The following is a 288,358-nucleotide window of genomic DNA, read 5'->3' on the forward strand; positions in this document are numbered from 1 at the left end:
CTCTATGGTCAAATTTTGAGCAGAGTGAAGATTATATCGAATTCCAGAGTTGCGACAAGAAATAGATGTAAACAAACCCGCTTCCATTCAAGGTAAGGTTGAATAGGACAAAAGCAAAGAACACGAAACATGCACTAATTTGTGTATGAGTGTAAGCTTTGGGTAGGAAAAGTTGGTTTCACACTATGTAAAATTATTTGTAAAACAACACGGTGGTTTATGTAACAAATAGTTCTAGACAAGAGGAAAGTTGAAAATATTGTGTGCATCTTACGCCAAAATTACGTAATAAACGAAATTAATTTATTACATGTAACTTTGACTCCATTGTTTCATACAGTTTCTAAGACCAGTCTTGTATACTTTATTTACAATTATTAATGTAAAATCGGGTTTTTAATCATTAAAACCTGGTTTTGAATGGAGGATTGAAGGATATACCAATTAAGGAGGTAGATCTATGATAAGGAACATAACTCTTTTAATCAGTGATATGTATGTAGTGCATTCAATTCCACCAAAGTCTATCAACCTTTCATTTGAAACAGAATGAAATCAGTCAAAGTTACTTTGATGTTTACATGAGATTGATGTAAAATGCTGAATACAAACGTTCCAATGATTTGTAAGAGTTATGTCCCTTACCCTAGGTTTACTTCTTTAAGAGAGGAGGAAAGTTGATTTTCAATATACATGTATTGATATGTAATGACACTGTTTCATTTGTAACACTCATTGTAATGTCTTTGACAAATACATTATTTTGTGCACAGCCCCCATCCCTTCTCTTTATAAGATGTTTCATATCAGTGATTGTAACAAATCAAACACCAAATAAGGTTAGATAAAGTGCATTTAGGTGTAACCGCTTTAGATGAGCAAGATAATTTTACTTCCTAATACAGTCAAATTAGAACACCCTCTTCCAATATAAATACCTATTATGTTAATTTAGTATATATACTATATACAATCATCTTCAATGATTTGAGTCAGTTAAAATTTATTATGGAGCTTGACCATACCACACTGGTTCACAGTAACGCAAGGAAAGACAAAGAAATACCAATATCAGTTAAATATTATACAGAATTACTTCCGTCGGACGAAAATCAAGGGCAAACATCATCCGAAGGACACTATTCCGAATTAATTCTAGATAAAGAAGTCTTACAAAAGTCAACATCTGGAACATATTACACAGACATTGTTCCACAGTATGAGAATTGTAACCACAAAAGACAATTATGGATTGAAAACAAAACCGGTTGGAGTAAACAACACGGAGATAAACCGCAGCAAGAATTTAGCGCAGGAAGAATGACAACAAAAGAATGTTACAGGAGACGAAAATGGAAAATTGTGTTTGCCTTTATAATTGCCTTGACAGTTTTGGGTCTCGTTTATTTACTTTATTTTGTATTGTTCGGAGCAACAGGAAACCAGGACAATTCAAAAAAAGGTATTTACCTCTTAATAGTGGCTCAACAATGTTTTGCCTTCTTTATTTAGTTTCATCGTTACTATATCAATGTAAGTCATTCGGTACATTTTTAAGGTTTGTTTTGCTTTTATGTTTGTTTCAAGTTTAACCAGATTAAAACTCACAGTCTTGCTATGTAAATTGAATTCGGTTTTCAGTGTGATCTATTCTAGTTATACATGTTGTATGTTGTTGGTTTTACCTGTAAATTTAAATTTAAAAGCAATGTACTTCGGTTATAGTTAGAACAAGGCGATTCATAGAGGTAGACCCAAGGTAAGGGACACAATTCTTACGAATCACTGGAACGTCTGTATTCAGCAATTTACATCAATATCATGTAAGCATCTTAGTAACTTCGGTGACGTGGATTTATTTCATTCTTGTTCAATTGAAAGCTTAAAAGGCTTAGGTGATATTGAATATGATACAAATATATCACAGATTTCAAGAGTTATGTCCCTTACCCTAGGTCTTCCTCCTTACATGTAACAACATTAAATATCTTACAAAAGTAAATGTTACTACTAATAACATATTTTCAAATCTTACAGTAGAACAAGAAAATGCCCCAGGCCTTTAACCAATGTTTCCTTAGGGTGTCATATTTTTGCACCGATAGTTTTGGTCGTAGCTTTGACTATATCATTCATCTGTATTTATTTTTGTAAGGGATCTTTCAAATCGACCAGAATAGACTTTCAGCACTCCAGTTAAAATATCAGGGCAGTATGCGCGATTAGTTTGGTTAGTATTTACGTAACACCGAAGAAGGCGTAACGAGTTCCCTACGCCAACAAATAATCGAAAAATCTTGCACTGTTTTCACTTTCAAAAACTTTTTTCAAGTTTCAATTTAACATATTTCTGTCAAGCAGTTTCTAAAGTCTCCCATTCACATCAATGTTTCTAGTGGTGATGTTTTTTTAATCACTGCAAAGTCGAAAATCGTAGGTAATGACCATTTCTCTGATAACACTCAAACAAAAAGTCAACTTTTATTTGTGTACATTGTTTGCTACTTATACATTTTGTAAAGGATATGTAACCAATTATTTTTGGAAATTTGTAGCTTTTTTTAATTTAAGCTTTTTGAAGTAAAAACATATTTCAAAGCATTGATTTTGAAGTTTCATTCAGTTTTTAAAGTTTTCAGATTTTTTTTTGTTGGATGTTCCTTCTGTACTAAATATTATATAAGCAGTTTTTTTTATTCCACAACTGTTGAGTTTTAACCACAGGGTCTTTGAAATTCAGGTGCAGTTTGAAATTAAAATTATGAAAGTATTTGTAGATGATGAGTTTGCGTAAAGCGTCATTAATTTAGCAAAAAAATATCCATAAAAAATCTACCTTTGCAATGAGGTCTAAACATAGAAACATATGAAAAATAACGATCACCATTACATACGTGATACACTCAAAATATAAATCTATATTCATTTTTATTATACTATAGGAACCCTATGTAGTTTCAAGCTTTGCCACAACAATGGTACATGTTCAGTCCAAGCGGCTTCTTATATCTGCTCCTGTCCGGATGGCTACAACGGGACAAGTTGCGAAAGTAAAACATTGTTTATCATGTTCAAAGATGTTTATCATGTATCTATATCTGTTCATTTAAAGTTGATTTACAGAATTACATGATATTTCCAAATCCCTTGAATTATGTAATTCTCCCTGTATTTTTTCAAATCTACGATTTAAAAAATGTGTTTGGTCATATAAAGGCAATGTTTTTTTTAATGTTTTTTTTTGCTGCAAGATTAATATTATGCGAAATGAATTTGGTTCCACTTAAACAGAACGCAGTCGAAATTCAATCGTAACAAAGATCATTTTAAATCAATGTTTTCTTCAGAGATACGCAATTCTTTGGGCAAGAGGAAACCAGGACAATTGTAAAAAGTTATATACAACTAAAACAAAGGATTGTTTTTACCTCTTTCATTTCTGCCGTTCCAATCACTTATATACCACTGTAAGGTATAGATAATCGGTACATTTTGGCTTTAAAATGTCGTCTTTATATTTAAAGTTTTACTAAATTATAAAAGACTCCAGCAGTCCTTTTCACAACAAATCGCAAGTGTAAAATTAGTCGTAAGTCGTGACGTCATAATAAGTCAAATTATTGTGACGTCATAAGTTATGACTAATTTTGCAATTACGATTTTTTTGTGAAAAGGGCTGTAGAGTCTTGCTTACTAATTTTTATACAGTTTTCATGGTATTTTCGAATTTTGTTTTTGTGCTTTTCTGAATTTAATTAATTCGTTTTTCACCTGTGCTTTTTGAGTTTTGAAAATTGTAATAAGCAGCTTTAATTGTTTTTTCCCTATTTCGTCAATTAAATCACTGTGCAGATTAAAGATTATTAAATATTATGAAAATATACCTCGACGATCTGATTGTACAACGCACAATCAGACTTTAAACATAAAATAATTTATTTACAAAAATGACATTTGATGCATATCACACCATAGAAGTAAAACAAAGATGATGCCCACCAATTCAGAGAGAAACGTAAAGGGTTTAATAACCGAGTATTTAAGACCAAAGTTTTTTTTTAGAATCAGTATGTTTTCTTATCTCATAGTTACACCATGTAGTTCCAAGCCTTGTCACAATAAAGGTATATGTACAGTTCAAGGTGATTCTTTTATCTGTTCCTGTCTGGATGGCTATAACGGGACAAGATGTCAAAATAAAATACAAAGTAAGATATTATTTATTGTAGACATATATCATTTGTATATATTGAAAAAAAATTATGCACTGACTTATCACGATATGTTTTAATCCTTTGAAGAATCAAAAAAGGATTGCTCGTACAATGTAATACGACAGGCAATGCCATTACTTCATTTATCTGTAGCTCTTTCTTCCTGCTTGAAATATCCTAAGAAAACCTCTTCTTTGTAAAGGCATCACCGGTTAGATTTGTATCACTTTTATTTTGTTATCCACTTATCAAATTTAGCGTGATTTCTTGGGCAAACAATAAAACTTTTTTTCACTTTCACATGAAAGTCAATTGAAAAAAAACCTTTCAACATTTCAAAATACTGTTACTAGTCCTTCTTCAAAAAAAAACTTTTTTTATCACTATAGCAACTATCACTATTAATTTCCACTTTTGTCATTTTTATAACCCAGTAAACAAAATTAAGGTACACGAAGGAATTCAGTAACTCTTGGTAGACTCCAAAGAGAGATTATCTCATTTAATGATTTACATGTTAAATCGTCGTAAACGCCTATTCAACTGGCCAAGGTTTCTTTAATGTTGAATGTCAGGGGACTCCAAAGGAAAATAATCCAATTTAGGCCTTTTTTATGTTGAAACCAAGTAAGGGGATTTCCTTCTAAACTTCTTACGTGATTTTGATGTAACTTTATAGGAAGGTTTGGCATTATACGTAAATATGTAATTATGCAAAAAAGAATATAGTTACTGTTGGGGGACTGCGACAGAAGAAAGTCAAACATACGGGTTATACATTCAACTGCATTTGAAGCGAGAATTATCTTGTGATCTTGCTCACAGTATTTCTACTATTCCTAGCTAAAAGTGAAAAACTAAATAGAACGAAATCCACACACCATATATAATATTATACTATCTATTGTCAGAGACAAAACTTTTCTCTATCATTTCAGATAATGAAAAATGACAAAGTCCCAAGAAACAAAAACATAGCTAACAGATAGCATCCAGATCTACTTTCAACATATGTCCCATCTTTATTTATTCACACATCAAATATGAAATAAATACATCCATTGGGAACGATCCGGAATAAATTGGGACAAATTTTGGACGGACGGACGGAACGGACAAGATTATTCTAATACAACATCCACTTGTTGAGTGGTGATATAATTTACTTTGTCTGTATCATTTTGGTTATTTGTGTGTGTCTGTGTCTGTTTTCAGTGTCTGGTCATTGTCCCTAGATAACATTCGTTTGAATTTAGCTAGTATGTTAGTTCCCTTAAATACCCTGTTAGTCGAATTTTAACAGGCAATGCATCATCCTAATGTATTAGTGTGTGCGTATTAACTCAACATTTGTCTTACTAATATATAATCAACTGATTTGGTTTTCCTTTATCACAATACAGTCGAAGTTCATTAGTACAGACCCAGATATTGACAAAAAATATACACTATATTTGAAGTGAAATCTTTGATGCCTATCACAATCATACATTTTGTTTTTGTTTCTTTTTCAAGGAAAAAACATGCCAAAATGGTTGGTGGGAACATTCCAGTTGGTGTTATTACTTTAGCTCAGAGTTTAAAAGTTCGATCAGTGCAAGGGTAAGTTCGTTTCAATCGACAAATTAAAGACTGGGTTGATGAAGGAAGTACCGGTAGACATAGGATAAGGGACATAACTCTTGAAATCAGTTAAATGTTGGAATCATATTCAATTTTACCAAGGCCTATCAAGCTTTAATTTAAAACAGAATGAAATCAATACAAGTTACTTTGATGCTTACATGAGATTGATGTCAAATGCTGAATACAAACGTTCCAATGATTTGTTATTAGAGTTGTGTTCCTTACCCTAGGTCTATCTCCTTAAAAAAAGATCTTGAACAGAAGCATATTTTTTTACTCATTTTGATTTATTCCAATTCAACTTTTCACCTTACGCTGTATTCTTCCAATATTGATAATATATGTCTACAAAATCATTTGATATCAAATCATTTGTAACAATAAAAGCGATCACCAATGCTTCCAAAAAAGAGTTCAAGCTAGTAAGCACTACAGCTTAATGGGATAGCAAAAGTTAAAAGGGTAAACAATACAATGTCATTGACTAAAGAATGCCTGATCATTCGATGTAAACATTAACTTGCATCAATACGACATGTAAAACATAAAGAAAGTGAAAAATGTTAATAGTTGTTCGTTTATTCGTCACTAATGCGCGTCTATAAAAATAAGGTACAAACCAATCATAAGAGCAATAAAAATGGGCTTTACAATTTTTTTATTTCAAATATTTAATAGAAAAAACTGAAAAAAATTGAAAACCCAAAAACCGAATAAAGGAAAAAAAACCAAACAAACAAAAAAAAAAAAAAAAAAAAACAACAAAAAACAAAACATACAAACCAAAACAAAATAGAAAAAAACAAACATAAACAAAAAAACAAAAAAAAAAAATACAAAACAAACAAACATACAAAGAAAAAACAAAAACAAAGCACTGACAAGGAATTTTTCCAAATGATTCGGGTTCATTATATAGTAGATACAATTTCCGCTACATTGTAAACAGGGCGCATTAGTTTTTGCCAATGAAAATTTGAATATCCACATCAGTTTTAACTTGTCGTTATAGTAGGTTATCTTATTTGCAGAATATTCAAATGTAGCGAATTACAGGTTTTCCATTACAGGTATATGTATTGGTAAGGAGCTATGATCAATGACTATACATTGTCTGAAAACAAAAATACCTTTGCATAAACAAAGATTCACGTTGTAAGCATGGCTTTTGATTAAGACACATGGCCTTGTTATTGCCCTTTCTGTTGGGTTTCCTATTTGACCCTTTTATATTCGGTTTGACGGCAATGTGAATTAAAAGGGAGGGAAAATTTTACATTAAATCCTTAAAAAAATGTCATGGTTTATATGAACTCTTATATTAATGAACATAATCTGCACGGATTAAACCGGAGCATTTCAGATGTAAGAAGTCTCAATCTAAAGAAACCCAAATTTGACCAAGTGATAATAACCATGTCAGCAATTACCCACATGAGAAGCTATTTTCAGGAAAAGAGTTGTCCTGCAAATAAACGAAACGTTAAATTATACCGATAGAAAGTTTGCTACAATCTGTATTCGATTGTAATGAGCCAATGAGCAAATTAATTGCCCCGCATAGCTATTCTTTTGAAATTAACAAATTGATACGTATGTAGAATTTTAAAAAGTTATTTGTTTTAACCCACTTTTCATTTTGAGATGACTGAACCACGTGGAGACCATTGCAGTGGATTCAAACTATCCAGTTTTTACCATATTAACATTTGTTGTATGGACTTTCTATTTGACTGTTCTTTTTGATTAATGCCTACATTTTATCAGTTTGCAAATTCTGTTATTACCCTTCATTTACTGGACTTTATCTAGCCTTGATTTGGCTTTCGATTTCGAATTATTCGGTTAAGTTCTTATTTTGTAGCGTTATTTCTGGATCTTGAACTTCCTAAGGTCACGTATTTGGTTGTAATTCTGCTGATGTTATGTAACTCGTTAAACACTCGAACAGTATACCGACAATCGGAAAATTTTATGATTTGTAATTTTCTATTTTGATATTTCAACTCATTACTCATTTTGATTTATTCCAATTCAACTTTTCACCTTACGCTGTATTCTTCCAATATTGATAATATATGTCTACAAAATCATTTGATATCAAATCATTTGTAACAATAAAAGCGATCACCAATGCTTCCAAAAAAGAGTTCAAGCTAGTAAGCACTACAGCTTAATGGGATAGCAAAAGTTAAAAGGGTAAACAATACAATGTCATTGACTAAAGAATGCCTGATCATTCGATGTAAACATTAACTTACATCAATACGACATGTAAAACATAAAGAAAGTGAAAAATGTTAATAGTTGTTCGTTTATTCGTCACTAATGCGCGTCTATAAAAATAAGGTACAAACCAATCATAAGAGCAATAAAAATGGGCTTTACAATTTTTTTATTTCAAATATTTAATAGAAAAAACTGAAAAAAATCAAAAAACAAAAGACCGAATAAAGGAAAAAAAACCAAACAAACAAACAAAAAAAAAAAAACAACAAAAAACAAAACATACAAACCAAAACAAAATAGAAAAAAAACCAAACATAAACAAAAAACAAAAAAAAATACAAAACAAACAAACATACAAAGAAAAAACAAAAACAAAGCACTGACAAGGAATTTTTCCAAATGATTCGGGTTCATTATATAGTAGATACAATTTCCGCTACATTGTAAACAGGGTGCATTAGTTTTTGCCAATGAAAATTTAAATATCAACATCAGTTTTAACTTGTCGTTATAGTAGGTTATCTTATTTGCAGAATATTCAAATGTAGCGAATTACAGGTATTCCATTACAGGTATATGTATTGGTAAGGAGCTATGATCAATGACTATACATTGTCCGAAAACAAAAATACCTTTGCACAAACAAAGATTCACGTTGTAAGCATGGATTTTGATTACGTGAAACAATATGTATTTTTTTTTTCAGGCATTCTGCAGTCAAAAGAATGCTTTTGTAGCGGAGCCTGACACTTGGGATAAAATAAACTTTCTTAAGTCTACTGTCAAACAATTTAGTTTGTCAAGTGAACAAATGAAAAACAATGGTGAGTTTGTGGTTTTGAGACTCGTAATCAATGCCGTAAAAGATAATATAACTACTCAAGTCTTTATGATGAAAAAAAAATCAGCTGAATACTTTGAAGTGAATGTATGAGAGACAAATATGCCTAGTTATGAGAATCGTGATAATTGGTTTGATGAAAATCAAATGTCATATATTTGTGTAATATATTAAACTTGTAAATTATAAACTGTAGGACTATTATAAAGCTAACATTTTTATATTCAGTCAATTTGCTGATTCACTCTTGAAAGACGGACAGTCAGACAGTACACAGGACAGTTCACAGGAGAAAAGACAGACTGTCAGATAGTACACAGGACAGTTCACAGGAGAAAAGACAGACTGTCAGACAGTACACAGGACAGTTCACCGGAGAAAAGACAGACTGTCAGACAGTACACATGTACAATAGACAGACTGTCAGATAGTACACATGTACATTAAGCATTTGTGACGCCTATATGTATTGTTGTACTTATGACAAAGTTGTAAACAATGTTGTTCTCGTTTTCATTTGGCCGTTTCATCAAGTCTGTTTCATCTGTCTGTTTCATCAAACTGTTTTCCATCTCTGGTCTTTGTCTCCGGATTACATTCTTTTGATTTCCGCTAAAAGTTTGGTTCCCTTGATTGCTCTGTCATCAGAAAAGGTCAATTGTGTATCCGGCCAGACAACGCGAGTACATGTGCACTCTTATTCAAGTTACTTTGATTAAATCTGTTTACTTCTCATTTAGTCAAGATATTATTTTTCATTAACTAACTTGGTACTGTGACGTCATTAACGTTTTAGTTCGACCAGATCCCTCTATCTCGATCTTTTATGTTATAGTTCTCAATTATGTTAAGGTGTAAGGGAATATAATGTTACTCAAGTTCTTGTTAGGACCATTTTACCCATCAATTAACATATATATATATATATATATATATGCCATAAATAGTTATATATATATATATATATATATATATATATATATATATATATATATATATATATATATATGCCATAAATAGTTATATATATATTTGGTCCTGTAAAAACCTTACCTGAAAACTGTATTCTTCCTTTGTTCTTTATATTATTGTACATATCTTCGTAATATTTTGGAACTTTTGTGTAAAGAATAGAAAAAAAAATGTTTAAAGATATTAAAATGTCAACTCTTCAAGACTGACGAATAACGATTCAGGCGAACACAAATATTCAATTTGATTGAAAAGAACATTGAAATCACCGACGCTTATTTAAAATCGTGTTTTTTATAACTGTAAAAAGGTTGAAAGATTGTTGAATAATTCTGAATCAAGAACACATTTGATATTTCTTATTAACACAAACAAGCTTAAAGCTTGAAGCTAATATTTTTGCGTTCTATGCGATTCTTTTTTTTTAAATAAAATTACCAGTGCAGATAGTTAGACCGTTTATCCAATGTTTAAGGAAAAGCACATTGAAAGTAAATATGTAAATATATACTCTACCTGTATAGGCTCATGAACAGATTGGAATGGCAAATACAGAAACATGGGTTTGTTTTTATCATGGCCGGATATAATTTGATCAGCACAACGAGCGTATGCAAACTGAAAGAAGTATTAAGTAGTACTCCAGCGAAGAATCATGCAAAATGTGATATATTTTGTTTAAAATGCTTTAGTAAACAGAAATTAACAATTGGTTTTTCATATCACCCGTGCTCATAGGAGATAAAAATTATATAGAATGCACTGTGAATTTCAAAATTAAGAGAGATAACTCCTAAGAGCAGACAGATCGGAATGAATAATTACACATTTCATAATATACACCCATAAAACAAGTTAATTAAAAAAATAAACAGTAATTCCTTATAATTCAATTTTAGTATCACAATACAACGAGTAAACCATTGAAAAAGGTTGATGACGTCTGTGTCATACAAAGTTTGGTCTATGAGTTAATGGACCACATTTTTTTATTCAATGAGAAAGCGTGTTACTTCTGAAATATTGTTTTCTTCAGTAGGTGATTTGCAAGCTAAGTATACATTTCCATGGTTGCAACCATGACAACCTACTGTTGATAAACCCAGGATAGTTATTACGGCAACCCGCCGTTTATTTCGTTTATAAATCCAGAGTGGTTATTAAGGCAAATTACGGTTGATAAATCCCGAATAGTTACTATGAAAACCTACCGTTGAATATGTGTCTGGTTTAACTGGTTCCTTGTTATCTCGAAAGTCTGATCCGCCTACTGTACAATATATAAAAAAGTAGGCTTTCTTAATATAAATAGCTAACATGTAATAGCAGTAATTAATAAGTATGACTGTTGTTTTCTAAATAGATCGGGTAAAAGAGAAACAGGATTTACGATTCAAGGCAAACCAAATCCAGGATGACGAAATGGCCAAAATAGCGAGAAGAATGAAATGTAAGGAGCCAAGGTAAAAATTGCCAAACAAAAGAAAGAAAAATATAGATATGAAGACATAAATGTTCAACCCCATATAATACATTAACGGTTACACTCTTATTTTTTCCAGCGCATCAGCAATTATTTTGGTTAAATTATCATAAAAAAGGTGTGAAAAGTAGGTTGGATCTTATCATGGTCTAATTCGATTTCAGTTACTCATAAATTCACATTAATATACTTACAAACAGTGTAGTTATAGTAGTCCTCTCGACCACTGTAATATCCATAAAATGTATCAAAACCTCTGTATGTTGGAGTACATTCCCATTTACACATACCAAGATGCCACCTAGGTATAACATGTTTCTTAAAAATAATTCAATTTCATAAGCAAGTGGAAATTGTAAAGTGAGATAAACGCAAGTGTGTTCTACTAAAACTTGTTCATAACACATGTAAAATGTGTTGTCAGGGTGGTCATTAAAGTATAGATTACATATCTATTGAGTTCAAAATTTGAAAAAAAATGGCCCGTACAGAAATTCAAATTGAAAGCATCCAAGAGTAATGGTACGTTTTTTTTATATTCTGAAAAACGCAGAGTTGGTCCCATTACTTCGTCAATCTCTCTTCAGAAAAAAACAAATCTAGAAGCTAAATAAATATATTAAAAATATCATTCATAAATGCAAATTTATAATTCATGATATGTATTTAATAATTTTAATGTCAATTCTGCCATTTTTGCCTCCATACATATTTTAAAATTTGAGAAAATTCCGGCTTCATTTTTCAAGTAACTAAAAAAATGTGTGATCCATTTTTAAGTTTACACCTCAGATGCAATAATAATACTCAGAACACAGAAGGGTATACCGATATTTATATATTACTTTCCAATTATGTGTGTATTGTATCCAAGCGCTTTCAGTTTCTGTGGAAGAAATGTTCTCTTCAGTGGTGCACAAGATGGCGCTTGTGGTAGCAATGCTCCACACTCAAACGTCAAGAAGTAAGAACAACGAAATATAAATCATAAACGTGCTCAAACAAATATTCAAGTTCTTATAAGTAGCCATCACTCGGTCTGTCATGTGAAAACTGACAGAAACAAAATATAAATCATAAACGTGCTCCTACAAATATTCAAGTTCTAATAAGTAGCCATCACTCGGTCTGTCATGTGAAAACTGACAGAACCAAAATATAAATCATAAACGTGCTCAAACAAATGTTCAAGTTCTTATAAGTAGCCATCACTCGGTCTGTCATGTGAAAACTGACAGAAACAAAATATAAATCATAAACGTGCTCAAACAAATGTTCAAGTTCTTATAAGTAGCCATCACTCGGTCTGTCATGTGAAAACTGACAGAAACAAAATATAAATCATAAACGTGCTCAAACAAATGTTCAAGTTCTTATAAGTAGCCATCACTCGGTCTGTCATGTGAAAACTGACAGAAACAAAATATAAATCATAAACGTGCTCCTACAAATGTTCAAGTTCTTATAAGTAGCCATCACTCGGTCTGTCATGTGAAAACTGACAGAAACAAAATATAAATCATAAACGTGCTCCTACAAATGTTCAAGTTCTTATAAGTAGCCATCACTCGGTCTGTCATGTGAAAACTGACAGAAACAAAATATAAATCATAAACGTGCTCAAACAAATGTTCAAGTTCTTATAAGTAGCCATCACTCGGTCTGTCATGTGAAAACTGACAGAAACAAAATATAAATCATAAACGTGCTCAAACAAATGTTCAAGTTCTTATAAGTAGCCATCACTCGGTCTGTCATGTGAAAACTGACAGAAACAAAATATAAATCATAAACGTGCTCAAACAAATGTTCAAGTTCTTATAAGTAGCCATCACTCGGTCTGTCATGTGAAAACTGACAGAAACAAAATATAAATCATAAACGTGCTCAAACAAATGTTCAAGTTCTTATAAGTAGCCATCACTCGGTCTGTCATGTGAAAACTGACAGAAACAAAATATATTTCTATAAATTAAAATAAAACATGCACCATACTATTTTCCCTTACTTTCCTATAGCATGGGTTGTATAACCAAGTTCTTTTAGTTTCTGCGGTAGAAAAGTCCGATTCAATGGTGCACATGACGGAGTAGAAGGCGAAATCACCCAATTCTGTAACAGGAAAAAACAGAATAATCATTTTGTTTATTTTGGTGTGTTGGAGTTCAAATATTTTATTGAGAATTTTCGTGGCATTAAAAAAAAAATAAATAAAAAAATAAAAAAAGGAGCACTTTTCTGCGGAAAAAACACATCTAACACCACCAGCAACTTCCCCTGATATGCTTCCAGTACGTAACATATTTTGCATGTAAGTTATTATAAAATACACACAGCGAAATATTATAGAGTTATATTAATTGAAATTACAAGTAGTCAGATTAGTGCGTAAATCGTAAGGTGATCGCATTTATATATGATAATGCGCGAATAATGATCACATTGAAACGTTTGATCAGCATTATATTCATTATTATTCATACGAAAATCATCATGAAGCATTAGTACGCATGATCTTCATGCGTGGCACTTCTGCGCATGTATCTAAAAAATTTAGTTCCTTATTTGATTAATTGCATGCTTTCCTGCAAATCATTAATTGAGAAAAAAAACATACCTGCAAACCAGACTTGAATGGATAAAACCAGACAAAAACGCATTTCTCGACCTACAAAAACAAAATCCAAACTGTATACTAGTATTTACGCAAACTCCAAACTGAAAATCATTGATACACATTTAAATGAACATATCAAAATGAACAAAAGCTTGATGCCCATGGTTCTTTGAAAATGATAAAATGAACTAATTTTCATTGTGAAAGCATTTGCAATATATTGTATACTATTAACGACAACTTACGGTGTGCATAATGGTTGTACATACGACTGGTTTAATATCATTCCATTCTTTGCTAGGTACTCGATGTTAGGGGATATTATATCTGGATTGTGAAATCCAACATCATCCCAACCTGTGGATGGAAAGTGAACAATCTGAAATTAACGTCACAAGATATATTGATATTGTCATACATCGCTACGATCTGCAGGAACGTGTTATCAACTGCATCATTTAGTTTGATTATCATCATTTTATGAAAGGTAATAAAGTCTACAGATAGAAAAGTCACCATACGAACAGTATTGATCATTTTGATTGATTTATAAAACGAAGAAGGAAAAAGCCGAGACTTCGCTATTTTAATTTATAAGTCTAATAAAGTAACTGATCTATAAGTGAAGCACAAGGAACAACCATTGAAATCAGATTTGCTCAAAAGTGCTTATAAAGACATATTGATAGTGTGACGAGAAAAATGCATTTGTAATTATTGCAAATAGTCTTTATAGTACTTACCTAAATCATCAGCAACTATAAATAAAATATTTGGCTTTTGGTCCGCCGAGACAACAACTAATACAGCTACCAGCGTTAAAATTCCATACAAAAGTTCCACAACCCTAGTCTGTTTAATCCTGAAATGTAAGCAACATATAATAAGCGCACTGAAATACAGATCCGAGATGGAGACCTACTTGCAAAAACCTCACATAATTTTCATTTATAAATATAATTTCCTATACGCCGCTATATCAGTACCTTCGACCACATACAAACCCGTTGTCAGGTTTAATGGACGTTTGAGGCCAAATTAAACCCACCGACGATAGCAAATAACCCCACCACAAAACAAAAACAAAAAAAAAAAAAACAAAAAAAAACAGAAAAATAAGCGAAAAAAAACCTTAAAAAATATCAGTACAAATGACGAAACTCTGATTACTGTGCAGTAGGAATAACTCTGTAAATGAAAATAAAGCACAATAAAAACTGTTGGATTTTCAATGTGGATTATCTCCTTAGAATATACAGTTTGAAATGAATAATTATACATTTCCTCATATAGACCTATAAAGCAACTTTATAACAAAAATAAAAATGTGAAGGATTTTTTTAGGTTTATCACATTTTGCAGCGTTTGCATGATTTTTACAAGGACTATTACTTAAGACTTAAGAACGGGTCCCAGGAAAACATGTAAAGTAAGAAAGCATCGAAATTATGTCAACAATATTAACAAGCACCATTTTAAAATCTTATATAAAATCTTTAGAAATTCTAAAATTCTTTATTGACACAAACTCATAATGCAACACATTGTTATGGGTCAATGGCAATGATAATACAAACAAACACTATTGTAAACTAACATGTTGAAGTAGTTAACATAATATGATACAGTTTTACATTATAACATGTTATTTCTTATATCAAGGAATTATAATTAAACATTAGATTTAAAATTTGTTTGGAATTTGTAGCTGATTACATAAAGCGTACTTTATATACTTACATTTCAAAAGTAAACAATCTGTGATTAAATCACTAAAAATCGATTAATATATTTATATATATTTATCCTTTAACTGTTTCGGCGTATCACGTGTATAGAATTATGCACGCATTGTTGCGTTTCAGACAGTGATATTTAAGTATAACACTTTTTATTTTAGCAGTAGGTAGTTCGATAAAATATACTATGATGGAACCTAAGTGTTTTTTTGTGATATATTGTATTATACAAACAATGTAACGAGAAAAGATTGGTTAATATTTCAGACATTGTAAGATAATAGTGTGCGATGTCATTATAACGGTATTCAACACGATATAAAGTAATAGTCTTGAAGCACTGAGAGCCTTGTTTCTGACTGACAGGAAGTGATGAAGAGCGGAATCCGTCATACAGAGCTAGATAGTTTCATATATTCATCACTTAAATGTATGGAACGCCACTGTCTGAGGAGATACACATTTTTGATGTACTGTCACTTTTACATTACCTGCCGTGGTTTAATGATTACATTTTGCATTTATGTCATGTAGTAACGTCGTTTTGTCTCAACATTCTGCCATTTCTTTTGTAGGTTCTGTCGTTTTATTAATAAGTTTTGTTGACATATATTTACGTTATGTGAATTTATTTTTACACTCAGTGTTTTTCGTTTACCCGAGGTCGTTTCGTCTTTGCTATATTTCGATATATCATTACTTTATGTGGTTTCGTCTTAACGTGATGTGGTGTCTTCTTCGCGTACTGTGTATTTTTATCTACGTTATTCAGGCAATATCCAATGACAAAGATACCAACCGGAACTTTTCTGTGCGGATCAATTTTATTATGGCGTCCATTTCGTTAACATGAAAGACAATGTAGGGTTCAAAAGACTTGAGGAACCCTTAACGAAAGAAATAAAAATTGTGCCTAAATGTTATTGGGGAACTTTCAATTTACGACATGGAATACTTAGGCGTAAAGGACAGGGAAAATAATGAAGATTAGAATGGAATGCTGAACATTTGGAAAAGATAAACTACCAAAGATGAGAATAATCTAGAGTTTGACACCCCAAAATAAGTACTTGCAGTTTTTATAGTCAAAGTTTACAGTTTTTGACAATGTCCTATCGGTTTCAGAGAATACTATTTACAGAAATTTCATGTGAGACAACATTAACAAGAACCAGTTTGATGGTACAGAATATAACATTTTAGTTCAGCGTGTTAGAGACATTTCGTTACTTTCCATGTAATGGTAAAGTCATACTACGCCAGAATGCATGACTTGGGAACCCTTCAGGAACACGTGACACTCTTCTTGTTTGTGGGACTCCATATGGCCAAAACTTTAAGTTTCAGATGATTATTATGTTTGAACTAAGTGTGGTGTCTGTGATGTTTGAGTACATTTTCCTTTGTAGTTTTGGCTGTTGGAATTTTGCTGCACTTTGATAATTCGTTATTTCGTTTATTCCCTTTCAAAACCGGTGTAAAGATAGGGCATTAGTGGTAGTTCATTGTCAATTTGTAGTGTTTTTGCCGATGAATTACTAATTCATTTTGTACCTGCTGGTTGTCGTTATAGGTAATTTTAAAGGTCAGAGCAGCGATAGTTTTTTCGTAGAGAAAACTAATATCAGTACGAAAGCCTAGCTAAATTTTTATAACGACTATATTGACTTGTTATAACAACATAATTAATTTGTTATAACAACTAAGTTTACTTTTTATTTCAACTTAAGAAATATATTTAGTATTACTTCATGTAAAATTTAAAAATTGTGTTGCACATGATATGATTTGATTCCCCATTATTGTGTGTTTTTGTATTTATTTTTAACATTTCTTTTCTTTTCTGAAATTTGAAGTTTTCTGATTTTGACACTTTTCCGTCATAGATAGGAATAGGACAAATTACTTAGAATGTACTATGAGTAGGGGAGATAACTATGTTAGGTGATTATTTTAAAATTTGCAAAACGTTTTAGTTGTAGATAATTTACAATAGCAATCATTACTCACTGTTTTAGTAGAAACTGAGTATTTTTAAACCAGAACTGATATCTACAAAAGAATTTGATGAGAGACCTTTTTTTACGCATTTTCTCTATTTTGTCTGTTAGGCAGATAGTATTCAATGCAGATATTTTTGACATACTCGTCTGTTGATCTAAATTATATCCTCTTCCTACTAATACCTTTTTATTGTTTTAAGATATTTTTTTTAATAAAAAGGGTCTAGAGAACATGTTAAAAAGGGAGATAATTCATAAAAAATTACAAAGAAAAAACAACAAATTAAATAGTTTTAAAAATTTAACTAGTGATATATCAGCTCAATTTTTGCTATAATTTTAATTTTTTATAAGAACATTTAAACAAGGAAATTAAATTACCATCATTTCCCACACACTTATAAATCTAATTACACTTAACTTATTATACACATAGTTAAATTGATAGTTATAATTCTAATCTGAGTCTGTTAATCCAGCGACAACCAAAATTTCTAAAAAACAATGCATGTAATTCCGTAAACATATTTCAGTGGCGGATCCAGGAGGAAACGGCGTTGAAACACCCATTTGTGGGAACATTTTGTTAATTTTGTGCAAATCTCTGGCAAAAATGTGCAAACAATAGCCTGGAACTCATCTGTAACCCCTTTTCAAAATATCTGGATCCGTCATTGTATATCTGCTTTTCCGGAGAAACAAGGAGAGGAGAGTTTCTTTGTGCAAAATAAATCTAAAAGATGAGATAAGAACTCATATTACAGCATGATTTAATGTTTGAATTTCATGTCAACCCTATGATACTTTCTTGAATTAAAATGAAAAATAGATATCACACTGTTATTACAATAGAGGTAATTCTGAAATATAACTTATTTATGCTAACAATCAAATGCACATTGAAGAAGATACAACTAACAAATTAAATAGGCATTTTTAAACGAATGCTTACGCAGTGGTAGATCCAGAGGAGTCCCTGGTTGAAACCCCCTCTTTTTAGAAAAGTTTGCTAATTTTAAGCAAACGTTAAACAAAACGGTTATAAAAAAACATGTAGCCCTCCTTTTCAAGACCATGGATACGCTCCTGTGTGGGGGCAGTTTCACAAGCGACGAACCCGACTCTACTTAAAGGTAAAATGATATCTTGATTTGCTACAAATTCTACTCAAAACATTGTTAAGCCTTTCTTCGTGCGGCCCTTCATTTTATTCACGCCCCCCCCCCCCATTCAGAAATCCTGGATCCACCCAAGCTTTAATATGCCACCAAAATAAAATGAAGTAAATTAATGACTAAAATATTCTTTCCTACAAATAGAAAATTTAATTTATCTCAGTCAAACTATATTCTTTATTCTACATGCTTCATCCAATAATACAACAATATTTCCCATTCAAATGTATGCTTTATTTCTCAATGGATTATTTTGACTTGTCAATGTTAATCCATTTTGATTACCAATTACTTACCATCAAAGACCACTTGAAAAAAAAGAAGTAAAGGCATAGATTATACTATGGTGAATCATGGTAAATGAAAAAGAATCCTCGAGGCGAGAACAAAAGATGTATAGACTAAATTGATGTATTGCACGGTAGTTTGATCGGGATTTTCTAATAAAATAAACAGGCAAATATTTATTACTATGAAAATAAATACACCAAATTCAACGCAGTGTTTCATATTGAAAGTTTAAGAAAAAAAAATATTGCTCAACGTACATGCTAATAAATTGTTTATACATACTTAAAGTGAATCAAAATATAGACTTAACGCCACAAACCTTGACGGCAAACAATTTCGTAGAATGTTGGAGTTCTATTTTACCTCACATGATCATTACCTTGTTCCGTTTTTAGAATTGAACTTTATAGTTAAGTACAGATACAACAGTAACTATTGGTGTTTTAATATTTCAGAACTATATATATAGTAAACGTTCAGTAATGCCGTTCGAATTAAATTATTGAAATATTTTCACGAATTATATCTCAAGATTATGTAATTTGTGGGATAGACATATTACGTATAAGCGATCATCTTCATTGTTTTCATTGATTGCAGTAAACTTTCGGTATACGAGATAAACTCTCACATCTTATAGTGATACTAAGAGTTGTATACTTCATTTATTTATAAGATGACGCTTATCCTATCGAAGAAATATTATATTTACTCCAAGATGGTATCCACAAAATGCGTTCACTAATTTAGTCCATGTGAGTGATCTGTCTAATTTTTTTTATATTATTTGGTTTTCGTCTCCGTCTTCTTGTCTTGTTTTTCTTTGTATCGATTGAATTTATGTATTTGTTTTGTTTTGAATATTTTGAATTGAAGTCAGATAATATGTAACTATTAAGTAAAAATGCAAACGTCTCAGAATGTGACTCTATTCGCTACAATGCTCTATCGGATCAAATTGATACAGGGAAGATAATGTAAACTTAGAGTCGTCACATTCTGAGACGTTTGTATAATACTGGTTTGTTGTGACATGCATCATTAATTTGATCCTCTATCCAACATAATAACATCTAGATGAAATGTCCCGTACTACCATACATAGTGTATTAAGTAACAGCCCTAGATTAATCCTATGAGGAGGAATGACCCGGCCAGCGAAAGATATATTTTTATATAGCCTAGCTGGCCGAGTGGTCTAGGGCGCTGGACTTACGGCAAGCGATGTTGCCATAGATGCCAGAGAAGAAAAAATGTTCCTTGGAGGGAATGACCAAAAATTTATTTGACAGTTCTAACATCGTCGGGAATTTTTCAGACCCTTCTATATTTTTAACCAATATCCTTCTTCGGCATAAAACTAATAAAGTTCAAGATCAAAACATGGATTCAGAAGCTGAATCACGTACGCTATGGGTGATTGTACTTTTATCAAAGATACATGTAAGCAAATGATAAGGGATCTGAATGAAAATAACAAAGGGTGTGTTTTTTTATCAATAATAAGAAATGAATTAACTGTGGAAAACAATTAAGAGCAAGACGCGTTACTAAATACATTGAAAGATGTCTACAGTAGAGGTTGGGAAGCACTATTACACACTGAGGTGAATTCATCTCAGACGCAAAAGGAAACCGTCATTAACGTCTTCAACAGTAACACAATTCTCGACAGTCAGAGTAAGACAGGCAGCAGTGTCTAACAATAGTACAGGCCACAGTAGCACAACTTTCGGCGTTCAGAGACAGGCAGCAGTGTCTCACAATAGTGCAGTAAACAATTTGTCTTCTTGTATCTTTGCATTTGGACATTTCTTCCCCCTTTACAAGTTAGAATAATGGAATACCTCTTTGCACAAAGAATCATTTGTAGTGTCTGTGAATGTAGATAATATAGTTTACTTTGTGGGAACAAACGTCAGTATTATGAATATAAATCAATGTTACCTGCTTTATTATTAAGTACGAAGACCGATTGTGTCACTGACTGGTGTAACCTGGCTGTTTTGTTTCTATAAATTAAAGATCTACAATATATGTAAACTGATTATCCAATTTAAAAATGCACATTGGATAAAACCTCGTTGGTTATTGATATCATATCATAACAACATTAAAGAAAATGTACAAAACCTGCTTTTGAATAGGAAAAAAAATTCATGGATTCTGCAGCATTATTTTATTTTTCTGTCTATTTTTGTTCAGCTTGCTTCTTTCCAACTTAATTGAATAACTACCTGTATATCAGTAAAAATAAATGTATTGGATTAGTTCCTAGAGTGTATCTTTTATTGTTATACTGTCTTTGCAATCACCATTTAAAGCAAGGCGGAGCTAAAAGAAACTCTTCATGAATCTATATATAACAGGACTTCAATCTGAGTAATTACTGAGGACATAAATATTAGAAATTACCTTAAACATGGGGCATGTAATAAATATGAATATAAATGCTATGAAAAAAGAGGAAAACAAAACAAAACAAAGCAAAAAACAAAAACAAAACAAAACAAAACAAAACAAAGCAGAAGTGGACTCGTTCGTCTTGTATCGCAATGTGCTGTCTTCATTAAATGCACCAGTTCCCTTCATGCTATGGAAAGCCTTGACCCCTGTTTTAACACAGTTTACATATTTCTTTCGGATTTTAATTGCTTTCCTTTCTTTTTTGGCTTTTATCATTATTTGCATGTGCATGCTAATGTAAAGGTACCATCTTGTGGATAACGATGGATAATTTTCCATGTGCATGTTAATGTAAAGGTACCATCTTGTGGATAACGAATGGAAAATTTCCCATGACATTTTACCCATGAATATATATATCAAACTGAAGTAAGTATCGTAATGAATGATGGATCATGTAGACACTCAATATACTTCCTCAGTGGTTGTCGTTGTTCATTGTTCGTTTTAGGTTTTTTTTTAAATATTAGGTCGATTTTTTGGTCTTTTATGAAAATTTTCACTTCATATTCTCTTTTTTCTTATTTCTATTAAATAAACGACATTTTTATTAAAAAGAGATTAAATATGTACTAATAACTTTCTCTCTTGAATTCGTTTTTTGTTCTCTTTTCAGGAGTAATTGTATCCTCTAATATCTCAAATGAACGATCAGTTGAAGATCAAACTATCCGTTAGTATTTAAGGAGTTATCAAGGGAACCTCGATTGTAGCGGGAATTCAGAAATGTAATTCAGTGACAAGTCAAGACATGGAAAACAGACGCACACAAACAATAATAAAATTAACAAAAAATAATACGTACAGAGCAACAAAAGTTTATGAGCAACTCGGGCTCCACTAAATACTGGAAGCATGGACCAGATGCACCGGTAGGGTAATCGTCCTCTGCTTTTCTAGAATTACCTACCGAGCTGTTCATAAACGTCAGATCTGTGGTAGACGAAAGAGCAAAGGAAAACTATGACACGTTGAAAATATCGGTTCTCATGGTTCAGGTGGAAACACTGTAACAATCAACGACTTCATAATAATGACCGTTAAACTTCTGTAGGGATGTCTTTAATCTTGTAGAAACATAACCCTGTTCATGAAGCCTAATTGTATGAAGTATAGCGCGGTACAAAATGTATACATATATAGGGCAAAAGTCTGGCATAACGAATGAGTTGTGCTATGAAAACTCCATGCGCAGGTGCGGAATGGTTGTTACCACAGAAGAAAGGAAACAAAATGAAATATCGTATGGTTTGGTCAATGGTTTTCCTTAACCATCGGTATCTAAGTGTAGGTGAAGATATGGGGCTGACTTCACAGGGTCTGTAGTATCATTTATTTCAAGTTGGGTGGATTAGATGCGAAGTATAAAATCAAAGAAACTAGAAAAGCTTAACGATAATACATCATCTATTGCGGAAACTGAGATCAAATTGAAAAATCTGGGTAAATGACGCTTCTTTCTTTGAATTAGATCAGCTATAAAGTCAGCAAAATTAGGATAAAGAAATACGTCAGCAAGTAGCGGTGCACAAATTGTTCCCATTCTAATGCTGACCGTTTGTTGAATGACATATCCACTTCACTGGACAAACATGTTGTCGATAAAAAAAATCCAGCATTTTGAAAACATTTTCTTCGGTATATTTGGCAGATTATTTGGAAGCGTTTTAAGACGTATGAAAAATCCTTTATAAGTGCTAAATATCAGAATCTAAGTGAGCCGTCTCTTTTGGAGTAAGAACGATGAATAATGTTTTTGGGTCGGAATTTTAACTGCGTATGGGGAATAGAAGTATAAAGAGTATTAAGAGTTGAACATGATTGATGGATCGTTGGGGTTTAACGCCCGAGCGGCAATATTTCAGCTATATTCATGCGATGAACATGAAATGGATGATAAAATGAACATGAAATGATGAAATGAAAAATGGGATGGGACACAGGGAAATTGGGGGTCGACAAATTTTAATTGCCACTGGAAATAGGGAGAGGTGGATAAGGTCGGGAAATTTAACCTCTTTTTGCGGAGCCCTATGGTTCCTACTCCGGACAAATACCACAGAAGGGTTCTTTAACGTGCGAGGAACGTGACATCTTTCCCAACACGGTGCCCCCGGCCAGGGTTCCGAGCACTATTTAGTCGCCTATTCTTTTGACATCCGGACCCGCACGGGGCAAAGAGTCGAACAATTATAGGTTTTAATGCTATGCGTTCTGCGTCCAGAAGATCTTTCGAATTTTTCAGGATCATCATTGAATTATTACCACTACGGAAGTAAAAAGTGTCGAAGTAGGACTAGTACTGAATGCCATATTTTGCAGCTGTGATTATAGACGTTAGCTTTTAATAGGAGCTTGGCGGTACATTTTGCTGATCCATGTATGTAGCATTGCTTGTATGGATTCTTATGGCATTAGGGTTCCATTACCTAGATGATAGCTATAGATCACAATTATCGTCTTTGGTAGAGAGACCGACAGAGGATAATATTGATTTATGTTTTTTCTAGAGGTTTTGGAGAGTGTAGTAGCAGTATAAATCTGATTACTGCTTTTATTTGATACCTCTTCCTCTGATAATAAACATTGCATGTAATATGATTTACAGACAAAGACGATTTTGTTTTGGGACTTGTCGGTTTTTACGACAACACATTTGTCAAATATGTCCGTAAAAGATCAGGATCGGTCGGTGATCGGACATCTCTTACCACCAAAATGGTACAACACTTAGGAAAAGCATAGCAGAACAGTTTATAGATGCATGAAAAAGTGATGAAATCATTAACTCAATCATACCCATACTGACGAAAAAAAACTAAGTGGGGTCATTGAAACTCATGTCCAGAGCATTGTAGACAATGACATTAAACCACTCTCGCAAAATGTTGAATCACGCGACCAAAAAAAAAAAATATATTTATATTTGAGCTTAATGAAAGGTTGTGCAAGCATGCAAGCAATGCGTAATTACACGAAGACTGGAAAGAGCAATAACTCGCAACAAATGGCATGACAAATGGCATTATACAAAAAGATGACCAGCTAGAGTCCTGACTTGAAAATCAAGAGCATTATTCCAAAAGAACTTGTCTAAGGTTGCACAACATACTAATACCAACAGATGAGAATGGACTAGTTTTTCACCCTGTTGATACTGAAAGCCTTGTTTTGAATGTCTTCAACACTAAACTAGGCCTTGGCAATAAGAGTAAAGAGATAGGTAGATCCCACTTAATTGGACAAATATAAAATGGAAAATCTCAGATAATAGTCAGAGTCTACAAAGAGAGGGAGTTGGTATATTCTAAAAAGAAGGGCCTAAAAGATGACCAAAATGGTACTTCCATCACAGAAAATTTGACAGATTTTAGAACAACTTAACAAAAAAGCTTGCTTTCTTGATTGAGCCTCACTGGACATAGGATGGCAGATTTTTTGTCAATATGTCTAAAATTTTCACAAACAAATTATCAAAGACCACCATGACATTGAAAGGCTAGAGAGGGTGGTTTCTCATTTGCTTTTGTTACTTTGTATGTAAGATTTTAGTTACTTTAATATTTTTGTTATGTATGTCTGTTTTCTATGTCTGGTTCCCTTGATTACTCTTCTACAATAATTATCACTCTCATATGTATTACAAAACATCATATAAAGTAGAAATTGTATTACTTATACCTGGCTCATTTTGAAAATTTGCTAAAATTGCTTTCATAGCCACATTAAATTGTCTCCCCTGAAACATATCACACCATTAGGTATTTTGACACATACCAGTTGCAAAATTATCTACCTTCGAAGGATTATATACTATTAGTATATTTATAATGATGGACATGCAAAAAGCAATTAGTGTATCATGTTACTGCTATATGAAATAACGGTATAATTGTTTCCCGTTCCACTCACCAAAGATCAAAATTTAAAAAAAAATGGTAATAAAAAAACAGAAACAACTTAAAAGCATCAATTTTATCGTTGATATGAATACAAGCATCGAATATTATCTTACCCTTTTAATTGCAATCTTGAGTGGAGCTGACCGCTATAATTGTATTATAATTCTTGATACACCTTCTCTTCTACTATTTGTGTTATTTTCCTGAGAATGTGTGCGCTACATGATTGGCAAACCCCTTCTGGAGTTTCAATAGATGTTTTTGTCAAGTAATACCCAATAAGTTATGTTTAGGCAGGTTACAGGGCTGCCATAGGACGAGGGAAAATGTTTTCTACAATTATTCGAAAACAAGATACGTATAAAGATATATTACTTTCCAATATCCAAATTACACTTCTTATTGTCCAACTATCACTTTGTCAGAATCTAATCCCAAATACTAATATCCATAGAATCAATAGATAGATATTTGTCTATTTGTAATGTAAATATCAGAAGCTTGGGAAGAAACAAAGTAGAATTTCTCCATTGTTTTGCAGATGAATTTGATATGGCAACGATCACTCAAACACATCTTGATCCCGGTGTCGATATAAAGGATCTGCCCTCTTTCCCAAAATGTGATACATAAAGACAGAAATAACTCTGGAGGTGGATACTAACTTACGCTAAAGACACTGTACACGTTAATTGAAAACCTGAACTTGAAACAAACTTAGGTGAAACAATTTTAGTTGAAGCACTTAGTAACGGTAACTGATTTTTCCTTTGTTGTATATATCGGCCAGACTTGTCTAAAGGCGGATATTGGACACGACGTTCTCATGCGATCGATAAGTTGATTTTATTAACCGTTTTAATCTACAAAATGTAATTACTAAACAGACATGAAGTACATATTGTTCTTAAACCTTGCTAGATTTCATCATTATTGAAATGTGTAAAATGTTAAAACACACTTTTCTTTCAATAATTAAAGAATGTGTTCCATCAAAAATAGTAAGTATTAGAGGAAAAGATAAACCTTGGTTCAATAGTGAAATAAGGAAGGCTATACGTGTTTGTTATAGAATCTGGAAAAGAAATATGGTTAACAACTTGAAAAGAACAGCAAAAGAAAAAAAAAAGAAAATCTAGATAACTTTATTCTTAAATATACATCTAATCCAAAAGTTAATCATAAAATTATGAAGATGCTTTTAAAAACTGAAAAGGTTCTTACAATATTCAACCGTTAACAAATGTTTTAGATATTCAGTCAATGTCGAGTACGGTGTACGAGGACGATGAAAAGTTTTAAATAAATATTTTATTCTATTTCAAACATTAAAGAAGCAAATAATCCTTTACCGAACATAGAGCGAAAATCAAATAATGATATATTTACCATGAATATAGAAAGTTCCGAAATAACAGATTTTATCAAAACTTTAAACCCGAATAAGGCATCCGGTCCTGAGATAATAAGCCACGATATGCTGAAAATCAGCCCCGAAATAATGTCAATCTCTTACAAATAATATTTAATAAATCTCTTCAATATTGCAAATTTCCCTCCAGCTGGAATACCACAAACGTGACTCCAATTTGTGAAATGGGATGCCGCTTTACCGTCGAACTACAGAGCTATTTATTTTATCAACTATGTTGGCAAAGTGATGGAGAGAATAATTCATAAACGTGTCTACAATCACTTATTTGAAAATAAACTTTTGGACGAATACCAAGGCGGGTTCCTCCCGGGATATTCAACAGTGCACCAATTATTAGAGCTTTACAAATCTGTTCTTGGTGGATTAAAAAAAGTAAGCAAGCTGTTTCGTGACTTTTGTGACTTCTCGAAAGCGTTTGATAGAGTGTGGCATAAAGGTTTACTGCATAAATTGAAAACATACGACTGGTGATCATTTCGGCGGACAAAAAAGTATCTTGGAAACAGTCAACAAAGAGTTGTAATAAAAATACAATGCCCCCGTTTGCAGTGTCTTATCTGGAATTCCACAAAGATATTTGTTAGGTTCTCTGTCATTTATCATTTTTATAAACGATATACAATGTATCTGAAAAGCGAGTTCCATTGACAAGACTTTTTTGAAGATAATACATCATATGGAGTTTCTAGTAACAATCTTGTTTATACTCAATCTGTCATAGATCATGATCTTGCTGAACTAGAAAGTGATTGATGACGTTTAATCCGAATAAGATGGATGTCTTAATGATTTTGCACATAAGTATACCTAATATTAGCATTAACTTCAATAATCAAGCAATTCCGATTGTTGACTCTCATAAACACTTAGGTGTAACATTTAATCAAAATGGCAAACTGACAACATCATAAAAAGTGCCATGGAACATATCAACGTGATGCGAAAGCTTAAATATAATATTTGAAGGAATATTTTTATTAGAATTTGCATTTGAAATGTGAAGTGTAGGACAACTGTAGAATAGTTTATTCGAATATGTTAAAAAATATCTAACTTGAAGCGGCTAGATTGTAACTGGATTACCCATTTTTACCAAGATAGATCTAATCTACGGCAATACCGGATGTATGAGAAGAAAACTCCAAATGATTTATACACTAAAAAACCAAATTGCTCCTCCATTTCTGTGTAATTTCTTCCTCAAACAATTCAAGATACTACTAACTATCCCCTAAGAAATGTTTCAGATACAATATTACCCTTCTGTAGACTCTCTATAACAGCAGAACTACTTATTCCCTCTACGATAAGACATTGGAATAAACTAGATCAATCAACAAGAGATTTAGATTCGTTATCAAAATTCAAAAGCGAACTAAAGCCTACAATAAAAACCAATATCCACAAACATTATGCTTTCGGACCCAGACGACTTAACATTGTTCTAAAACAAATGAGAGGCGGAGCATCATTTCTTAATTATTACCTTCATAAAGTAAACATTATTGGTAATCCACCTTGCAGATGTGGATTCGAAGTAGAAACTCAATGCCACTATTTTTTCGAATGTCATTTATGCAGTCTCTTAAGGCAGAAATTAGGGAATGATCTTGCGTGGTTACCGGTAAATTTGCCAGATAATCTAGAACTATTTTAATATGAACATGAGAATCTATCCAACGAAAAAACGTACTATTATTAAAGTCAGTTTTTGAATATAAAAAAGAGATTTCTTGTTTCTTAAGTTTAAATTACTTCCGTAGAACAGGCACACCATGACGCAAAAGCACACGTGTTCTCTTCTATATTTAACCTTTCAAAGTTTTCTATTTCCTTTCTTCATCTGTTTTGCATGATTAATTAAAAAAAAACCCAACATATTTCTGAATGCAAATGCTCATTAGATTATTGCGTATTTGTTTAAAGGGAAAAGACTTCATAAGAAAGATGTACACGTACTTGTGTCTAAACCCTTTTGTACGTTGTTCAACAAATAAAGTATATTAAATCTAAACTATATTTAGACAATGTTTTTGCTATATCAGGGCCTAATATTATTTACCTAATTAAAACTTTCAAGCGTTTCAAAATTAAAGACCTCACAGCCTTTACTCACTTTGACAATGAATCACTAGTACTCTCAGTAGTATAGTATGAGCTGTAGACTTATTAGTTTTGCGGATGGAACACCTCAATGCGCATTCGCACGGGTTGGCGTGGACCGAAAGTGACCGAGAGCGGGAGGTGGAAACAGTGAAGATTGGGTAAGACCGGAGGTGGGCCTTGGGTGACCGGAAGTGAACTTAGATCGGGGACTCTTTACCTAGGAAGGGGACCATTTTAATGTTGGGAGGGCGAAAACGATCCCACAGGAACCCCTTTGAGAGCCTTTAATAGTTTGGCTAATCTTTCTAAAAAATGGGTAAGTCTTTCTTTAGTATGGTTTTATTACACAACAGTAATTTCTTTTTCTTCTATATTTTATTTACAATTCATATTAATTGTTCTACTCGTCGGGAAGTCGTCTGTTTTTATTGTTTTTTTTCACTTGGGGTCCGTCAATTTCCACTTACCTTTTTGTCTTAATATGAATCTTCTTGCTTCTGCCGTCCAGAAGCGTTGGCGTTTCCATTTGGTGATCTCAGTTTGATGTCATTTCTTTTTATTACTCGATTTACACGACCTCTGGTTACTGACCGTCCCAAACGCAACCTGCTATTTCTGATGAAATGTATTCTCATTATAAAAAGTCATGGGATGTTTCCAATGCATCTGATTGTAACTGTCTTCCGTTCGATTTGTTAGGGTCGCAATACATCAGCGCCGACTGTTATTGCCGGGCTCTTAGATCCACTTGAACCTTGGTTACGTTTATTCAACTCAATTTATTCAGGCTGTTTCTTATGCAAGCACATCTGGCGGTCTTATAGTGACCCACTCTCAGGTACCTGTGTTTACAATGCGTCTATTTGATTTCCTGTTTGGTATGCAACGATATCTTTGTACGATGATCCGCTCTGGTTTCTACTTGTATTTAATATTCTGACGTTGTTCAGCTTTATCACGATCGTAATGCATCTATATGATCTTTGTTCCGAAATTCTCTCTATACAGTTCCATTTATAGGCTTTAATCTGTTTTTTTGGTCGGCTATGTTTCTCCTCCATCTGGTCTACCACGAGGTTTTTTTGGGGCCTCACAGTTCATTCCTTAATTTGCATTGTGCACATTCTTTCGTCCATTGCACGTGTACGGCATCACGACTGGTGACCTCTTCTAAATGACGCCCTCGTCGGGAAACTATCTTGTATCTTTATTGATCCGGATGCGTCCATCTCATTTGCGAGTCGGTCAAGAAGTGACCGAATATCGTTTTCCATCTCTATTCATTTCTTTCCTCATCCAAGAATACATCCTGCATTTTCCATAGAAAAATGTTGCTTGTCAAACTCAATATGTCGGGTGTAGCCCGTTTCATGTCGAACAGTGGGAACTGGTAGTGGCATGCTGATATTTTGTGTTTTTGGGAGACATTTGTTGGGCCATGGTCATGGCCTGTGAAACTTCTCTGAGGACCAAGTAATAGGCGTTCAGACTAATGGTCCTGTGATACTCGTTTTTGTTGCACAGGTTCTTGACCAACAACATGACACTTAAACGTTTATGGTGAGAGTATTTCGTAAAGAGATTGGAGATAGATAACACTAATTTATTCATCATATCGTCCAAAAACAAGTCTCTCTCTCTTGGATTTAAGATGTCAAAGTCGGGGAGTCCTTGACAAAGTCGACACCCTCCATGGTTCCATAAATCGTCTGGTGCACGTCTTTGCACCTGATTATCCCATCGAGTCTAGGCATTGTCATGTGTTTCACGTTTTGTACGAATCGGTGTACAAACATCGTTTTTCACTTCCGGTTAGTCCTGCAATGACAGGGATGGGTCCACGGTACGAAATGGCCGTTCAAGTAGTCCTTGGGTACGTTGAAAGCAAAGGGATCGTCTGTTGGATGTCATCGTCGTCTGGCTCAATGGGTAAGCTTTCTTGAATTTCATCCTAGATCGATTGGCGTACCCCTTTCATAGAAGTATAAGGGTCTTGGCCTAGTACGTTCATCAAAGTGTTCGTCTTTCTTTAGTTAAATTATATTGATGTTAATTTTGTCATCAAAGTATCGTAGTACGATAAACCAGCTTGCATAGGTTCAGTCTTTATAAGGTTGTCTTTTGCTGGACAGGACTGGGAAGGATGTATACGCGTGTCTGTATTGGTCTATTTGCTTGGTTTACGTAGCCTGATAGACGGTCTAGAATAAATGGAACCTCTGGTTTCTCTCTGATGGGGTAGATCGGTTGACGTTTGGTATTCATGAGTTTTCTAAAATGGCGTTTCATATCTTCTTGTAAGATAATCTTGCATTCTGGACAGATCGTGGACAACCTGTAAACCTCGGTCTTTTTCTTCGACAACTAAGAACAAACTGATAAGAATTCTATTTGACTCTTACTTTCACGACTATTTTTGCAAGTCTTATTGCTGACATTCCCTGTAAACTCTTATCCCCCTTTTGGGCATATGCTTGACTCTTTACTCCCTTTTCCTTTCTCTTGACCCTTAATATTGACTCCTGACTCCTATTCCCAACCCTCCACTCTATCTCCCAACTCTTAACTCCAACTCTTGACTCTTACTCCCGACTCTTTACCCCAACTTAATCAGGGTTAGGATTAGGATTAGTGATAAATAACAGGAAACAACCAAAACAAGGTTTAAGTTTAGGGTATAATATCAGGAAGATCTCGTAAACATAGAAGGGTCTGAAAAATACCCATGATGGTAGAGTTGTCCCATCCCATTAGACTTCTTATATATCTTAAATACTTGGTGTGGTTGTATTTGTATAATGTTGCAGATCCTCTTCTCTCTTACCAGATACTATCAGAGGTTACTCTACTCAGTTACATCATGTGCTAATGTTCTCGCTCAAGATTCACTTACTAGAAAGTATAACTCGGTTAACGAAAGCTATATTTTCATATAGCCTAGTCTAGAGCATTGGGCGTAGTGCAGGCCTCATTACCATAGACGTCAAAGAAGAAAAAGGGTTCACATCCAGTTGACAGAGGACCAAATTTGCAACCTTGCATCGATTCTAGAGTTGGGGTGTAGATTAGACTTGATTATATATCATGTAGATATATTAATATAAGACATTGTGCACAACAATAATTGCAATGTATTTGTTCCAGAGATATGATATAACTTTGTGTTTTAAATTCAAAGATTTTATAGAATGTAACTGACGACTTACATCTCTCATACATATTCTTAAATATATCAGAGACCTTCACCGAACAAAATGACGGGTTTCTTAAAGAGCAGACACTGCCTATCTATTCAAAGTAACTTGTTAACCCTTCGCTTTTACTTGGGTTTTTGCTGCGTGAAAGTTTTGATCTTTATGTGTTGCATTACAGATGCTACTGTTTTTTTTAATCCGAGGGCTTACTTCTTTGAGACTTGAGTTGTCTGTATTCGTGATAGTAGCAATTGGAAATACGTAGTTGGTAAAAACAAATAAAAAAAAACTGACTTTTTTCATGTACGAGAAATCAGTGATGCGAATAAGAGAACGTTGAGAATGTACAAATAAAAAAAACATTGTATTTAAAGTAAAACAACAAACAAAACAAAAAACAAAAAAACAAAAACAAAAACAAAAACAGAAACAAAGACAAAAACGGCGTTATTTTCATGCTTGACTTCAAGGGTATTACTGAAATCACTATCGTATCCATCCCTACATCATTAGCACCACCCTGGTGTCCAAAATCCGCCATAATTATTAGGGTTAGAATTTGGATCAACCTTTTTCGATACTGGTGGCACAATATATTTCTTATAATTGTCAAGTCTTTCCTTTAGTTGCCTTAAGATATTAATTTCCTTTAAATGTAGGTTCTGCCGTTCATTTGGATCATCTAAAATGAAAGTAGTAAGCATTTGTAGATGTATATATAAAATGTTATTAACCAATCTTTTCATTTTTTTTGTGACTTTTATTTGGTTCAAATGCTCGCAAAACACAAAAAATGCTTGCAAAAATAGAATGGTAAACAGTCATAACAACTGAAGTATTGATTTTTTTTACTAACAGTGCCGTCTTCTAACTGTGACTACCCTTAGTGTTGTTTTCAAGAGGATACATATAGTAGATTTATTTCTGGAGTGTAATTTGACAATTTTGTACGCAAAAAAAAAAAAAAAATAAAAAACAATGTTTGCGTTTCTAATTGTGGCGAATGCTGGATACAAAACTTAGTCTTTAAATCGAGATATATTGGCATTTAAGTCAGACCGCTAAACATACTGACGTTAACACCCTACACAATTACCTCCACAGGATTTATTTGAATTCAATTCCCTGAACTGCAGAAACAAAAATTTAACTTTCTTATTTCATTTAAAAAAGTGCCTATTTTGTATTCAGTCCATGTTATTCATCAATATATCATCGTAAATTGTATTTAACTTTTGTCATGCACTGATATTATACTATTTGCCTTTCGATTCAACAAAGCATTTATAAAACTTACTTAAAAGATCATATAATTGATAATATCCTAAATCGATTGGTTCCTCGACTTCCCGATCTTTCTCCGAGGTCGGAACAGGGTACCAACCATTATAAGGACCAGCATTTCCCTCAATTAGTTTGTAATTACCGACTCTGTAAATAACAGATTTAAATCATATTGACTTGACAAATCTCGATATACTGCACACGTTTTCAAGGAGTAACCTCTACTCAGCAACATTAGAATCAAATATATAGGAAGATCTAAATCCTCAAAAAATATTGTTTACAAGAAGTACTCTTAATCAACGCTATTGAAATAATCCCTTTTCTGCGAGGTTCTGCCATGTACAATAACATTTGAATGTCGTATCAGAAACGAATTGACAATCAAACTCTACTTGTGTTGAACTTCTATTCAATCATTGGTCAAGTCTTGACAAATGACTATCAGAAGCCGAACAGACTTATTTACCCTGTGTTTTTGTGTGTTGTAAGTCCATTTTAAACTAAACAATACAAATCTTGTAACTTAATAACAGGTTAAAGAAGCACTCACCTGATAGCAGCATGACCATTAAAAGGATGCGATGAAGTATCTAGGTTGTAAACGAATTCTGTCCTCCTTGTTGTTTTCAACCCGTTACGTAAACTATCCCAATGATTTATTCCATCAATTCCTGGTACTGTTTAAAAGACAATTATCACATGTAAAACAGAAATGATTTTGAATTAGTTTGACGTAAGTTAAATATTCGAACCTAGGCAGGTGCAATTGGGTCACTGGCAAATTTTAACCGATCAAAAAGAAAGTAAGAGTTATAGAAACATTCAGTTTCATTGTAACGTTCCAGTTTGGTCTAATAATGGTGTAATTCATACATGATTACAAAGCTATGTAAGGCAGAAGACAGTGCTAAAAAAATTCGTCACGATATTTAGTATTACACAGATAGAAAAGAAAAACACGCTATTTATATTACCACAGGCGCAGGTCTAGACACTTTAAAAGGAAGGGGTACAGTCGGGGTTCCTCAGAAAAAAGTTTGTGCTAGGATATCATTTTTTGTCCATTTTACACTGGAAATGCACATTTCCCAGTAAAAAGGAAGAAGCCAATTCCCTGCAGCCCATAGAACCGCCACTGATTATGAAAGCATTTCGTTTCTATAGTATTAATTTCAATCGTTTCTCTGTTTATTTGTGGTTTCAATTTTTTGTAATTTGGTACAATCTTTACGTTGTAAATTGAAATTTAAATTATGTTTTGAATTTTAGTTCTGGTTCGATGAAGCAACAAAAACCTCAAAAATAACAGTAATAGGATAATTATTTGGAAAGAGTGAATAACCAAAATATTATCACGGATGTCGAAGAACGCTTAGATGTAACGAGTGTGCGGAACTTGTTCCGCGTATGAGTTAAATCCTCAAGCGTTCTTTGCACTATTTATTATATTTTGGCTATTCACGATATGCAATTGATTATTCTATTTATTATATAGATTTTCGTCATAATTTATCTATAATTTTTTACATTAATTTTAAATTATGTGATCGCTGATTGATATCAAAGTTGTGACGTTTTCGCAGGAGAAAATCCGGGAGTGAAATAACTGAATTTATTTCACAGTGTAGAAATCCAATTTTCGCAGTTTCAAATGATCGTTTGAGGGTTATATAGTGTTAAAAATCAATTTCGCGGGCACTATTTTTCGCGCCTTTCTTTCAAACGGGATAATCAGTACACCGCGAAAATTACCTTCTTCACCGCCAGCTGCAGCCAAAATAGTCGGCATCCAATCAACTGCATGCATCATTCTGTACAAGCATAACATTTTGATTATATCTTATCTTATACATCGTGCGACTACAGATTACTATGTACGACTGATATCTATAATACTCACGTAATATGAATATTAAGAAAAATAACATATTCAAATAGCTTAACTAACTCTACTTGTCATGTCATTTTAAATATTTTCTTAATTCATCATTTGTTTTTAAAGGTTGGGAAAAGTGAACTAGCAATTATAAAAAAATACCAATCAAAGTTCGATATGCTGTACACGAATTCCAAGAAGTCACCTTTCATCAGCAGCATGCTTATTTATTACCTTAATTAGTCAAGGAGAACAAGTGTTTGTTTTTACAAAGTTATGTTACAGATAAGTCTTACCCTTCAAACACGGTCTTCTCTTTCTTTAATCCAGCTCCGTAAACAAAGGCTGCTGCCCGAGTTCCCCCTTCATAAACTGTAACCTTAGATCCTCGTAATGGATAGTTGTTTCCGTAAAACTGAGGCCAACCACCATTCTGAAATATAGATAAGTTATGAATGACTGGAGATGAACCATTTAAACTACCTTGAGAGTATTCACCTATTAAAATATTTCGCTTAATTTTCTCAGCTTTAACATCTCACGTGAAATAATAAAATATAGAGTTAATCTGGTTGAGTTTTAACTCTGACAGGTTTGGTAAAGCAGTGAATAAATGAATAAGTTTTGACAACGCCAAACTTTTGATTTTTGTAATCTTTCCTATCATAGTGAGCTTCCTATGGTGCCAACTCTTAAGGAAGGATGATACCGCTTTTATTTTCTTAGTAAAATTTATGTCTAATATTTTGCTTAGATCAAGTGAAAAATCCATGCCTGATAGTTTAAAGTTAGAATATGACCATTGAAGATTGAACTCTGGACATGTTATTTGATCGGAATAATTTTTATTACCTATCCATACAGCTCTAGTCTTGGATGCATTCATTTTCAACCCAGAGACTTTATAGAAAGAATCAAGACAGTGTAATGTAGACGTTAATGGATGCGAACCCCCATCCAAGACCAGAAATGTATCATCAGCGTGCTGACTTATGAGTGACTCCTTGTTATTGACCGTTATGCCTTTAATACTAGGGTCAGATTTCATCTCTAGGCTAAAAACCACTAATTCCACTTCCCATAGGCTTCTATGCTAATTTCACAATATTCAATGGCTTCTCTGGACTTTACCTTAACTTTAACCTGCAGATGACTATATATCAGCATGATTCTACATATGTCAGCTCACAATCCTCAGAATGGCATGTGGGGTTAGCAGACTTGCAGTGCAGTACTGGTCACCGGAAGTGAAGGGTCTATAAATAGCATGGGAAATCCCAGTGTTTTCACAAGATAGGGGTATATTTAAAAATCATTATGGAGATTAGGCTTCACATCACAAGAAGCAAAATGCACCTATAAAATGTACAGAAATGTTTTTCCTTTCAGAAACTGTTTAAATTTTTTAAATAAGATGAGAACTTTTTTCACAGCACTATGAGGAACAGGGGTAATTTTTGCGTAGGACTATTTTTGCGTACGTTCCAAATGCTCATTGGTTGAATTGGTGGTCTGTAACCTAAAGAGTCACTTTTTGTCTTAGAAAAAATAAAGAACTATACAGGTATCTTCCTACACACATACTGAATGCATTTGCAAAGTTTCAGTGAAATGTGACAAGCACTTTTTTAAATATTTGATTTTTAAATATAGGGTAACCAAGTTGTGCGAGCAAAAAAGTGACAATATTCTACCATACTTAAATGCATTAAATATTTGCAAAGAACTTTTTCTGACTTTTCAAATAAAAAATATCAATCACAACTTGTTTTTTAACAATATTAATGAAGAAATAGTTTTAAAAGTAATCATTTTCTGAGAAATTGGTCTATTTCTAAAAATTTATTTCTGACATGCCTCCCCCTTTTTCTTGATCACATGTCAAAAATCCTAAATCTTTAAATTTTCACAAAAGGTGATATATTTGGCTTTAAATTTGTAAATACAGTGTTTTCACATTAAAACATGACCAGTAAAGGGCACCTAAAGCAAAAAAAGTGCTCAATAATGGATTTTCCATGTTGCCATAGGGGAATGCTTATATGGCCTTAACCGCAATAATGATAGTGAGTTTTTCCTCATTTCTAACCTAATTTTTGCTCAAATCTACACAAAACTTGATTTCAAGTGCTTATTACTACCATATTTAGGTAAATATAGCCCTCAAAGTTTAATATTTGATATTTTTACTAAATTGTCTACACTTTTTACAAGATAGGACATAAAAATCAGCCAAAAAGACCAATTTTCCATAATTTGGACCTATAACTTAAAAAAATGCATATTTTGAAGGATTTTTGTAGTGTATTCCTCTCATGGCAAAGTTAACAAGATCTTCAAGTAGTTTAAAGCTATTTCAAGAAACTTTTCATTTTGCCATGGCTTCAACTTAAGGCTAAAAACCACTAATTCCACTTCCCATAGGCTTCTATGCTAATTTCACAATATTCAATGGCTTCTCTGGACTTTACCTTAACTTTAACCTGCAGATGACTATATATCAGCATGATTCTACATATGTCAGCTCACAATCCTCAGAATGGCATGTGGGGTTAGCAGACTTGCAGTGCAGTACTGGTCACCGGAAGTGAAGGGTCTATAAATAGCATGGGAAATCCCAGTGTTTTCACAAGATAGGGGTATATTTAAAAATCATTATGGAGATTAGGCTTCACATCACAAGAAGCAAAATGCACCTATAAAATGTACAGAAATGTTTTTCCTTTCAGAAACTGTTTAAATTTTTTAAATAAGATGAGAACTTTTTTCACAGCACTATGAGGAACAGGGGTAATTTTTGCGTAGGACTATTTTTGCGTACGTTCCAAATGCTCATTGGTTGAATTGGTGGTCTGTAACCTAAAATGAATAAAAGTTCTACCCCAATAATAAATAAGTAGGGGGACAATGGATCCCTCGTCTACACCCCCGCTCAAGCTTGAGGTAAATAGTATTATATCCATTGTTTATAACAATGCAATGGGCATTATGATAAAGTCTCAAACCATTTACAAAAGGAGTAAAATTAAAGCTTTTGAAAGCATTAAGCAAAAAATCCCATTTTGTGGAATCAAAAGCATTATCTACACTATTATATGTTAACAAAAAAAAAAAAAAAACAAACAAAAAAAAAACAACAAAAAAAAAACGAAAACAACAACAAAAAAACAACAACAAAAAAACAACAAAAAACAAAAACAAAAACAAACATATAACTTACAAAGACAAACACACATATACACACACACACAATAAAAAATCATTAACTCACAAAAGATGGTCACATATCGTAATTTGTAAAACTCTACCATATGACTGTTTGTTATATTGACTCAGTGTATTTACGTATTTAGGCGTAAAAATATGGTTATAAAACCATACATTTTCAATTTTTTCAGTGTTCTTCAGTCTTGTCATCAGTCTTTAGAGTTGTATCATCATGGAATTTATCTCCCTTCTGAAGTCCTGTTTTAGCTCTCATCACTTTCACCTTGACTTCGGTATTTCTCATCTTAACAATGAAAGGTCTAATGTCATTGTCTTTTCCTGGAATTCTATGTATTGTTGGTATATCCTGAGATTCGATGTCGACTTTCAAAAGATCTTTTACAATTGTTTGGAAGTTCTCTTTTAGGTTCTCATCAATTTGTTCCGGCAAATTTACGACTCTGATATTGTGTTTTCTAGAGTACTGTTCATTATAATTTCTCAATTTTATTGCCTCTGTTGCTCGATTTTCGGAATCAGTTAACATTTCTTCAATCAATCGCATGGTTTTATCTTTATCTCTCATTTTTCTTTCGAAGTTTCATTTTCCATTAGCAATGAATCAACCTGATCTTGCATTTTACCTGTCCTGTCTCTAAGTTTTGCTTCAAGATCTATCATTGATTGTTTAAAGGTTTCTAATAATTTGCTTACAACATCAATGGTAAAAACTGTAAGATTTAGGAAAACGCATTATTTGTTGATTGGATTATCTACAGTATAATACCCTCTTCCATAGGCAATGTATGAACTATATATGGAATGATGCTTGGGACATGTCAAAGGTCAAATTTTATTGGCGAGTGTTCACAGATTCAACAGCTCTTATAATAATACCGGATAAGGTTGAATGATCTAACACTTATAATAGGTTCAAACAATGCATTAGAGATAAAGAGAGATAATATTACAAAATAGTTGAAGAAAAGAACCAAGATTAGAGAGGTAATTAAAAAATCAGAGTTAATTCTAGCTGTAATAGAAATAAATTCCTTACATCAGCAGTAAATATTATCAGTGTATTTTCAAACATGCCATTCCTCTTCAATGATTCTGTGACGTTACCAATTGCATCATCCATAGCAGTGACCATACCTGTAAAATATATCATGTAAGACTCGAGGACTTTTTTTGGAACCTATTAAATTGATATTAGGATAATTCAGAGGTATCTGGTTTGACAAGTTTTCGGATAATTCAGGGTTCGGTTTTAACCGGATTGAATGTAGTAAGAAATGGTGTTGACAAATCACAAGTGTTCGGCTATTAAGCCCTGGTATTCTGTAGCTTTATTAAAAATGTTAAACATTCGAACAAGTAAAAATTTGATGTAACCACAATTTTATGAGTTATTAATCTACATCCGTAGTTATTAAACATTCTCAAGACCTGAAAACCACGTTAACATAGTGACACGAATTTTTTATACAGATGTTACTGCATTTATATATATATTTATATATATAGAGTCGTCGCATTAGAGACGTTATATATACATATATAAATATTTGGTCCTGTAAAAACCCTACCTGAAAACTGCCTTCTTCCTTTGTTCTTTATATTTTTGTACATATCTTCGTAATATTTTGGAACCTTTGAGTAAAGAATGCAAAACAATGTTCAAACATATTAAAATGTTAAATCTACAAGAGTTCAAAGGTTATTCAATAAAACATAAAAAAGGACCACGAAAAGATTGTATATGCCTTTGACTTGATTGACATTCGGTAAACGTTTCTGAGTATGTCCAGATGTATTTGAATATAACCAATAATAAATAAAATGTGATATTTACCACCCATATATAGTCAAATAAACAGCTACATTCTGAACAATAGACTGTGTAGGGTTTATTGCACATACAGATGATATGATCTTAATTTTCAAAATTCGAAATAAATTCACAATTCCGCGGCATGTATACTTGTCTTAAGACCTGGTGTTTTTTTTCTGTTTATAGGTGACTTTACAGTCAGTTTTAACAGTTGTCTTTTTTTGTATTATATGATAACAAACACGAATCAGGCGAATACAAATATTCAATGTGATTGAAGAATCGTGTTTTTTTATAATATGAAATGCTTAAAAGATTTTGAAATATTTTGAATCAGGAACACCTTTGATATTTCTCAGTAATACAAACAAGCTTGAGCCCTAAATTTAATTTTTATATAGAGAGTCTTACCCTACTGGTGCACCTGGTCCATGCTCCCAGTTTTTAGTGGAGTCCGAGTTGCTCATTTACTTTTGTTACTTTGTATGTATGATTTTAGTTACTTTATGTTCTTTGTTGTGTATGTCTGGTCTTTGTCCCTGGATTACATTCTTTTGATTACCGCTATAACCTTGGTTTCCTTGATTACTCTTTCTGAAGCAAATGTTTTGGCGTTTTATCCGATTCTTTGTTTATACAATTACCAGGTCAGACAATTAGAATGTTTTAGAAATTTTTAAGTAAAAGTATATTGAAAGTAAATATGTAAATATATACTCTACCTGTATAGGGTTATGAACGGATTGGAATGGCAAATACAAAAACATGGGTTTGTTTTTATCATGACTGGATATAATTTGATCAGCACGACGAGCATATACAAACTGAAAGAAATATTAAAAATGATATATTATTTTTATTGAATTTTTTGTTTAATTATTTAAGAAATGACTGTTATATTATTTTTCGGTCTATGAAGAAATAACCTCTTTCACATAATGCAAACTAAATAACCTGTGTAGCAGATTATTGTCAAATGTGGATAACGAGCATTGAGGTTATTTCACATAGACCGAAAAATATATCACAGTAATTCCTTATAATTCCTTTTAGTATCAAAAGACAACGAGTAAACCATTGAAAAAAATCGATGACATCTGGCTTTGCAAAGTTTGGTCTATGAGATAATGGACAAATTTTTTTATCCAATCAGAAAGCGTGTTACTTCTGAAATTATCTTTTTCTTCAGTTGTTATATACATTTTCATGGTTGTATCCATGATAACGTATGTTGATAAACACCAGATAGTTTTTACGGCAATCATCGTATATTCCGTTTATAAATCCAGAGTGGTTACTACGGCAACTTGCAGTTGATAAAGCCCGAGTAGTTACTACGGAAACCTACCGTTGAATATCCGTCTGGTTTGACTGGATCCTTGTTATCTCGAAAGTCTGATCCGCCTACTGTAAATATAAAAAAGTCAGTTTCCTTAATATAAATCATTTTAGTAAACATGTATTAGCAGTAATAAATAAGTATGGCTGTTTTTGTCTAAATAGATCGGGTAAAAAAGAAACAGGATTCAAGATTCAAGATAGACCAAATCCAGGATGACGAAATGGCCAAAAATGATGAGAAGAATGAAAAACAAAAGAAAGAAAAATATAAATAAGATAAAAATGTTCCAAACACGTATAATAATTTAACTCTAACTCTCTTTTTTTCCTGCACATCAGCAATTATTTTGGTTATCATGCGGTGCGGAAAAAAAAGGATGGATCTGATCATGGTGTAATTCGATTTCATTTCGTCATAAATGCGAGTTGATAAACTTACTAATAGTGTAATTATAGTAGTCCTCTTGACCATTGTAATATCCGTAAAATGTATCAAACCCTCTGTATGTTGGAGTACATTCCCATTTACACATACCAAGATGCCACCTAGGTATAACATGTTTCTCAAAAATAATTCAATTTCGTAAGTAAGTGGAAATTGTACAGTGAGATAAACGCAACTGTGTCCTACTAAAACTGACATAACACGTGTAAAATGTGTTGTCAGGGTGGTCACTAAGTATAGATTACATATCTATTGGGTTCAAAATTTGAGAATACAATGGCCCGTAAATTAAAAGCTAAGTATATATATAAAATACATCATTCATTGTATAAATGCAGACTTATAATTCATGGTGTTTATTTCATAATATTAATTTCAATATTTCAATTTTGCCATTTTTTCCACCATACATATTTCAAAACTTGAGAAAATTCCTGCTTCATGTTTCAAATAACTCAAACAATATTTGATTTTATTTTTAAATTTACACTAGAGATGCAATAATAATAATAAGATCCACGCTAAAACGTCAAAAAAGTAAGAACAAAAAATAAATCATAAATGTGCTCCTACACAAATGCTCAAGTTCTTATAAGTAGCCATCACTCGGTCTGTCATGTGAAAACTGACATAAAACAAAACATATTTCTATAAATTAAAATAAAACATGCACCATATTATTTTCGCTTACTTTCCTATAGCATGGGTTGTATAACCAAGTTCTTTTAGTTTCTGCGGTAGAAAAGTCCGATTCAATGGTGCACATGACGGAGCATAAGGCAAAATGACCCCATCCTGTAACAGGAAAAACAGAATAATTATTTTATTTTTTATTCTGGTGTGTTGGAGTTCGAATATTTTATTTAGATTTTTCGTGGGATTAAAAAAACGCAGCCCGTTTCTTTGAAAAAGAAATATATCTAACACCACCAGCGACTCCTCCTTAAAAGCTTCCAGTACGTAACATATTATACGAGTAATTGATTATAGGCTACACACAGCGACAAATCCAACGTTATATTAATTGAATTTACAAGAAGTCAGATTCGTGAATAAATGGTAAGATAATCGCATTTACATATGACAATGCGCGAATAATGATAACATGGAAACGGTTGATCAGCATATAAAGTATTATTCATACAAAATCATTATGAAGCATTAGTACGCATGATCCTCATGAGTAGCACTTCTGCGCATGTATTCCAACATATTAGTTCCGTATTTGATTTATTGCATGCTTTCCTGTAAACCATTAATTAAAAAAACATACCTGCAAACCAGACTTGAATGGATAAAAACCAGACAAAAACGCATTTCTCGATCTACAAAATCCCAAACAATATCTTAATTTACGCAAAATCCAAACTGAATATTAAAGATATGCATTTAGATGAAAGTATAAAAATGAACAAAAAGGTTGATGCCAGTGGTTCCTTGAAAATGATAAAATGAACCAATTTTATTAAAAAAAAAGCATTTGCAAGATATTGTATACTATTTACGACAACTTACGGTGTGCATACTGGTTGTACATACGACTGGTTTAATATCATTCCATTCTTTGCTAGGTAGTCGATGTTAGGTGATATTATATCTGGATTGTGAAATCCAACATCATTCCAACCTGTGGATGGAAAGTGAACAATATGAAAATTAACGTCACAAGATATATTGATATTGCCATACATCATTACAATCTGTAGGAACATGTTATCAACTGCATCATTTCGTTTGATTGTCATCATGTTATAAAAGGTAATAAAGTTTACCGATAGAAAAGTCACCATATGAACAATATTGATCTTTTTGTTTGTGTTAAAAAACGAAGAAGGGAAAATCCGAGACTTCGCTAATTTAATTTACAAGTTTAGTAAAGTAACTGATCTCAACGCTAAGGACAGAAACAACAATTGAAATCACATTTGTTCAAGAGTGATTATGAAAACACATTGAATCTCTGAATATAATTATTTCCTTGGCTCTGTTAAAGTAGAATATAGCCCGCGTTTCAATCACTAAAATGTAGGACATCTTTGATAAAGGAGAGATGTGCAAAATCAGTCTGACATGAAAGAGTTATAAAAAGTTAAGATATTTGAATACGAAAAGAAAGTGATGAGAGAAAAATGGATTTGTAATTATTGCCAATTCTTTGAATTACTTACCTAAATCATCAGCAACTATAAATAAAATGTTTGGCTTTTGGTCCGCCGAGACAACAACCAATACAGCTACCAGCGTTAAAATTCCATACAAAAGTGCCATAACCCTAGTCTGTTTAATCCTGAAATGTAAACAAAATATAGTAAGCGCACTGAAAGACAGATCCCAGATGGAGACATACATTTAAAAAGACTTGCATAATTTTCATTTATAAATACAATTTTTTATACGCCGCTACATTCGTACCCGATGTATCTTCGACAACATATACATCTGTGGTCAGGTTCAATGCACTTTTGAGGCTCAAGTTAAACTCACGGACGATAACAAATAACCCATCACTACAAAACCCAAAACAAACAAATAAACAAACAAAAACATTAAAAATTGCTATACACATGAAGAAACTCTGTGAAGTAAGGAATACTCTGTTAATGACAATAAAACACATTATTAACTACCCAAAATACGTTAAAATATATCAAAAACTGACCAATTGATATGAATTCAAACCGGGCATCTTACAGGGCCAATATGAAAGAAAGAGGGTCAATATGGATCAAACCAGGGCCAATACGGCATCATGACTTCTGTTCGTTTGACAGCGCCATTTTGAGTTAGAATTGGATTTCATGAACTTTGATCACCAAGACAAAAAGCTACAGAAACACAAAAGAACATTCCATTTTATACAAAAAGGATATTTAAGACTGATTAATGCAAGTAAACCAACACGTTCTTGGTAAAACACGAAAACAACTGTTCTACAAAATCACCTAGTTGAGTTGGTTAATAAAATTGTCAATAAATATGTAATTTCACATTGGCCCTGTTATAGTTTCGGTCAATCATATTGGCCTCGACAGCCGTATTGGCCCTCGGCGATTTCACGGGACCAATACGACCGCCTCGACCAGTATGACAGATCTCAAACCTATTACAGGGCCAATATGAAAAAAAATGTTGGATTGTCAATATTGATTATCTAATAAAAGCAGGTAGATTAAAATAATTAATTATACACCTCATCATATAGACCTGTAAAGCAAATTAATTACAATAATAAAAATACGAAGCCTTTTAAAGTTTGGTTTATATCATATTTTGCATCATTTGCATGATTTTTACAAAGACTCTACTTAAAAAGTGGTCCCAGATAAACATGTAAAGTAAGAAATCATCTAAATAACTACATGTATGTGAACAATATAAACAAGCACCATTTTAAAATCTTATATAAAATCTTTATAAATAATAAATTCTTTACAAATTCTTTATTAACAAAGACTCATAATGTAATGCATGGTTATGGTCTAATGACAATGAAAATACAAACAAACATAATTGTATACTAACATGTTAGAGAATGTAACATATATAATATTATAATAACATTATAACATAATATGATGAAGATGAAACCTTTTAACGATCCCGAAGAAACTTTAATTAAAAACAACTTTGATAATTTTTGTCAGCTCGATTTTATATTACTAATTATACTTATACCCTTCAAGTATGGTAAATTTTGTAATGATATATATTTATCCTAAAGCATTAAACTAATTGTCATGGTCTGATATGTGTTTTGGCCGAAATGTCCGGCATTCATAAGGAATTAGTGCTTGTCATGATCCGAGATATCTTTGGGTGGAATTGTCCGGCACTGGTTAACATTATGGTTCTTATAATTTTCGAAACGTCTTAAGTGATTTCATTTATTGTATTTAGTTTCACTTCATTCTGCTTTATTTTGTATAGTTTAATTATGTTTTTATTACGATTTAATTCATTTTATCGAATTGATTCGTGTCGATTCTTTCTTTTATCGATTATTTTCGTTTCATTTTTGTCCGTTTTCGTTTCATTTTTATGACCCGAGAATTATTGGTAAAATTGATAACGTAATTTTCGTAAACATCTGTGCGCCATACTGCAGACTATAAGGCCAACCTTATCTTGGAAAGCTAGGATTCATTTGTATTTAATTATCGAAGCTAGCAAATATTTTCCGAAACGAGTTTGGCTCTCAATCGCACAGGTACAAGTATATGCAAATGAAGCTGCCATTAAGCTATTTTTCAGCTCCTGAAAATTCAGGTACAAAGCGGATATTGATGCTTTTTCTGGCCATAAGTATATAGAAACAAGTTGATAATACAACTATAAACGCTTCCTGCGGGAGCGTATTATTCCTTTTATCAAGACAATCTGTTATATAAACAGAAATCAGATTCAGGAAGTGCCCTGAATTATCATTAGACATTAGATCCAAAATATGTTCGAAATTGTTATGCTGATTATGCTGTTGTGCTGATATACAGCGTACTTTTCATACTTACATTTCAGAAGTAAACAAGCTCTGTGATTACATCACTAAAAACTCGATTCATATATTTATATATATAGTCATTCTATATCATTTTTCGGTGTATCACGTGTACAGTAATCGGCGTTCTACAATGTAACCTAAATCAAAGAGGAAATCCACATTGTGACCTTGCAGCGGTTTCGGAATTTTATAATTCTTATATTCAAGTGTAACCCCTTCTTTATTTTAGCAGTAAGTTGTTTGGTAAAAACTATTATAATGGAATCTAAATGTTTTTGTGCAATATAACGAGAAAAGGTTGGTTAATATTTTATACATTGTAAGATAATAGTGTCATTATAACGGTATTCAATGCGATATAAAGTAATAGTTTTGGAAGCACTGGGAGCCTTGTTTCTGACTGACAGGAAGTGAGGAAGAGCGGAATCTTTCATACAGAGCTAGAAAGTTTCATATATTCATCACGTTAATGTATTGAACGCCTAGACTATCTGAGGAGATACATATTTTTTTATGTGCTGTCACTTAAATATTACCTGCCGTAGTTAAAGGATTACATTTGTATTTACGTCATGTAGTAACGTCATTACTTTATGTCGTTTTTTTTCATTCAATTTTGCCATTTAGTTTTAAGGATCAGTCGTTTTATTGTTATCTTTGTCATCATATTTATACGATATGTGGACATATTTTTACGCTCAGTTATTTTTTTATACCTGAGGTCGTTTCGTTTCTACTTTATTTCGATATATCATTAATTTATGTGGATTCTTTCTTGTCTTTACATGCAGTGTTTTTTTTACGTGATGCGGTTTCTCCTTTACGTATTGTGCTTTTTTATTCACTTATGTAAGCAATATCTAACGACGAAAATACCAACCGGAACTTTTCTGCGAGGCTCAATTTCTAATATGGCGTCCATTTTGTTAACATGGAAGACATTTTAAGAAAACTAGGACTCAAAAGACTTGAAATATCCTTCATGAAAGTTATACTGAGCCTAGATATTATTGATTAGCTTTCAATTTGCGACATGGAAAGTTAAGGCGTAATGAACAGGGGAAACATGATGAAAATAGGAATAGACAAGCCATTAACGATAAGAAATACCCTAGAATTTGACACACCAAAGGAAGTACTCATGAGTTTTATAGTCAAAGTTTACAGTTGTCAATATAAGCAAGGTCCTATCGGTTTCAGAGAGTACTATTTAAAGAAAACGCAGTTCTACAACATTAGCAAGAACCAGTTTGAAAGTATAGAAGATCACATTTAGTTCAGCGTTTGAGAAACGTTACGACAGAATTTCCGCGTTGTGGTAAAGTCATGCTACGCCAGATTTTTCGTAAAAGAGGGGCTAAGATTAGTATATCATATTTGTACATGTTATACAAAATTTGAATTAATGATTAATACAAAAACTGTCTTAATAACCATTTATGGTGTAGTTTTAGACATTGGGCAATGCTCTTTAAAGCGAGGCCTTAATTAAAACACATTTGGCATTAATGTATTCACAAAGTTAGAGATATCTCCTTTTAAAAGAATGTCCAAGGACCTGCATACTAACTTTGAAGTCATTACATACTGTTGAAGCCGAGATCGTCATGAGGAAGAATTTCAATATCATAAGACAGGTGTTAAAAATTCAAAGTTCCCTTTATCAGAAAGTTCATATCTGCAATAGGCAAAAATAACATACACAACGCACGGAACATACGGCTGATTTGAAATTTATCGATTTTTATGGGAGCCAAAAATCTTCTAAAGGGAAACGGACGGTATGACGGACGAACAGACACGGAATTTCCAATATACGACTTATCTTAGTTACTATTATACTATTAATCGTTCTAATAAAACTTGCGTACCTTTCAGAAACATTTGGCACCCTTCTTGTTTTTGTGGAATTCCATATGAGCAAAACTTATAAATGCTTAAAATCTAACTACAAGTATATTCACCTCAAAATTTAATTTGTCCAGAACTAGATTCTATAAGTACATTTACCGGTTCAACAGATTAAAAAAAATATTCCCAAATGTCGGGATAGAATTTTAAGGATTAAACAGCTATTTTCGGTCGTTCATGCTTGTATGAACGGATTTCGGAGCTCCCATACTCAATGAATGGCCACCGAAAATACCTGTTGAATTCTTATTGATCTTTCCCGACATTTGGGAATTACTTTTTTTTAAATGTATTGAACTGGTAAATATATATAAAGAATCTCGTTCTGGGAAATTTAATTTTGGGGCGAATTTACTCGTTGTTAGATTTTAAGCATGCACAAGTTTCTTTTCCCGAGCTGAAAATTAATCTCTGTAAACAAACTGTACCGATAAAATCAATGCGAATGTAATAAACTATTTCTCCGGCTAGATTATGTGGTTAAGGTCGTTATCACACTCTTTTTAACTACATGACCGCCATATTTTGGTTTCAAGTTGACTGGCGTTCATGCATATATGAACGTTCTGGCAAATCATGCAACTATGAATTTTCTGGCAAAGGCGTTCTCGACCAATCAAAAAACGGCTGAAAGCATAAAGAATCATTACAATATTATAAAGAATTATTATAAAATGAATTCGTACGGTTTCCTTCGTAAGGTATTTGTTTCAAAAGAAGTCGTTCGATAGAAACAAAATATTAATGCTGCAGATGAGATCTTTTTAGGGGAAAAGGAAATATTGTTGATACCAAACGGCAACAGTGCCGAAGGACTAGAGTTACGAAGTAGTGACTACATGTATCTAGTTGTAGTATCGTTGTTCATTAATCAAGGTCTAACCAACATCAGTAAAGCAATACAGCGTTAGGTTTCACAATGTTGAAAGAAATTCCTAACCGGAAACAATGTCGCATAAAAAAACCCTTTGATTCTCTATTAAACTGTCGTACTATGGAGTCAGGGGAATTATATTTCCTGTCAAGTGCTTAAGTTTGAGAAAATGATCTAGATGAAGACAGTTTTATTCATGGCCGATGTCTGATGATGAGAAACATTGTAATAAAGAACGAATACTTACATTGTTTTCGCAATAAAGAGTGGATTTCAATAGTTAAACCACGGGTCAGTAGACCAAGAAATGCATAGCCAGGTAACAAATATATATATATATATATATATATATATATATATATATATATATATATATATATATATATATATATATATATATATATATATATATATATATATATATATTTGAGTAACCCCGAATAAAGCACAACCTTATTCTAGTGGCAATCTTGTATCGTCAAGATTCATTATTGATTATTAATAGTTATAAATTATATTCTTTTAGGTTTCCGGCTTGGTGGGACAGACGAGCAGAAAGAGTCCGAATGGATCTGGGCAACCAGTAAAAGACAAATCACTATCACAGACTGGTACACCAATAATGGTGAACCCAACAATAAAGAAGGTTCCGAGCACTGTTTGAGTATGTACTGGAATTTCGACTATGAATGGAATGATGACTTTTGTTGGCTGAAATTCAGGTTTATATGTCAAAAACCGTAAGTCAAATGTTGTTTTCTTATTTTATTCTCTGATACTTATGTTAGTGTGGGAGAGGGCGTAATAGTAGTTTTGGGTGTCATTAGGATAATATAGCTATATTACTTACATTATTCTTTTTTGAAATGTTTTATATAGCAAATATTAATTTGTATTTTGAGTCAAACGGCATTATTAGGACCGGTAAGTTGCCATTTACACATACTTGGACCCTACACAAGTTTTTGTGTCACATACCGGTCCTTCGACTGCCATATGACCCTTAATATTATAAAATGTTTACTACATATAAATGTAGTAACACTATGATATTGTGACTCGTTTACTGCATTATTGGACCCCAATATAAATGCAATTTGACATTCTACTTGATCGAATATATTCAAATATTCTTGAATTATGACTAATATCGGAATGCCACTATATGCCTTATTTCATATTTTAAGGTTGAACTGACACTAGAATTGAAAAGAAAAGTTATTTGAAAGTCAGCATCAATAAACTTTGACACTCCTGTTCCACCGATGATTCAGGTATTGTATTACTACATATTTTAATATGACGTTGTTCAAAGCTCTTTAGACCACAGCTATGGTAAAAAAAGTGATAAACACATGACCAATACTTCGTACAATATATAACCTGCATTTATAAATAAGCATGAAGAATCAGCTAGCCATTTATGTCGGAATTTTAACGCTCGCTACTGCTTGGGGTAAAACAATGCTACATACACGGCCAATCTGTTGTAAAACTATGATAAAATGGAATTTACGTGATTTATTTCCTAAATACAACGGTTCTAATTTATTCATAGTATCAACCTGATCTTTTTCCAATTAATAAATCAAACATGAGAATGCACCCATAAATTATCACTTATTATCTACCGTTTTGTTTAAATCACTTTTGAATACAAAAACAGCTTATATCGGCCTTAGAATCCGTTTGGTCAAGGCATGTTATTTCTTTGTAATTTTGTATTCAACTGCAGTGATGTTTTGTGTAATCGTGAAGTTGATGCAATCGGTATTGAATAAAACCAAACAGAAGAATTCAAATTGTAACAAATTATAAAAACTAAACAAAACGGAGCGATACATTTTGTCTGATGGGATACGGTTTTTCGGCCATTTCTCAACTGTATCAAAGTGCTTGAAACAAAGCATCGACATTATGTATCAGTGCTTATCATTTGTATTCATAAGTCACGGATAAGTATTTGTTCTCTTTTTCTTGAAATTTTTCAGTTTCGATTCAATATAAGTCACCTTTTGCATAATGTCGGATGTTTTCCCTACACACCCACAATGTTAGAAGCTCATACTAGTCAAATTGTATACTGAACCTCTTGGTGATTGACTGGGCTTCCTCTTCCTGCACTTTTGGCTTTGAGTACTTCCAGTTTACAACTAAGTTTCAAATTATGGTCTTCCTACATATTTGATGCATATTCTGTAGATGAGATTTAAACATGCGAGCAGAATATCGAAATCTACAATACATATGATAGGTATTTTTTATTGTATTTTACACACATATGTATACAACTAGTGTTTTATTCTCGTGCAAGTAAAATCACAAATGTTGCTTTAAATTTTCATTTAATGTTCTTTCTGATTTAAATTAAATTTGGTAAATCGTATTATTCAAAACAAAGAAAAAAAGACGATTACTAGTAAATCAATGTAAAACTCATGTATTTTGTAGGTTACTGATGTAATATTTGCTTGGTATTAAGTTTATTTTCTTCAAACTTCTTTGTTGAATGCAATGACATTTTTGACATTGTTTATGTTTTACAACTGTAGAATAATGACCTACATAAGATGTTTATAGTATTATGATTTTTAGATATATAATATGGTGTATTATTTGAAAAAAATGACATGTTTCAAAATGATAGAATTATCTCCAGTTTTTCTTGACCTTTCTGTATCTTTTTGAACTTTCTAACTAGTTGTGTATAAACGAAATCAGTTTTTAAAAAAAATGCTGACTCATTGACTGGTGATGTCTATAAGGAGAATTAATCCAAAAAATAAAAAAAAGATATTGCTGAATCAAACGTTTCCCTAACTATGACTTACGCGTGGTTCGAACTTAACGTAGATAGTGAAAGACTGAATGAACCAATTTGATTTACTCATATTCCGATTATGTTTGCATTAGTTTGTGAATTTTTGTTCACTATCCGGATCATGGTGGAAAGCTTTGGAATATCCGGTCATTTTAGATAAAATACGGTATCAGTGCGCAATATATTTATACACTAGTTCATTATGAGAACATACATTAGTAATTTATATTATGCTGGTGGATACTCTAAAAGAATACTTTATTTTAAAAAATGTTATACAATGGTATATTTGTTGCGTCTTGCCATATATATATTCCATTTTATATTCTAAAATTACGTTTTGGTCGAATCATTATCTACAATCATTTGAACTTGATACCATGCATGACGCTTGAATCCCAAATCTGGTATAAAATATTCGTTGTATAACAGAACTATTTTCACAACACATAATGTGTTCCATATGTAATGAAACTGTATTAATCGATCCCTGTCTTATCTTAACACTTTTGAAAGTCCTTTGATTCATCAAGTGTCAGTCCCTGCAAAAATTAGGCAAAAGATGAACTGGATGGTTGGAAAAAAACTTTTTGATAGTGTAATTTGACTTTTTTTGCACCATCAGAATCAATGAAAACAGACAAGATTTTCTATATTATGCTGGACCATTGAGTTACAGTTTCATTGAAATGCAAGGAAAATGAAAATTTCAAGGGCAGATAACTCTGTAAAAACCTCATTTTTTTCTACGATTCTATAGAAAATATTCCTAAGCAAATCCAATGATGCAAAGATGATCTTTTCAAATAAATAAAACACCCTTGAGTGAAATCATATTGTCAGATCGGTAGGGTTTTGACATGCATGTTTCTGATCTTTTCTGATTTTTTTTTCAATTTTGCCTGATTCTTACAAACACTTACACTTAAATATCATTTTATTTCATATTGAATTATGTATCTTTGTAATTACATTGCGTGTCTGTGGTACATACATTATTCTTAGACACGTTTGATTTGTCTTTTAATTCACTTGTAATGAGTTGTATTTGTAATTTGTATATAAATGTATAGTATGAGATATTCATTGTTATTTTATTCATTATTTACAATGCAAATGTTTAAATCGACCAGTCCGCCTATTCGTTCGACTACCCGATTAATAAATAACAGATAATATATTTCAATCTTTGTATAATTGTTTAATGAAAACTTTTTGTTCTGAATGGGTTTTAATGTTCAGTGGCGTTCAATAATTTTATCCTCGATTCAAATAGGAAATAAAGGAACCCACTGAACCCACAATTTGCCTCAAACAATTTAACGATTTTTTTGGAAACATTGAGTACAATTATTTACGTTATGCAACTTTACATCGATATTTTGTATTCTACTCTCTGGTTGGTCAACCAACGATTACTTTATTTCATTTTTGATGTGCATATATGAAGTGCCTCTAAACGAGGCGGCGTATCATTTTATATCACATCAGATAAGAAATGTGTATTTCGTTGCATGCATTTTCTTTTTTTTTTTTATATCATGCTTAGTTAAATATGAATTTATATGTCTTTTCAGTGTCAATTAGACAAAACAATGAATAAAAAGAATTAATAATGCATGTGAAGTATTACATATTTATTTTTTTAAAGTTATTAAAGGGAAATACATTTCTTTGAATTATTTAATACATCTTATTTATTAACCTTAACAAAACTACTTTTGATAGCAATTTTCATCATATGAATATTTAAATGCAGAGTCTTATTAGAATGCTTATAGCTTTGCCTATATTAACATTTATTTACATTGCTTACAACCAAAGGGAAAGGAAAAAGTAACACACAGAACAAAGATTCTAGGAGAAATAAAAAAATGTAATCCAAGGATAAAGACTAAAACAGACACATATAACATAGAAGATAAAATGACCAAAATAGCACGTACAAAGCAACAAAGGCAAATAAGCAGCTCGGACTCCACTAAAACTTTGGAGCATAAACCATGTGCATAGGAAGGCTAAGCGTCCTCCGCTTTTCTAGAAACGACCGCCGAGTTGCTCATAAAAAGTAAATTCAAGAGTAGACGCAAGATGAATAGAAAACTATGACACGTTGAACAAATCGATTCTCATGATACAGATAGGTACACGAGTTCATGTTGACGACCATGATATTTCTGTAGTGATGACTTCAATCTCGTAGCAACATGACCTTGTTACAGAGGCTTAATTGTAAGAAGTCTATCGCGGTACAAAAAGTGTGTGTAGTAGCGGCAAACTGACAACGTATGAGTTGTGATATAAAAACACTCCATACGCAGGTGCTGAAGGGATGTTGCCAAAGATGAAAGAAAAGTTGAAAATGCGGAATGAAAAGAAAAGGCATCGCGTTTGTCGTGTAGTTTGCTCAATAGTTTTCCCTTTCCATAGATCTAAAAGTGTAGTTCAAGATATGAAGCTAACTTCACAGTGTCTTATTCACAGAATGAATCCATCTCTATGTAAATTGAAACATGTAAAAGATTACAAGTTTTCATGACTTACATCTATAATGTTCAGGAATTACAAATGTTTTTACTGCCTATAAGTCTTCTGTTTTCTTTTAATAAAAAACTGGGCTGGTTAAATGAAGACATAAATAAAATTTGTATGAAACAAACACAAAGGTCTTCTCTATAGATGAAGCAAAAATATTAATTTAAGTTATGAATAATTTTTATATCCGTATTAAACAAATCCAAATACGTGGTCTCCATTTAGCAGACATGAAACGTTGCCATGATAACAAATAACAAGATCTTCATTTTTCCAACCAATTGAAGACATTTAAAGCTTGTTAATTATAGTATGTAATGCAGTATTTGTGTTGAAAACGTAACATCGTTGTATAATATATTTTAGAGTAACCTATATAATAAGAAACGTAAACATCCTCCTTGAAAATAGAGTTATAAAGAAATAATACAAAACAAACGAAACAAACAAACAAACAAACAAAAACAAAACAAAAACAAAAACAAAACAAAACAAAACAAAACAAAAACAAAACAAAGCAAAGCAAAACTAAAAAAAAAAAAACAAAACAGAACATAATGAACAATTTTCGCACGGTGATGATAATACAATACACGTACATGGGGTTTGAATAGAAAAGTATTGAAATCGAATAGAACATCTACAGATTGGGAATAGATGAATAAATCCTACAATCAAACTTACAAATGTAAAAAAACACTGCAATGTGCATAATAAAAAAAAATGTAACAATAGTGTTCAACTCACTATATTACAAATTTACCAGTATCTTAAATGAATAATAAAAAATTACCGAACTTATAACACTTAGGCTAGAGTCAAAAGGAATTTTATTTCACAAATTGAAATATTAGGGTAAAATCCGGGAAACTGGAAACCACCTCAATGATCCATGGTACACGGTACATGCATTACCGACATGAAAGATTGGTTTAAACAGGTTTCATAGCACACTAAATCTCAAAAATTGCACGAACAAAGAAAAGAGGAATACTATGACACGTTGAATATAACGGTTCTCATAGTGCCGATGGATACACCATAATGATCCACAAAATCATGATGACGACCATTAACTTTTTATAGTGATGATTTAAATCGCGTCCACCACACTTGCGTTGGTATGTTTAGAAGATGATAAGATATGAATAATATAGAAGGGAACTCAAAAGAAATTAAATACAATTGAAATTAAGAAAATCCAAAACACGAGCTTCAACGTAATTGATGATTTCAAGATAACAAAATAATAGTATACAAGTAAAAACTAATTATTTTTTTTTGTATTATCATGGGATATAACTTCTTGTCAAAATAAAATCAATTTCTCTGTACTTCTAAACTTATACATGTAATTCGTTGTGGTTAATGTTATGCTTTCCTCGTCCTCTGTAATGGTTTAATTTCTTATATAAGTGATAACAAAGTGGAATTTTGTAGCAAATCATACCCTAGTAGTTATTTTGCGGAGGAATAATCAAGGAAACCAAGATTCGAGCGGAAATCAAAAGATGTAATCCAGGGACAAATATCAGCCATGGGAAACAGACATATACAATAAAGAATACAAAGTAACTCAATCATACATACAAAGTAACAAAAGCAAATGAGCAACTTGGACTCAACTAAAAACCGGCAGCATGGAGCAGGGGCACTGGTAGGGTAAAAATCAGTATTAATGCACGCCATCGGGGCCCTTAAAGTCGTTCGTTAGTAATCATTAATTCCTCGGGTATCTCATAGGGTCAACATGGAAAAGCAGAATATTGACATATATATATTATCTAACTCTATTCGTCGTCGTCGTTTTGTAATTTCGAACAAAGCATTACATGTTTCGCATTTAGAACAAAGAAAAAAAATTCCGATAGAATTGGTGGCAATAACTTATTTAGTTATTTGGCATTTTGTATTTAATTACATGTTTTATTAGCACCATTTTGGCGTAAAATCTGACTGTTTGTCCTCATCGGTATTGTCCAAGTTGATTGCTTGTAATTCCATATAAAACATCTGTTCTAGTGTAAATACACTATTTTTAGAATTTTCAATCAATTTTTTATTACTCAATTATCTTGCAGAAAAGGAACACAAATTAAAAGTACTCTACTACTGTAACATGTTTCTTTTGTTAAACTAATTGATGAACAGCTTAAAAAAAAAACAAAACAAAAACAAACAAAAAAAACAAAAAAAAACAAAAAAAACAAAAAAACAAAAAAAACAAAAAAAAAAAACAAACAAACACGTATATATACAGGTTCATTCACGTTTTTTTTATTCTACTTTCTGTTCAGATGACTCTTTCAGTATTTTCTGGGTTTTCCCTTTGAACAACGCTTTCAAAATAATGACAGGCAAATTCTGATTGGCTTTTAAGAAAGATCATCAGAACAAGAAGTACAACGGGATGTCAGATCATACATGCAGTATTGTTTATATGTTTGTGTTATTTTAGTTGTTTTATGTTCTTTGTTGTGTGATTGTGTGTTTTTTCTTTTTCTTGTTGTTATATCTGTATGGTAATTATTTGAATAACGTTTTTCTCCCCTGCAACACTGGATGCGTTATTTGATTAAAGTTATATTTTGGCCAGTAAGGGATCGTTATGGCTCTTCTCTCAGATGAATATCTCAATCGTGACATCTTATGTATTCTTACGATTTCAACTCCATCTAATAAGAGACAAAAATGCAGTAAACATACAAACAATTGTCGGCTGCTGTAGAAACATTGTACAATTTGTAAAATTTAGGTATTGAATAATTTGTACCTAAACTGTTATGACTTTGAAGTTTTTTGAAATATAATGATGGACCGATGATGCTAGAGTTCTGGGAATATAAGTAGCTTCTGAATAAACGAAAATATGAATGGATGCATAATATACAGTAAAGTCAATGATCCTGATTTTTAAATATTGAACTTGTACGTAATAAAATATGTCTAAAATGAGTATCAATTTATAACTAGTGACCAAAAGTATCGTTCATAACAACATTGTCATTCTGTGCCTTATCAAAAAAAAAATGTCTTAGCTGTATATATACATCCATCATTTGTTGTCTACTTTATATTACGTCCATAGTGTCATACAGATTATTTACTATTTCTTTCAGGCAGTATTTCATTCGAAGAGAGTAGCTGTGAAGTAAAAGATTTCTATGTCACGAAAAAATAAAAATGGGTACATAAAATGATCCAATTACATAGAACTTGCTTGCATTTGAATATCTATTTTATTCATTGTTGTAACCTTCTAATAATAATCCGCTAGTGAAGTAACCGAATGGAAATCGGAACAAGAACATTAAACATTCATTTTCTTGTCTTATTATTTGCCTGCATTATGAAAACATAAACCAAAACCACCAAGGTAATACGAAGTCCTTGATAGAGACGGAGAGTCAGCAATGTCCATACATATATAAAGATCGTCTTTCAAAATCTTTCTGTTGGAATAAATTGACGTTTTTAGAAGATATATACCACCGTTTGGACGTGTTTGTTTGAAATTTTAACGCAGAGGTCTCGCATATTCCTTTTGGTTGGGACATCAATATAACAACATATCAAAGCATTTAAATGAAACAGTTCCTAATAAACAAAGCCTAAATCACATTAATATAATGCATCATTTTAGAATGTCAAATAAGTTTTTTTCAATTTCTTTGGTATATCAACTCCATTATATGGAGATGATTTAAGGATTTGCCTATGAGGAACGGAGCTATTGAAAATCCATTTGTCTATATGAATTTACAAGTTGACCAGAAAGGTGGGGTTTGGCATGATGTAAAAATAACTTTTTCATATTTTACATGCACAATAGCAAAAATGTCCGACATAAGCTATGTAGAATATCCATAACATCAAGACTCAATTATATTGAAATAAAGTTTGCTACATGTTATTGGAACCAAAAGTTTGTCCATTCAAGGTAATCTTCTAAAATATGAAGTATGACATATCTTCATATCTTGACCTTCACTTAGAAATCGATGGTAAAGGAAAACTATTGACCAAACTTTACGACAAACGTGATGACTTTTCATTCAAAATTGTCAATTTTCCTTTCATCTGTGGCAACATCCCTTCAGCACCTGCGTATGAAGTGTTCATATCATAACTCATACGTTATGCCAGAGCTTGCCGAAACGCAGATGTTTTTGTATCGCGCTAGAACTCTAATAAATAGGCTTTTGGAAAGGGTTATGTTGTAACAAGATTGAAGACATCACTACAGAAGTTTTATGGTCGTCATCATAAACTCGTGGATCGTTATGGTGTATGCATCTGCACCATGAAAACTGATTTATTCAACGAGTCATAGTTTTCCTTTCCTCGTTTGTCTACCCCGGACTTGTTTTTTATGAGCAAGTCGGCGGGTGTTTCTAGAAAAACAGAGGACGCTTACCCTACCGGTGCACCTGGTACATGCTCCCAGATTTTAGTGGAGTCCGAGGTGCTCATTTGCTTTTGTTACATTGTATGTATGATTTTTGTTAATTTATGTTTTTTGTTGTGTATGTCTGTTTTCCATGTCTGGTCTTTGTCCCTGGATTACATTCTTTTGATTACCGCTATAACCTCGGTTCCCTTGATTCTTTATTCTAAACAAATGATTATTATTCTAAATAATATCGATGATAAAAGGCGCCTGTTCAATGATCACAATGTTTAATCGTTCCTTGCTCAATAGATCTTCCCTTACGATAAATAAATAAATAAATAAATAAGTATCCGATCCGTTCTGCCACCAGCGCTTGAATATATATTGTTAACAATGGCCACCAACAAATATACAAGTACAGTGCTAGGAAATGACTTACTTGTCCTCGTTTAGTTTCTGTAAGTAAAGTTAAATCAAGGGGTAATTGAAGAACCATTTCACTGACTTTTAATAATGACCTTTAACTCAATATTCTTGTGTTATTATGTACTAAGGTCAGACCGGCCATTTTCCTCCGTAAACGATATTCAAAACATCTTTCGGAGACCATAGAAATACAGAACTCTCGATTACCGACGTTCAAATAAAAATAACCATATAGTATTTATCAATTTTCAACAAATTGAAGTTGGCCCTGAACAGAAAAGACAACCTCGGAAACAGGACCAAAAGTTGAGATTTTCAGGTATTAAAGTTATGGAACTTTTTACAAGAAAATCTCGGAGCAAGCAATCTCACGACAAACATATCAATCGCCGTTAAGTAGTTTCTCAGAATGACTTTCTTGCAATATTTAATGGGCAACATAATCTTGTAGGTAGGCTTTCTTCTATTCCTGTTATAAAACTTGATGCATTGTTGGATGCATGTAATTTTACTTCAAAATCCAATTTTCGATATGAAGTATATATATTATATTATCATTTCTTACTGTTACTATAAGCGTAAAATTGGAAACCTGCAAATGTTAAAATATTTTCTCAAACTGTTATTTTTGAACATAGTTATAGATTTTTGGCTACTATATTTAGGGGCTCAAATAATAGCTATATCAGGTTAAAATCTAGAACACACTATTTTATCTTATTCCTATAAGACACCTACTAGAGATATAGTTGTACTAGTTCAAACTTGTGACCATACTATTAAAGGAGACTTTAACCATGTTGAAGACGGGGGAATTCTTGAGTTTTTTTTTTTTTTAAAAGGACTAAATATTGCCCTCTTGAAAGTTGGATGGTTAAGAGCGTCGCAACAACATCAAGATTCATTAAATGCTTATTGCAAATAATAATGTATTTAAAGAGAAAAGCAGATGCAAGATTCCTTGACAATTTCTTTAATTCATTCATGACAACCGAAGGTATTAGCGTAGAATATTACGAAAGGAACTAAATATGATCTTACATTAAACTACTGCGCATTGGAATTGTAGAAAAATGTGTCAGAAATTTCACAAAAAAAAGAGAAAAAAAAAAGATTGAATTGGTCGCAATAACTTCTTTAGTATTTTGGAATTTTGTAGTTTAATTACATATTTGCGAGGCACCAACTTGGTGTACTAACTTATTGTTTGTCGTCATCGATATGCAACTTTATTGTATGTCATACATAATACAATATGATCTTGTGAAGATAAACTATTTTGGGAATTATCAGTCTATTTTAGGTACTCAATTATCTTGTAGAAAAAGAACACAAATTGAAAATACTCTACAACTGCCACATGTTTCTGTTGTTAAAATAATCTATGAACGGTTATTCAAAAATCATGCACATTCACGTATTAACATAGCGTCGAGCCAGGTTACGGACACTATTATTTTTTGTTAGAACTTTGCTCCCTTAATCACTCTCTAATTAATATGTCCTTTGAAAAATCTGGGTCTCAACGTGTCATATAATGACTACATTTCATTTTTCAATGATTAAATAGATTAATACACTGATTGGACATATCTAGATATGATCGATGCCTTAAATATATTTCTATTGACAATATTTTAATTCGGCCTTGTAATAATATATACAGATTTTGTGTATTCCAGGGGGACTAGGTGCTCTACCTCATAGCCAATTTTTTTCTACTGCTGCTATGAATCGCAGTTCATAGCTATACTCTGTAAAGATCCTTCATAACAAGATCTGCTGCTCGAATTTAGTGCTATTTTTTATTTAATTTAAATCAACTTTTTATCTTACATTAAAGAGGATTGTTAAGACCTTTTAAAGCTAGTTTGATCCCATCCATCGCATATTTTATGCGCAAGCCCACAGTCAGGACAGGAGATGGTCATAAATTTTTCTTTGTGTCGTGATACTTTTGAAAAATTGTCATTGTTCTGTTGCGGTGTATAACTGTTGTTGTTTGGGACTTCAGTGCTTACTTCATCTGTGGTTTCAAATGTTGAAGCCGTTTTGGTAAGATGAAAATACTTACTATCTTATATTAGAATTCGCTGGTGATTTGATAGTTATACCACATCTTTTCTTTTTTCATACGTTTCAATATTTAGAAAAGAAGACTTACATCTAAATAAATTCTAGGGTTCGGTTACGGCAATGTCATTGCTGTAAAAAAAATAAAAAAAATAAAAATGATTATGTCTTTTAAAACAATAATTTCATGTTGTATATTTTATTATAATTTATTCAAAAAGTTAATGCATGTCAAACATTAACATAAACAAGGCCAGTAATCATCATTTCAGTAGAACTCAGGCCTTTTTCAGGATACCGGGTGGAAACCTATCTGAAATAGAAAAGTTATTTCTATTCAATATACTTATAACTGCTATATCAAAAAATTGAGTTGTCTGTAACAAGTATGTACAATTTACACAATGATTGTGTGTGGTTGTTTATGAAATTGTACTCCAATGCTTGGTTAAATTTGAAAAAAGCAGCGTAATCTCATTCTCCATCACCTTCTTTTTTGGAAATGTCAGTTTATCAAGAGTATTTTTACTAACAACTAAACAACTAAACATAATGATATCACCCGAACACTCCGACTCATCATAATACACAAGGCTTATTGACAATTAATCCCTATTTTATTTGAAATTTATTACATTTTTGCAGTAAAATTGATAAAACTTAAGATAAATAATCTTATTTATCAGAAGTCCGATAGAATACTATGTCAAAAGACCAATAAAACATATCGAACATAACCAAACCAAAACTTCACGAAACTGCAATATGATTTTAATAAGGAACATTTTATTAGCGTTTTTTTATTAAGTAGCACATAAGAATCATACAAAACATGATAAATGCGTACATATTTTTTTTTAATATTTTTTATATTTTCTATAAAATGTCATAGTATACAAAACGTTACATGTGGCCTTTTATATAATCCTTGTTCATAGGAGATAGAAAAATATATAGAATGTACTGTAGTATTTAAAATTAATGGAGATAATTCTGTTCATGACACTTATATACAATCGAAACTGTGAACACCCTCGGGGACCTCAGGTCTACCAGCAGTGGTATCGACCCAGTGGTTCTTAAATACAAAAAATACCAGTTTTATATATTGTAAATTTCGATATGCTGTACACGTGTTTCAATGAGTAACCTTTCATCAGCAGCATTAATATCAAATATGTAGGGTGATCTTAATCAAAATATACGTTGTATACAAGAAGTACTGGAAACCCAAACTATCGAAAGAGGAAGTTATCAATTCGGAATATTATACTTTAAAGAATTTTGTTTGTTTACCAACTTAAATATTTTCATCGGTTCATATATCGTTATATGGACCCATAGGAAACCAGGGCGTTTTCTCTTTTCTTTTATACGAATGATCAAAGGTAAACTATTCGAAAGAAGTATAATATTTAGCAATGCAATATATAGAACGGTAAGTGGTCAAAACAATTAAATATATAGCTTATCCTTATATTGCCATATGACCCTTAGTATCATGAACCATTTCCTAAATATTTTTTATATGTAATGTCGACAAGCAGATATGTATTAGATTAATTATGTTTTTCATTATATTTTATTTCTTTAAAATTAATTTGATCTGTTCTCTATAGTGGTCTGAGTTTCTATACGCTTAATTGAATTTGACATTTACTTCGCATTGCCCCTAAAATCTGCTCAATGACTGTTATTGGTTAAAATATGCTTAGGGGTTGGATGTCCTTAATTTACAACTCCTGAGATTTGTACATTTTTTAAATGTGGAATAAAAAAGCCGAGATGTGTATATAATTGTAAGCAGTATAACAAGCAGATAAGGTATTTATGACGTTATTGTTTTCCATTTACCTACTTTTCATTTGCGTACCGGCACTTTACAAGTTAAAGCCTTTGTAGTTCAGTTTAATTTTACTAATTTTACTATATATATTTTGAATATCACTAAGTCAGTTTAATTTATTTGATGCTAAGATACCTTGTTATAGTGAGTACTCATATCGAACTTTTGTGATCAGTTTGTGTATTTTTATAGTTAACTGTGGGTATTACTTATAACTTCTTAATTGTTGATTTGTGCATTTATATGTTGAATATGTCTAGAACATACAAATGCAATGTGGTTGACCATATTGTTTAAATATTTGCAGTAATGTTCTATAATTTGCATATATTTTTGATAATTGATTTATTTTGTATGCGTATGCATATTTATATGACTCTTTGTACTAATGCTGTAGATCTTTTCAATGCCTTCTTGGTGTGAATTAAAAGTGATTTCACATTCGTGTTTTCCTTGGCCCAACACATGCTCACGGTAATAACAATTATGCAGTTTGAAAATGTCATGCTATTATTCTATATTTTAGTTACAAATTCTTGGTCTTTGTGAGTTATCATTGAAAACGTCATCATTATTTCTACCTTTCATTGGACCACCAACATTCTCTACAACTGTTTCTACTGATTGTCCAGGTGGAAAGGGGCGTCCACCTGTAAAGTTCACATCATATAATAAATAAGACAACCTTAAATAAAATAGTTCTAATTCAAATCATCCTGCAGTTTCATAAATTTCTGGTGTTGTTATGTTCAAAATCTTACTTTGATCCTTTATATCATATTCTATAGAATACTAATAAAAGCTTCTGATTAACTTATACTTTTTTTTAATGATATCCATATAATGGTTTAATGTGAAACGTCCTTTTGAAAAAAATGAAATTCTGATTTTGTCACGAATATGATGCAAGTTTTAAAAGATGCACAAGTATGTTTTTTTTTAAATAAGTTTTCACAAATATGATTAAAAGGAACGTTCATTTATTAAGCTTTCAAAATTGAAAGTAATACGCAATTAATACACAAGTAATGAGTATGTCTTTTTTTTTCAAAATCAAAATAGCTTTTTAAACAAGCTATTTAAATTATTTATATTGAAAGTTATTGCGTTCTGTTAATATTACCTGCATTATTTGAAACTCCAGGCGGAAGGCCTGAAAGGAGACGAAAATGTTATTTGGTTACCTTGGAGAATAAAGGAAGAGTCAGTGTATTTCGTTTACGATAAAGAGGGGGACAAAGGTTATGGTTAAAATTAAAAGTCATAATGTATCACAAAAATCAAAATAATAGCTACAAAAACAAACTCGATGATACTTAATTTAAACACAAAAAGACAACTAGGCGAGTACCAAACAAGGGATTTGGAGGTTTTTAATGCACATACCAAACATATAGCTATATTGTATATCTTTTGAAATGTCTTTTATCGTACCTTTGGAAATGCTTGAACGTAAAAATGGGAAGTGGTTACAATTTTTTTTAAAACTGCAAAAACAGCAAAAAAAAAATGAGTATATCAAGATCAAATAACATTTCAATAAAAACGTCGTTTAAACAGAAACCATATTGAAAAATTATACCAAAATTGTCATTTGATCAATTTAAATCCAAGCTTGATTCATTTTTAAATTAACCTTCCACGAGTTCTTTAGAATTAATAAAAAATGCACAATTTCGTAAAAAAAAAAATCAAAATTTTAGGGGTTTTTCATGTTAAATGACCGGCAATATTTTTCGTGCCTTACAAACATAAAAAAAAATTTTTTGTCAAAAGAACATGTTTAACTATTTTTGTAAACTAAGATCGTGGTTGATTTGCCCCTTTATTGTTTGAAATGCTTCTTAAACACGCGGGAAAAGGTATTAAAGCATTAACTTTTAAGTACTACATTCGAATAAACTTGTTCATTATATCCAACGAAAAATTACGGAGCTTAAATGTTTTAGTCCGTGAAGGTATCTGTTCGTACGTTCGTACCTGTGTCCGTCTGTCAATCCTTCTGTGCGTCCGTCTGTCATAACGTATGGTGGCCTTGGTAACGCCTCTTTTTTTACCAATTAACTTTTAGTGAATGATCAGTAGCAATAATATTTCAGACGTTTTTTACATACATCGGTCAACGGTCAATATTTTATTTGGACCCATACATGTACAGAATTGAATTTTTCTAAAGTTTGTAAATGTTTGCTCGTTGGGTATTGCGAGCGTGCTTACTAAATATCTTTAAATTGGCCCTCTTTTAGTTCGACAAACATACAACCACGAATTTCTTTATCGGAAGCTGAACCAACGCAAGACAAAAAGGTGGTGGACCACTGGCAACCTCACTAGGCAGAATAAAGCATGTCGTGCAAAGCGGCAGGGGTCCATTGGAATCGGTGGTGTATCTTATTGGAAACAGTAAAGTAAGGCAAATACAAATTAAATTTGTACAAGTTGAATACAAATGAAGACCTCTTTTTCGCTTTTCACTCGAATATTAATTAGCAAAACTCATAATGCTTCAAGAAGTTAGAGGCTAATTATTAATGTCCATTCTTAAAATTTCTTAATTTTTTACCCGAGGTTGCTTTTATTGCTTATTGAATATTTTGATTTTGATGATTTCCTTATATGAGAGAATGGTTTATAAAACAGTCATATGCGGCATGCCAAAACACTTCAGAAAGACTTTATTGTTACCTGATACAACCTAACAAAAAAGCAGATCCCGTGGGTTATATGTCTTATACAGAATTTGAAACTTTATATGGCTCGGGTTGATTGTTTTCCTAGAAGCATTTGGTAAACAGGAGAGACTGAATATAAATCTGACTCTACCAACAGATATCAAAGACTTCTATTTCCTTAATATTTTCTAATGATGAGTTAAAGCACGGCAGAGTATAAAAACAACCAAAGTCGCAGAATGCGTAATTAAAAACAGAAGATCCAGTGTGCAAAGACAAAGGTAGACATGTCTGTTTTCACATATCTGTACACCACTGTTATTGTTTTTAATCTTGTCGAACACACTACAAAAAAATTATTAGCTGTCCGTCAATCGTAGGAAATTGACATGGTTGCTCAACAATAGTACCTAGTAATGAGAGGTCTCGGCATGGAAAGGAAACATTCCAATAGCTAAGAAAAAAACTAGTCGTTCTGAACAGGATCAGCTCTTTGCTTTGGTTGTTCCAGTTAAAAGAGATCAAAATGTTTCGTCTATTGGCTAGGTTTTTACACGACAACTGGTAATTCTCTGATTGTTTTGTCAAGTATTTAATTCTTATTGCAGCTTACGTCCTCACAAACATGAAATACAGTACTAACTATTGAGTGAAAAGAATCCATCTACTGTTTCGGCATTCGTATTAACTTTGTCATTATATTGGCAAAAAATAGTGGGAATATATCAAGTACAAACATGCAAAGGCTGTCAGCTACAATCAAACCTCGTGATATAAAGCATAAATTCTATGAAAGTATAAGTGCTCAAGTAGAAATTTTGACCTTCCATATAGTACATTTGCAACGAGATGTCAATACAAAATGTGAACAGAACCTTTGTATGCAATGACACAATGAATTTTCAACACACCATAACTGTGCCTTATATATTTAAGATTTACCATCAAAAAGTCATGTTATAAACCCTGTCAATAAAGAAAGCAAAGTCTCCTTAGATTTCATCAGTGTCATTCTGTTCACAGCAGAATATTTAGTGAAAAACAGTAATCCTAATTTTGCGTCTTAGAACTGAAGCTTCTGAATACAGTATTTTGGTTTCTTTTTCTGAAGTTTACGCAGATATTCGCAGTTTTAAACATTATTTTTTTGGCTTTTAAACTACTAGCTGTGAGTGGTTACGACAACGTAAAAAAACTACTGATACAAAGTTTGACTTCCCCTGACCATGATTCACATTAACAACTATGTTGTCCCCAAAATGTTTATACAAAAATGAGTCAAAGTCTAAAAGATGCGTATTTAAATAAATTGTCTGTATGCAATTTGTTTGTCAGAACAAATTACTCTACAATCATAGATTAGAAAAGTGACGTTAATGGTACACGAACATGTTTGCATTTGATTTTTTGCCATTCTGTATCATGCGGAAGTTACAATATATTTTAAATACAAATGAGTACAATGGAGTTTCCGATCTTTTCGCATAAAATGCAGGATGACCATTTGTGGTATTAGTGCATTTATAAAAGAGAGAATATTTTATCAATTGATGCACGGTTATTTTCTGCTGTGTGACAATTTTTGCATATAATACAAAGATGCCAATTTATATCCTTCGTATACTTTTCGAAGGCGGGTAATGAATTCAACGGGACTGAAAATTGATAATGATCCGCAAACACTATATCTTTTCAAGGAATATTTCAATTTACACAAAGAATAAAACAAGACAAAGATAAACACGAAAAAATCCCTGAGGACAGCTCCACTGTTATTTATTTCAAAGGCTTGTAAAGACATCAACTCGTATCATGGATCTTCATTAAGAGAATAAATCGCTAAAATGTATTCGAAATAACATTAAAAAAGACTAAAAAGTTCAGATACAATATAACGTTTTTTTGTGCTGTTTTATGGAGTGTCGACAATAATTTCGTTGTATTTGTTTATTTATGGTTAAACATGGTTAAATAAATGTTTTGTATTAAGATTTTATCCTTGACAATGTTTTATCTTCTTATCTATTAGGAAAAGAAATAATTTAGCATCAAAAGTTTCAAAATATATTCGGTTGTATTTCACTGCATAATTACAAACTTTTCGACATCTCTTTGATCTCGCGGGATTTTTAAGAAGCGTGACCACGGGGAAACTTTTACGACCAATCAAATCGTATTAGCTATGATGATTTTACTTTCAATTCATACCAAAATTAACCATGTATTAGGTAGGTGCATTATAAACTTAACGGGAGTCCTTTTTCCAGATTGGCACTCGCCAATACAGAAAAAAGAACAAAAGGGATTGACAATGTGCTTATAGGTACTTCTTGAACAGCTTTATTATCGATAAATAGAAAATGTATTGATGTATCAAAGCATTATAACAACTAAAAATAGACTTACCAATTTGGTACTTCATCTTGTAAGATTAAGAATTATTTGTAATCCAAAACAAATAAAAAACAATGCAAACGAAAACACCCCACCCCCATCGAAAAAAAGATTCCACTCGACAACAACATCAACAGACCTGTATATATAAGTTTACATACCCTTTATTTCCTTGCATTCAGTAGCCGTGAGACCAAGAAGTACTAAAATAAAAACAAGCATTTTCAATGGAACCATTTTTTTCTGAAGAGAGCTGTGGAAAAACACGTCTTGAAAGATATCTTTATAAACAAACTACACATTAATTAACGCACTCCCATGTGTTTTTATTTCTTTGATTTTGCACATAATTTGAAGTCAATATGTTGTCAAACATATTCAATAAATGTTAATGAAAACCGAGTCTGTAATAAATTTTCCCTACTTTCGTGAAATCTGTTGGTGACACACCAATGTAACTGTGGCCCATAAGTATGTTATTTGCATATCAATTCTGAGTCAAGCAGACGACTGTAATAGAAATAGAATTTATCAAAATGATAAAACTGCAAGTCTAATGAAATGACGGCAGAACCAACTAAAGTTAATTAGTATATTTTCATTAGACAAAGTAAATTTGACATGACTTTCAATTCTTCATTGAAAGTTTTTTAATCTTTTTTTCGGTCTACGCTTCCTAAACCTTGAAAACAGTTTTTGAAGAAGCATAAATCGTTCCAAAGTTGTTTACGTTAGCATGACTTGGTCAAACGTTAAAATTTGATTTCTTATCATGCCCAGTGCAAATGAAGATTTGATTGGAATGAAAACTTTTTAAGATTGAGTTTGAGATTATTTAAATCGCGGACTTGCGGAAAAGCCATCTCAACCATAATATTTAAATCAAAACTAACACGGCAATCTGGAAGCAAAATAATTCTTTTTTTTACTTTGTTTTTGAGTTGCTTACTGTAATTTTGTTCAAACCAATTTAAAGGCGACTTTCACTTTGAATTATTTCCCTGACCCATTTCTGCGTGTCTGTCTGATACATACGCCTGTTTGACTGAACGTCCATTGACAGCCTCGCATGCAATGGCGAGTATTTTAAATAAAATTGAATAATCATAGATATAAGGTTTTTTTGCCCTAATAAACATACATACAATTTATCCCAGCTTTAGATGAATACTAATCTTATTAAAGCATAGTTCTTTGTTTTCGTGTTGAATGATCCATGCATGTCAAAATACCAACCAACATTACCTTTATTTCTTATTCAGAATAGGTGTCAGGCCAAATAATCTACTAAAACGTTAGTATAATAGGATAAAACATAGCTAGGCGTCAGAAATAAGATCAACGTCAACTTCTTTCTATTTGTGCATTTTCCAATTCTTTTTGAATATTTGATAAAATAATTTGAAATACTTAAGCATTTAAAGCATATTCTTGACATTATCACACAACGCTTTAGCAGCAATAAGGGAATTCTTCAATAACAATAATAGCCATAAGTCGCTTTTAAAATCAGTGGTTTTGAAAAAAAGAAACAATAATTAAACCGATACGAAAAGGACACATCAACTGTTTACATGAAAGTGACTTTTTTTAATTTCTGGTGGAAAACGTCAATTTATGAAAACTGTAATGTCGGAAAATATTATTTTTCACACCTTTGATCTTATTGTTTCCACTTATGTATGTTTAGTTATCAGATAATTTCCATTATTAATTCAAAATGAATCAGGATTAAATATCCCAAAGGCATATTAGCAAAAATGGTGCATTTCTTCTGCAATTTGGTATAGTTTCCTTGCATATTTGAACATATCATGTCTTTGATATAAAACTCTTATTAGATCTCATTTTTAAATTTTTGATTATTACATATATGTTTTGAATTTAGACTGCAGAACACAGAGATCATTTAGAATAATTACATATGATAAATATTCCTTTTTATTCTTTTCTTATTTTGAAAGTATCGACAAAAAGCTCAACCAAATTTATATTTCAAAATATTCGAATATATGAAGTCGTCGTCTCGTAAAACAAGAAAGAAAAAAGAAGTAGGATGCAGACAGCTAAGAATTTGACTTGTGTAGACTGTAAATATATTCAATCAAATATATCATGTATTTCAGCGCCATCCTTGGTGTTTCCTGTTACATATATCAGTTTGTTTAACACTAAATGATTCATCTTTCAAGATATACATTGGACGAATTGTACATTTGCAACAGCAAATCAATATTTTATACAGTTAAAACTATGGTTGTAATTTAAGCTTTTTTGGTATCATTTTTAAGTGTCAGTGTCTGTAAGAATCCAGCAGTTGGTGGAATATGGTAGGAAAAAAAACCCCACCATTTCGATAGTTTGATTTGCTTATTTTCAGAATCAAGGAAAAAGGACAAGATTTTCCTTATCATACTGGCCCATTGAGTAATAATTTCATTGAAATGTACTGCAAATAACCATTTCAAGGGCAGATAACTCTGTAAAAAAATCTCATTTTTCTAACATTCTATTGCAAAATTTCTGGGCAAAGCCAGTGATGCAGAGATCAAACAATGGTATTTTCGGTATTTTCGAATAGAAAAAGCATCCTTGAGAGATATTTTATTGCCAAATCGGTGCGTTTTTAACATGCATGTGTCTGATTTTTCCCATTTTGGCTGATTCTTACGAACAAATACACTTAAGTGTTATAACTTTGTTGTTGATAACAAGAGAAGTAGACATGCTGATTATAGATAAATTGTTATATGATTTAACTTTAGTTGCTTTGGTTCAGCAGTCGATTTTTGTAACATGTTTGTCATTACAAATATTTAAAATACCAGTTTTAATTACAACAAATAAATGTTTTCTGGAATGTCACGATTTGAATTTCATTAGTAACATCTTGAGTTAAGATATGCAGAAATTATAATTTGAACCAATAACTGAACCATATTTGAATAATTGTTAGCTCCTGTTCATTATAAGTAACACAGTTATTCAATCACTAACTCGCAATAGGATACTCTTACTTATAACAATAATGATACATTTGATTAAATGTAACATGTCTGTTTGCATAGTATAAAATACATTAACATATGGTTAACTTGTGAAAAAATACCCAGCTATACTTGCTCTATAAGGTATTGTAAAACTCCTTTCCGTATCGGTTTCATCAAAGGAACCACAAGAAATCCAAAACATGTAATCCAGATACAAAGACCAAACATGGAAAACACACATACATAACGAAGAACATGCAATAACATAATAGATGACGTATTATCGATAAACAATCAAAGTCTCGGGGATTCGTATTATCGTTAAAAAATCCTAGTCTCGGGGATTTGCATTGTTACAAAATAGGGTTTAGGTCAGTAGATTTATAATGAATTGATATTTTGTGTGCCTTTAAAGTTCTTTTTTCTTGTTTGCTCTTGTCCGTCTGAGTGAACTCATGCGCGATATGGACAATTTAAACATAGTTATATGATTGTACTTGTATTATTGTATTGGGATTATAATGGGAATGTTTTCTAAGGGTCAAGACAGAGTTTGTTTTCATTGTAGCATCCCTCGTGTCCAGTCAGTCCCCAGCTTTATTTCGACTAGTTATTTATAGTTCTTACCTGTAATTAAAATTCATATATTCTGCTAAGGGATATGATTGTTAAAGGCTTATTTCCCTGAATTACAAGCTATAGTAGGTCCCGTCTTCCTTCTTTTCCACCCCGTCATTACATTGTTTCCATCGATGTCAACCATGCTTGTTTTTGGCAGACCAGAAGTAATTAGTTAGGAGAATATAGACTGCTGTGAGAATGCAAAGATTTCTTAGCCAATCATATCGTTTGAAGGCCCACAAAGATAAACCAATGATATTAACCGAATCCCCAAATTCCTGAAAGTGGGCATAAAATTCCAAGTGGGGCAGTTACATATAAACTGTGGGCCGGCGTCCTAAAATCAATCCTGGTAGAATTATTTTTGAGAGTAGTTGGAACTGTTGAGCACTACCAGCTCACCAGGAGACGAATACCCATGGTATGCCCTGTATTTTAGCAGTACATATTTTTACTACGACCTGTTCTTGACATAAATTAGCTGCCGGGATCATATTTTGGGGGAACCTCCGTTTATACTTTAGCGTTCAGAGGTAGGCTTTTAACATTATATATTTTATGTATTAAATTATTGACTCCTAAGAGGTTAATAAATGTTATTTATAAATGGAAATTCTATTGAGTTGTGTGTTAAGAACAAGAATATGGAAATACCTTCAAAGGCCACGCTACCAGTACCATATCACTTTACTATACACTTGCATTTTAAATATACTTACACACCCGTCAGGGCGTAACAGTATTATCGTTAAACAATCTTAGTCTCGGGAATTTGGTACATCCAATCTACCCCAAATTAGTTGAGATAATGGATACTACATACACTGTAAAGTTAGCCTCATATCCTTACACATAGAGATCGATGGTAAAGGAAAAATATTGTCTAAACTATACGAAAACGCGAAGAATTTCAATCCGTATTATCAACTTTCCTTTCAACTGTGGCAACATCCCTTCAGCACCTGCTTATGGAGTTTTATATTACAACTCATACGATATGCCAATGCTTGCTGTAACTATGCAGACTTTTTGTATCGCGCTATACTTCTTACAATTACGCTTCAAGAAGACGATTGAAGTTGCTACAAGATTGAAGTCATCATTACAGTATTTGTATGGTCGTCATCATGAATTCGTGGATCGTTACGGTTGCACCATGAATTTGTTCAACATGTCATAGTTTTCTTTTCTTTTTTTTTGTCTACACTGGACTTGACTTTTTACAAGCAATTAGGCGATGAATAATGTCCTTGAGTCGGGATCTTAACTTAGTATGGGGAATAGAAGTATAAGGAGTTACAAAATCACATTTTTAATTCTATTTTATTCGAATACCATATGAATCGAGCACCATCGATTATCGAGCGGTTATCATATGCAGCACATAGAATGTATAACGATAATTCTTAGGATCAGGTCTATCCTTGACATTGCACGCATTTACTTAAGCTGCATTGCATTATCTAAGACTTAACGCAAACACTGATAAAAGCATTTACGTTTCGACATTAAATGGAGTATTCTGTGTTTTGTTGGGCTAGTAAGTTTTCCTTTACCCTATTTTTGATTACAAGTTATGTTTTTTTTTTGATTGAATTAAATTAGTTGATGTATATTCAAAACACAAATAAAAGTAAAAAATTAAGATTAAATGTTGAGTATGAATACGATATAAATGATTTCAAGCAATGTAAGAACTTGTTTGTTCGCTTTTATGCGGTAAATATGACGCTATCCATTAAATTCCGCATTTTGACTTTGACATAAATAGTATAGTTTTGTAAATGTTAACGATAAACATATCATTTTACAGCCTTAGTCTCCGTCCTACTCTTTTACAGCCCTGATTTTGTTGGTTAGTATTATAAATATCATGGTAAAAATTTCAAAAGAAGCCGTTAAGAAGGAAGATTAGAACAACTGTTTTTAAACTGAAGTTGTAAACGAATCTGATCTATCTCTGTTTGATAAAATAGTAAATTTCGATATCATACTATTTATCGGTAATACAATTATACCATTTTGAATAATTTAAATGTACATTTAGATTCTGAATAACTTTAGTTGCACAAAAGAGTCTGGGAGTGCTACTTTACATTGTTTTTACACGACATCTCTTTCATTCGTAAATATTAAGAAGGTCTAATGTTGATTGGATCACTCACAATGTTTTGACAGACAGTTTCGAATATCTTGTCATGTTAGAGAGATAGAGAGATATCTGTCATCAAGTTCTAAGGGGAAAAGTAAAGAGTACTTGTAATTCTCGATACCTTTTATCTGTCCTTGTCCTTTATATAATAATGGGGTTCCCATCTATAAAGTTGGCAATAGTTTGAACAGTAATATTCTATTTCATAGTTAAAAAGTTAAAAATTGGCGATGAGCAAATGTGTCATTTTGCACTATATCTAAATCGTATTACTTTCGTATTAGGCGGTGGACAGGATTGTCTATCATGTCGGAATACACGAAATATTACAGATTGTTTAAACTTCATGACGTGTAGCCATGATGAGGTAAAGCATTTATTCTGCTAATATGTTTGAACAAATTTGATTATTAATTTATCATAAATACTTAAAGTGTTAGTCTATCAATGAGAACAGTTTGAACAAGGATATGAAGATTACAGAGAATATTGTTGTTCAGCGTTATTATCATATTTTGATGATATTCCTGAAACAGATTCTTATAAATATTTTTTTCACTGTAGGTATGCTACCACCACCAATACAGACTTCAATCAGGAATTATTGAGTACGATCTTGGCTGTGGATATCCTTCAGTTAGTTTATACGTCTTATTATGATATCTCAACATTTGAAATATATGTTGAAATTATAAAAGAGTAAGGTAACTAAGATTCCAGTGGAAATCAAAAGACTCTAATCTAGGGACTTAGACCAGACATGGAAAACAGACACACACAACAAAGAACATAAAATAACCGAAGTAATACATACAAAGTAACAAAAGTAAATGAGCAACTCGGATTCCACTAAAACCTTGAAGCATTGACAAGATGCAACGGTAGGGTAAGCGTCTTTTGTAGAAACAACCGCCGCCGAGTTGCTCATGAAGATTCAAGTCTTGGGTAGACGTAAGCGGAAATTATAATTAAACAACAAAATTACCGAAAACTAATCCGATTCAAAATTAAGTCAACTCCAAAATTAAGAAAACTATGACACGTTAGATAAGTCAGTTTTCATGGTGCAGTTCATGATGACGTCCATAAAACTTCTATAGTAATGACTTTAATCTTGTAGCAATATAACTTGTTCCAGAAGCGTAATTGTAAGACGACTAGCGTGATACAATAGGTCTGCGTCGTTTCGACAAGCTCTGGCATAATGTATATGCCATACTCGATAAAAACCTGTACAGTTCTTTCTTGCATAATGTTTCAGGAACTATGAAAATTAAGGCATCCAAGATTTGCACGGCTATTAAAAAAATGTAGTTCAAGGACAACGATACACATCTCCACGCGCACACGCACACACACACACACAAATGCACGTACGCACGCTAACACACACAAACATAACAAAACGCATAAAGAAACAAATTTCAAATGAGCCCGGACTTCACTATAAAAAAGGGAGGGCAGACCAAGTGCATCGCAAGTGTATCTGCCTTTGGCTACATAAATTCATACTAACATGCATACAAACGAACAACGACTAACGTTATTAACGTTGTGATCACGAGTTTTTTTATAAAAAAAATATAGCCTCTATATAGAGTAGCTCATTGTATTATTTTTTTTCTAGCATTCATTTTATTTGTTGACAAGCATACATATCTGTCAGGCTGGCCTTTCATGGTTACTTATATTCTGACAAAAAGAGATGTGTCTAACTATGGATTATAACCTACCTGTTTTTCCAGCTTTGTGGGGATAAATTTGGGTCTATATTTGGCAAGAGGATGAACAACTATTTCGAGAGGCATTTTGTTTGTTCAAAATGTTGTAATAATACACGTTTATGCAATCAAGATATCAACTGTAACTCAGCAAACCGTGACAAAGGTACCTTATTAATATATTGTATCAATCATCCTTCATTACTTATATCAAAAATAAATCAGATTTTGAGGGTTCAGGTTATTTGGAATGTGGTTTGAGAAATAATGAATGGAAAAATTATAACTTACTGTGAAAGTACTTTAATTCGTGGATACAAGTTTTCGTTGATAAGGGAAGAAACGAAAAATGGTGGATTCTTGAATTCTTGGTTTTGAAGTTTTCAGTATACATACCAATGAGATTATCCTTCTCGTTGGGAACCAAATTTCGTGGTTTGGCCTACCCACGAAAACAACGAAAATTGGCGCCCCATGAAAAATTGTACTTTCACAGTAATTGATATTCATATGTTTTGTTAATCTTGATGAATCTGATGAATTAATGAAATTAAATTTATTTTATAGCATGTTTAATTTGTTACTTAAATGAGATATTGAGAGATTTTAAAAGGTGTCAAAAAGAGGTGAAGATCGACCCAAGCAATAAATAATATCTAGAAAAATCATAGCTTTTTGATATAGTTTTTGGAAAACTTTTCATTTTTAACAATGCCTTTTTATTATTTACAGGGCACAGTTTTAGTGGATTCTTTCATTTTTTTTGTTTCAATATACATGTGAAAAAGGGGACAAGGAGAAATTTGTTCTACAATAAGACCTTACATGTTGCATAAATAAACAATTCATCCCATTTTTCATTAGTTAAACTAAGAGTTTTACAGTTTAATTTTTATTTATTAAGAGTCCAAGCTACCAAGAGAATGCCAAGAAATAGAAAACGTGACCAGTGGTGTACATCAGATTTACCCTACTGGTTCGTTTCCTGCTGTTTCAGTCTTCTGTCATGTAGATAATCATTATTCTTGGACGGTCAGTATAAATACACATACGTATTCAAAATAATAAGGGACATTTTTTTGAAAACATAGTAATAGTATGAGATATTTTTATCATCCAGTCTAGGTAATTTCAAATTAGCAACATCTAAGGTGGACAAAGAAAAGTGCCCCCAAAACTCCCAAAAGGGGTATTAATCAGGCTTCTTTGACAAAATTGAGTTAGGTAATGAGGTAATTTTTAGGGCGACAAGGGAAAAGGATGAATCAACGAGCAGTGAAGACACATTATGCTTCAATGCAGGTCTAGGGGACGAAAAAAGCAAGCCGAACTGATGGGTGGTATGAGAGAATTAAAATCATTAAGATATATATGAATACAAAAGTGAACCCCCTACTTCCAGACGAGCCCTATCTTCAAAGTGGGATAAAAGGCTTTGAAGACACTTAGTTAGATAAATACAAAGGTAATCCCCTTATGAAACCAAGCACCTCTTTTTTCAGAATAGGGAAGGGCCCCTTAAAAACGTATGGCCATCAGAGGTAATCTACAAACAGGAAAACCCATGCTACCAGTTACGTTCATTAAAAGTGATGAACACACAAGGAATCCTCCACTAGGTTAACCCCCAGGAATGAAGGTACCCAGGGAAAAAAGTCTAAAGCCAATCAATATATTATCTACCAAGCAGGTAATATTGTAGGAGAAAGAGTGACGATAAGTCGACCCAGAGTCAGAATAATGAGTTCGAGTAAGACTGCATGTCTACCTGCTACTTAGCTAGAACATCAAAGATGTCGGCCAAGAACAATTCAGGGTCTGTTCAATTGGTCAATCGTTTACGTTCTGAAATTCATGAAATACTAGCCTTGGGACCCGGCTACTGCACTAAATGGCAGTATGTTTAGACGTACTACAAATTTAATAACAATTTGATTGGTCGATGAAAATGTGGAATTGTTGGTATGCGTAAATGTCCACAAACAGTGCGACTTCCACCATCGTCAAAAATATATAAACCGTGGGACTTTAAACCATAATCAATCAATGAATCCCATTAAGATAGACCAGCACATCGAGAACAAACAAAAACATTTGAGAAGATGACGCTAGAAGGTGAGTCCAGAAATCAAGGACTGTATATGTGGTATGTGGGAATGGTCATGGGTACAAGAAGTAAATCCACTATCCAAAAACAACAGTTCTTCCTGATAATATGTTTCCACACATGTACATGTATACATGTATACATGTAATACACTGCATATACGTAAATTGATCTTTTACCACACGTGTTAAACTTTCATCAGAGTTAACGCCTAGGTAAACAGTAATTCATGCAAAAGTATGGACACCTATTTAATGTTGGTGCATTCCTATTTCAAGCGAGCCATCCAATTCAGGAAATGGAGTAAGGGGAGTTAAATGTGTCGGGAAAGTGTTGTTAATAAGGAATTAAAAATGCTAGCAAAAGTGTTGTGTAGTGTTCTTATACATGTGCAGGTGCACTACATATTCTTATGATGGTATTAAATAGAAGAATAGTAATTGTATTGTGTGATCGATTAACATCTACTTTACGACGCTTTACGCAGGGGAAAATATTGCTTGTGCATGTTGACTTTAAGTTTTGGAGTTTTTTTAGGATTACAAATTTGAGCAATAATTGGTGGGGTTGATTTAAAAAGAAATACAGCCCAGGTTAGTCTATATTGGTGGCTTGTATCTAGTTTTTTTTTACTGAAATTGTCCAAACTCAATGCATCTTCACTTTGTTTTTACTCCTTCTGTCTGCCTTTAAATTCAGTTAGAGAAGGTCGTGGCATGTATTGATACATAAGGAGAGGGACGTTGAATAAAATGGAATGAAGTGTAGTTATCTTTGGTTTATATTTACCCCATCTATGTTAAACTATGGTATTCATCAAGTGATGACATTGGTTCCTGTCAAATTAAGTATAAGTATCCTTGCTACAGACTTTGACTAGCTTCATCAATAATACAAAGCTTGGAGTAATATTAACAACCACAAAAGTAATGCGAGGAAGTTATACCAGTTATTATATTGTTTTAAGTTATTATAAGATTAAACAGCTATTTTCGGTCGTTCATGCTTATATGAACGGATCTCGGAGCTTCCAAACTCCAAAAAACGGCCAAAGGCCGTTCATGTAATGCTTGGGAGTGGAGTGATCCGCTCATACATGCATGAATGACCGAAAATAGCTGTTTAATCCTTGCAATTCTATCCCGACATTTGATAATTATTTTTTAAAAATTTGTTGAACTGGTAAATGTATTTATAAAATCTAGGACAATTTAATTTTGGGCGAATTTACTGGTAGTTAGAGTTCAAGCATTTATATCAAACAAGTTTATTCCCCCGAGCTGAAAATTACTCAATGTAAACAAACTTGACCGGTCGAATCAATGTGGATATAATAAACTATTTCCACGGCTATATTATGTCGTTTACTTCGTTGTCACACTCTTTCAAACTACACGGCCGCCATATTGGTTTCAGGTTGACAGACGTTCATGAATGTATGAACGATCTGGCGAAGTTCATGCAAGTATGAACTTTCTGGCAAAGACGTTCTTGACCAATCAAAAACGACTTTAAGCATGAAGAATCTCATGATTAGAATTATAATGTGATATGCATTATGATTTTAAAGTGTATTCGATCTAGTCTTTGCACCGGGCCTTGAATATTCTGTTCCTTTTCTTAATTACAATGAAAAATATCCAGCACAAACTCAATAAACCTAGAAGTAAAGTCATGTAACTGCATGTGCTACAGATGAATAAGCAGTTTCTTTTTTTCCCATCACTAACTGTGATGATCATGGACATCTATGACATTTAACGATTTGAAGGATGAGCGATTCATCACAAGAGAAGTATGTCATAATGGAACCTCCCAAGAAAAATACGTATGAGTCGAGATATAATTACCCTATGGAGAAACGTAAACAGTACTCCAAAGAATGTGTATCCAATCGAATTTGTAAATGAATTTAGCTAAAGCTTACTGATTCACCTTTCTAGTATTGAAGGTCGAGATAGCCAGCATACCTCTGTATTTTGTTTTAATTTTCAAATGCTCTGTAAGATATATGAAATGAAAAAAAAATAATATTATTGTTTATGTTCTTCTATATATACGTTTTCAATTATTATGTTTTTTTTATTCAGTGTGTGAAAAATATCTGATATCTATGGCAGAAATAAATGCAGAATGTTTATTTTTATTATCAAATATAACTAGACCACACTGATAAATTTTTTTTTCATAACAAACGGAAGATGAAAAACACGGTTACAAAATTGTATTGAAGGTTATACACAAGAGAACAACTGGGTGTACTGACTTTTATAGGAATTGGGACGCCTACAAACATGGGTTTGGTGATACAGATGGAGAATATTGGTTAGGTAAATAGATGTAGCTGTAAATTGATTAATAATATCTTGGCCTATATTTAAAGATATTTTGAAAGGGAAAACGTTAGGACAAACGCACTTACTTTTCGTTACGTTTTGTTCATTTTCATTTCGTCTTATGAAACAGCCATTCACCCCCCTGCGTGTAGATTTACATTTCACTACTCATACGTAATGTTCTGTTATTACAGAGCTTGCAGAAATGAAGCATTCGGTACAACGCTAGACTTCTTGCTATTAGTCTTCAGAATCAAGAGTTTGTTGCTACAAGGTTGAAGTCATCAAGTTTTACTGTCGTCATCATGAACTAGTGGATCTTTATGATGTTTAAAAAAATCTGTTTCATGAGAAACGATTTTTTAACCATTTCCTAGTTTTCTTCTTTTGTCTACCTCGGACGTGACACGTTTAGTCTTGTTTGACAATATTTTCTGCTTCCTTTCAAGTTGAACATTTGTCATCATAAGCACGTGTATTCTTTCTTTGGCTTTATGTCTACAATAACGTGGAAACGGTAACATTTCTGTCGTGTCATTGTTTTACTAATTAATGCGATACCTGATTCTGTGAAACAATATTCGATGCCTAAGAACTCTTTGGTTGTAAATAACTATACATTTATATGTTTTCATGAAATATTATGACATTTTTACTACTTTACATTAGTAATTTTCAGGTAATGAAAATATTCATGAATTAACTTCTCATGGTAGACATGGGCTTTATGTTGAGTTAAGTGATTTCAGGGATACAACAAAGCATGCACACTACACAGTATTTAGCTTAGGTGACGAAAAAAGCGGTTATCAACTTTTAGTAATGAATTACAGCGGTAACGCAGGTAAATAAAAATGTTCTCCTTTCAAATTCAAGTAACACATTTGTACCTGTATAAATTCATGATCATGAGTCAAATTTGTCAAAAAATAATAATTATCATCTATCGTATTTTCTTTGTTTGTTTTATGAAATTCTTTTGCCCGATAATTCTATAGAATACTACAAGTTTCCGTTGTGAACACTGTACGATCTTTTCTGAATTTTGTGTTATTGTCCTTTTTTATATCTCAAAAACTCCACCAAAGAAAGATCAATTCATTTTCATGTTTCCACCATACTTTTTTAAACTTTTATAATTAAGGAGATTCTCTGGATTATCATAATGGAATGAAGTTTACAACTTTTGACAAAGATCAGGATTTATGGCCCAATGGTAATCTCGCAATTGATAGACGGGGAGCATGGTGGTATAATGTAGGCTACCACTCTAATTTGAATGGTCAATATTTGGCGGGAAAGTATAAAACATCGGAACATGGATGGAAAGGAATGGTCTGGGGAGCATGGCATGGCACTGACTATTCTCTTAACACAGCAATTATGATGATACGTAGTCATTGAAAATGAACAAAAAATCGTATCTAATATAATGCTTATTCTAAGAATTAATGTATCAATTTAAATAACTATTGTTTTGTTTTTTTTTATTTCATGTGTACTGTTAGTGTTCGCATTACAGAGCAGGCCATCAGAAGCTCACTTTGAAAAACCCATTGTTCCATATATCAACAAAGTCAGCTGGTATTATTATACATTGTACATTCAGTATGAAACAAAACTTCTTGTAGTCACTTACCATCTTAAATTACTAGTCAACAACAGCATTAGCAAGTTTCTATACTATACGATCTTACACAATAGCTTGCACAATCAATAGAAAAATAATATTAGAAGATTATAGAGGACCTATTATAAATAAGCAATATTATAATAGTATTTGCTTATCTAAACGTGACTCATCTTTTCTGAAACTCCTACTTGTTTTCAACAATTATGTGAACACAACATACTGAACACTATACCTTGACATTGTCTCAGAAAGTGACGACTCTATTCGCTACACTGATCCATCGTATCAAATTGATACAGGGAAGATAATGTAAGCATAGAAGGTTTTTTTCGAAAAAAATTTTCTACCTTATACACTACACGTCCACATTATTTCAATAAACAAAAATTCGCGTATCTTATCAAATGGTCCCTTGATAAATCGGGATTTAATTATATTTGCTCGAATTCTTTTAGATCAAGTTTAATTAACGAAAAACATAAATACTACGTTAATTGGGCTTCCTTTGGTATACTTACAGCACTCGAATTCCTGTACGACAATATTTTCTTTCGCTTTTTCGATACCGTTAATCGTAAAGTTATTGGAATTCACCAATTTTGGACCTCTTCCTGTATTGTTAAGAATCACAATTTATTGCTTAAATAGATAAAGACCTTTCGAAACAATATTTAATTGTAAAGTTTAATGACACCTTTAGATATTATGAGGACATCTTGGATCTAAACAACACCGACTTCAATATTTATGCTGAAGATATTTACACTGCAGAACCTTCTTTGAATAAAGCAAATATCAATCATAAAGAATGTCCGTTTCTTGATCTAAATTATTATATCAATTATGACAATTTTTATACTAATATTTACGATAATAGGGATGATTTTCATTCCCTATTGTTAACTATCCGTTTTCGGCGCCCGGTTGTTACCGTGATATGGTTCGATTGCTTGTATTTGTTACAATGTTTCGGATATAATGAAAAAAATCGTTATAAAACCGATATATTACAATATCAAAGTTTCCGATATTTCAGCTCTTTTCGACATTTACAATTATTACATAATAATGATATTACTATCAAATCGTTAAAATTAGCATTGTTTGGTATTAGTATTGATTCGATTATAAGGTATTTACATAGAAACTTGCACATTATAATTAAAAGCTGTTTTCGGCATTTTATTGGTTTTGTCCTTATTCAATGACCTATGGTGTTCCGTGATTTTCAATTCCGCATGGGAAGATTTGGGATCGATATAACATACGATGAGGATATAACATTTTTTGCAAGCCATCACTTGTATAGAGCTGACATGTCTGTTAACTACAAGTAGTCCTTTGATGTACATCTGTTAAATGTAAAATCAGTTTTTTTATTGCTATTTGAACAAGGGTCTCAAACCTTTTTGAACTGATTTTAGGTGTATTTGATTGGGTAATATTTTTTTTTGAAGTGGCCAGAAGGATTGTTATCAAGCCAAGTACTTTTACCTAGCTGCAGTTTTCTGCATGTCTTTTTTTCGTTTTCACTTTCAGTTTATTTTTATGTTGTTGGAGTATATAGAGGCCAATTCCTTCGCCGTACCTCTGTATAATATTGTTTTGGGGTAGACGGCAGCCTGCCCTGTGATGTGCAGGTAGCCTTGAGCTAAACTTTTTCATCCCGTTTGGGATGTTGTCTTTTTAACATATTCACCATATCAATTCTAGTTATATGTACACTATATATTAGAAATATAAGTTTAGATATTTTTGACGTGCATTAAACATATGTGTGCTCAGCATATGAAAGACATACGTGTTGTCATCTGAAACGTGTGTTTGACATGCAACTAAACTTTGCCTGTGCATTATTTGCATTTACTGCCATCGATTAGACACTAGAGTGTGAATTCGTATACCCTTACATATCATAACGCTTTTTCGGGCAACTCTTCAAGATTTGTCGCCTTTTAAAGCCTATAAAAAATATTTATTTCATCATTACCTAGTTAAATAAATTTCTACATACTTTAACATGAATAGTTTACGCCTGTGGCTGATGTTTAAAAACGTTTTTGTCTCAAAATTAATTCGGATTCAATACATTAAGTTTGAAGGAAAAAATATCTAAATACATGCTTACAAATCTCGTTTTTATTTATACCGAATCTAATGTTTATAGTTATATGTCATCAATTGTTCTATGTTTGTTCGATTTGTAATGTTTTCTTTCACTTCAACTTAACCCAGTTCAATACGTTAAACGTACGGGTAGGTTTGCTTAACTTCTCGCAAAATAATATAACAACCATATTTAAAAGTATTTTAGATTAAATGTGAAAGTACATGTTCGTCTCATTTTAGCTCTTTTTTTCACAGATGAGGAATGTAGGGCTATTTACGTTTCACATGACTATTTTTGAAAACATTGAATTTTTTATAAAATGTTAAACCCACAAATTCCTAGAACTAGTGTTAAAACAAGATTCAACTTGTTTATAAGTAAATAAAACAAAAAACGTCATTCCTATTATCTTACAAATTTAAAATCTACATTCGGAACGTATTGCATTCGATTCCAGTTGTGACATTTCATTCGGAATATCAAATGTATTCTTTCAGTCAAGGTAGAAAACGGATTATGACGGAGAATCATGGTACAATTGGTCTGCAAAAGTGAAGTAATAAAGAACATATAAAAATATCAAAAGAAACAAGATGGTCAATTTACAGTGCAAATGATCGCGAGAAAAAAATGTGAGCGAATTGTAGTTCGGAACGACATGAATATGATAGCAACTGTATGAACGGAACTTATTATGATGAAGGATGTTGCCTTAAGTGCGTGCGAAGGATTGAGGTGGTTTCCGTTAAAATTAAATGGATTTCATGTGATTTACCGTTTGTGCACAATTTGATTGTGGATAATCCAAATATTTGTAGTTTTATCGGTAAAACAGTTCCAGGTTCGGCGAATAATGCCTAGTTTTACTACCCAACCTGTTTTGATAATCTTCGAGTAGTAGGAACATCTAAAACGTTAATCATTATCTTTCCAATTTATCTGTCATGTTTTTTATTTGTTTTTAAATAAACGATTTTTTTGGTTTCTACGTACAACACTTGGATCACATCAACTTACCTTTCTATCTTTTATCGTAAATCGTGAATCGATCATCGTGTATCGTACCTCGTGTATCGTACATCGTGTATCCCACACTCTATAGAAGAGTGATGCCATCCTTAACCTTTGGTTTAGTTTTGGCTGGCAAGTACCATTAAGTGGCAAAGGTTATCAAATTCAAATCATTATAACTTTTTCATTTTATTAAGATAATTGACAAATTCGTTGGTTCCACAAACTTCAAAGAAAACTTTTATCCATTGCATTTATTAATAAGACTTTATGAACATACAATGTTGATAACAATTTTATATGAAAATAGGTTTACACGTAAATATCAGTACACATTCAACTTTCGATTAAAAAAGTTATAAACTCACATTCAGAATATGAAAAATGTTATCTAAATGAAACATGTTACAGAACAAAAATTGGATGTAATTAGCAATGATTTAAAATCTTGACAATTGGGATTGTTGTCATCAAATTGTCATTTATATATTTAGTTGTTTGTTTGTATACCAATTTGACATCTAATGATATGTAAATACAAAAAAATACCAATTTTATATATTGTAAATTTCGATATGCTGTAAACGTGTTTCAAGGAGTAACCTCTCATCAGCAGCATTAAAATCAAATATGTAAGTAGATCATATTCAAAATATTAGTTGTATACAAAAAGTACTCATAACCAAATCTATCGAAAGAGGAAGCCAAATCCATCACCGAGAGGTTCTACCATATGCAATGCGAGGAATAAAGCCTCGGTGTTTTACGTATTTTTAAATTTGGAATACTGCAAAATTTCATAAAAAGGGTAGATAATATTTGATATTGTTCGGGGTCAGACAAGTCAGACTACTGGGTTGGTGAATACCCTCGGGACCTCAGGTCCATCAGCAGTGGTATCGACCCAATGGTTCTTAAATACAAAAAATACCAGTTTTATATATTGTAAATTTCGATATGCTGTACACGTGTTTCAAGGAGTAACCTGTCATCAGCAGCATTAAAATCAAATATGTAGGAGGATCATAATCAAAATATTAGTTAAATACAAGAAGTACTCAAAACCAAAACTATCGAAAGAGGAAGCCAAATCCATCACCGAGAGGTTCTACCATATGCAATTCAAGGAATGAAGCCTCGGTGTTTTATGTATTTTTAAATTTAGAGATTAAAGAATCATTAGATTGGCGAACTATTTTATAATATATATCGTTTATCGTACACCGTGTATGACACATCGAATATCGCAAAAGTTTTTGATTGGTTAGCATGTTATTTCTTGCCGCAATGTATCTTGTTTGCATTTTGCATTGATTATTAGGACTTTTCATTATTTATACCAAAAATTGTAGTTATCACACCCACTTGATTTACTATATTTTTTACAAATATGCTTTGTTTTTTCAAAACAAATTGAGCACATTTAATATTTTGATGACTTTTATTCGAGAAAAACTGTAGGCAACACACTGTGTACAGTGTTAATTGATATTTTTCAGATTTGCTGCTTTTCAGTTAAGAAAAAAATGTTCGCAGTATCTAATCCTGTTTTTGGTTAAAGTTGACATTTGTCAGGCTAAGAAAATACTTTAAAAAAATGTAGTTTTGGAAACATTTAATTGAGAAAAAGTGTTCGTAAAACACTGTGTGCAGTAAAAAGTGAAAGTTTCAGATTAAATTCATATATTTTGAATATTTTTACATATTGCACCCACTTAAAGTACAGTATTTTTCTTAATTAAGTATGTTACTTCAAATATTTTTTGAAATTTTGTTGATTTGATGATTTTTATTGAGAAAAAGTTTGGGCGATATCCTATGCGTAGTGAAAAGTAACATTTTTCAGATTAAAAACATACATTGTGCATTTTTCGACATTTTTAGAGGTAAATCATAAACCTGGAGTACTTCATTTTTCAAATATGATATGATACTTAGAAAATGAGGAGAAATTATGTTGACTTTGATAACTTTTAAATGTAAAATATATTGTTAATAATTACCTGTGTGTAGTACACGTGAAAATTTACACATTTTAGACTATAAACGTTTGAAGATATGTTAAAAGTTATCACTTCCAACTTAAGTGAATGTTAAATGTTCTTTCAAATTCAAACTATTTTGTTTTAGTTTGAAGACATATATTTTATATTTTAGACCTATTAACAGTTTTGACATCCACATAAGTGTTTTGTTTAAATGGGGCATTTTGTTACCTTAATTTTGAAGAATATGAATATTTTCCTGGCCAATGAACTACAAACTCATGTTTGCAATGCAACATGAATAATGAAAATTTGCATTTTTAGACTAAGCCATACACTTTAAATTTTTAGACAAATCAGGAATTATCCAATCCATCTAGAGTTCTCCATTTTCTAAAACAAAAGATAACTTTTTAAATCACTCATTCACTGCCCTATTAGCATAGGCCTGTATTAATTTGATGAAAGGTCTATGATTTAACTTCGGGCATTTTGTTTCATACTATTTTATTCTTATGATTAAGGTAGATCATACCTATTACATGGAGCATTCTTTTCTGTCATCTTGCAAAATCATACAGACCCATATATTTTTTATAGACTAATAGTATTTTAAATGATGTAAAATGATATATTTTAAATGATTTAAATGACCTCTGGACATAAAATGAAAATGATAAACTTAAAAAAAAACCATTATTTTTAAAAAAGACTCTTCAAGGGAAGATAATAGGCCGGAAAATGTCCTATTGACATTGAAATTATAGTGTTTGTTTTTTATTTCAGAAAAAAACAGAATCCGGTGACCTGCAATTTTCGTTTTGAAATATGGAGGAATGTCAGTTAAGTGTTATTTATAAAAAGTTATTAGAACTTTTATATACCAGTAATTTTCAAGTTTGCGAAATGTTGACGATCCCCACACTGAGTCCATAAAAATATACATGTAGTAAGATAATAGCTTTAAAAGGGCTCAGTTATCTCAAGATCAAGTTCGGTGATCTATGTGTTGTCATTAAATTCTAAAGTATGTTTATTAAAGAGAAAAACAATGAAAAAGTATCTACTAGAAATATTAGGTTTGATCTACACTATACTCGGCGTCACATAAATAACATACTGTTAAATTTTGAATAAAAATATTTTCTACGACTTTATTTATTGACACCTACCGTCATTTAAATTGTCTTAAATGACTTGCTCATTCGTTTAGCCAAACGGCTGCTCCCCCTAAACATTGAATCGTTAAATTCCGGTCAGATTTTAATTCTCGGTGCCAATATTTACATTGTAAAAAGTCGGCCATGTTTACATTGATCGGGTTGCTAGGAGATGTTGTTTACGTTTAAATGGTTTGTCCAGAAACCGAAGAACCCAGAATGCATTTCGGCGTTATTTCGGATATCTCGGATTTATATTACGCGAACATCGTACAATACCGAGAAGTTGATCAAGCAGACGATTGTCACCGGAGTTCGACGGGAACTTACGAACTTCGTTTATAAACAAATCGTCCCGTAGAAACCAACATGGCGGATATTAGTATGGGATTTTCCCGTAAGGATTTGTTACGCATGATTTAAGATAATAAGCGACTTGTTTAGGGAGAAGCCGTTTGGCTAAACGAATGAGCAAGTCATTTAAGACAATTTAAACGACGGTAGGTGTCAATAAAGTCGTAGAAAATATTTTTATTCAAATTTTAACAGTATATTATTTATGTGACGCCGAGTATAAATGTTTATTTAATTCATTTTCATTGATAGGGTGACATAGTAATATTAACATTAAAGCTTTTTATACGAAAAGGATAACTGCCAAAGGGATGCAATTACTGGATATCAATTTTGTATCAGTAAAAATTCAATTTTTAAATTTCTCGGTTTCCTTGTTAACAAAACACATTGAGTTATAGGTAATCAAGGTAACCAAGGTTATAGCGGTAATCAAAAGAATGTAATCAAGGGACAAACACCAGACATGGAAAACAGACACACACAACAAAGAAAATAAAGTAACTAAAATCATACATACAAAGTAACAAAAACAAATGAGCATCGCAGTCTCCACAAAAAGCTAGGAGCATATACCAGGTGCACCGGTAGGGTAAGCATCCTCTGCTTTTCTAGAAACAGCCACCGATTTGCTCATATAAAGTCAAGTCCGGGGTAGACAACAAGGAAAGAAAAACTATGACACTTTGAATAAATCAGTTTTCATGGCGCAGATGGATACCTCAGAACAAGTTCATGATGACGACCATAAAACTTCTGTAGTGATGACTTCAATGTTGTAGTAACATAACCCTTTTCCAGAAGCTTATTTGTTAGAATTCTAGTGCGATACAAAAAGTCTGCGTAGTTTCGGCAAGCTCTGGCATAAAGCATGAGTTGTGATATGAACACTCCATATGTAGGTGCTGAAGGGATGTTGCCACAGATGAATGGGACGTTGACAATTCTGAAGGAAAAGTCATCATGTTTGTCGTAAAATTTATTCGATACTGTAAACAATCTAATTAGGAATTCCTCTTGAAGACCACACCCTTTAAAAGAATCACAATTCCTTGTTACATACATTAACATATACGAGAAAACACATTCATCAGATTTTTGTCTCCAGTTTTCGTCTAAATGCGACACGATAAATATAACATAATACAGATTTTAATGAAAATTTCATATCAGTACATCAGTACTCTGCAATGCAACTTGTTCTCTAATTAATAACTTCTTGTCATCATTATAGTAGATTTAACGGAGTAGTTGGAGCCTTTCCACGAGTCCCAATTCATACCTTTATAATCAATAATGCTTGGTTTATAGATCCCACGCAAATACCTTCCGTTTAAATTAGATTGATATCCATCAGTATACCACCAAGCACCAGCTCTAGAAACAGCTATATGTTTCTCATTAGAGAGATCATTGTCTCTGTCTTTTGTTGAGAAAGACATTCCACTGTGATATGTAAGTGAGTCGCCTGAAGGAAAATTAATAGAAACCATAAGCAATTAATTTTGCATGTTACAATATTGCATTTGTTTGTATCGACAAATAGGTGGAAGTGATAAGTAATTTATTTAAAACAAAAGGTATTTTGTGCAATTTAATCAGATGAGAAACATTTAAAACTAATCGAATGCTAGACATATTAAATATACATTATCTACTGTTTGACAGATCTGTTAATAATCTAAGAAAATTAGGAAGCTTCGCTTCCAAGATTTACTTGTATTTTCATTCTATATACATTATCTCCTGATTTTAACCTATTTCATTACCAATCGGAACCTTGTTCCCCTGATTTACTGTTACCGTAGTTGGGGAAAAACATTACTTGTCTCAATTACATACATATATTACCAATATTTCCTGTATATTTCGTCACAATCAATTGATAGCCACTTCTTTCATCCCCGAGAGAGAATGTCGAATAATTAGCATAGCCATGATTATCGTCAAAATCACTGAGTTGGACATGTAAACCATGTCTTCCATGTGACGTTATCTCGTGTAAATGTTTATTACCTGGAGGAAATGCATTGCAACGTTCGGTCATTTTTTTTGTGAGTAGATATAAAAAGAATCTTGATGGAAAGTAGCTGCAGAAATGCATTTTACGCGAATAAAAAGGATGAAAATATTTTTTTAAAAAATCAGTTAAAAAATCTAACCAAAAACAATACACAAAATAAAAACAAGAAACCAAAAAAAAAAAAAAAAAAAAAGAAAGAAAAAAATGAAATTGGAGTCTTTTTTTTTAAAAGCAGAGGACGCTTATCCTACCGGTGCACTTGGTCCATGCTCCCAGTTTTTAGTGGAGTCCGAGTTGCACATTTACTTTTGTTACTTTGTATGTATGATTTTAGTTACTTTATGTTCTTTGTTGTGTATGTCTGTTTTCCATGTCTGGTCTTTGTCCCAGGATTACATTCTTTTGATTACCGCTATAACCTTGTTTCCCTTGATTACTCTTTTACATTGTTAAGCGGTACTACACTTTCGAATAGATTACATGCTAATCAATGTTGATTATTATGTGCATATTGACGATAGATTCAGGTAGGAACAACGAAACTAAACAAACATCAATCAATAATTATCACAACTTTTAAAGTGGTAGTAACAAATGGACATTTAATCCAAATATTAATGTACCTAACCAATACTCTCCATCGGCATCACCAAATCCCGTCTTGTAGGACTGCCAGTCACGATAAAAATCAAGGCAACCTGACGTTCGCCTCTGAAAAACCTTAAAATGAGAAAAAAATGAGTGTATTAAAGGTTAAAACAGTGACTTAAATAGCGATTCTAATAACTTTTAACATTATTGATTTTGATATTTTATTATGGTTTATTTTTCTCGTTATTTGCCAATGTGAATAGTACAAAAAATATAAAATCACAACAACTTAATTCGTCACACACGTTTTGAAAATGAAAAAGTATAGAACCCTATAATCCACAGCAGTACATCAATGAAGTGCATATAGGTAATTCATACTGTCCAAGCATTTCCCTCTTCGACAAAACAATACACCTGAATAGATGGCAGATCACCATTAGGGTAGATTCGATGAACTCCCGTTGTTACATTTTTAATCTCTCCGCACTCTCTTGGTAAGAAATCTATTACATATTGAAGAAAAGAAATCTACTATATAATGGCAAATTAAACAGTGCTATATTTTATATATAAGGAACGACAACTCTTACATTGTATAAGTTGCGTCCCATTTGAACAATACACAATCTCTACAGCCTAATAGAGTCCAAATTTTATTTTCTTTGTTATATCATTTAATTATCAAAATTTAATTTTGCGGTATTTTTTCTCCTCCTTTTATTATATATTCATTTGTTTAATTAAAATTTATATCGCTTTAACATTAATGTATTCATTCGTACAAGTTTCCCCAATTTTATACATTCACATGTGTGTTATTTTTTTGACAATGATTTTGAAGGTAGGATTTCTTATAACAATACAACGGTCTCATTATTCCACTTTTTAAATGTATATTCTCAATCTTTATAAATATATGTTGAATCAACTAAACTACAGTACCTATATCTATGGTACTTGAATTATCACAGTTTACATCTCTATTGCAGAGACGTGTCTCGTTGCAACAGACTGAGCACATTTGATACAACCCATCAACGTCAAGCAAATCCCCCCTAACTGATGCATCGAACTGGCCACACGTCTAAATGTAAATAAACACATCATAAAAATCTATAATGAATATAATTATGTTCAGTACATACATAATGAAAGAGGTTACTTGAGTATGTAGGGACAACTCTTGCGCTGTACCTGAGTATAATGATGTTTTGGGGTCAGCTGAAGCCTGTCATGTGGAATGAGGATTTCATCGTCGTTGACATATTCACACCGTTGGGGTTGTTGTCTCATCGAAATACACCATACGTTTTCTCGTTATATATAAATGATAACTATTTCTTTTTTTCATCGACCATAAATGTTTTGTTTTAACAAATTTAACACGTATACGTTTTCAGTGTTTGCAGTTGGTTATTCTTAATATCCCAAAATCACTATACACATCCGAGAGAAAACCACTTTGTAATAAATCAGAAAAATTCAATATTTTATATTTCTTTCTTTCCATTAATATATATTATATGTTTTTGGTCATCCTTATATCAAAACGATTGTTTGACATTAAACTAGTTTTGGTGAAATTACAATTATTCTTAAAAGATGGATAATTGAGGTTTGCGATATCGAAATGTAATTCGAATATATTAGTTTTGTTGAAAAGAAATGAAAAAGAAATTGGTTTAACAATTTACCACAAAAAAGTCATATAAATATTTAAGTAGCTGTCTTTGTAAGAATCATGCAAAATCTAAAAAATGTGATACACCCCAAAAAAGGCTACATATTTTTATTGTTGTAATTATGTTGTTTTGTGGCAATATATTACGAAATGTGTAATTATTCATTCAAATCTGCCTGCTCTTAGGAGATAATCAACACTGAATATCCAATAGATTCTATTGTATTTGAGTGTCATTTACAGAGTCATCTCCCTTACTTTTGAATCCTACAGTGCATTCTATACAATTTTTATCTCCTATGAGCACGGGTTATATGAAAGACCAAATGTTAATTTCTGTTTACTAAAGCATTTTAAACAAGATATAAAAAATAAAAATATGTAGGCTTTCCAACCATTAATCACATTTTGCATGATTCTAAGCTAGAGTGCAATATAAAAAGTTCATCATCTCTTAGAAACATTATAGTTATCTTTTAACCAAAGCTATTAGGTATATTCTTCCTTAAGTCTTAGATTCCTTATACAGTATGTTGAAATTGCTTCTTGGATTAAAAATTTTGTCATTAATTTAGATTATGAGAAAACCGTTTTTCATTCTGTACTTAAGATATCATACACAAGTGTGATCATGTTAGAGTAAGCTAAAGATTATAAAAAATACTTACAATCGAAAATCCACATCCTAAGTTATATTTACTTTCTCCGGTAGTCAAGTCTAATCTTGTTTGAAAGCAAACCTTAGATAAACATAAATAGGACATTAAGGTTGATCATTTGAGGTATCACATAACTTAATTTGCTATTTGTCCAATCTGAGTGTCTATATAAGTTTAAGAGTAATCAAAGGAATCAAGGTTATAGCGGTAGTCAAAAGAATGTAATCCAGTGACAAAGACCAGAATGGAAAACAGACATACACAACAAAGAACATAAAGTAACTAAAATCATACATACAAAGTAACAAAAGCAAATGAGCAACTCAGACTCCACTAAAACTGTGAGGATTGACCAGGTGCACCGGTAGGATAAGCGTCCACTGCTTTTCTAGAAACACCCACTGAGTTGCTCATAAAAGGTCAAGTCCGTAGACAAACGAGGAAAGGAAAACTATGGCCCGTTGAATAAATCAGTGTTCACGAGTTCATGATGACGACCATAAAACTTCTGTAGTGATGACTTCAATCTTGTAGCAACATAACCCTGTTCCAGAAGCCTATTTGTTCGAGTTCTAGCGCGATACACGTCTGCGTAGTTTCGGCAAGCTCTGGCATAATGTATGAGTTGTGATATGAACACTCCATACGCAGATGCCTAAGGGATGTTGCCACAGATGAAAGGAAAGTTAACAGTTCTGAATAAAAAGTCATCACGTTTGTCGTAAAGTTTGGTCAATAGTTTTCCTTTACCATCGATTTCTAAGTGTAGGTCAAGACATGAGGTTGACTTCACAGTGTCTGTAGTATCCTTTATCTCAAGTTCTTTTGGGTAGATAAGATGTATCAAATCCCCGAAATTAGGATTGTTTATAGATAATACGTCATCTATATAGCGGAAACTGAAATTGGAGGATCTAGCCAAACGATATTCTTTCTTTCTGATCAGATCAGCTATAAAGTCAGCCTCATAAGAGTGAAGGAATAGGTCAACAAGTAAAGGAGCACAATTTGTTCCCATTGGAATGCCGACCGTTTGTCGAAAAACACGTCCACCGCACTGGACAAATATGTTGTCGATTAAAAATTCCAGCATTTTGTAAACATCTTCCTCTGAAAACAGACATTCACAACAAAGAACATAGAGTAACTAAAATCATACATCCAAAGTAACAAAAGCAAATGAGCAACTCGAACGCCACTAAAAACTATGAATATGGACCAGGTGCACCGGTAGGGTAAGGTAAAAAAAAATCATTGAATAACAAAAGTATACTTTCCATTCATATGAACATTTCAATGCAAAATATTTTTCATTTAGTGGTGTAAAAAGCAAAAATATCAAAAACTTTAAGGCGAAATAGTAATAAGATGTTTAATAGTTTAAACAAAGGGCTTGTTATGTCAATGACAAAATGATAAAAAATCCTTGTTAATTATACTAATATTGTTATGATCATGTTGTCAATCAAGGTAATGATACGAAAAAGGCGTGTTTTTGTAAGTTGGAATTACTGAAGTAATGCTTCTAACTAGGTACTTTTTATAAGTTGGATTTAACAAGGCAATGCTATAAAATATGCCTGTTTTTCATACGTTTGAGTTATCAAGGTAATACTACGAACTAGCGTGATTTATCCAATGATCATGCAAATGTAAACAAAACAAAACGCTAACATTTCGTTCGACCGATATCAAATACGGTACTGACATTCCATTTTTTCACAGTTTTCCTATTGGCTGGATATTTATTCATATGCTAATTAGCTCATTGTAGATCAATATGTTGATTTGTAATCTTATTAAAACACATACTATAACCTAAACTGATTTTGCAAGACATTCATATACTGGATTAACATTATTTAAGTATTTTCGGTCTAAGCTTCAGGCAAAATATTTAAAAGGTTTGTCACATGTTGGAAAAAACACATTTTATTGCATTATCCAAGTTTTTATACCTCATAACCTCGAGTAATTACTGTCAAATTGTTTGCAAAGTTTTCCCTTTTAAGATAGTGATAGGTCAAATTTACTTGAAATGCGCTATGGAAAAATGGCAGGAACTTGTTCCTTATAAAAGCAGTAAAACCAGTGTTTCAGGATAAATTCAAATAGCTTTTCAGTTGTCGTCTAGATGTATTTGAATATGTTTTGAGAAAAATGATGTGCCACTTATTGCCTGATTCTTACATATAATGGTACAAAAAATGTTTACTCGACAAAAATTAAGCTAGTAAATTGTCTTGCTTTCTTAAATTGGCAATTTCTATATTAAATCAGCTCAAATGAGAATTAGTCAATGGTCAGAATGTAAATTCAAAAATGGATATAAACCTCATTATTGCTGCATGTTACACGGTTGTGGCAATCACCAATATTCTGTATATTTTTACAAGACAAACATTGTTGCCCACAATCTACAAATATATAACTATTAACTAATGTGTTTAAATAGAATAGACACTGACCGGTTGATTTAGAGAGAATCGTCTTTCAACTGTTGTTTTTGTGTTTAAAGTAATGGTCTTTATTCACTGGTCTTAATATGAATTTCAGTGGTTTTTATATAGAATTTACTAGTCTTGATATTGATGTTAGTTGGTCCTTATATATAATTTCAACTTCCGGTTGACCAACTAAAATCAGTATTAAGACCAGTAAATTTTGTATTAATACCACAACCCAATACGACTGTACTTGGACTTTATACAGAATTAATATGAAAATACCTGTTTAATAACACTGTATCATTGCGGTGTGGATGAAATGCAATAGGCTATTAAGGTTAACCGTAATTTTCATAGTGCAAAATAGCTAACGGTTGCGTAATTGAAGGTCGTTACGAATCACGATGAAACTCGGTAACGGAAAACGCTAACAACGATACTCATATAACGCTAACGATAGCGAAAAAAGCATTTAACGGTTAACAGAGAAGTGCATCCACACCTTCTATTATAACAAGTGTAGGTTCATATCTTCTTACTCTCCAAATTAAGAAAATTATGATGACGACTGCTCCTGACTTAGTTTTCAGTAATGCAAATTATATTGACATATTCTCTAAATATGGAAGAGAAACGTTTAATCAATATTGTTATCAATTTATTACAATGTATGATATTTATTGCACTTACCAACAAAACTGAACAAAATGAACACATGTGAAAACAAAACAAAACTTCCACATTGACCTTAAAATCAAAAAAAAAATAATATGATGATAATGAAAATGTCTGTAATAAAATTTTAAACAATCATAAGGGCATTATGCTTTATGGTCCTGATAATCATAAATTACAAAAAAAAAAAACAAAACAAAAACAAAAACAAAAAAAAACAAAAAAAAACCCAAAAAGCAAAAAAAACAAAGCAAAACAAAAACAAAACAAATCGTCGCGTTGTTAATACAAATGGCCTCTTTATGAATGTTTAACAAATATTACAATTATTGTGAATATAAACTTGTCATCGCTCTTGAATGGTATAAACTTCCCACTTACACCACATACCATCCCCCATTCCCCCATTGTCCAAATTCACATTCCCAATTAAGAATTCCCCATTCCTCATAGAAATATCCGCATCCCCTCATGGAATCTCCATTGCACATTTCGTATCAAATACGTACATTATCATATCAAAGTTTATATTTTAAATTGTTTATTATTTATAATTAAATTGAATTCGTTTTTCACCAATAAATACTAAAACTTTCCCCATTTATATTCCCCTTCCCCAAAACACTATTCCCTCCCCATTCCCATTTACCATTCCCAACACTCCCATATATCATAAAATGGAAACTCTTCAGGTACTATAATATGATGCTATATTCAAATTCGGCGGTGAATTACAATTTTTAAATACCACGTACATTCAGATTTTCATCGGGACACCTTTTCACCATTTGAAATTTATCAATTTACAATAAGAAGGTCATTAGTTTTACATATAAGTATACATACCTTTCATTGTGTTGAATGTGATTCATTTACCTTGATTATCATGGAAAACCAAATCTTGTATCTGTATGCAGTCTTGCTATCTTATCTATTACTACATGGTATTATCAGGTGTAATAAGAACCAACAAATAAAGTGTTAAAAAGTCATGTTTATTTTACTTTGTTTGCACACACTATGTTTTAATTCAGCACAAAGCATCAAACATAAAAAACCCTTAATTTTAAAAGGGTTAATACCTTTTCTAATCAGCACACACACACACACACACACACACACACACACACACACACATATATATGTCTCAGAATGTGACGACTCTATTCGCTACACTGATCCATCGGATCAAATTGATACAGGGAAGATATGTAAACGTATAGAAAGGTCTGAAAAATTCCAACGATGTTAGACCTGTTAAATATGCGATGCAAATTTTTGGTCGTTCCCTCCGCAGGACTCGAACTCGTACCGCTGTGACATCTATGGTAACACCGCCTGCACAAAGTCTAGTGCCCTAGACCACTCGGCTAGCTAGGCTATGTAAAAACATAGCTGTCGCTGGCCGGGTCATTCCTCCTGGTAGGGTTAATCTAGGGCTGTAACTTAATATACGATGTATGGTAGTACGGGACAGTTCATTTAGATGTTATTGTGTAGGATAGAGGATCAAATTAATGATGCATGTCACAACAAATGAATAGTATATAAACGCCTAATAATGTGACGACTCTATTCGCTACACTGCTCCATGGGATCAAATTGATTTGTTGTGACATGCATCATTAATTTGATTGATTTATGGCGGAGGGAACGACCAAAAATTTGCATCGCAAATTTGATAGTTCTAACATCGTTGGGAATTTTCCAGACCTTTATATATAGTTTAAATGAATCTGCCAACCAGCAAACTTAATGGGTATCGGATCATCGAGTCATGACGATGCAGCACAAACAAAAAAAATATACAAGTCTAAATGATTGTACAACGATACCAGTAAAGATGTTAATACACTATAGTTAATTATATAATGAGCAAAATTATCAGTCAAAAAATGACCTTCTTCAGTGCCTAATAGGGATTAGATCAGTTGATTGGTAATTCAGTTATTTATCGAGTGTCACTCAGTATTCTTTTCTTATTTCATTTGTGTCCGCCTGAGTGAGCTCATATACAGTATGAACGATTTACATACCTATAACTGTATTATTTTGTTGTGATGGGATAATTATAGGAATGTTTGTTTAAAGGTTATGATAGAGTTCGTTTCCCGTGTTTTCATCCCTCGTGCCACAATTAGTCCCAGGTTGTTGGCACTGTACTGATATATTTCAACTGTTTATTTTAGTCGTACTTCACTCACATATATTCTGCAAATGGATTGTTTGCAATGGGCTTGTGTCCATTTAGCTATCAAGGTTCATTTCGATCTTTTTCCCCACGATGTCAACTATGTTTATATTCAGCCGACCGGTGGGTACTGGTGGCGACAATTTTGATTTCCGTTGCTAAAATGTAAAGATTTGTTCAACCAATTGTAGCAATTAGAGACCCACAAGGATAGACCAATTACAGAATTCTCGGCGGGTGTTTCAAGAAAAGCAGAGGACGCTTACCCTACCGGTGCGGCTGGTCCATGCTCCTAGTTTTTAGTGGAGTCCGAGTTGCTCATTTACTTTTGTTACTTTGTATGTATGATTTTAGTTACTTTATGTTCTTTGTTGTGTGTGTCTGTTTTCCATGTCTGGTCTTTGTCCCTGGATTACATTCTTTTGATTACCGCTATAACCTTGGTTCCCTTGATTACTCTTTCTAACATTCCTGAAAGTGGGGCATAAAATCGCCTAAAGCGGAGTAGTCTTAAAAGACTGTTGACCAGGTCCTTACGTTAGGGGACAGTTGGATCTTTTAAGCACTACCAGCTCTCCAAGAGAGAAGGTTCCTGTGGTACGCCCCTTTATGGAAATAATTGTTTGAAGGCCAGGCTACATGATAAAACTATCCAGTTTAAGTGAGGTAACCAAAATGATAATAATCTATCCATCGTCATGATGTTGTAAATGTTATTTGTTTCAAATACTAACAGCCCATGGTAATAGAAAATAAATAATAATATTGCCAAAAAATTTTGTTAGTAGATTTATCAGAAAACAAAATGTAAGTACGGACAGATGTTACATCTTATATTTTTTGAAATTTAACGATACTCGAAAAAATGTGAAAAAGATGCGAATACTATCATCTTAATTTGAATATTTTTAATGACATACATAGTCAAAGAAATGCCTCATCTTTTGTTATTATAAATTTAAAAATGTCATAATACAGTATATATACAAAATACAATTCGTTGATGATAATGTACGTATTTCAACCAATGACATCGACTGAATATGTGTTAAATATTTGAGTAGTATTATTTCCCAAATGCTAGTGTTTACGTTTTTTTTTAAAACAAAACATTGTTTCAAATTGCATTCTGCATCCACGTCGGTCATGTGCGTTTTCGGGTTACAATTTAAAGAACAAAATTATTGACGCCCCCAAACTCTTTATTTTATCTGTATCAAAAAATGATCTATTAATTTCATAACCTAAATACTTTCTTACATACCTGTGCGTATCTAATGTCTAATAATGAAGCAATATGATCATGAAGCAATATTAATATGACTAAGCATTTTTGTAATTGAAGCTATTAGCTGTTACCTATTTTAATCACCAAAGATGATAAAGTACAAACATTGTGATTGACAACAATAGGGGATTTCAAATTGTACCATCGTTATTCAAATAAAGAAGTGAATCACTCATCATAATTAATCAAGGCAATAAACTAAAAAAAACATCTAGGATGAAAGTTTCTAAAAGTTCTGTAGTTGCAATTATTTTGTTAGAAATGATTGTCATTTCTGGCACCAACGGTAAGTACATCAAATTAACTTCTTTTCTTGATAAAGGAGCATTTCACGAACAATTCTTCTAATGGGCTCTATGATTTACAAAGGGGCACTCTTTAGAAAAAACACAGAAATCTTCAAAGATTTATTTACTTTGATAATTATGGAAATTGTATATCAATTCTTTGAAATTCATAATAAAATTTAGCATTCGTTATAAATATTTGTTTATTTATTTCGCAGTTATAAAAACTGATACAAATATGGTTATTTTATATAGCTTATTAAGGAAATAGAAACATCATTGAGATTTAAGTTCTAATACATTTCATTCCATATAATATTAAGTTATTCAATTCCTAATTTTAACTTTTATTTTAGATTTTTTTAATCGCGGACATAAGGCAAAATGACGTCAATGACATCAAGTATCAAATCAAACCTGAAGCTTGATACAAATCAAATTAAATAAAATGTGAATTAGAAAATCTGTATGGCTATATTCTTAATGAATATCATGGTTATAATTATGCACATATTTTTATTCATGTTTTTATTTAAAGAAATCGGTGTATCATTGTTTTGGGACAGCTGAAACGATCTCTTAAGTCTCTGACCTGCCTTATTTGTGTCATTTAATTTTCTTCATACTGATTTGAATGAAAGATGTACAGTCAGGACCATAGCTGTGGTCTTCCAACTTTCCGGATTTTGCCCTGATATTACCACTAGCTATACGAACTTTCCTTTTAGACTACTCTGTTTGACTACTGCCTATATTTTATCAGTTCGATAATTTTCATGGCACCCTTCATTTATAAATATCTTATTGTTTTAAAGTTTAACAACTGAAATTTCTAGTTTTCCTTTTTTATTTCTTGTCAGTGATCCAATAGCATTGCACTATTGTAAATATTTCAGCAAAGAGTATTATTACTGATGGAATCAATAGTAAGCCTATGACACCAGACCTCCCGATTTTAGGAAGATATGACAGGAAACCTGAATCGTTGAATGAAGAGAAAGAACGAACCGATGGAGAAACAAACAAATCATTTCGTCCAATAGACAAAAAGCCAGACATTGCTGGAAAATAACTTAAATGCAAATGAACTCATTCTTATTTCAATTCATTCTGTTTTTACGAACGCATGAGAAACAAAGATTTTGTTTGTTTGTTTTTATCCTTTTATGCCTTTGATTGTCGTTTGAGGTTTTGACTTACATTTGGCTTTAATTTTTTACATGTAAATTAAACATCAGAGTCATACCTTTTGGTGATTCTTGAAATGCAATTTGTATACATCACAACAGTTTTCCCTAAAATGGAAAATTAAGGTAAACAAGATTTTAGCCGAAATGAAAAAAATGTAATCCAGGGACAAAGACTAGGCATGGAAAACAGACATACAACAAGGAACATAAAAAAACCAAAATAAAACGCACGAAGCAACAGAAGTAACTGAGTCATTCGAACTCCACCACAAAATGGGAGCATGGACCAGGTGCACCTGTAGGAGAAGAGTGCTTTGCTATTCTAGAAACACCCACTGAGCTGCTCACAAAAAGTCAAGACGGATGACGAAATAGGAAAGGAAAACTATGTCGTTTTGAACAAATCGATTCTCATTTTGCAGATGGATAAACAGTAACGATCCACGAGTTCATGATGCGACCATAAAACTGTGGTGATGACTTCAATTTTGTATCAACATGTTCCCGTTCTAGAAACCGAATTGTGAGAAGTCCAGCGCGGTACAAAAAGTCTGAAAGCTTTGGCATAATGTATGAGTTGTGAAATGAAAACTCCATACGCAATTACTAAAGGGATGTAGCCACAGATTAACGGAAAGTTGATATTACGGAATAAAAAGTCATCGGGTTTGTTTTATAGTTTGGACAGTAGTTTTCCTACACTTTCAAACTGATAGAAATCAAAACAACATTAAGCAATTTTGCCAAGATTACATTAATGGAATTGGCAGCATTAAAGTATCATTATCTTTATTTCAATAAAAAAATACACGTTTCGTCAAATAAGAGAAATAACTAGACAAGTAAGGATACAATAGACTTTAAATACGACCTTCATATTCAAATTGTGATTCCGAATACAGATATGCTGTATTTGTGTACATGTATATATATTTATGCCTGTATTTTCAGTATCTTACATAACTGTAAAGCGAGAGGGGGGTTACTATACATTCAATAAAACAATACAATATCAGATTTGTTTTTACAATACCCTAATACTTTATAATACATATACTTCTTGCAGTTGAGGATGGAATACAAGATTACCACACGAATGAAGAGTATCGACCGAGGGGGCTTGAATTTGATAATAATCTTTTTATTTATATTTTCGCAGCAGCTAAAATCTTTATTTGAATTAAAATTAAAAATCTGCCTTGTTAAGTAAAGGAAAAATGAAATATAATTGTTATTTTTGTTCAATGGATGATTAAAAAATTGTAATCTCTAACAACACTTTCGAATTCCAATCTTTATAAAATTCAGATAGGAGAAGATTCATGCATGACAAAAACCCACCAAAGTAACTTTTATATCTAATCCAGAGACAGTAACACACCACATAGTCTTATTTTGTTGTTCGTTTGTTGCACTTTCGATATTATATATACAAAGGTCTCAGAATGTGACGACTCTATTCGCTACACTACTCCGTCGGATAAAATTGATACAGGGAAGATAAACGTATAGAGAAGGTCTACAAAATTCCCAACAATGTTAGAATTGTCAAATTTGCGATGTAAATATTTGGTCGTTCCCTCCGCAGGACTCGAATTCGTGCCGTTGTGACATCTATGGCAACACCGCCTGCACAAAGTCAAGCTAGGCTATATAAAATTATAGATTTCGCTGGCCAGGTCATTCCTCCTCGTAGGATTAATCTACGGCTGTAACTTAGTACACGATGTATGGTAGTACGGGACAGTTCATTTGGATGTTATTATGTAGGATAGAGGATCAAATTAATGATGCATGTCACAACAAATCAATATTATACAAACGTTTCAGAATGTGACGACTCTATTCACTGCACTGCTCCATCGGATCAAATTGATTCAGGGAAGATATGCAGACATATAGAAAGGTCTGAAAAATTCCCATCGATGTTAGAACTGTCAAATTTGCGATGCAAATTTTTGGTCGTTCCCTCTGCGGTACTCGAACTTGTACCGCTGAGTATACGATTACATATCTTCCCTGTGTGTGTGTGTGTGTGTGTGAGAGAGAGAGAGAGAGAGAGAGAGAGATTGTGTATGAAATTTGCTGTTTGCAATAGATATTGTTGTTGGTTTTGTTTAATTTGGTTAATTTTACTGAAATCATCGTTTCTTGTTCTAACGGTAGGTTGTTGTATTTGTACTCGTATGATTGTGTTCTTACCCGGGGGTATAATGTCGACAAAACTGCTCTGTATTTGTATAAGTACCAGTCCATATTAAAACCAGACAACACTACCAATGGTAAAGTGATTCACGGTGTAGATGAGTAATCAAGGGAATCAAGGTTATAGCGGTAATCAAAAGAATGTAATCCAGGGACAAAGACCAGACATGGAAAACAGACATACACAACAAAGAACATGAATTAACGAAAATCATACACACCAAGTAACAAAAGCAAATGAGCAACTAGGACTCCACTAAAAACTGTGACCATGGACCAGGTGCACCAGTAGGGTAAGCATTCTCTGCCTTTCTAGAACCACCAGCTCGTTGCTCATAAAAAGTCAAGTCCGAGGTAGACGAATGAGGAAAAGAAAACTATGACAGGTTGAGTAAATCCGTTTTCATGCGCAGATGAATACACCAAAACGATCCACGAGTTCAACTAAAATCATACATACAAAGTAACAAAAGTAAATGAGCAATTCCGACTCCACTAAAAACTGGGAGCATGGACCAGGTGCAGAAAAAAGCTCTCCAAACAAACGATGCTTTTTAGTCTATAGGTGCTGATTATGTGATCAGTAACTGTTTTGGACATGAAATAAAACTAAATTTGGTCGGTTTTTATTCCCTCCTGACTCTGACTGTATTTGTTTTATTAAGAATGCTACTCGAATACAAAAACCTTTATCTTAGTGTAAATGTCAGTTGATATTACAAACCTAAACATATTAACCTATACTTTGAAACTTGATGACATATCATATCGTATTGTAAAAGAATATTCGATGGAATTAGAAAAAAGTAGTGGTTTGGCATTAAATTTGAGGAAATTCTGAAATACCAAACAATTAGAGCACTAGCGTGAAGTCTTACAGTGGGTACTAAAACCTAATTGGTATTTAAAACGAATAGTATTTAGCTCGGATGCAGCAACTTCAAGCAATATAAAGTACTAAAATCCTGCACTCTGTTCTTTCATAGTGAACTAAAACTGTACTAAATATATCTCCCAGTCCTACATAATTGTATTAGTCGTAAAATAAAGATAAGTTCTAACATGTTTATTATAAGTCAAACTAAGATGCATGTAGAATAAGTGAAATGTATTTGATGAGAGGTCTGATACATTCATTTTTGAAGTGAGTTTAATGTTGCCATTTATTCACGGAAATGAGACTAATGATATATGAATCACTTTAAGAAAAGAAATATAAGATGTAATTAAATAAAAAAAAGAAAAAAACAAAACTAAAAACAAAAACAAAAACAAAAACAAAAACAAAAAAACGCATGTACTTGAAGTAAGAGTTATAAAATAAAATATTTTTTGTTGTACATCATTTATTTCTTCGTCAAGAAAAGAATGAATATATGAAACCTTTGATAAAATTCCAGAGCATTCTTAACAAGATCTCAAATTCACAACTATTCCAAAATACCGGAAATAAATAACCATAATTCACGCGGGGGTGTGTGTATGTTAGCGCGCTATAAAACACAGTTTTTCCATTCCTATCTAAAGAACTTGTACCAACTCAGAACAATTGCGGGTGTGTTCCAACTTATCGGATTTACTCGGTATTGCCATTTGCTTAAATGGACTTACCTTTTGAATTTTACAAAGTTCAGTTCGGCTTTTTTGTTATTACCTTTCTTATTATAAAAATCTAAGGTTATTATCCTTAAGCAGTGGAATTGCTTTAAATCAACCAAATCTCAAAAGATAAGTCTTGCAAAGTGCCAATTTTACACACAAAAATGAACAATTGCAACAACCGAATTTGATACTAAGACATGGTCGTAAGCTATTTATTGAAGAAGTGTATTTGATGGGTTTTTGACGTGCGTATATAACTCCTATCTGATTGTTATGTCGACTAGTAAAAAGAGGTCAAATTACGTTATCTGCTTCTTATCATAGTGGACTGAAAGTATGAAATTAATTGTTATATTTATTTTTATTGCTTTACACTGCAATGGTTCGTCTTCTGATGACAAGTTGCGTCTGTCAAAGTTAGAAAATGTCGTGGCAGAGCTACAATCTAAAGTTAGTAACCTTGAGAAAACAAATGTTGACATGCAACGGAAATTGGAAAAATGTGGCTCCGTTGCCGAAAGAGGTAATTTTTGTAGAGAATGAAATTTAAATGGCGGAAATTTATAAGAATTTTGTCTTTTATCTAAAGATTGCGAACAATTAACAAGTTAAAGAAAAATAAATTAAAAATGGACACATAGACGATGACATTTCACTAAAGGAGTGTCTGTCCATTCTTAACCAAAATCCTTTGGGTAACACATTCATTAGTTTTTTTTCCGGTAACATGTGCTTCCTTGAAGCTATTTAATTATTTCATTTACGTTTCCGCGTTGTTAGTGCATTTAAGATTTTTTTCTGTCCTAGTAACTAACGTTGTCAAAGCATATATTCTAACGTTCCAACTCTCTCTTTCTTATTTTGTTGTTTTGAAGTGAGAAGACGGGATGCTGCAAATGAAATAGCCTTTTCTGCCAGTCTACCAAATGCACTCACAGGATTATCTGAACATCGACATGTAGAATATTCTCGGGTTAGTATTGTTTGATTTATACTTGTCAACAACAGAAACGGCACAAAGTTTATTGTGTCAATATTTATCTTTTTTATCTTCAATTTACAGATTCGTTAACCGTCTAAGTCCATAAACAAGACAACAGAATTTTTCAAAAATGTTCCGACACGGATATGATAAAAATCCGGAATAACATTTTCCGCGTGATCCCCAAGTTCTCCGTGAATCAATTTGGTATTTCTTCAATAGGGGAACACTTTGCCATATAAAAAAGGAAAACAAACCTAGAGTTGTATGGCATATTTATAGGATGAGCAGACATAATGAATGTTTCCAGGTGTAATGACATATACTGAAATCATTGATTAATGACTATTAAGACGCTTCAGACGTCCAAACGTTACAACCCTCGAATATTTCCTATACGCATGTGCAACTGCACATTGAATGTAGAAATTATTATCCAAGGAAAACCTAGTCGTTATAAGAACATAATTATTGGTCAACTGAGAAATGCAATAAATTTCTTATTCAGTTTTGCAAACTAAAATTCCGAATAATTACTTTGATTCGTCCGTTTTTTTATCCAAACTTTCTAGGACTATATAATTATATATGGAATTAATTGATTATTTGCGATCATGCAGTTTGTTTCCCTGCAAAACGTGTTTATATATCTTAGTTGTCAAGGTATGCCATAGCTAGAAGCCACAATTCTGACTTCTTGGTGCATAATCATTACCCGAGGGACAGGGTTCTGGAACAATGTTTTGTCTCACACGCTGCTTTAAAATAGTTTTGTTCCCGATATCCAGACTTATTGAGAAACATCATAATTTTAACAAACAGATTGCAGAGAATGGATTGTCATAATATCAGTAAATTTATTTTCTGTATTTTTTCAATTGTATCTTATTGTTTTCATCTTGAACTTTACGCGTCTTTCCCACAAAGTTTATTATGTGTTGAAGTGTATTTCCAGGTCTTAATTATATTTAAGATGTTATTCAGTTCCTTTTATTTTCATAATTGTTCACACCTTCTGTAGGAATTTGGAATACTGATTTTATCGATATTAACTAATTATCCGGAATGGAAACAGGAGTTTAGCGTTCTAAACCTAGTTTAACCCCCACTTTCTTTGAACATATCTCTACTAAGTCATAATTTTTGCAATGGTTTCCAACATACCTTGGTTTTAACCTTGATGTTGAGGGCGCTTACTCTACCGGTGCACCTGGTCCATGCTCCTAGTTTTTGGTGGAGTCCAGATTGCTCATTTGCTTTTGTTACTTTGTATGAATTATTTCAGTTACTTAATGTTCTTTGTTGTGTATGTCTGTTTTCCATGTTTAGTCTTTGTCCCTGGATTACTTTCTTTTGATTTCCGCCAGAACCTTGGTTCCTTGATTACTCTTTCATTTGCCGGTGTTCAAAAGTGTAAAATAACATGCGTGTATTCAAGGATTGCTTTAAAGATAAATATTATATCAGTTATTTACCAAAAATGATTGATTCCAATATTGACAGCGGAACATTTACCAATAACATATTTTAAATAGGGATCTGCTGACAAAAAGTTTAAGTGTTAATGACGTCATTTTATAAAACTAGGTTATATGAATTGAAATATTGTTGTGATTTAAATTTTCTATATTGTTGTTTCATTTATAAAAATAAAATTTTGTATGTAACCATGTCGGGATCCACAAAATAAACATGGATGATTTAGGGTTCCTCTATTGATAAGGCAGATTGGAATCTGTCACAAATAAACTAATTGACCCTGTAAAATAAAATATTGTTGACAATAAAATACTATAAGTTCAAAGAAAAGAAAGATAACTCTATTTTTAAATACGGACATATTCTGTCAACCTGTACAATTTTGTTAGAATAAAATGTAAATTATGTATTCATGTGTTTGTCTGTCTCTAAGACTCAATATATTTTGCGTCTACATGTATGAATTATAATTATTTGTGATTGACATAAATCTCATACTAATATAATTTTGTAAATTCTGACATAATGGTATTTTGTACAGATCTCTTATACTCTATAAATTGTATGCAAAATGTAAGATTTAAAATAATAGCAAAACATAAGTTTGCCAAACATTGCCACAAATGGTATGTTAACATAAAAAAAATATAATAAAAACACAACTATGCTTACCTCTCAAATAGATGAAAAGGTCAGCTTAATACAACTTTAAAACATGTCTCATAACTGATGTGTTCATGGAACAATAATAACATTCATTAGAAACACCAAACACTTTGAGTACATCATTAGATACAAGTATCATTTAAGAGTAATCAAGGGAACCAAGGTTATAGCGGTAATCAAAAGAATGCAATCCAGGGACAAAGACCACATGATGGAAAACAGACATACACAACAAAGAACATAAAGTAACTAAAATCATACATACAAGGTAACAAAAGCAAATGAGCAACTCGGACTCCACTAAAAACTGGGAGCATGGACCAGGTGCACCGGTAGGGTAAGCGTCCTCTGCTTGTCTAGAAACACCCGCCGAGTTGCTCATAAAAAGTCAAGTCCGGGGTAGACAAACGAGGAAAGGAAAACAATGACCCGTTGCATAAATCAGTTTTCATGGTGCAGATGGATACACCATAACGATCCACGAGTTCATGACGACCATAAAACGTTTGTATTGATGACGTTAATATTGTAGCAACATAACCCTGTTCCAGAAGCCCATTTGTTAGAGTTCTAGCGCGATACAAAAGTCTGCGTTCGTAGTTTCGTCAAGCTCTGGCGTAATAAAAGTTAACCATTTAATCAATTATTTATTTCCTATTTATCTATAAGAAATCTCATTCATTCAGTTGTTTTACTTGAAACTTTTGGTTTAATAGCTTAATTACTAACTATTGTAAATATTTATAATCTTTTATATCATTTAGTCTCTTTTAAATGGTTTTAAATAATTTTACTCATTCACTTTGTTCATTTTCAAACTGCAAATTCATTCTGAAATTCGAACTATACATTCAACCTCATACTAGCTGCTCAGTTAAGGCAAAGTTATTTTAGTGGGATAAAGTGCTAGAAATATAGAAACAAACCTCAAATACAAGTTCAAGAAACTCAGCAATACAACTAAACTTCCAAAATAGATTTATATTGAAATACTAGACAGAAATTATGGACAAAGTTATAAAAATCTGCCATTCAGCTCAGCAAACTCAAAGAGAATAGTACTCACATTCCAAAAGAAACACCAAAGATTATTGTAAAGTAGATGTGACCTGAATAGATCGATACATAAAAGAGAAACAGTGAGTTCTATACATGACTCATCTGCTGATAGGTAAATACATCAGTCAAAGTCACTGACTATCAATTATATTGATACAAGTAACAACATGTATACATTTTAATATAATTGTGAGTGTTTTAAACATATAAACCATTCATTTATTAATTTCAAATCATATATCATATAGTAAATAAAATACAATACATAGATATATAGAAAGAGTAAAATACAATGAATATTATATCCACAGTCAATTCCAGGTTAAATTCCACTCTGCCACATGTATGATGGTACAACAAAAACTATTTCGTTTGCAGGAAGTTATTGATACATCAAACTCATACAATCCGTCAGACGGTACATTCACAGCACCAGCTAATGGAGTGTATGTTTTTACCTGGTCAGTGTCATGTCATGCCTGGCAGTCGACGGAACTTGTTGTTGATGGCTCGCCTCAGTCATTTTCACTGGTTGATTCTGAAAGTGGTACCGATTATGGATCAGGATCACAAACGATCATTCTAAGAGTAAGGTTTGATAACTTAAAATGCAGTTTCATTTACAATTTATAACAATTATACGTGATTAAATATCCAAATTTGTGTTATAAAATATTATAATTTGAATCTATCAAACGCAAAAGAAATAATCCGTTTTGGACTAGTAAAATTCTGAAAACATTTTGTAGGTTAACAAAGGACAACACGTATGGATAAGAACTGGGCATGCTGGAGACGGAAAATTGGATGGCGGAAACCATAACTCGTTCAGTGGATGGATTCTGTATCTGTTGGAATAAATTCACCTTAGATATGCGGAAACATTTTTATTTTTTCATCATGCAGATACAATGTAAGCCGTAAAAGCCATCATGCAGATACAATGTAAGCCGTAAACCCTATCATGCAAGATGTAGATCTGTCAATGTATAGTCTTGAAGACAAAGTGTTGTTGTAAAAAGATACATGTACAGAGAGAAATCGTTTGGATTATTATTCCAGTCTTGTTATATTCTATATTGGTTTTCGACAACCTGCAACCGTGTTACTATTATATAAAACATTAAATAAAAAAAAAAGAAAAAGAATGATTAAAGTTACTTGGTGACCGATCATTATTTATATCTATGAGTGAGCTGGCAAAACAGTAAATGGGGTCAAAGAAAAAAACACTTTGAAGAGAGGGACTATATCTTTTCTATTTTATGGAGGAAAACAAAATGTTATTCATTCATGATTATATGATATGATACTATAATTATTTATTCAAAAAGTGTAACATGCAGTTTTATAACCCAATATGTATATTAAAAAGTGATCAAGGGAACCAAGATTCTAGCGGAAATAAAAAGAATGTAATCCTGGGACAAAGACCAGACATGGAAAACAGACGTACACAACAAAGAACATAAAATAACTAAAATAATACATACAAAATAACAACAGTAAATGAGCAACTCGCACTTTTATAAAAACTGGGAGCATATACCAGGTGCACCGGTAGGGTGAGCATCCGCTGCGTTTCTAGAAACACCCGCCGAGTTGCTGATAAAAAGTCAAGTCCGGGGTAGACGAAGGAGGAAAGGAAAACTATGACACGTTGAACAAATCAGTTTTCATGGTGCAATGGATACAACGTAACGATCCAGAGTTCATGATGACAACCATAAAACCATAAGTCAAAGATGTATCATATAAGCATGAACGAATACCGTTTTGTTTTCTTCAATAAAATAGAAAAGATCTATCCCCTAAAACCATAAATCACTCAATTTGAATGTTATATGCCATTTTATACCCCACTCTGCATATTTAATCACTCCTTGTGCTGCATCTCATATTCAAATCCATATTCAAAATCACTTTCTGTGTTTGTAAAATACACTTTTATACCTCAGTCTTCATATAAAATCACGAACTCTGTATATGTATACTCTTTTATAACATGTTCTGCACATAAAATTAGTCATGCATTTAAAAGGGTGTTAATATGTTCAAGAAATTGAAAGAGAGGGTTTGAACATTTTCCGTAAATAAAAGTGGGTTGGTCAGTTTTGTTTGTCCCCAGTAAATTTACATTTGTCCGGCCTACTCCTATAAATGAATAATGACCAATCCCTTAGTGTAAAAAATGAACAAACAAAAAAAGACAGTCCTCAAACTGAATTTTACACACTATTATTTAATTTCATGGCATGGTCCTATTACAGCTAAGAATTAATTTTGAGTCTTCAATCGTGACTGATTTTTTTATGCATGATGTATTTTCTATACTTTTTTTGGTTCTGTTGCAATTGCATTTAACATTGTCAAACCACTAGTAACATATTGAGTAAAAAACAAAACAGTCAGAATATTGAATATATATTTTAATTTTATAAAAAGCGTTCGACCAGTTTAACTTTTTTGACAATTATATTGATTAGTCACAAGGAAGTTTTTAACACATAGGTTAGTGGTCTTAAAAGGATGGAAGTGTGACACAGGGAACCAAGATTCTAACCGAAATCAACAGAATGTAATCCAGGGACAAAGGCTAGACATGGGAACAGACACACACAACAAAGAACATAAAGTAACTAAAATCATACATACAAAGTAACAAAAGCAAATGAGCAACTCGGATTTCATTCAAAAACTTGCAGCATGGACCAGGTGGACCGGTAGGGTAGGCGTCCTAAGAAAAACGACTATCCTTACACACACAGTTAATATTGTTTGTTCGGTGAGTTTTTCGACACCATGAATCACCTGTACAAAAAGCAGTGTCTGAATTTAATATGGATTAGTTCTTAAGTTCATCTTCTACGTTAAATGTTTCATGTCGTCTGGTTTATATCCAGATCAACATATTTAGTTTATAAAATACAAAAAAAATTATTTGGAGATAAGAATAAGGACACTTATGTTATCTAATTTTAACCGATATATCCAGTATTTTTTTAATAATGTAATCAATTGACGAATATAAAACAATGAAACACTTCAGACTGGTTATTCAGTCCTCGAAGAAGATGAATCCTTAAAACTAGATGTTTTTTTAAATATTTGATAATGAATCATTATACATAATATTGCGCCCTACTAAAACAGTTTGAACCACTCTGGATTTACTTCTTTTTTTTCTATAGGCTGAAATATACATCCTCCGATCTTTACTTGAAATAATGATTTTCAATTTAGCATTATTAAGACAACATATTTAATTTCAATGACGAGTTAGTTCTTGTTTTGTTAAACATTTTATGAAAACGCTCGCCAAAAATCAAAACGGCAATCCTCACATTTAATATTAATTTTCTATTTGCTTTGCTTACAATTTTCCTGCATTCAAAAGCCAAAACCATCAAAGTAATTCAAGGCACCTGAAAAGTTATAATTATCCGTCAACCTAAGATGTCAGATACGTTTTTCTGTTTTTAAAATTATTTAGAGGGAAGCTTCGATAAAAAAAAAAGTGTTGCTAAACTACAAATTAAGTTTCTTTTTAAATAGCCAAATCAAGTTTATTGACTCTTCATGTACTTTTCTAAATACGAATAAATGTAAGATAGGTATTTTTTTTTAAATTCGTTTTTTTTTCTTTTTGCACTTTATTTATAAGCAAAGTAGCAAAAATTCCCAGCATAAGATATACAAAGTATTCAAATCATCGCCATCCTTAAGTCTCAATAATCTCAAATCAATTTTGGTGACATATAGAATGGAATTGAAATTATAAAGTTTGTCCATGCAAGGCAAGGAGAATATTAACTGTGTCCTATCTAAATTTTAAACTATTGAGGCCTATCTTTTTAAAAACTATCTTTCTAATTTTATTCTGAACGCGCGTCTTAAGTTTCACCAATTAGAAAAGTAGACTGCCTTTTATCTGACTAAAATATTAATTTGGATGAGTCAATTGCACATCAAGACAATTACGTTAGGCTTTGTAGAAAAGCTATCAGAAATGGTAGGCCAAATTTACTTTTCAAGTTTTTTTTTAAATTCTTTTATAAAAAATAAAGACAAAAATGTAACATTAAAATCTGGCAAAATTGAACCGCTTTTGAATTGAATGATTTATTCTGTAAAGCCATGTTATTTGTTTACAAAGGTTCGTAATGCACTGAAATTGATATGAATCGACTTCATAAGATTTTTGATTTACACACATGGCCGGTGTATCAAGTGTTCAGTTTAGATTTTAATTACTAATTGACAAGCTTCTCAACAGAATCTGATGATCAAAAGTCACTCAAGACGCTAGAAAAGTACAAGACAATGACAGAAATACTACCGAAATAAGAACAACGCAACAAAAATAAGTACAACACAATTTATTGACGTACAAATGTATGGGATTGATGCAACTGCGTAGAAGTTATATCATGCATTTTTAGCTCAGATTGCCGATATGCCATGTGAGCGATTGCCATCATTATATGTCCGTCGTCCGTCATTGTCATCCATCGTCGTCTTCTTCCGTCGTCGTCGCCGAAAACTTTTTTCAAATATCTTCTCCTCTGAAACTACTCAATAGATTGTAACCAACTTTGCATAAATGTTCCTTAGGATATTTTTAACAATTCTTGTTTGTTGGTTTTGGTCTGGCAAAAACATGGCCGCCGATTATTGAAAATAAAACATAGGGGTGTAATTGTAGAATTATGCAAAAAACTCAAAAACAGTAGGGTTTCGATAAATTGGGGTTAAATTGTTCAGCATGATTCGATTGCCCTAAGCTGAAATTTTCAGAAAGATGCTGACGAATGAACGAGTTGTGAAATGAATTCCCCCCCAATTTTACATTTCCAACTTTGAAAATCTTCTCCTCTGAAACTACTGGATGGATTAAAACAAAACTTCGCGAGAATATTATGTAGAGTATGTTCAGCAATATATGCGTGTGGATTTTTGATCTTGTGAAAACATGGCCATAGTTTCTAAAAATAGACCATAGGGGTTAAATTGGAAAATTATGCAATTAACTCAAAAACAGTTCGGTTTAGCTAAAGTCTGGCAGAGATTAAAATTGTTCAGCATGATGGGATTACCTACATGTACTTGAATGCTGACATTTTCAGAAAGGTATGTTAACAAATTAATGAAGTGTGGGTCCTAAAATGTACTTTAAAAAATCTCCTCTGAGACAACTTGTAGGATGGATTGCAACAAAACATTGCATGAATATTTGTTAAGATATCCTTAACAATTTTTCATCTGTTGAAAACATGGCTACCACTAATAAATTGACGATATGTTGTAATAACCTGAAAACCAAAGGATTTATACTAATTTTCTAAGAACGACCTATGCTGAAAATTTCATACATTTCTTTTACTCAATGTTGGAGTTATTGCCCTTGAAGAGGAAAATGATAATTACAAATTTATCTCACAATATAAACCGGCTGAATAAACTAAAATGCTCTGTATTGATTAAATGATTCCTGTGACAATAGTACAGTCCAGCTTTAGAAAGCTATAAAGATTATTTTTGACCAGGTGAGCGATTCAGGCTCTCATTATTACTTAAACGCTCCGACGACAAAAAGGAGGGTAAATAATATCCCAATAATTAAATCACATGAATATACGTGTTAACTAATTGTTATTATATGTTTGATCCAATTTCAGGTCGTGTTTTGTTACCTCGAGGGCTTTGAAATCCAGTTGAACAAAATCTAAGCAAAACAACTGTCGAAACAAACCCAAAGCACCTACATTTGTGACTGAATTGGCTCTAGGTTATCAGTTGCGATTCTTCTCCATCTAGCCCCTGACGGAAGCCGTTAAGCGGCTATTTTCTTTGTCTCACTTCTTTTCATCATGTTTCATTTGAACTTCATTTGTATTTATTTTTTATTTTTTAAAATACATTTGACTTGTTTATCAATTGAAAAAAATCGTAAGGACTGGGATCAACAAAAAGATAAATACTTTCTGTTGTAGTCCTTTGAAAGAGCTATGATATTTTTATGATATCTTCCGATTGTGTGGATTGTTATTAAATATTTTAAAGAAATTTTGTATGTCTTGTTCTGCAAAGGGATATTACAAGCAGTTTCCAAGAAAATTGGAAAGGCCATGGACGTCCAACTAAAAAGTATGAGAAAACTCAAAAGATGCACCCGAACAAGAAAATGGTCAAAAGGGGAAATATTATTATGTTTGAAATAAAAACAAAATGTAATGATGTTGTTTCATTTTATGTGATCGATCATTTGCTACTAGAATGAAGTGATTTATTTGACTGTCTTTGAGTCGTCTAAGTATTCATAAATAAAACGAGACATTTCTTTGTTTTGTCAATACTTCCTTAAATGGTCAGTAATGCATGGAAAGTTAATAATGATAACGATTTTTCTAAAATAGTTTGTTTGTTCAGTGTTCTAACATTAATTATTTTGTAGGTTCATATATAATGCAATAGTGACAGCTTTTTTTACAATATACATTATACTGTAATGATTTGCATTTGTAAATAGGCAGCATGTATTATCATGTATTTAAGAAGTAAACTATTTCCCTTGCCGATCATTGACACAAACAATCTATAACTATATTCAAATCTATAAATCTTAATTACCATGAATTGCTGAATAGTTTAGAATTACTGATCAACATGGTCCGTTTCGTGACCTAACTTTGTATTTTAGCCAACCCTAACTGTCTTATAATGATATATCAATACACAAATAAATGCATGTACATTACAAATTGAATTCAGTTAATTGTCTATTGATGACGTTGACAATATTGATAAGCGTTAACAAATGTAGATTTCATATTGTCAATGCTAATAAAAGTTTATATTATTTCTTTTTCCAACGAACAATTAGAAACAATCTTTAAGTAGCTTTAATGCAGTTTTACCCTACAACATCGCATACGGTAATAGAACCTTCTCTGAAAGACATTTTTTTCGCATTTAAAGAGGTAGACGTGGGGTAAAGGACATAACTTTGACAAATCATTGGAACGTTTGTATTCAGCATTGGACATTAATCTCATGTAAGCATCAAAATAACTTAGATTGATTTCATTCTGCTTCAAATTAAAGCTTGATAAGCTTTGGTGAAATTGAATATGATACAAACATATCACTGATTTCAAAAGTTATGTCCCTTACCCAATGTCCACATCCTGAACTATCAAGTGTTTTCATTATTCTTTGATTCACAGTATTAAACTCACTTTTATAAGTCCTTTCTTGTACTTACATCTTAACATTTGCATCTTAAACTTGACGCATCTTCCCTATCTTCCCTATAAGGTTAAAAATTATTTTGTTTTACATTTGTATTTAGTTCCGAATATTTTCAACTATTTATTGTTCACATCTTTTTTTCTGTTTAGAACAATGGTTTTGATTATTTTGACCGTTAATGATTTTATCGTGGTCGTTTGTTCTTGCAAGATACCGAAAAAAAAACCTTACTGTGATGGAAGCGGCAGGTTCAAGAGTAACCAAAGGAACCAAGGTTATAGCGGTAATCAATTGAATGTAATCCAGGGACAAAGACCACACATGGAAAACAGACATACACAACAAAGAACATAAAGTAACTAAAATCATACATATAAAGAAGCAAAAGCAAATGACTCCACTAAAAAAAAAATATACGAATTACATGATCATATCCAAGTACACTTTAATTCGAACTTCTTGTTCTTGGGAAATAAGCATATACAGTAACAACCTTAATCAACATATGATTATCATAATTAATCAAATTTACGTTACTATATTGACGTCGATAAAATTCAGTGAATGTATCAAATCTGAGTATAAAGTAAGAGTTGACCATAACAGTATAAATCAGTATTTGAGAGAGTCTAGTAAAATTTGAAAAAAAGATGATGGCAACTTTTAGAATCATCTCTGTCGCTATTGTTCTAATTGGAATCATCATTTCTGCCGCTAACGGTATGTTATTTTATTGCATTTGTATGATTGTATTACTACATATAAGAAAATTGATGCCAAAAGTTACTTAAAGAAGAATCACCTATTTTGTGAATTATTATGTAGATGTGAAAGATTCTTATTGTGAAGGTTACGACTCGGAAAGATTGATTATCAGATGCCCAGAATTACCAGATGAATGTTAAAAACAATGCATGACTCTTATTTAAATATGAATGGATAGGTAATATTTATTTTAACGAAAACTGGTTAATAGTTAGTCAGCTATGAACAACTTTTTAACCTGGTTCACGGCCGTTTAGTCATTTAGTCAATGTTTTTGCATGGACACAAGTATTGTGAAAAATAAAATATGATATTCCAAGCAGGAAATTTTGTAATATATAGGTCTAAGGTAGTTATCTGATGAATATCCTGGACACATGTGGGATTCGAACCCACAGTAGTGCCGAACGCGTGGTTACAAGCCCAGTGCCTTAACCACTCGACTACCGTGTGATAAATTTAAACGATAATTGAAAGAGTAGTCAAGGTTATAGCGGTAATCAAAAGAATGTAATCCAGGGACAAAGACTACACATGGAAAACAGACATACACAACAAAGAACACAAAGTTACTAAAATCATACATACAAAGTAACAAAAGTAAATGAGCAACTCGGACTCCACTAAAACTGGGAGCATGGACCAGATGCACCGGTAGGGTAAGCGTCCTCTGCTTTTCTAGAAACACCCACCGAGTTGCTCATAAAAAGTCATGTCCGGGGTAGACAAACGAGGGAAGGAAAACTATGACCCGTTGAATAAATCAGTTTTCATGGTGCTGATGGATACACCATAACGATCCACGAGTTCATGATAACAACCATAAAACTTCTGTAGTGATGACTTCAATCTTGCAGCAACATAACCCTGTTCTAGAAGCCTATTTGTTAGAGTTCTAGTGCGATACAAAACGTCTGCGTAGTTTCGACAAGCTCTGGCATAACGTATGAGCTGTGATATGAACACTCCATACGCAGGAATCATTTTTTTTTACTTTTATTCTATCCACAACGCTCTGCCCTAAAAGAATTTGTAATATCTCCTTTAAATTGCTAAAGTTAAATTATTTCATAAATGTATCCATTTTATATCATAGCAGAAGAAGAACAAAACCTTATTTGATGTCTTCAGATATAGTTTTCATAGGGTCAGAGTTTTCCTTTCCTCGTTTGTCTACCCCAAACTTGACTTTTATGAGCAACTCGGCGGGTGTTTCTAGAAAAGCAGAGGACGCTTACCCTACCGATGCACCTGGTCTATGCTCCCAGTTTCTAGTGGAGTCCGAGTTGCTCATTTGCTTTTGTTACTTTGTATGTATGATTATGGTAACTTTGTGTTCTTTGTTCTTATGTCTGTTTTCCATGTCTGGTCTTTGTCCCTGGATTACATTCTTTTGATTACCGCTATAACCTTGGTTCCCTTGATTACTCTTTCAAATAGAAAGAATTTACGGAGGATACCGAATTGGTATATTGTATATTTTTTTTTACTTTAGTTAATAAACTGTTATTGTCTGTTTGCTGCAATCCTGATCATATTTTATGAGTTTAATTTTTTACTACGTGTTCATTACATCCCGACTAGAAGCCACCGACATTGACGCCATGATAAAACGGTAGTTCATGCAAGGGTTAGGAGGTAAGGGGAGCTAAAATAGTATTTAGTATTTGTGACCATATATCATCAGTAAATACAATGTCAGTGCATTTTGTTGGTAGCTGAAACAAAACGATTGCAGTATAAACATGATTTTTGTGAGAACAGAAGATTAGATGGTATTAGCTATACCTTACACTTTTCCTTTTTTTTAATCTTATTCTTATTTTCAGCAACAAAAACCTTTCCGTCTTCCCATCCACAAAGTAAAAATAGGAATATCCCGGAAAATAGGAAAACTCTAGAAAAAGATCCACAAGAACAAAATATAGGTAAGAAAATTAGGGAATAAATAAAAGATTATTTCGAAAAATGTATAATTCATTTTGTCTTTAATTAAACTTTCTTGTATTGTTATACATCATTTTAGATTTTCCACTTCGAATAAGATCAAATGAACATATTTCTTTAGTTTCAATATTTCCAACTGCCGAACCAAAGAAACCCTGATAATTCGAGAACTACCTTTTCAAGAAGCAGACTAAGGTTACGACAATTTTAAGATCAGTTGTTCGATGAAAGATAAAAACATTATAAGCTTAATTCTTGTTCAGGAGACATTTTTTGTTGGTGTGTTTTTGTTACAAGTAATTATTTTTGCTTCTTTAAACTCCGTCTTTTTTAATCTACGGGTTTAGATTACGGTAGGAAAATCAAAAATAAGGTATGTGAACAGATGTTACAGAGTTGACAGTACGGTGATCTTTGATATCTGTTGCATAGATACAATTTCCAAAGTTGGGCATTTGTAAAATTTCGATTTAGTGTAGGTTCTCCATCACCTAGTTACCGAGAGCATCATACGAATGTGCAAGAGAAGAAATATCTCTTGAACAAACATCTCAAAAGACAGCCATAGATGCGTTGACTTCTTAAAATGTTGCGTGCACTTATTATTGCGGTATAATAATTTATCCTATATTCAATTCCTTTCTACGGTTTATATATCCAGGATCAATTATGTAAGCATTTGTTTGCCATATTGCAGACTGAAGACTTTAGCATTTTCCGAAAAAAATAAGAAAGCGCAATATTGTTTTACTTTACAGTAATGGAATTAAAAAAATAATGTAATTCTCAGATCTGTATTATGGGTTTATACCTCAAAACTATTTTTACTCGTTTGATAAAAGACATAATATTTCCAAAGTATTGTTTTTTTTTTAAATGTCTTGATAATGTTCTGACTAAACATTTGTTACATGGAAATAATTTGGTTTTGGTTTGGTAATTCATGATCGCCCCAAAAACATAAATAAACAAAACAATATCTATTAACATATGTGGAGACAACTGTTCATTGTATATAACTATTTTTCAACGAAACGTATATTATATTTATTTTTTCAGCTGGTAATGCATTTGGGATAAATCAAGAAACACTGGAAGCTTTTGAGCAAGATCTAAAAGAATGGGCACAAGGTGATCTCATGAGTTGTGGCCATTTGATGCGTTTCTAAATATTCGAAACCATTAGCTCGTTGCATAAGGATATTGCTTTCTTTGGTTATAAATGTCGCAACGAATTCTATTATCCAATGTAGTCCGGTAAAATTTGAAACACAGTTTTAATATCAAGCTAGTGACTCTCTCCTGATCCTTAATTTGAATTTCGGAAAATCAAAAGGAAAATTCTTTCAAGACTGCTTTCTTAATGCGGAAAAATATCTCAAATACATGTACTAGTATTTGTTCAATGTTAACATATCACACAGGTCCCTACATGTATTCAATATTGCAAAGTTTATACGCAAAATGTATATTCATTTTTTACGAATTTTAGTGTGTATGAAATCCAGTTGGTTAAGTTTCTTGTATAAATGTAAAATTTCCAACATTTCTTTCGTATTCAGTATACACCATTCTGAACATACGCAAAAAGGGATAAACACTGGCCTGCTGCTTTTATATAAAAACATGTTTGGACTAACATTGCCCAGCAAGATATACAAGGATGGGCAAAAGGTGATTTCATGATTTGTGGTCATTTGAGGGTTTAATTTACGGCAAACGGTAAATTGGTTGGGCAGAATCGACAAATCTTGCCTTGTTTTGTTTGTCTTAGCAAAAAAAAAACTCGTTTTTACGCTTAGACTACTAATAAATCAGTTAGAAAATTAAAGAATGAATAAATTCACTTAGGATCAATCTGTTGATACTATGGAAATTACTTATTAATGTTTGAACAAAACAACAGAAGTGTGGGACAGTTTTAAAAATCTTAAATTGAGATTTTCTTCAAAATTTTCTTAAACCCTAATTCTAATAAATGAAATCACCAAGGTCTGTTTTTTTTATATTAAATTTAAATCAAAGGGGAAACAAAAGCTTTTCAAGATTATAATATATAACTTTATTTATTTTTTTTATACATAGTTAATAATAATGAGATTTATTTTGCTTCGTAAAAAATGAAATTAATTATGATTACATTACCCTACTTTGATTCCAGCAAACCATGAAAAGGGTGACAAGGGAAATCAAGAACAACTCGAGGAGACATGGGATAAAGGTAACTTAAGATTCTAAATGTCTGTACAATTTGTACTATAAAGGACCGAATATATTTACAACAATACAACCCCTTCAAAAATATTTATAATATGCTACTTTTTGAAAATACGTTTACAGTAAAAAACGTGATACGTTTTAATAATAATAAGCTTGATGATGAATTGATTGTTGGGGTTCAACGCCCGAACAGCAATATTTCAGCTATAATCTGGCGATAAACACGAAATGGATGATAAAATGAACATGAAATGATGATGAAATGAAAAATGGGGTTGGACACAAGGATAATGGGGTCGACAAATTTTGATTGCCACTGGAAATAGGGAAAAGTGGATAGGGTCGGGCAATTTAGTCTTATGTGGCAGAGCCCTATGGTTCCTACTCAGGGAGAATACCACATAAGGGTTCTTTAACGTGCGAGGAATGTGGCCTTTTTTTCCCAACACGGTGCACCACTATGATTTGCGGTCAGGTTTTCCGTATTATAGCCTGGCAACCCCAGCATGTAACACGCCAGGGTTACCCCAATCCACCACCTAGGGCACACAACCCAGTTGCTCTGTGGGCAAAGCGCCCTAGCCCTCGGCCAGGGTTCTGAGCACTATTTAGGCGCCTTTTACGACAAGCTTAGCGCCGCTGCGAGTCTATTCTTTTGACACCCGGACCTGCACGGGGATTAATAAATAATTAAAAATATCAAAAACTTGAGAACAATACAAAAGACTATAATTCGTGTAGATGTATCTTTGCGCTCTTTTATATAAAATTGCTTTGAAACTTTGGAAGGTATAAACAAACACCTCCTGAAACAAAAAAGAAATATATAAAGCTCGATTATTATCTTGATTATTATTAATACACATGTACAGTATATTTTATTCATCAAACTTGAATGATTTTAACTTTCTATCTTTGAGCTTTGATTCTCTTTTAGAAAAGTCACCTAGTGAACCGTCCAAAAAGGAGCAACACGTAAAGTAGACAGTTTCTGACTTTTAAACACAGAGAAATTGAACAATAATAAAATTTCTCAATGAGTGTTTTCTCTTTTAATAGATACAATGTTATACTTTGTCATTGTACAGGTCGATATGGGAACCGTTAATATCATATTACAATGTTAACGTATTGAAAATGATGATGAACAAACACAACCTACACTATATAGATTGTTATAGTATTACAATTTGTCCCTATCAAAATTGGAAAGTGTCATTAGGAAGCATCATTAGAGTGTAATCAATAACCAAATTTACAAATTAACAAAGGTATAGACGGGGGACATCATATGAACAAGTACCATTTTAAACGATAGTGACTTTGAATCCTCTGAAAGCGTGGGTTGTCTTGCAACTAGCAGAAAATCCATCAGTTAACTGTTGAAAAAAGGGGTTATCACATATGATATGATGAGGATCCTATAAATAAATGAATGACAACCTTTCTTTTCTAATTTTTTGTTATTGTAATTTTTCTATTTCGGTAGCTTGTTTAAAGACTGCCCCGCCTTATCTTATACATAATAAAATGGGCAGTATTTCTGGTAAAGCATACGAATTGAAAAACACTGCACTCGAGCAACTATATCATTCAAAGAAGTCAGGAATGAAATCACAACACACCAAATTGCTAAAGAAGTAAAATACACAAAATAACTTGAGATAAAGGATACTACATGCACTGTGAAGTCAGCCACATATCTTGACCTGCAGTTAGAGATCGATGGAACAGGTAAACTATACGACAAACGATGACTTTCCATTCCGTATTGTTAACTTTCCTTTCATCTGTAGCAACATTCCTTCAGAACTTGCATTTGGAGTTGTCATACCACAACTCTTCTTACTATTAGGCTTCTGAAACAGGATTTTGTTGCTACAAGATTCAAGTCTTCACTACAGAAGTCTTATGGTCGTCATCATGAATTCTTGGATCGTTACGATGTATTAATCTGCACCATGAAAATCTATTTGCTCAATCTGTCACAGTTTTCTGTTCCTTTCGTCTACCCCAAATAACTTTTTAAATGAGCAACTCGGCGGGTGATTCTAGGAATGCAGTCCATATTTGAGTACTTTTTTCTTTGTACGTATTATTTTGGTTATTTTATGTTCTTTGTTATGTGTGTTTGTTCTCCCTGTACTGGTCGTTGTTCCAGACTTGTTTTCTAAAAATATCCGCTAGAATCTTTGTTGCCTTCATTACTCTTTCAAACATGAAAGTTTACTTTTTTAATTGTATGAAACATATATTTTCTTGTAATCTAATATCTATGTTCACCTCTCACAAAAGGAACTACAATTATACTTTTCAATATGTACTTTAGACTTCAAATAATTTGTTATAAACGTGCAAATTACAATGTTGTTCTTTTCAAAATTCGGACAATTTCCCTCAAATGACTTCCCTGCGTTTATTAACCGTTTTCTTGGTCTAAGGGAAGCGTACTCGCTCTATCCCAAATTGATTCATACAAAAGCCGTTTTAGTTGCTACTCAATGCTTATTCGCTCAGCACGTGGCATTTGAGTGGATAATGTGACGACTAGTTGGCTCGAGGTCAGGATGTGCCCGAGAGTGATGGCATGCCTACCTGCGGACTATTGCTTTTGTGAGCTAGAGCAATAAATATACGAGTCGGCGAGTCGGACTAGCGCATTGCATAATTTGATAGACTGGTCGTTTTCGTCCTAAATTCCATAAGATGTTCAACAATAATTAATCAATCAATTTGTGTGTATAAATGCAGTTTTAAAATCGTATGAACATATTTTTTTGTGATCTCATATGTGTGTACACTTCACACAAAAAGAATATTATACATTTAAAAATACTCTTAAATATATACTTCAATCTTTTTTTTCATGAATTTTTTAGAAACGTGAAAATAACAATGTCGTGTTTCCAAATTAAGACTCAGACTATTTCCTTCATATTTAGCATTCAATGACTTTCATGTGTTTATATACCGCTCCCATGGTCTCAGGGTAATGTGCTCGCTTCTAGTAATGATGGTAGTTGATTAGATCCCCGGACAAGTCACATCAACGGTTTTTTAATTGGTACGTATTGCTTATTCACCCAGCACGTGGTATTTGAGAATATTATGTGACGCCTGGTTAGCTCTGGGTCAGAATGTGCGCGATAGAGATGGCCTGTCTACCTGCGGACTATCCGTTTTTGGAGCTAGCACAATTAAGATCCTAATCTGTTCGACTGGTCATTCGTTTTCGTCCTGAAATCCATAGGGTGTTCAACCATAATCAATCAATCAATCAGCATGTATAAACGTGGTTTAGAGTGGACAGTTTGTAGCTTTCAGTTTATCTTACTGACTGCCAATGAACGTTTTGTTTTCTTTAACATGGTATACAATTAAGTGACATGTGTAGTAACATGTTATAGATATGCCATTACCATTTTGTGCATGTCTTGATAACGTAGAACATATTGTGAACAAATAAACACACCTATAGTTACGCCATCATATCCTAATTCAGTTTTAGAAATGCCTTTACCTTGTTATTTGCATCATAATGAATTTAATAGTTTTCCTAGATGCATTTGAGTATCATGCGACAGAACAAGAATTGTACAGTCTACAAGCATCGAAACAACAAGTCACATGTAGAAGAGTAATCAAGTAAAACAAGGTTATAGCGGTAATCAAAAGGATGGTATCCAGGTACGAAGACCGGACACGGAAACAGACATACACAACAAAGAATATAAAGTAACATAAAGTAAAATAAAGAACATAAAGAAACAACAAATCACAAGCAAAAAAAATCCTAAGACCCAGAAAAGTAGGAATCCAGGAAAAACCAAAAAAAAAATAATGAAATATTGAAAGTATATATGATCATGGTGTACTTCTTTCCAGAAAGGCACGCTTCGTTTTAGTCTATTTTTGCTTTAAAATTCATAATTGAAATTTTGAGATAATGCATGATACATAAACACAGGAAAAAGACAACACAATTTGTCAAATAAAAAAAAACTGTGAAAAACACGGATTAAATACACGGCAAAGTAAACAAAACGCTTTGACCTTTTTTTTGTAAAATTAGAAGGCGTATACACTTATAACAATAATTGTTTACGTTAGGTTATGTTAGCTAGTTTCATACACTACGTATATTTTATTTTATTTATATTTATTATATGTATTTTTAATGTTTGGGCCGCTGACGAGAGAATACTCCTTTAAACAAGTGTGCAGCATATCGAAAGATACACTATAATTGGTAGTTATGTACATCTTCCATAAAAAGTACTAACGCGTTACTTTTCTTTTCAAGCATGGAAATTTACAGTGCATTTAACGCGTTGACCATTGATTAAAAATCTATAGGTACAAATTATATAGTTTACACAAAATTTGAATATATTTGCATGCAGATAGTTTTTGGTATAGACTAGGATTTGTTTTTATTGCAGAGCAATAGAGCTTATATTAAAATTGTAAAAGATACTTGTTTACCTTTATTCAGCAATTCGGCGATTGTAAGGACGCTGACTTTTTGATTTTGCTACCAATATGGCGAGTACATTCCGGCATTCCACAAAAGGGACCAAGCAAAACATTAACTGACATTTATTTGAAAAATATAAAAAAAGTCCAAATTATACACGTGAATTTGGTTGAAAATAATTTTCTAAAAACCATAATCTGTCTTGAATATTGCTTGATCACTTTTTAAGTAATTTACCACGGCGAATCTAGTAGTTTCTTTCTTGTAAATAATTGAAAGTACCTACTTCTCCTCTGAGACTATTGACTTCTTTTTCCAGGGGCACTATCTTCTCTTTGAAAGGCGGATAAGATAACTGCCATGTAATTCATCTTAAGAAGAAACTTTTGAACGTTCAAGAAATGTGATGGGAAATGTCACTGTTAAAAAAACAGATGTTGATTGGACATAAAGTGTAACAAAGAAAAGATAATGCGATACGGTGATAAAATAACTGAGATAACATTATCTTTTCTATTTTAACGTTCATCATTTGCAACAATCATTTTAGCATGGACCACAGCTTGAAACTCACAACCAAAAGACTACCAAAGAAACCATTTAAAAACACATGTTATCATTGTTTGAATACTATAGTGTACAAATGCGGATATAAGGAAATGAGAGAGCAATATTCCGTATTCATATTTACATGTAGAACAGCATTTCTTTCGATTTTTTCACAATGACAAATTGCATTTACCACAGTTTGTTATCAGATTTGGAGCCATACCTACCTTGTTTTGAAATGCTCGGTTTGTAGCTAATCTCAATGGACTGATATGCTAGCTACAGGCCACGCTTAAACTGGTGGTGAGAAATTTTATCCAGCAATTACTGAAAAATGCGCCGAAAACGATATCACCAAAATTAAATGATTAACAACGAACTGCAACGTATTTTTCATTTATTAGTATATTATCAAGCAACCTTGTTGAGTTTTGACGATATATTTACTCTTACTACAGTTTTGAATTGATATATCAATGTTTTATTTTGAAAGTCAGTATTGACATTTAAACTAAATTATCGAAATCATCAGTAAACGAAGTTCGCAGTTTGTTACATTTTGAAATTCTGTTTATTTCAATTTTATTTTATATGATCAAATCCCCCATGCATAGCAAGTGGTATGAGAGTCCCCGTTACATAAAACATTTTCTCCAAGGGATCATCTATCATTGTACAACACTTCAACTTCAACAATCTTGCACAAAAATAAAAAAAATATATTTACTATACAGGTTTTCTTGAAATTTATATAGAGACTCAATAGATGAAGCCAGTATCTTCAGTGATGCATCTTTATTTGTATGTACTACAAGAACTTGAAGAAATATTTTGAGTATTAATATTACAGTTGATTATTGTTATATATGTTCTAGTTATGTGACGGCGTTAAAGGTTCAGGGTCGTTAATGTCGGGCGATATGTATGTTATTGATTTATCGTTCATGATCATGTCAACTTCTGCCACAAAGGGATTCAGGGTTTCCATATCAACAAAAGATTTTCCTAAAACTTTCCTTAATGCGGTTTTTGTAATTCCAATCGTTCCAAAAAAGTTCCGTACCACAGAGCGCGGCTTGGAATGAATTTCCATTAAATGCCTAAATTAGCAATTTGTCCTTGAACATTTTGGGTTCTTTAATTGCATTTGATACTGCAAAAAAAGTTACTGCGTTGTCTGTAATTATCACTTCCGGTGTTGATTTACGACTTGTAAAGCGTCTAAATCCTTTCATGAACGAACCTTCCGATAAATCCGGTAAAACCTCCAAGTGTACTCCTGTTGTTAATGCGCAGGTAACCAAACAAATGTAAGCTCTTTAATACTTCCGTGCTCAACCTTTTATGTTCATTGCTCCAGTAAATTCGATGCCAGTTACAGTAAATGGTGATGGTTCTTGCAACCACATATTAGGCAAAGGCGGTGGGTCCGGTTTTTGAATAAGGTGCTCCATTCACTTTACGACATGTCACAATTGCAAGGAATCCAATATCTTTGACGTATATGCGAAATTGTGTTGTTTACTCCTGAATGTAAAATACTTTTTGGTGCTTCTCTTACTATCAAAGTTGTTAAAGGTACATTTGCGGGTAGTCAGATGGGAAATTTTGTAGCCTTTGCTATTGGCGCATTTCCCATTCTTCCTTTACATCGTTACATTTTGTTTTCGTCTAAAATAGCTTCAATTGACGGATTCTCGGTAAAATCTTGCCATCTTTCTTTTTTCGTGTCAATGTCATATATTTGTCTATGTAATTTGTTTCTGACAAGAGCCAATCCATAATATCGCATAATTTTTTATTTCCTGTGCAAAACACGGTTCATGTGCTCGACTATGGGTTGTGATCTACAATTGCTAATGAAACGTAGTACGTACTCTGTGATTCTTAGAACCTGTTTGGAGAACGAAAATTTGTTGATATCCATGATCATAAAAATTCCTTGTTGTTCAGTACTTTCGTTTCTTACATCCAGCGATAAACGAAACTTGTATCCTTATTTAATTTCAATTCTGAGTACATGCTTTTTGTAGTTAATCACTTCGGTCCATTCTTCCATAGCGAGCTTTCAATGAATTGTTTTGCACCAATGTCACGTGTGAGTAAATCCGCAGGATCTAATTTGTCGGACAATATTTCCAGTTGTAATTGGCTGTCAGTTCCTTAATCTCCCCGATACGATTTGAAATGAAGCGTTTAAGCGGTTTTGATGTTTTGAGCCACTGTAACACGATCTGGCTGTCTGACAACAAAGTGATTTCTTTAGAATCAAGAGCGTCTGTAAGATGATGCACTAGTATGGCTCCAATTACGGCAGCCATTAACTCCAGTGGAGATAATGTAAGTTCTTTCACGGCAGCAACTCTCTTTTTTGCCATTATTAAAGCAGTGTTGTGATCGTTTTGAAGATAATCTACTGCACCGTAAGCTTTCATACTTGCGTCAACAAATACAGGTAACGATCTTGAGCTTTTGTTGTCAACAGAATAATATCTTGGAAAAGTCAGTTCGGAAGCGTCCTCTATGTCTTTAGCTAGTTCAATCCATTCTTGTTGCACGTTGTCAGGTAGCGGTTTGTCCCAGTCGTACCTCTCCTTACACACATTTTGAATAAAAACGTTTGCTCTAATACTAACAGGGCTCAATAGTCCAAGCGGGTCGAAAATTGTCGATGATTTTCTCGGGATTTCTCTCATAAGAAAGTTCGTCGTTTTTTTACGTTCTATCGCATTCCTAGAATTTTTATCTCCTTGTCGGTATCCAGTACGTTGTCTTTGTCTGCAAGTTCTCTCAGATGCTGGCTATTTGAAGTCCACGAGCGAAGATTAAATCCTCCTTGTAACATTAAATTGTTTGACTTCTTTATAATACGTTCAGCTTCTTTTTCGTCTTTTACGCTTGGTAGTATGTTGTCAATATAAATATCGTTCTCAAGTATTTTTGCAGTCTCTGTGGGTGTCTTGTGTAGGTGCTTCAACAAGAAAGCACTCAAAATCAGTGGAGAACAAGTAGCTCCGAATAATTCAGATCTAAATTTGTAAGTGGTCAACTCACTTTTCGGATCGTCTGGGTTACACAACCATACAAATTATTGTTGCATCGCGGTCCTGCTCATGTAAACTTACTTGTATGAATGCTTTTTGAATATCTGTTACTAAAGCAACAGAATTTAATCTAAATCTGATGAACAGTTTGGTCAAATCGTTTAATTCTGGTGGTTTATTCATTAAACAATCATTCGCTCTGAAAATTTCGTGTTTGTCTACAACTACGATCATACACCATCCTAATCGGTGTTGTAATTGAGTCTTTCTTTACAGAGTGGTGAGGAATACAGTGTACTGGATTGGTTCCGTTTTCTGGATTTTCAACCTTTTCTGCAAATCCCTTATTTTCTGGTCCTTGATGATTTTTCCGTATACTTGCAATAGTCGTCTAATAACATTTTCGGTTCTACTTTTTGCGACAGAGAAATTTGTCGGCGATTGATCATTGTCAGGTTTCCATGGAAGTTTTGCTACGTAACGGTTTCCTCGATCGACGATTTCTGATAACTGGCTAAATAGTTTGAATCCGTATCATCCTGTGTTTTGCTATTCACTCCTAATGATATTAACTTCCAGAATCGCTCCAAGTCGAACTCCTCCGGTTTGTGTGCTGTCAATATGTTGAACATGCCGACATTATTTGGTCGATTTGGTCTCGTCAAATTCACTACTGGCCCTGATAAAAGGTATCCAAATTTGGGTTTGACAGCTGTTGGTCCAATCCCCCTGATAACATTGTCCTCGACGAAGACCAAATACCAGTAATAATCAGTGCAAATAAGCAGTGATATGGCAAATGTTGAATCATTGGTTATTGCATGAGCTAGGCGTAATCCTCGTAAGTATTTCAAGTTCTTGATGTCATTGGTCATATAATTAGAAAATGGACTGGCGATTGTTGTAACAACCAAGCTAAGACTTCCATTCTGATTTTTGCTTCGTTGATTGACTGTACGTAAAAACACGCTCTCTGTAAGTTTCGCTTGTTTTCTGTATTTCCGAATGCAGATAAGTGAATAGTTTCTATATCGACGATTTCCGCGCCAAGCTTTGTTGCTAAATTTTGGGTAATGAAAGACCCTTATCAAATAATATACTGCTATCAATGCACTGGATTCCCCAAACAGGTGTATCGGCAGTTTTCAGTAGTACATTCGTACAAGGCTCTACTGTGGACGAGTGTAGGTCCACGGTAGTAGGCAAATTATCATTTTTGATAAAAGCGACATTGACTGACCTTTCTTTCTGGTCACTTGAACTTGCATTCTCCTTGCATATACTGGTGTGGTGTTTTTTGCTAAATTTCCTACAACGAAATCTTGAATTGCATTCAGCAGAACGGTGGGACCCTAAATAGTTGAAACAGAGTTTCTTTCCATTGACCACGGATAAACGGTATTCGTATCCTGTGACATTTAGGCGTCTGGCGAGGTCATGCGATTTTTGACAATCAACGCAAGGCTTCTGGCGAATATTATTATTTTGTGTCTCGCGTGTGTCGACTTTTTCATGCGTGATCTGTTTACCTTTCTTACTTGCACTAGTTAATAAAGATGCGGTCGGTTGAAGTGCGTAACGTGTAGCTAGTGGTACGGCTCTGCGTTGTGTTGATTCCAAAATCGTGATCTCCTTCAAAATTCCTCGGCGTAGATTGCAAAGTTCCGAATCATCAGATCCGTGATCTCTGACTAAATTCTGTGTAATCACGGCTGGATGTTTGTTCAAAATCGTCGGTACGAGTAATGCTCCGTATGAGTTTACCGAACGGCCTAGTGATTCTAAACCACGGATGTACGTTTCTTGTTTGTCATAATACGCACCTAGACTGGCGAGATTATTGAATGGTGCTGGCAATTCTAGCAAGGCCTGCATGAAAGCATTTGTAATTTTGTGGGGTCGCCATAAGCGTTTCTGTAATAGTCTCCATGTAGTCTGTATTTGTGAGAGGTAACCCTTCTATCGTACTTTCGGCGGCACCAATAAGTTGGGCTTTGAGCTAACTAAATTTCTGCACATTTGTGAGTGATGTATTGAAGTAAACTGCAGTATCATACGAGTCCCAAAAGGTCTGCCATGTAAGAGGATCTCCGCTGAATGTGGGTAAATGATAGACAAGTGATGACTGATTGCTAAACAGTTGGTCTGGATACATTTGCAGTATGGATGGAATTGAACTGTGCTGATTTGTGTTCTCGTTAGAATTGGACTGGGAATTGAATTGTAAGTTTGATTCATTCTGTGAGAAACTTTGAGTCAAAGGAGTTGAGTATATTGTGCGTAAGTGTCTGACTTAATATGAAATTTATACTCATCTGTTTGTAGAATTTCTTCCTCGATGTCCTTTTCCTCTAATAATGCGAATTTTTCTTCATTTAAACCACTTATAATTCACTGTTTTTGCACTTAAGTCTCTAACAATCCTGAACGTTCTTCTTCATCTAAGTTTTCTTCTTTCGTTTTCCGTAAAAGTCTATTTACTTTTATGACCAGCTCTAAAGGCTTTCAGTTTCCTGATATCCTGGTCACGGCACCAAATGTTAAGTAATAATGAAATCGTAACAAACCCATGCAAGTTCTAACGTTTTGAAACACAATAGTGTACGTTTACATCAACCAAACGTACCGTTACTATTTCCGACATGTAATTGCTTAATGTTCTGTTCACATAATGTATGTATATTGTGTTCCGACAGAAGCGTCGGTAAAGTAGTTTACTTTTCACATTTCAATAGTGAATAATGAATAGTGAACTGTAAACCAACTTCAGTCCGGTCGCCAGCAACACGTTTTATGTTGGGGTAACAACAACGAAGTACGATTGTTTCTGTTTTTTTTATATTGTTAATATGTCTATTTCATTGAAATAATTTACTCATTTATCTCATTCATATGCGAACTTCATTCTTTTTCAATTCAATTAACTAATCTAGTTGAAAAGAATTTCTATGGTGTTGTATAAATTTGTGTGTTATGGTGAAATTTTCTAAGTATAGAATTTTAGAAAATGTATTTCCGCTTTCATTACACAGGTTATTATAATTTTCTATCTGATCTAATGTTTTCTTCTTACGGGAAAGTGAAAGTATCGACATGCATCAACAAGCCGATATTTAGATGTTTACTGCACGCATAGAAGATCTCGCTTTATCCTGGGGTTTACTGAGTGTTCTTCTGTTTCTGATAAAGACGCTAAGACACAGAGTATTCCTCATCAGGTCAATATAATTTATTCAACCATTAAGTCTTAGCTGCATCCTGCCTAAATATTGAGGTCTCAAATAAATTAACTATTAATATCGAAAATGATATGGGATTATTAGATTATTTAATATTTTTTTTTCAACCAGATGAGCATGAAAAACTCCCGCGAGTTGAAAAAAAATTTACTAATCTGTTTATCGCTGTTTTGATGAATTAAAATGTATCAATTTTCTTTTATTTTCAGTTTTCTTGACCTAAATATGTAGGTTTTATAAGCACTGCAAAATTTCCATTCGGGAATATTTTTCAGCGACGTGCTACGTGACGTCACGTTTGTTGTGCAGCTGTAATACACATTTTTTTTTAAATCGGTTAACTATGACGATCGCATTTAAATTTTTTTTTAAACAATTTGGGGATTTATTCAATGTAATCGGGTAAATTACTGTATTTAATCATTTTCCATTGTAGACTAGAAAATATTGCCACAAATGAGCCATTATTTCATACGTAGTAAACAAACAGATGGTTATTTTGGTCGTCAAATATTACTACGGTGTTGCTTGTATGTCACGCGAGGACATAGAAACTAGCGATAATTTTCATTCTCACTCGACTGGCGTAAGATTGAAAATTATCGTATAGCAAGATCAAAGGGATTCTAAACAAAATAGTGATAAAGTTAGTTATTGCAATGTCCTATTATTATCAGTCAAATACGTTTTTTCCATGTGACCACTTCAGATTGGTATAAAATTTGGAGATCATTGATTTTTGTTAGTATTAAAACAAGTCATATCTAATCAAACTTTTATTCATTTTCTTAAAATATTAGTATTGCATTGCACCCTTTGCATTTGGGGTCTACGAAATCAGAAATCCAGTAAAAGCAGAATAATTATTAGCATTCAAGCTTTGAGTAGCTGAGCTTGAGTGCCTAACCCAAACCACATCCCCTACAGACAATCTTACAACAACATTCATTGTTGATGAAGCGGATCCTGGTCTCGGTGCATAGAGTGAACTTAAATGTACTCCGTTTTTCACCAATTCGCACTTAATATCTGCGTTAGGATTTGAGTAAATTGTAGCTGCAAAAAAGTAGAGGCCAGTTAAAGGTGCTGTAAAATGCCCATGTCGTTTGTCGTATCCATTTCCAGTGTTTTCATGGACGTTTTCAAACTCTATGGTCTGGTGTAGTCCTATCAAACCGGATTCTTGCTTAGTAACATAGAAAGCGATAGTTGTTTTGTTGTTTGTTTCAGCAACAAGATCTAAAAAACATACATGGTTTTGTAATATATGTTTTATTTTTTGCAGAATTTAGCAACAGCATGTTTCTATCAGGTACAAGGTAATAACGCGTTTATTAACGTTTAGACACCAATGAAACTGTCGTTTAAAGGGTTTGGTCCGAACATTGTTTGAAAATAAAACTAAAAATTACCCAAGCATTGATATTTATTGTTTTGATTAAACTCTAAATACCCCCTTTCAACGAAAGTGAATATCAAAAACAACAATTGAAGAAAATTTTTGTACTTAGTGAACCTAACCCCTTGTCAAACATCCTAATGCCTGTACCAAGTCAAGACCGTGGCGGTACCAACTGCTCTGGTGGTGTAATATCTATTTTGCCACATTTGTTTTGGACTTGACTTGGATTTAGATCGGATCGAATTAGTGTTGGTAATTTTGTTGTAACCCTTATCCTATCAAGTAAGTCAATGTTTGGACATGTTTACCTGCTAATAATTTTCAGAGTGACGGTTTGAACTCAAGGATTAAGTATGGTTCTGCTTTTGCTTGTTTTGTTGTTTAAGTAGTACTCTAGCTAAGGATCATCCAAAATGTGATTAATGGGTAAAAAGCCTACATATTTTTATTTTTGATATTTTGTATGAACTGTCATAGTAAACAGAAATTAACATGTGGTTTGTCATATAACCCGTGCCCTTAGAAGTTAAAAATTATATAGAATGCACTGTAGATTTCAAAATTAAAGGATATAACTCTGTAAATGGCACTCAAATACAATAGAATCTACTGAATTTTCAATGTGGAATATCTCCTACGAGCAGGCAGATTTGAATGAATAATTACACATTTCATAGTATAGACCCATGAAACAACGTAATTACAAAAATAATAATATGTAGCCTTTTTTGGGATGTATCACATTTTTTTCAAATTTTGCATGATTCTTACAAAGACAGCTACTTAATATGAATGCATCAGATTTGTAGTATATTCGCTATATGTGACCTTTTGTAGACATTATTAAAACATGTAATAGTATGGCAAACACTAAATATTTTTAAACCGCGTTCAAAGTTTTTAAATGTTACCGCGTTCAAAGTTTTTAAATGTTAACGGAGATAAAATTTATCATTGCTGACAAACAATTGACAATGAGATCAAATTTGGTAAACTGTTCGTTTGAGTTTTTGTAGATGTGCTACAAACCTAGAGTCGATCTTTTATCTTTCTGATCTTGAACTTCCGTCTTTAAGTACCTATTTTCAGCTGCGAGTTCATCTGAAACACAATAGAAAATCGCACAACATTTTCCATACCGGATCTTTTTTCAGTCAGAACATTATTTTATTCCCTAATACACAAGTGGTTTTTAGAAGGTAAACTATTTCATAGAACTTGCACACATAATCTTCAGTTATTGATAAGAATATTTGCTAATATGCTATTCTATCCTTAAGCTTTTTAAACGGATTTATAAATTTGTAAAAAAAAAATATTTACCAACTGTCCCTTGTAACTTATTCATTTCACTCCTGAGGATGCTAACTTCTCCTTTCAGAGCAACAAGCAGTTCGAACATTTCATCCTGGGTTTGAACTTTAGTACAAACTACAAATGGAATAGATAAAATCACTGTTAACAAGAACCAGTGCATCGTCTCACACAAGCCGTTCACAAGTTAGGATTGAACAAGGTTTTCCAAAACGAGATAAGATAACAGAGAATGCAATGATTGAAGTCATCACTACAGAAGTGTTATGATCGTCATCATGAACTCGTGGGTCGTTATGGTGTATCCATCTGCACCATGAAAACTGATTTATTCAACGGCTCATAGTTTTCCTTTCCTCGTTTGTCTACCCCGGACTTGACTTTTTATGAGCAACTCGGCGGGTGTTTCTAGAAAAGCAGAGGACGCTTACCCTACCGGTGCACCTAGTTCATGCTTCCAGTTTTTAGTGGAGTGGCTCATTTGCTTTTGTTACTTTGTATGTATGATTTTAGTTACTTAATGTTCTTTGTTGTGTATGTCTGTTTTCCATGTCTGGTCTTTGTCCCTGGATTACATGCTTTTGATTACCGCTATAACCTTTATTCCCTTGGTTACTCTTTAAATGTTTACTGTTGTTATTCTTAATGATAAAAAATACGACTTGGTTCAAATTTATTTTTTTCCAGTCCTGAAATGAAAGGGCATAAATCAACCAACCAACAGACAAAAACATTTTTAAAATATTTAAAGAAAAATCTCTTAATCACAAACATCATCGATTACAAACAGCTAATATAGAAAATATTTTTTTATAAAAATGATTTGTGTCGGAGTATTTCAATTTGATATATAACATTTTGTTTGTTATGCATGCCTGACTCGTCAGAATTGTAAATGCCCTGGCACTAGAGTTTGTAGTCCTAGGTTTTTTCTTCATAAAAATTTGATTCAGTGACCTGCGGCCTTTGTACTTGTGAATGCTTTATTGATAATCAGAAATAAAGAGTTTGATTTTTTGTATGTTTGTTAGTTGGTTGGTGTTTGCATTACAAATGCAGGACTGGTTATTAGCGGACATATTTTAGCCTTTTCACAAACAATGTAAGTAATGTTCATAGCACGCGGCACTGCTTTTGCGCAATCGTCGAAAACACTACACGTCTCCGCACGTTTGAAAATCTCACATTGTTCTTATGAAGCTTAATGAATACGACAAAGAAGTCTACGTTTATGGAAGCCACAAAACAAGCTTGTCATTGTATGATGTATTCTTGGACACGTCTGTCAAATCGAACATGATTGTGGCACAGTACACGTTTGTGAGTTCTACATATACAAACTGCTCTTAAACAAAAAATAGCTATCGCCCACATTAAAATCGCAATATTTATTCGTTGCTGGCCTGTTTGCTTGTTTCACCCGTTCTTGAACTGGTAAAAGATAGATATCTACACTTTGCTATCATTTGTTTTATTATGACATTTTTTTATTTGGATCAATTGTTTAAAAAGGATATGACAATAGTACATGATATTAGAAAAAAATCGTAGCCACTACAGTCTACGTTTTTAAAAGTTAGTGTTTGGAGTGACACATACCTTTGCGGGAATGAACAATCTTGTGGATACTCAACATTTATCAAACAATGAACAAATAATCTGCTAAAATTTCACAGAAAAGGGAAATTTGATCTTAACAGCACTAAAAAGGTAATGAGTCTTTTTATGTATTTCCCTATTTAAAATTATTCATAAATAACAATTTATTCCAGTGTATATTGTAATTAAAGGAATAAAGGCATTGTACATGACAAAACGTGTTTATTCTTCTCCAGATGCATGTTTGTAGAATGACGAATATTAATCAAGAATAAATATATATTTTACTAATAACCACATCAAATAAATTTTGAAGTGATTATATTTTTCCTTTAATTCTTGTTTGAGAAATCGGACAACAAACATAAAATGACATAATGTGACATTACTTGACATAACAATTGTATCCTAATGTCAATAAGTGGTTTCTAAAATTTCGATTTATCTCTCTTTGTCACGAAATATATATTTAACATTTGATTATGACGAATCTATCTGTATAACAATAGTCTTATCACTTAATTTGATTGCGCAATTGGAGGAAATTTCTTTTGTCAACATACATATCCTGATAAAAATCCAATAATATAGTCCATGTATAACTCAAGTTAAATGTCAGAATTGTTTTGTCAGAGGCTAATTAGTTTTGCACTTTTCACACTTACTTTAATTATGTGCAGTGTAAGTACTTAAATGAATAAGCGTTCGTGCGACACGTATTATATTGAAACCTATATCTTCACATTCGACCGTACTTGTATTTTATGAAATAAACATGAATAAAACAATGACTAGTTTTCTACCGAGCTTGCGTCAAGTAAAAGTGTGCTAATGCATTAAATTTGAAAGTAACCAACATATAACTACGTATAAACTGTACCCTAAAATTCATTTATTGGTTAAATGACAATTACAGAATCAAAGATACGTCTTGCCTAATCTGTGATTCACGATTTTACACATATTTTCTCACCGAGAGAAAGTCCATTAAAGAAAGTTGGATCTCTGTATGTGGGCTGTCTGCTGATCAACTTAACTAGACATACTGTTTACAAAGCAAACTTGTCGAAACATGTACCCCAGCCCCCACCATAGAAACCACAGAGAAACCCCATTAGTCAGATGGAAAAACAAAATAAGACATGCACAATTGCATCATATTCTTAAAAGTATGTGAATGCTTCATAGATTTCAATTAAGCAATTTAAGAGTAGTTGCGGATTTGCAGGTGTCCCCATGGTAAAGTTCCATTATCGATTTCAGATGAGTTGCGCAGATTATTATAACTAGGAACAGACAGACAGGCGAACGTAGGACGAACATTACGATAATAATATGTATACTCACTTTTTTCAAGCAGAAAGTATAAAAAATTCATTTTACTTAAATCGAACTATTTTTATAGGCTACAAATTATAATAGTTGCTACTGGAAAAGCTACTACTCTCCGAGACTGTCCTTATACTACTTGATTACATATTGTTATACTTTGCTGTTTCGGTATTTGTTTCAATAGAATGGATTCGATTTATTTATCCACCAGAATTTAAAATTATGGAGATATCTGACACAGATTGATGCGCGACCTGTACCTTAAAGTCGACGATAGTAATCATCGTAGTACAAAAATATATGACAAACGAGAAGATTTTGATTTTGAAATTATAAATTTTCTTTTTATGAGCGGTAATCTTAACAGCATCTGCTGTATATGGTATTTTATGTTTTTCAGTAAATGATCATGAGGTAAACGTTATTGTCTAGAGGTTGAGGATCTAGTCATTGGGTTTAACATACTTGGCTACTCTGAAGAATTCTTCAATAAGTTGTTTCACAATTTAACACCAGGTACAACACGTAAGGGTTTATCAATTCTATCAGTTATTATGAAATGCTAATTAGCCAGACGTTAAGTAATACATGTACCACATTGAAAAAAAGGGCAATGGGGTGGTCCGGTGCGCCGTGGCACCATCACCTGGATCCTTACAACCCAAATAATACGGGCGTCATTTAATTTTAATTGTATTACAGAGGTGGATTTTCAACGGTCGTTTTTCTCTCGGACATTCTTTTTTTAAATAAGTGATCCCTTGCTAACTGGTTAATACCAAAGGTGCATAGTAAAATTTTTCATTTGACAAATTCAACATCTTATCATTGACTATTTCAGCTATAAAATGTGAATAGGGTGGATATTTTTGTCGAAAAACTAGATTTAATAATTTCACATTGTCGTAGAAAAAAATACCTACTTAAAATGTGTTGTATGTGAAATTTTGAACTTTGTTTACAAGGAGGTATGAATGTGGCAGTTAGACCGGTAAGTATCAACTCGCCATATCTACTTTTTATTAATTCTATAAATCAATATAATGTTTTTTTTAAGTTTTTAATTGTAAATATAATCACAAGTCATTTATGTGCACAACACAAGCAGACAACTAAGAAAAGTTTTAAGCAATCCAACATGCTAAATAAAATGATAATTTTATTTCTGTAAAATTAGTGCAAATTCCTTTGTATGATGTAATGTTTTCTTTTATATTTTCAAAGATGCCCCTGGACTTCGGTTGATTGGAATTTATGATATATCCGATGAAATACACCTTTTCGTTAGCAGTAAGAAACATATACCAGCAACGTTTACATAATAGATCCAGAAAGAATGATATGATAAAACTTATCAGAGTTTGAAGATTTAAGAGCGTCCATAGACACATTAACTCCCGAAGTCCTGAGTGGAAAGGTCAATATCTTGTTTATTAATTGACGATTCAAAATTTATTTGTATTAAAAATAAAAAGACATTTAAAATTGACTACGAACATAATACGTACATGTTTAGAAAACAATTATCTATTGAAAACAGTATCTTAAAGCCTTACATGGTACAACTTATTTTTAGTTGCATTATCAATAATTTGCATTAGTAATATTGTATAAGGTAAACAAACCACCAATTCTTAGTCGTCATGCGTTATGCAATTTTTTTATTTATCTGTAATAGTTTTGCGTTTACCTTTTCAATGTGGCTAACTTTAATAATAATACATGTGAATATATTACTTGGCAATTTACAACTTATTTCTAAATTATTATTTTTTTTTTTGCATTTAATCATCGTTTAATAATCTTTTTCACATTATATTGAGCTATTTAAAAAGTCCAATATTAAAAGGGTTGTGTATTGATTAAAATGTAAATTATAATATATAATGCGTAGCTTCTACGAGTCTATATTTTAGATGTACATGTACACGTGGAATGTGATTCATGTCCAATGTTGACATGGATAATATTGTTTTGATATCATATCAAATTTAAAAAAATATTTTGAAGTATTTTAAACGTTCGAGGTTAAGGGAACATGGAAAATGGTATGATTACTTTTGAAGACTTCAGCACTGATAAGGTAAGGTCTCACTAACCACTTCTGACGTTTCCATTACTTTACATGTTAAAAAAGTAATTTTCAAACTTCACTGGTCAAATTACATCTTAAAATTGCATACCATTGCGAAGCGCGGAAAAAAAGGCGTCCGAAATCAAAATGCTAATGGTACGATGATTGTAGAAATTCTTCAAAAATTTAACTTGAATAAATAATACTGAAAATCCACATTTTTACCTTTTCTGCTAACTGTCAGCATGGAGGCAAATTACTTACACATGTAAACAATATTCATACACTTTTGTAGTTAATTACATACATGAATTTAAAGTACACATTCTCAGCTTTATTTTGACTACTTTTAATCATAATACACACAAATAATGCACTTACAATGCATATGTCTAGGTTCAGTGTGTTTTTGGTACTACATGGGGGTGGCCATTTGATCCGGAAGTGGTTAGTGAGACCTAATGACTGATTGATATATATCTCCCTTGCAGTAGCATTTACATTACAAAACTGCATCTTTAATGTATTGATAAATTTATGCAAGAGGTTGCCGTTACTGAGAGCAAAATCATGCAATACAATCCTTCTCAATTGTTTTGCGGTTAATCAAACGTTGCCCAGGTACAATTTCTCTTTGTAAATATGGACTTTATTGAAATCAGTTATCTTGAGTATAGGAAACTATATATCACTGCAGTGAGAGAATGGAGATTATTTTGTTCTAATTTAGTCCGCCAAAATGAACAAATATACCAAAACTGTTATTTTTGTGGTTACACTTACGGTCGTTCCATCTAGCGTCAGATGAGGTACTCTATCATATTGTTGGCCTACTTGGAATGGGTGTACTCGATAGAGTTCTTCGGGTACCGGAAAACTATGGAAAAGTTGCAAAGATCGCTGTAAGCAGGACTTAGGTCGAAATGGAGGATACTGCTGACGAGTGAAATCATCTTGTCTTTGGACAAGATGGGCCTATAGATGTATTTGCGACTGAGTGCAACGTCAATGAAACAAAGAAAAGAACAGATTATTGATTTTCTATTTCTGATCGTATCATTACACAATATCATCGATGATCAACCATTTCTGATGTAATCTTCATCGAAATAAATGATTTTGCTTTTGATGTTTTTGTAAATATTTATCGCTACATTTAAACAATGCAATTGAAAGCAAACACAAATTCTTTTATATGTATGTCGTTCGAATGAAAATGTGAAAAATTGGTAAGAGGTAAAATGTTGTCATTGTTAAAACATTTTTAGTGGTGATCAGTTGCTTATGTTCTTCCAGTTATTTGCGATTTCAAACTAGTTTATGTGTTGTGATACTCGCATTCCCGGTTTTCATTATTGCGCACTTGCCTATTGAACGTCGATCTGGGTTCTCTTCATAACAAAGTTGCTCTATCAAAGAAACTAACGATGGGAATTCCTCTGTCAACAAAACAATGCCATAGACAGGGAAAACAAAAATCATTTAAAAAAAATAAACAAATAAACAACAAAACAGTACAAACATTAAATTACATTATAAAACAGAACAAAAAAGCATACAAAAAAGAAGGGGCACGATTCCTGTTAAAACTAGTAGTTCATATACCACTTAACAAAACCTACCCCCTAGAGGGATTTTTCCAAACTTATAAAGGTTGAAAGATATTTACATTAGAAACATAAATACGCATGTTTCCTAAAAAAATAAGTACAGCGATGTCATGGAAACCGGGGTCAAAAAGTAGGCCACGAGGTCATTTCTGAGAATTCGGCTTTGAAATATTTTGCTTCCTTCCAAGTAAAATTCATTTTATACATACAAATGGCACAGCAAAGCTAAGATACAGTGAATAAATAACAAACATGCAGTAACAAAGCAGTTTCCATAACTATAATTTCCTAAGTCAATTTATTGATATTTTGCTTCCAGTTTTATATTCATCTGTTAATCATGCTCAGAATAAAATAAAATCAAAATACCATCAGATGCAAACAAAACCGACAATGGCAAAGACCAGGTTGGCATCAATCAATTTGATGTAAAACAAAACTACATTTTGAGAATGTAAAGATAATATTATTAAGTAAACCTTTTGTTTTTTTATAAACAATTGCTTCCTTTTCAAAGATGAATATTTTTCATCAATACCGAAATGTTCGGGACCAAAAAGCAACAATTCCAAAGTTACGGAAGCTTGTAAATATTATAGATCATTCAATAAACCTCTTCTTTGCAAATCAAATATGTTACAATATAAGAGAAAGTATCGCATTTGGAATCATGAAGTTCGACATATATAAATCATAATTCAATATTCTACATTTTTTTTTCATGTATGATATAAGTATTTAGCTGGTTCTTTCAGGGAAAATATTTTATCATTTGATGGGTAACCATTTGAATGACCAATTATTTAAAAATATTCTACTTCAGGTTAAATTCATCATTTGTTACATGACCTATTGACGTATCGTCAGCAAAGAGTCTTCCGAAACCTGACATTCCATCTGGTAAATTGTTTATATACACTAGGAAAAGCCAGGAACCAAGTACTGATCCCTGGGGCACACTAGCATTCAAATACCTATCGAGGATAAAATATATTTGAGCTAATCTTTTTAAGATCTACAATTAAGAAGATTTTAATCCAAGATAACAAATTTCCTTGAATTCCATATTTTTCTAATTTCATAACTAGTCCCCTTATCCAAACATTGTCGAAAGTCATACAAATGTCTGCAAATGTTACGCTTGTATCTTATCTTTTATTCAATACTTAAATTCTATCGTTATACATTTCGATCAATTGATGAGTTGTAGAGTATCCAGAAATTTAACCTTATTTGAACTAATATAGTGATCGGTTCGCAGGTAAATGATTATAAACGTACTTAAACTACCTTTCTTCTCTGTACATAACAAAATCGAAACGGGACGATAGTTGCAAGGGGTAGATTTATCTCCTTTTATAAATATTAGGGAATGACATAGGCAATTTTCCACTGTGAAGGGTAATAATTTTCTGTAAGTGAACGGGTAAAAGGTAAACATAACGATCGCACTATCACTTCCTTGACTCCCAGTTACATTATATTGCTTATAATGACCAATCTCATCGCTTTGTTGGATCCATTATTGAGAGAGAGTCTTTTACATTTTGTTCACTAATTACAATTTCTGAAATTACATTAGTAAATCTCTCCCCAAACTTTATTTCTTTATAGATATCAACTTGAAATTTTAGAATTTACCTTTTAAAACACGTTATTGTTTTTGGTTTTATGGAATTCCTAAGCATATGGGCACTTTCGGATTTTATAAATTTTCAAATAAAAACAAAGAAATCCTCAAACTATGACTTCTTCATTGGTGACCAGAATTCATAACAAATGATTGAGAAAACATGCTTCATAATCATCAGGATCCAATCAATAACATCTGCAAGAACGATAACTCTTGCAAAGTGCTTATACATTTAAAAGCACACAGCAAAAATGAAAAATTGAGACTGGAAACAGTAAATTCTGTGGGTTTTTAACATGTATGAATGACCGCTTGTCGGATTTTTATAAAGACTGCTACTGAAATGATGTTCATCTTACAGACAAAATAATTGGTCTTTATAGCATATAAAAAAAGACTGAAATATAAGGATATCATGATATATAAATGCATAGATTTGCACGTAATTGATACCACAAATCGTAGATAAGAAAATGAAAATAAGACATAATAGTCTTAAGAATATAATATATATGTCAAACAACGTTTTCATGAGATTGTCAAAAAGACCACAGTATTTGAATGGAAAAAAAAACTAAATAAGATGTTAATCAAGACTAACAAACAACAAATATTTATTTCTTGAATAACTTAATATACTGTTTATCAGGCATCATTTTAATATAAATTGAAAATCAGTAGTATTTAAACACATCACTATGTATAATCCAGGAAAAGAATTGTCATTATTGATTCATTCTTTTATACAGAAATATAACTTAACTAAGAGAAATTGAAAAGTACAAATCTGAAATATCCCATTTTTCATCATCATGCTCCCATTTCAAATGGACTATTGGCTTAAATTCATTTGTTACTGTAATTTCATAACAAGTTCATCCTTAATGTTTTTTTTGTCTGCAGCTACAGTATAGTTGTGAAACTTTGTATCGCCTTTTTTGTTATTAGTTCAAAAATGGAAAGGCTATATCTTCAATCCTATAAAAGTTTCAGCATGACTCTTTCCGTCCAATTTACTATCCATAAATACCTATAAAATGAATTTTACAGTCTTTTTATGATAATCATTAAAAGTTAGGGTCAGTTCCTTTTAATATACGATACACTCATACTGTTAAAAATGGGGGAAGAGGTCAGTCATCACACCTCGATTGGAAAATCAATTATATTTTACAGTTATATTTTTGCAAGCAAATAGGATTTTGAGGGGAGGGGAGTATTTGTTGGCTATAATTTTATAACAAAAAATACGAACCATTCATTCATTCTCGAAGCTTGAAACTGAACTTTTTAATGGCCTCTAACATTTCTTTGTATCTGTATTTTCTTTATCGGAAAACTCATTTTTTACCAAATTTGATCACGCCTTCACTGTTACTTTAATCCTGGGCTAGTGCTGCAATTATATTTTGGTAAACAGACAGAAATTATGGTTATTTTTATGATTTCATCTTTTAATGGCGGTCAGGCTATGATTTCTCTATTATAGTATAGTAATAACACTGTAGCGACTGTTCTCTAACTTTTTAGCTGCAAGTTGGCAAAAGAATAAACTGTCTACATGTATATTTATATTTCACTATGTGAGTGATTCATATTTTTTTAATTGCTTAATTGACAATTTGCAAGTTGGCTATAGTTTAAACTGTTTACATGTATGTTTGTATTTCGCCAAGTGAGTCATTCATTGATTTGGAATTGCTTAATTGACACTTGGGATACATTTGAAACGTCCTTTGCAACTGTTGGACTGTTCAACTCGTAGTCAATTTACAGAAATATAAGCTGTTTAACATTTGATCCAAGCATATGTCAAAGCATAAGTAATGATAAATTTCTTATCTTATTTCACAAAGGACCTCCTTTTATGTATAGGGATTTAAGAAACACTCAACATAATCATCATACAAAATGTGATTCATGGTTGGAAGGCCTACATATTTTTTTTTTATTTTTTGTGTTTTTTTTTATGTCATAGTAAACAGAGAGTAATATGTGGTTTTTCGCATAACCCTTGTTCTCAGGAGATGAAAGTTATATAGAATTTACAGTATAATTCAAAATGAAGGGAGATAACTCTGTAAATGACATAAAAAATCAACAGAAACTATTGGATTTTCCACTTGGATTATATCCTAAGGACAGACAGATTGGAATAAATAATTATACATATAAAGCAACTAATTAACAAAAACAAAAATATGTAGCCATTTTGAGGTGTATCACATTTTACAGAATTTGCATGATTTTTAAAAAGACTGCTACTAAACAAATAATTAATAATTTGGAAATAGTTTATGTATAATTACAGTAAAACAGGTCTCCACTTAACTTAACGGACAACTGTTAAAGTACTTTTATTCATGGGTACCAATTTTCATTGTTACGGAGAAAATGATCAGTTCGTGGATTCTTGAATTCGTGGATTTGACATTTCTGTTATATAAACGAATGGAATATTTTCTTTGCAATGGAACTAAATTTACCAAACCCACGAAACCCACGAAAATTGGTACTTCATGATTAATAATACCTTCAAAGTAAATGGTGTTCGGGCAGGTGTTCGGTAAAAACAGGATCAAAACGTGTTGAAACTAATATGAATATATTTTTCAACATGTCTCACACAGGTTTCCAGTTTCGAAAGGTTTGGTTAAAACAGGTACTTAACTATTAGTAAAATTATTACTAATCAACTGATTTTCTTCATGTTAAAAATAAAACAAAAGAGCATCAAACTAAGAATCATTGTATTTACAATTTGCGGCATATAGACTGTTAAAACCAATTTAATTGTATCCGATTGTATTTGTGAGTGTCCTATGATAGATTCATTTAAATCTAAATTGCCAATGCGCATATCATATGCACTAAGACTATATGGAAAACGGTAGTATTTATTTTCTCATAGCCGACAATACTAACCTTTTCAAGTTTTTCAGTAATTTCTAATTAAAACTAGGACTCAAAAACCATTGTTGTAGTACTTTCATTCAGAGATCGAAAAATCACCATGGTTGACCCTCTTTTTTGCAACCACCATCAAAAGCTTGAAGGTACTGGAAGTTTTGCATTTTATTGGTTAATAACTCATTAATAATATGCAGTCTGTTGAAAATTTTTATAAACGATGCATTTTTTAAGAATAAAAAAATAAACTTAATTGTTTTAAAAAAAATTAATCTTTTAAGATTCTGAGAGAGAAAAATCATAATTACAAACTATGTCAGTAATCCAATCTGTCCTTTCTACTTCCTTTCATCTGAATAGGGTACACGATTGGTCAACCTCTTCCAGGAAAATAAATACTACTATGTTTCCTAAATATTAAGACGTACATTGTTAAAACAATATTAATCATTCTTCATATAGATTTTGTTTTAAATTACATTTGCTGCCATTCTAAGTGATTGTATTACTTACAGACGATATAAACTGTTAAACAAACCTGGAAAATTCGGTTTTAATTACGTTAAAAAATGCTTTAACCATCATTGATAAATATTCATTTCATTTCTATTCGTTTTAGTCATTAAAGACCATTTCCTTTTAGTTTCAGAATAAATGACTCTGAACAATGGAGATTTCCTTGTTATAAAGTAAATAAAGCATTCAAAATCACGGAACTGACTTAACACTTTACAAAGTACATCCGTGTAAAGTTTTAAATCATGAGAAAAATCTTTGACAAATTTTGGTAATGTATTTTCAATCATAAAATGAAGGAAATTGTAACAAAAATGTATTTAGAGCTATATATTTTATATATTTTATATTCGACAATCTATCAAGTGTGCAGTTTACCTCTTTTGTGTTAATATGCCAGAGCTTGCCGAAACTACGCAGACGTTTTGCATCGCGCTAGAACTCTAACAAATAGGCTTCTGGAACAGAGTTATGTTGCTACAAGATTGAACTCATCACTACAGAAGTTTTATGGTCGTCATCATAAACTCGTGGATCGTTATGGTGTATCCATCTGCACCATGAAAACTGAATTAGTCAACGGGTCATAGTTTTCCTTTTCTCGTTTGTCTACCCCGGACTTGACTTTTTATGAGCAACTCGGCGGGTGTTTCTAGAAAAGCAGAGGACGCTTATCCTTATCCTTATGTACAAATAGCACATGTATACGAGAAAAATGAGTTGGTCAACATAAATAAATTTTTGTCATACTTCCCAATTAAGACTTCGAACCATGCAAAAATTTGTTATTTCATAGATTGCCTTTCGAATATTTGGAGTGTTTTCTGTCCCTTCGTTGTGAAAAAATCAAAATTTATTGATCGTTGAAATGAAATGTTGTAGCCAAAAGCGTATTTTTGATGTGGCTTAGCAGGTCTGTGCCATCACTGGTTTTGACAAATATAGTATTGAAAATGCTAAAAACCGAGAGAAAGCATTGTGGTATTTTGTATGCAAGGCATGTTGGTAAATATTCACCTTCTCATTTAGTTGTTAAGGACTCCGCTAAATAAATTTTCACATCCCCTTGCACAATCTCCTGTTCCCCTTTGGCTTCGAATTGCAAATCCGTCCCTGGTGACGTTTCTTTTATCAAATATCATAACATTGAATATGGTGATGCAGCCAGTATATTTCTTCAATAAAATTTGAGATTAATAATCTTTTTCTTGTATCATTTCGCACATTCATATGAAATGTTCCAAATGCTGTACTTGATTGTGATCCTACAATTTGATGTTTCCCTGTCAATTGTCTACTTTATAGTTTTTCTTAACATTTCTAGAAACAGAAGTTGAGAATATTTGGTAATAATTTATTACATATCCGTGTTGTTTACAAGCTCGTTAGCAAGCACGCTTTAGCAAAGATGAAGGTGAACAATTGCGCCATGTGATGACATAAATGTCGTATATGATTCATCCTTGATTTCCTAATGACCAATGACAACGTCAATGTTTTGCATGTGGAAACCCAAAGGTCATTCAGATGGAAAAACAAAATAGGAGTTTAAAAATGACATCGTGCGATTTAAAAACAGTGAAGATTCACCGAATTCAGATAAGTTGTTGATGGAAACAGGAAACGAGCAAACGGACAAATGGACAGACGAACAGCTTGGCCACTACATTAGTCTAGGAATCGGAAACTATCCTCAAAGATTGATGTTATCGTGATATATTAAAACGCGTAGTTGTTGTATTTGTGATACAAAGCAAAAATACTTTCTACGCAAGAAAGTCATTACAAGCCATGACCGCCCTCGATAATTCTATTCCATAGCGTATATAACTTGAAAACATTACCTATACTCCCATTAGTTCCGACAATGCTCGGTTGGTCCCAATTTCACTTTAACAGTTCATTGACACGGTCTTGGTGTTTTGACATTGGACAAAAGATATTTTTTAGTTCTTCCAATAATAAAACAATGTTTGATGCACAATGCAATCAAATTTTGAATATGTAACTCAGACAGTGAAAACTGCTTTTGATTTAATCAAAACTTTTTCGAAATATTATTAGCGAACAATTAAATGAGGTTGTTAACAGAGAACATGTCATTACCTTTTTACAAAATATAGCAATAGAATCAATAGTTGAATAACATGGCTATAAGCAAATATTCTTGTATTACAAACTGAAAAAAATCTTTGGAAGATTTTATTATATTTTGGTTGTTGAGACCTCTTAATTGCCACAAGCAAGTTAACAAATTCTAGTCATTTATACATATTACTGTACTTGCTAGGGTCTGTTAGTGGACGCTTACCCTGCCGGTACACCTTGTCAATGATCCTAGTTTTCAAAGGAGTTGTATTTGTACGTGTTATTTTTTTCTTCGTGTCATTTGTTGTGTATGTCTATTTGCCTTGTCTAGTCTTTATCCTTTTGATTACCGTTCGAATTCTGGTTCCCTTGATTTCCCTTTTATTCTTCATTCTCATAATAAAATTTGATTAAACTTAACTGAAATGATAAAATAAAATGTGACTTAAGGTTATATGTTACATGTGTTTCTTTAGACACTGCTAGAATCTTGGTTACCTTTAATATTTCTTCAACTAAACAATAAATGTGACAGTTGTCCTCATGGGAAACGGGTAACCCCGCTGTTTCAAACATTTCAAACAATGAATAAATAATCCGCTGAAGCATATGAATTTCATTATTTCTGGTTGAACTTTATCGCAAAGTACAAAACATTGCTTTGAATGTACCACCAAATCTCTTTCAAAACGTTTAACTCTATACTTACAACTGTCAAAGAGGATCTGCAGTCCTACCACAACGCTTGTTACTCCCGTAGTGGTATTAATTCAACATGGATCCTGAAAAATTTGAAAGATCTTTTGGAGACAATTAATTCAAAACTATTCTCTGAATATAATAGCATTAAAACCTATAATCTTTTAACACCATATACTTCTATTCCCCATACTCAGTAAAAATCCTGATTTAAAAACATTATATATCGTTGTTTTTCCAAAAAAGATGGTACACCTAGATACAAATATATAGTTCTTGGTAGAGATTCCTCATATTTTGTAAGAAATAATTCCAAATCATCTTCCAAATATACAGAGGAAGATGTTTACAAAATGCTGAAATTTTTAATCGACAACATACTTATCGAGTGTTGTTGACGTGTACTTCAACAAACGATCGGCATTCCAATGGGAACAAATTGTGCTCCTATACTTGCTGACCCATTCCTTTACTTTTATGATGCTGACTTTATAGCTGATCTGATCCGAAAGAAAGCATATCGTTTGGCTAGATCTTTTAATTTCAGTTTCCGCTATATAGATGACGTATTATCTTTAAACAATCCTATTTTCGAGGATTTGATACATCGCATCTACCCCAAAGAACTTGAGATAAAGGATACAACCGACACTGTGAAGTCAGCCTCATATCTTCACCTACACTTAGAAATCGATGGTAAAGGAAAACCTTTGAACAAACTTTGCGACAAACATGATGACTTTTCATTCAAAATTGTCAACTTTCCTTTCATCTTTGGCAACATCCCTTCAGCACCTGCGTATGTAGTGTTCATATCACAACTCATACGTTATACGACTTTTTGTATCGCGCTAGAACTCTAACAAATAGGTTTCTGGAACATGGTTATGTTGCTACAAGGTTGAAGTCATCACTTAGACGAAGACTAGACATGGAAAACAGATATACACAACAAAGAACATAAAGTAACTAAAATCATACATACAAAGTAACAAAAGCAAATGAGCAACTCGGAATCCACTAAAAACTGGGAGCATGGACCAGGTACACCGGTAGGGTAAGCGTCCTCTGTTTTTTCTAGAAATACCCGCCGAGTTGCTCATAAAAAGTCAAGTCCGGGGTAGACAAACGAGAAAAGGAAAACTATGACCCGTTGAATAAATCAGTTTTCATGGTGCTGATGGATACCCTATAACGATCCACGAGTTCATAATGACGACCATAAAACTTCCAGAACCCAGTTCCAGAAGCCTATTTGTTAGAGTTCTAGCGCGATACAAAAAGTCTGCGTTGTTTCGGTAAGCTCTGGCATAACGTATGAGTTGTGATATGAACACTCCATACGCAGGTGCTGAAGGGATGTTGCCAAAGATGAAAGGAAAGTTGACAATTATGAATGAAAAGTCATCATGTTTGTCGCAAAGTTTGTTCAAAGTTCACCACTACGGGAGTAACAAGCGTTGTGGTAGGACTGCAGACCCACTTTGACAGTTGCAAGTGTAGAAGTTAAAAGTTTTGAAAGAGGTACATTTTGCAGATCCAGCTATGAAACGTTGTTTGTATGGATTCTTGTGGAATTTAGGAATCCAGTACATAGACGGTAAATCAAAATCATCGTCCTTGGTAGAGAGACCAAAAGAGGATAGCACAGTTTTATGGTGTTCCACAATCTCTTCTTCGGAGAGTGTGGTGGCAGTATAGGTCTTATCACTGCTATTATTTTCTACATCTACCTCTGATAATAAACATTGGATGTAAAACGTTTTGCAGACAAAACCAATGTTGTTTTTGGGCTTTGTTTGCTGATACGACAGGATATTTGTCATGTATAGTAGACAATGTTTTGCTACATCGGGGTCAAAGTCAAAGTGCTATTTAATTATCGATAAATATTTACATTTAGTTTGTTGCTAATCGCTAAGGGAATTGACAGCAATGTCATTTCAGTTTCAAAATACGTGACTCTAAACAACAGAGATATCGATATTGTAAAACATTTGTAAATATCACGGAACTGGCTTAACACATACAAGTTGACATCCGTATCAGAATAAACTATTGAACAAATCTGCGTTAGATGAATGGACTGTTCATCGTGCATTATATATTTGTACATTTTAATGAAGGAAGTTGCAAAACAAAAAAGTTAAACATAGCTTTTTGACAAAAATGCATGAAAGAATTATACATAATTAATCATCTTTATGAAATATGACCAGGGGGAACTTTATATGGTTTAAAGTACAAAATAGCTGAAGCCGGTTTCGGTTAAGATTTCGACAAATTGGGTTCAGAGTGAAGATTCAAATGATTGGTATTGTCCATTGTTATGTTAATTTTTATTGAACTATACTGATTATATTGTAATTATATTGTACGTACGCAGACAATTTTATTTATGCCATTTTATATTAATGTAAAAACTATGGGTCTATAGCTATCCTCATGACCATTAGGAAATAGGAGACTAATTACATTTCATACAATATCAGTAATGAGTCAGATACTGAATTTTAAGTGTAAAGAAAAAATATACATCTTTGGACAAATCATTTTGTCTGAAATCTACCAATATCGTAATTTACCTCTTCCGTATTAATAAGGATCTAAGTCATGATATATTATTACGGAAGTAACAGACACGTTTGTGATAGTTTTGGCCAATGATTTGATCGGACTAAAGTTACAAGTTATTCGAGATAAAGGTTTTCGGTCAAAATGACATTCCTCGTTGTAACAAACATGATTAAAAATGACACCGAATGAAAATGTGTAATTTCATAGATTCCTTTTCGAATCTTAGGTGTAGTTCCTGTTTGTTTTCAAATTCATTCCAACTTATAGTCGTATTGAATATATAACTTAGATGTTGTAGCAAAAAACGTATTTAGGCAGGGGAAAAGGCGGACGTGTACTGTTACGAGTATTGACAAATACAAGTCTCAACAGAGCAAACAACTAGGGAAGTAATACATTTTATTAACACACGTCACACTAAATGTTTGCAAAGCAGGGCACGATAATCCAGACCTACACCTACTAAATGTTGGCCCGCTCTGCTAAGCTTTCTGTACCCCCTCTCACTTCTAATTGTGGATACGCTTCAGATAATATTTCTATTATTACATATCATAACATTGAAAAAATAGATGCAACTTGTATACTGCGTAGATAGAACTACTGTTGTTAATCATAAATTAGATTAATCTTCAGCTGTCCAGATGATGACATATAAATAACCTCATATCTTTATTGTCTTGTTTTCAGCACTTCCAACCCTTGTTTCTTTAACATTGTAATCGTTTTGTATTATTTGCATGATCATTTGAAAATTTCCCGGTTTTGTAATTGATTGTGATTCCCATATCCTAGACCTTGATGTTTCACTGTTAAATTTTTGCATTTTTAGATTTGTTTTTCTAAGCATAATTGGTTTTCATTTAGTCCATATACGTATTATTAATAAGTACTCGTTGCCAAGCATGTATTATTTCTTAATGTTCTTAAGACGTTGGTATACAAGGACGTTGTTTCTAGCCAGTATCAAGTAAGTAAGGTCTTACTCTGAGTTATCGTACAATGAAAATTTTAACTTAAGCTTTTGTATTTGTAGCATGGATTGCATAAAATCCTAATGTGTGATGCAACTAATTTACTTGAGTAGTGCGTTGACCACGCACAATTAAAAAAAACCAAAACCAAGGCTATACCTGATGTAAATTGAAAAATCTACCAAAACCATATTTAAAACCTTCAGAATTAAAGCAAAAAGAGATGTGCACTCTCGCGCCATGTGACAACATGGGGTATTTCATTGATTTTAGATGCGGTTTAGAATATGGTCAATGGATGACAAATGATTTGTCAATGTTTTGCATCAGGAAAAACAAAATAAAATAAGTCAGATTGAAAAACAAAAGAGGTTTTGCAAAATGGCGTTATGCGATAAAATATTAGAGAAAAATTCTAAATTCCAGTGAGCAGTTTCAGAGTACAGGATGATAGGATTAGGTGGACAGACGGTTGAATGGCCGACCTAACTGACAGATAGACAGCATGATCATTTACGCCTCGTCATTTGTGTGGGTATACAAACCAGCTTGGGTGGAGGGACCAAACTTACTATGACCTAATGTGTTTGAAAACTGATGCTAATCATGATATTTAAAAACGAATGATGCCTACCGGTGCTACTGGTTCATGCTCCCAAGTTTTAGTGGAGTCCGGGTTGCTCATTTCATTAGTTTCTTTTAACGTGCTATTTTGGTTTGTTAATATTCTTTGTTGCGTATGTCTGTCATCTCTGTCTATTCTATTCTTGGTGTATATTCAGACGTTCATTGCCAATATATACTATGTAGCAAGGTATCAAACCGTGTTGGAAAAATCATCGTAAGCCCTGACTGGCCCCGCTATTCCATCCACAACATTACGCATATAATACATTGATTAATTGATTGATTGTTGGGGTTTAACGTCCGAGCAGCAATATTTCAGCTATATTCAGACGATGAACATGAAATGGATGATAAAATGAACATGAAATGATGATGAAATGAAAAATGGGATGGGACACAAGGACAGTAGGGTCGACAAATTTTGATTGCCACTAGAAAAAGGGAGGGATGGGTAAGGTCGGACAATTTAGCCTCCTGTGGCGGAGCGCAAAGGTTCCTACTCCTATCAAATACCACAGCAGGGTTCCTTAACGTGCGAGGAACGTGGCATCTTTCCCAACACGGTGCACCACTATGGTTTGCGGTCAGGTTTTCCGTATTATAGCCTGACAACCCCGGCATGTAACATGCCAGGGGTACCCCATTCCACCTCCTGGGGCACACATCCCAGTTGCTCTGTGGGCAGAGCGCCTAGCCCCCGGCTAGGTTTCTGAGCACTATTTAGTCGCCTTTTACGACAAGCTTAGCGCTGCTGCAGGCCTATTCTTTTGACACCCGGACCTGCACGGGGCGCATATAATACAAAAACTTTTCCGAATACGTACAGCAGCCTCTCCACTTTTGATTCATACATTGTTTCATTGGTCCCAATCTGGATTACTTTGCCAGCACAATAGCACCATCTTGGTGTTGATGCCTTCGGAAATAAAATATCCTTGAGTGTTTTTTAGCATACAAATCAAAGTTCATATCATTAATTCACAATTAAGATTATTAAAGATTGTCTGTTTTAAGTGGAAAATTCAAGTTCCAAGATGTTACTCAGATGGTTTGATAATCAACGATTTTACTGAATATTAATGGCGAACAATTAAATATCTATTTTTACAAAAAGTGTATAGAAGAACAACGTCTGCTCCAAAATGCTTAAGGTATTTACATTGGTTGAAAACTCAAGGTTAATCGTAGTCATTTTAGTGTTTACATGTAGCTGCTAAATACGTTTTGATCATTGCATGCATATAGCAAGCAAAATACAATTACATAAATGGCGATAAATGGAATTATTAAAGCTTGTATCTACTGTCGCTTATCCTATCAAGAGGAATCTTAAAAAACTGAAAGCAACGCATTTAACAAAGGCGAATTGAATCTGTTAACTTTGATTTCGGATGAGATAGATTCCATGCTATTGGCATTTTGTATTTTTTTTCAGTATATTCTGACAAGGTTTCAGTATTTTAACCAAATCCTCGAGTCCATTGGCGGAATTGTTGGTATTCCATATTTATTATACTTATAAATTGGAAATTAGCTAGAGACTTTATTCGTTGCTTTAATTAAGATAAAACAAATATATCACATAAATTTACTGCTGTACCAATTTTAAAAAGTAATTAAATGTATAATCCCGTGATAATTTGCACGTAGACAAATAACATAAGCGTGTGCACCTGCACACTTACACACACACACACACACACACACACACGTGCATAAAGAGAGGGAGGGGGAATACGAAAGAGTACTCAAAGGAATCAAGATTTAAGCGGGAATCAAAAGAATGTAAGCCAGGCACGCATACAACAAAATACATAAAATCACAAAATAAATACGCAAAAAAAACTACAAAATTAAATAAGCAACTCGGACTCAACTAAAAAGTGGGAGCATGGATCAGGTGCCCTGGTAGGGTAAGTGTCCAAAAAAACGAATGTACGTTATCTTTACCAATTCGTCATATATATATTATCATATTTATATAATCATGCTTCTCAAAGATCAATGTTGTAATCTTTTTAACTTAATTTCACATCTTCTGAACCATTTCATAAAAAAGACTTTTTTTTACTTAAAAATCAATTATATTGATCGAAATAAAGAATTCAGTTACTTGTTGAGACTATAAAATGAAATATTCTACTCCTTGAAATCATCATCAATTCTTGTAATTTTGGGCTGCAAATAGTTAATGTCAAGAAAATTAGGAAATAAACTATGACTTAACTAATAAAATATAAATTTTGATTAAATTAAATGTGCACTTAAGGGTTTGAGGCTACAAGTCTGACTTTTTACTTCCTAACTTTGTTTACATTTTGTAATCAATTGAGCTTAGTCAACTTGTAAATCCAAAAACAACGTTTCAGTTATGTATTTCAACTATTTGTTCAATCTAAAACATTTCTTTGATATGAATTCAAGTTTGTGGTATTCAACCGGTTATGGGACTAACTATTTGACTTTAAAGTGAAATGAATTTAAAGTGAAAATGTGTTTTGGCTACTTCGAAGCTTTCAGAATGATGCCAAACAACGTAGTCCTTATAACCCCAAATCTTTCTGTTAATTGGTCCATTGCATCGGCAGGAGCTTCGCCGACATTAAATTGGTATTGCGCATGATAAATTCCAGGACAGCAAAGGTAACATTTTAGGAATGTATGAAAATAAAAAATCGGAAAGAATTTGTTATTCGATCTGTGACGATGATTGCATTTGCATTTAATGGCATCGTTTATTTCATATATGTTCACATCCAGTTAGCTTCATTGCACATAATAATAAATATGCTGATAGAGTTATAGACTTCATCACTTTTCTCATAAAACATAATTTTCTGCCCAATTAATACCATAAAAATAAAATTTCTTTTTAGAGTTTGGTTGGTACTTAACTTTAAAACAGACAATAATAATTAAAATCAGTTGTATAATGTTTAAGTCGACTTTTATTTGCAAGGGCAAAATATTTTAAATTACTTACTGCAAGTCATTGCTCAATCTTAACTTTCAAACTTTCTTGTAAACAAATCTTCGTTAGCCATTGGCTAAAACAAAGATTGATTTTTGTAAAAGAAATACCTACATATTTGTAAAAAAAAGTCCTAGATCGATCTGTCAAATGGAATGTACATAATTATAATTACAAATATGACATTAAAACTTAGCTGAACAAAAATCTTCATACTTTCCGTTTTATTTTTGCAAAGACAAAAGGAACACATACGCAGACTAAGGAAACTTTGTTGTCGTATTATTCTATCTTTCTACCATCATTGCTACATTGAAAAATTAACAGAAAAAATGTTTTGTTCTTATATTGTTTACCTGAGAATATACGATCCATAGTACTTGCATATTGCTGCAGGCGGCGCTACTACACATTTTCATTTTTTACAACTATAAAGTTCTTTCAAAGTAAATAACGTTAACTTATACCGTCCGTACGTGACCCGACAGTGTAGTCAAGGATGTTAAAAACTCCTTACTCTTAGCGCTTACAGAGCTACGATTCAAACGTAACCGCTTAACATAGTCCGGTAGACGCAAATATAGTTTAGAGTCGGATCGCAAAAAGAGAAAAAGAAAAAAAAAGAACAGTTTCATTCGCCCCATGCATAGTTGAGATTTTCTATATACAACAACAAAAGGTTGTGCTCTTCATGATGAAAGTAACCATTGATGCCAAAGCCGTCAGTAATGTGCAAAAAGACAAAGATAACCGACAATTATTTTAACGTTGATCTATTTCCCTACAAATACAAAAGTTGCGACTATTACTTCGTGTAAGGAATCCAGCGGATTAAACAATAGTTGGGGTTAAATTTCATGTTAATGATATGTTGCCTATAGATCATCCTTGCTGGTCCTTCTTAAAATTATAGTAAAAGGTATACATGCAAAACTAATAACAAGTGTCGAGACAAATCGTTTTAATTTTATTCCAATCCGATGACGCAAAAAAATAAAATTAGATAACAGCAGAAAAATATACATTTCAATCTCGACCGAAAATGCAGTTCATCGATGTTTTCAAAATCCTGTCACGAAATGTTTGATCTCTGTACCAGTTCGACATTTTCTATAGCATTTGATAAAATGATTTTTTTCTGTTTTAAGAGTCAGAAATCCTTCGTTAACATTAAACGTGGTGCTTTTCTGATATCAAAAATACAAAACGATATTTTATTATAAAACCCCATGTCAATTATCAAAAAGTAATATCAAAACAGTCAAAATAAACCAACACCGGGATAATTAAAAAATGTATACTAGTATATGATTCTTACATAAGCTAGACATTCCTAAAATACATATTGATTATATATCTAGCTAAACCTGCCCTAAGTAGGTTTTTTTAAGAATGCTTGTTCAAAACAGTTATCAAACGAAACATTTTTGTAATATTTTGTCTGAAAATGTTATATATGCAGGTAAGCAAGCAATCTGTCAATTACGACAGTTCCTTCTCTTCATTTCATGCTGGCATTAATGTTCACGATAATGGTATTCTTGACGTTAAGCGTTTGGATGATTTAGATATAACAGATTTTTGAATCTTTAGAAAATCACATTTCCTTGGAAATGATCATGTCAATGTATATATTTCACACTTTGTCGAACCGTAGCTTAGTGGCAGAAGTGAAACCACTTTAGGACTTGATATACTGAAGGGACACGGACAGAATATCAACAAGACAGAAACATAACGTGGTATGCTTCCATGATCCCGTCATAATTTTAAGGTTGCCAGTAGGACACGCACTATCTGTCTTTTTAGAATTATCCATAAATGAAACACGAACTAAAAAGTATAATTAAAATGCGTACCTGAACATACAACCACACAGTTTTCACCATGTTAAGATGGACATTCCTGCAATAAAAAGCCTACATATCAGGAATTTAGTATCTTACGAAACATCACTGACACATGAAAGCTCTCGAATGAATGATAATTCAAGATACTTAAACTCTATAAACAGAAGTAAAAGACATTTTACTGAGGATATATTAAATCATATGATATGAACTGTCTTCACGATTGTCGTAGAGTTATGCCTTTAGGGGTTTAAGAAGAATGATAAAGACAAAAAAAAAAACGTCATTGCAGTATACAAGGTACATTTTCTATGCATTTTATTTTTGTCCATGGCGTTATTTATTGGGTGTCAACTTTACCTGGATTAACGTGTATATAAAACTAAGTTGCATAACAAAGAGTATATATATACATAAAAACTATGTAATGATTACAAATTGAATGCAAGATAAATTCTTTATTGAGGCTCCATCACTGTTTAGGCTGTTGTTGTAAATAAAATATATATACAAAAAGCAATGACATTTGTATGCAACTATTCAAAAAATCAAATGATTTATTTGTCCATAACAACAGCTGTTTAGTTTCATACAGCTTGTAATGTGTTCAATTACTATGACCTTAAGTTTTTTTCTTGTGTGACCAATGAAGCACTGTCTTTTAGTACAAACTGTTGTAACAATACATTATGTATAAATCTCTTGTAATAATCGGGACAATCGTAAATACATATCATAAACTTGCCAATCTTACAAAATAATTTCACTCAAAATATGTTCTTTATTTGAAACACCCACTATTTGACCTCTGCGACACAGGGTATATTTCATTTCAATGTTACACTGCTGGCTAACATTATGATAGAAATGACCATGTACAGTCAAAATATAACTGAGGAAAACAAATGTCTACGAAAACGCTAATTTGTTTTACTAAGTCATATGTTTACCCTATATACACTAACAATGTTCATTAAAAGCACTATTTGTCAAACTCAACACACAAATGCACTGTAGTATGCAGTTTATATTTTTTTAGCTGAGTAGCACTCCAAATATCTAACACACCGCTTTTGTGCGTTGAGGTTACACATTTTGTCTACATTAACACAAGAAGTGTTGATGTAGATATTTGTTGTCTAACTCAACCCAAAAATCGTTGATATAGACATTTACTGACTAAGTCAACCACAAAAGTATCGATATGGCCCAAAAATGAGACATACTGTGTTTGTATCATTCAAAAAACAAACGTGGATGGATATATCAATTATTATCTTAAATCTTTTGCTGTTTCGAAAAATTATGTTGTTTTGGTAACAAATCCACAATTTTTGTTTTCTATAACATCACAGAATGGCAAAGTGTGCTACACAAAAAAAGCAGATGATGTATTGTCCATTGACACTCCTTCTTTTGGTACATGGTTACTGTCAGTATATTCATCAAAGCTCGAGATAAAGGAAACTACAGAAACAGCTTGTTCTGCATCTGCTTTTGTATATACATCTCGAATTGATAACAGTTGTCATCTTAGCACTGCGATTTATGATAAAAGAGACGACTTTAATTTTAATATCATAAATTTTCCTTACTTGTGCAGCAATATCTCTTCATCTCCTGCATATGGTGTTTATATTAACTTTAACGCCATAAATATCTGCGTAACAGACTCCTGAATCAGGGATATGAAAAAATGTGTCTCAAAATGTTTCTTACCAAAGTCTTTTTGGATATCAGTCCTTGGTTGAAAAACACTCAATTTCTTCTAAAACAATGAGTAATGATTGTTTTTATTTTTTTATCATTATATTTTGCCGGTTTTATTTTGGACTTGACCTGATTTTGAATTAGATTAGTGTTCGGTAGTTTGGTTGTTGCTCTTCTTTCCAAAATATTATAGAAATGTCTTCAACCTTGATTCCGCTTCTACAAACAGTCACATTTCATTGTCATTTTTTTAATTACCGTATACCGCGTGTCACTGACTGGTTCTTACAGAGACTTGTACTTCAACATAAAGTGAAATTTGATCAAGCATAAAGAAATATCAAACTTGTGCATATAGTCCCATCTAACTACAATAAAAAATGAATGTTTAGATAAAGTTGATGAAATGATGAAATTATTATAATATAATCTGTTAGGTGTGTTAAATTGTGTGATATTATTTCCATAGTGACCAAATTTTTAAAGGAGGAGGGTTGTGATTACATCAAAGTACTTAAAGCCTCCTGCATGTCTTGCGCATGTTCCAAGTCAGGAATTTCTGGCCTCTGTATGCATTATTTCGTTTTTACCTTTAATTTATTTTTATGTTACTTGAGAATATATGGTAACTCGTTCGCTGTACCTGTGTATAATGATGTTTTGGGCCAGCTGCAGTCTGTCCTGTGGTGTGATGGTTTCCACGTCCTTAACTGAAGACCCATGGGTGATGTTAGGCTGATATTTTCCTCCTGTTGGGATGTTTTCTCTTTTACATATATGCTATACCTACTTAGTTATATTTGAAAAGAAAAATATGTAACGGGCATTTAAGTAACCGGAATCATACATCTTTTAAGCTGAACATCATTATCATGCAATCTTCCTTTACTTATTGAAACAATATATTTTTATCAAATGCGCTTTTGTCATAAATATTCAGAAATATGCTAATATATTGTAGCTATCACAGAGGAATATCATTTTGAAATTGAGTAATGAAATGCCATATTTTTCACCAAATTACTAGTAGTATATTGGTCAAAATTGTCAAACGACATTAATTCAATCACAGATGTATTGGTATTTCGTGGTTTTATTTATAACACAAACTACAATGGCTAAATATAGTATAAGCAAATACTCGTTTTTAGACATGATCAATGTTTCTGTCTGAGTCTGTTGATTTATATTATCATCACTATCTATTGCCTTTAGCACTAAAATCAGGCAATTTAAAATGTGACTGATGATAAAATAGGTTCCAATATTAAACTCTGATATGAGAAGCATTTTGTATGTTTTAACAAAAACATTTGATAAGCTATGTTTGTGTTACGTCTTTCACTATTTGGCATCTGTTCGTTAGGCCATAAAAATAAAAAAAAACTTATATCTTCCTGCCATACCTTCAATGTAACTCCATTCAAAGTCTTTGAAATTGATGACGTGAAAATCAATTTCTAATTTTCTCAGACTTAGGTAATTGTTCAAGTTATGTGGCCCTGGGGCATTATCACCTTGTAAATGTCCTCAAAAACCGTAGGAAAGTCTCGATAAATTTCCCCATTTTCCCTTCATTCCTATTTGTGGAAAGCTGTCGTTAAATCTATTTGTCCATTGGTGGAGCTTATGCAGATTTTTCATTTCGTAATCTATCTGTTTTTGTATAAATTGTGGCTATAATGCCGATATTCTGGATAATTCTCCGTACTCTACGCCAGAATTATTTAAACACGATTATTTTTCCCATGGATTAAGTTCATCATATCGTGAGTTCTACGTTTGTCCCTATGGTTTTGTTTGATTGTCTCTTTCAAGAAAAACCAAATGGCCCCATCTATCATATATCTTCCTCCTTCATATTTATTCATGGTGCGCGTCTGACAAGAGGCGGGGACGGTTTACCCTTTCATACTACCTGCGATACTTCTTTGTTATTCATAATGTTCATGGTGCTCGATTCTGCATGAATATCTTAGATCATTTAGTCTTCGTATGTTGACCTTGATATATTACCAGCTTAGAATTTTGTTCAAAGTACATATTGTTTTGTAAATGATTGAAAATCCATTACTTTCGTGATTATTATGCTCTTGAATTCACTTAATAACCCACTTTTTACATCACATACTTTTAGAGTATTCCTTATGCTTTACCTGAAAACGTTTTTAAAAAAATATCTGTGAAAAGATTAAAATAAAGAATAAATTGACGGAATGAGAATATGTTTTATTCCATGTACTAGTATTTATGAATTAATAGTAATAAAAGGAACTGTGTTATGATTGACATACTTAAAGTAGCATTTTGATACTTATCAATTTCCTTTCGGGAGACAAAAATACTTTTTGGGTCGTTTGAGTGCACCATTTTACTATGACTACATATTCCCGGGTTGTATGTTTTTGTTTTCATAGTATAGTAAGATTTGAACAGATCGAATGCTGGTTAAACGATGTATGTTTTCTTTCACATCAAAATTTTGGTACAGGGAGGGCTATACCTATGTGGCACCATAGCCTATATAGACAAAAATTATCGTTATGGGTTTTTTTCTTTACCGCGAATCACTTGATTATGTGCAGTGTCTGGATTTTTTATAGAGAGTGATACCCAAAACTTTACAAAAAATAACTTATTTAACAAAATTTTGACTTTATGTTCACAAAAAAGGAGATGCACTATACATCACGACAATCCACTCTGAATATTGCACCTAATCACTTCCAGGCAACAGTATCTTGAATATAAAGGCATTTAGATCAGTATTTAATTTAATATGGCAACCCTATACTATCGTCCCCCTTGCAATGTTTTACTTCATTTAATATAAAAATCTCTATAACTACTAAAAGATACAGCGAAATGACATTTCTTCCCTTTTTTACTTAGTAATTTGGAAAATTCGGAACGTCCAACTCTGATATTAAAAACAAATTTTAATTGATAAATCTTCTTCATGACTTTTATAGTAAAAATGGACAAAGGTACAATTAGCACAGATGGAAATAACTCAAACAGCCAAAACATTTCACGACATTGTAAGAAATAATTCATTGAGGATTTGACTTTCTTCTTATTTCCAGGAAGCCCTTGTCCTTATATGCGATTATTTAATAGCAAGCGTTAGTGATAGAAAAAAAGACGGATTTGAAGGCCAGCCATTTTGTAAATGAGTGTAACACCATACACATGATGAATTATTTCAATTCTAAAAGACAAAAAAGACTATTTTGTATCTACTTTGCCGAGATATAGATGTTTGATTAATAGATTGACGTATTCAAATCTTAACGATTTTATAATGTTCTCATTAGTGGCACTTTTAATTGAACGTTTGACGCGCGCCTCGGTTCCATTTCACTTCACCTGCACCTGACAAATACATGATGAAATCTAAATTAAAAAATTACAGAGACCGAACAAAATAAACTAGTTTATGAATTATAGTATAAACCGGATGCACGTCTTGTTCATGGCACAAGACTGTTTTAATGAAATTAAAATGAATTTCAATATATTAAAATAAACAACAACATCTCAAATGAAATATTGTCTTCAAAAGGCTAAGATACTGGAGTTGGTGTCTTTTTGGGTTTTTTTTAACACGATTATTATAAAGTACATATCCCCATATTTTTTTTCATTTTGTTTAAAAGCAAAATAAAGACCTTAAAAATGTGAAGCAAGTTACATGTAATAAATAATTCTTATAAAATTAATCCAAATTCATTTATTTACAAAACTTACAAATTTCATTTAATGGTGTGCTATAGACACAGCATAGGTGTTGAAAAGACTTGTACTATATTTATTGATTGCTGTCTAATCCTTAAATCTAGAAGCACTTTGTAATATTTACCAAGGTTGAAATGCGTCTGATATAAGACACTTTTAGTGCTCTTAATGTCTTTTCATGATAAGAACAAATAAATATCCTTTTACGTGCTACTAAAACATGAAACTATGCTTTAATTTTCTCATTTCATGGAAAGTCATGATATTTTTTTAGCTATACTTTCAGTGCATTAGAGATTTGGGGGGTGAAGTAATAACTTCAGTAATAAATTCCTAATTTCCCTGAGTTGATTCTACATTGAAATGTTAAAAGAATAAAAGAAGTACAAAAGCATAAACACGATATTCCAATTTATATTTAGTTAGTTTGCGCTTTTGAATATCGATAATCGCTCTTACGTTCCCATTGTATATGTGTGTGCGCCTCTTCCCTTATTCCTTTAACTTCTTGCTCGAACATTGTAAGAAAAAGTTATTTGGCACTATGCAGACTCATATTCAAATGTCCAAGAAATAAATATTATACTTTTTTATTCAGTCAAAAGCAGCATAAAAATAATCTAAAGATAAAAAGAACCTATTTTTTTTAAATCCCTGATGTGAAACTAAGCATTTTAGACCGACCGACATTTAACTGGATTTCTTACAAATGCAGCTGTATCCAATCAATGATATAGTACCGAAAAGGTGAAAATTATCAACGCTAATCCACTTAAAGTTTCATGACTTGATGCAATTAACTGGATATCAACCTCTTACTTGAAAATTGATTTGGATTGTGATCCATTGTGGGAAAAATCATTTTGTATCTTTCTCATGAAAAACTCAAGCCGCGTAACACTTTATTGTGACAAACCAAAAATTTCTTTTTCTCATATCTTCTTTTTATATAATTTTGATATCTCATTATAGTAATCAATAGTACAATGCCTCTTATTTCTGAAATCTCCATAATGACTTGTAATATGTATGATTGGTATTTTTGTATTTGACAACACACTTGTCCGATGCTTTTGCTGATGGACCAAAGTTCCGCGGCGATATTTACCAAACCAGTAGTCAGGCTTGTCTGATTCCGAATTATATCAGATTTTATTTATCATGCTTATCAAAATTTACAGTATTGCAAATTTCAAAATATCTTAAAAACTGAGAATTTCTTCCTTGTATTGCAAATAGTGGAACATCTTGGTGGTGGATTTGGCTTTCTATTTCGATAGTGTTGGTATTTGTATACTTTTTATTTACAATAAATATTTCGATTTAGATTTTCCTATACATTTGACCATAGTGCTAATGATGAGAGGTTACTTATTGAACACCTGTACTGTATATCGAAATTTTCAATATATGTAATTGGTATTTTTGTTTTTCTTAAATGAAATCTGCTAAATTGCTGAAAGAATTGACAGAAACCATTGACACACACATCTGGCCAATGGACTGCAATGCAATGGCGTCCTCTTAATAGTGTGGTAGAGTTGTTGTCAATTTGACGTTGTGTAACATTTGATGTTCATATTTTGCATCGCAATACACATGTAACAATAAACTGGTATCCATATTCAAATCTCTTATATACAGGTTATCATGGGACCTCTATCGGTACGAAAAAATGAAAAATAAATGTAAAAAAATGTAATATTTCTATTCAATAATCTCCACTGAGAACTTCTGTAGCAATCTGTCGTTTTTGCCTAAATGGTGATTTAATTTGTGATAAAAATGGTTTAAAATATTCCTTACAATCTGGACTAAATCTTTGTAATACATTTGGTTTGTTTGGTATTAGCGACAAACAAAGTCGTTCATTTGTTAGATCGATTGCAATAAATAGTAACATTTGTTTTAGCTTCGCTTTTCAGGAAAAGTAAAATGAAGTGATTTGTTCAATGTTTCTAGATTCAAGTCAAATGTTATATCTTATTACCTTTTTGTTTAATGTTCTTGAAATATGAAACATTCAAATATCATTTTTCCAATTGACAATAAACACTACGTTATCTTTTTATGGTTATTTCGTGGTTTTATTTTTAGTACAAAAGCCAATATCTAAATAAAGTAAAATAGCTCATTCTTACGAAGTGATTAATGTGCCTGTCTGCTATGAAGTATGTCAAACTCATCTGATTATGTTAGCTATCTAATGATAAAAAATAACAATGTTTTCAATCTTGAACGATTGGCGGTTTTCTCCAAACTAGGAGAGAAGAGGATACTCGGATATAAAAGAATATAATATCGTTTCAGAAGAGTAAGATAGAGCAATTAAGTGAGAATTAGATGTATCTTTTAAAGTGTAAATTCCTTAAAACTATAGCTAATAACATAATTACCGAACTGATAAAATCTAGGCAGTAGTCAAAAGGAAAGTCCGTTAAACAAACGGGCATATTTGTATATCAATATTTCATCTTGAATTTGATGCACATCCCCAACAAAGTTCAAGACTTATTTTGAAACTCGTGGCTTGATTTAACGTAAAGATAAGAACATTGTAAAATGCAAAAAAATATATACTACTTGTTTACAATTCTATGTTTATGACTTAGAATAAATAGATGCACGCTTGCAATCATAAGGTCTTGAATGTGTATTTTGTGAATAGCCATATTGCATGCATGTGTATACAGCGTCTTCAATGTAATCAAATTACAAACTAATTGTCACAAAAATTAGAGCAGCAAAGTAAACTGTTACATTGTCATTTAGGAGGCAGTGTTGACCGAGCCACTCAATCGTATAAAGTGAGCTTTTACAATAAAGATATTTATAACCACATAATTAAGAAAAGTGATCTTTCGTCCAGTTTATGACCAATGATTACATGAATATTTGTTTTTCGAATTTCGGTATATCACTGTTTTCACATGTTGATAGATAATGTAAACGAATGCGAGAACATTCGGAAAATATTTGGATGTTCTAAATAATGCGGAAACATTTGCGCAAAAGATTGCAGTTGCCAAAAATAATACTGAAATTGAGCACTTTTCGTAGCTAAATATTTTTTAGCAGTAACACTTCGCTTCACTAACTTACTGTTACGTATATATTGGACACATATTTTTCAAGTTAGAAAAGACTTCTATCTGTTTAAATCGCTTTGAACTGATACATTTCTGTTCAATGACACATATTTCAGTTAAAACGTTGACAATTTTCTCACGGTCATGAAATTGCACCTGATTTAACGATAACGCTGAATGCAAGATCAAACACAATTGAATTTTACCTGTTGATTAGGTCCCATGTGTAAAGCCTTCGTCATTTTTGTGTTGATACGCACATGGACCTACTTTTGCATTATTCAAAATAAGCTGTTTTTCAATTGGAGATTTCCAATTCATAAATTTTATTTTCTCAACGTTTCGTAATTGTTGTAGTAGTACATCTACTTGTAAAATTCTCATCAAATCATTCCTATATTTATATTGAGTTGGAAAGTTTTCACAAGTTTTCCGTTTAATTGCTTTTGGGAAATACTTGTTTCTTGTCATATCTTCATTTCTCTCTTAACAATATTATTATTAGAAAATGTCATACAAATGATTGTGATTCATTTTTAAGACTTATTATTGGATCAAGGAGGTTATTTTTTTTCTTCATTAAAATAGTCTTGTGCCATAAACAAGATGTGCATCCGGTTTGTACTATGTTTCATAAACTAGTTTTGTTTGTACGGTCTCCTCTGTATTTTTTTAATTTAGATTTTATCATGTATTTGTCACGTGCAGGTGAAGTGAAATGGCACCGAGGCGCGCGTCAAACGTTCAATTAAAAGTGCCACTAATGAGAATATTATAAAGTAGTGAAGATTAAGAGGAAAAAAATTAAGTGAAGCCGAGCTTTTTTCTTTTTGTTTTGGAAAGCTCATGAACTATTGGATCAAGTCACGCAAATCCTATGTTTCTTGCACTTAAAGATTCCCACGTCGTAATATAAAGTATGCAAGCATAAATCGTTTTGGAGACTGCATTCGTTAGCACGACGATCAAAGTTTAATTATCAGATGGTACATTGTACTAAAAACCAATATTTACCAAAAGACCTGTTTTTGTTGCACTGTATTTCAAGTGACATCTGTACTTTTATCAGACGGTGTCTTATTATTGCTTGAAATGTTCCTAATTAATAGTATCTATTTTATTATATACGTCTGAGTGGATCTTATTTTTATATTCTCGTAAACTTGGATGTATATAGTGATCAGGCTGTATGTTCGTCTGTTTGTTCGAGTGTCCGTCCGTCCTCAAGTTGAATCCGCAACTGACTCCTCTGAAACCGCAGAATGAAACTTTCATCAAATTCTTAATCACATGATGCCATTGGACATGTATCTTCTATTTCCTTTTCATGGGTGACTTTTGAGGTTTCATGTATTTATTTATTAATTTCACAAAAAAAAAAAAAAAAAAAAAAAAAAAAAAACAAGTATCAAATTTGTACAAATCCATTTCAAAGTGCTTTAAAAGATAGAATTTAATGTATCCCCTGTTTAAATTTGGTGTTTCAGTAATTTTTCTTCTTCTATTTATTGTTTTAAACATAAATAATGGTGATACTTTTAAGTAATTTGAAAATACTTCTTTAGACTACTTTTCAAGGAGATTCGCGCTTGGTTTAACGTCGGTGGTTTGATACGTATTTATTAAGGTTTGCACACGAGCAAAAGAAGTGAAATGGAACTTCGAAGACAAAGACTTGGGACTTACTTATTCCAAATTTATAGGAACTGATTCAGTTAAGTGAATGTCAATTTTGTCGTTTTCCCAGTTCGTATTTCATCCGAATTTCAGGGAATACTACTAGACCGGGAAAATAGCCATACTAAACAAATATTATGAAATCACCAAAATGTCACGCATATATGAACAAATTTAAAGTAAATAAACAAACTTGACTTTGCTTAAACCTGGGAGCATGGACAATGTATACCAGTGAGTTGAGTGTCCTCTGCTTTTCTATGGACACAAGCCGAATCGTCACGTCTGGGTTTAAAGAAAGCTATGAAAACTCTGGCAATGTGAACAAATCAGTTCTCTTGCCGATTGATAAACTATAACGATCCACGAGCTCATGATGACAACCAAGAAACTTAAAATGTAGTAGTGGTTATACCTGAACCAACATAATCCTGAACGATTCAATGCTTTTGTTCAGTCCTGCTGATTTTGTACAAATGATTTCGTCTTCATTTTTGTGTGGTTTCAGTGGAAATTTATCTGAATATTCTTTTTGACATTAACGAAAAAAGATACTCCCATGCCACATGTTTCTTAGTGGTTGTCTAAATAACGGAAGTAAAGTTTCTTACAATTTCATAAGGACCACCATTAAAAATATACAAAAAGACACATGTTTCTGACTAACGAATTAATTTATGAAATACATGTAAATGAAACATCATATGGCAATTATATATTTTAATAGGATCGCATACATGTACATGAAAAGAGTATGGTTTTCATACGATGTTCGAAAACATGATATAAATGCACATATACTTACTATACTATACTATACTATACTATACTAGTGCTAAACACATGTTTAAACATATTTTAAAACATATGAAACCATATGTTGCAATTTTACCTGTGCATAAGATTTTTTCACATCTGTAATTTAACTATCGATATTGGAGCATTCCTTTGATCGCCGCAATATGGTTGGTGACGCTGTATTTCTCTTTTAGTTCTTTTGTTTGTTTGTTTGTATATTGGTTTGGTACTGGTTTGTTTGTTTTTACGTCTTGAAATGAAAAAGTAAAAATATCAATGTATTACAGCGATGTTACTTTGAAGTAATAAGATTATCATACTATACCTACATTAGTGAGAACAAGAAGGACTCTTGACAAAAACAAACGTTTTTAGGGGCGGATCCGGAATTTTAGATTATTGGGGGCGCACATTTTAATTTTTTAGGTTAAATTTTGGAAATATTCTCATAGAGTGGGTGGAATGTAAATACCTTTTGTGGTAAAATTAACGAGAAATTAAAGGTTCAACTTAAAACCGCCTTAATCTACCCTTGACAACCCATGCTTTGCAAATTTTATGGAGCGGGCGCAAGCCCGCCACGCCCCCGCCTAAATCCGCACCTGGTTTAATTACTAAAATTTAAAGGATATAGGGGATACGTGTAGCAAGATTCAGAGTTAAATCCGTGTTTAAAAGTTAATCCAATCTCTAATCTTCGTTGTCGTTTGGGATTGATACATTTGCAAAGGTTTCACTGTTATTATTATTACAATTGCTTTTCGTGTGATAACTTGAATATTAGTTAGTAGATCTCGATAAAACTTGACAACAAGGTTTCATATGACAAAACAATGTTGGGTTAAGTATGGAATTTTTGATAATGTTTCCAACTACTTATAAAACGGACCACAAACTGACAAAAACATGCCTTGTTATTCAATTCTACCGCTTAACTTAATTTTTAATAGATCTACAACAAACGAAAGGCTCTCATTCTATTTTAAAATTTACTATTGCTTATTGATAAAACTGTATAGTAGAACTTAGATATAAGTGTTTGTGTAATATAATATTGTACCATAAGGATTGTAAAGTACAAAAAGTCAGGGAGCGATTAACATTGTACCTGCTGTGACCGGGTGGAAGTGGTCGTAAGTGCTTGAGCCAAAAATGGCCTTAAAATGTCGATAGGGTAGCAGGAAACTGACATACTATTTTTCTGGCCTAACCGCAGAGTTAGTTTTGTATGTCTGCTTTGAACAGAAATATCAAGTTTGTAGACTTAACTTTCAACATTGTATATACATGCTATATGTCAACAGAAAATTCATATTATTTGTATGTATTAGCTTTAAAATAGTATGAAACCTTGAAATCTGTCATCCAAAATATTTCTGTGTATTTCAATTTGTCATGATGTAAAAATGTGTTGCTTTATATATTGAAACACTGATCTGTTGTGTATAAATGCAATTAATGATATAAGGGATAATTATAAAGAATTATTTCCAAGTCTTAAACTATACAAAAATATGAGAGTTCAGATTATAAAAATGTCCAAATACATGTATATATTCCTTGATCTATTTTCATAGGGTGATACTACGAAGGAATGAGAGTCCGAAAAGATTTGTCTGGTATCCTAGCAATTGCTGTAGTAAAGGTATGACATTCTACAAAACAAAAGTCGTCCTAGTTTAATATGATTTTGATCTTAAACATTGAAATGAGAGCCTTAATAGTTATAAAATAATCAATTTCGATTGATTATTTCTTATGTATTATTGTAAATTGCAAATTTGTATAGACCTTTCTAAATTTGTATTTTCAGCTGAGCCTAGTGAAACATTTTATTTTGACTGAAGACTTAAATCGGTTCATATAATAATTACATAGTCGAGTTTCCAATAACAGTCATAAAAGTACAAACAAATAGGCCATATTCAATTAGGCCCGAAAACTTTGGTTATTCCATATACTAACATACTGCAGCGTTGGTGAAAAAAACTATAGCATTTTACACAAAGGTCTTTTAACTACTGTAGACAACCCGGATCGTCTACATTATTTCTGCCAAAATTGTTCATAAGTAAAACAAATCCACTAAGTCCATGGTGCACGCGTACGCTCTTGCAACGAAAGAGAAGCTCATTTCCCCTATCTCCAACTCAGCTTAGTAAGGAAATTGATCGGCAGTAAATCTTGTGAATTACTGGAGTAGACGTATGCCATTCAAAATAAATCTCATTAGCTAGACGAAAAGTTCAGAGATTTTGTTGAAACTATAAAATAGGTCGAGCAATCATTTTAAAAAGGACTTCCTACGGTTACGCACGTGCGTCTCCGTGTCTATCCAATTACGTTACACGTGCTTTTAGTGCCTATTAGTATGCTTGTAGGTATTAAGTTACGGAATCGTCTGTTTACAACTTCATAAGTGTCTTTGTCCTTTTACTGTGATTTCCCTTTGTTCTAAGGCACTTTGCTTTCTATGCCTGAGGATGTTTGCAAATCATTTCACAAAAACTTCTGTTTTACAGCTACATTAAAAGGGATTGAAACAAAATTTAACAGCAACAATCAATAGTGTGTGTTTTAAGGTATTTTGTTTACAAAAAGGGGTATATATTTAAGGAGAATTTCATGAAGGTAGATCATACCCAAATAATTTGTCTATATTTTTCTTTTAATTTTTTCTCAAAAGACAATGTTTGATGAACTTTGTTCAGAATGCCCAAAATCACCGAACCTGATTTAGAGGTATGAATGTTGGTCAAATTTTCATTAGAATGTATATATATTACTCAGAGGACTTTCGTATATCATGACTTCTCTATAGATAACGGACAAGCATTATGGTTAATGAAGACCATTAATTTGGGGGCATCGACTTACTTATAATTTTTGACATTTCTACAGAGCATTTCTTATAAAATTCATACTTCGTTTTGCAATAAATGTTTATATTTCAAAATTTAATCACAAATGCTGTTCTATATGAATGTGGTTTAATGTGTCTTTTAAAAATAGATTTTTTTAGAAATAAAACTTACAGCTTTGTGGGTGTGCTAAACGCTCACTAACTGTCTATGGCACGTTGATTTTCAGCCTAACACAATATCGTAAAAGTCAGAAATAATTTATCAGTAGACATGTGTCTTGAAAGAAATTCTTTCTTTTATTCAAATTCAATAATAGTTTAAATGTAAAACCACCTTTCTGGCATCGTTTCAGGTATTCAATGTATATCATATTTACAATAAAGCCGATCGAGCTAGGTAATTAAATTTAATCGAACCCTTTAACCAGAAATATTTGTACATATACAGTATACGTCAACGGACCGAAGTATTTGTTACTTGAAGTATGCCTATTATTTCAGATTCTTATCGTTGAAACATGGATCAAACCCTTAAAGTACAAGTAACAATACAGCATTGCAATTAGAAGCCGGATCGATTGTATACGTCTGATGGGAAATAAAATATATTTGTCAGCCTACTAACTGATCCTACTATTGATTTTAAATAAACGCGTAGTAAAATACCACGAAGTCCAGAGCACTACAGTATATTATCTCTGATAAATTGAAAAAAAAATCAAATATTCTGAAGGCCACGGTGATCGTATGATGCTTCTACCTGGTATGAAGTAAACATTCAACAATCCAAAAGTTTAAAAGGAGTAAACCTGAAATATTTCGACTCTTCATGCATGTTTCTTAAGTTCATAATTTACTCTGTTCGAGTTAATATTTTAAATAAATTAATTATAATGCTTTATCCTGATTCGCTACATTAGTGGGTTAATTACATCAATTACGTACTCCTGTTTCTCATTCTTGTCGCTAAAGCACATTTTATGACAATGTCGACCTTCTTGTCAACACTTTAGCATACCTCATGGGAATATAACTCCGTGGTTTATGTTTGTGTTGCTGCATCAACCGCTTAACGCCTAGAAATGTCTGAACATGTGAATGTGAGTAACAGCTGTATTTGGTCATGATTTATCATTATTACTTCATTTCAAGGCAAAACCATGATGTCTCACGAATGACTAAACCTATTTGATGGAACAACTCGTTAGGGCAAAATACAGATTAAACATGTATATTAATGGCAACAACTACACAGAATCAATTTTCAAAAAGGAATTAACCTTTTCACCGATCAATATTTTTGCGAATTAGAACTAATTGTAGAATGTGACAATGTTATTTTCCGTTTTTGTTATCCAATTATAAACTTACTTTAAATTCTTTCTTCAGATACGACAATAAATAGGACGTCAGAAATCACTCTGTATTGTGCTTCATTTTAGATATCAAATTATTAACATTTGTTAACTTTCGTTTGATAAATTGGAACCAATTATGATTCCCTAGAGAATATAGCGTAAACTCAATTCCTTTCCATATTGAAAATAATGTAAACAATAACATAATATGTGTGAGAAACTAGATATTGAGAAAATCAAACGGTTAATTCTGTCCATTATTCGAGGGAAACCTATAATTAAACGACATTGAAAGCTTCTGAAATTTGAACTCTTTCTCTTCATTATTAACAATATTGTTTGGACTTCATCATTTTGAGCAAATATATAGAATAATGAAATATTTCACAATATCCATAAAAATCAATTACGTTTTGGCAGTGGTCATGCGGATGGTGAGAGGAAACTATTCACGAAAAAGACACGTGTTACTAAGCAGATGTTCTTCGATGACTATATCAATTAGAGATAAAATACTGGACGCTATCTTCTAATGAAATGCATGTGTGGTCATCTAGCTGTGATCAATTATTTCTATGGACAAACATGATGTCATTCAGTGAAGGAATGAGCATTGTCTTAGATATTGGCAATGCTCTAGAGAGTATACGATTATTTCTGAGCAAGGAAAATTTAGTTGATATATTTTTAAATTGCGTTTTTGACAGTACAGATAATTTCCAATGACAATCTGATGAATTCATAAGTTATACCCCACAAATCAAACTGAAAACCTCCTAAACAGCTTAACAATACACAGTTGGTAGACTAAGGAGCTATGTATAGGGACAGATTCCTCCCCCACCCCAGACTTCTTATACATAGGGGCAGTAGGTTCCTGATTAGATGTTTATTTCGTCTTGCTACAATGGTATTTTTTTGTCTCAGTCGGTATCAATGCTGTGCAAAGATAACAGTGTAAAAGTGAAACGCATTTCAGAACGAATATCCAGTCTGTACTAAAACTGATTTAACCCAGTAATCCCCAGGACTAAGTTCACGTGACTAAGTGAGATCTGTTACCCGGTACAGAAGCATCTTTTTATTTGTTCTGCCTGTTATCTCCAAGCTGGTGTAGATTAGAAACACAAATATTCCCAGCTTCCAGTCCGAATGCACATAAACAACATGTATATGTAACAACGCAAAAACAGTTTATCATCATCAATCTGGCTCCAGGGACAGGCGGTAATATTCACACTTGTTAATAGCAGCTGTCTTCGTCCCTGTGGTAATATTGGATGTCAAGAGTTCACATGGCTTCTGTCCAGTCGCTAATATAGCAATTTACTAACTATATAAATATATACTAGTCTCGAAGTGATGTGATGTGTATTTCTAGAACAATGCGGTCAAGGCCAGCTCATTAGGACAACGATGACTAACGTAACTAAATTGAGATAAAAATTAAAACAGACAATATCTGTAGTAGTGATCCATTGTATTCACTTTCATATGAATTCGTATGAAAATAATAAAATTATGTCAAGTATCTAAACTTTAAATACAAAGGTCTTTCTCAATTTTCCTGGAAATGGGGACTTTCTTTCTTTTTTGTTGAGATTGGTTTTATTGAAAAATTTTATAAATAAATACACCAATTTGAATACATAGTTATTACTCACGAATTCTCCGAATTGTGCACGCAAAACATAACTTACCGGATCGAGACTCTCAAAGATTGTTAGTTTGTTTGTTTTTCAGATTTTTTGTGCAATTTATTTTGCGTTCATTTCAAAGCTACGATGTAAATGCGAATTTCTTATCACACCTTTTCTGATACTATAAAATATAAACATATTACAAAAAAGAACGAACAGACGAACACCGTATATATACCATCCGCTTTAAAGGCGGAAAGGGGGATATAAAACGACACCTTTAAAATTACATCATTTTATTTTAAGCATAAAATGTACATCCAACATGCCGACCATTCACAAAATGTATATCAAATACATCTAGCTTCATTTGCTCCCCAACTATCAACTTGTATCCAAACCACATAACCATCATATGCCAATGTTACACACATACCAAAATATAACAAGAATTCATGTTTCTGATATTAAATGAGAGCCCTGTATACAGTTAACTAAAGCTGAAACCCTTATTATCTACTTACAGTTCATTTATCACACAATATTTTTTTTCAAAGTTCAACACTTATTGTTTAAGAGGGGGGGAGATCTAGGATAAGGGAAACAACTCCTGGAATCAGTGATATGTTTGTTCATATTCAATTTCACCAAAGCTTATCAAGCTTTCATTTGAAACAGAATGAAATTGATCCAAGTTACTTTGATGCTTACATGAGACTGATATAAAATGCTGAATACAAACTTTCCAATGATTTTAAGCATTGTGTCCCTTATCCTAAGTCTACCTCCTTAAAATAAAGATGTGTGAAAATCAAATTAGTAAAATTTGTAACACTAAAATAATATGTGGTAAACTTTGAAACTAAAAGTTTATCCAGTAAATGTATATCATTTTCTATGCAACAGATTTATTTATAACACATATACAGCCCTTTTATAGGAAAAAAGTACTTCAACTGAATCAATGAAGATTACAAAACAGCCTTCTGATGAGCTTACATGAATTGAAAAAATATATGACATCTACAATATATAACTTTAGTGGGAAATAGTACACCATAGACCTACCAACACAAGCTGAGGATTCTCTGCTTTTAACTTGAGTTGATTAAAATACATGTTTGTCATTTCAATGAAACCTAATATTCTACATGTATCTATAGATGGCAGCTTTTATTCTGTACAAACTTTCAAGAAAAACAAACAAAACCTTTATTAAATCTTCTTTTCTAAATGCCCCTGCTAAAATGATATATAATTCCACCTAACATTAAACAGCTATATCTACTTCTAATGTTGTTCAGTCTCCGAAATTCTATTATATTCACAATATCAAAACATATTGTATATACACCTTTATACAAACAGCACTACTTAGCTGAGGGTATTTTTATTGTCAAATTACCTCTTTCTGCAGGTATAATATTTAAGATTCTATCAATATCATGTAATACAAAGAAGTACTCAAGATGAATAAAAAAGGGGGCTACAGAGGGAATACTGTCCCAGACACTATGGGATTTGTAGGTACAAATAAGTTTTTCTTCTCCTTAGGACTATGTAATGAAATTGACATTGAGGTACATGGGCTTGCTCCCACTATCATATATGAAGCTCATCTATCAACTATTAATGTTACATAGTTAATATTTAGAGCAAGACTTTGTTGATACTGAGGATAGACTTAAACAATAGGCAGAAATTAGAATGAGGCTAGTCATAGACATACCCAAACGTGTAATAATTCTAATAGGTCTAAAAAAAAAGGTATTGAGAGGAATGGGGTACAGCAAGATGCAAACCTCTATAAAATCTTTTAATTTTCTGTGGGTCCTTGAATATCAGATATTCCCTTATCTTTAAACTCATAGATTAAATAAGTTTGATGACCAGGTCAACTGTTCTTATTGGGTTGGACCTAAAAATATGCGTTGTAACCACCAGTCGTGAACTGGTGCATAATTTACTTTTATTGACAATTATACCAAAATATTTTAAAAACCTTCATAAATATTTCTGAAAACTTGAGCATAATGTGAGATACTGTCATTCATACCATTTAAAGATTTTCTTTTAAGGTCATCTTCTAAAATTAACTGAATTTATTTAAATTGACAATCCTTAAACTGAAGGTCAGACCAAACATCAGTGTCATCCTTTAACAGGAAATAAATTCAGTTAAGTGGAAACCCTTAAAATCATGTCAACATCAAAATATCCACTATTACATGTACTTGTGATGTTTTGTATATGAATGGAAACTCTACCTTCCACTTTCCCATGAGTCACCAAATTATGTCTGGTCTGGTTTTCTTCTAGATAACTTTTTATCAACTTTCATGCACCTAATAAATAAGTCAGGAATTATAACTCTCAGTAGAAGGACACTAAATGCACATTTTACTATTACCAATGGCAAATCTGATCAAATTACAACATAGTAAAATACATGATAGTTTAATATGCATGTTAATTTAAGTTTTTATTTCAAATAAAATTCAAATAATCGATATCTGCCTTATAAATGCCACTATATTCTCATATTCATTCCCAGATTAGACAATGTAAAGTGATGCCTGCAAGCTAATGCTACTCTAGAACCAGGGACACATGCATAAATATTTCCCATTTAGGATACATTCTTAATGAATCTCAGTCTTCAAAAATTATTTCAAGTGGCAATAAAATACAATGGACCTAACTAATGACTTAAGAATTAAATGTCAGTCTCTATAAGAGTCAGGCAGTTATATGAAAGAATCCACCATTTTGGCATGTTATTTGACCATTAGAATCAAGGAATAAAGACAATATTTTCAAAATAATTTTGGAAACATGAGTTACAGTATTATTAAAATGCACTGTAAAAGACTTCCTTGGGTGAATTGTCAGATCAGTTAAGATATTATTGTTTCAGATTTTTCTCATTTTGTCTGATTCTAAGAAAGACTTGTACTTAAATAAACTGGTAGAATGTATACCAAATTGTGTTTAGCTGCTGTTTTACAAAGTTTCTTTGTTCTACAATATACATATATTGTATTTGTAAAAGTCTACATCAGCAGTCTACCATGATTGTATGTGCTCAGTCTCAAGCCAACAGGAAAATAAAATTGCCACGATCGTCTCCTTCCATCTTACCATGCAAATGATTTTGTGGAGAAATCCAAATGATGACCTTTTCAAGGTCACCATTCTTAAAAACTATGTGTATGCACCTTTGCATGGTGTTCTACTTACAAACAAGGTGTTCTGATATCAATTAGAAGCTTTTTTATTATGAAACATAATTTCCAAAAATAGAGAAACATCAATAAGAAAATTTAAGTAAGACTCACAGCCAGATGATTAGTTTACCAGAAAATATTTAACTTGCTGCCAATTAAAACAAGATGGTATAAAAAATGAAAAAAAAAACATGAAGGATTACAAAATGAAAATAAATAAACATTACAGTCAGGCTTTTATCCTTCTCGATAAATATCACCAATGGGTCAAATCTTACAAGTCATAAACAATGCCCAATCTGTTCATTACTTTCTTTCCACCCACTTGATCATATGAAATGCACATCGAAATTCAAGTTGCAATGTTAACAAAGGCAAATGGAAAAATCCTGACTTCAACAGAAATAATATAATTACAAGTGACTGATGATATTTTGACAAAAGATAATCTTGTAAATTCCTAGACCATTTTATTACCAAATACCAGTGTAGATCTTTATAAAAGCAAATTACATATTACAACAAATATGTCTTATAGTACGCTGCAGATAAACTAAATATAGAGGGTGTGGATTTCCTAACATTTTCTTAAAACACATTCAGTGTCAGGATGATTCAGTAAGTGTACGTTTTCTTGCAAATTTATATTTTTTTTTGCAAAGGAGAAATTTTCTTGTTGCTATTAATAAGTGGTATTGAGATGTTAAAAAGGAAGTTAAACAAATATAAAACGTATGTTACTAACAGGAAAGATGTAATGTTGGCTCAGCAATAACTAAATCCTGCCTTAAATTAAAACAGATTTATTTTGTACACATGTACATCATTTGGTTATCAGTTCCTATTTTGTAAACACAAAAAGAATGAAAACAGGGCAAGGGATAGGTCATGAGAGTTACAATTCTTACATCACCAAATTTTCACTGCCTTAAGACAAATGTGCACATTTAGATGCTTGTATACTATTAAATTCCCCCTTTTTCCCCTACATGTACCATGGATTTACAATTCTATACTACTTAACATACATTTGTACATGTATCAATGTAGTGAACAAATATAAAAATAAAAAAAAAAAAGACTGTGGTCAATACCAAAACAAACTGAGATCATCTTCACATTGTGTGTAGGTTTAAATACATTCAAATTAATATATATATATATATTACGTACACGTAAGCACATCTGTCACATGTGTACAAATGTACGAAATGTATATCATAGCAAGAAGGCTTGATAACCTTAGGTTCAATGTACACTTGTACAAAGTACAAATCCATGTCAATACCAGTTTTATGGAAGTGAACAAGCTAAAATTACAAGTACATACAGGGTCTCATGGGAAGGTATTCCCAAGAAAACCAAAAATAAATACATGGAAGTGAAAATGATTCTACTATGGGCAGATGGTGTACCTATCAGATTACAATACTAAATATCTTTCTAACATTGTCATTAAATGTCAAAAGATGACAGACTAAAGTTTTCTTTTTTTCAAAACTTCAAATCTCTTTGGTCAAATGTCTCAATTAAAAATTTCTTTTTTAGACAAATTAGACCCAAGAGTCTCTTGTGTTATCTATTCAAATAAAAATTCATTTTTTAAGTGACGAACTCTGTTAAAAATATTGCTTCTTTAAACATTTCTTTAATGATAAAAGCTATCAAATGAGAATTCTAGTTAACAAATAACACAGTCGTATAAAGGGCACTTTAGTCCAAGCCTTTAATGCCTTAGAAATTACTTGTCAAATGATGTGACAGGTTTTATATAATTCAATCTGAGAGAGTTTTCTAAGAATACTAACATTTCTCAACAAACAACAAACAACAGAGGACTGCAATTTTCCAGGAAATCGATAGGAACATGCTAAATTAAGAATATTAACTGTTTCTTCATTTAAATTGCTTGATTTCTCCGAGATTTCTCCGAGATTGGAGAATACAAAATGAAACCATTATTATGTAACATGCATGCATGGTCAGTAAAAGCCTTTCTCAGAAGATCTGATTAGAATTCCCTTTATAGTAATGTTTGTAATGTCTTATTTAATGAAAATCATCAGCCTCTAAAGACTAAACTTGTTTTTGTAGAGATCTACAGTACTAGGAAGAGATTATTAGGTTAGGAAGAATGATCTAGTAAGAAACATAACAGACCTTTGAATATACATAAACATGTATCTATCAAAATATTTTATTCCTAAAATCACTCTCTAAGGCCAAATATAATAATTTTGTTTCCTGCTACCAGCAAGATAAAAATAGGGTAGGTACAAAGTGTATAGAGAAATTACAATGCATCAATAACATTTTACATTGAGTTACTGGGCCAACAATCTTGACTTCAATAGTGCTAAGCCAAAATAGCCATAAAATGTTAAGTGTAAGAGAAAAATAGGGTAAGTACATTTGTAGGGTAGCAAGAAACAGACTTATTTGTTTTGCCTTAATGTTCAGGTAACAGCATTAATGTAAATATTTGTGTTATGATGTTTACAGTAGTTCTGGTGTATTTCATATCAAGATGTTTTGTGTTTATACATGACAAATACATTTGTTACATACTAGATAATGCATTTACATGTAAATGGCACTGACCATGCATACATGTACAAGGTATCATCCTTCTAAAATGCTTTTCTCCAAGAAATACCAATACATTCATGTACACTGAAACTTGTCTAAACCTAACCTTGAATAAGCTGAAAACCTGCCTAAACAAAACCTTGAATAAGCTGAAAACCTGTCTGAACAAAACCTTGAATAAGCTGAGAACCTGTCTAAATTAAACCTTGAATAAGCTGCAAACCTGTCCAAATTAAACCTTGAATGAGCCAAAAACCTGTTTAAACCACATACTTGTATCATTCTAATGTTTTTAAACCAAAGTAAACCAAATACATGTCAAAACCAAACAGATTCTAAACAAAAAGATTCAGTATAGACAGGTTTCACTTTACAGTTTAGACAGGTTTCACTGTACAGTTTAGACATGTTTCACTGCACAGTTTAGACAGGTTTTATTGCACAATTTAGACAGGTTTCACTGTACAGTTTAGACAGGTTTCACTGTACAGTTTAGACATGTTTCACTGCACAGTTTAGACAGGTTTCATTGCACAATTTAGACAGGTTTCACTGTACAGTTTAGACAGGTTTCCCTGTACAATTTAGACAGGTTTCACTGTACACATATATTGTAAATCATAATAGTTATAATCTTATGTTATTTTCCACATAACTTTAATATAAAAAAAATGTATAATTATTTTACAAACATATGTTTTCTGACTTACAATAAAATTCAACTAAATAAACATGCATGTACTACACTACCATCAACCTAAATTTTAATTTCTTGACCCTCCTGAATGGAGTCATTATTTTCATCCACCAAAATAAACACCGATACAATTGCTTTTAGTGTATTTAAATGATTTTCAATTTTATTTCTGATTAAACTTTAAGAATCATTCAATATATTTTGGTATGAAGACAGAAGAAGTATTGAAAATATTTCAAAATGGTGACTTCTTGCATTGGGTGGAGACATTGTGTCAGACTCCACTCAATCCATCTCCAGTGTGAAGAGTGGAGAAATGAAAGTTTACGTTGACTGTACTATACACTGTGTGGGAGACTTTCAATTTAATCAATTTATTTATCATTGCACTCCGTAAAAATCTAATGATTTCATTACGTGCATCATTTACTATGGAATAAATGTTGAAAAGTAAAATGTAGAATTACATGTTTATAATGTTCATGTATACATATGTGCATGCATAAAAAGTATCTAGTTCAGCTATCTTAATGTAAATGTATTATGTACTGGTAATAAAAAAATCGTTCAACAATATTGGCCTTGGTAAGTTATCAGTGAAACATATAACACAATTACATATCAATAAATTTTCTATTTAAACAGATGGAGAGAAAATCAATTGTTAAAAAAACTCTTTCTTAGTACTTCTACAATACTACCCAGTTATCCCCGGTTTTTGATTGGTTTCAATCTTCAACGCCACCGAAAAGTACAACAGATTGATAGGTGAATAGAATAAGCTTATTCTTTTCTACTCATTAAATATTAATTTAGAGAAATTTGAAGCAAGTCATCACAAAAATGTGCTACATTTGTAAGTGTGAACATTTCAAAGACTGGTTACATGAATAATTGAGATACATTTAGCTGCAATACACCTGGAAAGTCCATGGACAACTTCTCCGAGTTGTATCATCCTGTTCAGTACCATGCTAAGCATTATTGTATTGTGGTGACAGTATTATTCACATAATTTTGTTATTTTATCAACATGATTCATATCCATTCTCGACAAAACTTGCATATGCTGACATTATAATGCCATACTGCCATAATTAGAGGAAGAATTTCTTTTTCTTTTTCATGTTATACATGTAAAGACTAACGCTTATTTTTTTTGGTTACTGATTCAGACAGGGTTGGAAATTCACTGACAATGTAACCAGCATTGAACTTAATATTATACATTTGCTAATTTTGTTAAATTTAAGCCACATCTGAATTTTGTTGAATTCAAACTATGGTAGCAATCTTACTGACAGACTGGCCTACATGGACCTTTAAGAGAAGTAATTACTGAGTATCTATTCAGAATGTACATCACATTTAGCTCCATGTAAATAGCATTTCTTGACATCATAAGATATGCATAAGCTTATTTTAATGCTCCCTGCATTCTGATTACAATGTCACAGACTTAATAAGTGAGCAGTTGATTACAATGCAAAATAATAAATGATTTTTTCCTTAACTTAAAATTCAAGTTCCTGCAGATAAAGCTCCTAACAATGCATTTCAAAAACAATTAATTGCTTTAAAAATAATGACATGTTTAAAAACTTCTTCCTACAACACATGATCACCCCACAACATAATTTTATAGCTTTTTGTGTAATTCTTCTACCTTCTGTTGTATTTCTCAACTCGTTTCAAAACAAACTACAATGAAAAAAACATCTACCATAATATTGTTATCTGGGTGAAAGTTGAACTCTGTTAAACTTTAAATGTACAGTCTGCCCTATAGTTACTTTATTCATTCATGATACATACAAATTCAGTAGTACATGTATTTCTGGTATTTATGCTACACTATGCAACAATGCATCTTCTGATAATTTCTAGATGTGCTTCATTTAAAGAGCTGCTACACAAACATTCAATGTAAAGTTAAATCCTTGCTGTAATTCTTTTCAGAACTGAACACATCTCCACACACTGTAATTCCCAACAATTCAGTCTGTTTTGCTCAGCTTTCCATTTCACACATGCACTCTTGCAAATACATGTACATCAAAAATTCATCTAGACACAAAGAAGCACAGTGTAAAGCCAGCTCTTGAGACTGGCTTAGCTACTTTTCCTCCATCCTGACTGGATTCTATTGAAGTCAGCATATCTCCCCACTCATGACACTTAACAAATAACAAATATAACAACAACAATATTGAGGATTTTCATACCCTTTGTAGTAAAGCACCAAGGGCAAGGGCACCAACCACACCAATGGCCCCATAACGTACAAATTCTCCCAAGTTCCACTGATTGTCATTATGGTTCTGTGCTTGGTTATAGTATTCCACAAAGCCTTGCTGAAAGTAGAAAGTAATATATCTAAAATATTTGCTAAAATAAAAATCCACTTTTACAAATTTTGTAAATGCAAATTAAATGTACACCAATAACAAAAACAAAGCAGGCTTTTTCAAACTGCCTCTTTTTGTGTTCTCGGGCTTTACTTTCCCTCTTTCCCACTGAATTTTATTTTTTGTAGTGTACCCAATAAGGCTAAAAAACCAAATAAGTGTTCATCATTAAACATAATATTACTGACCACTAGTGCAAATACAGTTTTAAATTCAATACTTAATATATGAAGCTAACAAAAGGCCATTTTAAACACATGTATCAAACAAATATGTACAACATACATGTGTGTAGCTATATAATAAGAGAGTTAATGCATGAATTTTGGGGATATTTTCCTCCACAGAACAAGCTCAGTTAGTTCAATATACATTTCAAGACAATATACCCTATTTTTAACATAACAACCCAACATGTAACGTGTAGTCATAACTTTACAGCCATGACCAAACATGCTTTATTCTGACATTACATTTTATAGCATGTGGTTGTAGACATACATTGTATTTTAATCTCATGTCTTTGCCCTGCTTATAAGATTTGTTCTACCATAGGCCCTCTTAAATCTATTTTAAATGCCTTCGAGTGTCAATAAATGTGAAATACAGTTCATTTTCTGAATAAAACTGAGTTGAAGTCATTCACCCATATGAGCAATGTACATCCACAAAAATCAAAGGAAAATTATTATGTAAAGGTCACTGATATCAAGACAGCTAGTCATTTTGGTAGTAGCAATCACACCATTGGGAGGAAATAACAATTTATAGAGGAAACATGGTTAAATCTCTGATAGATTCTAAGTTAATTAAAACAAGCACCTGTTGGCTATATTACATAATGGCTTTATATTTCCTGTAAATATCAACTGCTGCCAAAAATACACTGCTATCAAGGCCATCTTCTGTAACATACCTCCTACACCTTGGTAAGTCAGGTATTAGTCAGTGGTCTTAGAAAATAAACAGCTTTAGGAAAGTACATATTTAAGTACTTTTATTATAGATTATGTAATATGGCTTGATGTACATGTATCAGTACAATAGGCTCCCATGTTTTAACATTTATAGTTTATGTAGCAGTAAGTGGGTAACTGCCCTTATTATCAATCACAGAAATTTGAATTATAAAACATATTTTATCAAGAAAAGACAGCACCTTGTTTTCTTCTCATGTTAAGAAACATGCATGCACATGTGTACATACAAAATGTACATGTAATAATATGAGAAAAGGGGGTGTGCTGACAGACAAATTACTCCTTCCTTATCTGATTTCCTACTAAAGAAAAGTGTCCATGCTTAATTATGCATTTACATGTATGTCTATATTGTACATGTATTGTGATTAAAATATCCCCACGTTAGTACATGCTACATGTATAAATTCAAACTGGATCACTGTTGAGAGTTGATAATGATGCTTATTCTTGGGTGTCTAATTCAGTTTTATATTCAAGCCATGCTAATTTACCATTGATTGTCAATAGAAAATTGACATTATCAGAATAATCAACATGGATCCAACAAGCATGAAGAATAAATCATTGAAAGTGTTCATTAATTCATACCAGTTCCCCACGGGAGAGCTTAGAAGCTTGTCATTAGAACACCTTTTGATTGATTTACCTGTACAGGTAGCTGACAGGTATGGATGCTGAGAACACTGTCAACAATAACTACATGTAACACAAACATGCAAAGTTTGATTATCTTGTGAATAAGTAGGTCACTTAGACAGATGAAATCATAGGCTTTACCAACAGTCATATTCTTTAACAAGAAAATCATGTATTGCCGTGACATCCTATTTAGCTCATCACAGACCATATTTCTCAAAAAAAAGGGTCCCATCAGTCTAATGTACATGTAAATACATGTATGCCAGGTAAAATGATGACCACATTCTTATAAAATGCATGTAAATCTTGGACACATGCATGTACCATAAGTCAATCAAGGTTAAACAGATCAATATTCAAACTACATGTACATGTAGCAAACAGACACAAATTAATACTTGATGTACAATTTAACAAAGCAAATTCATGTACTGGTGCATGTAAAACTTACATGTATCTGCGGTATTTAAAATTTCCTATGAAGCCAAAACAACTAGCGAAAATTGTTAATTTGTAAAGACCAGTTTATATTGTAACTTTTTCAAAATCAAACTGAAAATGGGGATGAAGGATACACTACAGTACAGATTTTGTGATAAAACTCAACTTTTAATGGAAACCATCAACCTTCAGCAGAACAGAATAGAAATCCAATTACTGGTTAATAACTTTGTTTGTTTACATTCCACTAACTCATCAATACAAAGCAAAACTATGGCTGGCTTCCAATATCCATTTTGTTGAAAACAGTGCAACTAAATCAATCTTTATTGCAAAGATTAAAGTTTCACCATCAAAAAGTTGGCAAGCAAATAGGCAATAAAAAAACTAACACCCACATTAAGGCCTGGTAAAGTAATAATACCACGCCATATTAAGGGAGAATTATTGATATTATTAAAGTATTTTGACAGTCTACAAACATCTGGGTCGATACTAGGTTTTACTATAGTATGTCGGTCAAACTTCGTATTACATAGTTTAGTTTTTTTACCATTTTATCAAAAGACTGGAATGACAAGAAGCAGTGGCAGTGTTCTTGCAAAGCCATTCTAGTCCTTTGATTTGCTATGATTTTACAACTGTACTAATAATCTACTATCAGAAATTAATTCTAGTTAGAATGCATTATGGGCACTGTGCTACATGTGTACTTTTAATTTAGCAGAAAAGCCTGAAAAGCTAAGCTATGTAAGTATCACAGTTTCCCTGGCAGATTCTAAATTTATGTAGAGAACACTAAATGGGCTTTTCAAACAGACTTCTACTTTTGAAATAGGACTGATATCTGAAACTTATACACTGTACTTGTATTCTAATAGGCCTTTTTGTAAGTCTCAAAGAAATACAATGTACTGTATTGGCTCAACACTGAAGGGTCTATAAGCCAATCCACTGTAAAATATAATGATGAACCTTGTACATCAAAATCAACAGAATTGTTTTGACAATATACTCGGCAAAGTGTTGGTCAATGTCTTAATTCCTGTACAAAATGAAAAGTACAAGTACATAACACAAAGTACATATGCATGTGCATGTACATGTACTTGTTAAATATTTCTTTGTTGTTTATGACTAATTAATGTTACTCAGCTGTGTCTGAATAAATTATCTCTGCTCACATGGATGATGTGTATAGTGTCCTTTTGTTTACTCCATCAATATAGCAGATGTTGTTGTCAGGGCTAATAAGGGTACTTCTCTAGTTACCATGGAAATGATTTAGTTTAGAATAGTAAAAATTTATGACACACAAAGACTCAGATTATATTACAGCTAACTGTTTGAGTTATGCAATATGGCTATTGTTATCATGAATTTACATGTACAAATAAACATGTACTGTACATGTATGCATAATTCATGTAACTGAATTAAAACTTTTTAATGGTCCACCCTCCCAGTTTTTAGTGGAGTCTGAGTTGCTCATTTATTTTTGTTACTTTGTATACATTATTTTAGATACTTTATTTTCTTTGTTGTGTTTGTCTGTTTACCATGTCTGGTCTTTGTCCCTAGATTACATTCTTTTGATTTCCACTAAAATCTTCATTGGTTCCCTTGATCACTATTTAATAAATACATGTACATTGTAAAAACTGAATTCTAAGTTACATCATAAGTAATACATGTTATCAAATCATATACCTGTACAATGTAAATACAGTGTATTAATTGTACATACTATGTACAGGTACATGTATGCATATTTTGTACAAGTACATGTACAACCACATTGTATTGTAGCTGTACATATGGGTGGGGATTGAGAGACAATATGGAGCCAATGAGGATTTCAAAATCAATATGATCATAAAAAATGCTCAGACAATGAAAAAAATGTAGCTGCTAGTACTTGGTAAGTTAGTGTATAATCTCTAACCATTTTGTCCTGGATAATGAACTGAACACTCCTTCTCACACCCACAAGGAAAACCATTCTTAAATGTACAGCTAAGCACATGAAAGAACTAAAATTAGAACCACTGTAGATAAATATCTACATAAATAATTTCAGACTTGTATTTACAATGTATGTAGGTAAAAGCAAATTTATTTAATTCAAGTAGAGAATTAAAGTCAAATAACATGAATGGAATTTAAACCACAAGGCCTTGGAAAAAAGCCAAAATACAGGGGATTAAAGTGTTTAATTAAATTGCCACAGAAATGTGCTTGACTGCAGAAAATAAATTGTTTCTGCAAAAACTGTACACCCACTCAAAATGACCTAATATGACTTGCAGTGTTATTTCAAGGCCAACAAGTTGTACAAACATGTATAACAAACTATAGTACATATATATATTTTCAGAGATTCCCTCAAGCTTCCTTTAGGGGCTCATACATGTATGAATTTCCAGTGAACAAGCAGTATAGAGATACAAATATCTGTTTATCATACTAGATCATCATAGATGACTGATGTACATGGACAGATCTGTACATTCAACAGAATCAGATAATACACTTGTGTACATTAAGTAGTGTACCACATGTACAACTGTACATTTGTACATGAAATTCAAATTTTAGTTTCATTGCAAAAATGCATAACAATGCCAAATTGTCATGTGCTACAAAATGAATGTCAATTTAGTAAGAATGACTTTATACATGTGCATTGGTGTTTGGCAGATACAAGTACATTGTACACATAATTCTAGTATTCCAATGGTTCATACTGGAATATATGAAGACACATAATGTCTTTAAGAAGCAGTTTTCAAAATAGATTGCACAAACATGTACATGCATTTTTGTACAATGAACTTCACCTGTATGCATGTACATGTACATTGTATACTTTTGTATACATCATCATTCACATGTACATTATTGTAACTTGGTGAAATTTTATTACAAACAATTTACCGGGTAAGAAAGAAATGTAATATGTGACCAAAGCTGTGTACAAAGTATATGTACATGTACATGTATATTGTACTTGTTCATTGTATTTTAAGCCATTCAGTTATTAAAAAATAAATTGGACCTCAATTCTTAACTCCCCCTCTTATGGCACATTTTGTGTACCTACTGACTTGCTATAAATATGTAGGGGGCAACATTTTACAGATGACCTTTTTAAGTGTCAATTTACACAAGAACAATAGAAAGTATTCATTTAAAAAACATGAAATGTAAAGTCAAGTATTTTTTAACATTCTGAATTGTAAGTCATTGCACATTAGGAGTACAATATGTATGAAATTTGGTATGCTTGACAAGCATGAAAAATGTTGATAATGCATTAAAAACAGTTTGACACAGTACTGTCCAACCTTCATACAAAATGTAATATTCTCTCTCAAATATACATGTATATGTACATTGTATACCCAATTAATACTGATTTCAATTCATTTCATCCTAAATCAGACCACATTCCATGCGTACAAATGTACTAATGAGCATGTATAACTTGTATATTGTACATGTATACTGCACAAGTAGCGTTGTCTTACCAACTAACTTGTAATTCATTACATGAGCAGCAATTCAATTTGGATTTAGCCTCTGGAAAATATCAAACATTCATGAACATTCCTTATCAATGATACATTTAGAGTTGTCAATCAACTACCACCATAAATCACCAGCTATTTGAAAGGATCCAGCTCATACATGTACCTCTCCACTTTGATTACTTGCATACATTTGATATGATGCACTTAATACATGTACAGGTTATGCACTTGCAGCTGTCACATGACTGAACATGTGTAAAAAGACCATACCCATACTGACCACTGTCACCTAAGACTCAATTGAAATCCATTTGTACTTTTTTCTGACGATGCATTTTGCAAAAGTGTTCCAGTCCAAAGTGGTACGTGCACATGTATCATGGTTGTTTTATACTTATCTTCTGAGTTAATGATAAACAGAAGGCATATGACGACATCACTTACATATACATGTAGTTCTCCAATGATAATGTCGATAAAGGAAAATTGTGATTTCTTTCAATAAAAACAAGCACTCTCTTTAAAAAAGATAGTGGAGTCAGACATACTTTTCCCTCAATTTGTCAGTCTAATTAGTAAGATGGCAAATCCAATTTAAGTTATATTTGGTGAACTGTGATCGCTGCTTTATGTTTTCCATTTCAATTAATATTATAACTAGTTTAATAAGTGTAAATCTACTCATAATTTTTCAATACAATGTATATAAAAAAGGAATTGAACACATTCCTGACACAAATGCCCCAAAATGAACCTTGAGTTTCATGGTTGCCATCACTTTCGTCCAATAAAATGCATTAGTATTAACATACTGTCACTTGGGAAATTATACATTTTATGTACACTGCTAAGTAAAAGAAATGTTTTCCACCAAGGTTAAAGTCTATCTAGAAGATGTACAAAAATGTAGTTATGCATGTATATTTTACCAAAGAGAATCTTGCAGATTACATTATACATTTGCAACCAATTGGCAATATGTACATGTACAAAAAATGTACATGTAAAAGTGTAGACAGGTGAACATGTAAAAAGTACATTGTACAAATGTATCTACATGTACAAGTTTATATCTATGTGGACTCATCTGACTGTACTAGTAAAGATTGCAAGGATTTATGCAATTATGCTGTGTACAATGCACTAAGTAACAATCCAAGTCTAGTAATAAATATTGACTACCACTGGAAGGAAGCCAATATCAAACTGATGCTGACTTGGCAAAGTGCCAAATTATTGATTCTTTTATAGTATGCAATCATTGTCATCAATATCAGTAGTTCATCATTTGTCTGACAAAGTTAAGTCAAAAATGATAAAGGTGTTAATTATGCTGTAAAATTTATGAAATCTGACCATCCAAACTGTATGATCGTTGATTTTTTTCAATAACTTAAAAGTTTGGCCAGTAGATTAAGACTTTCAGTTCCAGACTACCAAATAGTAAAATAAGTTTCCCAAAAATTAAAATACATTCATGAAGTACATACATGTATACAATGTGTATATTTTGTAATGTACATGTACATGAACAGTGTACATACACAGGTCGCAGTTGTACAATTCACACTGAATTTTTTTCCAATGAATATGCAAACACAAATGCACACATGTACATGTAAAATGTATTTGGAAATATTCATGTACAGTATGTAATGCAAAAGAATTTGGAAAATGTGACTGCCCATTAGTAAAACTCTGATGCTCCATCTACTAATTCAAGTTTTTGTACATTTACTCAATTAATTCCATATTTCTAAGTTAATAAAAATTACACATACATGTACATGTATTCTCCAAAATAAAAAAGGGGTGAAAAGGGCCAACAATATCATTGGTCTATTGTCCTCTACAAATTGTTCATTTTATGAGGTACATGTATGTGTTTCCTTTAAACAAGCAGTGAAATCATGTTTTTGAATTTAGAAGACAAGAAGTAAAGATGTTTATTTTATCTTTAGACAGAGTTTCCTACATGTACATGTAATAACTTACAAAATCCTCTATATTGACAGGACCGTAAGTATTTTAACTGGACAATTTAAGACTTGTTAGTCCTGTGCTTATGTTGAGGACAGTGTTATACTGAATCTGATACATTTATAAATAATTATTTTATAAAACTAACCAGTGGAATTACAAGTATGCAAAAGCTGCAATAATCCACTAAGTTTTTGTGGTTTGTATTTAACAAGAGTATTCACCTGTTCCATAGGTTATTTAATTTTACAAAAGTTAAATCCAGCCTTAACCTCTTTAAATTCAATAAACAAAGAATTACTGTTTACCAGCTAATTTTGTTTATTGTGATCACTCAACCATGTCAGCAAAGGTGACAAAGGATGTTGTATGGCATGTTTTGATGTAAATAAACAAGTTGAGTAGAAGTACATGTACCTACCCAGCCACCATTTGAAGTAATCCATGGTTCTAAATTATCACATAAATATACAGAAACCCAGTCAACGATCGAGTCTACAAGTTGTGGCATTCCATTTTGTACACATTCTACTGAGAGGGCCCCTCCAAAACCGAACAAGGCAACGACCCTCCCCCAGTTTATATTCCCATCAATGAATAACTCTTGAACAACTCTTTGGAAAGTAGGATATGCTGTTGCTTCCGTTATATGTAACTGATCGACCATATCGTCAAATTGTGTGCGAAATCGTTCCTGAAATTCGTCCCCAATCGTCCGTAATGTGAGCTGAACTTGTGAAGGTGGGACTTCCAACGAGGGACAGTTTTCCCATTGTAATCCATTCTTTCTTAGTCGGTCGTTCACAAAATCGACCACTAAATAACGTGAACTGTACTGGTTCATCTCCAAATTATTACTTAAAGTCATAATATGTAATCCCCATTCTGAAATATCATTCCATCTTGAGAGAAAATATGCTTGGGCAGCCAAACCTACACGACTGCTTCGGATTCTCTCTATTTTATCAATGAAAGCAGAGTTTACAACCGGTAGTAACGATTTATTCACTACGTCACAAATAAATGATTATTTATGCTTACATTTTCATAATTGTCCATAAAATGAGCTATTTTAAATTAAAACAAATTTGAATACACAATTATACAGGTAAATTCTAGAAATCAATTACATGTACATTTTTAAAATTCTTACACTCCCTTATTATAGGACAAAGGTCAAAGTTCAACATTCATTCATTGAAATACACAGCTTGTTTACACATACATGTATGTCAATACAGGGACTTAATTATTCAATTATATAATGTTCTATTGAAATCTGAAATCACGATCTATGTTAAACAAAATAGAAAATGTCGTTTGCGTTGTAAACTGAAAATGGTTTTCAAAGTTAAACCCATTTATATCAATGTTAAAACCCCATGAGAGACCATGACTGGAATAATAAAAATGCTTAATTTATATCAATATCAACGGTTTTTATTATTTCATTTAATATACAATTTCCAATTAACTCCAGTAATTAATTTCTATCATAATAATTTAGTGTATGTATACATGATGTAAATTATGTCACTGTTTCAGTGAAACAGGGAGTGTTTGACAGAAACGTTGACGTATTCATCAAATGGTCTAAGTTGTGCAACACCACCGAAAGATCGGGAATTGTTGCCATTTCTTAACTTTTAATTTTTTTTTATAAAAAGAATACCTGGATTATAGGTCTACTTACTCTACATTATATATCGAATTTGAGGCATTTGGGATATTCGTCAACTTTCTGCCGTTTTCAGTTTTATTATTTTTTTTTTTCGCGTTGATTGTGGGTATTTGTTTCTTTTTTTTTAAGTTTGATATTTCAGTCGTGGCATAATTGAAAATGAAGCCTACCCTTCTGTTTTTTCCTTAACCATAAGTAAGTATCCTGCTTCCACTTTAAATTTTCTCGTATATATACATGCAATTGCATGTGCGATTAATAAGATATGCTCTTTTTCAATTTATAATACTCACCCATCCACCGTGTGATTGTATCCATGCTGACAAATTTTCGTCTATATATATAGTAATCCACTCAATAATAGAATCTATCAACTGAGGTAAGTCCTTTTTCATGCATGCTGTAGCTAACGATCCCCCAAACGAAAACAAAGCTACAATGCGTCCCCAATTAATTCCCCCATTGAAAATTTCGTCCACTACCGTCCGAAACACTGGGTAGGCTGTATTCTCTGTAATATGTAAATCGTCAATACGTCGTTGGAAAACAGCTTTGTATCGCGCTTCGAGCTCGTTGCCCTTATCCCTTAAAGTCAGATGCACTTCTAATGGTTGTGGTAAAAGGGACGGACATTGGCCCCATTGTACTCCATTATTATTCAGTCTGTAATTCACATAATCCACAACTAGATAGCGAGTCCCTGTTGGATCCATCAGGTATCCTCGTAATACTGGTCCTATCTTCCTCACGAGTTCCTAGAAAAAGACGAGTAAAATATCCTGATTAAGCATAAGTTGTGTATTTAATGATTTATAACTTGTACCATCCATTTTGAAATATGTTTGAAATATATGAAAAACATTCGATACACACTCCTAAGTATACTGAATGCGATTAACAATGTACACATATTTTAAATAGTCATGTGATTTACTTACAACGTTACGGTAAGTGATACAAAGATATAAACAGTTTACTTCATACTTTGTAGGATGTTCATTTAAATAGATTTCCTCAGTAATATACAAATGTGTCATAACATATACACCCTCTCAATCAAGAAGCAAAATCTACATCTATATATTCGACATTTCTGCCAAGTTGCTATGTTTCTTTCAGTCCCTTAATTGGCACCACTCGAGGCTGATTAAAAACTTTCTTGAGTTGATTAAAGATATAGCCCACTAGAAAAGATCTATCCCTATGTATACAATATGATTATAATATACATACATTCAGTGAAAATGGTAAAAACATTAGATAAGTGTAAATCATAAAAACGATTCGTTTGCTTCGGGAACAAGGAACTAGACCCCTACATGAGGCTGTTTTATAATGCGATGTACAGGATAAAAAAAATATGCAATTCAACAGCAGACCCAAATGAAGCTAACTATATTGACCAAGGCAAATATAAAATAAATTCAGGAAAGAAGAGACCTTTAAACCAAACAAAGACAATGCATTCCAAAAATAAAACAAAACATTTTTTTTAAATAAATAAAATTACAAAAGTATCTATAATTCGATTTCACATGTACTCGAATACTTGAAATGTGATAGTGAATTTAAGTATGGAAATACCAGTTCATTCTTGCTGCTAAAGATGTAACAAATTTCTGCATATTGATATGGTGAATATTTCAAAGATACCACAAACCCTACGGAATGAAACATTTTAGATCGAGGCTACCCACGGGTCTTCAATGAACGGCAGGAAAACCCTCACACCGCAGGGCAAGCTGATTCTGAACCCCAAACAACATTACACAGATATAGCGAAATAGTTGCTCATGTGTACTCCAGCAACTCAAAAGTAAACTGAAAGTGAAAATAGTATATTTATCTTACCTTATTTACTCAACAAAGGTGTCGTATATAAACTATTTATAATTAAAATTCAAATTTGTAGTATATACAATTCACTATAAGTACGTACATGATCGGAGTACCATGAGCACGAATAATATCAACGAGATGCGAAGCAATTTCATACCTTATACATGTACGTAATGCTATTTTTAATCATATGTTAAAATAATGTATATTATTGAAAAAGGAATATTTAACCATGAAAATCCATATTCAAACTTATTGTTAGCAGTTTGTGTAATACTGTGTCCTACCTCGTCTCCACTTGCAAGACCATTGCTATAGAATTTCATAAAAACAGAAGTTATATACATGCAATAAAATCTGAAACCTAAATAAAACTTTTATAAATCGATCATGTCAACAAACTGATATTTGTAACCCACTAAACACGATACTGTTATCATGGTTATGTGTATAGGTCTCAGTGTTTACGGGATCGTGTCAACGCTCTCAGTCTTTAAAAAATATCAGACCGAAAGTGGTTCAAACATGTCCAAACCAACCAAGTTCGTTTTCATTTACTATGTGTACAGACCATACAACCAGTCTTAGTTGTTCATTCAGTTGTTACGCTGTTGAGGTGGCGCTAAGCAAAAGTTATCGTTCTTGATTTGGTTGATTTTTAGGGGAGATGAATGTATGTAATATATATTCGTATGAGAAAGGACTACAGTGGTGTAAAATATATGGCATTTGTAGATCGAAAAAGCATCGTTTGTTTGTTTGTTTGTTTGTTAGTTTTTTCCCACATCATGAATTTTTGGCAGAATCCGAATTTTTAGTAGTTATAATGTTCAAACTGGTATACAAAGAAATACGAGTACAAACGTGATTTATTGACAGACTAAAGAACAGCGTAAAAAAGTGGAAAATGTAGACTGACAGCAAACGCAAGAATGTCGCAATATTTAGATTTGATTACTCCATCCTTTAAACTAGAACAATTAATGCCTTTTATTCCCAACTAGTGCAGCCCACAGGAAAGCGCATCACAAACATATTAATCGTAGAGATATCCACACAGTGTAAACAAAAATAGTAATAATAATTAAAATATTACCGGTTATATCAATATAAAGTTTAATCTCATAAATGATTACATGGTTTATTCATTGATTGATTATGGTTTTACGTCATATGGTAGTCATAGCTAAATGTGTCTGACCGAAGGATATGTCAGAAAAAATTATTTGGTCGGATAGAAATTTTCACATTTTCTTGTTCAACATGTGAGAAAAGTCAAAATATTCTATATGCAGTCGGTCAGTCAGACCAAAATCTATATCGCCAAGTCTGCTATGGCATTTTATGACGGAAACGTGTGACCAATCGAAACAGACACTGCTTTGCTCCAGACAGACACGGTGAGCCGGATTTTTATTGTGTTATACTATAAGTACTAGTACTATGCCTTTACAAATAGATATGCTATAAAATTGATTTGTATGGATAGATAGTTCATTATTACATACATGTAATGGCAATTTTCTTTTTGATCCTTGTTTATGCAGAGTAAGTTTAGTATTACATTTCTCCCACAATGTAAAAAGTACCAATAAAGATGTGTCTACATACAACGCCCGTTTAATTGTATTTCTTCGAATACATTTCCTAAAATAGTTTCAAGATCCGGTAATGTGGTAAATCTTCCCTGTGTGTTAAGGTTTAGATCACTATCGAAAATACTGATTAATGAGCAAACCGCCTATCAGGTTGCCACCCTCGCCTATCAGGTTGCCACCCTCGCCTATCAGGTTGCCACCCTCGTCTATCAGGTTGTTTACCTCGTCAATCAGGTTGTTTTTCTCGTCTTTCAGGTTGCCTACCTCGTCTATCATGCAGATTGCCTACCTCATTTATCAGATTGCCTATATCGTCTATCAGGTTGCATACCTCGTCTATCAGGTTGTTTTCCTCGTCTTTCAGGTTGCCTACCTCGTCTATTAGGTTGCTAACCTGGTCTATCAGGTTGCCTACCTCGTCTATCAGATTGCCTATATCGTCTATCAGGTTGCATACCTCGTCTATCAGATTGCCTATATCGTCTATCAAGTTGCCTATATCGTCTATCAGATTGCCTACCTCGTCTATCAGGTTGCATACCTCGTCTATCGGGTTGTCTACCTCGTCTATCAGATTGCCTACCTTGTCTATCAGGTTGCTTACCTCATCTATCTGGTTGCCCACCTCTTTAACCATGTAACTTAGACTTTTTAAAATCCAGCATAGACTTATTTTTATAAACTGAATCTTAAGTTAACCGCAAATCTGTTTACACTAACTAAATGTTTTGAGTTTCATTGACAAAAAAAACGTATGTTTTTTTTTTATTGTTTTTAAATTTTCATATATTAATATGAGGCTAATTTGTCCAATAGTGTTCTTGTTTAGATACACAATTAATGCATTTTGTTAGTGGTGTCATGGGCGGCTCCAAAAGAGGGGTAAAAAAAACTAAGTCTAAGTTGATTATATAAGACAAAAACTGGAAATCCAGTCAGGTTAGTCAGGGCTTCTTTGTACGGTATCAAAATTATTATTTTGATTTATATTTTACATTATTAACGAAGAACAGACCGCTCTGACTAAATTCTCAATGTGAACCAAAGAGCCCTGAACTTTATAGTTATATGATAATAATTGGATAACTTATTATAGTTGGCATTAGAAGGGATACCGTCAGACCAACGTGTCCATTTTGAAAGCAGTACTGCACACAAAAGCAGAGATGGGACAGAGCATTTTAAAGAACTTCCAAATAGTCCTGGACCAGAAACAATGGCTGACATACAACCAGCTCTAAATCACTTTGATATCGACTGCTCCACGTACACCATCAATAGAAGAAATCATTAAAGCAATTAAGACTTCAGAAATGGCAAATCTCCATGGCCAGACATGGTACCAGCAAGAGGCATTAAAACAGGCCCTTAAACACCATCTAAAATTCCCCAACTCGTCTAGCTTTACAAAATGGGAGATGGATAAATTACCACAAAACAGAAAAAAGGTAACATTATTACACTCCCCCAAAAAAGAGACTTGAGCCAATGCAAAAACTACAGTCTCTAAATCCCAGTAAAAGTCCTTAACAGAATCATATAGCATGGACCGTATTAAAACAACAGTGGGTCAAAACTTCGAGACCAACTCGCAGGGTTTAGAATAGAAAGATCATGTATTTACCACTTTGCGCATGATGATAGAACAAACAAATCACATTACGTCAATTATATAAACTTTAAAAAGCTTTTGATAGACTTGATAAAGAGACCCTATGGAAACATCTAGAACACTTTGGAATACCATAAAAATGGAATCCAGTGGCATCTCATGAACCAACTCGATGACCTGCTGATTATATTGCTCTCATATCCCACACTCAAGAACAAATACAAAAAAGACATCAATTCTAGCTAAAACAACAACAAAGACAAGACTCCGTTTCAACAAAGAGTAAAGAATGAAAAGTTATGAGAATCAATACATAAAACATAAGCACCATAAAATAGATAATACCCAGCTTTTTTTCATCTTTTATCAATTTTATATATTGTCGGGATTTTATATTTCATCCTTACATCAACTGACAAAGATGTACATGTTTAAAGATAAGTTAACTTATATTGTCTGACAATTTTAACTTATACTGTCTGACAATGTTAACATACACTGTCTGACAATATTAACTTATAACTATCAATACTGACAATATTGGTTTTAAATTTATTATGATATGAAATATATATGAATATAGATAAATATATTCACATTCATTTACTGTACACTTTCATATACTTTTTCATTCAACGTTTACATGCTGTACCTAATTAAAAAAATGCTAATATGTATGCTCAACAAATTCCGTAGCATAAAAAGTAAAAGATGTTACTGAAACACAGTATGTAAGGGAACCCAAAATTTTTCATGAGCAAATACTTTATTATTCTTATTAGCAATAAAACTCACAAGATTCGGTATGCATTTAATCTTGATTTCAAGCTTTGGTAATACAAATGTACTAGAGTCTTGATCATAGTAATATTTCTCATTTATTCTACTTTCTGTGTTGCCAGCTTTTTAAAAATGCCGAAGCTTCTTTTAGTATTTTCTTTTTTTTTCCATAGTTAATATCTGTCGTCGAATAAAGACCTAAAGTTCTGAGAATTAATACATAAACATTAACGTCATAGAAGTTAATAATACACAACTTGACAATGCCTTCACAAACACGTGTCTGAGAAATATCCGTCAATGTGGTGCCCAAATGAAATCACTAATGAACGTTTTTGTGAGAGAACAAATAAAATATCAATCATGCAAAAAGTAAGGTTGAAGAAATAGTAATGGCCAGGGCATACACATCGCAAAGGCAGAAATAACAGTAATGGCCAGGGCATACACATCGCAAAGGCAGAAATAACAGTAATGGCGTTGCATACACATCGAAAAGGCAGAAATAACAGTAATGGCATTGCATACACATCGCAAAGGCAGAAATAACATCACCTGTCGAGCCATACAATGGACACCTTAACTAAAATGATACACTAATAAAGAGTACTTAAAATGAAATGAATGAAAGTGGATACAACTGGAACAATGTACGCCAACTATCAAAGACTTGAGTGAGGTGAGATGGAGAGGACTTGTCAGTGACCTATGTGGAGTAAACAAGTAAATCAGTACAAACATGACAGTAACTGCTACATGTAATACATTTAGTTGGGTGCAGGCTCCAGCGCCTCAAAACTTGAAAGAAATTACTTAAGTCTGTTTGTGACGTCATAAATTCCAACGACTTTGATTGATGTTACCATGGAAGTTAAGAATTCTCTCAGACTTAAGTATTTATCAACTTTTGTGACATCTGGACCAGATTTCCGATCAATTTATACTAATTCTGAGAGCGTACACTATTGTCGAAACTAGTTCAAATAGGATTATGATTTGATATCCTAATCGCTCTTCTGGTAATTTTTGATTATGAAATATTTCCTTGTACAATGTATCACCATATAGATTAAAGTAGTGAACAACAACATAGGAGCTGATGTTTATACTTCACTGGATATGGTTTGAAAGGAAAGATTATTACGTTTTACAACCTTGCGCTATGTGGTTTCACATCATTACATAACATTGAAAGTGATATATACATGTTCGTATATGTACAAAGATAAAGCTGATGAAATAAGTCTTCTTTGACCTACATAAGCAGGTAATAGTACAATAAACAAGATACAATAAAAAAGAAAATGAAATCGGCCAGGAGCGACAAACAAAAAGATAACTAGACTATGACATCAACTTTATAAATACTACTGTCATAAACATAAACAACGTTTTAAAGTAATATATACATTTAAAAAGAAGGCTTTTAAAAGTTAATAAAAATCTAGTAGATACAGTAGTGATTGCAAGATTGAGTACAAATATCTATATAGTTATTACTTATAATATGACAAACTAATGGTAAGTAAAAGAACCAGAACTTTAATTTATCGGTCACGAATCAGCATATATACGTCGTCAAAATAAGTAAACATCGGAAGATCGAAGATCAGTAACGACATAAGGAGAGTGTGATGAAATGACCAGAAATAGACGTTGTCAATGGGTTGAGACCCTGTTTGTCAGTACTCAATTGGGCGTTTTGGGCATGACCTAAGTCGGACGTGTTGATAAACGGATAATATACATTGGCTGTAATGACGATTTGATATAAACAATGCAAGGATGTAGGAATATAGAGGTAAAAAAAACAACACGTAAATACATGTAAATGAATAAACAAAAGCAACCATAGGAACGAGCAAAATAACACTCTTAATTTCATGAAGATTATAAGTACAAACAAAACATACAGGAAGTCTACAAGAAAAGAAAAAAAAACAAAACAAAAAACAAAACCAAAACAAAACAAAACAAAACAAAGCAAAACAAACAAACAAACTAACGAACGAACGAATGAATAAACAAAACTAATTACCAAAAGAAAATTGATAAGCTAATATCTATATGCGAACTAACCAACTTTGGGGCAGTTTATGACGCACAAACCGTCCAAAGTTGGTTTTGCGAGCGTTACTGTTAAATTTAATTTCTAATCTGTTAAGTTCAAAAAGTAACTTAAGAGTTGCTCCTTCATCAAAGCCTCATTTAGTTCTATTTGTACTGCGGATTGCGAGCTGATCGACGTTATTGGCGGTACAGCACGGGGCGCCGAATGGAACCTGTTTTTTTTGTAATCAAAATCAATTTTGTGTACACAAAATTGAATTCCGTCCTAACAAAATCATTTTTTGTGGTACAAAACTATGTTATACAGACTTGTTTTATGATCACTTCAATTTTGTAATGACAAAATTCATTTTTGTCATGACAAAATTAAATTTTGTCAAATAGGTATGCAAATATTAATTAAACTGACATTTGTTTCCTGATATTGAAATCAAATAACAAAATTCAATTTCGTGTCACAAAAGTCAATTGTGTGCCACAAAAATAAATTTTGTGAGACAAAATAAATTTTGTGTCACAAAAGTCTATTTGGTGTCACAATAGCCAATTGTGTAAGCAAATTAGTTATCCAGAGGATTCTGTAAACTAATTTTCATACAAAATTGACTTTTGTGGCACAAAATTGAATTTTGCGACACAAAATTGCATACAAAATTGACTTTTGTTACCCAATATTCAAATTAGGTAACAAAAGTAAAGTCTGTGATACGAAAATGAAACTTTTGTCCACTGAAAGATTACTTTGAACTAATTTTTGTTGAACAAAATTCACTTTTGCCTGTACAAAATTGAATTCTGAGTACAAAACCACAATAGTTCCATGATTCGGCGCCCCGTAGTAGAGAACCAAGTTGGTTTGTTAAAAATAAACGAGAAATAAACAATCAACTTAAATTATTTTAGGAATGTTTCTATTTGTTTTTGACAGGTTATACGAAATAACCTGGTTTGCGGCAGTATAGCGGTTTATAAAAATGATACGCTCCCGTAGGGAGCTTTTATGGTTGTATTATCAACTTGATTCAGTATCCTTATGGCGAGAAAAAGCATCAATATCCGGTTTGTACCTGCATTTTCAGGAGCTGAAAATCTAACCGGCGATGCCCATATGAGGAAGTGGTTTTCGAAGGAAAAAGTTTGAACAGTTGCAGGGGATGAAATAAAAATTTCAGATATTTTGCGGGAAATTTGATATTTTCAAACCTGATTTTATGAACTTTTTTGCAAATTTTCGCATATTTTTGCATGGTTTCTGTGGTAACCCTATATGCTGTGGGTAATTTTTTTCCAGAAATTTTTTACTGCATCCTGAAGGCCTTGGCTTGAGCTATTTCTAGATATATAGATTTACAGATGGTTGACAATTTTTTAAAGTGATAAATGTTACAAAGCATCAGACTACAAGACCAAAATTAGGCGGTTCTACAACACTGTGGAGTGCTGGCAAAACGAAACGAAAATAATCGATAAAAGAAAGAATTGAAACGAAACAATTCGATAAAATGAATCAAATCGTTATAAAAACATAACTGAACTATACTAAACGAAACAGAATGCAGCGAAGCTAAATACAATAAAAGAAATCTTTTAAGACGTTTCGCAAATTTTAAGAACGATAATGTTAACCAGTGCCGGACGATTCAAACCAAAGACATTTCGGACCACGAAAACCAATAATCCTTTATGAATGCCGGACATTTCGGCCAATAGACATATCAGACCATGACAATTAGTACAATGCTTTAGGGCAAATATATATCATTACAAAATTTACCATACTTGAAGATATAACATATCAAATAAGAGCTGACAAAAAATTTGTTTTTATTAATTTTTCTTCGGGAGCGTTAAAAGGTTTCACCTTCATCATATTAAACTGGACCAACCAGATTATTGAGTATAACCTAACATTCCTTATAATTTTTAAATTAAAATTTCTAATGTATGACAGTCAAAATATCATAGGATTAATCTGTAGTCAAAATGTTACTTTGTTTTGAATCGTAGAGTGCCGACCAGTCGACGTCATAATGACATCATAGTTACAAGCTAGGTTATACAAAATAACCTGTCGTGTGGTCCTTTTCACAAAAAATCGTAGTGTAAAATTAGTCGTAAGTTGTGACGTTACAATACTTTGATTTACAATGACGTTATAACTTACGACTAATTTTACACTTACGATTTTTTGTGAAAAGAGCTGGTTTGCTAAAAGAGCCCCAATCAAACAGAAAGCTTGACCAATGTAACAAATCACATTAAATTATAGCAAATGAAATTTTTATACCAAATGTTAAGAGAAATTTGCCATCAAGGAGGTTGTATACATTGAAAGTTATATACAGAGTGGTATCCTTCAAAGGGCGGATTAAGACACTTTAGAAAGGAAGGGTGCCAGCCGAAGTTCCTCAGAAAAAGGGGGTGCTAGGTTATTATTTACCATTTTATGTCAATTTTACACATTGAAATGACATTGTTTTTAATAAAAAGGAGGAGATGCCAACCCCGTGCTCCCTGCATGGATCCCCCACTAGCTTCTATGTATTCTAGTATCGTTAACCTACACAGACCAGTATCAGGCTACCCCTATTATAACCCTATACATTTTTTACCTCAAAATCTTTGTTTAAATATATGTCATAACAGATATACATCTAGACATTTTTGACATGCCAAAAACTAAACTGTGTCACGTAAAACAAAGGTAGACCACCGTGATTAGCTCTGCTTCTATTGAAAATTCTCCTCACGCAAAGGTCTTTACTGATTTACAAACGTATGCGTGTACATATCTTGACCCAAAAGAGCTCATGAATTCATTTTATATATTTAGACATGAGTAAGGCCTTAAGAGAAACACTTTAAACATTGTAACAGAAAACAGAAGCTATAAATGTATGTTGTTTCTTTGTGTTCTAACACACACTAATGTGTTGCGCGTTGTTGCAGTTTTATATACAGTGTACAGGACGAAAAGTGAATCTCGAAACAGTAATACGAAACCCATGATCTTACTTTCGAGTTTCGACAAAAAAATCTACCAAAAGGAAATTACAAAATAAATTTTCACGGAATCCCCACAATTTGGGGGAAAATACTCAAAAAGTACGTATACGAAACGATTAAACTGTGAGCAAGTGACAAATTTTGTATCACTTATAAAATACCGATTGAATAAAAGGTCTGATTCAACAGGAAGGTTCGTTGTATGATCAAAATAATCAAGTAGAAACACTATAATTTTAACAAAACGAAGAATATCTATTTATAACTTAGGGAAGTTAAATTGGCAACTCATCATTGTGAGCATTGTAGTGTCGCATCAAAAGAAATAATGACATTTTCTATTAATAGACTTCTGAAGATGGTCATATGTCAAACTTGTAGTATGACCATCATGGGACTCTTATTTAAAACTCTCAAGAATTACTTCCTTCATATATACATTGTAACAACGAAACAAATTACAGAGTTCGTAGTTTCCTTTCCTTGTATTTAGAAAATACTTACGAAACTTTCAGTAATTAAAATATCTAAGAAAACAGTCCCAAATCGAAGTCAATATGCACCTAAAGTAACACGGTCACTTAATTGATTTTTGTTTGTTTATTAATATCAAAACCAATTTAACATATTGCCAGAAAGTCAACTTCGTAATCAGGGGCGAGGAAAAGGAGGGGTGAAAACGTGGGTTCCATGGAAAAAGGGGGGTGTAAGAACATTTTTTTGTCAATTTCACACATCAAGTTGGTATATTTTCCAATAAAAAGGAGGGGTGCCAACCCCCTGCACTCAACTAGATCTACCACTGATAATCTCAATCAATGTACTATAGTTAAGAACTTTCATTTTATCGACGTATACATGTATGTGATAGAACTGAAAATTCTCAACTATAGTACATAGCACATGGTTTTAGTACCCGTCCTTTTTATTGGAAAATTGGTCACATTCTCATACGAAAAATTAACAAAAAATGTCTAGGTTTGGCAGAGAACACGAACGAGATAAACCAGTAAGGTCGGACTAAAACCGTGTATAAGTTACACCTATAAGATTGGACTAAGAACATGCATCAGGTACGCCTGTAAGGTTGGACGGAGCGCGGTTTAGATAAACCGGTAACTGGGCGCACTTCTTGTAGACAACCATTTCTAATATGCCAGTAAGGCTGAACTGGGAGCTTAAAACGGGTACGGTGGTAAGGTTTGTTCAGTGGGAAGCAGGACGCTTCAGGTCAGGTTTGTGTCCTCTGTTTTTCATAAACACCAATCGAGATATATCAAATAATGGTAAAACTGTATATCAATACATATTCCGGCTTTCACGTCCTAATTCTATTTTATAGAATACAAGCTTTAACGTATTAATCTTTATACAAAAAGTAAGTCACACGCAGTTTAAAAGGAGCTGGGGATACAAATTATGTCCTCAATACTAGAGCTAATGCCGAGGTCAATCCTCCTTTGATGGAAACCAATTAATATTACAAGGGCATTACCAGTATCAGATAGTTTCACAACAAATCAACACGTGCAAGGTGACAAATGATTTCGTAGCTACAACATAACATCACAACCAGAGTACTCTAATGAAAAGTCCAATTTCAGAACAGTTGTCTCTTCGGTGATGTTACTTAATAGTTCCCACAATGGTTCAGTGAGATTCATCAAGTGGTTAAGAATGCAAAAGTTACCCAGATAGACCGACTAGTTATTCAACGCATCCGAGACTAAAAGTTTCCGTTTTGACGACTCTTTGAGACATTTTGCGGAAGATACTGCTGATTTTTCAAAAGTTTACGGCTGAACTTTTCAAAGGAGAAGGTTTTTTTTCTTAACACATCAGTCAATTTGTCTGGTAACATTTGCATTTAAGCAAAGCAAAACTTATCAACCCTAAATTGATAGATGCACATGTTTGTACTGCCATTAAAAAAAAAGATCTACGAAATTATAACCTACCTGTATCACTTTAACTGTAATTTTAAAAACATGAGATTGGTGGTATTATTTTTGTACAATTCAAAAAGTTGTCCGGAATTCCTGTTAATTCGCTCATTCAGCTATGTTTACCCTTTGTACGATAACACTTTGAATATTAAAGGAAAAATTGAAAAAATTATATTGTAATATGCAGGATTTTCTAAACAGTATATTTAACATGCAGATTTTCCACATCTCTCACATAGTTTTAAATTGAAATATTTCCGTTAATCTATCAATAAAAAGAATGAAAATTTGAAAAATCTGTTAAACACAAAACTGTTAAGTAGTACTCCAGCTAGGAATCATGCAAAATGTGATTCATGGGTAAAAAAAACCTACATATTTTTATTTTTGATATTTTGTTTGAAATGTCATAGTAAACAGAAATAAACATGTGGTTTTTCATATAACCCGTGCTCTTAGGAGAAAAAATATATAGAATGCACTGTAGATTTCAAAATTAAGGGAGGTAACTCTGTAAATGGCGCTCAGATATAATACAATCACTGTATTTTCAATGTCGATATCTCTTACGAACAGGCAAATTTGAATGAATAATTACACATTTTATAGTATAGACCCATAGACAACTTAATTACAAAAATAAAAATATGTATTTTTTTGGGGGGGTGTATCACATTTTTCAGATTTTGCATGATTCTTACAAAGACAGCTATTTAATCTATTGCTTCACTGATTCTTCATTCTCGTGATCATTTACCAAATAAAGGTACAGAGAATAACGTATTTCGTCAATACATTTTTGTACCTGACTACGTAGCAATTTCAGACTTATATATACATGTGTACATGTATATGCAAATGCTACAAGATGATACTTTTCAGTCAAAGGAAACACGCATTATATAGACCACAGTGGTTTATTGAATATCCCTTTTGTAATAAGTTTCGATATAATCCTGTACTTTTTTCCCGCCAAAATGTCACAAAATTAAAATCAATTAGCTGGTCACAAACTTTATGTTGAAAATAGTAATAAATTGTAGAGAAAAACTATATTATAAAAACAATGATAATCAATTGATCAATCAAAATATCATTACTTGTGCAATAGAACGCTCTGGCACGAGTAATGATATTTTGATTGTTAAATCTTGGCTCGAGATAATAATTATCCTACTCTTAAAAGTTGCCAACCTATGCTATAGTTATGGAAGTTGAAATGTTGATAAATTTGCAAGGACTTTATTGTTTATAAAACAATAACGAGTATCTATAACGATTTAGTTGTATAAGAATCTTTTACATCACCATAACATGCATTCATCATAATCTGACTTCACAAGACGTTTTCGCTCTAAGATATATTTCAGTGTATTCGCGAGTCAGTTGACACGACACTACACAGAAGCTAGGAAGCCAAATGATAGAAGAGGAAAAACACTCATTTAACGGACGACAAGCGATAGTAAAGCATAGAATTCGGACTTATGAAAATAGCGCACTTCGATAAAGTAAAGTGTTAACTGGCCATAACCAGGTTTTTATAACCTGTTCAATAATAAGAGATTTTCATTATGATTTAATTTCCAATGAATTACAGTCCAAATGTTAATAGTATAAATTCTATTGGATTAATAATTGATTCGTGTAATGTTTGAATCGCAGAGTTACGGTACCAAGCCAGGTACCAATTGTAACTTATTGAATTTTAAATTATTTAGAAAATATCTCATGAACCATTCTCAAAAAACCAAAGGGCTATGAGAAAAATGTGGTAAAACAACCTAGTCTGTATGCTTTGGAAAGGCGGACACGACATTAAAGCCACAGGAATGTACAAAATCACAAAGGCGTGGAAGAAATTTCAACAGAACAAGGAATCGATTTAGGAATTTAAATCTGATTGGCAAAGTTTACTACGGTGTCGCAGAGTTGAGGAATGGTTCTTTTGTGAATAAATCTGTGGAATTTACTCATAGTCCCTTTTGGGCTAATTGTAGGATAGTCAATGAGCATGTGTAGAACATGCTCAATTTACATTTCCGCGTGGAAATTTTTTTGTTCTATCCAAGCCCTACCTCGCGGTACGAGTTCGGGTCCCGCGGAGGGAACGATCAAAGATTTGCATTTGGATGAAGAAATCACAAAGAACTTCTCCAGATGGAATAGGTCATGGTCTAAGGCTGGTACAGCACTACATGCTATACATCATTGGACTTTCTTTTAAAAATTGTTTTCTGCAGTTAATTTTTACTTTTAATTTTGATGAAAAGACCCCCTTTGTTATTTTCATTTAGACTCCTTATCAGTTGCTTATGTAAGCCTTTGATAAAGGTACAATCACACACAGCATACGCGATTCAGCTTCTGAATCTGTTTTGATCTTGAAGTTTTGTGTGTTTTATGCTCATAAAGTTTTATGAGTTTTATGCTGAAGAAGGATATCAGTTACCCGAAATATTCAATTTAAATTTGACCATCTTCTGGTGATGTTAAACATATTTAGACGTTTATATATATATGGAGGCCGGGCCTCATTGAACATCATTTAAAAATATATCTGTATATCTATAGATGCCGATAAATTAAAAAATGATCTGTCTGTCTGTCTGTTACATCCCCGCAACTTTTTTTGTACGTCGTACAATATCACACACATCTGCATACGACATCAAAAATTCATATAAATTTCAATGAACTGTATGCGGATTCTGAGCTTCACAAGGTAGAGTGAACAGACAGACAGATCATTATATAATTTATCCGTAATAATCACATAATCTATGACATATGAGTTGAATTTCATGTCTAATACCTCACGTTGCATTTGAAATCGAGCTGAATTTCAGACTTTAAAGTAGAAAAGCTATGCACAATGTTCAATAAATTGATTCCCAAGCTCCCTATTCGATAATATATGCATTGTTTGACCTCCAAATTTATTCGGTTCAAAATCTAAAATTGGAGGTGAAATAATGGGAATATGTATTAAAGTTCTGTGAAGATTTCATTTAATTCCATTTGGTGGTGTAGGAGCAGTAACGGATAGGAGATGAGTACACCATGTTCCCATGCCGTCCGTGTAATGCGAAGTTGATTTGGATCAAAATCTGAAATAGGTCCAAATAGGAAAATGTAATAAAGAGTCCATGAACATTTCCTTAAATTCCATTTAGTGGCGTATACATTGGAGGGATGGTCCCTTTTGTGTACGGAATTAAGGAAGGCGGACACCTATCACTGCATTGTATATCAACTTTTCAAGTGTGGGTATAGAAAAATTACGTTCGTTTTCTATGGCATAGAGCTCAAATTTATGCAGGCCACAAAGTTTATTAGTATGTATATTAATATAAATCCTAGACAACATTGAAACATCGTCATTTACAGTGAAGACCATGTATGTCTTGGATTTCGGATTAAAATTGTCACAAAGGAAAGTAGGACAACCACATGCTTTAGAATCTAAAATCACGGATATATGATTCATACCATGATAATGGACATATGTTACCGAGTTGGGGCCGGGAATCCAAAATACAATACCGTTATGTAGTATAAATTATACATGAATAGTGTACATGTAGTCTTTGTCTGAAATTGATAGCAGAAAATGTCATCAAATCGGACAGGTTTTATTGACTTTAGAATTTAACCATATTTTTTTCTGAACCGGGATAAATTTTTTTCAATAAAGTGTTTTTTTAATCTTGGTTATATCACATGATGTAAATAATGTTTATTTTTGTATACAATACAACCAATAAAGCTTATTCATGAAGAGCTTAATTCAAAAGTATATATACGTGAAGAATTAATTATCCGTAATATAGATTATACTATGACAATGTAGGTTATGTAATTGAGCAATTCATGCAAAATTGTAATTTCCTGAAAATAAAGTCTTCTCGGAAGTTTTATCCAGTTGAGAAGTCCGTAGTTGTATTTTATAGAAATCGTAAGCTCGTTCTAATAAAAGATAAAATGATACGTTTTCTAGACAGAAAGGTCCTCCCAATTTATAAGCGACATAGTTAAAATATGTAATAAAATGCCTCGCAGGGCGCAGCTTGATACGACCGCATTTTTTGAAGAATGAACGATTGGGGCATGAGTAAACTTGACACATCTTGAATTTTGATTACGATTAGATATTTGACACAGGATAAAAATGTGACCAGAACAGAAATTGTAACTTTTTTGTCGATTATAATTAAATGGTTGAAGTTGAAACTTGCAAAATAAATCCCAAACTTTCTGTGGGGATATGGCACCTTGTGGTACAATTTCAAAGCGATCCATTCCCTTCCATTCAAGTTATCGTCAAGAAATCAATAAAAAAAATACTTGTTTCTGGTCACTTACATTATTCTTACGTGGCTCATGTCAAAACTCAAAAAATCAAAATCAATCACAGTCTTCCTATGGTTGTATGGCATTCATGGAAATGCATTCAGCAAAAAAGTCGTTTTTTGTTTGGATATCAGGGAAATGCATTTTTCTGGTCCCTAGTATCTGAAAAGTTCCAGTCTTTACCCCCAAAATCAATCAAGTCTGACCATTGCTGTATAGAATATTGTTGCACAATATCATAGAAATTCCTTTGATTTTACATGAGTTATAATACTAGTAGTTGAATTCTATGAAATGCTTGTTTAGACCTTAATTCTAAAACGGTTGAGGCTATCACCCCATAATCAATACCAATCTTTCTTTTGTGGTTTGGAATTTTATAAAGATCAATCAACTCAAATCATAGCACGAGAACCAAGTGTCTATGGACGAAGACGACGACACTGATGATAACGACAAAGGACGGCGCCATACTACTATACGACCAATTTTTTTTTTGTGGTCGTGTAAAAATTATCCATTTACAACGATAACAGAGTTTTAAACAAACCTATTCCAGGTATAACTTCATTTTCCAAACAAGAAATATGAACAAAGTCGTAACAAAACCGTTGATTTTTTTTATCTTTAGTATGATGGTTGGGGTCCATGCCCACTTTTCACTGCCACTAACACACAAACTTTAAAATGATTTTCAAAAAAAAAAAACCAGAATTCACATTTTTTTCAAGAAGAACACTTTTTAAATCTGGAATTCTCAAAAGAATTTTTAATATCAGCACAATTTGTCCGATTACAGCTAGTTAATTATATAACTTTACCAGTGGCAGATCTTGGGGAGGGTGCAGAGATTTGGTATCCTTTTTATTGGAAAATTTGCTATTTTCATATGAAAATTGACAAAAAATGGAAAATAATGTCCCTAAAATAACAGCCCTCATTTTCTAATGAACCCGGTTCGGCAGTTCATCTATATATTTTTTAGTTGAAGAAGAGGTGATTGAAATGATACCATGCATACAATTTTACACTGGACTCTTTCAATGGAAATTATACTCAGCATTTGGAATCAATATTTTTAATAAATGGGTGTAACAATTTGATAATTTTATTACTTATTTATGAATGAATTCAAGTAATTTAACAACAAAAAGCGCACAACTTTTATATTTTAAAATTCCAATTTAATATCTTAACTTCTCAAAATGCACATAAAACAATTAAAAACTTTTTCGGTCAGTATTTTTTCATCGTTCTGGACTACAAATATATGGAGATTCGATATGGTGAGTATGTCAAAGACACAACTACAACAGGATCTTCAAGGAATGAAGAGAAAAACTTAACACCACTGGGCAGGCTGCAGCTGTGAAATTATTTATTACCTGATATTACATTTTGGATGACATATACTGATACATTATAATTAAAACCTGGTCTAAACTAAACCCAGGATAAACGGGTGACCTGTGTAAACCAGACATTTCCTTAAGTCCACTCATATATTCCGATACCTTTAAACCACCTGCCTTAACAGAATAAATCTTTCCAAAGGGGTTCAGTTTTAGACAGGTTTTACAGTATTTCAGCATTATATATATAAACTTTCTCCTTCCTTTGATGGGTTTTGACAGTACAACTCATACCTATCAAATATGATAAAATGTAAATGTTACAGTAACACTCATTATGATGTCATAGAAAACAAGGATTTTTCTGTATCAAAAGTGTACTCAGAATCGATGTTCAAAGTTCCTTAACTAATCAACTAAATTATTAATAAATTAAAGAGATATCTACCTTTATTCTAAAGTTTCTAGTGATTTTTATGTACAAGTAATTTATTTCATTCTTGCAATTTCAGTAAATTACAAATTAAACCAACATTAATTTTTAATAAACCTAAGATTGTGATCTCTAATGGATGAAAACTTTTTGGAAACAACATTTTGCCATACATTCTAAATGTTCAAAGAGATCTCTTCCTCTTTCCAGCTTTTCTAAGAAGGAGATTTAGCGCAATGATCTTTTTTGCAGGAAAAAAAGGATAATTTTACTAGAAATCCAAAATACAAAATAAGAAAAGGACATAAAATCTTTCATTAAATGTAAAAGCATTATACCAAATATCTTTACTTTCTATCCTGTAGAAGTTGAAGAAAAGTGTAATGGATGAATAGTCAGACATCACGACTTAAGGATGGACAAGGTGATTGAAATATAGTCCCACTCTTACAGCATTTTAAGTATTGATATTAACTCATCATAAATTGAACAATATCTTCCTGTGTCATGTATATAGCACCACTAAGACATATTCTGTTCATACACGTAGATGGAATACAGAAATCTCAGCATCAAGTCTGAACTGATTTTTCAGATAAACTGTCCTTTTTCACTTTTTGTTTATCATATTGTGACTTGCGGTAGTCATTTTTTCTCTTTTTCTCATTTTTCTTGGAGTTACTTCCCTTTGAGTTACCCTGAGATGACTTTTCTGGTGTTTGCTTGTCAGTACCTAAATCAGCTTTCCAAAAGTCTTCATTGTAACCAGGAGGCTGATATCTGAAGAAATAAAATGTGCTATAAATGGTTTTTAACATGGAGTACACATTACCTATAAGCAAGCAATTTTGTACCCACATGTGGCTTCATTATTACTGAAAAATAGTTGTAGGCCCATCAGCATTCTTAGCAATAAAATTATACTTTTACATAGCACTCCAGATAAGAATCATGCAAAATGCGATTCATGGTTGGAAAGCCTACATATTTTTATTTTTGATAGTTTAAAATGTTATAGTAAACAGAAATTAACATGTGGCTGTTCATATAACAATTGTTCTTAGGAGATAAAGATTTAATATAGAATGTACTGTAAAATTCAAAACTAAGGGAGATTACTCTGTAAATGACCTTAAAATATGATATTCAATGTGGATTATCTCTTATGAGCTGACAGATAGGAATGAATAATTATACATTTCATCATATACAATATAGACCTATAAAGCAAATTAATAACAGATATAAATTTGTTCATTTTTACATTTCAACCTATCATAAATTCTGGCACTTTCATGTTATTTGTCAACCAAACTGATTTTGGGGTGAAAGAAAGGGGGACATCATTATTGGAGACTATAATATTGTTGTTTCTCATTCTCTCCAACGTATCACATCTAGACAATGAACTTTTGTTCTCTTCATCCTGCAACCTGTAAGCTCTGATTTGCATGTTGCTTTATAGCTCCCTGCTCACTCTGCAGCTTCACCACAGATGTGGTTGCTATTCGTGAAGAATTATATACATGTAATATTGAGTTGCCTTGTCATTGTCAGATGATAACCTGTTTATAGCCATCCTCACTCCATAGCACTGATAAGATGATTGTGAGCAACTTAAACCAAATGACAATTTTCCACAAAAGCAACCTCACTGCTACTTTCTAAAGTTAAAAAAGAACCATATCTGCAATGTAGATCAATGTGATGTACACCGCTCTTAAAACTACCCTTGACTTGTATAATATGGTCCTAATAAAAGTTTGAACTGTTCAACTGATGTAAGAATCCTTTAATAACCTGTTCACTTTTTGAGGCTATATCATTGTCCTCGTTTAATGCCATGAAACTTGTGATAACATCTTGAAACACAAACCCTAATTCTGTAGTGTCCACTGGATCTTTTGACAGAAGAATACTTATTGCAGGAACGTCTCGATTCACTTTTAGCCTGCAAAATGGAATGATGTTTCTAATTATAAAAAAAAACAGTACTAGTGAAGAAGGAAAAAAATGCTGTTAAAATATGCTGATTGAATATTTACTTGTTCTGTTATTACTTCATGAACATTAAATTGTTCTGAAGCTGCCAGGATGTTGTCCACTTTAAATAAACAAGAGGCTCCCAGGAGCCTGAATCGCTCACCTGGTCATTTTTCACCATTCAAGGGTAATAACTCTTACAAGGAGTTATCTGACAACTTTTATCCCTGGATATTTTTTAGGCCTTATAATAAGGATCATTTCAGCAACTGAAAGTTTCTTTCTATCTATCATAGTTTTCATGTTAGTGGCTATAAACCATAAAAAAGTCATTTTTCACCTTTCAGGGGCAATAACTCTTACAAGGAGTTGACTGACAACTTTTATCCCTTGAAACTTTTGTAGGCCTTATAATAAGGATCTAAGGATCATTTCAGCAACTGAAAGAATTTGGCTAAGCCCAACAGTTTTTGAGATGTAATATGCGAAAAACTACTGTCTGACCCCTATGTTCTATTTTCAGTAACGGCAGCTATGATTTTCCACAGATCATAAATCCCTATGTAAGTTCTATGCAAGATACCCCAAGATACATTCATACCAAGTTTGAGCCTAATTGGTAGCGTCAGAGGAGATTTTTGATGGAAATAACATTTAAAATAGCAAAAAACATGGAAATAGAGCAGTAACTCCAATATGGTTTTACAGATTAATACGAAAATTTGACCACAGTTAGATCTCATCATGCTTAACACTATTACCCTGTCAAAATTTAGCTAAACCTAATGGTTTTGGAGATATATGTGAATAACTATTGTCTAACTCTCTTTGTTCAAAATACACATACCAGTTCTATGTAGAAATACCCAAGAAACATTTATATCAAGTTTGGTTCCAATTGGTCAAGTAGTGTCAGAGGAGAAAATTTTTGAAAGAAATAACATTTAAAATAGCAAAAAACATAGAAAAAGGGCAATACCTCAAACACAGCTTAACTGATTAAAACAAAAATTTGACCACAGATAGATCTCATCATGCTAAACACTTTTACTAATGTCAGAATTTAGCTAAACCTAACGGTTTTGCAGATTATGCAAAAAAATACTTTCTGACCCCTATGTTCTATTTTTAATAATAGTGGCCATGTTTTTTAAGGGATTAAAAATCCCTTTGGCTTTTGGCGAGGTGAGCTAAAAAAAGATTGTTTAAATGTCATTTTTCGTTTAAAATTTTTGTTGCAGTATAAAGACAATAACAGTGTACTGACTTGACACCACTTTACATTTTCCTTGTAAGTCTCATCCGTACATATGACAAATCAGTGCACTGTTGTCTATGTAATCAGCTGATAAACTAATTTAAGACGTTTTTTTTTGTATGTAAAAAATTACGTACTTTACAATATAGCTCTGTCTTCTGATACATGTAGTATAGCTTATTCATCAGTGGTAGGTGATTCTAGCATCACAATTCACTTTTTGTTGTATCATTTTGTTACGTGTGTGCAGAATTTTAGGAAAAATTAATCCTTTTTAAAAAAATTCCTTTGACTCCACAAACTTCCATTTTTTTCATAACCTAATACATCAATATCAAAATAAAAAACAGAAGGGTTGCATGGTTGCAGAGGAAATTTGGACATAGGAGAAATGAGCAGATAATAGTCTAGAAAAAACACTTTTTTCAAAACATCTGGATCTGCCCTTGTTCAATGTGCTTTAAAGTGGTTTTACTTATCCAAATATAAATAATAATAATCATAATTATTGTGTATATTATTAAATATGCTAATGCCTTTGGATAATATGCTTTATAAAGGATGTTTCATGAGTAGATGAAACACATTTCTAGCTATTTATATGGCCACACCCAAAATTATTAGACTTCTTTTATTGATCAGTGCATATTGCATTTCTAAAAACAGAATAAAAAATAGCCAAAATGAAGTCCAACCACCGATGCTTTTATACAAATATAATAGAATAGAAACATATCTAATGTAATTATAAGAATTGAAATGTTTCATTTTTTTATGTTTCATCAGCACGTAAAAGCGTTGACCAGTCTCACATTCCTGACATGAAGCACTAACATGCTTCATTGAAAATGTGCTACAGTCAATGCTTTTTCACTCCAATGAAACATAAATAAATGACACATCCTATTCTTAAGTACATTAACCACAATTTGTTTATCTATTTAATTGTAAAGTATTACCTTTCTAGTCCTTCTACGTTAGGTTCCCAAAATTCCTCAACTCTAAAAAATAAAATGAAATGAAAAAAAATAACAAGATAATCTAAACTTGGTTGATTATACCAGTATCTTAACGTTACATTTTTCAATTTTTTACATTACTGAAATGTGTTGCTTTATAAAATTAGAAAAAAAACTTAAGATGCTGTTTCCTGTTCTATACATAAAACATCCATCAAATCTTGTCCACAATCCTCATAGGTAAACTACGGGGAACATTTTCTAATCTGCAATTCCTCCTAACCTGTTGAATGGACTTTGATGAAACTTTCACACATTATTTATCATGTGATGCCACAGGGTACCCCTTATTCTGTTTTTTTTCCATCTGAATGATTTTTTAGGTTTTCTGATGGAAAACATGATTTTTTTTCATAGGTAAACAAAAGGGATCATCTTCTAATCTGCAACCCCTTTAAAACCACTGAATGGAACTTGATGAAACTTTCACACATTCTTGATCACATGAAGCTATTGTGTTAATTATATTTAGATTTTCTATCTGAATGACATTTGGAATATCAAGATGCAAAATGGACTTTGTCAGTCTTCCATCAAAGGGGGCCATCTTCCCATGTGAATCTTCCTCAAAACTGCTGAATGGAATTTGATGAAACTTTCACACATTTTTGACAGAAAAAAATACCATTGTGCACCTCTAAATTTGCATCTCCATCTGAATGACTTAAGGATTTTCATGGTGCAAAACCTAATCTAAAAAACTTTCACACAGTCTTCATCATGAGATGAAATTGAGCATTTCTTTTTTGCATTTCCTCCTGATTTACATTCAAGAGGTGCCATGATGCAAAACATGGACTCAGTCAGTCTTTGATCAAAGGGGGACCATTTTTCCATTTGCTACTCCTCCAAAACTGCTAAAATGGAACTTGACGAAAATTTATCACATTCTTGACCATGTGTGCCATTGCACCCCTATTTTGCATTTTTATATAAATGACTTCTGAGGTTTCATGATTCAAATTTATATTCATATGAAAAATGGGATGCAGTGTGCATCAATAAGTAAGCTATGCTCACAGTATTTCAGTTTTGTTTTCTTGGGTGGTGTTCATATGATAGTTATAAATGAAACAATCAATGGAAAGATTACGTTTTACTTAATTGTATACTATCCTGATTTTAAAAAGTTTAATTATTACACTTCCCCATACTGATTCATGTTTAATTTGGGAAAAAAGAAGCTTCCAATCTGAAGAGGTTGGTATAACTCAACAAGAAATCAAAATGGTAGATAGATAATTGGATTATCTCCCTTATATCAAATGCTAGTATGAATCACTGTAAACATGCCATAGTTAATATCACTGCAATCCTATCTTTTACTAAATAGTACCATATCTTATGGTCATTACACAGTTTTTTTTGCCAGATTGATGGATTTTAGTGGTACAGACTCAAGCTTATTCTACAGTGAGAAATATTTTTCAATTTACAGTTTAAAATATTGCACTTAACAAGATTGGTTGGAAGCAACTTTGATACACTGACTTTGGCTCTACCTGTTATATAGCTGAGAGTTTTGCAACATTTAAGAATAATTCATGGGTTATGATGTTGTAATTATTTACACATGGGCTGGGTTTCCATACACTGCATTCAATTATTTTAACCTGAGCATTAGAGAGTTATAAAATATGAATATAAAGGCCAACATGTGTGTAAATGGGTACAAGACCATACCTAACATGAATTCTTTTTTCTTATATGACAAACAAGTACTATATTTAAAAAAAGATAGCCGACACAGTAAAATTTGTTCTTTTTACTAATAATTTTCTATTTTTCATTCAGGAAATAACATATGGCATGCAATTTCAATTTTCGATACAGTTTTTCTAACTCCACTAATTTATCAGTATTTGGCCAATTGGAAAACAGAAAAAAAGAAAAAAGAGCATCTTTAAGGTCAAAGGGTAAAAAGTGAAACTATACTGACTGTGTCGGAAAGAAAAACAATTCTCCATCTGAATCAGCCAGGGGTAGATATATTGGGTAATGTATCATTTGACTTTTGTAGGAGGTTATAAAATGCTTCAACAAAGACAAAGATTTGTTCTATAAGACTTACCTTCTATAGTAAATCTTGTTTACTTGGTGTAACCCCTAAAAAATATATAAAAAAGCATTAAATTCAGGATTGATTTTGCAAGAGTGTCCAGCTATGGTCAGTGAAACATTTTATGCTTATTTTGTTTGATTATGAAAATAATAAATAACATTAACAAGCTTTGCCACGCACAGCTTGATAAGACTGCAGTGGACAAACCCTGAACAGTTGGGGAAAGTGTGGACACAATATTAGTTTTTGACAGACTTTAGCATAAGGACTTACAGAATATTATGATTACATTAGAAGGTTTGGACATCTGAATTAAATTTAAATGTTCAAAATCAGACCGAAACTTAAAAGTTTATTTTTTCAAGTGTGGCTCCTACACATGTACTACCCCTTATAACTAGACAACCATAAGAAATATCTGAAATCTGATTCAAAGTGCAGACAGGGATTTTTATAAAGAATCCAAAGAAAAAAAAAATTATGGAAATCAGTAGAAAAATAAAAAAGTTGAATTTTTGGGGTGTTGCCCCTTTGACCAGCTTATAATTTGAAAACTATAAGAGATATCTGAAATCTGATTGAAAAGCACACGTAGTGATTTTTATGAGGAATCAAATAAAAAAGAAGAATTTACGAAATCTGACCCAAAATAAAAAAAGTTGATTTTTTTATTAATTGCCCAACTTTGATCCATAACACATAAAATCTGCAGGATACAGTAGTTTACCAGAGTTAAAATAAAAAAAGAATAATCAAAATTGAAAAAAAAAAAACATTCTATATGGGTTTTAACAAAATGCCTATTTTTACCCTCTTTGGTCATTTTTTCTAAAACAGTAGGGACCAAAAAGTCCAAATTAAAGAAAACATTCCTTTAGTGGTAAGTAAAATCAAACCAAAATTTCAGAACAATTGGTCAATTACAACTGAAGTTATCGCATGGAACAAAGTGACCCCAGACAATGCTGACGATGACTGCTCCATACCCCAATGACTACTCCATTCCATTTTCTGACTGCAAATTTTTGCAGTCATAAAAAAAACAAATAGAAGCGTCTACATTTACATACTAATAATAAAAGCCATTTCAAAAGTGAGAGAAAGAATCAAACACCGCAAGAAAATGCAAATCTTACCCTTGGTTGTCTGAAATTTCTCTGTCTTGCACTCTTAGCAGTGTTAGATTCTTAATTTCTAACCTTAATTTTTCTTTTCATTATCTCAGCACAGGAGATAGCTTTATTCATTGCATTGCCGGAACCATTCCATGTAAGCTGTTTCACACCAGGCTCCTGAAATAAGAATTATGTACAATGTATACTTATGGCTAAAAAATACAACCTGACTAAAAAATAACAAACAAAATAAAAAAATAATAAGAAACATGAAAGAACAGTTATGTCTTTTTTAATCAAAGGTTAATTAATACTGTCAGATTATTAGGATCATTCACATGCACTCATCACTATCCAAATTGAAATAAAAATTATGAATAACATGAAAGTGCACACATTGTCATGCTAGGGATATCCCACTTGTACAGGAAGTTGATATTGGACAACACCCAAAATTACTAATTACAGATGCCCTATCTATATAAAGCAACAAACTAAATCTGAAATCAATCCATCCACTGGGAACAAGGATATTTGTGACAAAATTTTGTTTACCTTTCCATATAGCAAAAAATGGCAAAGTCCCACAAAACAAATAGTTGACATTAGACAGCACCCATAATCCTTTACAACATATGATTTAACTACTTAAAGTCTTATGCCAAATTTTAAATCAATTTAATCATTCCGGGCGAATGTAATAGCGACAAAATTTTGGCAGACAAGGTGATTCCAACATACCACCCACTTTTTGAGTGGAGGTTTATACAGTTCAGTACATACAAAAGTAACATTTATTTCCAGTCAGTGACTTTAAGACTTGAAATTTCTGACCTAAAATCAAAGTTAAAGCATATCAATTTAAAACAAAAATTAGCCAAACCTGTGAAAACAAATGGGACCAAATACAACATGCCTATGTTAATACAAACTGGTGCAAAAGCTGTACAGTATATTTTTATTTACACACAAAAACATACATACATACATGTAAATACAAACCCTTATTTTCTTCATTCCAAATCCCAGTAGGTTTCTTATTTTACTACCAGCATTAACCCTCATTTCTACTCCAGAATCATCCAGCATGAAGACTGGTGGTGTCTCCACCATCCGTACGTCTCCCTTACTGTAATGCTCCATTAGTCACTGAAACCATGAACAAAACGACTTCCACTAGATGAATCCAGTATAGAATAACATCTATGGGGTCACAATTTGAATGACATAAAATATGACAATCATGACTATCATATAACAATTAAAGTAGCAGTCTTTATAAAAATCAGACAGGAGATGATTCATGAATGTCAAAAAACCCACCAAATTCAGTTTTATTTCTTGCCCAGAAACATTTATAGATCACATAACCAGTCTTAGTTTTTCATCTGGGGTTTGCACTTTCGAGATAAAATTTATAAAAATTGTACATGAAATTAGAACTTTGCAAGAATTATTGTTCTTGATTAAGTAGATTTTAGAGGAAGATTAAAGTGTAGTTTTCTCAAAAGTACAGATCTTAATACAGAAAGGACTATCGTCACTTAAAAATATAGCGTATGTACATGTAGACCAAAAAAGGATTGTCTGATCCATGGGTTTTTCTACACCATGAATCACCTTACCATAGGCAGTGTCTGAATTTTATATGGACTGGTATTTAATTATACAGTGAAACTTACCCAAGTCAAATATTGAATTAAGTGTAAGTATTTGTAAGAATCAGGCAGAATCAGAAAAATCAGAAACATGCATGTCAAAACCCCACTGATCTGACAATGTAATATCACTCAAGGTTGTAATTTGTATCCGAAAAGACCATTATTTGATATCAGCATCACTGGATTTGCTCAGAAATTTTTCAATGAGGTGAACCAGGGTGAACCAAACACCTTTCCAAATGGAAAAAATTCTACAGTCAACAAGGGGCTCTGTACATGTGGACTGTAGACATTTTTTGAATACATCATTTTATGATACAATTGAACCAGTCATTGTAAATTATTTACATCGCAATTCCTATTTTCATGCCACAATGCCTGGAAATGTAAAAAGACATGGGTTGTCATATGTCATGTCAAAATCATAGAAACTTCAATAGTCATGAAATCCTTCCAATAGATATGATATCAACATAAAGGCAAAATGAATTCAGTATCAAACTAGAAATACTGTCAGCAATACCCCCGATTCAAATGGACTCATGAAAATGCTTGTTGATTATTGCCTTTTGGCATCATCCAACAATAATTATATTCCTTTATGTACATCTTAATATACAATGTATTACTCAGCTTCCTGTAAAATTTCATCACAATTCTTTGAGTGGTATAGGAGGATTAATATATAAAACCCTTTATTTGCATTATCTTCCTTTGGAATCTACCAACAGATATTTATTCCTCCAAGCACATCTATATTCACATTCACACTTCCTATAAGATTTTATCAAAATTCCAAAAGAGGTTTAGGAGGAGTTGGGCTTACATGGTTTTAACATGTAAAACCCATAAATTTGGTTATCTCCCCTTGGAATCCCCAAACAGTAATTATATTCCTTCATGTACATCTACATATGATACTTAAACTTCCTATAAATACTTACTCAACTCATAATATTCACTGTGGGTAGGCCGGTGGGAAAATAGTCTTATTATATATGTACAATTCAGAATGTCAAACCTGGATGATTATAAGCAATTAATATCAGTGTTAAATATCTGTTTCAAAGATTGAAAATATAGCTACTGCTGCAAGGGAAGACTATATTTTTTCACAAGGGCCGTTTTTTCTGGGTAAGCAGGGAAAGGGCAAACAAATATAATTTTGATTTAGGACTAGCACCTTTTGGCAAAAAATAAGGGCTTATTTAAGGGCTAATTTAGGGCAAAAATAAGGAATTTTACGACATGAAAGTAACTCTGAGAAAATTTTCCATCTTCCTTTCATGTCTTTTGTGAATTCCTGACAGTATAACACCTGATTACCAGCTATACAGGAAACATTTATAGACAATTAGGACACACTATCTTAATTACAAAACAAGAGGTCATTGAAAACTGCACAGATAGAAGTGAAGTACATGTAGCATAAAAATTAAGAAATTCAAATGAAAAATTAGGACTTTTTCAGGAATTTAAAGTTTTTTTTAAGGAATTTTAACCAAACTGAAGAAAAAAAGAATTTTTAGGAATTTTGGGGTCACTGGACAGCATGAGCATAGGTCTTTTTCTTTTTTTTAAACAACAGGCCTGGACAGATATGTTGCGTTTTTATACACAGTCTTAATATTCAATTAAATGTCAAAAATATTATCATGATTGTAAATGCTGACCTACAATGTAGCTCATACCTGCCAACTGTTAAAAATCCCCATTAGGGTTTTCAGGCAGGACAAAGTGTGAAGGGACATTTTCAGGACACATTTTGCAAACTGCAAGGGTTATATGTAGTAATGTATGAATGAAACAACCACTACAGTATTTTTCAGTTGAACAACGTGTGCATAGACTGAAACAGACTGAAGTTTGTAAGCCCTTTTTTGTGATGGATTATTCCAAACCTTATTGAAACTCTGAAGTTTTACATGTAATTCATAATGTTAAATGAGAAATCTTATATATAATATATCTACTATTTGAAAATAAATTGAACACATCTTTTCTTCATTCCATTTAATATCAATAGAAGGGGAGTCAGGTTCAGTTTTGAATGGGTTAATGTCCAAGCATAATTCTGGTCTGAACCAATCCAATCTGGGAAATAACTTAGGCAACTCTTTCATTTCATTAAATGAATACAGTATATGAGGCAATGTAACAAATATTAAAAAAACTGCTACAAAATTTCCAAAATCATCACTATTTCAAAGGAATACATGTAGTATTTCTTTAACAAATGCAAACAAAACTTTTTTAAAAATATACATGTACTGCACTGTTGAAATGACAAGATATGTGAAAAAAAGAATTGAAGACTGCAGGGGAGGTAACAAATTGTGTATAAACAATGATAACTTTATTGTTTACAAACATGGTTCTACAAATTTTAGACCTGATAAATTGAGAGTACATTGTATTTGTCAAATTAATTATCGATTTGAAATTAATCTTAAAAAATGGAGTGGCTGTTCATAAAATATTGGTAGATCCAATCAGAATTTGTTTCCTAATTGTCAATCATCATTGATAACCCTGATCAGCTGATTGCACATCAGAGATCATTAACAAAATGTACCTGTCGTAAAACGTACCCTTTCCTGTTTAGACAGTCATTACACCATTTGTCAGATTTATGACTCTTATTCAAAGAAATGAGATTGAAACACAAATTAAGGGGTTTGAATTCAGAGATTTTGTAGTTTTTTGGGGGGTATTTTGGGGTAAATTTGACCTGAAACATCAAGTTAGCCAGACAAATGGTCAAAATGAGGAAAAAATGATTAAATCATGCAAATTGGCACGTACATGTATGCTAGTTATTTGCAGTGTAAGATGATTTCATAGTCATAGAACAATACCAAGACTGCATAAAAGACAAAAAAAAAAAAGAAAAAAACATGTCCTCCATGAATTTTTATCGAAGGCTTCAGTTTTGACCACGGGTCCAAGAATGAGAAATGTATTTTTATCGAGCTACCCATACTTTTTGTTTTTCACAACAAATTACAGGAGGTTTTGTAGTACAAGGGAGTGAAACTGTCCGCGTGTAAATCAAATATTCTAACTCGGCCCATATTTTCTCGGACCAAATAAACGAATCGATCCGATTATCCAAACACCCCCCCTCCCCACCAAATCCCCCACCCCCTTAGAAAAAAATCAAATTAACCATACAAAAATCACACAGAAATCACATACAAAACTTGCAAATTGTAGAGTCATTGCTATGAAATTATTGTGATTTATTAAATGGCCCATAGCAGGCTGCTGTGTTTTGTATGAGTTATTTTTGTTTTTAATGATATGATCTAAATATAGATTATTATTAAGATTATTAGTCCCATTTAAATTAATGATTTTTTTAAGTGTCGTCTAGTAGTTGCACAGTGCAACAATTTATTAACTTGGTACTGAAGGATTCTTGATTTTTATTTGAGTCATTGTCATTTGAAAATTAATAACAAATGGTGTCAGTACATGTACTTACAAATGTATGTAATACTTGTTGATAAACTGGTCAATTTCGTGATATTTAGACTGCCCAGAGGACAGTGGTATTGACTAAGACAGCAATAATGACCGAGCAGCAGGCGAGGTCATTATCACTGTCGCTATCAGTACCTGGCCCGGCGCGGATCCAAGGACTGGCGTACCGGGCGTACGCCCCCATAAATCGGAAAGAAAAAAAACTAGACCACAAGTTTCACCCCATAATATTGTTTGCCTTGCTTTGCACGGCATTTAATTCAATTAACACCCCCCCCCAAACTCAAATTCTGGTTCCGCCCCTGCTGGCCACTGTCCAACGGGCAGTCTAAATATCACGATATTGACCAGTGTATCAACAACTATTATGTTTATTTCATGAAGGAACCATATTTTTTTTGTTGTTTCAGAAAGCGATGTTTCTGTGCCATATTTACATTGACAACTGCTTGATCACGAATGCGTTTGAATAAAGAGATGTAACTTAAACCCTTACGCACCGGGCATTATCACATCATGGTACACAGCCAAATGTGCCACATATGATAATCGTATGGTGTTCGATTCATATGATAATCATATAACAATTATATTATATTTAACATATGATAGTCTTATGATTATCATATTGTAATTTTGGCTTAAAAACATATGACAATCATATGTTTGTGAAAAACATATGATTATCATATGATAATCATGCGATAATCATATGTGTACCAAAACATATGATTATCATATAGTACTCGATTCATATGATAATCATATGATGCAAACTATATGATTCTCATGTGTGGCACATTTGCCTGTGTATTGACTGGTAAAACTTGTTAATGCACATTAATTAATACCACGTGAAAAGGTTTTATCCACATGAAATTATTGATTTTTCACTGATATGAAATAAAATTATTATCTGGCTTAACCTTAATTACCAAACAAAAATGATCTTATTTCGATTTGTAGCCTTTGTTTGAGATTTGTGTACAGGAAAGTGTTAGGACAGATCGATCGTTCATGGTCTTTGTATTGATAGTTATCTTAAAAAGATAAATAAACTATTATCACTTATGTTTTAATATGTTACATGTAATTGTGTATAATTTTATTTTAATATTGACTATATTTGAAACTGTTTTATTCTTGTTTTGTAGAGTGTATTGTCAATTTGTCCCAACAAATTTATCCCATTTTTTGCTAATTCGTCCCAGTTTTGGACAATTTGTTCCAACCAATTTTATTGTTTTGTTTGCTTTTTGTTTTTATTACTTGCACGATGATCTTTATTAAATGAGTGTGCGAGTTACACTGGCATGTAATTAAATGGAATAGAAAGTGTTGTCTGTTTTTTTTTTTAAAAAATCATATCTGTTTTTTGTCTACACAGGCAAATATGCTACACATGAGAATCATACGGTTTGCATCATATGATTATCATATAAATCGAGCACCATATGATAATCATATGTTTTGGTGTACATATGATTATCATATGATAATAATATGTTTTTCACAAACATATAATTGTCATGTTTTTAAGCCAAAATCACCATATGAGAATCATATGATAATCATATGACTGTCATATGTTCAATATCATATCTAGCTGTGTAGTTTTGTGCAAAACAAAAATCCAAAAGATTCCCTGTTTTGTAATCATTAATTGCAAAAGAGTAAAAGCAAAACAAAAAACAAAAACAAAACAAAAACAAAAACAAAAAACAAGACCAGGTCCGGTAAAACAGTACCCTGTAAAATCAAAACGAACAGTATACTATAACCATGAGCAACACACAACAAAACAAAAGCCGTTTAAAAATATAGGACGAGTTGACCTCGAACAGAATTGGAACAAACTGACTTGTATCCGTTTTGTAGTTTCCAAGGAGAAATTTTGATCAGCTTTAGATGCTAATTTATAATTTAGAAGTTGTATATGAAAAGAGAGGAGACATGAAAAAGAGGCCACTATATATTGAATAAGAGTAACAATGCAATTACCGAACACACATCAGGGCCACAATCAACTCAAGTCCAGAACAAATCTGACAAAATAGATCACTGGAGTAGCTGGTACCGCCATGATGGTCCTGACTTGGTACAGGCATTTCAAACGAAATGGTGGGTTAAATCTTAGACTAGGTTTTTCAGAGTGCCAAATCCCCCTCTTCCATTGCGGCGTGAATTATATATACCGGTGGTGATTAAATGGTTGATATCTGAAAATGAATTTTGAGAAGCACGTACTGTTTACTGTTTGCTGTTTATTATTAAGAAAACTCAGCCGCAGATTACTGCGTAACAGGAGTAAATGCATATAAATATACATATAAATATTACACAATATCAGTCACATATATGTACGATGACAAAACAATGAACCATTACATGAACATACCAATGATAAATCAATTTAACAACTTTTGGATTTTTTTAATGAACATTGAAAAATTTATCAATACTCGTACATTACAAAATTTTAACATACCATACATTTCTTCTCTATTAGGATACCTAATTTAGTAACTCGGAATAAATTTTCTTCTGATATCTAAAACTATATTTTATTACATTCAAATAAATAATGATATTCGTCCCCAAGACCAGATCCACATACTGTACACAATCTTTCGTCCCTTGGTATATTCCGCCATCTACCAGTTTCGATAGGAAATTTAATATTACAAACCCTTAATTTATAAATATGTACCCGTTGCCCTGATTTTAGTTTTAAAAGATAAGGTTCCAATCGAAATTCGTGTTTAAAATTAGAGTAATATTCCCCTCTAGATGAATTGTTCATATCAGTGAACCATCTTTGGATGAACTGGTCTTGGATACGCTGTTTAATATTAATCTTTAAAAAGTTGAAATTGACATTTTCTTGAATATTCTATATTTCACTACAACCACAATCATCAAATATAGACTTTATATAACTAAACCACTTAAAATTAAAATTATCATGCTCACTTAAGTAGAGTAGTAATTTGTATAATTTTCCTGACAATTTATTCTTATTAGAAGCTACTCTATGCCAAAAACACACCATTTTTAATTTAATATGTACTTCCAGTGGGAATCTCCCAAGTTCCCCATATACCATAAAATTTGGTGTAGATGATCTTACACCCCTGATTCAGGATCCGGAGTCTGTTACGCAGATATTTATGGCATTCAAAGAAATCAAAGTAGCTCTTGCGTAGCAATTCAGTTATGAAATATAAACACCATATGCATGAGATGAAGGTATATTATTGCTGAACAGGTAAGGACAATTTATTATAGAACTTAGAGCTTTTAACTAAATGAAATACTTTTCCAATTTCACGAACTCATTGGTTATATAAGATTGAGACTTTCATGTGCATATCTGTATGATACATGTATGACCCTTTAACTGCCTAGATTGGATTCCTTGTTCTATTAGATCAAAGATTGACCAGATATAAAATCTAATAAAAAAAACAAATTCAATTTTTAATTTACTGATTTCCTGAATCTTGTGCCTAACATTTTAACATTTATTAAAAATACGTTTTGTCAAAGCTAATGGTATGAGTCCCTAGCTATCGAACTGAACAGATGTATATTTACCAGATGTAAATATATAATTACTTACATGATCCTCTGTCAAAATATAGAATTGGTTTTTGTTCTATTATAATCAGGGAGTCTGTCCCCTAGCTTTCGAAGTGTACAGATGCATTTTTACCAGATGTAAATATATAGTTACTTTTATGATCCTCTGTCAAAATATAGAATTGGTTTTTCTCTAGTTTAATCAGAGTCTGTCCCTACCTGTCGAACTGTCCATATGTATTTTTATGATATATAAGTAAAGTTGTAGATAGTGTACAGAGATATTTCAATTATTGCATCTCATGCCGTACACCGTCAATTATAGACTATACGCATTAAACAAACCTTAGAAAAATATTTAGGAAGTTTTTTTTTATGAAATCCTTGTTATTTCTTTGGTGTTTTAATAGATAAAACCTATGAGCTGAAGACTTATTAAACATGCTGTCATTTTTGGGGGGTATTTAGAAAGTGATTGTCATTTAATCAAGTGGTAACCCAATTGATCCCTTGAACATCATCATTGCATGTGCTATAAGATTGTTGATACCCCCAGGCCCAATTTTGCAGGATATTCATATATAGTAATTAAACCTACTATAATTGCTCTATGGTAACTGTGTAGGGTCGGTCAGTCTATATAAAGAGTTATGTGATATAACACAAAATATAAGTATAAAACACTTAGTTCTTTAGGAGATATCATGGTCTTAGAAGAAAGAAGGGGTATACCAGTTACTGAAATTAAACTATGGACTTGTGCGGTCTTAATTTTTTAAAGCGTATGTGCTCCTCGTATTTGTCGAATTCAAGAAATGATCTTGTCTTTTTATCCATACAATTCCAAGCCAAAGCAATAATTGATATTCTGCTAAATTGCCTCCTGATAGAAAATAAATCAGTTTTTCAACATAAAATTGACATTTTTCCAGTTCTTCAATACTTGAAGGTTTTGTTTTTGAACAATAACCAGTTTTATTTACACTTATTTATAATTAATGTGTTTATGAATGGAGCTTTCAACAATATCACTGATAACATCTAGTAGAAATCTATCATCAGGTTTAATTGTAGCCATTTACCTTTTAGTTTCTATGGATACAGGGCATTAAATTTGATTCGGTGGGCTCTTTGAAGGAGGCTCGAAATAGTTCAGTTTGAAACAGAAGTTTGAAAATTATGTCATACATATTTTCTATTGGTTCCTCTGATTGATATTTTTATTGTGTATGACACCTGAAAAAAAACATACAAGCTAGCTGGAATAAAGGTTTTTGATTGAAGTTTCGATTTGTGTACGTGATTTGGTGTGCTTCACTTGTTAAAGTTTGTCTATAGGTGTGCTTATTTCAGTTTCATAACTTGCATTGCTAAATTTTGTGTACTCCTACAACGTAAAAGGTTGGGATTCCGTTCCTCCATACCCCAACCTCTTACTTCCGAGCGCCATATTGCTTAACGCTCGTTCCGCCGTTCCTTGAAATTGGCAGAATTATAGTAAACTATTATCCATTTAAAACGTTTTATACAGTTTCTTTACCATTACACGGGAGAAGGTGACTTAACTGAAGAAAAACAATGACCTACCTGATGAGAAAATCCAGCAATCCGGGAAATCCTTTGTAAATGCAGTTAACATGAACTTCATATTTGGTTTTAGCTTTTTGAGTGCGTAATTCCGGTTAATAAAATTACGAATTTTAAAATTTGCGAAGCAAACATATCAAATTAACCAACGAACTGCCTTTACCATCTTTGAGTTCGTTTTGTCAAAAATATATTCCGTAAAATTAGTGACCTAATTCAAAATTGCTGGTCATTTTGACAACTGTCTCCATTACAAATGTTTTCTAGGTATTTAACAAAAAATTGGGATTTTTATCGTTCGATTTCCGGTAGGTTAAACTTCTTTTTTGTAAATTAAAGACAAAAAGTCTCTTAAAACACATGTATAGCTAATTTACATTTGCGGTGGCTTGCAACATGTCAGATGCTAGAGGTTAGGATGGCACCAAGTCAGAAAATAGCTTGCCAGACAACCTCTAGCGTTGCTGGAGTAGCATGACAGCATACATTTTGTACATGGGAAATCTGAGAATGGCATTTACAGAAATATATGGTACCCATTTGAGGTTTCAGGCCGACCGTCTTGAAAAGAAAGAGCAAAATTGAGACAAATTTTGCTTTAACTGTTAACAAACGCTTTACGAACGATTAAGAAATATGAGTGTTTGTACCCGTGGAGACAGGAAAACTCTGAAACTTTAAAGTTAATCATTTTAGCAACAAAATATATTAGTGTTGTAAAGATAAAATAAACTTTTTTATTAATTTTAGAGTAATTTATTTATACTACCCAGGTGCGTCTTTCCTCAGGAAATGATTGTAAATTAACAAAAACCCATGACTCCGCGGTGTTGAAACCGTAAAACCAGTGTTATTGAAGGTGGACACTGTATTTGCTCACCGACAAGTGTTATGTTCAGAGTTATATAACCTCTGCAATTTTAGATTTATTTCTGTAGAAGTCACGTAAAAATAAGCTCTTAAAAGAATTTTATACGTCCCCCCCCCACCCCCCCAAAAAAAAAAAAAAAAAAAAAAAAAAACAGAGAATGGGCTAAGTTGTTTGTCCCTTGTAGTCCGTCCGTTTGTCAGTCTGTTAGTCACAAAATTTTTTCATAGCTGCTTTTTACAGTTGGGCAACAACATCTACCTGTTAAAAGACTCAGTATACATATTTTGGTTTGCTTGGGGTTGTCACTAGTTTAGGTTTGATTAGCATATTTCTTGTCATTTACAATATAGATATTAATAAACAAGTTTATTCAAAATATTCTTAATACATGGTAATGGTGTTGATTTATTTCTACTGTTTATACAAATGTAGTAGCAGTGGTAGCATACAGACTATAGACTTCAGCGTTCGTGAAATGACACAATTGATTATGCACAAATTGCTGTTGCTGTGGTTTTACCCGAGGTAGCTCTCGACAGAAGCGCTTCGTTGCTTCGTACAAAAAGCAGACCAGGTCAAATTAAATAAAATTCACCGAAAATTAAAAGTTACCTTGAGACCATTGTATAGCGGGTTATTTTGGTGGGAGTAAAAAAAATGCCGAGTTTGGGCAAAAAAGGAATACGAAATTTTTTTGGCGATTCTCATTTTTTCGGATGCTAAGTGCACTTAAGCTTAGAGTAAAAAATTTGTAGGATTTATTTTTGAATTTTCGGGCAGACCGATAAAAAACACCAAAATTAGCCCCCAGATGAAATAACTTGTTATGCAGTATTATAACATTTTAATTTATTACAGTTCGCCAGTTTGCTGAAATTTGATTGAGTCATTACGAGGGTAATGTTCCACCCTATCACATATTTCAGAGGGTGATAGTTTTGTTTGTATAATATCCTCTCGTGAAGATCTTAACTGGTCCCGATCTTAGTCAGTTTTGCGTTTGAAGTCAAGAAATGAAATTCAGCAGCCGTACATACTTTTGAATTTATGATGTCAAATTTACTAGGAATCTGTAACCAAACATTTCCAATTGTATTGTCAAATTAAAGTGTAAGATTGAGGTCGGAACTGGAAAAGAAGGTGTTCAACTGCGAATTATGTCATTGATATTGTTGTTGAATTTTTTTTTTTTTTGTTATAAATTCTGCCGTGTAAAGACCTACAATAACAGTCGGATCAAATAACTGTATACAGTATAACAGATCTTATTGACATTTATGTTTGTGAGCAGAAAAACGACCATCGTTGGTATGTTACGGCCGAAATGGGAATATGGCCTATTCCGGAATGGGACGCGTCCTGAATCGGAATAACGCGAGATTCAACGTTATTCCGATTCAGGTCGTCCGATTCCGGAATGGGAAAATTTCGATTTCGACCGTTACAGGTACATTGAAGAAAGCTGCAAAAAGGGTGTTATCCACACTGTACGTATACAGTTTCAAATAAATGCAAACTTGAAGAAAAAAAACCAATATTAATGAAGAAAATGAAGACGAAAGACAAACAACAAAATTAATTGTTAGTCTACTGGGGTTTAATTTAAAAAAAGAATGACTATGGAACATCAAGTATAATAAAATAAATGACATGTAACTTAGACGGTGATAGAGAGTTAGTTACCCCTTGAAAATACATTGTCACACTGTGCTGCGCCTCGGGATGACAACTTTTACCCGAAGGAAGAAACTGATCTATCACCTTCTTAGCTGATATGATATATGATTAAAATATAATATTTACTGAGCATATTGACTCATATTCCCTTTGAATATTCCCGAATAACAGGAGTATCTTCAATATATATACATCAATAAATACGTACTGTACCACCAACCCTCTTTCAAAACTTTTAACTTCAATACTCACAACTGTCAAAGACGGTCTGCAGTCCTACCACAACACTTGTTACTCCCGAAGTGGTATAAATTCAATGTGGATCCTATAAAATTCGTAAGATCTTTTGGAGACAATTAGTTCAAGACTATTATCTGAATATAAAACCTATTATTTTTCAACACTGTATACTTCTATTCCCCATACTCAGTTAAAATTCCGGCTTAAAAACGTTATACATCCTTGTTTTTCTAAAAAAACGGTACACCTAGATACAAATATATAATTGTTGGTAGAGATTCCTCATACTTGGTAAGAAATAATTCCAAATCATCTTCCAAATATACAGAGTAAGATGCTGGAATTTTTAATCGACAACATATTTGTCCAGTGTGGTGGACATGTTTTTTAACAAACGGTCGGCATTCCAATGGGAACAAATTGTGCTCCTTTACTTGCTGACCTATTTATTTACTCTTATGAGGCTGACTTTATAGCTGATTTGATCCACAAGAAAGAATACCGTTTGGCTAGATCCTTTAATCTCAGTTTCCGCTATATAGATGACGTATTATCTTTAAACAATCCTAATTTCGGGGATTTGATACATTGCATCTACCCCAAAGAACTTGAGATAAAGGAGACTACATACACTGTAAGGTCAGCCTCATATCTTGACCTACACTTAGAAATCGATGGTATAGGAAAACTATTGACCAAACTTTACGACAAACGTGATGACTTTTCTTTCATTCAAAATTGTCAACTTCCCTTTCATCTGTGGCAACATCCCTTCAGCACCTGCGTATGGAGTGTTCATATCACAACTCATACGTTATGCCAGAGCTTGCCGAAACTACGCAGACTTTTTGTATCGCGCTAGAACTCTAATAAATAGGCTTCTGGAATAGGGTTATGTTGCTACAAGATTAAAGTCATCACTACAGAAGTTTCATGGTCGTCATCATGAACTCGTGGATCGTTACGGTGTATCCATCTGCGCCATGAAAACTGATTTATTCAACGGGTCATAGTTTTCCTTTCCTCGTTTGTCTACCCCGGACTTGACTTTTTATGAGCAACTCGGGGGGGGGGGGTGTTTCTAGAACAGCAGAAGACGCTTACCCTACCGGTGCACCTGGTCCATGCTCCCAGTTTTTAGTGGAGTCCAACTTGCTCATTTGCTTTTGTTACTTTGTATGTATGATTTTAGTTACTTTATGTTCTTTGTTGTGTCTGTTTTCCATGTCTGGTCTTTGTCCTTGGATTGCATACATTTAATTACCGTTATAACCTTGGTTCCCTTGATTACTCTCTCGTACATAAGAAAACAACCTTTTTTCTCGGATTTCCCACGTTCTTAATAAAAAAACATTTCCCACATAGTTATGCCTTGATAGTCATCACGAACTCCGCTTTCATGCAATAAAATTAAATAAATAAAAAACAACAACAACAACAAAAAATATTCTTTAGCTTTTGAGTTTATTCTTTTAGTTGTCAAAATCAAAATTCTGTGTCACTGTTCTAAATTCATTTTTTTAAAAAGTCATGTTCAGGGCGAATTATTACTGACGACTTTTACATGTACATTTCACTGTGTTACGAGGAGATCCAGTTAAAAAGTATATGAATTGGAAAACCGGGTACAGTTCAGGTTACATTCTCATTTCCGCTATCAAGCATGCATTCAAATATTTTATTTTATTGATTCAAAGTTGTAATCAAACGGTTATATCCTTTTGGTATATATTGATATAATATTTTATAAGAACAGATCTGATTTCATGAAATGCTGCATCGTTGCATCGGATATTAAAGTGCTCTTTCTGAAGTATTGGATGTTGATAAATCAAACACACGGCTTGCTTGGTACATTGTACACCAGTATCTTCATTTTGTCATTGGATTAATGTATACAATTGAATCTTTAAAGCCCTTTTTATACATGTGTCACATTTTCTTTTTCTAAAGTTGTTTAATGCCACACTGCAAATAGGCTTTGTTTAAATGAAAATAATACTTGTCATATTTTAAGCCGATAATGAGTAAGGATACTATTACATTCTGTTATTGATTTTTTAATAAAAATCTTAAAGTGAATACGTGTCGAAACATTTGCAGTCAAACATTTAGTTATCCGAGTTTTATGTTTAATTTATCTACGCATTAACTATTTCTTTCTGTGTTAATATAGTATATGGGTAAAAGTACATAAAAGAATATTTTAATTTTAAATACACTGTAAATGACGCATTTCAATGTATAAAACACTGAAAATTTATGATTAATTGAACAAACCAGACATACGATTCACTAATCTGTATAACTATTCCAATGAGTAAAAAAAAAAATTTAAAATTATGTTTACATCTATTATGATATGCATGCTTCCGGCCTTTATTTTTTTTATTTTTGTGTAGAAATTTTCACTGATATGAATAATGTACACGGAAACATTTATGAAAGAATAAATATGATATTTGAAATAGGTTCAACAACACTTTTTTTTCTATTTTCATGCATGAAGATTTTACTGAAATGAATCGCCTACATGGAAACATTGATGAAATAAAAATACGATATTTGAAATATGTTCAAAATTGCCAAGAAACTTAGTTTATACAATCAAAAGATTTATTTACTACATGTATGTAAACAAAACAAAATTGAATACAACTAAGTGACATTCACCTTAACTAGCTGTTTTTCTAAGAATCGTGTAAAATCTGGAAAAAAGTATACACCCCAAAAAAGCTACATATTTTTATTTTTGTAATCAAGTTGTTTTATGGATCTATATTATGAAATGTGTAATTATTCATTCAAGTCTGCCTGCTCTTAGGAGATAATCAACATTGAAAATCCAATAGATTCTATTGCATTTGAGTGTCATTCACAGAGTTATCTCCCTTAATTTTGAATTCTACAGTGCATTCTATACAATTTTTATCTCCTATGAGCACAGGTTATATGAAAAACCAAATGTAAATTTTTGTTTACTAAAGCATTTTAAACAAAATATCAAAAATAAAAATATGTAGGCTTTTCATAATGTATCACATTTTGCATGATTCTTAGCTGGAGTGCTACTTAAAACGTGTTCATTGCATATTTGCATCCAAACACATAGATTCGAATATGATGACAAAAGACACGATGAAAAAGATCTGCCTAGTTGATATATTATTTCTTCCGTTTGTGGAATAGGTTTTCTTTTTCTCCGGACTTGACTTTTTATGAACAACTCGGCGGGTGTTTCTAGAAAAGCAGAGGACGCTTACCCTACCGGTGCACCTGGTCCATGCTCCCAGTTTTTAGTGGAGTCCGAGTTGCTCATTTACTTTTGTTATTTTGTATGTGTGATTTTGGTTGCTTCGTGTTCTTTGTTGTGTGTGTCTGTTTTCCATGTCTGGTCTTTGTCCCTGGATTACATTCTTTTGATTACCGCTATAACCTTGGTTCCCTTGATTACTCTTTGATTACCGCTATAACCTTGGTTCCTTTGATTACTCTTTGATTACCGCTATAACCTTGGTTCCCTTGATTACTCTTTGATTACCGCTATAACCTTGATTCCCTTGACTACTCTTTGATTACCGCTATAACCTTGGTTCCCTTGATTACTCCCTCACAAAAGAGATACTCATATTCCTATTTTGATGTGTGATATTAAGAGTAATTCCCTGTAAGGATAAAAACTAGAAAAAAAATGGAAATCACAAGTGTCCAATATTGCTTATTTTTACCGTATGAAATCATGATGGCATGTAAACGTGGAAAAACAATAACACCTTTCATTTTGGTTACTCCTTTGCCATGGTACATGTAACTTTCAAAGAAATTTCACTGCACTGCTGAAGAGCATTCAATGTTATTTTCAACTGTTCTTTTTTCCTTGGTTACCATCATTAAATTTACTTAATAACTTTGTTCTGCATTAATTAAGACCTAAATTTTAACATAATTTACAGTTATTTGTAATAGTTTTAATACTACTGTTAAAATACTGTTAAAAGAGACTAAAAGGGTCATTTTTCATAGTAAGAATGCTATTTGGAGTTAACTTCAATAAACAACTACAATATATTGCACCCGTAGGTAGATAACTTCTTTAAATGTTACAAAATATAAACTCTACTCTTTATTACAAAAGAGAAATAGTGCGTATTTTTTTCTATTTTGAGAAAAAATACTTTGAATGTTGTTGCCATGGCAAAGAAACGAAAAGATGAATTTTTGGATGTTTTCTTTACCCCAAAATATTGATTTCAAATATTTCATTTCCATGTAAGTGATAACAATATTAGTATACATACCTGTAAAACCAATAAATACATATTTTGTGGTGTAAATAAAGGTCAAGGTCACGAGAAAAGTACATGGTTATAAAAACAAAATTTACGAAGATAACCTTTTAGATAACTTGAATTGAGAAAATTTGGTCTTCAACATTATTGAGAATGCAAGACTAGGAAGTCTCAGACACCATCTATGGTAAGATTTCAATGTTCTCTAACGAGGCTTCCTTAGAAAACTTGAAGCCTTACTCTTTGGTACCTGTGGTTAACAAAAAATCGTAAGTGCAAAATTAGTTGTAAGTTATGACTTCATAGTGAATCAAAGTATTGTGACTTTAATTAGGCTAATATTACTCTTACGATTTTTTGCATTCTAAGCGGTGAGAGATTCTCAATATCCCTGGTGTGAAGTACATTGTAAAACTTGACAATTATGACACAACACTTGAATGTGTGTGCCGTCGTAGAGAAAGAGCGACAGTCGGGTCTTGAATCAAATTCTAAGTCATTGTTACCACAAAATTAAAAGGGAAACCTTAACAGAAGAAAATGCACGATTAGGAAGTTTCAGATACCATTGGAGCCTCGTTACCGAATTGAAAATTGTCCTATTGGGTGTGTGAGATGTCTCTGTCTTGTACCTGCTGAATCTTTTAGAATGTCGTTGAACTGGTTTTGCAATAGCAACTATTTGCTTACATTTTATAGATTGTACAATAACAACCCTAATTGATTAATGTTAAACGTTCTTATTTTTATAACTTATTGCTCTTTTATGTAATTTTATGCTTCAGAGCATTCATAATAACTGCATCAATAAGTTAACAAAGTTAATGAGTTGTTGACGCCAGGATATAACCACACGTAAGTTGATTTTTAAAATACAATTTCATTGAAAAAAGGACAAAAAAAAAAAGAAAAAGATCTTGTTAATATATTTTTTTTCTTGAATTACAAGGTAAGTCAATGCACAGTAGCTATCTTTTACAAAATATCTTTTTATTTTAATACATTTTCCAATTTAAAAATTAAAATAATATATAATAATGATACTAATAATAGTTTAATTAACTATTTTGGTTTCATTTTAACAATCGATCTGAAAGCTTTGATATTTAAAAAGGGTGAATTTCATGAAAAAAATATCCCGATTGAAAACAATCATACTTTAAACGGATAACATCTAGTTTCTCGCATAAAAAAAACGAAAATTAGAAAGACTGTTTATAAAATAAATTAAAACTTAAACAAACAGTTAGTTAGCATTTGAAGTTCGAAAATTGGAATTTTGTATTTTTCTCAAAAATTGATCCATGTCATATGAAATAATATCTCAAACTTAAGAAAAATCGAACTCATTCTTTTCTTTTGTAGTATTTAAAACAAAGTTAATTGCATTTATGAAAACTTATGTAATGATCTAAGTGTCTTTCAAATAAGCATTAAGTATTACATGAAGCAGTAATTCTAAATATATTGTCATGCAGAAAATTTTGGCGTATTTTTGTAGACCGTATTTTTCGTTTTCTCTCTTACTAACCTTTGCAGACAGGCAGGAGGAAATGGACCAAATGTGAACTTGTATTTGCACTAATGTTTGTTTGTTTGTTTGTTGGGGTTTAACGTCCGAGCAGCAATATTTCAGCTATATTCAGACAATGAACATGAAATGGATGATAAAATGAACATGAAATGAAGAAAAAAAAAGGATGGGTCACAAGGATAATAGGGTTGACAAATTTTGATTGCCACTGGAAAAAGGGGATGGGTAAGGTAGGGCAATTTAGCCTCCTGTGGCGGAGCGCAAAGGTTCCTACTCCTATCGAATATCACAGCAGGGTTCTTTAACGTGCGAGGAACGTGGCATCTTTCCCAACACGGTGCACCACTATGGTTTGCGGTCAGGTTTTCCGTATTATAGCCTGACAACCCCAGCATGTAACATGCCAGGGGTACGCCATTCCACCACCTGGGGCACACATCCCAGTTGCTCTGTGGGCAGAGCGCCTAGCCCCCGGCTAGGTTTCTGAGCACTATTTAGTCGCCTTTTACGACAAGCTTAGCGCTGCTGCAGGCCTATTTTTTTAACACCCGGACCTGCACGGGGCGTATTTGAACTAATAGAGAAATTCGCACTTACAAAGCTTCTGGTCCATGCTCCCAGTTTTTAGTGGAGTCCGAGTTGCTCATTTGCTTTTAATTACTTTATGTTCTTTGTTGTGTATGTCTGTTTTCCATGTCTGGCTATAGTCCCTGAATTACATTCTTTTGATTACCTCTATAACATTGGTTCCCTTGATTACTCTGTATCTATCAAAATAGAAAATTCGAAATTTTACTCAAATGTTAGATGTTAAAAAATTATTTCAGAATGTGTTTTTTAAATATTAACTTTCTAATTTTACATTTCGGTACTTCAAAGGTCAAGGTAGGCCTTCTATTTCGGACAGCTAAAATTTAAAAGTTTTACCAACTGCTGCGAACGACACTATTTACTAGTTTTTTCTTCAATATAGCTATATAGCTATTGATTCTAGTATGAGATTGAATTTGAGCTGGTCTGCTGTAAAAAGTTTGGAATTTTCACACCAATAAAGGGAAATAAGTCATACAAAAATGATACAACATTTTTTTCTTAAAAATCATGATTGAACTTTCATGCCATTTTGTTAGAGACGATATCACAATCGATGCGTACGAAATCGATGTTTCGATAGAGCTTGAAATAGGCATTCCATCGGTATATAATTTAGCTGTATAAATTCCGGTGCATTAAATTCTCAAAAATCGATAGCCGACTATCCTACTATAAGGATCTTGTGCAGGAGATTTTTTTTCAAATTGACTACATGAATTATTTACACGTAACTTGGAAACATCATTTTGTAAAGACTCAAGAAGAAAAAGTTGATGATGTATTTTAGTCCAAGGTTTTCTTTTCTTGGTTTTAAATCGCAAGTGACGCCAAAAAGGTTAGATTTTATTAAAAAATTAATATTTCATTTGCATTGACTTCAAAGACATATTAAGGTAGAAGTTTTTAAGTATTTTATTTATTATAGTATGGTTATCAACATTTTTTGTACATAGTGCTCATATACCCCACTGACAAGATAAAGGATGTCAAAGATACGAGACGCTGTGGCATTTGAATTTCGGAAACTGACATTTTTGCCTTCTCTCGTAAAATGGTCAATTTCATGGTAAAGAATAATTTGAATTTCAAACGGAAAACTTTTTTTCGCTCATAAAAAAGAGCAAAGCTTTATTAAAGATCGGTTGTTGAAATAAAAATTAAAATATTTTGAAAGTCTTCCGTATTATCCTACTGCAAATTTGACCTTTGATCTGAAATAAAAAAAAAATCCCATCATAGGAGAACTTGTTCCCACCGAAAAAGCACTATTCGTCTGTTATGTATCATATAGCTTAATGTTAGGTGGGTTCATTAGAAATGAAACTTTGAAAGTCACTCCCTAATATATTTCGGCTGGGTAATGGGTACTCCCTACATACACTTTTTGTATATACGCGGTGTGCTCTTTTATGGGTCCATTCTTCAGAAATTTTGCATAGATTTGGGTATCTTTCTGACTTCGTAGACATATATTTAGTACCCCTTTTTCTAATTATATCTGATGGATGGGTGTCATTATACCAAATGATGTCATATATAAAAATAATGAGTCAAGAGATTTTGGTATTATATTCCAGGCTTAAGCTCACACAAATGTAGATATTGCTTTCATTTAAAAAAAAATGCACACTCCTGTCAACATGTACCATAGTACCCCAATCTTCCGATAAATTCCCTTATACAATTAGTTGATTCAACCCTGAAATGATAATTTTATCTGTTAATATTATTTAAATCATTGATTAAATCTTAGAATAGGTTACACCATGGCGTTTTTAATTGACATACTTATAATACCTTTATAAATTTGAAGAATAAGAAAAATATATATATATATTGACAGAAGGCAAGACTAGTAAACATCAGACTTTACTTTAAAAAGAAACCAGCGCTAACACTTACAGTATTTTGGATTAAATGAAAAAAAAGGTACCCCTCCCCTACCAAAACATTGCTTAAATTGACATATTTTTCCATGTCAAAACCCCTAGAGTATTTATGCTTCAGTCAAAAATGACTTATTCGGTATTTTCTGTTTAGTATTATCACAATTAATTCTTCTGGGGTTCTTTTGATAACTTGTGATTTCCGTTGTTAAAATTCATCCAAATTAGCAACAAAAAAAAAAGGATTTTCGATTATTTCATTCAAAATCACATAAATTTGACTCACATTATTGCTCGACTGAAACGTCTTTAATTTGGTATCATGCGATAGATAATTTAATTTTCTACATAAATAAACCACGACAATCTAATTTGAAGAAAAAATTCCAACAAATGGTAAAAATATTACCCTCAGTATCAAACATATTTTTCATTCACAGCACACCGACACTGTAAAACTCTTGAAAACAATTTTGCCATTCACAATTAAAAAAATGATTGCCCAACATATCTGATCAATATGATATTTATTTATATCAGTTGACTTCGTTTTCTAGACAAGAAAAGTTCGAAGAATAAAAAAAACCTACAAATGGGGGTTGAGAGTAATCAAGGAAACCAAGTTTATAGAGGTAATCAAAAGAATGTAATCCAGGGACAACGACCGGACATGGAAAACGGATATGCACAACAAAGAACATAAAGTAATTAAAATCATACATACAAAATAACAAAAGCAAAAAATGAACAACTTAGACTCCACTAAAAACTGAGCATGGACCAGGTGCAGGGTAAGCGTCCTCTGCTTTTCTAGAAACACCCGCCGAGTTGCTTATAAAAAGTCCAGGGTAGACAAACGAGGAAAGGAAAACCATGACCCAATGACATGTTGATAACCATACTATAATAAATAAATCAATTTTCATGGTGCAGATGGATACACCATAACGATTAAACGTCTGTGGTGATGACTTCCATGTTGTTGCAACATAACCCTGTTCCAGAAGCCTATTTAATGGAGTTCTAGCGCGATACAAAAAGTCTGCGTAGTCCCGGGAAGCTCTGGCATAATGTATGAGTTGTGATATGAACACTCCATACACAGGTGGTGAAGGGATGTTGCCACAGATGAAAGTTGACAATTATGAATGAAAAGTCATCAAGTTGTCGTAAAGTTTGATCAATAGTTTTCCTTTACCATCGATTCCTAAGTGTAGGTCAAGGTATGAGGCTGACCTTAAAGTGTCTGTAGTATCCTTTATCTCAAGTTCTTTGGGGTAGATGCGATGTATCAAATCCCCTTAATATTAGGATTATTTAAAGATAATACGTCATCTATATAGCGGAAACTGAAATTAAAGGATCTAGCCAAACGATATTCTTTCTTTCGGATCAGATCAGTTATAAAGTCAGCTTCATAAGAGTGAAGAAATAGGTCAGCAAGTAAAGGTGCACAATGTTGAAAAACACGTCCACCACACTGGACAAATATGTTGCCGATTAAAAATTCCAGCATCTTTTAAACATCTTCCTCTGTATATTTTGAAGATGATTTGGAATTATTTCTTACAAAGAACTATATATTTGAATCTAGGTGTACCACCTCTTTTGGAAAAACAACGATGTATAATGTTTGTAAGTCGGAATTTTAACTTAGTATGGGGAATAGAAGTATACAGTGTTGAAAAATCATAGGTTGTAATGCTATCATATTCAGATAATAATCTTGAACCCTTTGTCTCCAAAACACCTTTCGAATTTTTCAGGATCCAGATTGAATTATTACCACTACGGGAGTAACAAGTGTTGTGGTAGGCCTTTTTTGACAGTTGTAAGTATAGAAGTTAAAAGTTTTGAAAGAGGTTTCGTGGTACATTTTGCAGATCCAGCTATGAAACGTTGTTTGTATGGATTCTTGTGGAGTTTAGGAATCCAGTACATAGACGGTAAATCACAATCATCGTCTTTGGTAAAGTTTGTTTGTTTGTTTGTTTGTTTGTTTGTTGTGGTTTAACGTCCGAGCAGCAATATTTCAGCTATATTCAGACGATCCTTGGTAAAGAGACCAAAAGATGATAGCACAGATTTATGGTTTTATACAATCTCTTCGTTGGAGACGGCTGTGGTAGCAGTATAGGTCTTATCACAGCGATTATTTTCTACGTCTACCTCTGATAATAAACATTGGACGTATGACGTTTTGCAGAAAAAACAATGTTTTGTTTTTGCTTTGTCTGCTGGTACGACAACATATTTGTCATGTATAGTAGACAGTGATTTTGCTACATCGGGGTCTTTGAAAACTGATGTAGCCTTTGCACTCATTGACATACTTAAAACTTTCATTCGTTTCAAAATTAAAGACCTCACGGCCTTTAACCACTCTGACAGAAAATCAATGTCTTCTTGCATAGTCCTCCACGGCATCCATAAGAACTTTAAAGTTATAATTCCAATATATGGAGCATGGTTCAAGGTACGTGGGACCTTTAGAAAGGATAAAAAGTGGTAAAAAATGACCCAAAAATGCTTCAGTTTATTTTTGAACAAAAGAAAAAAGATTCGTAAATAAGAGGTATAAGGGTACCTGAAAATCACATTTTTGTAGATGAGTGGCGGGTTCAAAGGGGTGAGGGGTGGTACCTCTATTATGTCTGGAAAAAAATGGAATATAAGAAAATGGGCCGTATTTTTTCAAATTATTTTAGCATTAAAAAAATGAGGCAGAAAAAAAATATCACAAACAATGAGTATTAGGACATGAAGGTAAACGACATTGGAATCTTAAGGCAAAACTTTGGAAGCATGGATGGGATGCACCGGGAGGATTCATTTTCGTCGTTTACCTAGGCGTTGTGTTTTTTTCGAGTGACTTTTTTTTTCAGCAAACTTTCAGGACTGAAAATAAAGAAAATGGTCATACAGTTATGCGCACTACTACTTCTGTTGCTGTTGTTTACTGAGGGACACTGTCAATGTTCTGGAAGTGCTTTAAATCTTAGTGTAGGGTTCATTCCTGTATCGTTCAAGCACACAAGGTAAGTATGGGTAAAACAGTAAAGATACTTAAGAAAACTTGAACAAATTAGTGAATATAATAAACAGTATAAATGGATCAAATATTTCGAACAGAATTAAACATTTTGTAATACCGATTGATATTTTAGTGATTGATAGTAGAAGTGTATATTTGGACACAAATGAATACCTATTTACTAATCAAAGCGAAGCGAATGTCATTATCTTGCTGATAAAGAGCGCAATTTTCTACAATTCGTTCAATGATCTCAGATGGCTTTGGAGAACCGATCATGAATATATAAATATAATGTCATCACTACATAAAAAAATATAAAGTACACCTTTTGTGTGTAGCGTCCTTTTTTTTTGGGGTGGGGGGGGGGTGGGGTGGGGGGTTTGGTTGTCCTTTAGTTCGCCAAATTTACTGGCGTTTGGAATCTTGCCACTTCTGGTGAAATATTTGATCTAATTTTGCTGAATTTTATGATAGAGGCGTTTGTTTTCTTCGCTTTATGATTAATAACATAAAAAATATGGTTAAAAGATGAAAACGGGAGTCTTTACTGTACATGATAAAAATATCCGGCCGTATAAATATGTGTGTTTCATCAATATTTAATCTACCACAGTGAGGCACATGGAATGCAGTAAAACTGTTGTTTCTCACTCAGGTTATGCAAAGTCGGTTCGTACTATAAATTCACATTTATTTAGACGAGAGAAAAAAATTCAAATGCTTATTACAATTCTTCATAAGTTAACACAGCTTTCTTTGTTTTGGTCGTATTATCGTCTTCTTGGACGGGTAGGTATATGTGATACCACATCACGGGTTATGTGACATGAACAATATTGTCTTTAACATCTGATTAGTCGAAAGTTTCTCACATTCCCGATGAAGCCATAGACGGACGATCGACAGAATTTGTAGAGAATTTTCCGAGGACTATCTCTTCAGACATCAGCAGCATGAAAAGCTCACATGAAATATGAATTACTAAAATAACAAAAAATAACATTTCAATTTCGACAAATATAGTTTTGCACTAATTGTGAGCAAGACCAAGCAAAACTAAAATTTAAACCGAACAATGTTGCAACCAATGTTCTGTATCTGCATCACAAATTGTCCACGGCCTAGTACCAATATAGCATCTGCTGAGTGGTCTGCTTTGGTAACGCTACTACGTGGCCCTAAGACTCATAACAAAGCAAACTACATCTTTAACTATATCAATATACACCATTGGCGTATAAATTCGACGATGTCACACCCTCATATTAAGATGCTGGATTGAAAGCTTTTAACATTTAAGAACGTGTAAATTTAGAAATAAATCATGGAAGCTTTATCATTGTTTTACCACGGGCTGGCCATTTATGTCGTATTGTTTACACTAACACATACTTTATGTTGATTGGATTCTCATGAACAATTTTGAAATATTTGAAAAATGTATTTTAATCCCTCATTATTGAAAGAGAATCTTTATATCTATGTTTATCCTATGTAAACTTCCTACAAATACAGGATGCAGAAAAAATCATTGGTTTCTTAGTTTAACAAAAAAAATGACGAGTTGTGATATGTTTATGAAATTTCATTGAGTTCGGGTTGCTCATTTACTTTTGTTTCTTTGTACATGTTAGTTTGGTTATTCGTGTTCTTCTTTGTGTGCCCCGGTTTTCCCTGTCTAGCCTTTATCGTTGGATTATTCTTTTGATTTCCGCTAGAATCTTGCAGTTACATTGATCACTCTTAACAAGCGAAATGGGAAAGGGTTCACCTGTACTTTTCATGTTCTATGGATTTTCGGTTACACCCTTATTCATGTATCAAAATTAATCTACACCCAATATTTTTTGTTCATAGTGAAAGTTTGCAGTTAGTTCTGCATGTCTGGTTAGTCTTAAATCTGCCAGTTGGACCGGCTTGAAACAGTTACTGGTAACACTGGAGAATAGTGAATTCAATGTGCGAATGCCTTTTTTTCTGTTTTTTTAGTCAAAGCAGTATGACCTGTGAATGGTTAGTCTGGACGACAGTCAGTGATATGGGTATTTTCCTGGAAATTGAGACACACGGCAGTCCTGGTCAAAGTGTCAATGTGTCCGATGGTGAGTTGTCCAAGACAAATCCATGAAATATAGTTTGTGTCGTTTTAATTTGAAGTTGCCTCGATACGTTCTTTTCGCACATATTCGATTGTTTCCCATTTTATCAATCGCAAATCAAAACATCTAAACTAATAAGGCAACAGAGGGATCTAATCTATTGCTTACCTGAAATTCAAAACTCAAAATCACGAACAAAGAAAGAAACACAGACATGATTCAAACCCGCAGAAAATACCTGAATAATGAACTTTTTGTTTTATTTTGGCCCGTCGGTCTCAATTGTTGTTAAATATTATGTATTGAAATATAATCATTTCGATAACAACTCCATCTTAGCATTTTAAATTTTATATAGCAAGGCGAATAATCTATTAACTTTGTTATTCCGTCGGTAGGACTGGAATTCGTTCCCTTCTGACATCTATGGCAGCATTGCCTATCCAGAGTTTAGCAATCTAGACCACATATGGTTTCCGCTGACCTGGTTATTCCCCATCAACGTTTTAGTCTAGGGTTTTCCTGTACTACCGAACACGTTAAATTACAAGAGTATCATATATAAGATTTAAGACACCTCTAGAAGTACAAATTTACTGAATACATAATGTTGTAGTAATGATTGTTTCTACACGATTGTTGTACATGAACTGTACTTCTGTACTCTTATTTTTTTTTACCAAAGACCTTCTTGTTAAAAGTGTACGTTATATACGGTATGGGAAAATGCAAATTAGTGTTAGGCAGATTGCTCTCTCCAGTTGTGTTTTCTAAAAGTCAGACCACAATTCGTCATGCTCGTATTTTTACCTTGTTTCGTTCCTGATGCCCGTATATTCGTTATCTTGTCTCGTACAGACATTTGGACTCCAATTGAGTAAACGGTTTTTGTCCAATAGTAGGCTTAGTCTAGTCAACTAAACTATGTTAATATTTTCATTAAAAATAAGGGTAGGTGGTGCACTATAAACATCTATAATATATCGTTGTATGTATAAATACTTCTTTTAAGACTAAGATTTCATATGCAGTGATTGAAGAGAAGATCACAATTATCATGATTACAAGTTCTTGTTTCTGGGTTAAACGTTAACTTCCAATACTAATAGGAACATGTACACGTCGTACCTAAGAGTGATATAAGAGATGTAACATTAGTGATGTGGCATTTGTGTCATCGTGGTGTTTACCTTTATTTCCGTTTATTTGATAAATTTTAGAGCATTTGGTCAGAGTAAGGTCTTTTCCATTCCATGACATTGTTAGAGCACCCGTATCATGTGTTTTTGTATTGATTTTACCATGGCAACTTCTATAAGAGACAAGAAAAAAAAAATAATTGAAGAAAATTTCCATACAAATAAATAAATTCTGCGTATCGATGCTCATTACTTTTCTTTTGCTCCTACCCGATGTTTTTACTTCAATTGTTTTTGTGTTTTTTTTTTTAATATTTTATTATTCATATACTACATTATGCTTTGTAGGAACATCAACTTTCATTTTGAAATATAATTCGTCGATGAGAGGTTTATATCGACCACATTCAGGGCATATACATATTTTATATACCTCAACTTCCCCATCCCATCAGTGGTTTAATACACGTATGATTGCAGGAGACGATTTCTGTAAGTAGCTTTAGTAATGTTAAACAATTAAAGTAAATACAACCTTTTTTGAATATTGAAAAAAAAAAAAAAAAAATTCTTCGGGACTTCAGTATAGCATTGTGTCTTATAGTTAAGCATGTTAGATATTAATATTGGTCCGAGTTTGAACACTTTAAACTTTATATTTCTCTGTATGAAAAGTCCACTATTTGAATCTCTGTATCACCGGCTTTGTTCAGAAATTTTTCAATAGAATGTAAGAAAAATAAGGTTTTTGACAGAGTTCTCTAACCTTAAAATGTTCAAGGGCATTTAGATGAAACCATAACTCAATTTACCAAAATGACATGGCAAATCTTGTCTTTTTTCCTTGATTCTGATGGTGCTAATAGTCAAATTAAACTTTCGTAATGGTGTTTTTATTCCTACTATGTTGCATCCACTATTTAATTCTTACATAGACTGACATTTACAATTTGTGCCAAGCATTGTAATAATATCTGAATATTTTCGATGCAGCTGGGACAGGTTGCAACAAACCAAGACAGATTTTGGAAGCAAGTTCATCAGAACAGTATTTGTCAACTCCAAGATACCCATCTTTTTCTTCAATGTATGTGTGTATTTTATTAGTATTTAACATCGTTTACATTCTTTGTCGTTTATTGACTTAAAGTAACTTGTCAATTTAATTCAAAGTGTGTATATTTCTTTTTCAATGACTTCACCAAATGCTTATGATAGCAGTGGTAACTTTTTAACTGCAAATAGGAAATTTTGCATTATAGGTAGTGTTTAAAGTTAGCTGCATTGTTTAAAACCACAAATTTAGGATAACTCTAGGTTTTCTATGAATGTTTTTATTTTTCTTATTACACATCACAACTGTTACATATACCATACGATGTCTTAGCTTCATATATTTTGATGCAATCTAGACTTCCAGAGATTTGTAACTGGACAATTAAAACCTCCAACAATGCTGCTTTGACAATAAATATAGAGTATTTGGAATTGGACCCATATGAAGCTTCAAATGCCTTTTTGGAAATATGGGAATCCGGTAAGTTTATGAATGGAATAATTGGGAAAAGTGATATTAACTGATGATGCCAAATTGACTACACTGTGATACAAGCTGTTGAAACATGCCATTGTGTTATAACCTGAATGTCACATGTAATTGAAAACGAATCAACTTCGACCACAATGTATTTTCTTTCTATGAACCCTCTGTTTGGGTTTTTCCTGTAAAATTGTATATACTCCTTTTTCCAGTTATCCGTCCCATTTCAAAGGAATTTGTTTATCTTGTTGACCATTTACCTTTGGTTTGTACTGTGGTTAACATTACATGGTTTTGACGCTTACTCTACCGATGCACCTGGTCTTTGCTCACAGTTTTTAGTGCAGTCCGAGTTTCTCATTTGCTTTTGTTATTTTGTATGTACAATTTTAGTTACTTTATGTTATTTGTTGTGTGTGTCTATTTTCCCTATCTGGTCTTTGTCCCTGGATTACATTCTTTTGATTACCGCTATAACCTTGGTTCCCTTGATTACTCTTTGTTTGGTGATTCCTTGACCCGTCCATATAAAATTAATACACTGCCTATGGTAAGGTTATTCATTGTGTAGAAAATCCAATGGATCAGACGATGCTTTTTTGGTCTACGTAGGCTTTATTTTTATTGAAAATAGTCCTTTCTGTATTTAGATCTGTACTTTTCGAAAAAAAAAAAAACACATTAATCTCCTACCAGAAAATAAAAGCAAATCAAACCAAAACAAGAACGATAATACTTGCTACTACTTGCTAACTTCATGTATACGGGGGATAGTGGGGGACTTGGAATTTAATGTGTGGAATTGAAGGGAATGGGAATTTTGTATGGCGATTTTTAATGGGAAGAAGTAGACAAATTAGTTTTTAAAGTATTACTTTATATGAAAAATATTTAAAAGTAAAAAGAAATAACAGTTAAAATGCTGAAGATTCTATAAATGTGGTCATCAAATATGATTAATTAATATTTGACAAATGAAAATGCAATGGGGATGTCATGATGGGAATTTTGCTATCGAAAATGGGGGTAGGAACAAATAGGAATCGGGAATTGTATATGGTGTAAATTGAAAAAAAAGTATTCAATTCAAGATGTGTACCTTGTCGGTAGGTCATAGTTGAGTGTAGATGAATTTTAAAGACAAAATATAGATGTATTGATTGAAATTTCATTTAAGTTTATCTAATTTTAATTACATACGAGTGTTAAAAAATGACAATCTTTAGTTATTTATCAGTTGAATTAAAGGTAATGTATCCAATAGACTGTCAGCATCTCAACGAAGTCCTACAAGGATGATTAATATTGCTTTGAAAGTGAGATTCTTGTTTAGTTATCTTCTGTACCTTTCGTAATTTTGCTACTGATAATAGTTTTTGTCTTTAAACTGTGTAAAGGTTCCGAGATAAAAAAAGTGTAACTTGTTTTTGATGGGTTTTTTTTTTATTACTACTCTAAGGATTTCTTTCGATGTGGATGTGAATAAATGTTGTAACTAGCGAGTTGATAGTGTGTAAGGTGGAGAATTTACTTTCTAAGACTAATCGAATGACAAAAAGAGTGCAGTCGTCCATCTGAACAGTTTATATCAGTTTATCAATGAATTTACCACTACTAAAAATATATATTTTAAAAGTTATGATGCAAAAAGATTGAAATTGTTACAAATAACTTGTAAAGGTTTAAAGAAAGAGTCTTTATGTGTAATTATCTTAAAAGATAGATAATTTCAAAGGGAGGTAATAAATAATAATTATCTTTGTTTCGATTCTACTAAGACTAATATATTTACAACAATTTCAAAGGGAGGTAACAAATAATAAAAATAATAAAATATACTTTGTAATGCCATTTGTTGATACGGCGCTTTGACCGCGAAAGTATAATAATTGTATACAAAAACATATTTTATTATCAATTATATGAAACTGCATTAATCGCGGTAAAGCAGTTCTTTTTAAAACATGAAAAAGATCAAAAAGAGTGTTTATAAGTAACCAAAAGTGATACACCCACCACGAAGAAAATTCGTTGTATATAGTACTTAATTTCGACAGAGAATTTTTACGAATTTTGAAATATTTAGAAAGCTTCAGTCATGTAACAGAAGTGTAAATTAAAAAATACATGATAAATTTCTCGGAATAATTTTCTTGAAAATGGTATTTTTTTTTTATTTCAGACAAAACTAGAAATTCGGTCACGAGTCAAAAAGAACCACTTGAAGTTTAAATAAACATTTTTGATCAATTCAATATATTTAATCTTTTGTTACACTTTATTAGGCACACTTCTATTTGTTAATTAACAATACAAGACAGTAAGTCATGCACCATTTTTTAGAGTTAAGTTGGACAACTCATACAAGGAATAGTTTGACCGCTTTGACCTACGGGACATTTTTGTTGACCAAGTACCATACAAACATTATGCACTTTTCAGATTGTCTCTATCAATATAGGTTTTTCCCTTTAAATGCAAGAATGACAAATCTGTGTTAAGGGAGATAAATCAAAGTGCGTTAACGTATCATTTCCCCGCAAGTTCGTAACGCATAGACCTAGTTATTTAGATTTATAGCCTGAAGTGGCGTAACAATATGTCGCATACTCTTCGTGCCAAATCCATTTTAAGAAATTGCGGGGGAAAATAATCAAAGAACAACTGTTGCAAAACAACTGCTGAGGTCTTCCCCTAAATTTGCCCCAAACCACGAAATAAGAAGTAGCCATCTTAAAAGTGAAATATATATAAACATTATTTTCTCATCAATGAGACGAATGAATGTTTTAAGAAGGTCAATGAGTGTCAATGCTACATCAGTTTTCAAAGACCCCGATGTAGCAAAAACATTGTCTACTATACATGACAAATATATTGTCGTACCAGCAGACAAAGCCCAAAACAACATTTTTTTTGTATGCAAAACGTTTTATATGCAATGTTTATTATCAGAGGTAGACGTAGAAAATAATAGCAGTGACAAGACCTATACTGCTATCACACTCTCAAAAGAAAAAAAAATTGTGGAAAACCATAAATCTGTGCTATCCTCATTTGGGCTCTCTACCAGGGGCGGTAACTGTGATTTACCGTTTATGTGCTGGATTCCTAAATTCCACAAGAATCCATACAAACAAAGTTACATAGCTGTATCTGCGAAATACACCACCAAGCCTCTTTCAAAAATTCTAACTTCTGTACTCACTACTCCCGTAGTGGTATTAATTCAATGTGGATCCTGAAAAATTCAAAAGATCTTTTGGAGACAATCAGTTCAATACTATTATCAGAACATAATAGCATTAAAACCTATGATTTTTTCAACACTGTATACTTCTATTCCACATACTCAGTTAAAATCCCGGCTTAAAAACATTATACATCGTTGCTTTTCCAAAAAAAGATGGTACATCTAGATACAAATATATAGTTCTTGGTAGAGATCCCATATACTTTGTAAGACATAATTCCAAATCATCTTCCAAATATACAGAAGAAGATGGTAAAAAAATGCTGGAATTTTTAATCGACAACATATTTGTCCAGTATGGTGGACGCGTTTTTCAACAAACGGCCGGCATGCCAATGGGAACAAATTGTACTCCTCTACTTGCTGACCTATTCCTTCACTCTCTTCGACTTTATAGCTGATCTGATCCGAAAGAAAGAATATCGTTTAGCTAAATCCTTTGATCTCTGTTTCCGCTATATAGATGACGTATTATCTTTAAACAATCCTAGTTTTGGGGATTTGATACATCGCATCTACCCCAAAGAATTTGAGATAAAGGATACTACTGACACTATGAGGTCAGCCTCATATTTTGACCTGCAATTAGAAATCGATGGTTAAGGAAAATTACTGACCAAACTTTACGACAAACTGGATGACTTTTCATTCAAAATTATCAACTTTCCTTTCATTTGTGGCAACATCCCTTCAGCATCTGCGTATGGAGTGTTCATATCAAAATTCATACGTTATGCCAGAGCTTGCCGAGACTACGCAGACTTTTTGTATCGCGCTAAAACTCTAATAAATAGGCTTCTGGAACTGGGTTATGTTGCTACAGGATCGAAGGCATCAATACAAAAGTTTAATGGTCGTCATCATGAACTCGTGGATCGTTACGGTGTATCCATCTGCGCCATGAAAACTGATTGGCTCAATGTGTCAAAGTTTTCCTTTCTTCTTTCGTCTACTCCGGACTTGACTTTTTATGAGCAACTCGGCGGGTGTTTCTAGAAAAGCAGAGGACGCTTACCCTGCCTGTACACCTGGTCCATGCTTCCAGTTTTTAGAGGAGTCCGAGTTGCTCATTTGCTTTTGATACTCTGTATGTATGATTTTAGTTATTTTATATTCTTTGTTGTGTGTGTCTATTTTCTGTGTCTGGTCTTTGTTTCTGGATTACATTCTTTTGATTACCACTATAACCTTGGTTCCCTTGATTACTTCTTCATGTGAGTTACATATACCTTAATAGACAGTATGTCGTGAAAAGACTATGTCATTCGTTGTAAATAAAAAGATACATTGATAGAAAAATAAATGAATAAATAATAAAAATTCCACGCAGTAGCATTAATGATTAGATAATTCATTTTACGTACTTTTTCTGTCGTATCGTTATCCTGGAATCACCAAAAGATACATAAGTCGACCCAAACACATTTTGGTTACCTTTGATAGTTTTTTTTCACAAATATTAATGTTGAATAAAATGCACTAGATTCTACATGTTTATGAAATGTTTTATTACAGTGTGTCATTACAATGTCAATTCAACAGACCCTTTTTGTACTACCTGATTCTGATTCCGCGAAAAGAAGCATGACCCCCTCTTTGACATATTATCTTGGTTCCGAGCAAACCCATCATCGCTCTGTCCCCTTTATGTTAGACTTTAATAGAAGAAGCAGTGGTTACCAATGTAAGAGTATTCGATATAAGGCGGTATTACAATTTCGATATCACAATTTCTCATTAATGTCAGAGCTAGAAGCGACTATTCAGACCTCTTAGGTCGCCACCGGTGTTTTTTTAGATTTTCATCCAATGCTATAAGAAAATACGTCTCATACGCTGCCTTAAAAGTTTTTTTCTGCACTCCATATCTTGATGAAAACTATTCTGTATCTGACAGACAGATTAGATATGATGGATTTTCATATGTCTTCAAATACATTGTCTGTTGTTTTTACTTGTATATGATTATTTCATCTTGAACATGACGCACTTGTCTTAAAAAAATGAAACTTGTGTCTAGTTCGTTAGTTTAATAGAATCTACTTCAGCACAATCCCAGTCGTCCACCCAAAATCAGACCGTATTAGCTCAAGTAACAAATGCCCCATCTGCACTAGTTCAACCCGCACATGTCCAACAGCCCGCACAAGTTCGATCCGCAAGTTCTCAGCTCGCACAAGTTAAACCCGCAAATTCTCAGTACGTTCATGACCAACATAGCTATACACAGTCACAGACAGAAACGTACTACAATACATCTAATTCCAAATTTCGTGAGCCAGAATATCCAAAAACACAAAGTTTACTAGAGTTCATAAATACGACAATTGCCCAAGTCGAATCTTTCGAGGTTTAACCGAAATGTAATGTAATGGCAGCCATTTTGGGATTCCACCCTAAGCAATGTTCAGAAATTCTGATAATTGAAATAACCTCTTCATGACGAGGACTTGAAAACAGTCACAGGATTCTCGCTTACACATGCTAAATATGAGAAAGCTATCTCTTTGCCCTGGGAAAGATAGACAAAAGTACATGCAAGCTTTGGTCGATATTCCAACGCCAAAGAATAATTTATATAAGATAAAAACCCATTATGATGAAATCGAAATACGCATTCGAGGTTAAGAGGCATTAGGACAAAGCGATTAGACATACGGGATGTTTCTTGTACCGATCATTCCCAACAAACCACCAGGTGAAATCCGTAGAAATATTGTTAGACAGAATAGATCGACAGACTTAGATTTGATAGAGTTACGTCGTGCAATTTTTGACAAACTGTACATTATAAATGCAGAAAATCGAAAACACGAAATCGAGACACTGCATCGACCATAAACGCATAGAAAGAAGTAATAATAGAAGAAGCTCAAACCTTAATGACAATAAACATAAACTTAGTTGTGCATATTATGAAGAACCATACTCGTCTACTAATTGTTACAGATCATAATGCTTGGTTGTCAATCGTGAAAAGAGATCGCCTTTACTTTTACTGCTTAAAACCTCAAAAACTTGTAGCAAGTGCAAGAAGCGTCATCACACCAGCATTTGCAAAGAAAGTGAGTAGACACAGGAACAGTCTAAGACAAGAGGAGAAGAAAAAGTAGGTACAATAGAACACAACTCGAAGGAAATGGGCAGTATCCTCCACTAAAAATCATCATGACGTGTTATGTTTGTTTTGTTGAAGACACCAATAAACCCAGTAGTTGTAGGACATTATTAAAGCAAATATATTGTTTGATGAAGGAGCACAGCGATCATATATTATCCAAGAACTAGCAGATAAACGGAAACTCAAACCAGTGGAAGCGAAAGTATCAATTTATCAGGATTCAACGATAAGGGAATAGCACGAAAGTTGGATATTTGAAAACCGGTGTGATATATTCTTTGTCAAGAGAAAGAAAAATACCCCATCCGAGTCTTGATCGTACCAGAAATCGCAGCACCGATGACAACTTTCGTCCGACAGGCATCAACTCGGTCATATTTGTCTGGATTAAAACTAGCACACTTGAGATTTCTATCCTAGTAGGAGCCAATTACTACTGAGCAATAGTAGAGAATCATATTATCAAAGGAGACTTGTTATCCTGAATGCTTATTTCGTCTACTTACAATCTTGAGACTCAGAGAACATTTGTGATGAATTTGATGGCCACTAAAAAATCTGAAGAATGCTATTGAGATCGGTTTTGAAAAACTGAGTCGGTAACTACTGAGAAACATTACATTGATCACCAGACAAGGCATTTCAGAATGCATATGAAGAAAAGCAGTAACATTACCGTGGAACGGGGACCATTCTACGTTACTGACAAAGCTGTTGCAAAGCGAAGAACAGAAAACGTAGTAAAACGACTGAGCAAGGAACCCAAATTACTTGTAAAATATGGAGAAATTGTGGCTGAGCAGGAGAAAAGGGGCTTTATAAAGATGATTGATGCTACTAATGTAAGCGAGGAACCGACTAAAATTCATTATATACCTCTCCATGCAGATGCAATGAAAAAAGATTTAACACCAATGAGTTGTATACGATTGCAGTTGTAGAGGAAACCCAGAATTACCGAGTCTAAATGACTGTTTGGTATGTGCCCGCCAAGTTGATCTAGTGGAGTCCGAGTTGCTCATTTGCTTTTGTTACTTTGTATGTATGATTTTAGTTACTTTATGTTCTTTGTTGTGTATGTCTGTTTTCCGTGTCTGGTCTTTGCCCCTAGATTACATTCTTTTGATTACTGCTACAACCTTGGTTCCCTTGATTACTCTTAAATTATACAGGGACAACATCAACATAATCCGTTGCGACGGGAGAAGCAATAATGTTCTAGTAATTGAATCAGCCAAGTTTCCGGTTCTGTTGTCTAGGAAGGATTTATATTCGATTTTTTTTTGTATTAAATACACACGCTAGAAACCTTTAACATATGCATCAACAGACCTAAGCGATGATTAATTACCTTCAACGTCGCATATACTGCACGGGAAACGAATTAGAACTAGAATTAGAAAATATGAAGCGTGAAAAAGCTAACCAACAATGTCCTATTCAATCACGTATCATTAATGATTTTTGGAACCGTGGGAGACGAGAATATCTTACCTCACTTAGGGAACACCACAAGCATACAGGAGTAAAAGTCTGTGATGTCGTGAAAAATCACGACGACACACCTAGGACAATCTGAAAGATAGCTATTATAACGAAAGTATTTCATGGATGAGATGGACTTTGTATGTCTGCCATTGTACGCCCTAAAAATGGTACGACATCTAGACCAATTAGCAAGCTATGTCCAATCGAACTCTTATCGGACGTGGAAGATGAGACATCTAATGATACAAGTCTAATTCTGAGCCGATGAGCAAAGTCTGATGCCAGGGAGACAATTAAATGATGGATTCAACCTAGATGCAAAAACTTGAGAACATTTTAAAATGCGTTTATTCAATGAGACTTTTTTCTAAATCCGTCTTTAATTCAGTTTTCACAAAGCTAATTGTTATTCATTTACAGAGAGACAATTGCAAAGTTTGATATTTTCCTTTTTATAATGTTCTCTTTATATTTTTACTACGTAATGTGTTTCATTGCACGCCCCGGTATGTCGGGGATTATATGCTCCGCTCATCACATTTCTTAGTACCAATACAAGTATAGAAGCAACGTGGCGTTCTTTTGCATTTATATTCATGTTTATAGTGCATGATTCAAACAATTCTACGATAAGAACTATTGCGGTGGTTAATCAACTTTACGGTGTTAACGCTGATATTGCCATTTGTTATACGAACTTGTATTTCCCGCTGTATATACATGGTTAGTTAGCCTGCCTAGACAGGTATGTTGGGTCAGGAATTAATTGACAATGCAGTTTAGCTGACCACTTTGTCGTGTTAAATGGATTATATATCATTTGAAAAAAGAAGGATAGTAAACGTAATTATAACTACAACTGATTTCAATAGTGGGCAGTCCTCACACCGGTAAAAAAATCAATTTGAGACTGTGTAAGATAAAACGCTTCTCCAAAAGTATATCGTATATCGATCTTGGTAGGTGTTAAAACACCCGTGTTATTTGGGGGGGGGTAAAAAAGAGCAAATTATGTATTTCTGTTCATAGACTGATGCTTAAACTGCATGCATTAAAGCATTTAGGTTCAAATGGATTGACATTTGACAAAATGGGTATGAGTAAAATGCTAGGTATCCATGTACAATTCTAGTGTTAACTATATGTCACCGCATTGATTTGATGTGGTGTCTATATATTCATAATTTGCAGTGATATTTTTATATAAAATAAATTCATTATTTCATCCTTATTTCGTCAATCATTCATTTATTATATTTAGTATATTCATCTCTGACAACACGACAGTTTTCTACATATGATGATAGATTCGCGCGTAACACTCTATTGAATTAAGGTCTCTATAAACTCTAGATACAGAGAATTTATAAAAAAAACAGGCAGTCTATGATCTGTTTAATACTTTTTTATAAATTTATAGTTATTTTAGACATGTAATGATACTTTTATTGAAATAATTCGTTATCTATATGCTTTGAGAGAAATATGCCAGGTTTACATTTTCTAATGAGCCAATATGGTATTTGCTATTATTGTTTTGAGATATATATTCAGTTCTGATAAATATATCAACCTTAGCTAGACCATTTTTTATTGTGGTTGATTTTAAGTACTTCCATATTTGTGGGTTAGATTTAAATACTGCGGCATATATAAAACAACTTTGGAACATCATTCTTATTTAGTCTTGGTAGTCCCAACAGAGTCTCCAGTTGTTTTTAAGACATCTTTCGAAGTTGATAGATTTTCAGTCAAATTACCAAATTGTAAGCACTCATCTCTTAGAAGAGTGAAAGTGTAATCTACGAAACCGCGGTTCTAGCGAAAATCAAAAGAATGTAATCCAGGGACAAAAACCAAGCATGGAAAACAGACATACACAGCAAGGGGCATAAATTAACATAAATAATACAAAGTAACAAAAGTAAATGGGCAACTTCAATGATGACGACCATAAAACTTCTGAAGTGATGACTTCAATCTTGTAGCAACATAACCTTATTCCGGAAGCCTAACTGTAAGAGTCCTAGCGCGATACATTTTTTTGTTGTTGTCAAATTGATTTTGTAACATGAATGTTGTATGATCGAAATTGCATTATGTACGAACTTTTTGTTTTTACCATATTGGTTTGACTTTGGATTTTTTTTCAATATAAACTGTCACTTGGGTCATTTGCTGTCGGATTTCGGGACAAGCAAAGTATAAATAAAAATAATATTTAAATAATAATTAAATATAAAGTATATCAGATTATGCTTGCATTCGTCAGATTTCTTTTAGTAGTATTCTATTGCTTTCTGTATGCAATAAAACTCTTTGGTAATTTACATATTTTATTGTTGTGTTATAGAGACCTTGGCAGCAAACCTATGTTGCGTGTTGAATTCATCCTCCTATACAATAAATGGCCCATTGGTCATCCTCACACTTTACACGAAGGAGATTCGAGCAAATGGATTCATCCTTACTTATAAAGAGACGAGGGTAAGATTTGTATCAAGAATAATTTTGAATAAAAATAATCAAAATGTAATCAAAGGAACCAAAATTCTAGCGGAAATCAAAAGAATCAAAAGAATAAGACAAACACAATAAAGAACATAAAGTAACTAAAATAATACATACAAAGTAACAAAAGTAAATAAGCAACTAGGACTTCACTAAAAACTTGGATCATTGACCAGGTGCACCGATAGGGTATGCGTCCTTATCTTTAAGTATTAAAAAAATAAATGTAACATTCAATATGACCTCTGTTATAATTGAAACCCATGCTTTACTCAATTAAACAAGATATTAGTGTATGCACTCGAGGAAATTAAAATGACTAGTCATACCCAACGGATACCCCTTTGATAACCGAACTCCACTCGTTAGAGTACATTTGTACCCAATTAATTATATCCTCTGCATCATTTGCCAACTCAATTAATTTGGCAATATATGCTTTTCTATGTAGATCATTTAACTTACGGTAAAACATTGCAATAAAGTCTTAGTTAGGGACGAAGTTTGTACCCTGGGAACATTGATTGTCAATGAACAGGCAATGTTTACATTTCTTAATGTGGTGCCAATTTCAGTAAACAACTGCACTAAGCGACCATTTTGTGGAAATATTTATTTCAGAATATTATATTAAACATCAAGTTTTAGTGACAAACGATTATCATACGTGCAGAAATAATTTGGAATACATTAAATCAATCTTCAGTTATTAGTACACGAGACTCATGGTTTCCATTTCTTTCTTGGAAGCCTGAATGTATGTTGCTGTATATTGTCTTTTATAACTGCAAGTGCAAATTTTCGGCAGGCTATATGAGTCGTATGAAATATAAAAGTAAACAACAGAATTAAAGAACTCATAATGACAAATCGGAGTGTCATATAAATAAGTAATTGAAATGGCAATGTTAAGAATAAAATGAAATTTGCAGCTATGTTCCTCCTATGGTAAAGGCATTTCCATATTTAATAACTAAAACAGGACATCCCGTTCCCATATAACTATAAAACAGATACCTGTTTTTTTCACATAAGGCTTCATTGAAGTTCAGTTACTGGATATATCATTCCTGCATTATTCTAGTGAATTGCATTTTGATATGAATAAATTAACCTTGAAATATAATAGGAAATATAATATTTACAGAGCTTTAAATTACAAAATATATCATTTTAATTAAACCGACGATTCTTGATTATTCCAACACCAGTGTCTTTCTACATGGTTCAAGTATGATGTGAATGGAAATGAGTATTTCCCGACCGATACATCGGACAGACAGATTTTTATGAAAGCGAAAAGGAGAGAGCCAGGAACCCAGTACGCGGCCCTGTAATTAAAAGATAGAAAAAGTGAATTGAATCTTTATAATTCCTACACTTTGTAACAAATTAGAACTAGTTTTGTTTGTTAATGAATACTCAAACAGTTATTGTCATGTAGAACAAAGCATAGCGTGTTTAAAGTAGCATGCAACGAAAATTGCCGACATTACCACCTTTAGTATAGTTTTATAAATAGACACTAAAATTCCTGGGCGAAAAACGGTTGATTTTCACTTGTTTATTTCTCCTAATAACGTAATTTCGGAACCGAAAACGGATCAACTCAGTCAACTGATGTAGAATACAGGCATGACAGACGAGCACTGAAAAACTTAAAGTTAACGGTTTTTGCATCTGATATTCTGTACAGCTAAATGTTTAAGGTAGGTATTGTACAATTGTAATAAGCCCCTGTACCATGTATTAACTTTAATGTGGTTATTGTCAGATTTATGTTGGTACCTGGAAGTCACTGTAAATTGAAGTTAAATCCTTGAGAAGATACCATACATTCATTTCCGCTATATAGATGACGTATTATCTTTAAACAATCCTAATTTCGGGGATTTGATAGATCGCATCTACCCAAAAGAACTTGAGATAAAGGATACTACAGACACTGTGAAGTCAGCCTCATATCTTGACCTACACTTAGAAATCGATGGTAAAGGAAAACTATTGACCAAACTTAACGACAAACGTGATGACTTTTCATTCAGAATTGCCAACTTTCCTTTCATCTGTGGCAACATCCCTTCGGCTCCTGCGTATGGAGTGTTCATATCACAACTCATACGTTATGCCAGAGCTTGCCGAAACTACGCAGACTCTTTGTATCGCGCTAGAACTCTAATAAATAGGCTTCTGTAACAGGGTCATGTTGCTACAATATTGAAGTCATCACTACAGAAGTTTTATGGTCGTCATCATGAACTCGTGGATCGTTATGGTGTATCCATCAACACCATGAAAACTGATTTATTCAACGGATCATGGTTTTCTTTTTCTCGTTTGTCTACCGCGGACTTGACTTTTTATGAGCAACTCGGCGGGTGTTTCTAGAAAAGCAGAGGTTGCTTACCCTACCGGTGCACCTGGTCCATGCTCCCAGTTTTTAGTGGAGTCCAAGTTGCTCATTTACTTTTGTTACTTTGTATGTATGATTATAGTTACTTTATGTTCTTTATTGTGTATGTCTGTTTTCCATGTCTGGTCTTTGTCTCTGGATTACATTCTTTTGATTACCGCTATAACCTTGGTTCCCTTGATTACTGTTTGAATGCAGAATTCAGATTTTCCCCTCAATATTTTCGAAATATTGCGTATTGATATGTGAAGTTGATGATAATCTACAGTGCTTCCACTCATTAGTTAACTCATAATCATACATGAAGAATCGTGAATTTTTGTTAGTACTGACTTTCCATGCAGAATATTTTAAAGAGATTGTTCTGAAAGGGTCATATAATTGATCTACACTTTGTTATCTAACCTTTCGTAATTACTTAATATGAGCAGACACTTTGCAGACACTTTGCGTTTATAAATAGGTTTTGTTTCAAAGAATTATAAAAGTATGGTGACTACGACTTTAATGCCTTCAAGAATGGAATCACATTTATGATCTGCATAAGATATGAAATGGCTTGTTTTTGCTATAAAAGCATATTTTTGCTATGTTGTTAGGCTTTAAAAAAATCCGCCACGCATAGGCAGATCCAGGGAGTGCTAGGCGAGATTGTGCTTCCCTTCAAAAATTGCAATTTATCATTTTAGAACAAAACTGGAAATTACGTCTCCCTTTTTTTAAATTACCTCAGCAGGATCAACCACTGACCATAACTATTCAATGCGGCCAAGAGACCCTTGTCCTCTTATACTTAAAAAAATGTGATTTTTGTTTGGTAAAAAAAAAGAAAAATCTCTTCAACGTGAGAACACCCCCTTTATACTTAAAATTCCGTGATCCGCCGTGTGATTTTATTTCGACCAACATATTACCCCCCCCCTCCCCATAACCACCACCACCATTTAAGGGGTTATTTTTCATGCACTGTCGTGCGTTTTGTTTACTTATTAGTTCTTTTATTTCTTCATACTGCTGTTACTTTGGTACATTGTGGAATATTTTGCGTCTTCTTCCAAAATGGTACATTCTGTAGCTATGTTTAAGTGTGTTAGGCTGAATGGTTGAAGTATATCATAAAGTAGTTCCCCATTGTGTTAATGACGAAGTGTCGATATGTATTGTTGTACATGTATGCAATGAAACAATCCTATTTTGTTATGTACATTTAAAAATGATAGTTCGCTGAACTGTTTTACTTTTCTTTCTAAATTAAGTATCTATAACTATAGATAAACTGAACTGATATGAATGATAAAACAATAATTGAAAAGAAGTGAATTGTTTTGAATTATACATTATAATTACTGTTGAACAGAGAACAACATCCAATATATCATGGTGTGGAGGCTTGAAGTTTTTGTAACACAAGAAAGATTGTAATGAAATCATAATAAATCTATTTTATTACCGCCGTATTGTTGTACTGCCTTGTTTGCGAGAGGTATTTATAATTATCATGATATCCTGATAATTATAAATACCTCTCGTTCATACGTCCACAACTTTTTCGTTGTAGTGTTGTTTTCAACTAATGATCGCAGTCCTTGATATTTTGACAGATGTATAGTGTAGGTATGCCTATTATGGGATTCAATTTCAGACTGAAGCAATATCAACTTCCTGTTGACAACTTCGTTTAAAGTTTATATTTTGACCTTTTGGCAACTCAGGTGGGGAGTGGTTGGTCCTTTATATTGAACTTTGCTCTCTGTTTTTCTTTGATATCAGTAAAAATAAACTCCTTTTTCAGGAAAGTCAGGGAACAAATTAAACTACTTCAATTGTATTATATGCTCAAAATGGACAAAAGTATATGAAAGAAGGGGAATTTCTAAAGCTGTAAAGAAACTTTAAAGAAATATTTTTTCCTGGATTCATTTAAAGAAAGCGACGTTATTCGAACGAATGTAGACATTTACAACATTTATTCCGTAAAACTTATGGGCAGCCACAAGTTACAGCTCAAATACTATAAATCCCCATCAGAATGAAGCCATTACAAAACCACAGTACAGTCCTCCATCTATCACCCTTCCTATACCATCAAACCAATAGAATGTAATGCTTCCTCCCGAGAACAGATGCTTTTCACAACATTTGCAACATGGGTTTGTGATACAGAATGCAGTAAAACAATTGTAGCTAACAGTCGTTCCTTCATCATAGAACTGTTACAACGCATGGGAAAGCTGTGCAAGTAGAACGAAAAATGCAGATTTGATTGTGACAATCCGGGCAGTTTAAGTGATACTGATTATCACTCTTAAAAAGTAGAATTTCTATGAACTGGAAAATAGATCTATAACCTTACCTCAAAAACGCTTCAGTCGGAAGCGTTAGAAATTCTTTAGCAATATACCTTTGCAAAATTAAATCATTACTTAATATTTCAAAGTCTAGTATACGGCGCGCAATATCATACCTGAAAAATGTGCTATTGACAAATTGCGTTCTTTCCAACAACGTGTTTACTCAGATAAAAACAGAAGAAGTCATCAACAACCATACCATACCAGACCTCTTGCATAGTCTCTCTCTCTTTATTTTCTGCATTAACACTACAACATTATTTCGAGAGAAAAAAATTATTATACATGTATGTTGATCATGCATAATGTACCATTTAATGACCATGTTTTAATATTATTCTAGGAGTATAAAAAAACATATAAGAATAGTTTTAAGCATCTGCTTGTTTTATTTCATTTTATTCCAGGTCAGGTGGGTAGTAGAAGCAGCAAATGCAAGAATAAAAAGATGGAAATACATTTCTAACATACTTCCAACAAATCAATTTCCGCACATTTCTGAAAACATCCAAATCGTTCGTGCCTTTTTTTCCACTTTCATCTGAAACAGCCGAACATGACGAAATCCTTGCTGCTAAAATGATGTTTTTATCAATGCAAATTATTTCTTTTCAGTTTTGTCGAAGAGCATAATTTGGAACGTAGATCTGCTAAGTGGCAAGTTACAGAAGATTTAGACAATGTCCAAAAGCTAGATGACGAAGAATTAAGGAACATTACATGTAGTGTTTACCAGCTAAAACTTAGCAGCAGTTACATCCAGGAATATTATGAGCCATATTTTATTTTATAAGGAATATCCCGGAACCATTCGCAAAAAGCAAATGCGCTTCATCCAAACAATGTATTTTATGGATCAAATTCAAAGAATCAACAATTTGTGCCTGATATTGTAAATGTCGTTTAGGTGCTCATGTTGTCGGTGTCTGTTCTAACATTGCGTTTGTACTGTAGTATTTTGGTTTTGCGAGACACAGTGACAATAGACTGTATGGTGTATGAAACTGGGGTGAGTTTGTTGAGGATACTAAAATTGGTTGACCAGTCTGATTCGAGAGTGAAAGTAGCACGATAGATGAATGTTTGTTCATGTGACATAGTGTGAATATACTGTTTGGTGTAAAATACTAGGTTGATTGTTACTGACGCATAATTGGTTGACCAGTCAGATTCTGAGGTTGATAGTGGCCTAAAAGAATGATTGTACATGTATTGAGTTTTTATTAACAGGTGTATTTTGTGTAATCAATGTACTTGTGTAATAGGTGTTATTAATTGTTTTATCAAGTCATGTCTACAAACCGAACTTTAAGGACTCAAAATAAAATTTGCGTGCAATTTGTTCTCCACTCCATAAGTGCTGCATATATTTAGTATATTGTACAATGAAAAGTATTTTCTGACAAACATTGCCATTTTTACAATCAAAACATATCTGAAAAAAAAACATTAACTTGTGTTAGTATAATCAGGCAATTGATATTAAAACAACAATTGAAGCGAGTGGTAGTAGCTTGTCATATCAAGTTGTTTTCACTATTTAGTGAAATAGTAACTATTTCAAGCCATCTATAAAATGCATTTAACCAAAAGGTCATGCACTTAGTGTGGATATAATTGAAAACGCTATTCATGTATATCCACTATAATAAAAATTGATGTTATTAGCTATTTCTTACAATGATTGGTTATTGTTCTCGCTTTTTATCGGTCATTTCCAGAATTTGGTGATTTTTCTTTAAAAAATGTATTTTTTTACCAAAAACTCGCTTTCAACAAATTAGCATTGCCAAAAAAGATATCTATATTTATAGTATAATTACGGTTCATGATTTTGGCCATTTATGATAATAATAGGAAGTTGTTCTCACTCTTTATCACTTATTTCCAGAAATATGTGATTTTCATTAAAAAAAAGTGTAAATATTACCGCAGACATATTGAAAATATATTTGAAATAAACATTGTTTGCTATATATTACAATCATATGAAGCTGTTCTCGTTTTTATTGTTGATTCTGTGATTTCTCTATAAAAAAGCAAACTTTTTTTTTGCTTAGAAAGTATCAAACAAAGTATCTTTAGTATTACTGAAAAAAACATTTCTGACACCGAATAAAGTAAAAATTGAGAAAAATGAATTTTAAAACTATTTCCACCTTATTTTAGCTAACTCTAGGAACTACTGACAATGATGTTTTACAAATGAGGCCAATCTTGATTGCAGATCCGGTAGTAAGGGTAAATTGTTCATTTAGTACTTCCGTGCAGAATATTTTAAATATTTTTTTCGACTTTTTTTATTCCTTTTTAAAAGGCCTCGTTCCAATACTACACGGCGGCAACATTGGTTTCAATCTGACTGGCTTTCATGCATGTATGAACGATCTGAAGAAGTTCTTGCAATTATGAACTTTTTGGCAAAGACATTCTCGACCAATCAAAAACGGATATAAGCATTAAGAATCTTATGATAAAAATTATATTTATATGAAAACTATTACTGAAATTAATGTTAATTGTCATTTATTACAATCACACGTAATTGTTTTCAATTTTTATTCATTATTTCCATGGGTTTATCAATCAATTTTGACATTTCTGACACCAAATAAAGTAAAAATTGAGAAAAATGAATTTTAAAACTATTTCCACCTTATTTTAGATAATTACAAGAAATTCCGACAATGATGTTTTACAAATGAGGCGAATTTGTACTGCTGGAGAGCCATGTTTCCTTATAGGTCATGTTGGGATACAGCAATCGTTTAAATCACAGTCCACCTGTTTACAACTTATCCAAGGTTGCAAGTCGATTAATTTCTCATCAAGAAACATGATTTGTCACATTAACAACAGCAGAAGAGATAAAACTACATCAGAGTACTCTACAAACGTAGCGGGATTTATTTACAAAGATGCTGACATGATACCCAAGGTATGTTTAAAATGGCAAATTGTTAACCCTTTTACCATAGAATAAAGCCATTTACTTTCACTATCAATTTTTCATATTCAATTTATTTGCAAACGTTGAGTGCATTTGAATTATGTAATGTATACTGTAATCGTATTAAATTTGGCAGTTGCTTATTTAGGCGGATCCTATCAAGTGACCATTTTTGCAGGTATCAATTGTAGCGGAATTTCAAATGATTACCGTCATATAGTGTTAAAATTAATTTCGCGTGTACTGATGTTGCCGTTTTTCTGTCAACCGCTAAAATAGCGATAATTAATTCACCGCAAAAAAAAAATTACGTTTACAGCAATAATTTTAGAAAGAAAATGTATCATGGCATCTTTATCATGTCTATTGTCGTCACATACAAAACACTGATAGATTCATTAGAACTGTCATCAAAAAGAGACGAGGACAACTGAGCGGTATAACTTGATATTTGAAAACTGGTTATTATGTTATTGTTTTCATATTTAATCTTTTGTCAATGTTTTTGAAAGGCGCTTGCTGGAAGTTGCCAGACTAATATCTGTTCTCATTCCGAAATGTGTGTACCACATCCAACCAAAGGCAATGTGTGTATACATCTAGGTAGGTAGAAATTCGTCTGAAAAGGTATTCCGGGTTACATCAATATAAACAGACACCGAAAATATGACCTGAATTACATGTTCGCTGTGATATTTCTGGTATTTTTTGTCACGATCTCAAACTAACCCTGCTGAAATTCTTAAGTTTTTATTATTATTATTATTATTACTATTATTATTATTATTATTATTATTATTATTATATAGATAGCAGTGTTTTATCGAATATTCCCAATAAATTTCGATAATTCACACTGTGAAATAAATTTGGTAATTTCACTCTCAGACTCTCACAACTTTGAAAACAATCCGCCGTTCACAAAATTTGACAAAGGTTGATCCTTTCAGCACCGAACACGCATATTGTTATATAGATTAATTAAACTTCCGTCCATTTCAAAGTATCATATTTATGTAACCAACGTCTTTTGTCAAGAAATCAAAGTAGATCAATAAAATCTGGCGTTAGAAACACCGCGACTCCGGCGTCGAAACTGCAAAGCCTGCATTATGGCTTAAACGCAATAAAAATATATGGAGTTTACTTAAAACATATTTTACTTTGCTTTTTAGACCAGATGGGATATAGTAGTATACCAAATAGTAAGTGATTTTAGAATAGAACGATGAGACGACATTCAAACTGGATCTCCGGGAAGACAAATTTGCCTATAACGAGTCATATAATTGTTATTGTCATTTCCTTCAACTGTAGATCTTTATTTAGCATTATACAACTTGAACTGCCATAACACATCAATTTGGTCTTTTCGGATGACCTACATTTTAAAATATGCTGAGAGGCTGTGCTTTTTAACACACGACGCGGTAAACTATGTTTACAGTACAGGTGATGTAGTATCTTTATAATGAATGGTTTCGTGATGGCAACATAGTAAAATCGGATTTTTTCGTTCATTCTATCAAATAAAAATATTTGAAACAAAAATTCTACGATTAAATATCTGGAATAAAATTATTCTTTCTGGAGAAAATAAATCCATTAAATAATTTGATTTGATACAGCAGTCGATCATGTAGTGGTTCGAATAAGGTATTTGCTTCCGCTTATGTGAAAGGTTGTTCACCAAAATATTTTAATTCATCAAATATGTCTGCAAACACACGTGTAAAGTTTATATGTTTTTTTAGATTGCTCGTTATTCAAATGCCAAAGTCTTGAAGGATATCAAGAATGTGAAGTGCCTGGTTTGGGAACTGGACGCGTCGTTTCAATGTCAATATGGGAAACAACTTACTCTTGTAGTATCGACGACAACAAAGTTTACTATGGATGGAAGAAAAGGTCTGTATTTGTAGATCACTACTGCAGTGGAACGTTTTCTGTTTGTGTGACTGTTATCTAACGGGAAAGAACTTCCAATGTAAATGCTTTTTCCGGGAGATTGCATCCCAAGTAATAACCTGCCTGTGCAACAACCTATTTAAAATAATATGTATTTTCCTTAGATAAAAAGTACCAGTCCATATAAAATTCAGACAGGGTCCATGGTAGAAGTGATTCGTGGTTAAGAAAACCCCACCCAACAAACAATTTTTTTTCTGATCTATATAACCTCTATTTCTACGTTACAATATTCCTTTCTGTAAATAGTGTTTGATAAAGCCATTCACTAATCTCCTACACAAATTAATCAAATCATGAACGGTAACTCTTGTAAAGTGCCACTTTCATACACATTCTATATAATTGTTATCTCACAATGGCAGCACCTGAATGAAAAAAAAACTATGACTGGTTCTGTATTATGCAACTGATTCGGAATAAGAAATAAAAGTGACTTCGGAGGGTTTTTGATATGCATGTATCCTGTGTGATTATTATGAAGATTGCAACTTGAAAGATCAAACGGGCATTTTGTGGTTTATTTACAATCGGCTTATGCAATATTAGTGTAAAATTGACAAATACATCCACTGTGAGACAAAGAGACGAGAAACTTGACAGACATCGCCGAGCATTTTCAACAAGCATCTACTGCTGACTACAAAAAAACAGCAGACCTTATGATTTCTTGAATAAACGATAAAATTGTGACCTATCTTAAACGTCGTTATGAATTTGTTTTATTTATACTTGGTGATCCTCCAAGTTTCATGAGCTGTTTTATACTGAATTAATTGGAACTTTCCTGCTCCATATCATTCTAGGATAATTATTGGCGTTGCTTAAAATACAGGAAAAATTAGCAATGCTTTCTTATATCCACACACCCAAATTTCATAAATTTTTGACCTCCAAAATTGATTTGGATAATAAACTGAAATATTAGATGCACAATGAGAACATGCAATAAAAGTATTTTGTTAAAGTATTTCATTTAATTTCATTCTATGGTTATAAGAGGAATAACGGATAGGAGATGGTCCTCCGCCTTGTCCCCATACCAAGAAATGACAAAGTCCACGTTTCGCTATGGGGAAACCACACATTAATTTGGATCAAAATTTAAAATGTAAGCTAGGTCCACAATGGGAACATGTTATAAAGATTCTGTGGAAGTTTCATTCAATTCCATTGAGTAGTATAGGTAGAGTAGCGGATAAAATATTGGTGCCCCTTTGTGTCACGGAAAGAAGTAAGGAATGCACAATAGACGAAAGGACGGACATCGAAATCACTTTACGTCCTCCAATCAAAGTGGGCGGAGGATATAAATATATATGCGCACAAAATACAGTGGACCTTGTAATTGTATATAAACTCGTTGACTGCAGAGTAAAAGGGTGACATTTGTAACGACCTGCCACTTAACAACCGTAATTGTGTAGCCCGTATGTCGAAAACGTTTTAAATGATATAAGTGTTACGCATTAACATTATAACTACTTCTTTTTAAGACTTATATTTCTGCAACCGCGGAAACATTTTGTCGGTTAATGATATCGTCGTCGTCAGCGTCTATGAAAAGCCAACGGGGTCAAAATTTTAATCCGTAAATTGTTGATTTGTAACTTCTTGATTTGTAAAATGTCAATTTGAAATTCGTAAATTGTCAATTTGAAATTCGTAAATTTTCAATTTGTAACTGGTAAGTGTGTAACTTTCCATTTTGTACATTGAAAATCTGTATATGAAATTCTTCATTTGCGACTTCTCAATTCGTAATGCGTTTTTCGAGACTTGTAAATCATCAAATATTCTTAATTTGTAATTCGTCATTTTAAATTTCTTTGAAATAGCGAACAAATCGTCCTTTGTCATTCTTCATTTGACAATGTAATAAACGATGTAAGATTGACAATTGGTAGTTCGTAGTCTGAAGTTTTGTGACGTGAAACATGTCGATTCGTGAAATGCCAAATTATGCTTAGTTGCATTATATGTTAACCATCATTATGACGACAGATTGCGCTCGGTATTGAAAGACAAAATGCGGCGCTGCTGACCAGAAAGGAAATTGAACGGGTTGGTCTTAAAACAGGACGTACATTTTTTGGCTATAACTTTAGTTTCACTCAGTGGAATTCAAACATTTAAAGTGAGTACGAACTACCAATTGAGACATGTCAATCATACATGGTTTATTACATTGTCAAAGTTTAAAATGACGAGTTACAATGTAAGAATATTTTGATGATTTACAAGTCTCGGAAACGCATTACGAAGTGAGAAGTTGCAAATGAAAAATTTCAATGTACAAAATGGAAAGTTACACACTTACAAGATACAAATTGACAAAAGACAATTTACGAATTTCAAATTGACAATTTACAAATCAAGAAATTACAAATTAATAACTTTCGTATTTCGAATTGAGAACTTACAAATCAAGAAGTTACAAATAAACAATTTACGAATTAAGAATTTTGACCGCGTTGGCATTCCATAAGCGTCAGCGTCCCAAAATTTTGTTTTTATATTCCACACTTGCAAAGTGAAAGGTAATCATAGTGATATTATTTGTCTATCTCTCCGTCAGTACTTCCTTTCGTAACGCAGAAGGGTACCCGTCCAATATCTCTTGCTTCTCCTACACCACTGAATGGAATTTTATGAAACATTCACGGAATCTTTATTTCATATTTACTATGTGACTTAGTCATCTATGAATATGGGAACATTGGAATAACCATCTCTCATCATTTACTAGTCCTACACCATGGAATTCAATGAAACTTTCAAAGGATCTTTTTGATTTTGATTAAAATAAATTTGGAAGTCTGTGTATTTTAAAAGCTCTAATACACATATAAATCTGTAACGTCAATAAAAAATACTTCCGTAATTTCATGATAACAACCGTTGAGTTGATACTAACCAAATCAAACACACCAGACGAGTAACATATTTGATTTATTCAGATCTATATGAATTATACAGGTCAGACTTAATTGGTTTTAATTGTACTTTTACTATGTCTTTATGAGTTATATAGTTTGATCAGTGGCAGATGCAGAGATTTTAAAAAAGAGTGGTCCGTTATGATTTCAGAAAGAAAAGGGCGTTCCAGGATATTATTTGTTCATTTTTTGTCCAAATTGTGCTCGAAATTTACAAGATTTTTCAATACTCCCCTCTACAACTAGATCTGCCACTAGGTTACTTTCCCCTCCTTGGGTATTCCAATGTGAGTAGTTAATCATTAATTGAAGTGAATTCCTTCATATACAGACATTTATTTTTGTTTATTTGTCAATGTCATTATTGGTTATTGAACTGTAATATGAGTAGTACGGGATAACTCCCTATTTAAGTAATTAACTTGTGAATGTTTATAATACCATATTCTGGTAAAAAGATTGTACATAGTTATGTTGTTTTTTTGCAAATGGTGTCTGGGGCAAGGATATCAACTTGAGTGTCTTATCTGTATCGTATTAATATAAGATACCCTGACCCTTGTGACATTACCAGTTGCCTAAATAAAATATTCATTTAACAAAAAAACAAACAAAACAAAACAAAATAAAAAAGAAACAAACGAAAAAGAAAAAAAGAAACAAAACAAAAACAAAGATGCGTTATTTGGATTTTTTTTAATGCATCTTTTTTTCTGGTTATATCATATTTTGAAAGTTCTTACTAAGATTTGGGGTTGTAACCAAAAAAGTTGTTGTCAAAAACAACAAAGGGTAATTATTTATTATATATGTAGTATTGAAGTGTTAAATGTCGTATAATATGTATATTTATCGATAGTGTTTAAATCACTGCGGAAACTGAATTTAAAAAAAATCCGTTTTACTTTGATATTTTAGAATGAAACTCTACTATGATGAAATATAGATATTTATTTCAATTTTAAAATTATTGCTATTTATATAAAATCTTTATGGTGATATGCATATTTATCTATGGTGTTTTTAAGTAGTTGTCTTTGTAAGAATCATGCAAAATCTGAAAAATGTGATACACCCCAAAAAATGCTACATATTTCATTCAAATCTGCCTGCTCTTAGGAGATAATCAAAATTAAAAATCCAGTAGATTCTATTGTATTTCAGCGTCATTTACAGAGTTATCTCCCTTAATTTTGAAATCTACAGTGCATTCCATATAATTTTTATCTCCTAAGAGCACAGGTTATATGAAAAAACACGTTAATTTCTGTTTACTATGACATTTCAAACAAAATATCAAAAATAAAAATATATAGGCTTTTTACCCAATGAATCACATTTTGCATGATCCTTAGATGGAGTGCTACTTTATATGACTGCTGAATGTGTAATAACCCATTTCCATGCATTTTAGAATGAAACCTACAATCATGATTTTTTACTATGAAAAATAGACATTTGATTCAATTCCAAAATTATTACTGGTTGCATGTATTAATATAAAATCTTTAAGATGAAATAATAAATCCGAATAAAATATTTCATTCTCCTATCGCAAGGTATATAAGTGTTTTTCATATAAATGTCCAAACGGATTTTGCGTTAGTAATTGAGTTACACAATGTATTTTTGTTTTTTGTTTTTTTTTTTCAAAATTAATGTACAATAACATATATCCCCTGTGTAAAGGTATGATTATGTGTGTTAATTTTCTTTAATTTGTTTCATCAATAGGAACCATTTTAAGAGTTTCAGTTTGCAAAAATTAAGACTTGTATAACTATATCATGAATGATGTTTGCAGGTACTTTTTGTCATTCTTTATTCAAATAACACGAGAAATTGATCAATATTTGAACCATTTCGGTCACGCCAAATTTATTTTTCTTTCGTTGGCTTCGATTTGATGTTTATGAAGTCAGACAAAAAATACCTTTTTACAAATATTCACATATGGTTTTTGTTTACAAAACTGCCTGCGTCCAATTATGATTCAAGCTCGGTTGTTGAAACAATTTGTATCGCTTTGTATGTTTGTTGTTGTTTTCTTCGATTAAAACGTGTTTACAAAAAGGTGTTTTGTGCCTATAACTTAAAATGCACCATATGACATTCTTGGTTTAACATTTAAAGGATCTAGAATTAACAAATATATTTTTGGTCCAACGCATTACAGGAATTAGAGAGAACTTGAACTTTATATGGTATGTCATGTTTTATGTGGTTCGGAATATCGATAAATAAAAGAACAAGATAAGTGAGCCGGTATGCACGTAGTATGTACCGATCCATAGTCTTGTCATGTTTATAGTATACAGTTATTAAATGGGTTGGATGCAATAGACCGTTGGCCGTTGACCTCGTGCAATAGAACACTTGATCATTCTCAGTACCAAAGGACAAATATTCTGGTCTATTGCATGCAATCCATTTAATATAACTGCTTTATTACCTAATTTATCTATGAGATATAATGAGGAAAGGAAATAGGGAATATGTCAAAGAGACAACCATTCGACCAGGAATAGGAAATTGACCGCTCCGTGGTTACGAATTGGCAGACGAGAGTCACATCTACTTTTTACACACGAGTTTTTTCTGTGTCAATTCCAATTCAATGAAGCGCTTAAAAACGTTCAACCAATCCAAAGGCTTAGATAAAGGTCACTATGGAGTTAGTGCAATAGACTCCTCAAGGAGACTATCGCACCGTGCAATAGTACATCGACAGTGCAATAGATCGCCCTGTCCTGAATAGATTTTGAAAATAGAGAAAAGTATGTGTATATTTAATAAACAACATAAAACCTTATAATAAGGTAATAATCTGTCTTATCACTCTCGGATATCTTGTATTTGAATGCTTTAGGAAGGATATCTTTTTTACGTTGTTTTTTATGGTATGCAATTTGTTTTTATTTCCTTATTTTGTCGATGAAACCTTTTATACCTCAGCTATTTTTTACTGAGTAATCAAGTGATTTTACTATTAATTTACACGGATTGAACTGCGCTGACATGTGTCACTGACTAATTTTTGTTTATACTACCACCACCACTCTATTTGAGCAGTCAAATGCATCGATCGCATATTTACAAGTGATATACGGTCACTGGCTGAATATAACTTTCTTTTGTGACGTAACGAACGATACATTGTTTTGCGGTAGCCCGATGTCGTCCGTTTCGTATTAAAATGAAAATATTTCCCTGCTTAAATCCTCGTCTTTAATTGAAAATTGTCTTACAGTATAAAGATAATAATGGTGCACTGACTTGAAAAAAATATAAGTATTTTACAACTTTGTACACAATAATCTATTCTTATATATTATAAATGATAGATCATTCGATCAAAATTCTAGACCTTGTCACCTATACTTTCTATCCAAAAATAAAAACAAAACATGGTTTATATCAGCTCAGCACATACATTACTGCATTGATTTCAAATACCGTCAATGTATTTTAACATTTTCATTTTTTGCGGATTCTGTAAAGGGAGCATACTCGCGGGTATCAACTTTTGTGGTTTTAAAAAAAATGATTAATGTTATATAGTGTTATGAATCATCTTCGCGTGTACTTGTTTTCGCACTTTTATGATCACCACGAAAATATCGAAAATTTAGACCGTCGCGGTATTTAATACTGTTACAGTAGAATATCAAGAAATGAGGCAGTTCTCTTAGTGTGCGTAATGTCCTTGGTAATCTCAAGTTCTGATAGATACGTACAAATTTGTGGAAGCTTGAATAACAGAAAGTTTTCTATATAACAGAAATATTGCGAAAGAGAATAAGTAAGCAAGTCTATGTAGCCTTAAAAAATTCCTACGAATTTTATTGTTAAAAAAATATCATAAAAATCACATGTTGCTCTTTCGTACTCGCTGCGACATTTTGATATTATCGGTTTCATTTAAAAAAAAACTGAAGACATGCTGTATTTATATAAAAGATCTAATCAACAATCGCCTACGTACCAAGACGTATACACCTGTTGCCTGTACTTGGATGAGGTACACACATTTCATTGAGAAAACAGATATTAGTCTGGCAACTTTCAGCAAACGCCTGTAAAGATACGACAAGATTAAATAAATATTTCAATTTAAAAAAAAACAATTCAGCAGTCAAAAGTGTGTTAAATTTTTCAAGATTTATATATATCAAGATCATCATCCATGACTATTTTTTTCATATTCAAAAATCTATTTCCAACGTAACTATTCTTTGAATGTAGCGAAAGAATACATGTGTAAGACGTTGCAATATATTTGTTAATGCAGTGGGTCGGGAGACATTAAGTTTAAAAAAAAAATGTGTCTAAACAACAGTCGGTGGATGGGCCAAAATAATGACAATATTCTTTGGTGACAATGATAAATTCACTTTCTTGTAAAAGAGTAATATTTAAAATGGCAAAACCAGTAATGATAAAGCATGGTAGGCCCAAATTGTCACCCTTATATTATTCGTAAATGACATTGGATAAAAAGAAAGAAAAACAGAACAAACAAAACTAAGTCAAGTACTAACTGCAGTCTAGGCGGTTGAATTTTCTTCTTCCTCGTTCGGTGATATTCGCACCGTAAGGCCGAAATGGTGATCTCCCACTTTTACTATTTAAATACTTATACTATTTACTTACCAGTTATTCATATGCAAGTTACACCAATCCTATTCATAAGTAACTTTACTAAACAAACCTCGGGTATCATTAAAGCATCTTTATATATAAATCCTGCAATGTTTGTAAATAACAGGGATGTACTAACTCCCCCTCTGTTATTGATATGACAAATCTTTAATGAGAAATGTATTGAGCAGCAACTCTGGATTAGCGCACATAATTTTAAACAGGTTGACTGTGATATATAGGACTGCTATATCCCTATGTGACCTTCTAGAAAATTTCTGTTTCGTGAAAGAATCTTTTTTACAATTAGCCTTGTCGAAGTCATGGAGGAGGTATCCGTCGTTTTTAGCACCTTAATAACAGTCGGGGTGGTTACACTGCTGATAACAACAACATTAAGCCTTTTATATGAAAAGAAAATAAAGGACTGTTTTTAGTTGGACTCCATTGTACAATTATAAATCATGTTATGCATAACATTTTACGTCTAAATCGAAGTTTTTGTTAAGTTATTGGAACATATAATGCATTTATACATCACCAATACACAATAAAGAAATAGTGAGATGAAGGACAAGGAAATCATATATTGCGCATAAAGACTGAAGATAATAAAACAAGGCGTCACACAAAAAACTAAAGCGATTGCAATACGAAAATCCAGAAGTGACATCAGATGCTATGAAAGGGTAAGCATGTCTTGTTCCGCCAGTAACACCCGTCATTTTGCAAGTGAATATAATCCTGTAAGAGTCAACAAACAATAATGCACTCCAGACACGAATCACAGAAAAGTGCCGTCAAAAATTATCCACAATCAACGGTTCAGGGTCCAACGCCCAAAACTTAAATATAACAAAGTACTTTTAACTGTTGTTGACGTGATCAATTTCAATGACTTTGATTGGAGCACGAAGGAAGTTAAGAATATTCTCAGATTTAAATATTTGTGGCGCTGGACCATGGCTGGCTATGGTGTACCTCACCACTACTTTGCGTGGCAATATGACAGTAAGTCTATCTTCCTGAACATTGTATGAAAATGTTAAAGGAAATAACAAAATTACGACGTTACAAAAAAACAACAAAAAAAAACAAAAAAAAAAACCAAAAAAAAAAAAAAAAAAAAAAACGCGGACCAGTACGTTTCTTTATATATATATTTTGGGGTTCTTCATCTGATTCTTTGTTGTCCATGGAATAGTTCCTTATAATACTTCTTACAATAAAGCTTCTGGAATAGGGTTATGTTGCTACAAGATGGACCTAAGCACTTTAGAAGTTTTATGGTCATCATCATTAGCTCGTGGATTGTTGCAGTGTATCTATTTGAACCTTGAGAACCGATTTATTCAACGTGTCATATCATTCCTTTCCTCTTTCAACTACCCTGGACTTGTTTTTTTATGAGCAATTCGGTGGGTGTTTCTAGAAATGCAGAGGGCGTTTACTATACGGTACACCTATTCCATGTTCCCAGTTTGTACTGGAATCCGTGTTGTTCTTTGTTGTGTGTGTTTTTCTCTATATAAGAAAGAATAAATCCACCTGTTATTGCCTCATCTGAGTGAAGAACAAATCTGAACGATGAACCATGAAATATTTGTCTATCTGAATTTCCCGGTGAACAGTCTTGCTGCCAAGGTATCTACAAAGCATTATCAGATTTATCAACATTATTTCAAAAATGAAGGCAAAAAACACAAGAAATGTATTTTTTTGTAAAAGACAATTAACCTGAATAAAAATAGTGATATAATCACGAAAGGTCATTAAACACCATTAAAATATGGTCGTTTAATAAGCCAATCGTCAATGTGATTGGATATGCCAGTACCTCTGCTTTCATCACCGAACACTTCAGGGAACACCGCTGAGCACCATATTACGATGCATAAGTACATTAAACCATTAAAATGTTTTAAAATATCAATTTCGATTCTAAAACACGTAAATCAACTTGTACAAAAATTGAATGGCAATAAGCGGAAACATCGAAATCACAATACTACGGTTTCAAATCTGGTTATTTTTTTTAAAATTGCGTTTATTATATACAGTTGGTTGAAATAAAAGGTTGTCAAAATTAAACGAAAGACAAGACATGACATTATACAACATTTGTGAGTTTCATTTTACATACTGCCAACATACCATTACTTTTTCTGTAATTTTACTAGATTTACATAAAGTTCTTTCTGATCGTTACTGGGATTATGAACCACCACACTGATAAAACGCAATATAACTCGTGTGTCCAATTTTACACTAAAGTGAATCTCAGTGAGTAGTTTATGGGCTTAAGGGTTTCCGCAAAACAAGTTGTAGTAATGCTCTGGGCGAAGCCGTTTCTATGTTTTGTAACGTCCATGCCCTTTTTTGATAAATTGTTGTGAACTGTTAAGAACACTTCTTGAATTCTGATATATGCATTCTCCCAACAAACAACGTATAGTTGGACATAAAAGACGGTGTCAAAGCGACAACAAACCCTAAAATCTCATTAATTTAGGGCTAGGTGACAGTTAGTGATCGCTGGTGACAAGAAATAAATATTGATATTCATAAAAAAAAATATGCGTATAACAACTCAGAATAGTATACACAGTTATTATGAAGCTTGTATTTACTGCCCGATTTAGTCTTATGTGCATAAATATCTCAGAAATGTGGTTTAACTCTCAAAAATACTATGTACGCCACAAACGTAAATAAATATAGAGACGTCATCATTTATATAGGGAGGGTCACGTTATCTATGTGATGTCATAACTAATTGGTAAAAATTCTTAATGCTGCGTAGGATTGACTAGGAAGCCATTTTAAATTTACTCGATTTGGGAGAAAATAGCAGAACAATGTTGGCTATCATCGGTGTCAGTTGGAAATAAAATGACATTTACTCTCAGTGATTTTACCATGTCAGATAATAGGATTAAACTGAGTTATAGTTGGTTTGTATTCCTTTTGATACGGTGCAGTGTTCTAAGTCATCATCCATCCAGTATATAGTCCAATACAAGTGCAGAGCTACCCGAGTCAAGCCTCCTGTAGTTTTCCCGTAATATTCCAGTTTATTTAATAAAGTGTCTAGTTAGTTTTGTATACCTTTCCAATTTCTAATTTGACCATTGCCCGCATTCCTTGTATACCTTTTTGTAATTCTAACTAACTTCATTTTCAGTGTGCAATAATACCCCATGAGTGTTCTGATTCTGCACCATGTGTTACAGAGTAGTTATATGGGAGTTTGCACATTGAGATATTTTGTTTAGTCGGAAATTGGTTTGGTTACAAGTATAATATACTCCGAACCTTCCTTTGATCCATATGCGGTAACTTGACAATACATATACATAAACATTATGAAAATAAAATTCTAGCTGAAATCAAAATAATGCAATCCATGGACAAAGACCAGACATGGAAAACAGACACAGACAACTAAGAACATGAAACAACTAAAATAATACGCACAAAGTAACAAACGTAAATGAGCAACTTGGACTCCACTAAAAACTGGGAGCATTGACCAGGTGCACCGTTAGCGTCGGCGTCATCTGTTTTTCTAGAAACACCCGCCGAGTCGCTCACAAAAAGTGAGGTCAGTAGTAGACGAAAAAAGGAAAAGACAAATAAGTCAAAACCAATTTTGTTTGTTAACCTTCCGGATGTGAATATTTCGAGGTATTTTTTTAACAAATGCTCTATCTGTATGGTCACACTCCATGAAACATCTAGGTTTGAGGTCTCAATAGTCCACATGCAATTAGGAGTACTAAAATTATGTAAATTTTGCAGTATTCTATTTTGAAAAAAAAAAGATTTTTGTTAAATGGTGATATTCGATAGTTTATAGTGTTAAACAATTCAGTTAGTTTTTTCATTGTTATGTTATATATTTTCCTTACTTCATATCATTATTGAAAGAGTAATCAAGGGAACCAATGTTATAGCGGTATGAGCAACTCGGCATCCACTAAAACCTGTAAGCATGGACCAGGTGCACCGGTAGGGTAAGTGTCCAATAAATAGACAAAGTGATTGAAAAGGTAGAATTGCATTCCCATGCGCGTTTCCAGTTACAAAATATAAGTACACATTACAAATAGGCATCGGAGACAAATATAAACATTAATATTCGGTTCAAATAAACATTAAACTGTTTTATTGTACCATAAATTTGTACTCTTAAAGCTTTGACACACAAAGAGTGAAATCAGAACAACGTTTGACTGGGTGCTAGTGTAAGTAATTTTCCGAGTTCTAATTCTTAAGTAAAATAAAAATAAAGTAATCATACTGTGTAGAGATAGACGGGACTCCTGGAGTTGTTAAATACTTTTTATAAACATTTGCTTTCAAGGTCTGTATTTCTCCTTGGCAACCGGTTCCAGCTGGCATAGAAAATATCGTGACATTATATCAATGCTGAGCAATTAAACCAGCCAATAAAACAATATTGTATCGTAACTTTCATTTCTTCAATTTAAAGTCGTTCACTTTTTGCAAACGATGCATATCTAAACAAAAAGTATTTCAAGAAAAAAAAACAGGATAGATCCTTTTGAGTTAAGTTTGTTAACGTGCTCAATATACACTTCCGTGAGTAGGGTCTTGAACAGAACAACATAATTTTCCTGGCGAAAGTGTATATTGAGCATGCTCTACGAATGCCCATTGACTATCCTTTAATTAGCATTACATGGTGTGTAAAGCATCCAAAATCTGATTAATGTAAATGTAAACTGTCAAACTTAAGTGTAAGTCTTTGTAAGAATCCGGCAAAATGGAAAAATCAGAAACATGCATGTTAAAACCCCACCGTTCTGACAATAAAATTTAATTCTTTTTGAATAGACCACTTCTCTGCATCACTCACTTGATTTTTTTTCAATTGAATGTAACAAAAATAAGGTTTTTAACAGAGTTATCTGCCCTTGAAATGTTCATTTACAGTATATTTCAATGAAATTATAATTTAATATATCAAAGTGATTTGGAACATCTTGTCTTCCTTTCTTTGATTAGCCTAATTAAACTTTCAAAATAGTGCGTTTTTTCATACCATGTTTCACTTACTGCCTGATTCTTACAGAGGCTGACACTTAACAGAAAGACGCTCTGTTAAGCCGGAGTATTTGAACATTTTCCCGACGCAGTCGGTATAGTTTTGCTTTTTATCCTTTGACCTTAAGGACGTGCTTCTATGGAAACGCAAGTCACCTGATCGTAATTCTGTTTCCCGATTGGCCAAATACTGATAACATAGTGGCGTTCGAAAAAACGTATCGAAAATTTATAATTGCGTGCCATGTGTTTTTTTCTTGAAAGAAATGTAGAAACTTAGAAATAAAAAGAAGAAAATTTTACTTCGTCGGCTATCTTTTTTTTTAAAGATAGTACTTGTTTCTTAGTATGCCTACTATGTTTTAATTACGAAATTGATTCATGAAATCAAAAAATACTAATACTACTTACAGAAATCATTTCCTATTCCCATTGAATTTGACAGAAATGTAATATATAAATTCTCTGACTGAAGCCATAGTAAATCGCACCAATCAAAAAAGCAGGCATTTTTCAATATTTCGATTCCAGAAGTTGATGTTCCTACAAAGCGTACTATCTTAAAGGAATGATGATTAATATGAAAAGAAAAACAAAATATAAGTTGATAATCAGAAGGGTAAACGAACAGTGTTATTGATATACAGAACCAATACACATATAGTCGTGTGGAAACTCTTTTTTCCCTTGTTTTATCTTAAATTCCATGAATATGGCTCCTTTTGTTTTAAATAAGTGTGACAACAAATCATTTTGGTGATCCGATATTATTATTTCTATTTCAGGATTAAAACCACACAACTCTAACAGAAAGTTCTAAAATTAATAAAAAAAAACGGAAATGAAAACTAATAAAATGCCACAAATGTCCTGATAACAATATAGTGCATTTCTTATAACCTTCTTGAATACGTTGTGTGAAAATTACCATTTAATTAAGTACACTTTCACAATTCTTGCCATCATGAAGTACAATGTCATTGTAGTATCACTTTATTCACTTCATATCAAATATCATGAAAGTGTTCATAAGGTTTGTTGTCTTTTGACGTATACACTATTTCTTTTCTCGCCGTATTATGCATGAACAAAACTCCCCGTTCCAATAAATTCGTTAAAACGAGTTTGCGTTCAGGAAAACAAAACTTTTTTCCTACTTCACAATATCTTTATTCACTATCTATAATAAATCATGAAAGTGTTACAATACTCGCTTCACAACTTGAGAAGTACTTAACTTTTTTGATGTCGAAATGTTCACAATAGATAGGCGCGGTGATGTTTTTAACCTGTGCCTATACAGTAAACCCAATGGCGATAATGGGTAAGGGTCTTTTGAATCAGTTGAGATGATGGTTAACGGACAGTCATCCAGGATGCATCCAGTTTCAGTTAGTATATCGATAAGATAGTCTATATCAGTATTACCTCGTCCTAGTGTCAATGATTCAAATTCGCCAAAAGAATAATAACATACTTTGACATTGACCGTGCTTTGCCGATAGTTGATCATGATGCAATCAAAAAGAAACAGAGTGTTATTCTGAAATTAGATGAGGAAATTCTACTAAACACACAAGAACCTGAAATGACAGATGAGTACAATTAAGACTTAGAAATATACTTGCGATAATATAGGAAATTGATTTCAACATAAACAGTCAAACTTAAGGATGAACCTTCACATGAAACTCAACACTTTCCATGTATCACATACCTGGTGAAAACACTTCACTGTATGAAACACGACGTATACCTAGCACTTCCATTAAGAACGGCAACTTCAGAATATCATAAAATGTCAGCTACACAGCCAGCTTTCAATATTATGAATGAGTTCACACATGACCCATCTCGCACAAGCACAATGTCTGGCAAGAATCATTGTTTACCCAAACTTTTACTACTTACATAATCTGGAGATACCTTAGAGTTGCAGTATTTCTGGGACTCATTTTAAACAACTATCAATGGAAATCATACATTAATTAATATAGAACAGTTAAGTTACTTACAGTCGCTTTATGAGGCCGAAGCTAAGAATGTGATATCTAACGCAAATTATCAGAAACCAAATGAAATGTTGACAAAACGTTTTGGATAGGGCAACAAAGTTGTAAATGCCTAGACGAAAACTTTACTTGAATTACCGGTTTTCAATGATAATCTAGAAAGCATACACACACAGTTCTGTTATGAGAAGTGCGGGGCAAATATTAGATTTTTGAAGTCTTAAGGACAATGTCAAGAAATGTATGGGTCACTTCTCATCCCTGTAATGCTAGGGGAACTTCCAGAATCAGTCAAACGCAACATAACCAGAGAAAACAAAAATGATGACTAGACTATATCTAAGCTTAGAGAAGCTCTAGAACAAGTGATTTCTACAGAGGAGGCTAATGCAACAGATAGTAATGGACTTGACAGACGCCCAACAACGAGCTTGCATACTGGAGTAGGTAAATTATTCATTGTAAGATGAGACCAATTGTGCACCAGTTATTGCAGACCTCTTCTTGTACTGATATGAATCAAAATATATTTGCTAGAATGAAAAAAACTCAAAACATTTGGTACAAAAAATAAATAACGCCTCATGTATTTGGACGATATTTTGGCTCTAAAGAACAAAGACTGAAATTCTAATACTAAAGATATAAATCCTGAAGAACTGTCTTTAAAAAAAACAAATATAGATAATAAAGAATGTCCGTTTCTTGAAGAAGTATTCATCTCGATAATGGTAAACTTAATACTCACATTTACGTAATTTTTCATTCCTTATTGTCAACTATTCGTTTTTAGATTGTGACGTCCCATTGTCACCATAATATATTGTTTACATATCACAATTCGTTCAATTTGCTCGTATTATTAACTATGTTTCGGATTTTAACAAAAGGAATCTTTGTGTAACCTAAATGACATCAAACTCTGGTTTTGCGGACCAGATTGTGCACAAGGAACAATGTCCTAAATGGAACGAAATTCCATCATAATACCAATTTTAACAGACGAAGAACAATATGAAACAGAGTATAAACCAATAGAAATGTTCCAAAACCAGTCATGGATATAAAGAGATTTAGTAGCTATCAAAAGGTAATGCGTGTGGTATCGTTAATCTTGCGATTAGCAAAGAACTACTAAAAAATCAGAAAAGCAGAAATACTACAAGTGGATCAAGTACAAAATGCGTCTCAATTTTTAATCAGATCTGTCCAACGGAGTGTTTATAGTGAAGAAATTGAAGACATTAACTTACAAAAAGAAAGCCGAATTCCATTAGATCATCAATTACGACTCTACATCGATGAAAATGGACTTTTGCAATCTGGAAGTAGAATAGACAATGCCAGCATTTTCACCCTGGATGACCGTCCGTAAACGATCATATCAACTGATTCACAAGACCCTTACCCATTATCGCCATTGGGTTTACTATATAGGCACAGGCTAAAAACGTCACCGCGTATATTTATTGTGCAATGTTTCGACATCAAAAAGTTAAGTAATTCTCAACTTATGAAGCGAGTATTGTATCAACGTGAACTATTACAATATTTTTACATGAGATGAAAGAAAGAATATCTTACTTCACTATGCAATTTTCACAGAACATACGGTAGTAACAGACGAGTGATCAAAGTCGGAGACTATGAATAATTACCACGTACTGTATGGAATGTAGGGTCAGTTATGGACCTAAAGCGCGGCGGAGATGAGTACACGAAATCTGCGAAAGTGCGTACCAAACACGCAGAACAGACAGATTGTGAAGTTAAAGCCACTGGAGGTCACAACTGAAGAATCATGTGTACACAAGACAACTGAACGATTGAAATATCAGGGACAGTAAATTTAATGGTTAAATATTAATTGAATAATCGATTTCTAACATAGACATTTTGTGGTTTAGCTATTCTTTTACTTCTAGTGAAAGTTTTATCTTAGTTATTATTAAGTGGGATGTATGATCAAAATTCCCTTTTTGCGCCCCAAAGTAAAAGTCGATAAACATTGAATTTCTGAAAGTGTCCAACGTCGTATGTACCTTTACGCGTTAAAGCTATGTATGTTATGTCACTGTATATGTAACCATAACCATATAAATGTCAGTACTCATGTTCTCCTTTAAATGTTCGTAATGATTGACGTCTCTTTCTACTGAATGATAGAACAAGGCTATATCCTGGCATCTCTCAGAAACATTAATATTGGTCCCGCGAGGCGGATACGACATGGATTCATCAAGGATAAAGTTATCCCGAGCAGAAGATAGAGCTGCAATTATAAGATTCTTCAAGACCTTGGAGGATCTCGCCGAATAGAGACTTTGATATTGAACGTGCTTCGCCGATAGTTGATGCAATCGAAATGAAGCAGAGTGCTGAAATAAAATGAGGAAACACAGGCATGGGCATCTCTTGTAATGTCCGGTAAACATTTTAGCTCAAAGAGAACGTAACATTTCTGCAAATGAACCGATGTACAACAGTACTACGAAATATGTCAGATTTCAATGTGGAATTATTAGCAGCTTCTGGTGATCTTATTAAAAATGTAACATCAAGTTGCGTTATTTCCATTTATTTTGTATAGCATATATATTTATCTTGTTCGAATTCGAAAATCAAATCAAAAAGAAAATAAAATAGTTTGAAGACAGCTTTGTTGTTAAATTGTCACTGTCGTATTTTTATTAGAAGCAAAATCTCTCTCTCTCTCTCTGTTCAAAGTTTTGTCCTTGATTTACCGTTTATTTTTTGGTTTTCCGATATTGAAATCGTCTAAAGACTTACCATCGTACACACTGACACTGTGTCAAGGACATCCAAGTACATATATTTTCAGCAGAACCTTCATTTAAAAGACTGACATTGATGCTAACCAGGCACAGGTCATGTTGCCTTGACTAAAAGACCAGAAGAAATCTATTCACAATTCAGCACTATACAAACTACCTTTTTATCCTAACTTCGGGGATTTGATACATCGCATCTACCCAAAAGAACTTGAGATAAAGGATACTACAGACATTGTGAAGTCAGCCTCATATCTTGACCTACACATAGAAATCGATGGTATAGGAAAACTATTGACCAAACTTTACGACAATCGTGATGACTTTTCATTCAGAATTGTCAACTTTCCTTTCATCTGTGGCAACATCCTTTCGGCTCCTGCGTATGAAGTGTTCATATCACAACTCATACGTTATGCCGGAGCTTGTCGAAACTACGCAGACTTTTTGTATCGCGCTAGAACTCTAACAAATAGACAGGCTTCTGGAACAGGGTTATGTTACTACAAGATTGAAGTCATCACTACAGAAGTTTTATGGTCGTCATC

At 32.6% G+C, this 288,358-nt stretch overlaps 10 protein-coding genes and 4 long non-coding RNA genes across 25 annotated transcripts; 6 read left to right on the forward strand and 8 right to left on the reverse strand.

Moving 5' to 3' along the window:
* Positions 1-1,043: 1,043 nt before the first annotated feature.
* LOC148603198 (perlucin-like) lies at positions 1,044-51,172 on the forward strand. Its single transcript, XM_088552965.1, has 7 exons — positions 1,044-1,462; positions 2,943-3,050; positions 4,089-4,208; positions 5,730-5,816; positions 8,776-8,893; positions 50,093-50,306; positions 50,754-51,172. The coding sequence occupies exons 2-7, from the start codon at positions 2,976-2,978 to the stop codon at positions 50,761-50,763; spliced, it is 624 nt and encodes a 207-aa protein (XP_088409091.1). The 5' UTR covers positions 1,044-1,462; positions 2,943-2,975; the 3' UTR covers positions 50,764-51,172.
* Positions 9,964-11,152, reverse strand: LOC148603199 (uncharacterized). The gene is made up of 3 exons (XR_015916637.1): positions 11,094-11,152; positions 10,399-10,500; positions 9,964-10,026 (listed from the first exon to the last, which is right to left on the reverse strand). It is a non-coding gene; the product is annotated as an uncharacterized LOC148603199 (long non-coding RNA).
* LOC148603200 (arylsulfatase B-like) lies at positions 11,355-14,361 on the reverse strand. Its single transcript, XM_088552966.1, has 3 exons — positions 14,228-14,361; positions 13,983-14,033; positions 11,355-13,477 (listed from the first exon to the last, which is right to left on the reverse strand). The coding sequence occupies exons 1-3, from the start codon at positions 14,234-14,236 to the stop codon at positions 13,370-13,372; spliced, it is 168 nt and encodes a 55-aa protein (XP_088409092.1). The 5' UTR covers positions 14,237-14,361; the 3' UTR covers positions 11,355-13,369.
* LOC148603201 (arylsulfatase B-like) lies at positions 32,634-46,889 on the reverse strand. The gene is made up of 15 exons (XM_088553210.1): positions 46,792-46,889; positions 44,452-44,570; positions 43,799-43,910; positions 43,557-43,608; positions 42,975-43,078; positions 42,278-42,384; positions 41,846-41,904; positions 41,220-41,321; positions 40,253-40,316; positions 39,721-39,818; positions 35,753-35,889; positions 35,333-35,391; positions 34,131-34,257; positions 33,591-33,724; positions 32,634-32,975 (listed from the first exon to the last, which is right to left on the reverse strand). Coding segments are annotated over exons 1-15 (1,449 nt in total). The 5' UTR covers positions 46,794-46,889; the 3' UTR covers positions 32,634-32,802.
* A 22,622-nt stretch (positions 51,173-73,794) lies between the features above and the next one.
* Positions 73,795-88,271, forward strand: LOC148603202 (microfibril-associated glycoprotein 4-like). Of its 2 annotated transcripts, XM_088552406.1 has the most exons (9): positions 73,795-73,877; positions 74,151-74,192; positions 74,774-74,856; positions 75,054-75,125; positions 76,235-76,376; positions 77,115-77,242; positions 80,551-80,647; positions 81,333-81,497; positions 81,798-88,271. In XM_088552406.1, exons 1-9 carry the CDS (start codon positions 73,850-73,852, stop codon positions 82,055-82,057), a joined length of 1,017 nt encoding a protein of 338 aa, XP_088408532.1. In that variant the 5' UTR covers positions 73,795-73,849; the 3' UTR covers positions 82,058-88,271. The 2 variants fall into 2 exon arrangements, with proteins under 2 accessions (XP_088408532.1, XP_088408533.1); XM_088552407.1 differs by lacking the exon at positions 74,151-74,192 and having other exon boundaries at positions 73,825-73,877.
* Positions 88,272-88,583: 312 nt separating this feature from the next.
* LOC148603203 (uncharacterized) lies at positions 88,584-181,529 on the forward strand. Of its 3 annotated transcripts, none has more exons than XR_015916742.1 (3): positions 88,584-89,052; positions 172,192-172,259; positions 173,979-181,529. It is a non-coding gene; the product is annotated as an uncharacterized LOC148603203 (long non-coding RNA). The 3 variants fall into 3 exon arrangements; XR_015916743.1 differs by lacking the exon at positions 88,584-89,052 and having other exon boundaries at positions 170,879-172,259; positions 173,979-174,577; positions 175,256-181,529; XR_015916741.1 differs by lacking the exon at positions 88,584-89,052 and having other exon boundaries at positions 170,879-172,259.
* Positions 90,043-97,918, reverse strand: LOC148603204 (microfibril-associated glycoprotein 4-like). 3 transcript variants are annotated; one of them, XM_088553204.1, is made up of 9 exons: positions 97,832-97,918; positions 97,001-97,057; positions 96,198-96,280; positions 93,873-93,944; positions 92,466-92,607; positions 91,902-92,026; positions 91,553-91,649; positions 90,758-90,922; positions 90,043-90,374 (listed from the first exon to the last, which is right to left on the reverse strand). In XM_088553204.1, exons 1-9 carry the CDS (start codon positions 97,836-97,838, stop codon positions 90,115-90,117), a joined length of 1,008 nt encoding a protein of 335 aa, XP_088409330.1. In that variant the 5' UTR covers positions 97,839-97,918; the 3' UTR covers positions 90,043-90,114. The 3 variants fall into 3 exon arrangements, with proteins under 3 accessions (XP_088409330.1, XP_088409331.1, XP_088409332.1); XM_088553205.1 differs by lacking the exon at positions 96,198-96,280; XM_088553206.1 differs by lacking the exon at positions 90,758-90,922.
* On the forward strand, positions 106,065-112,255 carry LOC148603205 (complement C1q-like protein 3). Of its 2 annotated transcripts, none has more exons than XM_088553258.1 (4): positions 106,065-106,271; positions 106,624-106,721; positions 110,256-110,522; positions 110,684-112,255. In XM_088553258.1, exons 1-4 carry the CDS (start codon positions 106,085-106,087, stop codon positions 110,792-110,794), a joined length of 663 nt encoding a protein of 220 aa, XP_088409384.1. In that variant the 5' UTR covers positions 106,065-106,084; the 3' UTR covers positions 110,795-112,255. The 2 variants fall into 2 exon arrangements, with proteins under 2 accessions (XP_088409384.1, XP_088409386.1); XM_088553260.1 differs by having other exon boundaries at positions 110,313-110,522; positions 110,684-112,235.
* LOC148603206 (complement C1q-like protein 4) lies at positions 134,190-136,353 on the reverse strand. Its single transcript, XM_088553464.1, has 3 exons — positions 136,152-136,353; positions 135,858-135,929; positions 134,190-134,665 (listed from the first exon to the last, which is right to left on the reverse strand). Exons 1-3 carry the CDS (start codon positions 136,303-136,305, stop codon positions 134,256-134,258), a joined length of 636 nt encoding a protein of 211 aa, XP_088409590.1. The 5' UTR covers positions 136,306-136,353; the 3' UTR covers positions 134,190-134,255.
* On the reverse strand, positions 141,969-149,149 carry LOC148603207 (uncharacterized). The gene is made up of 3 exons (XR_015916773.1): positions 148,834-149,149; positions 147,609-147,710; positions 141,969-145,786 (listed from the first exon to the last, which is right to left on the reverse strand). It is a non-coding gene; the product is annotated as an uncharacterized LOC148603207 (long non-coding RNA).
* On the reverse strand, positions 176,755-195,702 carry LOC148603208 (bcl-2-like protein 1). Of its 2 annotated transcripts, none has more exons than XM_088553208.1 (2): positions 194,947-195,702; positions 176,755-185,342 (listed from the first exon to the last, which is right to left on the reverse strand). In XM_088553208.1, exons 1-2 carry the CDS (start codon positions 195,364-195,366, stop codon positions 185,208-185,210), a joined length of 555 nt encoding a protein of 184 aa, XP_088409334.1. In that variant the 5' UTR covers positions 195,367-195,702; the 3' UTR covers positions 176,755-185,207. The 2 variants fall into 2 exon arrangements, with proteins under 2 accessions (XP_088409334.1, XP_088409333.1); XM_088553207.1 differs by lacking the exon at positions 194,947-195,702 and adding an exon at positions 193,394-194,940.
* Positions 195,703-197,674: 1,972 nt separating this feature from the next.
* Positions 197,675-202,855, forward strand: LOC148603209 (uncharacterized). The gene is made up of 3 exons (XR_015916744.1): positions 197,675-197,892; positions 199,187-199,538; positions 200,656-202,855. It is a non-coding gene; the product is annotated as an uncharacterized LOC148603209 (long non-coding RNA).
* Positions 202,856-213,213: 10,358 nt separating this feature from the next.
* Positions 213,214-225,777, reverse strand: LOC148603210 (ribonuclease P protein subunit p25-like protein). 2 transcript variants are annotated; one of them, XM_088552668.1, is made up of 7 exons: positions 225,724-225,777; positions 222,082-222,228; positions 221,164-221,256; positions 219,974-220,008; positions 217,843-217,884; positions 215,519-215,593; positions 213,214-214,422 (listed from the first exon to the last, which is right to left on the reverse strand). In XM_088552668.1, the coding sequence occupies exons 2-7, from the start codon at positions 222,220-222,222 to the stop codon at positions 214,215-214,217; spliced, it is 594 nt and encodes a 197-aa protein (XP_088408794.1). In that variant the 5' UTR covers positions 222,223-222,228; positions 225,724-225,777; the 3' UTR covers positions 213,214-214,214. The 2 variants fall into 2 exon arrangements, with proteins under 2 accessions (XP_088408794.1, XP_088408795.1); XM_088552669.1 differs by lacking the exon at positions 225,724-225,777 and adding an exon at positions 225,546-225,666 and having other exon boundaries at positions 214,071-214,422.
* A 3,533-nt stretch (positions 225,778-229,310) lies between these two features.
* Positions 229,311-271,945, forward strand: LOC148603211 (uncharacterized). Of its 4 annotated transcripts, none has more exons than XM_088553009.1 (12): positions 229,311-229,494; positions 245,372-245,524; positions 247,513-247,625; positions 249,110-249,253; positions 249,755-249,848; positions 250,174-250,298; positions 260,517-260,650; positions 267,608-267,679; positions 268,104-268,376; positions 268,901-268,991; positions 269,564-269,593; positions 270,143-271,945. In XM_088553009.1, the coding sequence occupies exons 2-12, from the start codon at positions 245,400-245,402 to the stop codon at positions 270,355-270,357; spliced, it is 1,416 nt and encodes a 471-aa protein (XP_088409135.1). In that variant the 5' UTR covers positions 229,311-229,494; positions 245,372-245,399; the 3' UTR covers positions 270,358-271,945. The 4 variants fall into 4 exon arrangements, with proteins under 4 accessions (XP_088409135.1, XP_088409134.1, XP_088409137.1 ...); XM_088553008.1 differs by lacking the exon at positions 229,311-229,494 and adding an exon at positions 239,226-239,327; XM_088553011.1 differs by lacking the exon at positions 229,311-229,494 and adding an exon at positions 239,372-239,421.
* The last annotated feature ends 16,413 nt before the right edge of the window (positions 271,946-288,358 follow it).

This window comes from Perna viridis, chromosome 11 (genome assembly GCF_037379345.1).
Source record: "Perna viridis isolate PV_CMFRI_1.1 ecotype Kerala chromosome 11, ASM3737934v1, whole genome shotgun sequence".
NCBI lineage: Eukaryota > Metazoa > Mollusca > Bivalvia > Mytilida > Mytilidae > Perna > Perna viridis.

What these genes read in the sequence shown, in the direction of transcription:
- LOC148603198 (XM_088552965.1), top strand. Translation starts at nt 2,976, where the DNA reads ATGGTACATGTTCAGTCCAAGCGGCTTCTTATATCTGCTCCTGTCCGG. An exon ending in ATGTCAAAATAAAATACAAA is followed by an intron (nt 4,209 to 5,729) that starts GTAAGATATTAT and finishes TTCTTTTTCAAG; the next exon opens with GAAAAAACATGCCAAAATGG. An exon ending in AAAGTTCGATCAGTGCAAGG is followed by an intron (nt 5,817 to 8,775) that starts GTAAGTTCGTTT and finishes TTTTTTTTTCAG; the next exon opens with GCATTCTGCAGTCAAAAGAA.
- LOC148603200 (XM_088552966.1), bottom strand. An exon ending in CATTCAAGTCTGGTTTGCAG is followed by an intron (nt 13,478 to 13,982) that starts GTATGTTTTTTT and finishes TTCCTGTTACAG; the next exon opens with AATTGGGTGATTTCGCCTTC.
- LOC148603201 (XM_088553210.1), bottom strand. An exon ending in AGGAAGAAGGCAGTTTTCAG is followed by an intron (nt 39,819 to 40,252) that starts GTAGGGTTTTTA and finishes TATATTTTACAG; the next exon opens with GTATGGTCACTGCTATGGAT. An exon ending in TGCAGCTGGCGGTGAAGAAG is followed by an intron (nt 34,258 to 35,332) that starts GTAATTTTCGCG and finishes TCTTTTAAACAG; the next exon opens with TACCAGGAATTGATGGAATA.
- LOC148603202 (XM_088552406.1), top strand. Translation starts at nt 73,850, where the DNA reads ATGGAGTATTCTGTGTTTTGTTGGGCTA. An exon ending in TTCTGTGTTTTGTTGGGCTA is followed by an intron (nt 73,878 to 74,150) that starts GTAAGTTTTCCT and finishes ATCATTTTACAG; the next exon opens with CCTTAGTCTCCGTCCTACTC. An exon ending in TTGGCTGTGGATATCCTTCA is followed by an intron (nt 75,126 to 76,234) that starts GTTAGTTTATAC and finishes CTGTTTTTCCAG; the next exon opens with CTTTGTGGGGATAAATTTGG.
- LOC148603204 (XM_088553204.1), bottom strand. An exon ending in CATTTTGTTCAGTTTTGTTG is followed by an intron (nt 96,281 to 97,000) that starts GTAAGTGCAATA and finishes ATATATTTGTAG; the next exon opens with ATTGTGGGCAACAATGTTTG. An exon ending in TAGGATGTGGATTTTCGATT is followed by an intron (nt 92,608 to 93,872) that starts GTAAGTATTTTT and finishes ATTTACATTTAG; the next exon opens with ACGTGTGGCCAGTTCGATGC.
- LOC148603205 (XM_088553258.1), top strand. Translation starts at nt 106,085, where the DNA reads ATGAAATTAATTGTTATATTTATTTTTATTGCTTTACACTGCAATGGT. An exon ending in TGGCTCCGTTGCCGAAAGAG is followed by an intron (nt 106,272 to 106,623) that starts GTAATTTTTGTA and finishes GTTGTTTTGAAG; the next exon opens with TGAGAAGACGGGATGCTGCA. An exon ending in CACAAACGATCATTCTAAGA is followed by an intron (nt 110,523 to 110,683) that starts GTAAGGTTTGAT and finishes AACATTTTGTAG; the next exon opens with GTTAACAAAGGACAACACGT.
- LOC148603206 (XM_088553464.1), bottom strand. Translation starts at nt 136,305, where the DNA reads ATGCACTGGTTCTTGTTAACAGTGATTTTATCTATTCCATTTGTAGTT. An exon ending in TAAGTTACAAGGGACAGTTG is followed by an intron (nt 135,930 to 136,151) that starts GTAAATATTTTT and finishes ATTGTGTTTCAG; the next exon opens with ATGAACTCGCAGCTGAAAAT. An exon ending in AGATAAAAGATCGACTCTAG is followed by an intron (nt 134,666 to 135,857) that starts GTTTGTAGCACA and finishes TATGTTTTTTAG; the next exon opens with ATCTTGTTGCTGAAACAAAC.
- LOC148603208 (XM_088553207.1), bottom strand. Translation starts at nt 193,840, where the DNA reads ATGACTTTAAGTAATAATTTGGAGATGAACCAGTACAGTTCACGTTAT. An exon ending in TTACTTCAAATGGTGGCTGG is followed by an intron (nt 185,343 to 193,393) that starts GTAGGTACATGT and finishes TTCTACTTTCAG; the next exon opens with CAAGGCTTTGTGGAATACTA.
- LOC148603210 (XM_088552668.1), bottom strand. Translation starts at nt 222,222, where the DNA reads ATGGAGCATTACAGTAAGGGAGACGTACGGATGGTGGAGACACCACCA. An exon ending in TTGGAATGAAGAAAATAAGG is followed by an intron (nt 221,257 to 222,081) that starts GTTTGTATTTAC and finishes TTCTTATTTCAG; the next exon opens with GAGCCTGGTGTGAAACAGCT. An exon ending in GTGGACACTACAGAATTAGG is followed by an intron (nt 214,423 to 215,518) that starts GTTTGTGTTTCA and finishes TTATTTCTTCAG; the next exon opens with ATATCAGCCTCCTGGTTACA.
- LOC148603211 (XM_088553009.1), top strand. Translation starts at nt 245,400, where the DNA reads ATGGTCATACAGTTATGCGCACTACTACTTCTGTTGCTGTTGTTTACT. An exon ending in TTGCAGATCCGGTAGTAAGG is followed by an intron (nt 267,680 to 268,103) that starts GTAAATTGTTCA and finishes ACCTTATTTTAG; the next exon opens with ATAATTACAAGAAATTCCGA. An exon ending in ATGCTGACATGATACCCAAG is followed by an intron (nt 268,377 to 268,900) that starts GTATGTTTAAAA and finishes TGTTTTTGAAAG; the next exon opens with GCGCTTGCTGGAAGTTGCCA.